The sequence below is a fragment of the Hakea prostrata genome, chromosome 8 (assembly GCF_041222555.1).
Source record: "Hakea prostrata isolate BN-2017 chromosome 8, UWA_Hpros_2, whole genome shotgun sequence".
Taxonomy (NCBI): Eukaryota; Viridiplantae; Streptophyta; class Magnoliopsida; order Proteales; family Proteaceae; genus Hakea; species Hakea prostrata.
The window spans coordinates 8,912,165-9,200,522 of record NC_142607.1 but is presented as its reverse complement, the minus strand read 5'-3'; the positions used below and the strand labels follow the sequence as shown (position 1 = coordinate 9,200,522).

General features: G+C 36.5%; 17 protein-coding genes, 2 non-coding genes and 5 pseudogenes across 38 annotated transcripts; 13 read left to right on the top strand and 11 right to left on the bottom strand.

The window, feature by feature from the left end:
• Positions 1 to 2,931: 2,931 nt before the first annotated feature.
• LOC149006719 (uncharacterized) lies at positions 2,932 to 20,789 on the bottom strand. 6 transcript variants are annotated; one of them, XM_089165979.1, is made up of 6 exons: positions 8,280 to 8,393; positions 7,956 to 8,153; positions 6,751 to 7,880; positions 4,182 to 4,595; positions 3,390 to 3,604; positions 2,932 to 3,298 (listed from the first exon to the last, which is right to left on the bottom strand). In XM_089165979.1, exons 2-6 carry the CDS (start codon positions 8,084 to 8,086, stop codon positions 3,047 to 3,049), a joined length of 2,142 nt encoding a protein of 713 aa, XP_089022105.1. In that variant the 5' UTR covers positions 8,087 to 8,153; positions 8,280 to 8,393; the 3' UTR covers positions 2,932 to 3,046. The 6 variants fall into 6 exon arrangements, with proteins under 6 accessions (XP_089022105.1, XP_089022106.1, XP_089022107.1 ...); XM_089165980.1 differs by having other exon boundaries at positions 8,284 to 8,393; XM_089165981.1 differs by having other exon boundaries at positions 8,288 to 8,393.
• A 4,579-nt stretch (positions 20,790 to 25,368) lies between these two features.
• Positions 25,369 to 25,449, top strand: TRNAL-CAG (transfer RNA leucine (anticodon CAG)). The gene has a single exon. It is a non-coding gene; the product is annotated as a tRNA-Leu (tRNA).
• An 8,166-nt stretch (positions 25,450 to 33,615) lies between these two features.
• Positions 33,616 to 35,328, top strand: LOC149006717 (myb-related protein 306-like). Of its 2 annotated transcripts, none has more exons than XM_089165573.1 (3): positions 33,616 to 33,943; positions 34,151 to 34,280; positions 34,392 to 35,328. In XM_089165573.1, the coding sequence occupies exons 1-3, from the start codon at positions 33,811 to 33,813 to the stop codon at positions 35,083 to 35,085; spliced, it is 957 nt and encodes a 318-aa protein (XP_089021699.1). In that variant the 5' UTR covers positions 33,616 to 33,810; the 3' UTR covers positions 35,086 to 35,328. The 2 variants fall into 2 exon arrangements, with proteins under 2 accessions (XP_089021699.1, XP_089021700.1); XM_089165574.1 differs by having other exon boundaries at positions 33,814 to 33,923.
• Positions 35,329 to 46,533: 11,205 nt separating this feature from the next.
• On the top strand, positions 46,534 to 48,518 carry LOC149006716 (mini zinc finger protein 2-like). Its single transcript, XM_089166153.1, has one exon. It carries the CDS (start codon positions 46,902 to 46,904, stop codon positions 47,274 to 47,276), a length of 375 nt encoding a protein of 124 aa, XP_089022279.1. The 5' UTR covers positions 46,534 to 46,901; the 3' UTR covers positions 47,277 to 48,518.
• A 20,175-nt stretch (positions 48,519 to 68,693) lies between these two features.
• LOC149006715 (zinc-finger homeodomain protein 11 pseudogene) lies at positions 68,694 to 70,307 on the bottom strand (annotated as a pseudogene).
• Positions 70,308 to 81,835: 11,528 nt separating this feature from the next.
• LOC149006714 (gibberellin-regulated protein 6-like) lies at positions 81,836 to 83,286 on the top strand. Its single transcript, XM_089167409.1, has 4 exons — positions 81,836 to 82,005; positions 82,120 to 82,158; positions 82,287 to 82,320; positions 82,811 to 83,286. Exons 1-4 carry the CDS (start codon positions 81,937 to 81,939, stop codon positions 82,990 to 82,992), a joined length of 324 nt encoding a protein of 107 aa, XP_089023535.1. The 5' UTR covers positions 81,836 to 81,936; the 3' UTR covers positions 82,993 to 83,286.
• Positions 83,287 to 86,323: 3,037 nt separating this feature from the next.
• LOC149006713 (putative arabinosyltransferase ARAD1) lies at positions 86,324 to 91,174 on the top strand. 5 transcript variants are annotated; one of them, XR_016175313.1, is made up of 5 exons: positions 86,637 to 86,714; positions 87,044 to 88,371; positions 89,392 to 89,921; positions 90,599 to 90,775; positions 90,875 to 91,174. XR_016175313.1 is itself a non-coding variant. In XM_089167405.1 (4 exons), exons 2-3 carry the CDS (start codon positions 87,412 to 87,414, stop codon positions 89,893 to 89,895), a joined length of 1,464 nt encoding a protein of 487 aa, XP_089023531.1. In that variant the 5' UTR covers positions 86,637 to 86,714; positions 87,044 to 87,411; the 3' UTR covers positions 89,896 to 89,921; positions 90,599 to 91,174. The 5 variants fall into 5 exon arrangements, 3 of the variants coding, with proteins under 3 accessions (XP_089023534.1, XP_089023531.1, XP_089023533.1); XR_016175312.1 differs by having other exon boundaries at positions 90,872 to 91,174; XM_089167405.1 differs by having other exon boundaries at positions 90,599 to 91,174.
• A 5,713-nt stretch (positions 91,175 to 96,887) lies between these two features.
• Positions 96,888 to 102,043, bottom strand: LOC149006712 (uncharacterized). Of its 3 annotated transcripts, none has more exons than XM_089167402.1 (8): positions 101,918 to 102,043; positions 100,982 to 101,313; positions 100,101 to 100,172; positions 99,197 to 99,264; positions 98,944 to 99,100; positions 97,712 to 97,795; positions 97,511 to 97,600; positions 96,888 to 97,380 (listed from the first exon to the last, which is right to left on the bottom strand). In XM_089167402.1, exons 2-8 carry the CDS (start codon positions 101,279 to 101,281, stop codon positions 97,261 to 97,263), a joined length of 891 nt encoding a protein of 296 aa, XP_089023528.1. In that variant the 5' UTR covers positions 101,282 to 101,313; positions 101,918 to 102,043; the 3' UTR covers positions 96,888 to 97,260. The 3 variants fall into 3 exon arrangements, with proteins under 3 accessions (XP_089023528.1, XP_089023529.1, XP_089023530.1); XM_089167403.1 differs by having other exon boundaries at positions 101,922 to 102,043; XM_089167404.1 differs by lacking the exon at positions 101,918 to 102,043 and adding an exon at positions 101,592 to 101,911.
• Positions 102,044 to 105,459: 3,416 nt separating this feature from the next.
• LOC149006711 (aquaporin NIP2-1-like) lies at positions 105,460 to 109,385 on the bottom strand. The gene is made up of 5 exons (XM_089166359.1): positions 109,100 to 109,385; positions 108,757 to 108,981; positions 107,328 to 107,522; positions 107,131 to 107,192; positions 105,460 to 105,907 (listed from the first exon to the last, which is right to left on the bottom strand). Exons 1-5 carry the CDS (start codon positions 109,319 to 109,321, stop codon positions 105,637 to 105,639), a joined length of 975 nt encoding a protein of 324 aa, XP_089022485.1. The 5' UTR covers positions 109,322 to 109,385; the 3' UTR covers positions 105,460 to 105,636.
• Positions 109,386 to 123,621: 14,236 nt separating this feature from the next.
• Positions 123,622 to 125,799, top strand: LOC149006710 (serine acetyltransferase 1, chloroplastic pseudogene; annotated as a pseudogene).
• Positions 125,800 to 141,477: 15,678 nt separating this feature from the next.
• On the bottom strand, positions 141,478 to 143,480 carry LOC149006709 (amino acid transporter AVT1I-like). Its single transcript, XM_089166175.1, has 3 exons — positions 142,987 to 143,480; positions 142,155 to 142,762; positions 141,478 to 142,075 (listed from the first exon to the last, which is right to left on the bottom strand). Exons 1-3 carry the CDS (start codon positions 143,168 to 143,170, stop codon positions 141,563 to 141,565), a joined length of 1,305 nt encoding a protein of 434 aa, XP_089022301.1. The 5' UTR covers positions 143,171 to 143,480; the 3' UTR covers positions 141,478 to 141,562.
• A 3,547-nt stretch (positions 143,481 to 147,027) lies between these two features.
• On the bottom strand, positions 147,028 to 150,400 carry LOC149006708 (amino acid transporter AVT1I-like). Its single transcript, XM_089166966.1, has 3 exons — positions 149,873 to 150,400; positions 149,035 to 149,642; positions 147,028 to 148,950 (listed from the first exon to the last, which is right to left on the bottom strand). Exons 1-3 carry the CDS (start codon positions 150,105 to 150,107, stop codon positions 148,438 to 148,440), a joined length of 1,356 nt encoding a protein of 451 aa, XP_089023092.1. The 5' UTR covers positions 150,108 to 150,400; the 3' UTR covers positions 147,028 to 148,437.
• A 14,665-nt stretch (positions 150,401 to 165,065) lies between these two features.
• LOC149006707 (nucleolar GTP-binding protein 1-like) lies at positions 165,066 to 168,528 on the bottom strand. 2 transcript variants are annotated; one of them, XM_089166613.1, is made up of 2 exons: positions 168,113 to 168,528; positions 165,066 to 167,715 (listed from the first exon to the last, which is right to left on the bottom strand). In XM_089166613.1, the coding sequence occupies exon 2, from the start codon at positions 167,657 to 167,659 to the stop codon at positions 165,629 to 165,631; it is 2,031 nt and encodes a 676-aa protein (XP_089022739.1). In that variant the 5' UTR covers positions 167,660 to 167,715; positions 168,113 to 168,528; the 3' UTR covers positions 165,066 to 165,628. The 2 variants fall into 2 exon arrangements, with proteins under 2 accessions (XP_089022739.1, XP_089022740.1); XM_089166614.1 differs by having other exon boundaries at positions 168,148 to 168,528.
• A 2,711-nt stretch (positions 168,529 to 171,239) lies between these two features.
• On the top strand, positions 171,240 to 174,049 carry LOC149006706 (Pentatricopeptide repeat (PPR) superfamily protein). The gene has a single exon (XM_089165863.1). The coding sequence runs from the start codon at positions 171,437 to 171,439 to the stop codon at positions 173,375 to 173,377; it is 1,941 nt and encodes a 646-aa protein (XP_089021989.1). The 5' UTR covers positions 171,240 to 171,436; the 3' UTR covers positions 173,378 to 174,049.
• A 10,667-nt stretch (positions 174,050 to 184,716) lies between these two features.
• Positions 184,717 to 203,106, top strand: LOC149006705 (beta-1,3-galactosyltransferase GALT1-like). 5 transcript variants are annotated; one of them, XM_089167557.1, is made up of 10 exons: positions 184,717 to 184,859; positions 185,055 to 185,153; positions 185,256 to 185,354; positions 187,541 to 188,663; positions 197,371 to 197,594; positions 197,692 to 197,973; positions 198,128 to 198,256; positions 198,349 to 198,528; positions 201,949 to 202,056; positions 202,548 to 203,106. In XM_089167557.1, exons 4-10 carry the CDS (start codon positions 187,913 to 187,915, stop codon positions 202,755 to 202,757), a joined length of 1,884 nt encoding a protein of 627 aa, XP_089023683.1. In that variant the 5' UTR covers positions 184,717 to 184,859; positions 185,055 to 185,153; positions 185,256 to 185,354; positions 187,541 to 187,912; the 3' UTR covers positions 202,758 to 203,106. The 5 variants fall into 5 exon arrangements, with proteins under 5 accessions (XP_089023683.1, XP_089023682.1, XP_089023681.1 ...); XM_089167556.1 differs by lacking the exon at positions 185,256 to 185,354; XM_089167555.1 differs by having other exon boundaries at positions 185,055 to 185,354.
• A 6,851-nt stretch (positions 203,107 to 209,957) lies between these two features.
• LOC149006704 (protein DMP9 pseudogene) lies at positions 209,958 to 211,220 on the top strand (annotated as a pseudogene). Of its 2 annotated transcripts, XR_016175340.1 has the most exons (2): positions 209,958 to 210,920; positions 211,008 to 211,220. The product of XR_016175340.1 is annotated as a protein DMP9 pseudogene, transcript variant X2 (transcript). The 2 variants fall into 2 exon arrangements; XR_016175339.1 differs by lacking the exon at positions 211,008 to 211,220 and having other exon boundaries at positions 209,958 to 210,972.
• A 6,316-nt stretch (positions 211,221 to 217,536) lies between these two features.
• LOC149006702 (uncharacterized) lies at positions 217,537 to 219,802 on the top strand. The gene is given in 2 exon segments (XM_089165514.1): positions 217,537 to 218,981; positions 218,983 to 219,802. Coding segments are annotated over 2 exon segments (2,265 nt in total).
• Positions 217,956 to 218,057, bottom strand: LOC149006703 (small nucleolar RNA R71). The gene has a single exon (XR_016175440.1). It is a non-coding gene; the product is annotated as a small nucleolar RNA R71 (small nucleolar RNA).
• A 4,011-nt stretch (positions 219,803 to 223,813) lies between the features above and the next one.
• LOC149006701 (protein DMP9 pseudogene) lies at positions 223,814 to 224,648 on the top strand (annotated as a pseudogene).
• A 3,859-nt stretch (positions 224,649 to 228,507) lies between these two features.
• Positions 228,508 to 229,257, bottom strand: LOC149006700 (protein DMP9 pseudogene; annotated as a pseudogene).
• Positions 229,258 to 231,227: 1,970 nt separating this feature from the next.
• AAR3 (defective in cullin neddylation protein (DUF298)) lies at positions 231,228 to 269,598 on the top strand. Its single transcript, XM_089166790.1, has 9 exons — positions 231,228 to 231,494; positions 239,579 to 239,663; positions 240,754 to 240,811; positions 241,014 to 241,089; positions 241,222 to 241,304; positions 256,984 to 257,080; positions 263,726 to 263,771; positions 268,242 to 268,336; positions 268,457 to 269,598. Exons 1-9 carry the CDS (start codon positions 231,437 to 231,439, stop codon positions 268,804 to 268,806), a joined length of 948 nt encoding a protein of 315 aa, XP_089022916.1. The 5' UTR covers positions 231,228 to 231,436; the 3' UTR covers positions 268,807 to 269,598.
• A 744-nt stretch (positions 269,599 to 270,342) lies between these two features.
• On the top strand, positions 270,343 to 272,073 carry LOC149006698 (E3 ubiquitin-protein ligase MPSR1-like). The gene has a single exon (XM_089166147.1). It carries the CDS (start codon positions 270,675 to 270,677, stop codon positions 271,341 to 271,343), a length of 669 nt encoding a protein of 222 aa, XP_089022273.1. The 5' UTR covers positions 270,343 to 270,674; the 3' UTR covers positions 271,344 to 272,073.
• A 5,606-nt stretch (positions 272,074 to 277,679) lies between these two features.
• On the bottom strand, positions 277,680 to 280,445 carry LOC149006697 (myb family transcription factor PHL8-like). Its single transcript, XM_089165655.1, is given in 7 exon segments — positions 277,680 to 278,678; positions 278,762 to 278,831; positions 278,935 to 279,028; positions 279,108 to 279,165; positions 279,256 to 279,332; positions 279,429 to 279,459; positions 279,461 to 280,445. Coding segments are annotated over 7 exon segments (1,065 nt in total). The 5' UTR covers positions 279,563 to 280,445; the 3' UTR covers positions 277,680 to 278,045.
• Positions 280,446 to 281,033: 588 nt separating this feature from the next.
• LOC149006696 (uncharacterized) lies at positions 281,034 to 285,901 on the bottom strand. The gene has a single exon (XM_089165654.1). It carries the CDS (start codon positions 285,478 to 285,480, stop codon positions 284,797 to 284,799), a length of 684 nt encoding a protein of 227 aa, XP_089021780.1. The 5' UTR covers positions 285,481 to 285,901; the 3' UTR covers positions 281,034 to 284,796.
• Positions 285,902 to 288,358: the final 2,457 nt, after the last annotated feature.

The following is a 288,358-nucleotide window of genomic DNA, read 5'->3' as shown; positions in this document are numbered from 1 at the left end:
TTAAGGGCAAAGAATTTAAAGAAGGCAGAAGAATTTGTATCATTATGCAAATTTAAGAGACATTTTGGGTGTCTAAACCAATGATAGAAGTTTATACCATGCTGCAAATTTAAATTGACAATTAAAATTAGTGTGTCAATTTTCCTAAATATTTTTTTCTTACTGTTGTATGGAAGACTGATTTTTTTCTTCATATATTGCTGTGGGCTGCAGAGAAGAACTATTTTATTGGTTAAATAATGAATTACAGAATTACTCCAAATTATCAGTAAAAAATTTAGATTAAGAATGCCCAAACAAAGTGTTGAAATACGATTATTATCAATTAATTTCTTTCCTAAAAAGAAAATGAAAGTTTAAAACTTTGAACTTCAGTACTTCTACTTGTCAATTCCTCTAATGGATTTTAATTTGCACCATATGTACGTAGGTCTGATTAATTTCACCATCAGGTAGATTTGCTGGGTTTTTATTTGTAGTAGCTAGTCTCGCTGCCCACAGCGAGTGGTCATGATTGCACCATATGCATTAATTTGCGTCTAACGGTTTGAATTAGAAGTATAAAGGTGGGTTGTTAAATATAAATTTTATATTGTACATTTAAGGGTTTTATTTTTTTTTTAAATAATGTTTTTTTTGTTTTTTTTTTAATGTTTCTTGGTGTCCTCTTAAGATGGTTGTCTGTGGGTTAGCATTTGATGTTGCTTTGTATGGTTTGGGAGTGTTATCTTATGCCTGGTTTCTAAATTTTGCGCTTTGTTTTTATGTGGTTTTCGTTGTGATTTGGTGAGGTTTAGTGTGTTTATTTTACCCTTGGATGTTTGCCTTTTTTTGTGCCAAACTATGTCTTCCCTCTGTTTTCATGTCGATATTTGTTCTCTTGGTTTATTTCCTGGCGTGCCTCTCTCTTCGTTCATTTCCGTGCTCCTGTTTTCGCCTTAGGGATCTTGTTTCTTGTCTATGGTTGTGTCGATGGCATTAGAGACCCAATGGCTAATGAAAAAAGACACAATCTCTCAAACACCACAAATCCAATGGGTTTGACAGATTACACCAATCCCAAGTTTTCGATTAGAAAGGAAGAGAGAGGATGAAGAAGCGAGAGAATAACCCTAATCGAGTTCATTTGACTCGAGTGATTAGGGAGTTTTTTTCTATAAATTTTCAAAAGATTAAGTGAGATTTTGTAAAATAAAAAAAATTTACTCAATACTTTCCACTAAATGGGACACCATTTTGTGGTTCGTCAATTGCCTTCTGAATGCCCTAATGCTTGTTTTACTCAATACTTTCCAACTAAAATTTTGATCAATACAATGATCAGAAAACATCCACTCTCAATTAATTCAAAACTTGGAGCACACACTCTAATATAAACTTTTGCACCTACAAAAGTATAAGACCACAACCTCAAACAGTTAAACCCTAACAAGCAATTACTTGAAAGGTGAAACTTTTTAAATTGAGGGAGATAACAATAGATTGCTCAACTTTTTTCTTCAATGTTTTCACCAAAATACGCATTCGAGCTTGTTCTCCATACCCATCTTGCTTATTGGCTTCTCCTCCTTGTTTTCTTAGTCTTCACAAGCCAAAAACCTCAAAAACGTTCTTCTGTTTCGCTCAAATTCGAACTTTTAAAGAGAATGAACGTTGATGCATAGGAACCGTTGGATTTCATCTTCCAAATGAGTTCCAAAGAGAATCTAATCACACAACCGTTGGATATCCACTTTAAAAAGGTGGGTGAGACTTGGGCTGAGATCCTTTAAGTGATGTAAGATTAGAGTATCCTTCACCAGATTATTTCAAATGGAATCTTTTCTAATTTTACATTTAATTTGCGATACACAGGATCATGTTGATCATTATACTTTGCAATGCAACACATTTTCATGCTCCCGACCAACCAAAAGGCACGTGATGAAATCTTTTCCATCTTGGACATTTGAAAACCAAGTGCATCAATCTTGACCCTCAAAATTGGATCTTCATCCACTTTCTTTTAATGACGCTAGTCTTTCAAAATTACACTTTTCTTGAGATGTAAAACTTATTTCACAAAGACCCCCAAACTTTTAAAAATTATTTTCAAAGCCCTAAAAGTAGACTACATTAGAGTATCCAAATTTCATATTATTTCTACAATGCCCAGATTTGCTTTTATATTGCACACTCTCATGAGAGATCTCATAACTTCCTTGTTTGATATTGGAATCACAATCCGAAAAGTGTGTTGGAAAGAAGACTTCATGAACGACGTTTTTTCTAAGTTTGAACCCAGAAAACAATTGGATGACTACTCAAAAATTCATCCAACATGACCCTTGTGTAGTGATTTGTGAAATCCACCTCTCTAAGGAATCTTCGCTTCACCTAAAACACTTAAGTCTTCTCACAAACATTCAATAATGTTAATCACCTTTTAAAAATATATCAAATGCCCAAAGCTTTCTATGAGATCTTCACTTCAGCACAAGTCATGTACTCTTAGAACACACTGTATTTCAGTTGTCAACAATGACAACTTATGCAATCTCAGCCAATGGAACAACACAAGACAGCCTAAAAAGTTAAATTGGCATGACAAAATACTATACCAAGTTAGTCCAAATTAAAAATTTATCTCTATTTGAAAATGAATTTGTATTTGCAAATCCAATATAGGGAGCAATATCTCCATTTGAGTGTATCTCTTCACTTCCTAAATGTATTCAATTTGGTTGCAAACCCATTAAAAGAAAAGAAAAGAAAAGAAATTTTCTTACTTGAAAATGATATTTTGTAATCATGATTCATGATTGCATAAGATAAAGCTACTTAAAAATTTAGTAAAAAGTGCAAAATAAATTGTTATTTGAGAAAACAACAGGGATAAAATTAACACTTCTAAAACATTTGCTAAGCAAATGAGTGATGAACGGAATCATATATATCAAGGAAGACAGTGAGATTAATTATTTCGTATGAGAAGAAGAGATAGATAACTTAGAACATCATCTTTGAGGATTAATCGTTTTTCCAATTGATCTACACAGAAACAACCTCAACATGGAAATAGCAAGAATGAGGGTTCTCTATGAATCTTCCTATCTACAAAATTAAGCTTGTTTAATTTCTTTTGACACCAAACTAGTTGTTCACTTGTTACTCTTGACATGTTCAGAACCCTAGATATTAGCTTCATGTCAACCTGAGAGAATAACAATATCAGGTCTGACATGTCTCTTTGCCTCTTCTGGAATCTCTTAACTATGCAGTTCCCAGTTCTCAGAATATCTTTCAGCTTCTTCTCCTTCTGCAATATATCATAATTTTCATTGTTTTTAAATCAAAACCAACCACAAAACAGCCCTGCTCGAAGTAACTGTTAGAAAATTAAAGCTGACCTTTTGAATATTTGTTCGTATTTCTGTCAAAAGATCCAAATCCGCAGGGTTTTGAAGTTCAACTTGAGATCTCCAAAGGCCCTTTAAAATCATGTTGGCTTCTTCCTTATCAGCTCGGACGAACTCCCAGAATATCTGCATTGACTTCTCAATGATCTCCACTAGCATTGCAATTGTCATTCCATTTCCATCTCCATCTCCATCTCTAGGATCCTCTACAAAATCAATTTATTGTAGTTTCAGTGAAACTGTGAATGGCATTAAGACACTTGATGGGTCAGATGTAAGCAAAGAAGAACACAAGCAAAATATACTTAAGGAATTTACTATAGTTTGCCAAAATGCATACATCTACCAAAGAAAAAAAATAAATTCTATTGTTTCCCGAAAACCTCACCCCTTTTCACACCTTATAAAGCCTACCCTTTATTTGTTTTGTGTTGATTAACTCACAAACACTGTTCATACAGAAACCCAATACGTTAATCCCTATACAATTACGATTCTATACTAATAATTAACCCAAGACCTAGGATCCAGATCCTTTAGAATCATGCGGGCTGTCCCCCATGCCCCTACCCTCACAAAGGGCTTGACACAAGCCTGACCTAGATGTTTGAGGCGGGGTTAGGAAAATGGAATTATGGGCAATTGGATGGAGATGATATGCAGGCCAAAACCTATTCCAATTACAAATATAACAAAGCTTTAATTATATAGACTCCAGAATACAAGACATACCCAAACCCAGGCCAATGACTAGTTTTTGGGAACAAGTTATAGATTTGTTACCTTTTATTAGTGGAACTTGAATAAGGCTACGAAGAACGCATCGATTCTTGACATAGTTTTGAACCCTAGGTCCTTGGAAAGCTTCATACTCCAAGAATCTTTGGGTGAGGACCTGAAACTGTTGAAACTGACCTGCAACATGACTGTATCTATGGATGCCATCAGTGTAAGATTCCTGCAATTCTTGGGCCTTGATGTACTGCCAGTGGAGGATTTCCCAAGAGAGGCACATTTGTCCCACGTAAACCATCTCCAAATCGCTCAGCAACTCACCAATGAACTTAACAGTTGGGTCTAATTTAGTTCTTTTGAATTTGCTTATCCAGAAATTCTGGGATATGATGCTTGAGATTGCTGGATAGGAAGACTTTCGGTTGGAAATTGAGTCTAATGGGTCTTTCGACTGGAGGAAGCCTGCATAAATATCAAGTTTATAGGAAAAAAAAAAGAAGGAAAACAAGTCTAGAAATTTGGATCATCTATGAATATCAAGAAAATAATTAAAATTTATTACATGCATGCCAAATTTAATATTTAATTTTGTTTATCTGTAGAGTATTCCATTGTATTTTTTTACCATTCTTCAGAAGTTAAATTTTTTTGAATAATTTTCATTTAGATTCCTTGAAATTTGGCACAAGTTAAAATTTTTTTTTTATCAAAAAACATTTATCTTTTCTGTGCTATCCCAAATGAATGGGATTAAAAAAAAAACCCCAAGGATACGTAGTCATTTTTATGATCAAAATCACAAAATCTTCATATGTCCTTTTCAGGAAAACATCCTCTGCTGTGCACAGTAATATACGTATATACTAAATGATTGGCTGATAAAACAAAGTAAAAACAAGACTATTGAGAATTTTTCAAATTTAAAATTAAACTTTTAATCTCAGCCAATCATTTTGTACAAACATGCACTACTGTCCACAACAGAGAGATGTGCACAGCAGAGGATTTTTCCTGTCCTTTTCTTTCTTCAAATTACCTAGATCCTAAACACATGTATGAGGTAATGATAATTTAGTATTAGAGTAATCACACTAAAATGCTCCCAATTAGAGAATTTTTTTTTTTAAAGAATAGAAGGCATAAGAGTATTTTGGTCATAAATTTTTTTTTTTTTTTTTTGAGTTATTAGAGGAGAGACAAGTGCAAAAAGTTATTTTCATTTTTAAATTTTTTTTTTAAAACACTTTATACAATCATGTCAAAGCATGATAGACATAGAAAGCAACATTAGACCATTCAGACATTTTTTTTTGGGAGAGGGAAAAAGATTATTCAAGTGATAGACATGGAAAGCAACATTAGACCATACAAGCATTCTCCTAGTAATTATTATTAATCATATCATAATACAGATTCTTTTAAAAAATATTTATTATGGAAAGGCTTTGAGTTTCTTTTGGTTTATTTTATAAGTAATCTATTTATCATGAAAAAGTCATTACTTTTTTTAGTTATTATTGTTATTATTACTATACTAATAATAGATTATGCATTGGGCAATATAAATAACATGGATTATCCATTAGTGGGTGGTGACCACATCACTATAACTTGTTAAATGGGTCACTACTAAGCACTCGATCTCCTAGCTTTAGCTTTTAAAACTTCTCATTTTTTGTCATATATAGACACTAGGATAGCTTAACTATTGATCATAAATTATAGGATTTGAACTTTTATGTTTGGGTCAATCATGATGTGATAAGAAGATTAATCTTACCCTAGAAGTAAATAAATTAAGTTGCATATAGATTAAGACTACCAACATATAGTTGAGGAAATCTTATTTGTCTCTAGAGATTTCATGACTATTCAATTTAATCATATCAGTAGGGATGCAAACAAAGCATCGTATTCCCTAGCTCAGTATGCCCTGTCCTCAGCAGGCTGGACAGTTTGACAGTTATCTGAATCTTGGCTCCTGGATACCTGTAATCAGGACACCCTATGTAACCCCTGCTTCCCTTTTCAATAAATATCTAAATTACCAAAAAAAAAAAGATTTTCCCTATATATATTTACTTAATTGCTTGGTGTGTTTTGAAGGCAAGATGTGTCAAGCCACATTAAAATGATATGATATCACACCAAAAGCTAAAAGAAAGCACATACCACATTCTTAACCCAACTGCCAAAAGAAGAAAGAAAAAGGTTTCTTCTTTTTCCCATTGTGGAAATGTTTAAGAAATTTAGATTTGAAATCTTTCCTTACTAAGGTCTGAGTTCGGATCATCTTCCCATCGAGGATGCATTCTGTGTTTCCGGACGACTTTACAAATTACAACCACACACCACGGTGGAGTACACAAGAAAAATGGTGAGATTTTTTATATATTTTATGTTATGTTGTTTTTTTCTTGTGGACCCCACTATACTGTGTGGTTGTAATTGGGAGATGATCCGAACTCCTAAGGTTTGGCCCTTTCTTGCCGACATCACAGTGGTGGGTCCTACAGAAGGTTTCTAGCTTTACCAGTTGGACGGTTTTAATGAATGTAAGTTTTATAATCCCGTAAAATGCGATGCATGGGAAAGAAAATGGGGAAGAAACTCTTACCGATTGCATACATCTTCTGATAATTGAAAATGTCCAATTTGCGCATTTGCTGTGTGTAGCTCATGTAGAACTTGTTCAACTCATCCATTTGATCTTCATGAAAGAGCTTCTCATCCATCTTCCATGGCTTCAGGGCTTCCCTCACGTTCGGAGACTTGGATTCTTCAATTATGGTGGGAAGTCCTGATACTCTCACCTTCCTCAGTTCCATCTTCAATTGTTCCATCAGATTCTGGTGTTCCCACTGTTTTTCCAGTTCGTTTCTATCTTCAGGTTCTGGCAACTTCAATTTCTGCAAATTCTTCCCACTGGCTTCTGCAATTGTTGCTGAACCATCATTACCCATTGCAAAGTCTCTGTTTTTCTCGTCTTCTTCCTCGTCGTCGTCATCTTCATCGATGTCGGCCTCATAATGAATTCCAATATCCACCATTCTTGAATTCAGTAAATGGGTTTCTTCTGATTTGTCCGCTGCAGGCGTAGAAGTTGAATTCTGGGGAATTTGGATTTCTGCAGCCATTTCTAAATTCTCTTCTTCCGGACCAATTTTAGTTTGAGATAGCTTCTGTAGTAAACTATCGAACAAGAACCCTTCTTTTGGATCGATTGGATGATTCTGGAATGAGAACTCTTCAGTGGATTCAGTTTGCAGGTCCTCTGTTTTCCAAGTTTCCTCTGTTTCAGAGTGAAAATTGATGGCTTCATCCTCTACTATTTCTTCCCGGATTGTTGTCGCCACTGAATCAAGTTGCAGAAGAGCATTTTCGGATTTGAACCCCTCATCGATGATCTCTTTGTTGCTGAAAGAACCGAAATTTGAATCCTCATATAATTCTTTCACAGAGAGGCTGAGAACCTCTAGTTCTTCCAAGAACCCGCAGAAATCCTTCTCTGGCATGAATTCATACTTGCTAGTGCTTGTGGTGGGAGGTTTTCGTTCAGTGGCTAAAGAGCCATCAGATTCCTCATTCCCTCTTTGAGTTTGTAGATCCTGATGCCGAAACTGGAAAGAGAACTTCGGGATAGCCTTCTCTTCTGGTTCATCAGATTCCCAATCCTTGGAAATAGCAGGATGAAAGACAGTGGAGCAATTCGAACCATCTTTCTTATAAAATTTGTCTGCATTAAATCTGCAACATCAATAATCTTATCAGGAGCCAAGAACAGAAGAAATTCAGCCCAACTCATTAAAGAAGAATATATACCTGAAACTGAAAGCATACAGGGTCAGGAGTTTCATCAGATGAAGCAAACTACTCATAGAAAACCAGAGAAAATGAAGGAAAGACATCATTTTCACGGCCAGAAACTCATCAACATATCTTCTAATCGCCATCGAAGTGGGTTTTGAAAATAAAGGTCATCCGAGTTGCTACCAATTCAATCGATGTGGCTTCTTGAGTCTGAAGCAAGAATTGAAGATTGTTCATAAACTTCACTTCTATTGTTAGGATTTCTTCGTGAAGGTAGTGTACTTTCTACCGGTAAAGAAAATGAGATTTTTGAAGACCAAAGATTGAATAACGTACCTACCTACCTGCTGAGATTACACAGAAGAAGAAATTGAGCTAAGGGGAGAAAGGAACCTCTCAGCTACTTGGAAATGGCGGAATTTTTTGATTGCTTAAGACTTCTGAAGTCATTTTTTGATTGCTTAGACTTCTGAAGTCATAGATATATATTGTTAAAAGAATAAAAAATACAGCAACTAGAATTTTCTATTGATCATCATGATTCGGTACACATGCGTTTGCATCAAATGAAAGGGAAATAATGACAAAGTTGCAGCCCTCAAAGGCATTGCATGTAGTCCTATCAGGAAAGTAGCAGTAATGATAAACTTGGTTCTAAAACAAAGCAAACCAAAAGATTGGGCTAAATTAGTGTTAACTTATGACAAAAATGGACTTGTCCATAGTAGCCCAAAACTCAAATCCAGTTATGGTAGTAATTTCTAGTAAGTTGGTGAGTTGAATTTTAAATTATTTTTATTTTCAAAATAATAAAAGATTATCGCAGGAGTAGTTTCTGGAGGTGGTTATTCTAGTTTTCTATAAGTAGTAATGTAAGTTCATTGTAAACAACACTCAACACATGAATGACAATTTACATTTTATCAATTTTATCTTAGATATCATAGATAAGTTTTGTTTTTCTTCTACAATCTTAGTGTAGTGACGATACAATTTCGCCAATAAGAAACCTCACGAGTTTGAGTTGTGTTCTCTCTAAAGGCGTCAAAGTTATTGATATGTTGAGGTAGATAGAATCCACAACAAGTTGAAAATTCTCAATTTTCTTGGGTTAGTTAGAAACCTTTTTTTTTTTTTTTCGGTTAAATAGGTGCTTTATATTAATACTAAGATATAAATATTACATAGAAACTAGGAACGAAAGTAATTGTGGCCATTCCGGTCTTGCTTGATAATAACCGAGAGCCGGTTTGGCAAATGTTCAACATGAAGTTCTACTTCATCCTCGTTTGAAACCAAACTAGCCAAAAAATCAGAGGCTGCATTAACCTCCCTCAGATGATGTATGAAGACACAATGGCGAAACATAGGTTGCATTCCCCAAATATCCTCTAAAATATCACAAGTTGACCATAATGCTTCACTAGGTTGAACAATTTGCTGGATTGCTAGAGTGGAATCACTGCGAATCTCGACATAGGAATAACCTCAATGACGTGCGTATCACTTACCCAGTCTAATTGCTGTCAATTCCATACGTATGACACTAGGTGAAAGACATCCACCTGCTATAGCAAAGAGAACCTCAGCAGCTTAATTTCTTCCAATTGCTCCATATCCCCCGTGATATGAACCAGAGGTGGGCGAGCGAACTCAACCGTCACAATTAATTGCAACCCAGTGAGATGGAGGTTTAGACCAGCAAAGACGCAATTCAGCCGAGAGAGCATAGTTAACAATAATTCGCCAATTTGAGAAGAAAGAGCAATGACTGGGAGAATCCTCCACGCGTTGGACTAGATGAGAAAAACGACTTTGGGTGTCACCCAATACGAGATTCAGCATCACACAGGCTATAAAACTGAACTTATGAACCTGCATCATAAGAGAGTCACCTAGATAGTGAGAATGGAGCCACTGAAGTTCATCCGATAGTGATGAAAGAGGAGCACGATTAAACCCATTCAATCGCAAGACAACGCGCTAGATCCAAGCGGAAACAGAGCAATTAAAGAAGAGATGATCCTCTGTTTCAGGCGTTGAATCACACAGTGGGCAGCGAAGATCTTCTGTAAGTCCCATGTTAAAAAGACATGATTTTGTTTGTAATCTTCCTTTAATCGCCAGCCAGGTAATGAAAGAAAACCGGGGTTGGTGCAAAGAAAACCTTGGTATACCAACGCAACTTCAAGGTGAAATTGCACCAACACGTGCACTTATTTATAAAGGAATAGAAAAACAACTAGGGTTGTATTTTTTTTTTCTTAATTGTTTTTTAAACGATCCTTGCTCAATTGTGGATTAATGAATATAATGGAATAAACAACTTTCCTACCAAAAAAAAAAAAAAGAATAAACAACTTCGAAAAACCAGTCAAGAGATCATAAAATTAACCTACCATGAAGTTTAGAAAGAATGGAAACATTCTTCTTAGGTATTGCCAGAAAACTATGTATGCCTTCAAGTAGTAGATCCTCAACAGGTCAGTAACCCTTGTCTCAAGTCAACTCAACTCAAACTACATCAGGGTGAAGGAGGGACACACTATGTAAGGTTGTTTTTCTAGTATGAATTTTTCCGTTGAAAACTTTGGAAAGTACTGAGGCTCTTCTTTGTATCAATTCTCATTCTCTATTGTGCTTATTTAAAAGAAATAAGTAAAAGCCTATTTTTGGCTAAAGAAGTACTGAATGAGCAATTTGGTTGAAACCTATTTTTGGATAATCATGTAATTTTTTGAATTAATTTAATAAAACACTGTTTGGTTGTAAAACTAAAGTGAGAAAAATAAACATGTGGAATCCATATGTAGTAAAGTGAGGGAATAAAAAAGAAAATAGAAAGATTTTGTGAAAAAAATTTCAAATAGAGGTTTCACTTTTATTGTATCCCATACTTTTCCAAAAAGTGTTTCTTATTTAGTGGAATCTTGAAAAAGGATGGGTGGAAAAAATAATAGTGCCACATTTTTGTATTTTTTGAAATATATAAAGTAGGAATAAAAAAACAAATATTTAAAATTTCTCTTATACTTTTCATGGGATCCACAGAAGTCACAAGAGTGTGGAATTAGACTAAAATTTATTAAATTCAAAGGTGAAAATTTAAATCATCTAATATTGTGGGATTATTTGGCCAATACTTCACATGCACATCCATAGTTCAAGATCATATAAATTCATGAGATGTGAGAACGTAACTTTTTCAAAAATTTTAAATAAGAATTTTGAAAATTTTCTCTTTCCCTCTCTTGAAAGATTTTTTTTTTTTTTGCCCCTACCCCGGTTTACAAACCGGTGGTTCGACCCACGTTGCACACTTGGTGTGGTGAGTGAATCTCCCAGGGGATTTTTTGCATCCACAAAGATTCGATACCGGAACCTTACTTAAGTAAACCAAGCTGCTTACCACTTGGACCAACCCCGTTGGTTAATAAATATTTTTTCTTTTGATAAATCAATAATATCAATAATAATAAACCAAAATTTACGGTTATAAGAGCTTAGCATCCGTTAAATAAGTCAATATTAATGTCTTTAGTCAAATGTAATCTCTCATATTAATGTCAATATAAAAAAATTTTAGGCAAAAATATTATTTTGCATTATTTTTGGGCCTCTTGGTTTCAATTTTCATTCCTATTTTTTATATGTTTGGTAGCTATGTTAAATTCTATTTGTCTTTAAAAAAATATGAAAAACGATGGACAAACTGCCGGAGTGCCCAATCTATATTTTTTTTATTGCTTACCCATGATAAGGACTACACTACCCTTCTCGCCCTGCATATCTCACCTCTTGGTTAAGTCCACCTGGTAATTTACCCAACAGGTGGTGACTGGAAAATAAAATTAAAAGTACTACACATAATAAATAATTGATAACATGATATCTTTGTTTTATCAAAAACCTCAAAAATAACCTTACGGTTTTATATTTGAACGAAGGATAGAAATCTTAACAACTCTAACAATCATGATCTAGAGCTGCAATTGCTAGACCTATAAAAAATGAATCCTTCAACTTGAAATTGTATTACATAGAAAAATTAAATAAAAATTCAAACTAGAAATTAAAATATCATAAAAGCAATCAAAGAAAATTAGAGAAATCTCAAATAAACTAAAGAGAAAAGAAAGTATGTTGTTTCTAAGCTTTGAAAAATATTTTTCCTTGCTTGAGTATGCTCTCCTTTTATAGAGGTTACATGGGATATGATTCTTGGCAGAATTTGAATCAAACTCAGAGTTCTTATCTTACTCAACCAAGGAGGGTTTTGGCGTATTAATTAGACTGACTTAGAGAGATCAAATGCGCACTTCCACCGTTGGATATGAGGATCAAGAAGTTGTGAAGCTCTCCTCAAAAAATCAGCTAGATTGGACACCGGATGACCATTCGATTAAGGGTTTAATCGTAACTGGACTAAGACACTCAAAAACATCATTTTTCCCTTTTCTTCTCTGAATATGATACTTTTTCTCCATCTTCTTCTTTATTTCTAAATGTTTTGGAGTTAGCCAACAATCACATTTCTAGCCCATCATGCTCCAGATCAAACCCATTTTCGCACTTGAGAATTTGAATAAGCCTCTTGACATGTAAAATTGCATGTTTCATATCTAAAATTCAAAATATTTGCTTTATGCCTTAAGATTTCACACATAAATGTGCTCATCATTGTTTGATTTGGTTCTTCTATAGTTAAATGAGTACAAATCTTGTGTAGTGATATTTTTTGGTAATGATCTTGAGAGATTAGATGTTTAAGAGAGTTGTTTAAGCTTGTAAACTCATGTATTTGTACCTCTTGGTTTTGATAATATTAGTGGAAGATTAATAATGAGTCCTATGCCTTAGCCTTGGATGTAGGATCATTGATCCTAACCAAGTAAAAATCCTTGTGTTCTTTCTGCTATTTCTTTGCTTCCGTTGTGCATATTCAGGGATTGTTCTCAACAACCTTTAAGAAGAGCAGCTCCAACAGTCATTCTCCTATGCACTTCCATAGTCTTTGTTATGCTTGGAGAAAAAAGAATTATTGAACAGAGGGTTAACAAAGTAGTGGAGGGAGAGGGGGATGATCAGTCTGAACTCTCAAGCAATGCATGCTATGCTAAACGGTACTTTCTTAGAAGGAAAAAGGGAAATCAGAAATTAAATTCATCCCATGTCTCTGCAGTTGAAAAAGAAATCCTACTTAAATTTGAAAACTGAAATAAAAAAAATAATATTTTTATTCAAAAACTATAGTTCCAATGAAGTCTATCATATTCTATGATTCGGACTTCTGAGATATTGTATAATGGTAAAACGAAGAAAATAGGTGAAAGGAGAATTTCTTCACCCACTCAAATAATTTGGTCTTTGATTCTAACTAGAAATTAACTAGAACAGTTACAGCAGTTTAGGATGTTAATTACTATGGTAACTAATGGTGGTTCAAGCACGTCAGGTATAACATAAGAATAACAATATGGATGATTTTTTGGATTAAAAAGGTTTAACAGTAGATCCAAAATATTCTTAGACTTACTATCTCATGGGAAACTAAAAAATTATTTAAAAAAAAAAAAAAAAAAAAACCACTAAGCTAGGATTTTTTTAGTAGGATTTACTACCTCAGGGGGAGCTTTATATTAATGCTGTCGAATGAGTGCAAAAACAAACCCAAGACCTCTTCTAGGGAAGTTGGGTATTTAATCACTTTAATATACCACTTTTGGCCCAATGGTATTTAGTTACCTTACTAACTATAGATATTTTATTTACAATATAAAATCAAATAGCAAAAATTATAGACGAAATAAAGAAACAAAGAATATAAAATCAAATAAAATATATAAAAAAAGAAAAAAAAAGAAAAAGAAACAATAAATAAATTGAGAAAGAAAAAGAATACCTAATTGTGGGGAAGTTTTTTTTTCAAAATTATCTTTAACCGACGCTTATTAAAATGGAAGAAAGAAATAGAAGAGAGTAAATAGGTAAATAGAAGGAAAAAAAAAAAAAGAAGAAAAGAAGAGGGGAAAGGAGAAAAGAGATATGAGAGAATAAATAGGGATGGAGGAGTAAGTTTCTAATTGTAAATGACATTTTGAATATTTAATAAGATTTTTTTTTCAAAAATTTTCTTTAATCCACATTTATAGAAAGAGATGAGAATAAATAGGAAGAAAAGATGTGAGAGAAAAGAGTGGGGAGAATAAATAGAAATTGAAGAGTTAGTTTTTAACTAGAGTTGATTTTTATATACCATTATTTTACTTAAAAATTGTTCTCAATATTGGAGAAGGGGGCCAAATAATGACATTTCACATGTGAGAAAAGAAAAAAAAAAAAAAAAAAAATGAAAGAAATTAATATAAAAAATCCAAGAATTAAAAGAATTAATAAAATTTTAAAAAAATCCGGACCCCCCCTTAGTGGGTCCACCCCTGCTTATGGATCATGAATATTAAGGAACAAAAATTCCTTCCCTAAAAAAACCAACTCGAACACCACAGTAAAATTTGGCCCATCTTAAACAAAACAGAATCAACCCAGTTAGGCAACTTATTTAACTAATTAAACTATAAATCCAACCCCAAAATGAGTTTTTCTCCAGTAATGCGTTTACCATGAATGATAAATACAAGAAACCAATAAATGTCAAGAAACCAATAAATGTTATTAGCATGATGTTTGTTTATAACAATTCGTTACTCGAAATATTTGTTATTTGTCTCACTAATCTATTTGCAGTTTCTTTTAATGTGAAGTAAGAAATTGAGTGATGAGGGAGCTCAAATGGAAGGTTAATTGGGAAATTGGAGCAAACCAACTGGAAATAAAAACAAGTTGCGTTCGAATTTTTCATAATTCTTTCAATTCAAAATTGAGAGGAAAAAAATGACTACTAAGTCGAGTAAAACATTCATGCAAGGAGATCAACATAAACTAGTACAAAATAAAAACAAAAGGAAGAATCACAACCATGAATAATTTTTATTCACGATATCCATCTAGTTCCAACTAGGTCCGATTAATTTCAGCATGGGCCTAGAACTATCCTAGCTTTCCAATAATGTAATCAACCATTAAAATTCTTTTTGTTCTTAATCAGTCTTCTTAGGTGGAATTAATCAATTTTTTCGCTTTCATAAGCTATCTAAGCTGCTTGTCTTTAACAAAATGTCACCCTCATAAGACTTTTAATTGAAAAATGAAACTAATAGAGGGAAATGAATAATAAGCATGTTTTGCCAATCCCAGAAGTTCAATTGTGTGACAAAATATTGTATCAAGATAGTTAGGTTAAAATTTTTCTTTATTTGAAGATAAATTTGCATTTGAAAATCCAATACAGCGAGCAATATCTCCATTAGAGTGTATCTCTTCACTTCTTGCATGTACTCAATTTGGTTGCAAACCCATTAAAAGAAAAGAAATGAAAATTTCTTGATAATTTGTAATCAACATTGCATAAGTTACTAAAAAATTTAAATAACGTGTTGTTTTAGAAAATACCACAAATAAAATTAACCCTTTTAAAACATTGCTAAACAATGAAGTGATGAACAGAATCATAAATATAAAAGAAGACAGTGAGATTTTTATTTTCTTATGAGAAGAAGAGACAGACAACTAAGAACATCATATTTGAGGATTAGTTGTTTTTCCAGTTGATCCACACAGAAACAACCTCAACATGGAAATAGCAAGAACGAGGGTTCTCTATGAATCTTCCTATCTACAAAATTAAGCTTGTTTAATTTCTTTTGACACCAAGCCAGTTGTTCACTTGTTACTCTTGACATGTTCACAACCCTAGTTATTAGCTTCATGTCAACCTGAGAGAATAACAATATCACGTCTGAACTGTCCCTTTGCCTCTTCTGGAATCTCTTAACTATGCAGTTTCCAGTTCTCAAAATGTCTTTTAGCTTCTTCTCCTTCTGCCATATAACATAATTATTTTCATTATTTTTAAGATTAAACCCAACCAGGAAATATACCTGCTCGAATGAACTCCCAGAATATTAAAGCTGACCTTTTGAATATTTGCTCGTATTTCTGTCAAAAGATCCAAATCCGCAGGGTTTTTGAGTTCAACCTGAGATCTCCAAAGGCCCTTTAAAATCATGTTGGCTTCTTCCTTATCAGCTCGAACAAAATCCCAGAATATCTGCATTGACTGCTCAATGATCTCCACTAGCATTGCAATTGTAATTCCATCTTCATCTTTAGGATCCTCTACAAAATCAATTTATCACAGTTTCAGTAAAGACATGAATGTATTAAGACATTTGACGACACTAGGGTTGGAGATGGATGCACAATCATGAAGAACACACATAAAACACACTCACACTAGATAGATAGAATTGTTTATATCTATCAGAGAGAATAAAAGATTTCACTATTTTATGAAAACCTCAGTACTGTTCTTTTGTTTGCTTTGTTTCTTAGGTTATTTTACAAAGACTATTCGTAAAGAAACTCAAAACCCCTTATAATACAATTCTACCAGGTACTATTAATTGACTCAAAACCCATTTCAATTATGAAAACAACTAGACTTCAATTATATGAACATGCAAAATACAAGATATATACAACCCCAAAAACTAACTTCTAAGTATAAGTTACAGATTCTACCAAAAAAATAATAAGAAGAAGTTATAGATTTATTACCTTTTATCACTGGAACTTGAATAAGGTTCCGAAGAACACATCGATTCTTGACATAGTTTTGAACCCTGGGTCCTTGGAAAGCTTCATACTCCAAGAATCTTTGGGTGAGTACTTGAAACTGTTGAAACTGACCTGCAACACGATTGTATCTATGGATGCTAGCAGTGTTAGATTCCTGCAATTCTTGGGCCTTGATGTACTGCCAGTGGAGGATTTCCCAAGAGAGGCACATCTGTCCCACGTAAACCATCTCCAAATCGCTTAACAACTCGCCAATGAACTTAATGGTTGGGTTTAATTTAGTTCTTTTGAATTTGCTGATCCAGAAATTCTGAGACAGGATGCTTGAGATTGCTGGATTGGAAGACTTTTGATTGGAAATTGAGTCTTGCGGGTCTTTCGACTGGAGGAAACCTACATAAATATAAAGTTCAAAGAAAAAAAAAGAAAAAAAAAGAAGCAAGTCTGGAAATTTAGATCATCTATGAATACCAAGAAAGTGATTAAGATTTATCACTGCATGTCACATTTAATATTTTTTTATTTGGAGTTACCTGCCTTGTAATTTTGACAAATTTTCTATTAAGTGAAGTTAAAATTTACAGGGTAATTTTCATTGAAATTCCCTGAGATTTGACGCAAATCAATTTTTATCAAATAGCATTTACCTTCTCCTTGAAATTATAAAAGATCAAGGATGCAGATGAAGAAAAGAAAAAAAATTACATAGATTGTAAATACAAGTACGAGGTAACATTAGTTTGGTATTAGAATAATTTTACTAAAAAACTTGAAAAAGACATAAGGACATTTTGGTCATAAAAAACATCATTGTAGTTCTTAATTTTTTGAACACCAAATGCAAAATGTTATTTTTATTTTTTGTTGCTTTTTATAACACTTTATATGAACTTATTGTCAAAGCGTGTTAAACTTCTTTGTTCTGGTAAGATATGAAAGCATGATAAGCATAGAAAGCAACATTGGACCATACAAGCATAGGTTTAGTATTTTTGTGCATTCACCTAAATCCTTGAAAATTTATTTATCCATTCAAGGATAAAAAGATTTTTCCCCCTCTTGTCTCCTTGAAATTATTAATCATATTATAATACATAATTTATAAAAAAAATTACTATGGAAAGGCTTTCCATCTTTTTGGATTATTTATAAGTAACCTATTTATCAAGAAAAAGCATTACTTTATTTGGTGATGACCATAGTCACTCTAACTTGTTTTATGTGTAACTAATAAGCATTCAATATTCTTTTATATTACTTTAGTTTTAAAGCTATACATGTATGGACACTAGGATAAAAGTGGGTTTTTATTTTTTTTTTTTTTATTTTTTTTTTTTAATCTGAGTTTATTTGGGTCAGTTTATGTGTATATCGGCTACACCTTCAAGATAGCACCAGAGACAATTGAACCCATGACTTATTCTTTAATAGGCATTGGTTGCTACCAACTAAGCAGTTTTTTGATGTTAAAGATTTAGTGTTTATTAAATAATAGAAAAAAGGTAAAATGAATCATGATAGTTTAACCATAATCATGAATTATAAGATTAATGAAACTTTAATCCGTGGTCAAATCATGGTGTGATAAAAGGATTAATCTTAGCCTAGAAGGAAATAATCAAGACGCAAATAGCTAGGTTACCCATCATGCACTACTAAGATGCTTTCATTGAGATAATACATTCACCGTTGATTAAGAAATACACACAAGAAAGCACTAATGTCAATTAAAAAATATTTAAGTTAAGTATCAATGATTATTTAATTCAATTGCCATGGACTTGAACCTCATTTTTTCATTTCTCTAATTTTCAAATTGGTTTCCTTTTCTAATATTTTTTTCCACTGATTTATTTTATTTATGTTAAAAATTGAGAGGTAATTATAAAAATTAATCTAACAAGAGGAAGGAAAAAAAATTATTAATCTTTATATTTATGAACTTTAATGGAATGAAATGAACCCTAACTAGGGATGTGAATAAAGTTCACTTGACCTAGCCCGATTCAATTCGAAGGGCGGGTTAGGGTTACTAAACACTTGACCTTGTTAGGGTCCGGCTCGAGTTCAACCCTTGGGCCAGCCTGACCCTATGTAAGTTTAATTATTCAAATTATACATGGACATATATTTATTGGAAGTACAACTTAATTGTTATAAGTGTAACGCTGGTTAGATGCTAAAGTTAGTGTCAATCAACTTGGAGAGCCTGGGCTTGGATTCCATTTCATTTTTTAGGGTCGGGCTAGGGTTTGAGGGCGGCTCTGTCCAACCCGGCCCGTTGACACTCCTAACCTTAGGGGATTGGTCTGAATTTGAATCTCCTTGGGATTGGTCTGAATTTGAATCCTCCTATATACACAACACAAATATCCTTATTCTACCAAAATAATGTATTTACAATTATTTTATTATTATTTTTCCTTTTTCCTTTTTCTAATTGTGTCACCTGATATGAAATCACACCTAATGCTGAAAAAGAAATCACATCCCACATTCCTAACAGCCCTAACCCCAACTTCCCAAAAAACAAAAAAACAAAAACAAAAAACAAAAAAAAAAAAACAAAAAAAACAAAAAAAAAAAAAAAAAAAAAAAAAAAGAAAAGAAAAGAAAAAAAAAATTAGAGGAAGCTCTTACCGATTGCATACATCTTCTGGTAATTGAAAATGTCCAGTGTGCGCATTTGCTCTGCGTAGCTCATGTAGAACTTGTTCAACTTGTCCATTTGATCCTCATGAAAGATCTTCTCATCTTGTTTCCATGGTTTCACGTCTTCCATCACATTTGGAGACTCAGATTCTTCAATTATGGTAGGAAGTTCTGATACTCTCAGCTTCCTCAGTTCCATCTTCAACTGCGCAATCAGATTCTGGTGTTCACACTGTTTTTCCAGTTCATCTTTCTCTTCATGTTCTGGCACCTTTAATATCTGCAGATTCTTCCCATTGGCTTCTTCATTTGTTCCTGAACCACCACCATCATCCATTGCTTCTTCTGATTTGTCCGTGATTGGGTTTTCAGGCGTAGATTGCTCAATGATTGTTGAATTCTCTAAACTTGTCTCTTGGGGAAATTGGATTTCTGCAAACATTTCTACGTTCTCTTCTTCAGAACCAATTTTAGTTTGAGATAGCTTCTCTAGTAAACTATCAAACAAGAGCCCTTCTTTTGGATTGAGTGAATGATTCTCAAATGAGAACTCTTCAATCGATTCAGATTGAAAATCGGTGGTTTCATCCTCTACTCTTTCTTCCCGGACTGTTGTCGCCACTGGATCAAGTTGCAGAAGAGAATTTTCTGATACAAAACCCTCATCGATGATCTCCTTGATGCTGAAAGACTCATAATTCGAATCCGCATATAATTCCTTCACAGTGAAGCTGAGAACCTCTGGTTCTTCCAAGAATCCGCAGAAATCCTTCCCCGATAAGAATTGATACTTTCTAGTGCTTGTGGTGGGTGAGGCTAAAGAGCCCTCAGATTCTTCATTACCTCCCTGAGTTTGAAGATCTTGATGCTGAAACTTAAAAGAGAACTTCGGGATATCTTTTTCTTCTGGTTCATCAGATTCCCATATGGAAATTGCAGGTTTGAGGACAGTGGAGCAATTCGAATCATCTTTCTTATAAACTTGGTCTTCATTAAATCTGCAACATAAATAAATTAATCAGGAGCCAAGAATAGAAGAAATTCAGACCTACCAATTAAAGAATAAATACTATGCTTACCTGAAAGCGTATCTGGTTAAGAGTTTCATCAGATGAAGCAAGAAGTCACTCATAGAAACCCAGAGAAAATAAAGGAAAGGCATCATTTTCACGACCAGAAACTCATTAACATGTCCTCTAATCGCCATCGAAGTGGGTTTTGAAAGTGAAGATCATCCAGAGTTGCTACCAATTCAATCAATGTGGCTTCTTGAATCTGAAGCAAGGAATGAAGATTTCTTCATGAAACTTCACATCTACTGTTTAGCATTTCTCGGTGATGGTAATGGACTTTCTACCCGTAAAGAAAATGAGATTCATGAAGAACTGAGATTGAGAACTGACCTACCTGCTGAGATTACACAGAAGAAATCAAGCGAAAGTAGAAACGAACCCTTCAGCTACTTGGAAATGGCAGAATTTTTCGATTGCTTAGAATTCCGGAGTCATATTTTATATATTTTTTGGAGAAGTTAACTGTTGGGAGATTCTCTGTTTCAGCCCGTTCGTTTTCGGGGGGCTACAGTTTCTCAAAATAATAATAATAATAATAATAATAAAATACAAAATACAAATAATACATAAATAGAATTTTTTCGAAAAACTTACGATTAATTATTCTTCCAAATCAGATTTTGGTCATGATTCAATGATGTGTTTTGCATGGATGGAACGCCTCAACAACACAATGGGCACAAAGGACCAAATTACAGGTACAGAAAGGGACCTAACTGCCTCCAGTTAGTTGTTGTTCAACATTGGCTTACCAAATATGCCAAGATTACATTCAAGGTTTTATTTTTGTTATTACGATATTGTCATAGTGGAATCTGCGATCCTTTCGCTAAAAGGTATTGATCATAGCGAAGAAGCATATTTTTCGGGGTGTCAACGGTGCGGTTTTGGGTTGAAAACACCTAGTCCAAACATAACGGTTTCGGACCGGTTTGGGTTCGGGCTAATTAACGGTTTGAATTAACAATTTAGATTCGGGTTGATTAATGGTTTATGGTGTGCAAGAAAAAGAATAAAAAGAAATAAGTGAGCATCCTCCAACAAAAGTCAAAATTCAATGGAAAACAAAGTTGCTATTGGTTAATTTCCATTAAAAAAATCCACTCATCCTATAGAAATTAAGAAACTAGATATTTAAGTAGTGGAATAACTATTTGATCTTTGAATTCATGTTTAATTTTTTTTAATTGTCTATACCAACTACTTAGTGGTAATATAATGATTCAAATACTATTTAATGTAAAATTACAAAACAGACTATAATGAGTTGCGGTTCGGTTTCGGGTTGGTGTGGGTTCAGCTACTCTCAGCCCAAACATAGCCAATTAAGGTTTGGTTCGGACTATAATGGGCCGGTGCGATTCGATTTTAACGGTTCGAGACTACAAATTGACACCCCTACCATCAACCTAGAGCATATTATATCTACAAATACTACATGATTCGACTTTTAAGATAGTGTAAGCAAAAAGTCGAGTTATCAAAAACACACATTTAGTAACGTGGAATGGGAGAAACCACCCAATTCTTACCTCTGTTGATTAAAAAAATAGAAAAACTCTACTGAATCACCAAAAAAAACACTCAATGGCTTCAATCAATGATGACTATACCAAGCTGTAGGTCTTCCACAGGTAAGTAAGCCTTCTCGCAACTGAAACCACCTCTGGTTCTACCAAAATAAAACTGAAACCACCTCTGGGTGAAGGAGGGCCACTCTGTTAGGTAGTTTTTTTAATATGATTTTTTCTCTTGAAAACTTGGCTAAAGAAATACTGAATGGGCAATTTGGCTCAAACCTATTTTTGGATAATCATGCAATTTTCTTAATTAGTTTAATTAAAGGAAGGAGAAAGAAACATCAAGGGAAAAAAAAAATCCCAATTGTCCGTATTATTCTTTAGTTTATTTTTTCTTTTTTCCTTTTTCGTCATCTTTTTTAATCATTTAGAATTGTGATCTAGGTTACAAGTTTGGTCTTTACCCGCCTCTAACCCTGCCTTCAGCCCAAATAAGGCTTGGCCTCAAGATTTTGACCCTGAGGGCAGGTTAGGGCGAAAAAATTCTAAGGTAGGCTTGTATTTCTCTTTGACCCGTTAGGCCTATCTTAACCCATCCCTGATTTTTGCCCTGATTTTGGCCCTAATTATAATCCTAATTTTGTCTCTGGTGCTTGATCTCAATGAATTAGGACTAGGGACAAGGATAAGGTCAATCAAGACCAGTGATAGGGCCAAGTAGAGGGCCAATCAGGGCTAAGTCCAAGGATATGGCCAATCAAAGCCAATTAGGGCGGAAATAGACTTGACTTGGCCCTATAGCACTTAGGGTCATAGACAATAATCATTGGCCCTGAATAAGAGTCAGGGCGGGATTGAGTTTAGATTAGAATATATAGGGTTGGGCTTGGGATTGCAATTTGTAACATTGTATTGACATTATAGTTCTAATTTTTTTTTGTTGGTTATATAAACTGGTTTTGAGAATCCAGAGGACTAAACTACTAAAATTGCTGGTTGTTTGTCATTTGGATCTTTGCACTTTTCAAAGGGGGATCTGGATAGAAAAATGATAGATTTTCCCACGTCGTAGACGTCTTGCCATTCCATTAGTAGTGATATTAAAGCTTCCACATAGATGACAATATTTTAGACCTATAGTCCAAGGCAACTTAAATTCATAAGGTAAGAAAACGTAATTTTCTAAAAAAGTTAAATAAAAATTTGAATGTTGAATGTTCTCTCTTTCCCTCTCTCGAAAGAAACATTTTCACATAAATACTTTTTTTTAATTTTTTTTTAATTTTAAATCGACGGCCTAGCTCTCTTTCTCCCTCTAAAATGGAAATTCTGGGACCAACTCTTGTAAAACCCGAAAGAAAAAAGAAAAGAAAAATGATAAATGGTGATGTTTGTTGGAAAAATGCTTTCAAGTGATGCAAAATATTCTTTCCTTTACTACAAGATCAATAATAATTATAAATCAAAATCAATGGTCCGTTGAAGTATATGTATTCTATGTGTCAATGTTAATATAAAATTTCATTACCAAAGAAATGTTAATATAAAATTATTTTCCACGAAACATTATTTTCATTAAGAAAGGTATTTGAATTTTCTAATGTTCTACCAAAAAGTTGTTTTAAATTTTTTAATGAAGTGTCTGCGTAAAATAAAGTTGAGAAAACCAAAGTTTGACTAGTATGAGTTAAGCCAAAAATTTGTTCTTAAATATAGGGGATAATTTTCAGTCTCACCCTCTAGGGTGACTCTTTATTATTTACAAGTTGCACCATTAGTCTTAGTTAGTTTTTATATATTTATTTTTGATACTGTCTTAACATCTTAAGTTTAAGAATACAATCCGTGAACCACACATCTTTTAAACTTTATGATAATTTAGGATTCAAATAGGAAGAAATCATAGATGGTAGAGGAAAATGAAGAAACAAGTCTAGCATGGATTTTTTTTTTTTTTTTTTTTTTTTTTTTTAAAGTTATTCAAGCACTTAATTATGATTTCTTAACGGTAATGAGGTGTTTTTTAAATATTTTCACCTATAGGGGATCATATTAATAAATTGGATAACTCAAGGGGCGACACTAATTTTAAAAGGCTAACTCAAAAGGTATTGCTGAAAATTTCCTCAAATACAAAGATGCAGCTGTTTGTAGTGAAAGGGAAAGCATCTGTTTTTTTAATTAGGAAATAAATAAAAAAATCACTTTTCACACCGGAGAGTAGGTAAAGCCTTTCTGATGCAAGTGAAGTCGAATGTAGACGTAATGTGCTTCTAGTATGATCGTAGTCGTTTTTTATGTAAGTGTATGGTCGTAGTCGAATCTGATTCTAAGGAAGCTGTTGCTCTCCTCGACTCTTGTAAGCATGCATAAGGGAGTATTGTTCGCCTCATTGAGGAAATAAAAACCTTTTCAAGCGTTAATGGAAGGGTGATGTTTGTTCATCTTGGTATAGAAGCAAACAAAGCTGCTGATTGGATGTCTAGGGTGCAACTTTGTCCCTTAGACCCATGGGCTTTCTTCCCAAATCCTCCAGCTGGGTTAGAAGGAATTCTCATGGTGGATAGAGAGTCTTGTTTAAGTTAAGTTTTCTGTTTGTTCCTTTGGGTTGTTTAGCCCCGTCTTTGTCCGGAAAAAAAAAAAACTACAAAGTTCTTTGATTCAAAACTCCATCGTTCCACACCTCCCATATATATATATATATATCCTAACTTTCCATAATTTTCCTTTCTTAGTATCCCCTCCTACTGTACTTTTCACTTCTAACTCATGGAAAATTGTTTAGATCATTTAATTTGATTGCATGGCTGAAAGAAAGAGTTTGAGTGATTGATTGATGTCGACTAATCAATAAAAGATCCAATTTAAGGGTGTCAATAAAAACCTTTCCACCCAAATTTTCTCTAAGCCTAGCCCTAATTTTAACCTGAATAAATTGATTTACAAAATAAGTAGACCTGATCAGGGTCGGGTAAGATTCGGGTTTAGTCGTTGGGTCAACCTGAAATGGCTCGGTAGTACCCAACCTCTGTTTATTTAGTTAAACTAGAATTCTACATAAATTTAGTTTGAATAATATAACCAAGCATTTTATCAACCACAACAAGAGATGATTAGCTCATTTAACAAAGATTAACACTTCATAAGGAAGAGATCAAGAGTTCAAATCTCCTTGGTGTCACTAGGCTGACCCAACCCGAACCCGACCCATTGTCACTAGTAAAAAAGTGAATAGTTTCCATAAAAGCTGGGTGGGCTAAGGCCTGTAAGGGCTAGGATTGTGAAAATCAAAACATGAAGTCAAGGTTTTGGGCTCAAATGCCCAGCCCAATATTACAGTTGGGGGCTATCTAAAACGGTAAAACCTAATTTCTCATGCATAGGCTACGTGGAGACGGTCAAGGAGCTGGACATCTACAAGATTAAATATTTACTTTTAAAGTAAACGATTATTTAATTTTGAAGCGGACATTTACGTATCGAGTCAAGATGGCCGAGTTGGTCTAAGGCGCCAGTTTCAGGTACTGGTCCGAAAGGGCATGGGTTCGAATCCCATTCTTGACATTTCTTTTTGAAATTTCTTTTCGACATTTTAGGTTTTTTTTTCGTCCAAATTTTTGGTGTCTTTTTATTTTGGTTTTTTTCTCCTTCCAAAAAGTAGATAATATTGTCGGAGTAGATAACCGACCAAGTTGCAAACCCAATAAATTGAATAACCAGATCTCCAGGGCATAGCATTTAAACGGCAAATTGTAGCCAGAACTCTCACAAGTAGTGAAATTATATACATATATATATGATTCATGAATGAGAGAGAGAGAGAGAGAGAGTATATGAGAGGGTTTTCTAAAAAACCTGCTGGTGTTGTACACTTGAACTTCATGATCTACTGGTCATCATAAGATGGCGACCATTGAAGAACGAGTGTCTGAAAACACCTACCATTCGGTGAATGCTCATTCATTGATTCCTGCTGCTTGTCATTAACATAAACATAACTAACTCTGTCGACAACAAATTCAAATAGACCCCCCCCCACCTCTTTCAGTTTGCCTACCAACGTTCCAAGGTTAGAAAGGTGAAAATTGGCTAATGGGTGAGAAGAAAAATCTTAGTTCTTGTGAAATCAAGTTGTCATTGTAATCTTTATCATTGGTGAAGTTAACACATGAAAACTACTTCACTGTCTCTCTTGTTCTCATTCTCTTTTCTTCTCATCAAGAGTCTGATAGCTTATGGAAGATTCAAAACATAAAGTGATGTGAAAAAGAGAGGCCAGCCTTAGGACATCAACACTTCAACTCAGTCATTAGGGGCCAATTATTTGTGGTAATGGTAATATGATATGGCAAATGTCATCGCAAGGTACTATTGTTTAGGGTTGAAATTATCTCTTTTTTGACCACACACAGAAAAAGATATTCATTCAAAGAAACAAGTCTGGAGAAATCCTTCTAGTAGGAATAAAGTACAAAGGATCAAGGCCTTGTAGTGGCTGCTGCATCCACCAAACTTTAGAAATACCCAAATAACGAGCACCTCTAGCTCACAAATCGGTAGAAACATTGTTTGCTCTCGATAGATGTACTACTACACAAGTGTTAAACCCCAACAAAAAGTTCTTAATGAGTTGAACAAAATTTGAACCAATTCCAATCCAAAGCACTAGGTGCATCATGTAAACTGGAGACCACGGCCCGACAATCAGGAAAAAAAAACTTGATATTCTTTACCCCTATAGTAAAAGCAATCTGAAGGATGTCATACATTGCTTACAGCTCCGCCTGCGATGCAGATAGAGCCCAACCTGCTTTCATACGAGCAACTATAAAAGACCCAGAGGATGTTTTAATAATCTCTCCACGACCACTATGAGAAGTTGTTGTATCCCATGAACCATCTAAAAAAACATGAAAAAAATTGATATCATCAATGTCTGTCATTCGTGGATACACTTCACTAAATAATACGCCTGAGGAAACAATCAACATATGAGGATCCACTAACATCTTGTAGCAGACCATTTAGAGACCAAATAAAAGTATTTATGTTGGGTTCACGTCCTTCAAACAAATAAACATTCATAGCCTTCCAAATTAACCAAGCTGCTACTACACTCCAAATAGTATGCACCCAATTTAAATTTCCAATAGGCTGAAAAAGAGATTCAATAAAGTTCCACCAGTTCACAATGTCATGGTGATGAAAAATATCTATATCCAACCTAAGGGGAGAGACCTTCCAACAAAGTTTTACAAAATGACAATGAAATAAAATATGAACAATTGATTCATGGACACATTTGCAATAAAGACACAAAGGAGTATAACAACCACCTCTTTGAAACAAGTGTAAATTTGTAAGGAGAGCATTATGACCATTTGATATAGATGACTTAGTGGAGAAAGACATGGTCATTATAAATTGTGCAAAATTCCAAGATCATAATTTATTCTATGAAAATAGTTAGAAAATTTAAAAAAGAGAGAGAGAAAACAAATTCTAAATTAAAAGTACGCAAAGAGAAAGACATCCATCAACTCAAGGTAACATAGCAAAAGATAAGTTTCTTCAAGAACTATCATTTAATTTGAATGGTTTAAATTCATCATATCATATTATTTTATAGGAGATAATACTTTGTTAAGCTATTGTCTTTCTCTCTTATAATAAGACAATCAAACACAAAATCCAAACCCGACCCTTATCTTCTAAAGAAACATTTTTTAGAGTGAAACATTAACATCAATGCTCATTCTTAAATTTCTGCTCCACTAGATTGCCAAAAAAAGAAAAAAAGGAAAAATTACTAATATAACAATAAGAGTTGATTTAACTGATCATACTTAGTGAAATTGCAAAATAAATGCAAAAAAGTACAATACCAAATTTGTTGGCTAAACAAACATGGATAACACAAGCACCTAAGAGGTGGTCGCATTAAATATGATTATGACTAACAGTAAGGTCATGATCAATCATTAATTATGAAAGGCTAAGTTAATGTCAATGACCCATCCTTCTCAGACCATGAGATCTCTTTGTAATGGTGGATAATCTTTCTTTAAAATCACTTTTTGCTTTGAATTGCCATTTTCACTTGTATTACATAACAAAAATCTCCTTAATTAAGATGTGGTGCTTAATGGGAACTTGGGTTTTTAGTTTAGTGTGCAATCTTACGAGATAATTAGGATGTGAGTGATCTAATCTAATTAAAACATACAAATTTTAGTACATGACGAAGAAGAATAATTTTTTTAGATCAAAACTACTCAAGTCGCTAGGGAACATAATATTTTTCTTAAACGACTCTTTGAAGAGTCCAAATCAACTCTTTGTCAAAGAAGAATACTGTGTTCCTTTAAAAATTTTGAACCATAAAATAAAAGGTACGTGGAGTTTAGTAAAATTTTATTTTTAATATTTATTGTGTGGTTCAAAAATAGTGAGAGATCACATCTTCTCATTAATTATCGTTGATTTCATGATATTATTTTGACAGCAATGTATCCAATTTTTATGGGATAGGTGGAATGAAAAGCCCACATAGAGAATTGAATACAAAAAGTGGTGGAAGAAGAAGAGTTTTTTCTTTTCTTCTCATGTGAAGTTGGTAGAGGTACATAGATTGATAGATCTGTAAAGTGGTATGCCACGAGCAAGGAAGAGTTTCTCACAGGTCCAATCAATGGAAGGATCATCACTTTGATTGTTACTCTACATCTCTGACCATCACATGGTGCCACATGAATGCCTTAAATGTGGATGTCATTTTTAATGTTTTTCATCCATACAATACAGCAAGTTTGGCAGCCCCAAGATTTCTATCTTAAAAGGAGGTGATGATCCAAATATTATATTATGACCTTAAATCAGGACTAAGAACGGGCCTAGATAAATATTTATCTTGTTCGAGCTATCCCTCAACTTGAAAAGAAATTGAGAAAAAATTATTGTTAAATTCTTAACTTATTTTTGGGTTAATATCTATTTATATTTGTATTTTTTTCATAAGTTCAAAGAGTAAAAATAAAGCCAATCAAGGAAAATGATAAAGGCAATTAAAGGTAACGAATGTCATAGGACCAGTGCGTACGTACTCATGTCGATTCAATTCATTTAAGAACAATCAGAGAGGAATTGAGCTTGAGGTTGGCCTATCTCATAAATTAAAAAAGCTTACCCTCTCAGTTTGAGAAATTTTGTTCGTAATCCAAGACAACAGTTTTCCGTATATTACAATTAATAGTCGGCATTTGTTGTTTTAAAAAGATAACATAAAATAAATAATAGTCAAGCGTCATAGAGAAGTATGCTCAATTTTTTTTTTGTGTGATAAAAAGCCTTGTGGTTAGAACAAAAGGGGCAAGATCATAAACATACTATAAAGCTAAAAAATTAATTTTTTTTGTCTAGAGGTTGTGGTCCATGTAGCACGGTACCATCTTTTTTTCATAAACAATACTTCACCAGCATATGAGAAAGGAGAAAATTAAAAATAGAAGGTTCTTGATTTGGGGCTATACTAATCAAAATAAAATACCATCCCATAACTCTTAAAAGGCAGTAAGGCTAAAAATGTTTTAAGTTTGAACTTCCGTTCCTTCACATCTTTTCACGTCTCCTCCTCCAACATCCTTTTCTTGTCCATTCGCCTCATTTGATGATAACCCAAAAAAAAAAAAAAAAAAAAAAAAAAAAAAAAAGAAGAAAAGAAAGAAATATAATTGCAATGACCCGGATGGATGACTTAATTAGCAAAAATCCAACATTTCCACATAGAAGGTAAAACTTCGATGTCCCAAGGGGTTAGGGGTGAAGTTTTGCTTATACCAAGTCATTCATCGGGGTCATTGCAATCACTTGTTCCTTAAAGAGAAAACGATGATTTCACACCACACAATGGATGGTGGTCACTGGTCCAACCTTCACCCTGTATATGGTGTGGAGTTGTCACTTCTCAGGGTTCTCATCCTTCTTGGAAGTATCATCTCCAAACTCTCATTCTCATTTGAAAAATCCTCTCAGCTGATAATGAGAGCATTTCTCTCCGAGTCTTTAAACCAAGGATTCCCGTTGTCTCTTCCATCACAGTCTCATAAGTCTTGTTCAGTTGGTTACCCAAAAAACAAAAAAATAGTCTTCTTAAGTTCTATTTCCAAACAGTGCTATTGCTAGGGTATACTTAGTGTACTTAAAGAAATCGAGAGTTACAACTAGTCATGGGAGAAATACTACTAAGAGACCTATTTATTAGGACTTATACTAGTTCTAACATTACTATTAGCCTTGTGTACTTCAGTTTTGTTTGCAATTTGAGTCTTTAAGGGGGAGTGAACTGAGAATAATTTAAAGAGAGAACCCAACTTATTTAAGAATTAGGGACAATCTGGTTCTGGCATTGATTAGTTGATGGATGTGTTACAGCTCATTTTGATTGGTCACTTCCAAATATATGGATACGTGTTCTAATGGAATTTAGAAGCTTGTATCTTTCGATTTTTTCTTCTTCTTTCCCCTCCCAAAGGAAGTACGTAGACCTAAGAAATGGACCCTAATAAAGGATGGAAGATACCTTTTATATTAAATGACCTTCGAGTGGAGGGGTAGTCCATGAACTTATATGGTAGAAATGCATTCGCAAGTCACTGATTAATTGATTGAGATGTAAGGTATCTTCCATCCCTTATGAACCAAGAAAACCAAAAAATTCAAAATAAACCACGTAACATAGGAAAAATTACAAATTAATTAATTCTTTCAGATTTCATATATGTATATCTATTGTGCATTCTTGTTTTCGATTCTATTCCATAGATGGATTCAAGGGAGACAAATGCTTTTAGTTTCAAAGAAAAAAAGGTAGCTAGCTAGATAGATACCAAACATGCGAAAATGCATTGTGGGGTGGCAAATTTCTCAGTTTTTCCTTTAGGCATTAACTGGTTTTGTTTTATATTGCTATCATTTTCAGTATTGAATGAATAAAGGGACCATACCCACCCGGTCCATAGACCTTATGAAAAATAAGCACAAATGAAAATGGAGTTCCCTCACTCACTAGTCACTAGAGCAAGAAAAGATGTATGGCGGTGCCGGCAAAACCAGCACTAAAAGCCATAACAAATAATAGAAAACAAAAGTGCATAGCTGACTTCTTGTGAAAGTAATCTAACTTACTTGTCTTTCTAGCACTTGGCAATTTATGCAGCATTCCTTACAAGTGTTCATATTCTCCATTTCACACTTGCATATACAAGCTCAGGAGACTTGGAAATTAAGTATAACCGACATGAATTCAACATGATGGATAAACTAAGTAAGCCCTTGTGCTTTCACACTTAAGAGTTCAGAGTTTAACCCTCAGGCCAACTTTGGTCCTTTCCTACACTTTTTTTGGTAAAAAAGAAATTTATTTATTATAAGGTGAAACCTCTCTTATCGTCTAAAACTAGTAAATCAAACAAAAGAAACCAGCAAAGATGTTGTATAACTAAGAAACTAAGAGCTTAAAACTCCTTGTTGTCACTCACTCATGTTTATTGTTTTGTTTTTAAGGTGAAAATTAGGGCTGAGTCAGGGTAAATTAGGGCTAACTTGATCATATTAGGGTAAATCAGGGTGACGGGCTTAGTAGAATCCTAACTAGGTAATATTTAAGTTTGGGTTCTCAAACCCTGGCTGGGTGGGTAAATGTAAGTTTAGGATTTAAGTTCCAAGGGTAGGATTTTGTTTATTAGCTTGATCTCACTCGACCCATTGATGTCGCTAGGCATAACAATATATTGATATGATAAGATGAAAAAGTTTTGAATCAATTTTACATGTAAGAGAAATGTAACAATAGAAATCTAATTAATTAGTAGTAGGAATACATAGAATATTATCGATGTATTACATTACATGGGAGGATAAAGGAGTTGAATTTTTTAAACAATATTTTGAGATTGTCAAGAAATTTTTGGTGAAAATCTAAAAGGTAAACCCAATCTAAAGTAAATTCTAATTTAAAGTCACTAATGACTTTAATTACTTTTACTTTTAATGGTATTTGGGAATTAATAATATACATTTGTATAGTCTACTAGTATTGAATGAGAATTATTTAACTTTAATCAAAATCAGTGAACAACAATAAAAACTTCAGTATGAATAGCCCTAACGGTTGAAGAGTCGAATTCACCCCTTACTTGATCATGCCTTCTCAACTTGACTATTCCATCCCCATGAGTTTTTTCAATAATTAAAACCACCTTTGGTTAAATTATGCTTCATCTATGAATCACTCTATATATTTTTTTCAAAGAAAAAGTTCATTTTTTCTCTTCTTTCAAGTCACTTGAGGAAGTATTATTAGTTCTCAAGAATAGCCAAATATTTTACTGAAAAAAATGAGTAACGAATTTAGTTTGGCAAGGGATATACAACTATGGTAAGATATATAGATAAATGTAAAAAATTATTCACATCATCTATAAGTCCCACCCTTTGCAATTTTTGTAATTTGTATATAAAATTGTGACATATGACAGTTAGTTATTCATAATTAGAACATGATTTAAGAATTATATTTAATAAATTCGTAAAATTAAGAATCAAGAAAAGAGGAGAGGCGAAATTCTTAAATTCAATTCTTAGTTGGGTTTTAATTGTGACAGTTGGATAATTAACTATCAAATGTCACAATTCTAAATACAAATTACAAAAATTGTAGTGAATCTTCTATTATATGCTTTAATTTTTTTACCATTTCAGAGTCACTTCATTAGGGACCATCCTTAAAGCATGAACCCCTCAGCATTCTTTCTCCCGTTATTGGTTCCCAAGGTGTACATACATGGCTTCTCTTAGGGCCTGTTTGGTTACTGATCAAAACTCGATTCGAATCAGATCTTGTTTTTTGTTCTGAAACAGAATTCCCTATTTTTCCTCACAAAATCACAAATTTTTTTAAGATTTCTTTTTCATTTCACATCAAACTCTAATTTTATAAATTATAACTCCATAATTTGTCTATGTTGATTCTAATATTTGAATCCCGACTGTAAACACGGCCCTTTCTTTGTTTTTTTATAATAAATAATAAATATATGCATGGCTTCTGTTAGTGATAAAAGCTTTGAGACGATGGCCAGTGTTTAATTGCTAATGCAAATCGAAGAAAGCTAATTATACATTTACAACTCACTCTATTATCAAAAACATTATGATTTAAAGCTTCACGCTTCACAAGTTTTTAGGGTTTAAATTCCGAGAAAACAACTACTTGATGGAAGCTAGTTCCAACGACGAGTTCCATTATGAACAACTGAATAAAAGTCTCTACCCTCTAGTTAGTTTCTCTTTCTTCTTTTCCTAATAATAGTTCATTATGGAAAATGATTCAAGTTTAATAGATAGATGGCTCTGGTATTCTTTAAAAATCTAATGGTTAGAGTTATCACGTCACAGATCCACTTGACACAACATGGTAGATTCACCACCGAATAGATCATAGCGGCCCTGGAAGCCTGAAAGAAGTAAATACTGATGTAAGTAAAAAATTAGGGTTTCGCCGGTGCAGACACATTGAATGCCACGCGGTTTTGTTAACAGAAGAGAGAGAGGGGGCCTCAGCTCCTCAGCTCTGCTGTCTTTTGCAAACCCATGAGTAAATGCGCTTGCTGTCCTCTTTTTGACTCTTGGGGAACCTCGATCATTTGCTCTTCTGGGGTCAGCGTTTCATGACTCATTAGTCACTTCTATATATAGGGACCAAGATACCTTTGTCTTGGACGCTTGTCTCAGGCTTATCTAAGAAAGAACGAAGAAGAAAGATCCAGTGTAGTTCCAAAGAGAAAGAAGCTAGCAGACGAAAACAGCAAGAGAAGAAGGAAAAGCTCTTCTGAAAGCACTTCAGAGAAAGAAAAACTACCAAGTGATATGGGTCGACCACCTTGTTGTGATAAAGTTGCTGTAAAGAAAGGGCCTTGGACTCCTGAAGAAGATATCGTCTTGGTTTCTTATATCCAAGAACATGGTCCTGCGAATTGGAGGTCTGTTCCTTTCAACACAGGTACAAATTTTTATTTTCTAAGTGTTCCATCTTTCTTGTTCCAAGTTTGGTTTATTATGTTTCGGTATGGGTTGATCAGATCATCTAAGCAACCCATTTAATAGTCTAGAGGATCTGAAAAGATCATCTATAGCACACTGTTGGATTTACTGCTTTCTTCAGATCTAGTGTTACTTACCTGTGTTTTCTTCTTTTGGGTTTTGTCAGGTTTGCTTAGATGCAGCAAGAGTTGCAGGCTTAGATGGACTAACTACCTAAGGCCAGGGATCAAACGTGGAAACTTCACTGATCATGAAGAAAAGATGATCATCCACCTTCAAGCTCTTCTGGGGAATAGGTAATACCATCGTGTATCATCATCAATCTTCCTCCTTCTTTCTTTTCTTTTCTTTTCTTTTTTTTTTTGGGTGTGATCTCTCCTAATGGGAAAGTGCTGATTTCGGTGCAGATGGGCTGCCATAGCTTCATACCTTCCTCAAAGAACAGATAATGATATCAAGAATTACTGGAATACCCATTTGAAAAAGAAGCTTAAGAAGCTTCAGACGGGCCTTGATGGCAAAAACAGAGATGGGGTTTCAGGCTCTCAGATCTCCAAAGGTCAGTGGGAGAGAAGGCTTCAAACTGACATACACATGGCTAGACAAGCTCTATGTGAGGCTTTGTCCTTGGATGAGAATTCAAGCAGTTTGTGTGACTTGAAAGCCTCTAATGGCTATTACTCTCTCATGAAATCAACTCAAACACCAACATACGCATCAAGCACTGAGAATATATCAAGATTGCTTGAAGGGTGGATGAAAAATTCCCCAAAATCCTCTAAAACTACCTCAGAGACCACTCACAATTCCTGCAACAACGTTGGTGGAACTGGTTCTACTTCTAGCCAGGGTACTCCAAGTGCAGCAAACAATGATGTCGTATCACCTGATGATGCTTTGGAATCACTGTTTGATGATGTCTCTCAATCCGTGTCTCTGGATGATTCGATCAATTTCTTCCAATATGAAACTAAACCAGTTGTTGGAAGCGAAGCCCCTCTTTCTTTGCTTGAGAAATGGCTGTTGGGTGAAGGTGCTGCTCATGATCATGAAGAGGATCTAATGGAGGCGTCTCTGCGTGATACTGCTGGGTTGTTCTGAAGTGTTTCTTTCTTTTTTTGAGATACATAGCTTGCAATTTTCGTATTTGTTTGTTTTATCCTTTGTTTTCTTTTCTAGTCTAGAGTCTAGACCTTAAAACTGATTGATCAAATTGCTTTGTGACCTAATAGAGAGCAGAATTCGTCCTTTCATTCAGATAATTGTAAATTACAGTAACATCTTCATGAATTAATTATGTTTAATCTGTTACTTCTAAATAAAATCTTTCGTGACATGCTTAGAACAGTTCATTTTTTGATCTGCAAAAATTTAATACCCAGCCAGCTGGAAAATTTTTCTTTATGGGAAGCAATCTGAAACCTAACTGGAAATTCGGGTTCGAGAATTCCGATCTTCAAATAGAAGCTAAAGATTATGATTTGAACTGTTAAGAGGCAAACTAAACTTAGAACTATATGGGAAAAAGGGGAAAAAAGGGGAAACTTCGGGGAAAGAGAATAAAGAACCAGGGTCCTTTTCTCATCAGTAATTGCCCATGCCTTTGTTCTAAATTGAGTTTAAGTTTGACGTCAGTAAATTAATAATGCCACGTGGTTGTGAAAGAGGATTTAGTTTGACTTTTTACTTCTTATCTTCCATGGTTCTGCAAGCGTGGCAGGTGTAGGTGTAAGCAAGTCAACTCACACTAACTGTTGAAGTCTGAAACCCAAGAACATAAGGTAGGTGCTTATATCATTCTCTTGAGCTGGCAGCCATCATAGTGTATTGAAAAAAAAAAAAAAAAAAAAAACCCCATAGGCTTCAATCAAATTTTAGGGTTTATGTGGTTGGATATAAATGCCTATGAAATGATTTCCACCTCACCATCAATGGTGAATAGTGTAAGAAACGTATACAATAAAAAAAGAATGGGCATAAAACAAAACGAATATACATACGTAACATAGTTCACATGCCAACATAGTGTACCATGTCCACCAGTAAAGAAAAACTTTTCAATGTACAGAAGAAGAAAAGAATGAAATAAGATCTATCAGAATAACATTACAAGAACTCTCATTCAAAAATCTCAAGGTGAAAATCTTAAATCTCACAATGACCTCATAAGTAAATATATTAATTGGGTAAAAGGGCTTATCCATTAGGTCATTCGGGTTGGCCTAAGTCCCCTGCTTCAATCACAATTCTCCCGAATCAGATCATTTGTGTTGCCCACCAAAATAAGTCAGTGTGAGTCTAGGTACGAGTTCAGATCACATCATGCAAATACCCAAACGTAGGATGAAGTATGGAATCCATGATTCAACAAGGGATGCTATAAGCTGCACCATCCAACATATCTTAGTGTTCTACGGTTCTAAACATGGCTCTAACTAAGATACACAACTTCTAGAAGACCCGACATAAGCTATAACTAAGAGACAATCTCTCTGTGGTTGAACAAGGTGAAGGCCTGCTGGTAGAAGTGTTTACCTTGGAAATAAGATGATCAGTCTTAAATGCTGAGCATGTGAGATGTTTTTGACTTCTTCTTCATTTTAGCAGGTAAGACTTAGCCGATCCATAACTCAGTACGGGCAACGGCAATAAGGGAGGAGTCATTGCTTCATGACTAGGGCCTCATCAATACCATCACCAAATGGCAAAGCTTTTTTGCTTTTTCTGGAACCCTAATTAGAAAACAACATCAAAGACCGTAGAGAATCTTTACATGATCTTTGTTTCATTAACAAAAGAAGATGGAAGACAAAGGCAAAGAGCCCATGCTCCTACCTTGGCATAAAAACACAGCTCTGCAATAGCAATTGTTGCATCCTTCATTGTGACTAATTATTGAGGCAATAAATTCATATTAAAAAGCTTTAATTTCTACATGTAACTCACATTGGAAATATTGAACAGTAGCACCTCAAGCTGATCACAATGTATTAAGTGAAGTACGTTGGATAGAGTAGCACACATGTGGGCACAGTTCATAAACTACCGATCTGTCATGAACAGTGAATGATCGAAGTTGCCAGGCTTGTGGTTCTCCTTGTTTAGTCAATTACTATAGACAACGAACACATTGTTGTCAAATGGCCCATGCCTTGTTATCTGATCTTGCACCTCCATCTCGTATTCTCTAATGGTGAGGTAGGTTTAAATGTTTCTTAATGTGAGTTGTTTACCTCATGAAACCAGCTGCTGGTGGCCCAGTTCACAGACACAGAGACAAAGATGGACAAGAAAGAGAAGTTTCTCTTTCACTTAGAAATTTCAATCGTTGCAGATGAACAAAGAGACGCAGAAACAGAACTTTGAGCCATCATAACTCGTTTTACTTGTATGAATGAATTGAAATTTCAGTGGGTAGGGGATGAACACATGAGCCTAATTAACCTCATTAAAGGGAATGCATTAGATGTATAGAAGGGACCACATTGCTGCTCGAGGAAGGGATTTTTTTTTTTTTTGTTTTTGGGTGAATGCAAAATTAATTCTGAGAAAAAGATTGAACACAATGACAGACCTCTCATTTAGGGGAACCGTAGCTATCTATGGACAAAGTCGCTGTTCCTGCTTCTCCATATCATCTGTCTTGAAATCTTTCATATGGGTAGGGATATGAAATGGAACTGTTCTATGTACCAAGTTCAGATCTTCTATCCTGATAAGTAGAGGTTTATGCTTTCTTTATACCTTTCTACGTTCATATTAGGAGGGACCCACGTAGAATTCTACCTCTAATTCATTTTGTCAGCCCTCAGAAGTAGGCGGCTCCACTCTTAATATGTGGTGGAGAGATAAGAAAAGCACAGACCTCTACTCTGATGGATAGAAGATCTAGACTCTTAGGTACCTAGAATGGTCCTTATCAGTTTGGATCTTCAAGGACTCCACCTCAGAACCCTCTCATTAACTAATGGGGTCCCAAAATAAAGACTAGTTGTTAATTAATAATGAGATTGTCCGGTTCCGGAGTTTAATGGGTTTAATATATAAAATACTAAAGTATAAAAATATATGAACAAATTGCTCTTACATACGCAATATAGGGGAACATTAACACTTCACTTTATCTTTGAAAAGACACTACTCTAGTTTCTTTAGAATGGTTAGTGGTAAAATCAGAAATACCATTATACCCTTAACGTATAATGTGGCTAAAACACCTCATCTAAGTATCATTCTCCAGTAGACTCAGATTCATTAACAACTCTTCACGAATTCATTCTCACCCCAACCTTTTTCTTTTCATATATTTTTCATAAGGGTATTTAGGTAATCTCATATAATTTAATTGGTAGTTTTAGGGTTTAAAAAAATAACAATGGTTAGTAGAATTTAGTAACAAATTGGACTAACAGCCCAATGAAAATCCAACTTTGAGGTGTCTTTATCTTTCAAAGATAAACTGCAAGATACGGTATCTAAAGAGCTTTGTTTAGAGTGTAGAGTAATTTATTCTCAACTTAAACCCAAAAGTTAGACTCCAAAATCCAATAAACATCTTTCATATCAAATCAAATTAAAATCTTTAATTCTTCAAATAAGTAAATCTATGTTCATGGAAAGGAACTGATCAATCCGGCTGTTAACAGGACAATTCTAAAGATCAATCCGGTTCAGGTAAAATTTATTCCTTGTCTACTCACCGAGTTATCAAAGATCGAGAGTTCGAGACAGTGGAAAACAGATAGGTATATTGATTTGGGAAGATCAATCAATAGACAGTTTTTTTTATCTTTCACACGAAATAAAATCTTGGTAACAAATTTAAAAAGGAAAAAAGAGGCAAGCAATGGTTGCAATACATTCAGTTACTTGGTCTAGATCTTATAAAGTTTACGAAACTTCAATTCCACAGCCAAATCATTCACGGGTATTAATTAATTTTGTTACCACGGAAATTCCATGAATCCAGCTAGGCTGGCAATGATCCTTGGCCACAAAAAAAAACTCATAAAAGTTTTCAACTATATTTGGAGAATAGATATCCTTTCATTATCCCATATCTCTTGGAATGTATGGTAGCTGTGATCTAAGCTCTAAAGCCTGTCTTGAGTCCGAATAGGGCCGGGTCAAAATTTTATCTCAGGGTTAAGTCAACCAAGGTCAAGTCAAGGTTTTACTTGACTTGGTCTATAAACCAGTGTAATCCGGTCCTATCACCTTATAAGATATTTTTGACAAATGTTGAAAAATAATATGAAATTATAAGTTGCAATTAGGGTTAGGATCGGGTTTTGGATTGCATATTTAACATAACCCGGTCTGATCTAGCAAGATTAGGTTAAGGTTAGGCTCGAAAATTCAGGGTTAGGATTAAGGTTCCAGTGAGCTTGGCCTAGCCCAACCAACCCTAGATATATATGCTTTGGAAAAACAATGCTAATTGGTTGTGTTGATCCTATGCTCAAACATAAGAGCATATGAAACCACCACTCTGTTGGTGATAACAAAACAGTCAAATTACAAAGCCAATGTAGAATGGTCTGGTAGCTATACCCACAAGGGTGGAGGATTGTACTCTTCTTAAATTTCTTTACTATTCATTTAGGGGGAGATTCACTTATGAACACTGACAAGATAGACAAGAGGTAGACCCTCTGGCGGTAGAAGAGTGTGAGGAAAGTATAAACTTCTATTCCCATAGGTAGGAAATCCCAACTTCCAATCTAGAATGTCAATAAGACAATAAGAGAGATTGTACATTGAAGATTACAAGTTAGCTAGGTAGGGTACTGATAAGGCAATGAATCCGAACTGGACTAGAAGGGTCTCTCTTGGTTATATTTGCACTGAAATTTCTTCGGGCGACCATTATTGATTACCATCTGCTTTTTGTGACTATTCTATGCTAGCTGCAATTTGCTGCATTATAATTAATACGAAGATGGTGAGATATTTGGTCTCTGTGACTTGACTGCTCAAGAAGACAACAAAGTCTCTCAAAAATTCATTCTCTGTGAACATATTAACTCACACAAGTGGCTTTTACAGAGATCCACGTTTCTGCAGAAGCGAAAAAGAAGGAAGATCTCTCCCTGTACAGTGTATACAAGGAGAGGGAAGAGAGGAAATTAGGGTTTACTATCTTTTTTGGGTTAAAAAATAATTCAATGTCAACTTTTTTGCTAATGCAGTGTAAGATAAATAAATGCGATAGAATTTATTGCTCCAAGTGGTGAGTTAAATTTGGGAAAATCCAAAACAAATACCAAATGGTGTTAATACCCAAATCTATCAGGCTATGGCCTATAGGGCTAGAAATCTAGAGCCTAAAGAGCTGTTTTGAGTAGATTCCTGTTTGCTGGAATAAAGGTGGGGTGGGAAAAAAGGGGTGGGAAAATTCTTGAAAAATGTGAAATTTCTATTTTCCTTAAATCAAATGGGAGTGTTGGTGCTGGGGTGGGAAGTGAGACAGGTCCTGAACGGCCTCCCCCCGTATTTACCCCATTTGGGGTTTTGTGGGGTTGGGAGTAAAAAGGGGGACCACCGCCTTTCCCCTTCTTCCTTTTCTTCCCCTCCCCCTCTGGGGGTGTTTTGTCGTTTAAACTCTCAACTATGGAGAGACACTTTCGTTTGTTTTGGGTAAGAAGCTATGGAAAGACGTTGTTTTGTTTTCTTAATGAAGAGGTTTTCAAGATTTTTTTTTTGGGGGGGGGGGGGATTGGTTTCCAAGATTTATGTTGGAGTTTCGTGGATGGAATGTTAACACGCTTCTAGTAGTCATATGGCAATGGATGTCATGGAAATTACTAGATCTGGGCCAGGGGGCATAGGTTGAGGAGATGGGAGGGAAGGATATTTCTTTTTGAATTTAATGACTCTATATAGAAGGTTACAAACATTGTGCTAGAAGCACATCCACCTAATACCCGCCTAAACACTGTACTGGTTCATTCGAGCCAGCTTGTGCACACGTTTATTATATCCTTAGGGGGAGCTTTATCGTTCGTAAGGGTCGAACTCATTATCTCTCTACTGAGAAATATGGATCTTACCACTTTACCAACCTTGCATTGACACCTAATACCGTTATTGATAAAGTACAAAATCAACATTTATTATCAATTCCATTACCAGCACCTAGACACATGTAGAATATTTTTAAGGGTTATTTGTAAGACCAACCAAACTAAGCAACAGGTGGGAAGTAGGGTAGTTGGAAGACTTTGGGCCGGGTTATCTAAAATCTCAATGCAATACATAGTCTCTCTAGTTGAGTTAGACCGAGTAAGATAGATTTTGACAACCTTAAGGGGTGGCTTAATTGGCAAAAGACCAATGCTTTTACATAGGAGGTCAGAGTTCGAATCCTCTCAGGGCAAAGGGCGAAGCCCTTTTCTATATTAATTATTTAAAAGCTGTATCGAGGTGTGCGCGGCAAGTTGGCCCGGATGAATCTCAGATAAAAAAAAGAAGAAGATAGAATTTGACTCAAAGCTCATGTCAGCGGACCATTGGATTAGGACGTCGATCGGGGCCCCGATCTCAACCATTGATTTTCACGGTCAAAATCTCGATCTGACGACTGATGATCTAGCTGAGAGTGTCATGCACCATTAAATGGGCAGGACACAAGCAAATCCCCAAGCCATGCCTGACTAACCTTGATCGACCCTGTGCCCAAGGCAGAAGGGAATGCAGAAGAGTGCACTTGGTGTTAACCTTTTAGAGTTATAATATATGAGTGCAATGGGCTGGAGGAGGAAGTGAGTCATGTACCCTCTCCTGGTTATTTGTTTTGGGTTTGTAATTTAGTCATGGGCCTAAAATCGTATCTTAATGGGCCAATTTTATTCCTTGGGTTTCAATCCCAACTACCATTTGGGCCTTGGTAAGCCAAAAGATTTTAAGCTGACCATATTTAAAATAAAAGACTCTTTATATGACCCACAGGTCCAGCCAATGGTCCAATTGATTGGCTCGACCTTGATTGGTTTTATCGAAGATTTGGTTGGGGGTGGGGGGACCTTTCTACCCTTTGTCTTCACCCTTAAAACTTTTCTCTAATGAGGGGTGAGGGGCAAATGCTGTAGTTTCACACTTGAAAGAGCACTAGCTAGATCACCATAAAATAATAACAGTAAGAAATTTTAAAACTTATAGGGGGAGCACCAACTCAGATTCAATGTATATTGGATGATATTGCGATTCTTCGAGATTCTTTTTGATCTTGTAGTTTGTTGTTTATTCCAAAAGAGTCCACAACTTGGCCAAGAAAACTTTATCATTGACAAGAATGATTGCTTGGGCCATTTCCACTCCATGGTTGCAGGAGATGTTAACTCCTCTTTCCTGAGTTGTTTGCTTGCTTTTCCCTTAATTTTAAGTTTAAAATGGATCGACTTGATTTTGATTCCTAGTGGGTCATGGCAGATGTTGTAGTTTTACTTAGACGTTATTTATTGATCAATAATGAGAATCCTTCAAAGAATTTCCAAGTGGTAAACAGCCTGTTTCATCTCTTCTTTTCTAGTTTTCTCCCTCTCCCTCTTGTTTTGTGAGTGTTTTTGGTTTGGTGATCAATTATCAAGGTAAGTTACTGATCTTTACCAGATATGCACAAGCAAACATTTGGATCTTCAAGATTTTTGAAGCATCAAATAATAGAGGACCCTCTTTGGTTCTCTGATTTCAGTACTGCACGTACCAGTTTTGAAATCATTCTTCCTGCATGTGATTGCCTGCTAAGTGCTAATTTTTTTGATTCTTCAGAAGAAGAAATGACAAGCTTTAAACTCTTAATCATCAAACTTACCAGGGAATCTCATTCTCATCTCCTTTTTTCCAACCCACACCCGATGAGATCAGCATTGTCCAAGCAAAACGCAGAAATCCCAGTTTCCATTTTGGTAGTTGTTTAACCCTAAAACTGTAACCTGTACATGAAAACAAAGAACACAAGCAACAATTAGGAAGATCATTTCAAGATTAGCAACATTTATGAGCTTCGGATCTCAAAATGGTTAAAAGCCCATTTCTTTTCAAATCTCAGGCCTTGTTTGCTATGCTTGGATAGAAGCTAAATTATCTTCTCAAAACTCAAATCAATCATGAAACCCTTTTCTTGATTGATGAAAACTACCTTTGTGGGCAGGTTAGTTGATATAGAATTGAGTGAGAGGTACACTTTGTCATATTTGTGGTCCAAGCTCTAATCGGGAGAAAAAAAAGAGGAGGGAAAGTTACTTATAGATGCCGCCAAGCATAATTTCAAACCCAAGATCTGGTTCTTGACATTGGAATTAAAGTTGTTAAGTGTCAGGAAACGATATTTTTTCCTTTTGGATGGTTAAGATTCATAGTGATCGGGTGAGGTTTGAAAGATGAGTTATCTTTTTATTTTTGATTTTTCACTAATTAATTAAAATCCATATGACCAATGGAAAAGTAAATTGGAGTAGTAGACAAGAAGCTCCATTGAAGCCACTAATCAAAAAGCCAAAACCCTAGATCACAAGAACGGTGGGGTTGGTGAGAAGCAATTAACCTCATCTTTTCATTTTTTTCGTCCGAGCAGCAATCATTTGTGTCTCTTGGTCATCTTTATTTTTTTCTTTTCTCTTAGTCTGAATGAGTTTAGATCTTCGAGAGTAGAGGTTCAGAGAATTGTATTGTCTTCACATTTTTTTCACTATACGTTTTAAAAAAAAAAAAAAAAATCTTCTTTCATAAAGTTTAAATATGACAAAAGAAGGAGATAAAATTAGGATTTTATATTTTTAAGGTTGTAAAGCGATCAAGAAGTTCCATAGAACAAATGAATCTGAGGAGAGAGTCCATGTCAGATTTTTCAAGGTAAGAGAGCTATCATAAATCTGATAAAGAAGAGAGCACTATATGAAATCAAACGTTTGAGGAGACATTCAAAAGCCTCTCTAATTGCCCAGTCATTTTCTGTTTACCCATTTATGGAACACAGAATTGACTAATGATGAACAGTTTTTGATGCCATCGCCACGCAGATTTCGTTTGCTTTATTCTCACATTTTTGTCTTCATGAATCTTTAAATCCCAATCAACCTATTCAGTGTTCTTACGAGATTTTCAATTTGGGGGGAGGTAATACTATTCTTCCATTATATTGAATATGTGTCTGATATAATGATGTAAGGAAGAAATTGTATACGCATGAGAGTTAATTTATTACCCCCATTAAGGAGAAGGACCCATGTTACTGATCCTATATATAGAATAATCTTGAAATGAATTTCTTGTTAGGGTGTGGTAAAATATATTTTATTTTCATATTAATATAATTCTATACTTTCTTAAAATGATATTAATTTTAAAAAGTCGTAGTATTTGATGAATAATTGAATACATAAAGCATTGTTGCGTGTTGCCTAGTCACATAGCCACCATAAGGATGAAGAAGAGTATATCTACCTAGTGGTATACATAGATGGGAATTTATTGATTTATTTTGGTAATCATTTATTTTTATTTTTTTTTCATTCTTTGTGAAAAGGTACTTTGCAAGTTCATTAGACAAGGAGATATGAGGCTCAAAAAGATTACAAAAAAAAAAAAAGGCTCAAAAATGATATTTTTTTTGTTTACTTTATAGAGGAAAAAATATTACTAAATTCCATGTTTTAGAAGATGTAAACTATCTTTCAATTCTTCATTAATAATGCTTCTCACTTCATAATATATCTAGGGAGTGTGATTTCGACAAGGTTAGTAGTGTGAGGAATCCATATGCTACTGCAAATATATATATATATATATATATATATATATATGCTTAATATTAATATTATGGGATAAAAATCTATAAATAAGAGAGAGATTGTCAAATGGAAAATATTGCATTTAGGTTGTGATGATAGAGTTCACATGTGATTTGAATTTGATAGTTTATTCAACTCTTTGGTTGGGATGTACATCATCTATTGATTGATAGGAGTTTTGATTAATCTTTTTAGGGCGCTTAAGGTTTTTTATTTATTTATTTATTTTTATTAAAAGAAAAATAAAGAATAATATAAAATTACTGCCACCATCATGAATGAGACTAGATATATTAGGGGGTTAACTATAATGGTTAGATTAAAAAAAGATGATGAATTTTTCGTTGTTATTTTTAGGATAATTAAAATAATTTTAAAGCCTAAAATTATAGAATACAATGAATTTAGAAAAGAGAGTGCAAGGAACAACCAAGTTTGAGCTAATTTAGAAGTAACTCTAGTATACGTATGTCATGAAAAATAGTTTGAGAGGTGGTGTGAACAAGTTCAAAACGAGCCTCTAAATGCATCAGTAGGTAGAAATTATTTTATTCAGAAAGAGCTAAAAGACTAATGAGATAAATGCATGCATAATTTAGGATGTGTAATAAGTATGACAGTAACTAGAGCTGATAACACAAAATGATTCATCAAACCTTTCGTTTTTCTAAAGACCCAAATCAGTTGAGTAAAAAGAAAGCTAAATGTCATTCACACTCAAATTCTACTTTACAATGAAAAGTAAACATAATCCATCAAACCTTCGGAAAACTAAACCTAAAGGCTCCTTGAGTTAGCTAGAATATAAACATAGACATCCATAATTCTGGAGATAAACCGAAAAAAAAACCAACAGAACCCAGATATCTAAATAAAGTCAACAGATTGTAGCCAATCTCGATAAATTGAATTTTTTTTTTGGGGGGAGTAAATTTTACTTGAATACGGTAGAGTTTTATAATATTACATTTGTATTTAAATGTGTACATAACACTAACTACACTCTTAGATATCATCTATATATATGTTTATGAACAATTCAACATTTTGCACTTAAAAGCTTAATGTGTTATCATATCATATCATATTAAAAGTCTGTAGTGACAAATACTGTAGCTGTTATCAGAACATGGTTTAATTATCATTAGCTGTTTCTATTCTTAATGGGTTTATAGAATATTTCATGGTTTAAACTATTATATAATATTATATAGTTTAAATTATATATTAAGATAATATATAAAACTAAATGTAAAACCCCACCACCATCACCACCTCCTACACTAAAAATTGAAAAGAAACCAAATCATCATTATCAGATGCTTAAGGTGCAAACCTGAGGTAATGGTAATCCCACCAGGATTTACTTATTGTTTATTAAAACATAATGGATAAAATTAACCACCAGAGAGAGAGAGAGAGAGAGAGAGAGAGAGAGAGAGAGAGAGAGAGAGAGGATATAATATGACCGTAGTGTTTGGCAAACATGGTTATCATCCACCAAGTTTTTAGGTCGCTGGACAACCCTTGTTGCTATCGTTTCAAAGGTCCCACCTCCACCTTTGAAATATGAACATGGTCCCACATGAATTAGGTCCAAATCTCAGCTTAGCTGGTCATTCTATAAGAAACCAATCACTGTTTGTAATCCAAAGAAAGGGATTCCCTTCATTTTTAGTTTCCTTTTAATTGCCAATACACGTGTATAGATGATATGGTCCTCATGAAATGGCTTTAGAGATTAGGAATCCCTGGTTAATGACCTGACCTGACCAGCCCACACTTTGTGTATAAACCCACTTGATAATCAGGGATTTTTAGTAGATAACCTAATTTTTTCTTTCTCTTCTTCACTTCTGTTAGTCGAAGGAGGTTAGATGATCAATTCTAATAACCTTTCTAGGGTTTTTTTTCCTTTATTTTTTTTTTGGGTTTCTATGCAAGTGTGATGACTTGATTAAGAAAAGTAAGTATGGGTATGGGCTCTTCTGCTTATGTTTAACTGAAAGTTACCCATGATATGGACGATTAGGAGAGCTATAAATATACATGTTAGGGTTAGAATTAGTGCTAGGGTTAGGTGTGTGTTTCAACTGAAGGATCAGGTTTTCACGAAGCTTCTCACACATGCCGGTTTCTGGGTTTGGTCTGGAAGTTTTGTCTAAACAGGAGTTAATTGAAGAAGGAACCCAGGAATTAGGGTTTGGGATCATGAAGAAGGGCCAAGTGTTGGCCAAAAGAGAAGAAAAATCTTACGACAGCTATACTACTTCTTCTTCAACTGTTAGGAGTGTGAGATATGGAGAGTGCCAGAAGAATCATGCCGCTAGCATAGGCGGATACGCCGTCGATGGTTGCAGAGAATTCATGGCTAGTGGAGAGGAAGGAACTGTTGCTGCTCTTAAATGTGCTGCATGTGGTTGTCACCGGAATTTCCACCGGCGTGAAGTTATAACCGAGGTAGTCTGTGAGTGTTCTTCGCTTTCCTCCAATGTGAAGTAAACTACTCCACAAGAAAGCAAGAAGGTTAATAATTTATATAGTAAATGTTCATGTGATGAAATTGACCTATAGTTTTGATTTGGTTCTGATCGAGATTGTTAAATGCTTTCCCCCTTCTCTGCTTTTCTTTGTGATGGGTTGTTAAGGGAAAACTGTATCTGCTGTGTTCTATAATTTCTCAGTGTTGATGTCAAATCTACTTGAAGACATTTTGTTTCCCTTTTACAATCTTAGCCCAAGTCTTATACCATTAACAAAGTCATTAGCCCTTTAAACAAGGAAAAGATAGATGGAACCGAGTTCAGTGAGATGTCCATTCTGGAAGTTTGGGGATGAGATGGGCAACAAGACGCAAATCTGCCGCACCCATCATGTCCAACATCATCCAACGCAATTGCAATTGGGGTGTTCTTCATGCGGAGCTACTGTTACAAGGAATGCAACACTGCCAGTGTTTTTTCTCGATCCCAAGCCCAAGTAAAGGAGGAGCTAGGGTTGGTACATCAGTTCAGCAGCCGGCATCGGAAAAAATCTAGCCAAATCTTTTTTTACATGACCTTATAAGGAGTAATTAAGAATTTTAACAATTAATTTGACTAAAAGACTTAGTTGTTTCTTCCAAAACATTCTTCTAAGCAGCTTAGATCTATAAATCCCAAGAATTGTCTCACCTTTATTCTTTTTTCACTTTTGCTTCTGCTTTCCTTCTGGTTATCCTCTCTTGACTACCATGAACCACTTTATGGTAGTGTACCCAGACAACATGTTTAACTAACTGTGATATGGATCAGAAGGAATTGACATTAGAACTTTGTGCAACAATTAGGTTAAAAAAAAATTTTTTAATAGTTGTGTTCAGAAAGATTGTGAGTTATAGCTAAAAAGATAATTCGGTCACATGTAGGTCTTTGTCTTGCATTATAATCCTGACCCATCTCCCCATTCTTATTCAATTGTCCTGGCACTACTTGCCTTCTAATTATTAAAGCCTTCTAATTAATTACAGTTAATATATATAAAGCATGTCACCATTTCAAGCATGGTAATCCTTGAAAAATTAAATATGGTAGTTTAATCCATAATGATGAATCAGCTTACCATTTTTCTGCTTACTAGAATCCTACTGATGATGTCATACACCGGCCCACATATCTAATGTTTTGTTGCCATCATGAAAAAGTTCTCTATTAATGTACTTAAAAGACTCTTAATTAGCTACAAAAAAAGTTAGGCGTATGAACAACAAATCTCTGCTTGGAGACTCACCCACCACAGTCAGGTTGAACACCGGATTAGTCAGGGCAAAGCCTTGGAACTAGGGTTGGCAACCAAAAAAAAAAAAGACTTTTAATTAGCTAGAACAAAATTAGGCATCTAAAATGAATTAATATTATTTTTAGTATATTATAATTATGTACTTTATATAATAAACTATGAAAAAGTCATTTGATATGACATAGCATGTTAATAGAGTCATTTGTATGTCTATGGCCATTGAAGGAACCACAAAAGCCAACAACAAACCTAACAGAGTTCTGAGAGAAGAGTGAATAAAGACACAGCTTATTTGGGCCTTGTACCTAACTAAAATATGACCTCAGATAGCATTGATGGGAGAGCAACGATCCATTTAACCGTCCTCATTTAGTAGGGATATGACTGAGTTATTGTTCTTATTGCTGATAACCTTGTGCTTTCATGGTTAAACAAATTGACTTTGAAGAATCTTAATCAGTTGGATAAACAGAAGTTCTTTCTATCCCAGTTCCATGAAGCGCATAAATCTTTTGCACCACTAGCTAACACTGCTACCATTATGTATTCATTTCGCCTTTTCTATTATCTTTCCTGATCTGATTTTCATTATGGCATCATTTGATTGTACAGCTTTTGGCATATAACGAAGAAGCAACCAAAACTTGTTTACCTCTCACATCTCTCATATTGCGTTAGACCCACGTCCCAACCAAGTAGAAGGTTGATCTTGCAAAAGAGAGGTTAGTAGACGGCCGGCTAATATGCCGGAAAGCCGCCTCGGAAGATCAAGTCATCCGGGGATTAGACGAGGACTTCGAGCCAAGCTTGCTTAGAGAATATTGAGAAAGTGTATATGTTTACCTTTAGGTGCGATTCCCTACCAATATTATGTAAGTTACCTTTTTTACCGCTGGAGAGATCCCGTGCGTTTGCTCGGTTGTCTCTGCAAATAAATCCCCCAATGGAAGGTTTCTTTCCTTGTGTGGATTCATTTCCTTATTCATTCTGGTACAAGCGTGGATTTCCTTTCAAGGCCACGATTGATATGGGGCAACCTCCTGACCAATAACCCAGGCAACCTTGTCATATAAATCGGGTAACAACCCAAACATATATTCAAACTTATCTCGTCTGTAACACTAGCTCCCCAGACCGTGCGCTACCGATTGTCATCGGGCGAGATGGCTTCCACCAAGGATACACTCGGGATGATATTCGTCCACTTAGTCATCCATACCCCACTCGAGCCATTCAATGGTCATATGACCGTTGGGTTCCTAAGGTATTAGCCCCAGTCGTCACGCTACACGTCACTCGACAGGACGGCTTGTCATAATGACTTCCTCAAGTAACTCAATCGTCTCAAAATCTCCACCATTGATCATCTTGATTTCCAACTATCCGATCAAGATTGTTTCCACTTCTAGCATAAATACCCCCCTTTCTCCTACTACAAGTACCTCTGCACTTTACTTTCCAACTGCTCTCAACTTAGCTCCCGGTCTTTCTTTGCTCTTGTCTGCTAGCACACCTTCTCGACCAGTAAGTTTCCTCTTTTCTCAATATGGTTAAGAAGCATGGTCTAGGTTCAATCATAGGTTTAAGTTTGACCTACCCAAGAATCCAAGGAAGAAATCCTGACCCACTCAAGAGGGTTACACAAGTGAAGGTGACAATGACCAAATGGAAGTTGTCTGCCTTGCAGATGATCACCTTAAGGACTTGCACGAGCAATCCTCTAAGGATCTATTAGACCAATCTCTCAGGTATAGTCCGGTTGACAATGACCCAACCGAGTTTAGCTAGGTGATCCGGTTGGTGCAATTTTTTAGCGAATCTGAGAATCACCTGGGATCCTTATTCGTCCTGACTTATGTTGACCTTATCCTTCCCAATCGATCTACTTCTGACCTTGAGGATGAGGCCGCCCTTCCTTTTACTTCTTACGCCCCCTCCTCTCGGTCTCACAAATCCAAATCTTCTACCTCTAGTCCCCTGTTCCACTCCCGAGGAGATCTCACAGCCCTTTCCTGCCCAAACCTAATAAGAAAAAGGTTGAATGCCGCCACTTTGTCCTGGGCCCAAGCCGAACCACGCACGCCTTGGCACCTTGACTATGTGCAAAGTTCCTAAAGCCCGGACTTCTATCCATATACTCTTACTTCAATAGGCTTAAACCGATTTCTCACTTACTTTGACATTTCTGAGGGACACGAGATCCGGCTCCTAAGCCAAGAAGAGAAAGCCAACAATCCCCCTGAGGAATATTTTACTTTGTACTTCGATGCCTACATCGGAAGATTACGCCTCCCCCTCCACCCTCTCTTTGTGGAGGTTCTTAATCATTTCTTAATTTGCCCGACCAACCTTAGCTCGAACAATTGGCACAACATTATAAGATTTGTCGGCTTCTGCTCTAACCTGGGCATTGTCCTAACCTTCCATCAATTTCACTACTTTTTCATGCTCCGCCCCCACTCTCAACAAGGCTGGTACTACCTAGCCAAGAGATCATTCTGGATGCTCAACTTTCAGGGCAACTTCATTAAACATAAAACCTTCTTGTCCACCACCAAGAAGTGGAGGGAGTTTTTTTTTATTTTGTTGTCCACCTTCTCCCGTTCCTTTACTCACTAACTTTCAAGAGAGGACGAGAGAAGATCTGGATGGATTAAATAACTAGTTCAAGATCACACCTGAGACACTGGGGATCCTTTAGGAAATTAATTGGGTTGAAGGGGATACTCGTGCAATACATGGTTTTTCCATGAAGTTTCTCATTGTGTTGCAGCTGCAGGGTTTTGCCCTGGGTGAGCCCCTCGCTTATTTTTCTTCTTTTTATATTTGTTTCCCGATCTCTGACCCGAACATTGCTATGCTTTTTGTAGTGCCTAAAGGAGTTCCTCTGGATGCCTTGACAGCTGCCACAAATGGGGCGATACAATCTACTCGGGCTAGAAAGCCCCCACCCAAATGTAAGGCAATAGTTCCTCCCGCCGCCCCAGCTGATCCAGTCGAGCCCCTAGCCTCGGCTAAAGCTGTCAAGAAGAGGGCAGCTCCCAAAGCTTCATTGGGGATCGATGAACCCCCCCCCCCCAGGAGATTGCTCAAGCTGCCTCACAAAAGAGCACGAAGGTTTCTATTGCTTCATCCTCATTCAAGTAACAGGGTGCTTTCGTTCCTCAATGGAACTTAACCGTTTGGAAGTCAGTGTTTGCCAGCCTAGGCATCTCTTGATCCTAGGTTGAAAGTCTACCCTCTCGTTTGATCAGGAGTTTTCAAAAGATTCTCGCGATGAAGATCTTTTCCTGGATTCTAATAGGTAAATCATGAAACTGTTGAATGCCTCTCTTTTTTTTTTTTTTTTTTTTTTTTTTTTTTCTTTACTCACCACTAGGGGTGTCAAATTTCAACCCGAACCGTTAAAACTGGACAGAACAGGCTGGAAACAAACCTTAATGGGCCCTGTTTGGGCTAAGCGTCCTCACACCGAACGGTTTTAGGGTGGATCGGGCCAGCTCGTGTGTGGCCCGCTAGCCCGAACCACAGCTCTTAACCCGTTAGTATAGATTAAATTAAAATATTAAATGAACCATTGAATTTAAACCCTAATAAGTAATAATCTTCACGGTTTCAACTTTCAAATTTCATTTACTTTTAAGTTTTAACTTTTAACCGTTTCAATGATTCACTTTCACTATTTCACAAAATCAAATCAAGGTTTCACTTTCACTACTCTCGTTTCACTTTCCATGTTTCACATTTTTACCTTCTCTCCTATTCATCCTCTTGGCAACGGCGAGTCCAGTAGCGGCGACGACTATGCTTTCCTGCTTTTGTAGTATTCATCTTCTTGGTTTTTCTTTCTCTCGCCCTTCATCTCCTCATCTATTAGCGGCGACTTTAGCAGCAGCAGTAACGATTGTGCTCAACTACTCTTTAGTCTTCATCTTCTTGGTTCTTTCTCTCGCTCTTCATCTCCTCATCTATTCCAGGTAACCTCATCACATCTTGCTGGTTCTTCTTGCCGATGATCATAAATTCACAAACCATCATGTGAACACCTTTGTGTGCCTGTGTTGCCTTGTGGGTCATAACCCTTAAATAGAGAATATGGATTTTAGTTTTCATATTAACTAATAATTGTGTCGTTCACTAATAGCACTTTTGTCTTGGTCACCACTCACCCTCAACCCTACGCATTAGATCATCATTTAAAGAGAGTACTGAAGCATGATAGTGATGGTGGTGGGGATGCCAATATCGAGACAAAGCTTTGTGTCGACACTCGATTGGCCTTTTAATTTGTTAAACAAAACCATTCTTCTAGAATTAGAATTCTGCTTTATTGGATTAATCTTGATATGTTATGGTAGTTTATGGTTTTATTACCAAACATATCTGATAAGTGATTAGTTTTAGGTTAGAGATGAGATATGTGATGTGATTTTCAATTTAGTCCAAATCGTTAGCCTAAACCGAATCCTAACTGTTATTCTAAACCGCTAGTCAACGCGAACTCAAACTGCACCAAATAGAAACTGCACTAAAACCGTTATCTTTTAAATGGGTTATGTATGGGCTGGGGGTTTCTAAGCCCAAAACCATTAAGCCCAGCCCAAGACTGCTCCAAACCTCACCGTTGACACCCCTAGTCACCACTTTGTGGTTTCTACAAGTACTTGGCCGGGGTGGACCATTAATTTGCAGAGGTTGCTGATCAGGCACTTCACCGGGCTAAGGAGGTCAAGCTTTCTTAGGAATTGTGTTAGCAAGCCAACCACAACTCCCATCAGGCTAAGTTGGGCCTTGAGGCCCTTAAGGGGGAGATTGAAAGCTTGCAGAAGGAGAAAACCTCATTGAAGGAGAGTCAGGACAAATATAAGGGAAAATCAAAGTCTCTTTGGAAGGCAACATCTGACTTGGACAAGGCCAGCACCCTACACGACTAACTTGAGGAGGAAAAGAAAAAATGAACATAATCAATCAAGCGTTTGAAGGGTGCATCCTCATCATCCAAAGAGTTAACCGAGGAGGTGAGAAGGAGACTTCTAGAAGAATACTTCAAAACTCCTTAGTTTGCGAACCTCGAGCTGGCTCTTTTTGTTTATGCTTTCCGAAAGGGTTGGGGTCAGGCATTAAAGTTAGCACTCTAGCAAACCACCTTCCAGGAGATGGAGAAACTACACGGGTACCTTGATCCACTGGTGTTTCATGAACTTCAAATACCTCGACTTGTGGGCCTTCCTATGCCAGATCCCAATCCTTTGGACTACATTGATTCTCCCCCATCTCCAAAAGCAGCCCTCATAGCCAATAGTTCAACCTCGGAGCTCTAGATTGAAGGCAAAAGGAGTCTTGAGGATGTTGCTCCCGAGGAAGAAAATACTGACTCAGCTGCCAACACTGCCAATCAATAATTACTAGCCTCAACTTAATTCCTCATAGCCGAAGTTTTTTTTTTTTTTTGCAGCTCGGGACATTTTCTTTTACCGAGCTTATTTTGTAATCCCCGGATACACCCAATCATTTTGAAATGAAATGATATTTTCACCACTTTGCATTGTTGCATTCCATTGAGCATCCTACCGTAGGTTTAATTTTTCCTAAGGCATGTATATTTGCACGGTTAATCAACCAAATATGTCCTCCCATGCCTCCCGGCCATAGTGGATTAAGCTTAGGCAACATTTTACCCCCATGGCAATTGGTTAGATTGTTTGTCCTGAGCTTATATGGTCGGGCTTGCCCTACTAAAGTAGGTTCCTTTCTCACAAAGTTTCGTTCATTACGCAACTTACTCCCAATCATATTCCAATCTTGGATTAGTGCTTTGATCGAGTATATAGTATGGTATAGAAGGTTCCAAGCTTGTTAAGGCTTGGTATCCCAATTGGGATATGGCACTAAAGGTTCCAAGCCTATTGAGGCTTAGTACCCTGATCGAAATATGGTATTGAAGGTTCTAAGCTTGTTAAAACTTTTAGTACCATTTTATCCGAGCCAAAACACTCGGGCCCATGTTCGGGCAATGAATATTGCAATGATCATACTTGAATGAGGTGCTAACCAACTTTGGTGGTATGTCCCAGTTAGACACTTGGGCTTGCACTTAGGCTATCGCATATGGCAATGTTTGTCCTCAAGTGAGGCGCTAACTTTGATGGTACATGTCCGAGTTATACACTCGGGCCCACGCTCAAGCAATTGCATATTGCAATGTTTGTCCTCAAATGAGGTGTTAAACCCACAATTTGGCAACAACCAACCTTCAATTAGGAAGTGCTACACCTGTGAAATGATCGGGTCATTAAATTTTCATTATTGTGAATGCATACAACTTTTATTGGTAGAATTCCAAGACCGATCAATGGGTTTCCCAATCTCTGGATCTTTCAAACGATATGCCCCCGTCTTCATTTCCTTGTCAACTATATAAGGTCCTTCCCAGGTGGGACTCAATTTTCCTTGGTCCTTGGGTCCGAGGCCCCAACCCTTCGCAATACGAGATCACTAGATCTATATCTTAGATTCTTAACTCAGGAGTTGTAGTGTCTTGCTGCCCTCTTTTGGTACCGTTGGTTTCTGTAGTTAGCCATGTCACAAACTTCATCCAGGAAATGGAGGTTAACCCTAAGTCCTTGCTCATTTGATTTCTTGGTGTAATCTTGGTACCTTTTTGACCTAGCTAGGACCTCAACTAGGGTAAGGGCTGCCTTATTGAGATCCATATAATTCGTACACATTCTCCATTTTCCGTTTGCCTTCTTCACTATTACAATGTTAGCTAGCCAGATTGGGCATTCTATATGCTCAATAAAGCCTGCTCGTTCTAGTTTCTCGACCTCCACTTGGATCGCTTCGTGATTTTCCAACAAAAAATGTCGCCTCTTTTGAATGACCAGTACTGCATCCTTCTGAATCCACAACTTATGCTCAGCCACCCTCTTGTTTATCCTAGCCATATCTTCTATTGACTAGGCAAAGACATCTAGGTTATCTTGTAAGAATCTGACCAAGTCCCTTTTGAATGATTCTGGATGCTTTGACCCGATCATTGTCCCACACTTCAAAAGTCCGGATGTAGTTGAATTTGTTCCAACTTCTCAACCGGTTTAGCTCTTTGCATGTTATCCTCATCCCAACTTATCTTTATTTTTGGTTTAGGTAGTTAACATAGCATTGCCGTGAAATGGCTTTGTTGGACTTACATTCACCAACTCTAGCTTCAGTCAGAAATTTTAGTTTCATATGCTTTGGCGAGACTACAGCTTCCAACATGTTGAGCATAGGTTGAACAAGTACCACATTGTATGCTAACAAATCCTTTACAACCATGATTGTGGACCTCACTATCAAGACCTCGCCCAACTCCTTAGGCGAGGTCCCGATCCTGAGGTTGAGCTAAATCGTTCCTCTTCGTACTGTCAAGGACACTGCAAATTCATACAATGGTATTCCACAAGGGGCCATCATTTCATCTTAAGGTTTCAATTTTTAGAATGCCTAGTACGTAAATTGACCAATAAGCCGATATCCACTAGAACCCGATGAACTTCCCCATTGGCTAGTTTGATCTTTATGTTATCAGTGAAGGTGATAGGCTCGGGGCAGGATTGGCTCCTCTTTCTTGGCAAATGAACCGCCCCAACAAACTAGGCCTTTTGCTTTGCTTTCTTGATCAATTCAACAGTCGGTCCTCCCAAGACCACATACACGGGTGTTCCTTTGCAATCACCTTTTTTCTCGGGTTTGCAATCACCTTTTTTCTCGATCCTTAGGAGGGGGATCTTGCCCGAGCTCGTCCCGATCCTTTGACATACTGACCCAACTTTCCTTCTTGAATCAACTTCTTTTATTTTGGATTTTAGGTTTCGACAATCGTTCCTATGATGGTCATATTCCTTATGAAAGCAACAATAATTATTCATATCCCAATCTTCTGGCCGAGAATGAAGTTTCCCGAGCCACTTTAGAGTTCTCTTGTCCCGAATTTGCATGAACATTTTTTAGGGCTTGGCATTGAGGGCAGTGTACCCCTCCTACTCAGAATTCTTACCCCACTTGTATTTTTCCATTCTTTGTCTGGGTGGACCCTTGATTGTCTTGTTCTTTGTCTGGTTTATGCTACTTGTTGGCTTTCACCCAAGCTTGGATTACTTTGTACACCTTCACTTGTTTTTGAAATTTCTTGAGTAGGGCTCCATATATAGGTTTATGGTTTGTCCAAGAGTAGTGTCTCCAGAAGCTTGGTATGCATTATCCCACTCCATAGGGCGTTGTATACAACCTAGTTGTCTAGCTCCTCGATCTCAATAGCCACCTCATCAAAGCATTTCAGGTAATCCCAAATGGATTCATTTTGGCCTTATCTGATAGCAAAAAGGTTGTCAAACGTCTTCTTGCTCCTATTTTTGAATCGGGCTATCAACTTCCTAGCCAACTCCCTGAATTTGTTAATGGAACCCAGCTTCAAGCTAGTAAACCACTTGATTTCTGGCCCTTTCAACGATGCTAGGAAAGTTCGACATAGTAGTTCATCCTCCCGACGCAACACGGTCATGACAGACTTGAAGTAACTTATATGCTCCTTCTGTTTAGTTTTACCTTCGAACGGGGTGAATGTTAGCATGATGAAGTTGGATGGGAGAGCTATATTCATGATTTCATCGGAGAAGGGCTCCTGGTCAACTACATCAAAATCCTCATCATGATCCCAATCCTTAAGTTTCCTTTTAACCTTCTCTACCCGTCGATTTAGCCTATCATGCCTTGATTGATCTTGTCCTAAAGATCGGGTACTTCCTCGGATGAAATGCTACCGCTGGGTATGAAGGATCTCAACTCTGATCTAGTTTGAGTTGTTCATGAGCCATGCGAAGGTCCTCCCAGATGACTTTCCCCTTCTTGGTCGTCTCGTTCCTCAGGTTGCTTTCTAGGTAAGTCTTGCGTGTGCCCAAGGCTCGAGAGTCAATTGAAAGCATTGACTCTCACCAACCCTCCAGTCTACGCTCGACCGACCTATTTTCTCATCCTTCTCCAGAAATTTCGAGTGGGTTCATGCTCGGTAGTCACTTTTCTCTTGTTGTGCAGACCGCATGTCGTAGTCTTCCCATTTAGACGTTGCGTGGTAGCCCCTGGGGGATTCGTACTTAGTGGACTAGCACCCTCAAAACCCCCTGTAGCATTTGGTGCTGCATTTCTCTTCGCATGTTCTCCAGATCTGCAAGGGTGGCTAGCACTTGAGGCTGTCTTGTCATCCCTTCCCCAAAAGGGTTCAGGACGACTTGGGAAGGATCCCGAGCATCATGTTGTTTCTCATTATCCCAAGGTTCTTGTTCTTCATCACGATCATTTGACTCATGGACTTCTGTCCAGAGATTCTGCCGAGTTACACGTCCAGTGTTGTTTGTTCGTCTCGCCATGATTTTTTCATGTCCCCCGGACGGTACCATACTGTTGCGTCTGACCCATGTCCCAACCAAGTGGAAGGTTGATCCTGCAAAAGAGAGGTTAGCAGCAGGCCACATAAGATGTCGGGAAGCCACCTCCAAAGATCAAGTCAGTCAAGGATCAGACGAGGGCTCCAAGCCAAGCTTGTTCAAAGAATATTGAGAAAATGTATATGTTTACCTTTGGGTGTGATTCCCTATTAATATTGTGCAAGTTACCTTTTTTACCACCGGTGAGATCTCGTGCGTTCACTTGGTTGTCTTTGTAAATCCCCCAATGGAAGGTTTCTTTCCATGTGCGGATTCATTTCCTTATTTGCTCTGCTACAGGCGTGGCATTCCTTCCAAGACCACGACTGATATGGCAACCTCCCAGAACCGATAACCCGGCAAGCTTGTCATATAGACCAGGTAATAACCCGAACGTATCTCATCCATAACATCTCCATTGTATTCTTCTTTCTTTTTCTTTTCCATTGTATTATTCTTTCATTTTCTATTCTGCACTCAAAAGCATTAAAACTTAAAGAAAAAAAAAATCCTTTATATTATGGGTCATTAGTTTCAAGTCATCCCATATACTGTAGAATTTTTTCTATAAATATTGAACATATCCTTCTTCTTCTGTACTTAGAAACATAATAGGTTTCACTGTATGAATACTAATAGTTAGGGTTGCCTAGATTTTTATTTGTGGCAGCTACCGCTGGCAGCTACCAATGGTCCTGATTGTGCCACACAATCAAAAACCAATCTAACGGTTGATAATCAAAAGATAAGAGTGTATTTGTAAATAATTTTTTTTATTTTTACATTCAAGATTTAATGTTTTATAAATTTACAAAATAAGTCCTTAATCTACCCAATCCCAAAACCCCTCTTTCTCATGCATAGGGGAGATGGTGCTTCTTCTTCGTTGTCTTCTTCTTACTCGGTGCAAGCACTTCCGCATGAGGTACCAACACAGGTGCTGGTGGAGGAACTTTAGGTGAAATTGCCGGTGCCAGTGCGAACACTGGAGGAGGCAATGTGGGAGTAGGAGATGGGGGAGAGCTCACCGGCATTAGAGATGGTGGTGACGAAACTGATCTTGCAACTGGAGCTGGAGACTTGGGTTTGGGTGGAGATGCTTTGGGAGGTTGAACTAGCAGAGACGAAATAATCTAACGAAAAGATTTGGGGTTTCAGTTAATTTCTTATGTAGTTACTGGCCATTAATAGACCTTGGAAAAGAGATTCAAAGATTTTGGCGAAGTCATAGGGGGAGAATTGCAAGAAGAAACAAAGAAAGTAGAAGGAGAGGAGGGTAAAGGATAAGTGGTTATAACCAACGAGGGTTGGTCCAAGTGGTAAACAACTTGGTCCGCTTAAGCAAGGTTCCGGTATCAAAACCTTGTGAATGCAAAAAATCCCTGCTGGGAGACTCACCCACCACAGCTAGGTGTGCGACCCGGGTCAAACACCGGAATAGTCAGGGCAAAGCCTTGAAACCGGGGTTGGCAACCAAAAAAAAAAAAGGATAAGTGGTTATTTCCTTAAAAAATTCAATAATCAAGCATTATGAAACTGATATGCCAGGAATTTTGAAATTTGAAACCATTGAGCCCACTTCTTGATAAGAATGCCAATCTTGCATCATGAATTAAATATGACAGCTGCAGGTCTAGATTTTATGACTTTATCTTATCTGCAGAATTTGCTATCAATCAATAATCCCTGAAAAAGAACTTGGAACGAACAAAGAGTTTATATATAAGGTAGGGGAATATTACTAATATAGGTGCGGTCGGATGAGTATGAACCCAGGACCTCCCCATGGGAGGTTGGACTTCGAACTATGAAAAGTTCTAGAATAACACGACTCTTCTTTGATCCCCATCACAGGTTTATAATTACTTAAAGGCCTTACTTCAATCATCCACCTTCAGATCAATCGCTAATATCTTCAGATCAATCGTCCTTTTCTTCATCAAGCACTACCCAGTCGAGGCCATCGCTTCCGTAAAATGGGGAGAAATAGGGGTTTTAGGATCGGGAAAATCCGAGGACTTATTTGTAAATTTATAAAAAATTTAAATCTTGAATGTAAAAATATAACTTTTTATTTATAAATACACTTTCACCTTTTGATTTTCAACCATTGGATCGTTTTTTGATTGCGTGGCACAATCAGGACCATTGGCTGCTGCCGCAAATAAAAATCCAGGATTGCCTCATGAAGGATTAAACTGAAGTTTAAGGCTGCGTTTGTTTGCAAAGGTGGGGTGGGAAAAAAATATGTGGGTCTCATGTGTAGGGGGGAGGGAGAAGAAAAAGAAAGGAAAGGAAAGGGTTTTGTGGAAAAATAATGGTAGTGGATCCCACTTTTTATTTTTCCCAACTTTCCAACAAAGTCCCACCAAATATGTGTGGTTTTAAAATGGTTTGGGGTGGGAAAGTTGGACTGCCAATTGTCTCTTACTTTCCCACTCCAAGCAACCAAACAATCTATCATTTATGGATTTAAAGGAAAAGTAAAAAATCTATACTTTTTTCAAGAATTTTTCCACCATTTCCCACTCCACCTTTATTCCAGCAAACAAACGCAGCCTAAAGGATTGCATAAACAGTGAACTAAATGGCACTTATTAAATCAATGAATAGATTAAGAACAACATTAATCAGATGTACCTACTCTTTGACAAGTAAAGTGATTGAGCAGCTGATTTGATGTAAAATATCTCCTTCGTCGGAACTTAATGCATGAGTGATGAGTGATGATATACCTACTTCATGTGGCAATTGCAGACCTGCATGATAAGATAGGCATATTTCTTTTTTCTTGTGTTTTTGGGTAGAAGATAGGCATATCTCATGTTTCATACATTCAATTGTTAACATCTTAATTAATGCATATCTCTGAAATTAGGAGACTAGGAAGTTAGGTCTAACCTGGACATGGGTTTCGGTTAGAACTTGGCATTCATGTATCAACCCTAGCCAGAATAAAAGAAGAGCTTAACCTGGATTTGAACCGATCTATAATAGGAAATAACCAGCTGGTTGGTCTGGTGACGCGTAATTGTTGGGGGCGGATGCACTATCACGAAAAATAACACAAGTAAAACCATTCGAGAAATTTATTATGATTTAACACTCTCACACCTTATAAAGTGTTATTCTTGCTTGTTTTGTTAGCTAATAAAGAAATCCAAAACCCTAGTCTTCGTCCAATTATAATTTTATTCTTGTATTTGACCTAAAACCCGTTATAATTACAAATACAGCAAAAACTCATCTTACAAAATACAAAACACACCCAAACCCATAAGTAATTATAAACAGTTATCGAGGGCGTACATTTCCATTCTTGAACGTAAAACCAGTTACCTAATGACATGGATTGATCAAGAGAGTAATACAAATTATTTCGGGTTCAAAGTCAATGTGTTCCAGCTTAAAGCTAACGAACCATGTGTGAACCTAATCCTTCCAAATGGGTTCTGGTCAATCTAAATCGGTGCCTAACGTATGGCAGTGGAGAGTCGAGACAAACCATACCCACTTGACATTCAGAATAAGAGTATCAACTAGTACGGTGGATGTGGGTTTGGTTCATTTTGGTCCATTTTGCTTATTTGTTTCCGCAAATTCATTGAATCAATTCGATTTGATTTTTTTTTTTATGTGGTACAAAAGCGCTTTTTAGATTATGCTAATGATGTACATATTACATATGCCGCAGCAAAAGTTAAACCCACGGCTTCATCACTAAGATATTGGATTTTTACCATTACAACAACTCTGTATTTGGCATCCGATTTGATTTTGACATCTAGAGGTTCCTAACACCAGTCACTATCACTGGACAACAGTCCTGGGTTCATGGTTGGTACAATTGGGGATTCACATCCTCTGTAATTCATTTCCCTACAATTCCCTACAATTAAGTAATCCAACAGTTACCCAATTCAAAATTTGGATTTTATTCAAACCCATCCATAAATTTGAATTTTATATAAACTCTAGCTTGAATTGAGTGATCGTTGGATTACTTAACGCCACATGGAACAATCCTAGAGGAAATTGTAGGAAATTATAGGAAAATGAATTACAAAGGATGTGGATCCGTACAATTGATCATAGTGATGGTGGGGTGGTGTGTTGATTCTCTTGACCCAAGTCTTATAATGTAGATTGGGCCTGGTTGCAATTGAAGTAGTAAACTAGTTAAGAGGCCCAAGCCCATGAAAAATTAATATGTTGACCCCTTTAATTTAATGATTTTTAGAGCTCAAAATGCAGCATGAATCATAGCCTTTAAACAAGAAAGTTCTACATATTGGGTTGTTAGACTAAGTAGTCAGTTTTGGTAATGTCATGTCTTAAATTACAAAATTCTAGCTTGGTGGTTTTAGGTAGAATATGTGTCAAAATAATGAATAATGAAGAAGATAAGTGTTTTATGTCTTTACCCTTGAGTAGATATGTTACTATTGCTTCATCACACCAGATGTGTTTAAGCTGCACTTGCTCTGGACTATCTTTACAATTGTCCAAGTAGCCATTAGTAAATCCTTCAAGAGATGTCTTGATGGTGTTATCATTGTGCTAATGTCCTGAATGACTCCTTCCCAAAAAAGTCTTATGCTCCATTTGTCACCATCTAATTCATTAGATAAACTTGCACACATTAAAATTGGTAAGTGCTCCAAAATGATTAAATCCGAGTCCTGCTAGGCCCTACCAAGCTAGTTATTCTGTGATCCTTACATGCACTTCGAGTTGAAAGTTGGGCCAACCTGAGGTTGGGCTCCTGATGATTTTTGGACTAGTTATTTGATATCCATTGGGGGTAACCTCCCATTTTGTCATCTATAATATTAGGGTTCATGGAAGACATGACGACCAACAAGGGACATTCCGACTAGGCAAGGAATAAAAAACTGCCAAAATCTTCAACTGTCATCGATGGACAAAAAATTTCTCTAATTTGGTGAAATGTTCTTGTAATGCTGGAGATTTAAATTTGCAAAAAGATGTTCTTAGGGCGTTCATCAAAACATTAACAAAAAGAGGTGTTAGGTGTAACGGCCAAGCAATAATTTGGTACTAGTAGGTGATGTAGCACTTCCTCTTAGTTGCACATAATTTCCTGTATAGTAATTTAATGTCTCCCTGCATAGTTCTGTCCTTTTTGGACCACCATAAGAAGTGCTTCTCTACCACCACTATTAAAAATCTGTCCAATGTCCAAGTAACAAAGACGCCCTTTCTAGATTTTCCCACGCACCACCCTGCAATCTTTAATAGTTCATGATGTATCCTTGCACACAACATAGTAGTTAAGTGAATTGCTGTATAAATATTAAAAACACCATAACTTACAGAATTTCTAGTTTGCATATTTTCATTAGTGGAATGAGTATTAAAGCCCTCTCTCATGTGCACCATGGGATCCAATTGTGAGTCCTTGACCCACTCTGCTATGGGATTAGGTTGTTCATTTGAAAAGCATGTTTTGTTCCTTTCTCCATATGAAATAATAAGTTATGATGATGTAGGAAATAATCCACTACTTTTTTTGTTTTGGCAATAATACATTTAGAAGAATATTTTTGCATCAGCATAGAATTGACTTGCAAGTAATGAATTCTATTCGCAAGCCAAGCAAGCCCACCGCCCATATGTGTTCGGTTCATTCAGAAGAGAAGAATAGATGCCAGATCGTTTCATTTGTTTTTTGACAGAGTATGCATACCGTGACAATATCCACCCAATGTCCCAAGGTTATTTTGACTGGTAGACTTACATTCATCAAACGCCAAAAGAAGGTTTTGAATCTAGGATGTAAAGGAATTTTCCAAAAAAATTGCCACCATCTCTTTTATTTAGTATTTGCATTTTGTTGTTGTTGATTCCTTAAAAATTCTCCCACTAGCTTGGTTGAAAATCACTAGAACTTGCCAGCTCCGAAACCCATCTATCATCCTGTTGAGTCGCAATGGCTTGAAATATAAATAAAGAAATTGGAATAATAATAAAGAGAATCTGTATAGACAAACGCAAAGCGCACAAGAATAAGAATAAGATTAGGAAGAATAATAAGTTGGTGAAAGAGATACTTACCATAAATTGAACTAATGGAGTAGCTCAGCTGGGTTGTTGGGGTGTAAATGACGGGGGAGACAAACCTAAAGCCAAGGGAGGCACCGTGTTGATGTGCATGCCATCACAGAGGGGAGTTAAGATATGCTTCAACACCTCCCATTGAGTTCACGCAGCTTGCCACCTAGCCCTCAAGCAGACAGACCTACACGCAGGAGAACAATAAAGGCGAAGAGGAAGGTAAAGTTGAGGTATATTGGGTGAGTATAATGAGCTGGGTTTGGCTATCACAAATGACCCATCGGGGTGTATCCTACAAATTTAGTTGCTCACTAATGAAGCCCCTTGTTTGGCCACTTTGAAAGTTGTTATTTGTTAATGACTAAAATAGTCATTCTATTCTGATCGGTCCGACCAATGGGTTCAATACAGTTGTCTCGACCATAGTGTTAATGGACGGTCCGACCATCGTGTCAAGAATACCCGAATCAGGATAAACTTCTATCATCTGCCAACTTCCTAGAAAGGATAAGTCAAGTAAAGGACTCTTTCTAGAGTTACTTTCCTAACACAACTCTTCTTAGAGTTATATTTGGAGTCTAACTCTGATATCTAAAGCTATATAAGCACCTCAGGCAGGCTTTATGTAGTAAGTATTCATATTCTGTGTGATCAATTACTTGAATTCTCTATTGAGTAGTTGAAATCATATCATTGGTACTGACTTGCTCGTCGGAGACATACCTCGACCCTTCAAGGTGGAGCTCGTATTTTGCAGGTTCATGACAGGGAAGGACGAGCAAGATTCCGTATCAACACTATTATTGTTAGAAACGAGGATTAGAGTGCAAACTCTGAGACAAAGACCATAGAGCGCTAGAGTTTTGCCCTTTAGTTTTGGGAGATTTCACCAAAGAGTTGTAACGTTTTTAGTCAGTATTTGTTTACCCCTCCTTTTTATTTGAATTTTCTTCTCTTGTAAATAGAAACGATTTTGAAGGTTAAAGAAAAAGGAAATCATAAGAATTTTTGAAAGTACAGTAAATGCTCAGACATTACTTAATCATATCATTTTAATAGTAGATTATTTTTGGGGTGAAACTAGTGACTACTCACTATTATGCTGTAAATTGTATGGCACTCACTTGAAAAATTACAAGTTAACCACATGTAAGTTTTGTTGTTAAATGCCCGGTAAAATAACCTAAATGCCCTTATCCTAATTTAGGTGTCATTTAAGTCAATCAAAATTTAAATTTAAATCATGTAAATGCCCTTTGGATAGAGAAATTACAAAAATACCCTTAAACCACTGTGTCTCTCTGCAACCTATCTTCTCCGACCACCCCTTTGCAAACATCTTGACCGTGTATATTCTTCTTTTGTGAATCTATCCTCCTTCGGTTGGACCTTGTTAGAGGCGAGAGGGAAAAACTAAAATTCAAGTGCTTCTTCCAAAACTTTAAAGAAGAAATGAAGGCCATGAAGGGAAGATGCCTAAAAAAATTGTAATCGATTCAATCCATCACTTCCTTGAAAGCATGTCAAGTTCTTCAGCAAAAAAATTCAGATCAGTTTATGAAGAAATAATTGTTGTGCAAATCTGTCGACCATTTTTGCTTTCTTAATCATAATTTCTTCGCATTTGCTCGGTCTCGAATAAAATTGACTCCAACAAAACTTTCAGAACTAAAAATTAGCATCCAAACCCTTTTTTTTTTACAAACGTTGATCTCATTCCCTCAATTTCCTATAATCCTCCAAACCAAATTGTAACCCTAGTTCACCATATGCACGACAAAGTTGACAAGCAACGATCTTATCAACCATGAATCAACACAATTCCCATGAAATTTTGAGCATCTCTCTCCTTCCCTGACCCCTTCCAAGCAAACAACACAATCTTTACTCAACATTCGCATTTTATCCATTAGAAAACTACCCCCCCCCCCCCCCCCCAAAAAAAAAAAGAATGAAAAGCAAAGCTAAAAATGAAAAAGGGTGAAAATTCTTTTTTGGTGAAAAAGGAATGGGATTAGTTGAGAATTCAAACTAAATTAAGAACAAAAGTGTATCATCCCCTCCTTGAGGATTCTACTTTACAGATTCTACATCCTTGAAGATACAAGGTGAAACTGGTTGCAAAGGGGTGGTTAGAGAAGATAGGCCGGAGAAGAGACATGGTGGTGTTGGGGTATTTTTTGCAATTTCTCTTTACAAAGGACATTTACAAAATTTAAATTTCAAATTTTGAATTATTTAACAGGGTAAGAATATTTAGGTAATTTTATCCCTCATTTAACTGTCAAACTTAACTTAGGTATTTATAATTTTCAAGTGGTTGACATATAATTTACAGCATAATAATAAATGATCACTAGTTTTACCCTAAAAGTAATAAATGCTGTAAAAAAATCTATTATTTTTAATTTAGCTCAGCTTTGAGAGAATCATAAAGAGGACCACCTTTCTCATTAACAAGATCATGAAAAGGATCACCTTTGGTTGTTATGAACAGTTCAACACTATTCATTTTATTTTAGCGAAAAAAGAAACATTATCCGTTTTATCTTCAAGACTTTTTCGCCTTTTGTTGTTGAACTTTAGGAACGCCCCCCCACATTTTTTCTTTTTCTCTTCTTTTTTTCCGCAGAGGGAGAATGTTTCAAATTTCAAAATGCTAGTATTGATTAAAAAAGAAAAAAAAATTCAAGAATAACTGTGGGGGCTGGAAGCCAGCTAATAGTGGAAGTGTGGAACAGTGAACAGAGCCAACATTGGTGGGTCCAGAATCAATGCTACAGTAATGTACACTAGGCCCACAAGCATTTTGAAAAACACTACCACCAATCAAGAACTCTCTACTTCATCCCTTCCTAAGTCCTCCCCCCCCCCCCCCCCCAAAATTCCTTTTCGGTTAGGTTGGGCTAGATAAGAGGGATATATCGCATGGTACAATGTGTTCGCGATATATCGCCATGAAGTTGAGGGGCGACATGACACCCCCCAGCGACTCGATAAAAAAAAAGTCAACGATAATCAATGATCGACATGTTAGACCTTGCTTTCAACCATGTGCAGTGCGATCAACCAAGATTAAATCCCATGCACCTCGTACAAGTGATTGGGAAGATCATTGATCCCAAAATTGCAGTCGAAGAATAGCAGATTTTGTACTCCTTCCTAATCTGCTCCCTTACAGAGATGATCAATTCCTTCATCTAGCTAACCTTGGTTGTGTAAGACATGTTGTAAGCTTCCATGTCGGTGTGCTTCTGCTCAAACTTGGTGATTTTGTACTCGTTCTCATCAAGGAAAACAGTGCAGCTATTTTGATTTAGGGCTTTCTAGAGGAGGGTTTCATGGGTGAGCCCAAATACCAAGAAATTGCAGGGATTGGATGAGCAGTTGTAGAGGGCTTTAGCGTGGATCTCAGCTCAGCGGCGGATTTTATCAAGGGCGCTGGAGATCGAGGTGTAGTGGAGGAGGGCATCGGCGACGTTGGTGGAGAATTGGTTTGTCCATTAATCATCAAACCCCTCAAGAAATCGCCCGACATATCAGCTGGTGTCGCCATGTTGGTGGTGTCGCCAAATACCAAGAAATTGCAGGGGTTGGATGGGCAGTTGTAGAGGGCTTTAGCGTGGATCTCAGCTCAACGGCAAACATTTTATCAGGGGCGCTGGAGATCGTGGTGTAGTGTTGGAGGGCATCGGCGACGTTGGTGGAGAATTGGTTTTGTCCATTAATCATCAAATCCCTCAAAAAATCGCCCAACATGTCAACTGGTGTCGCCATGTTGGTGGTGTCGCCACCGACACAGCAACACCAATCAACATGTCTGACCTTGCATATGCGACATAATTCAGGTTGCAGTGATGGAGATGAGAATGGAAATTGCTTGAGTATTGTGCATTAATCAAGCAATACTAGCGAACGGTTGAGATCTCGACCGTCTGTTTCTCAAAAGTGTATTAATGATGTTGTGCTGGAGTTCAAAAAGAAAAAAACAAAGAAGATGACTCAGGATTGATGCTTTTATTGTGTAGATGCTTTTATTATAAAAGATAGGGATATTACATATCACATATGCGATCAGCAAGGGTTTGAGCAGTCTTTGTCATATCATAGAGTCAAAACGCCATTTAGAAGGCAAATTGAAGAAAGAAAAGTAAAACCTCGCAAGTAATACATGTAAGCGATGGTTACAAGTTGCAACGAACTTACAACCACTCAAATTAAAACGAGGTCGTTTACAGAGGTTGCCATCCAGAACCCAAAGAAGGAAAAGTCCTAAGTTGGCCTTCTGCCTCCATCCTCCCTTCTCAACGAAGATAAACTTAGAAACCCACGCAGCAAATACATTTGAATCAAAAGAAGAAAACTCAATCTGGAGAATTTGATAGACAGGACCTCATGGATCATATGCAATTTGGTTCCTCATCTTACTTATTCGGTCCATCACCTAAGATTAGCTAAGTGAAGCACAGGAAATGAGTTTCAGAGAGTTTCAGAGAGATAGTGTTTAATCATATTTGCTACTTGAAGCTTCAAATAGTTTGATTTTGGAAATTCCAACTTTGAAGAAAGAATGTAAGAACCATGTGTGCATTAGAGAGAGTAAATCAATGGTGGAATTTTTGAAGCCTCTTTGCTAAGAGAGGGAAGAAACAGAGAATACCCATTTTGAGATTGAAAGAGAAGGCACGGCACGGTAGCATATCTAACTGAAGAAGTGTATACTTATTGAGCCCCACCAGGAAACCAAACCAGAAACCGATGACCCAAAAGGGATTCTTGAGACAAGAATGACCCAAAATAGAAAGTAGGATTAAAAAATAGATACCTTTAAACCCAAATCTTAAGCAACCCACATCATCAATGAAACGAAATTAACCAGTAAAATAAGCGCAGAATCTCCCTCCTTCCTACCTGACCACCCCCATTACAACAGGGGAACAAGAGTGTGACAGGTACTAAATTCTTTTTTCTCTCCTTTCTCCTGCTCTATCTCCTACCTTGTCGACAACAAAGTGACAAATGATGAACAGCGGAAACAAAAAAGTGTTTTAATACGCCTCATTTAGTTCTTTAAACTCAATAAAAGATCATTAGAGTAATTCATTAAGATGAGGAAGAAGAAGCATTAGCAGTGACCAGTGGAGGGCTTCCAGTATGACTATGGAAACCCAGACTCTGATTTTGATTCTGAATGCCATCAAAGCCACTTATACTGCCATTGTTGTTGCTAGCATTCTCTTTCTTGGCAGAGTTGTGCTTGTTATTATGCATCCACACCTTCAAAACGCCCTTCTCAACTCCAATCTCATTGCAGAAGTCTTCGATCAATTCTTTGTCACTCTTCTGCATCTTCCAACCCAGCTTCTCCGAGAACGCAAACATCTTCTCCTTCTGCTCCTGATTGAATTTCGTCCTGAATCGCTTCCGCCCATCTGGGTTCCCCGTGGTTGCCGTCGTCATTGTCGTTGCTGCAACTACTTGATGGGTATCTGACGGACCCGAAAATCTTGTACTCAAAGCAAGCAACATGTGAGGCGCAGAAGGGTAGTAGGAAGACGAGAGCGGTGGTGGTGAGGAAGAAGGTGAATTAGGGCTCCTCCCACGCGCGGCGATAGAAGCAGGAAGTGGGAGGTGGTAGTGGTGGTGGTGGGGGAAGTCCAAGGATAGCATGTCTTCTTCGGGTTCACGGCGGTGGAAGTTGCGGTGACAACCACAAGCAGCGCATTTGAGAGAAGTTGGGTCGGTGAGGGTGGCGGAGGGAGATGGCATGAACTCTCCACAGCCGTCCAAGGCGTGGCCACCTAAGCTCGCCGCGTGGTTCCTCTGGCATTCTCTGTAAACAACCGGTACTGGAATCAAAGGGCTAATTGGGCGATGGTGGTGTATGCGCTTAAGTACGCCGTTTGTTAAGGATAAGGCTTTAGGAGTTTGGTTATCAGCTGTTGGCTTGGGTAGATGGGTCGGCGGCGCCGGCAGTGGCGGTGGTGGTGTATGATCTGATTCTGCTTCCTGGGCTTTGGCGGTGGCGGTGGCTGTGGCTGTGGCTGTGGCGGTGGCTGTAGTGGTGGGGATGGGGGTTAAGTTCATGGTTGAAGCTGAAACATTTAAGGCTTAAGGAACTGTAGGCTATGGAAACAGAGAGAAACAGAGATCAAAGAAGAAGAAGATGATGTAGGAATTGAGAAATGATGATGAGTGATGAGAGATGAGTAAACAAAAATCTGGGTTTCTAAGGACAGATGATGACAGGGACAGAAGAAAAAAAGAAGAGAAAATTATACCCAAGTGTCGTATCTTAACCGTTCATTTCTTAACCCTAGTTGTAAGTTGTAACATGTAATCCGTAGGAAGCTACTTGTCTCTCCTCAAGTTGAGCTTGAGTTTGCAGTGTTAGCTCTGAGTCTCTCACCCTGGTTAGGAATTGCCAGTTTTAGCAGGACGAAGTCTGAAATGCAGGAAATGTTGTTATAGTTTGGTGTTGTCATAAGCATATACATATATGATATGATATGGGGTTAATGGCATTATGGGATACCAACAACCCTCATTCTCTCTCTCCCTGTCTCTTCATCGGTCATCATCACCATGTGGATGATGAATATCACATATTCATGACTTCATCATCAATTATTTCCTTTCCTTTCCCTCTTTACCATTTCAACCACAACTCCATTTCTCTAAGGTGGCTTCTATTTGGACCGGAAATAGAACCGATCCACCCAATTATTCAATGAGAGTAAGTTCACCTTCAAGTACTGATAAAATGAATTAAAGATAAGAATCGCTTCTTAAAATATAGAGGAGAGATATGAATGGAGCACAGGTCTCTACCTTAATAGGTAGAGGATTCAGGTTCTTGATAGTTTAAATGCCACATGGAATCGTAAACGAGAAGTTCCATGTCATCTGATGATGTGGTGGTTATAAAATATTACGACTGGGCTCATGATCGCCTCCCTCGATATCTTAATCTTCTATCCTAATGGATAGAGGTTTGTACTTCTCCCAAACTTCTCTGTTGTATAATAAAGGTGGGGCCCACGTGAGGTTCACCTAAGATTCACATTTGATTCATTTTATCAATACTTGAGATAAATTTGCTTCATTTTTATTGTATGGTAAGAAAGTATGGGAGAAGCACAGAACATTATCCTGATAGATAGAAGATTAAACTCGCCTCCCATAGTCGGCCCATGTCATAGTTTATGTTGATTTGGACATACTGGTCGGTTTATATGTGAAGGAAATAAGGGGTTTGTCAAGCTGGGAGGTTAATGATAAAGACGACACAATTAAAGAGAAGGATCAACCAATTCAAAGGAGGGGGAAGCTACCCTTCTCTGCTTATCCAACACACACTACTCTACCGGATCCCACTGTTGTCAACTACGCTGACTATGATGCGCCTCAAAATGGATTTGGAATAATTACTCTTAAACTAATCAGCTCAACCAATTACATTCTGTAAAGAAACAAGTGCTTATCAACTCTAAATGATGGCTCAATTGGCAAAAGACCAATGCTTCCATGTAGGAGGTTAGAGTTTGAATCCTTTTAGAGTCAAGGGCGAAGCCCAAGCTATATTAATTATATAAAGCTCCTCTGAAGATGTAGTCGAGGTGCGCGTAAACTGGACCCAAATGAAAAAACACTACTTATTAATGCCCATGAAAATCCCAACACTCAATATGCCTTTTCTTACTTATTTTCATTTTCCTTTGAGTAAATAATATACCCCCTTCAACCCCAAAAAACAAAAAGAAAATCATATACGCCCTTGTATTTGTAAATATTATGTTTAGATCTCTTTTAATTTTTCTACTACACTAATGTCCTTTATATTTTGAATTATGCATCAACTATAGTTTTATTGTTAGATTACTGGGATAGGTAATGACAACATCCATTGTATTTTCAAAAATCTCATACTACCCCCCTCCCTCCCTCCCTAACTTCCCATCAAGTATAGATTATCTCTTCTTACAAATTACAAATTTTACAAATTACAAATTACAAATTTTAGACAAAGTCTTGCAACCCGACAACCTCTTCCAGTCCTTTTCCTTCATCTCCTCCCACCTATGCCTCCTTGAAGAAGAGGGTATCCTCTCCATAAGCAAATCTCTTTGGTTTAGAAGGAGGTTATATGCCAATCATGTGAAGAACACTCCATTTGTAGCAGCCCCCCAAAACAGCTTGTATTCAATATTACGAATGGGCAAAATGATCTTCTTAATGGCCAAAACCTCATTAGGACTAAATAATTCTGCAACGGAGGCCCTTCCAAGTCATGTTTCCAAGATCAATCAAATCTTGAACCAATCTCAAACCACATCCAGTAGGCTTCGAGGAAGCAATCTTGAAGCCCTCTAGAGATTGAACCCAATTAGTTCCCCAAATTGGAATTTTATCTCCTTTCCCAACTTGACAAAGCAAACCCTCTTCTAGGACTTTCCAACCCTCCATTATGCTCCTCCAAGCTGATGAAGGGCCATAAGTATGTTCTTTTCTATTTAAAACTAATGTTGTTATATGCAAGGAATATTTATAATAGAGAAAATTTAGAGGGGGTGAAAAAGTAGTAGTTTTTATACCTAGGGGATTTGTATGCAATTTTATCTTTTTAATTTTAGTGTTAGGTATTCATTTTCAACTGTCATCTACTTGTAAAAGGGGGTGAAAAAGTAGTAGTTTTTATACTAGTACTTGCTCTTTCAAATTGGAGAAACTTTTTAACTATAAAGACAATGGATAGACAAGTCATTTTTGACAACTAGCTTTTGGGGTATTTGATAAACTTAATGGACAAAAGTCAACAATTTATCATTAATTTTTTTTTTTGGGGTAAAATATTTTATTTATGAAACAAGCAAGCCGATTTTACATTACACATTTTCTGTAAGCAAGGAATGAAAACATCCCACACAGTCTTCATGTCAAAAGTTGTGCTTTTCTATCTAGGCAATCTGCAACATCATTGCAATTCCTAGAAATATGAGTAAAGGAACAAGAATTGAAGGGGCTTTGTAGTCTCCAAATGTCCTCAACAATCGACCTTACTGAGTTGGAAATTGAAGTAGGTCAAACACGGAGGCACTGAATGAGTTGAAGATTATCCGATTCCAATTCCGCCACCATTTCATCAAAACCTTCTCCGAGATCGTGCTTAAAAGCCACTAAAGCCTGTCATCCTGCCACTAAAGCTACCATTGACATAGCTGATCTAGACTTTTAATTGTATGGCCTTCCCTTGCTTAAGTATACAAAGTAGGGTCAAGATACTTTTAATTATTAGTGAGGATTTCTCATTATTTGCCTGAAGAAGATAAGATATTGCCCTAAAGTTAAGATAGACATCACCTGATGATCTTCTCACACCTGATTCTCGGAAACGACCTACCTTATATGATTAAAGAAATGACCAATAATAGTATGACTGTATCACCATTTTCATACGATTTTGACTTAATACCTCTACTTGATTTTCTTCTCTATTAATGGAACCCAGAAAATAATGATTACGATTTAAAGCTCAAAATCACTCACTCAAGGTAAGATATTGTGCCTTCTTCCTCAAGCCTGCAAGTTGCAATCAAGACTAAATTGTTCATCATCGATCAAGACTTTCATTTCATGTACGAAAACATACAGAAAAACAAAAAAATTGGGTATTAATTGCTAGTAAAGTAAGATAATCATCAGGCCTTATTTTGTAAGTGGGCTCCACAGGAATTAAGGTCCAAGCCCATGACATGAGTAAATGCAAAGATGCCAACAACCTCTACTCACCACAACTGACATGACTAATCAAGGGCAAGCCCATATTTGTGGGCCCCCATTACTTTTCAGCCTTTTTGTCTTTTCAGTTTTCACCCCATCTTGTGTAGTCAATTCCACTGGACCTGAAAACTCAAGTAGATTTAGTAAATATGTGTTTAGTCCAATCACAATAGATGAAGATGTTGAATTGACATGATTACCCATTTATAGGTTTTCCTTCATACACAATTAGTCCAATCACAATAGATGAAGATGTTGAATTGACATGATTACCCATTTATAGGTTTTCCTTCATACACAATTAGTTACCTTTTTTTTAATTTATTTTTGGAGTATCTGAGGGTTCAATTGTCAGATTGAGTGGATTTTGGTCTAGGGTTTATGTTCATGCATGTTACTTAAAATAGGATGAACAGTAAATGTTAGGGTTCCTTTCACCCAAATTAGGCTTTTTGAAATTAGGGCATTGTGATTACTGCCTGGAAAAGATATTAGGGCCACCGACCTTTGATTTTGTATTTAAATCAAATCACGAATATGTGGTGATTTGGAAGACCAATACTCCAACGGTTCTTCTTCATTGGTTTCCGAGCCGGTGTTTGTGTTCGGGCCGGGAGCCATGGATGGCGTGTAGACGTGTTCGCGGGTCTATAAGTGGGACGGTAATTGTAAATGACGTGTTTTTCTTTATTGGTTTTAGATAATTATGCTGTTTACCAAAAAAAAATTATACTAAGTTGCAAAAAAGAATAAAAAAATAAAGAAAACAACAACAACATTAGCACAATCTCATTCTCCCAAAACTAATAAAGAAGGGATTTTTGTTCGCGGCAGACATCAGACCTTGACACGTGGTGTGAAAAAAAGAACGATTTAAATTCCTTCAATATATTTTTATATTTAAAATGTTTTATAAATTATAATTATTGGTCCCTTATATTTTCTAAATTTCCTCTTCACAATGCTTTACCATTACAAAACCTAGAAACTGAAAGTCTTATATTTCAACAACTAAAGCCCATAAATTTACACCATCCATCAAAATCCAAAAAACAGAGAAGCAAAAATCACCTACAACTAAACCCATTCACCATGGATGCTATATACCAACTTAGATATCCTCAGGCATAATAGTAACCCTCTTTGTGTGAATAGAGCTATCTCACGTACAAGACATTGAAAAGGCAAATTTCTTATCTAACAGTTTTGTGCTTTTCTAATACTTTATAATCAAGCAAAGAGAAAGCTTGAATAGACGAGGACTTTTTCACACCTGTGGTTGTCGAGGCTGATTTGGAGCTGGTCGATTTTCTTGTGATTTGCTTTGTCCTATTCACTGTGGCAATGGACTTAGCGGCAAGGATGCACAAAGGAGTCCATCGATGGTTTCCAGTGAAGCCAAGGTGAACATTGGAGGAGTTAGAGGAGCTTGTAAATCCGGATGAGGTTTAGGATTTTGTTCTCATCAAGATGAGCAAGGATTGATTTTTGTAAATTTAAAAAATATAAGGGCGAATAATTGTAATTTGTACTACATTTTAAATATAAAAATCTATTGAATGAATCTAAATCATTCATTTTTTCCACACCAGTGTCAAGTTCTGACAGCATATCCGCACAGCCACAAACAAAAATCCACAAAGAAGGCTGTAGATACTCCTTAAATCGTGATACATGACCTTTTAGAAATTCAACGATTATAATCTCTAGTGTCCTTGAAATTACAGTCATTAGGTTTCTAAAACACCATGTGGCATGATCTAAGGACTACAGGGGGAGATGATCCAAATGCAAACCAACTCAGTTTTAGAATTCAATTATTTATTTATTTCTTTTGTAGAACTTAAGTTTGTTTGTGTAACTTTCTAAATAAAATTTAAATACCAGGTACGGCATTGCCAAAAAAAAAATATCAGGCAAGACTTTTTTTTTTGGTAGATCAGGCAAGGCTTCACCACCTCTACCTCCAAGAAGCTTTTTTTTTTGGGTAAACTACCTCCAAGAAGTTTGAACCGTTGATTTCATAGTTACGAGACATTGATCTTATCAACTAAACAATCCCTTGATATTGTTAAATTAGTTCAAAACCATCCCTAAATTATGGTTTTAATCCAATTCATACAACTGACTATTAGATGAAATGTTGAAGAAGGATGTTAAAGAGAAGCAATCATTAATCATTTAGAATCCCTGAACTTTAACACTCTTAGGTTTGTAAAATGGTTCTTTCTATTGTTATTTGATGAAGAGATTAAGTGAATTTATAAAACTATTAAACTAAAAGAAGAATAACTGCCACGCACATCCCTTACCTCTACCTTGGTAGAGCGCAAGGCTCTTACACTACGTTGTTAGTCGTGGGTTCCGAGCCTCCACGGTGGGCTACATTTGCACATTCGCCAAAATCACGTCGATCAAATTTTTTTTAGGGGTTCGGTTTGATTTCAATCATAAATTAGACAACATCGAATCCAGGAATTCGAGATTTCTTTTTACACTAAAAACATGAATCTGTAGATTTATGGGTAAGGGGTGAACTCCAGAGATTTCAAAAATGCTATACATTTGCACATTCACTAAAATCACGTCGATCAAATAGTTTTTTAGGATGAATCCACAGATTTCGTTCCACAACCAAACATCTAATTTTATAAATTATAACTCCATAGATTTGAAATCTCTAGATGTTTAAAATCTCCAGACTCATGTTACCAAACGGGGCCCTAAATAAAGTTCTCCTATTACCAAAAAGAGAAAAAAAGATTCCAAGGACATTTTATTTTCCAAGCACGAAGGAATTATTAGAACACGAAAGTTTGGTGGGCTACCTAACTGGCTGAGCACTTTCTTTATTTGGGCCTGAACACAGAGTCCTCCGGGCTCAAAGTAGAAGAGTTCTTGATGGACTCAAGGCCCAAGGTCAACCCACTCGTGGACCCAGACTTCAAACAGAAACAGTCATGGGCCTCTCGAATCAAATGTCATGCACTCATGCTGCAACTCAACCATATTGGTCTGATCTTTTGAATTGGTCCGGTTTGGATTCTGGTTCACTTAGCTAATGTTGTTAATTGGTTCAGTTTCACTTGTTTGATTTGATTCATCCTATAACAAAAGAAATCCTAATTTGTGGATAATCAAGGTTTTGGAAGTTTGGACCGGCTAATACCCACTGTTATGGACAATTTATAATAGACCTACCTAAGTCAACCAAAGATGAACCGGACCGATCAAATCTTGGTCAGACCACAAATAAAACCAAGGCGCTAAGCGACGTGTACAATTTGAATCATATCCAACCTCCTTAAATATAGGGATAAGAATTCCGATCAAATCAGGTATTTTAAATTGTTCTTAGAGTCCATATCATATTCCACAACTACAATCCAAATAATACTCTTCTTGGAGAATAAGATTCTTCTCCCCAGAAAGTTAGCAGTAATTATAAAGTTCTATTCGAATTCCATTACTGCATAGTTAAGATAACCTCTTCTAAAATCTATAAATATCTATACTTTCACCATTATCAGGCATGCACTCTTGGGTTACTCTCTCCAGCATTGAGAGCTCTACAAATTGTTTTTTTTTCTTCTAAAACTATGATCTTCCACTATCTTAATCATCGGAGAAGTTCCTTGATCAATCCGGTCGAGCACGTTTTTTGCAGGTTGTTCGTTTGAGTAGGTAGCTAAACGGATTTTTGCAGCAAAACTCACCTTATACATTAAATGATAAGTCCTAAAGAAATTTGGATTCGTGACCAAGAATTTGTGTGTAAGTTTTGCCTAATGAAGTTGAATGTAACAAGACCAACTCATGGGAGAGAGGTCTTGGATCTATTATCTTGATTGAAGGGGTGGGGATACAAATGTTTCCACACCATTGATACAGTGGGGATCCTACTTTCGAGACTTGGGACCATGGTTAAGGAGGTGAAAGGGACCATCATGTCAATAGTGTGGAGCCAAACCTTTTCCGTAAACCCCAACATTTTCTCTCTTGATGATATTGAACCAAATTCCATGAATGGACTAGGGTTGAAATTTTCGATGCTAGGGCTGGGAAGGTCATAATCGAGGTGCCTCGGGCCCTTGCATGCTTGCAGACTCCACGTTTCATAGAAATCACTTTCTTTAGAAGTATCTATTCAAAAAAAATCAATATCAACATAATTGCCTCACATTTCTCCCTGATTCACTTGATTCACCACCCTTTCTCCTACCAGGGACTACTACTAGCAACTACTACCCCTCCCCTTGCTAGAAAAGAGAAGTAAAATTATAACCAATGAGTAAAATATTTATTTAAAGCCATAATCAATGTACAAGAACTATTTATTCAAAAAATCAATATCAACATACCCCACATTTCTTCTCAGAAAAATACTAGATCTTTATAGATGCTCACATGCAGCTCTTACAAAAAAATGTCCAGCACATTTCTTTTTCTTTAAATAGATACATATATCATGCATGTAATAAAATATCTAGTCATCTAATGGGGCATATATAGTTACTCAGACAAGGGCATTAATAATCCATTAGGTGGGAATGTGGGTTGATCCAAGAAAGTGTGAAATGTAGAATTTTGGGGAGACGTGAATGGGTAGGATAGGAGAAGTGTAATATAAGCTTTAATTAATTTTAATTCCTAATCTTTCTAAAAGTAGTTTTTGTCATCAAGCATTGAAATAAATTTGGCTTTGAAGCAGTTGCAGAGATAATAACCAATGCACATGTTTCCCATCTGGCTGAGGTCAGTGCTCATCACTGTATAAGTATATTTGATCTTTCTTTATTCCCAAACATACCCACATACCATGAATCTGTGGTGGTACCTAGCTAGCACTTTCTTCTACTATTAGAGATTTTTTATGTGTGCTTTTCTCGTATCTTTTATCAAATATTAAGGGGGAGATCTACCTTCAATCTGATAAGAAAAATTAAAAAAGTTTTTTCATGATTTTGAATTGTCGGTGCTTCTTTCTCAATTTTCCACCAGACAGTTTGAAAATATCTTTTTTTGACAACAGTTTTCAAGCGTCGAATCGTCGGCCAACAAGGTTTTCTGGGAAAAAAATCCTCTGTTGTGCACATCTCTCTGTTGCAGTAGTGCAGCACCATAACTTGACACATGTAAGATTCTTAATAAATGGTTCAGATTACAAAATTAGCTTTTTGAAAGCCGTGGTGAGGCGCCTCACTCTGGGAGAGGTTGGGTTCAATCCTCGTGGCACTCCTGTGTAATTACCCCAACCCCAATTTTTCCTATATATAAAAAGCGCCTTTGTTACACAAAAAAAAAAAAACCCAGATTTATACTCATTTTAACCAAAACCCATTTATTTGTAAGACCTGATTCTTAATAAATGGTTTAGATTACAAGAATTTCATTTTTGGGTTTCTTTCACTTAAAAGCTAATCTTGTAATCTTCCTTTTCTAATATTTATTGTTAAAAAAACATAAATTATCGACGCATTGGACATGGTTGCCCAAAACCCATTATCCATGATGAATTATAACCGTTGCCAAAAAATCTCATTATCCGTAATAAGGTGTAATCGCCAGATATCCCATTATTCGTGATGATTCTAACCATTGCCAAAAAGATTTTTCCATTCGATGCCCAAAAACTATCGCTTATTTTCCACGATGCTAGTATAGACGAAGCCAAGCATAGCCCTTTATTTTTTTCCAATGGTTTTTTTGTATTTTTAGCTATGCTAATGAACCGTCGTGTCAATGCAAGGTTGGTAGAGTGTAAGATCCGTACTTCTCAGTGGAGAGGTCATGGTTCAACCCTTATGGATAATAAAACTCCCTCTGAGAATGTAATTGAGCTGCACGAAAAGTTGACCCGAATGAGCCTTAGACACAAAAAAAAAAAAAAAAGAACCATTGCCAAAAACGTGTTTTTCTTGTAGTGTGGTAGGACTCATTAACAAAATGAATCAGAAGTAGAATCCTTAGTGAATCGGACTACTACTGTATTGTAAAGTGTGAGAAAAGCACGTATCTCTATCGTGATGGATAGAGAAATTGAGACTCCTTTAGATTGATTTCTTTGTAATACATGATAAAATGTACAATTATTACCACAACCAACCAGAACCGATTTAATATTATAGATAAGGAGTTGGGTGAGGAAGGAAATGCATGTGAAGCTGTCAATGACATTGCACATGCACACCGGTGGCGGTGGAAAGAGTGGTGGTGCATGGTGGTGGATGTGATGGACAAGTGCAGTGACTACTGACTAGTGACTACTACCTCCTCCACTGTGTGGACGAGCTGGTTGGATCGAAAGCTCAATTATTTGCATTCACATCGATCTCCTTATTTGGTTGTTTTCTAGTGTTTCTCAAATCTACATTCCAATTTCCACATGGGAACACCACTGATGACAGCTGCTGCTTTGAAAATAAGTAGTAGTTTTTAGGTTCATTGTTGGTTATAATTAAACACTAGAGTCCCACTCATCCATGTGGTGGGTTGTTGTCTGTACTGAATGTCCTTTCAGTCTTAATTATGCCAAACCCAAAAGGACCCAATGGCGATAAATTCATAACTAATGGATAATAAATTAAAATAAAAATCAAGACATAATTTACTAGCTAGTATCTATAGAACAAATTCCTATCTAAGATTGTGACACATGACAATTAATTATTCAATCGTACACAATTAAAATTCAACTAAAAATTAAATTTAATAAATTTATAAAATTTATCCTAATTTTTTTTTTTTGGATATGAGATTCATTCAGGCCAGCTTGCGCACACCACGAGTACATCCTCGGGGGAGCTTTTATATAATTAATGCCGCCTAATGGGTGCAAACCCAAGATCTCCCCTAAGGAAGTTGGGCCTTTAACCGCTTTACTAACCTATCATTAGCAATATATCATAATTTTACCTCTCTTATTGAGGCTTAATTTAGAGATCCATTAGATTCGATTTTTATATTAATTGGGTTTTAATTGTGACAATTGAATAATTAATTGCCACGTGTTACAATTCTAAATAGGAATTACAATGAATTGTAGAGGATGTGAATCCCAGGCCCACACCCTCTTTCGCCCACACTTAGCCCCCTTAAACCTAGCACCTTGCTTAAAATCACCTATCATCGGCCCCATCTTGCCGAAAATCACCCGCCAAAATTATTTGTTCATTTATTAAAAAGAACAACCACCACTACCTCTACCTTCACTTTGTTACAAATCCCCTTACCCTCTCCTAAGGGTGTAAAAGAATCAGATTCAAATGGGACAGTGGTAATACCATATCTAATCTTATTATATTCGGACCGATTTAAATAATATACTATGGTATTTCGAACAGATTCAGTCGGATTCAGATAATAATCGGAGAGTTATTTTCTTGAATAAATTCTTCTAGATGGAAATGAATATCAATTGAATACAAGTTTTCGTCTATTTATAACATCTTTTACCACTTTATTTATGAGGGTTAGCAATCCAAAATTTGTGTGGAAATTGTTTTGCAAGTCCTTGTGGCAAAAGGATTTCTTCTCCCTTTGTATGATGGTATAGAAACCACGCATCCAGGCATCGATCACCCATCGTACCTGAGGGATGAAAAATATTAATGTGACGGTGCAGCGCACGATGCGTGTGATTGTCCATGGGCCGCAGCTTTAGTCACGTGCTTGTCTCAGAAAATATCCATTCTAGAGAGAGAAAGAAGAGAGAGAGAGAGTCCTTTTGGCTTTTGGCTCTGCATCTGCATGGGACCAAGGCGCACATGCATGGTCTCAGCCAAACTAATAACTTTTTCCTTCGATTGGCCCAATCAAATCAAGCCCATGCCAACCCTTAGATGTCTTTCACAGTAAAGGTAGGGGCAATTTTGGGTTTATGGATCAAATATAAATTAAAAACATAAATGTAGTTTGATCTGCTCGAGCTAAAATAAATCTATTTATACCCCACATAACCAACGAATCTAACTACTCCTCCTTGGTCTCTCTTAGCTCTTTGTCAGTTCTCTATAGTTGAAATCCCATTTGTCTTGGACTCGGAGCTTATTTGTCCTGTGACAATGGCGAAGACCAGCTTTGTCGCTTTGATGCTTTTGGTGGTCGTTGCCATTTCAATGCTTGAAGCCCAGGTGAGATTTTCTTCCCTCCTACTCATTCAGGAGGAAAAAAAGAGAGTAAAAAAAAGGCTTTCTTTCCTATTTTCCTCTCTAATCCCTTTCTGGGTTTGGTTCTCCTAATTGCAGTTGTCATCTGCCAGTGAGGCTCAGTACCACTTGGACAGCGTAAGTGCATTTTTCTTCTTCTTTCTTGTTCTTCTTGTGCTTGTCATTGCAAACTGCTATTAGTCTCATATTTTGGTTTTGCTGAGAAATTTCTGATGTTTTCATGTGAAAATGGATGTACTCTTCAGAACCGATATGGACCTGGAAGTGTGAAAAGCAACCGTAAGTGATCTTTCCTCTAACCCAACCATGTTTCATCAATGGGTTTTCTTTTGAAGAGAAAATATAGAACTGGTAGATCAGAAACTGCAAATGTGGTTGGAGCTTCAGGCTGAGGTGAAAAAAAGAAGAAAAAAAAACCACCAAGAGTTTTTTGTTTGGCTCATCTAATCCTCCTGCTTCACCTCAAAGCCTTGCGCTACCCTGCAGATCTGGACTCTTTTGGTTCAGTTGAAAAAGACTCTTTTAGTTGTTCGATGTTACAGTTACATTGACAATGGTCAAAGCCTCAGGTATTTTATCTGGCCCAGTAGCTCTGAAGGGCACAGAGCCCTAGCCCAGGTCACTGTACCCAAGAAGAATATACAAATGGGTTTGTTTTGACCACTGGGTCAGACTCCAAAAGTGTTGAAAAATAAAAAAAAGGGTAGACATTTTGATGAAGTTTTATGACTTTTTAAAGATTGAGTTTCATATATAAATTGTATTGCAGAGTGCCCATCACAGTGCTCTAGGAGATGCAGCCAAACACAGTACCACAAGCCATGCATGTTCTTCTGCCAGAAGTGTTGCAGGAAGTGCCTGTGCGTTCCTCCCGGCTACTATGGCAACAAGGGAGTTTGCCCTTGCTACAACAACTGGAAGACCCAGCAAGGTGGCCCTAAATGCCCTTAAATTAGAAAGGAAGAAAGAGAGAAATTCTGGTTTCCCTGTTCTCCGTGTCTTTTTTATTTAATTTAACATGGTTTTGTCCTTCTGGGTAAGCTGGGTTGGTGTTCCAACGTTGGTTGTAAGACTCAATCCTGTCGCTCCTTCGAGTTTCGAGTTTTTATTTCTCAGGACTCGAGACCAAATGAGAGCGGCTTCTCTATACTATGTTTCTATTATGTTTTCTCCTTTTTATGAATAATAAAATTTCACTTTTTCTATTTCTTCCATCCAAACAAGTTGAAGACCTTACTTAATTACCTACCAACCACAAGCCCTGTAATAAAACATTCTGCAAGGCGTGTCTTTATCTTTTTTTTTTGGGTAATTGCAATGCAAATCTATCAAATCAATTGGACCAAATCAGACCAAATGCAGAAGCAGAGTAATAAAATTCATATGCTTGATATTTTTATGTGATTGATCTTCCAAACAGTTATCCAAACAAGAGAAAATAAATAGTTACTGGGTTTCACAGATTAGACATGGCAGAAATCAGATGCTGCGAACTACAGTGAGAAAATCCTGAAGGACCAAGAAAACAGAGATAAGGTAGTAGTAACTCATTAGGTTAGTTCTAATACCATGAGAAGGAAGGTAGAGAGAAGTAAATGATATAGAAAGAGAGTCCTAAATCACAGAGTGATACATACAGCATTTTCCTGATCCTATGGGTTGATGGGCTGGTAATCTCTCCCTTCTCTCATATCCTTGAAATTATGTCATGGGTTATATGAATTCCTGAATGGAGTTTTTCCAACATTAATTTAGTCCCTGTTTTCTAGGAGGATAGCAATCCAGCAAGAAAAGCTTTAAGTTCTATCAATCTCTTTCATATATCATCACTGTTACTGACCACTTGGACAACTATGTAACAACTAGATCGGTTTGCTTCTTCTTTTCTTTCAATCCTATTGCCTTAGATTTCATTTCATGAATCCCAATTTCAAACCTCAAAGCCTTCCATGTGGTAGCTAGCCATTAGAAAAAACCAGTTAGACTCACTTTTCTTCTGCCTTTATTTGTAATCCTTGAGAAGAACCTAATTTACCAACCCCAAGAGCCTTTAACAAGTAAAATTTCATCTGAACGTTTCAAATGGTTGAATGAAGAAACACCTATCTTCTTCCGCTGAACGTGTCATACTAAAAGCTCTAGCCCTTTTCTTCTTCCTGGAAAGTGATATGGTTTTCATCACCGATCTTCCCATTTCTCTCGGCCTTTCGTACCTACGCTCCTTCCTCCCTCTGGAGTGCTCAGCTCTTTCTCCTTGTTAGACTTCTTCTGGGGGATGCTGGTAAGTATGAAACCACTACGATGATGTGACAATGGGAGGAGGGTTGAGCTTGGCGGATGAGAAGTTGACGAGCTTCTATGCAAAGGGTGTCATAACGGCTAGAACCTCAACTACACTGACTTACAACTACACCTTTACCTAACAGCCTTTATTCCTTTATGAATTCTATTCAATTGACGATGTACAACCTGCATCTCTTTTTTTCCCGAAGACTAAGACCCCACGGTTCTGTTTAAACCCAGTATTCCTTCGAAACAGCCTCTTAATCCTTGTCTCTTTCTCTTTTCTTCTGTTTTGTCTTGCAGGTGGGTGTACAATCGCAAGTGTTGAAAGCCTCTATCCTCTTCCCTTTCCTTTTCTTATTCTGTCTGCAATTGGTGTTGAACTATCTCTGGAAAACGACGTTGCGTGGTGGTGCAAATGGAGAGATAACTGAGTGCAGGAAGCTCTTGACATACCCCTTCAAGGGCCTCTACTGTTGGTAAACCTTCAAATTATCTGGATTCCCTAGCGAGGTTCAGGTCATGGTCAAAAGAAAGAGGTTCAGGTCATGGTCAAAAGAAAATTACAACCGACATTCGAACTCGATGGGATGGAAAGAAGTGGGATCATCAAACTTCTCTGTTTGATGTTTAGCATCCAAAACCTTGTATGGGCTGATAATAGGTGATTCTGTTGAACATATATCTGAAACATGTCGCAGGCTAGTGGAACTTTGGGTCCCGTTGGGAGCTATTGACATATCCATTATTGGCAGGGAGGGCTTTTGTGCTATCTTTGCTTCGGAGAACAACATAAATGAAGTGTTGTCAATGGCACCATGGTGGGTGGATAAGCTACTACTGCATTTGGCGATGGATCCCGTTCTTGAGTACTGAAGCAATGTTGTTCTTCCTCCTATACCTATTTGGTTACAAATGCGTGGTATTCGGTTTGATTGTTTTGAATATGGGCTAATATTGAAAGCAGCCAATGAATTAGGGGAGGTGGTTGAAATCTAGATGGAAGTCACAGAGATGAGGCTTCCTGAGGGGTCAGCTCGTATTAAGATGATGCACAACCTTAATCATCTGGCTCCCCCTCCCCCTCAAAATCATTTACCACCTCTTCCTCCTGGAACCTTCTCTAGTCCCTCTCTCCCCAAGTCCCTTGGGCCCCCTGAACTAGTTTAACGGCTACACCTTTCCCCCATACCTCTTACCCTTTAGATAGCCCTCAACCTTGCCCTCCCCACTCAATCCTTCCTCATTAGCCGCCACATCCCTACCAACCCAAATTGCATCCTTTGTTGGATTGGTCTTGAGATACCGAACACCTTTTCTTCTCTTGCCCTTTCTCTTGTTCCCTCTGGGAAAAAGCCTTACTACCATTTGGCCTAGGTCAAGGCGTATCTATAGATGGGCATGGATCTTAAGGAATTTCACTAGCTCTTTTATTTGTGATCAGGTTGGCAAACTAGTCTTTAGAGTTACTATCCACCACTTGTAGTGGGAGCACAATCTTAGAAGATGGATCTCCAAATTTCGGTCTCTAGAAGTGATTTGGAATGCCATCTATTTTGATATTACCTCTAAATTCTTTTTTCTCCCCGCCCCCTGGTGTCTGACACTCCTAGGAATAAATTAAATTGTTAATTCCTAGGATCTCAACTTTTCATTTCGGGATTCCCCTGAAACCGAGTTTGCTCCCCCCTTCCCCCTTTGTATTTGCTTTTCCGTTTTTAATTTAATTAGTTATTCATAAAATTAAAAAAATAAAATAAAACGATCTCAAAACTTGATTTTTTTACCAAAAATTATCTTTCTAATCTTAACCATTGTGCACAGCTGAGACATTTGGACATCAAATGAATCTTTTTTTTTTTCTGTCCGGCAAGAGTTTGTGCATTGACCAACAGCAAGGTAGAAACTTTTTACTGTAGGAATAAATGAATAATGACCAAACTTTTTTTTTTTCTTTTTCTTTTTCTCGTAGGAATAATGACCAAAACCCCAAAGATCAAATAACAGTGAAACATCCTTAATTTTTTTGATATGTATAATTGGAATGAGATGAGTTTTTTGGATAATATTTTATTTTGCTCCTACGGAGAATCACAAGAAGCTCGGGCTGTAAATAATCAATGTTGTGGTGCGATATTCGATTTGGATGTCCACGCGTGAGCAAGAAAAGTAATCATGTCTGATTCTCTTCTTGGTCATTGATTTGGCCGCCATGGAAGGAAGGTTTTCTGTTATTATTGTTACATGCACACGAGAAAAACACAATTAATACTGAAAAGAGTAAAGCAACAAAATAAATAGTAAAATTTTATGAAAGCTGTTGCTCGTTCTGGGTCTTTTACGATCAGCACGCCATGGAATGTCATCGACTTCATCAGAATCACCTTCAGGTACCCATTATCTTTCTAATTTCAGTTCTTGATTTTCCCCCACTTATTTGTTTACGATATTCAGAAGAAAAATCGCTTCGTTTCTTTGATTCTGGTTATTTTTTCCTGCTAGTATACATCGTTTTCATATCTGTCCAAATTCCAGTCATTTCGTTTCCTAATTCATCTGAAAGTTGATAACTCAGAATAAACACAAGCGTGCTTTGAAAGTAGAACTGTTATTCTCAAACTAGTATTTAAAGGTAAATTGCGACACGACGGTTGTCTGGTTATGTTGGCGAGAGAATCGTTGATTTCGGTTTTCTTTTTCTACAAATGGGTATTTGCAGGATTCTGGAGATTTAGACTATCTGGATGGAAGAACTGTTTTGAGAGTACTAGTTTAAAGGGATCAATCGATACCTTGGAGGTTGAGATAAGTTACTTAGGGTTTTGAAGGAAGGAATTGAGTTAAAGGGCTTCGTACAGAATACGAATTTTATCTCGAATACGTTCTATTTACTTGTTATGATCTCCGTTTTGCATGAAACCAGCCGTTCTTGTTGATGGGTAGGACTTGAAACATCGGTTTTAACAGACAAAAGAGATGGATTTAATGCATGAAGAGTCTACCAAATGTCCATGGCTGTTGGATTCATATCCTTACTGAATGTAATTCTTGGTGGTGTAGTGGTGGAATCTTACGGGCTGAATTGTCATGGCTTCTTCAGTCTTCATGTCAGAAAAGAGAATGCAACCGTCGAAGCTCCTTTTTTGCTTGATAACGTTCTCCATGTTTCTTTTGATGTTTTCCTTTGTCTTCCTGCTTCAATCTAGTAATACCTCATTAATGACAGACTCAGTTATCAGGCTGATGCTTAATAACTCATCGATGTTATTCAGACCCAATGGTGACCGTAGCAGGGACAATCTTCCTAATTCTTCTACTTCGACTTCTTCAACCACAAGCATAAACCCCAGCTCAGGAGATCAAGATAATGCTTGCCAAGATCCCAACTTGAAGAAACAGGGGGCTGTTGAGGCCTGTGACACAGCTCAGGCCATCCTCAGGGTGTTTATGTATGACTTACCTCCTGAATTTCACTTTGGGCTAATGGGTTGGGAAGGGAAGGTTGGCCAGATATGGCCAGATGTCATTCCAGCGTACCCAGGTGGGTTGAATTTACAGCACAGCATAGAGTATTGGCTCACACTAGATCTTCTCTCATCAAATACCCCAAGTGTGATCAGGCCCTGCACTGCTGTCAGGGTGATGAATTCCAGCCAGGCAGATATAGTTTTTGTGCCATTTTTTGCATCTTTGAGCTACAATAGACATTCTCAGGTGCATGGAAGAGAGAAAGTCAGTGTGAACATGAAGTTGCAGGATAAGTTAGTGCAGTTCTTGATCAACCAGAATGAGTGGAAGAGATCAGGTGGGAAGGATCATCTAATTGTGGCTCACCATCCAAACAGCATGCTAACTGCACGGAAGAAGCTAGGTTCTGCTATGTTTGTGCTTGCTGATTTTGGGAGATACCCAGCTGAGATTGCAAACTTAGAGAAGGATATAATCGCTCCTTACAAGCACGTTGTGAGGAGCATTGATGGTGAATCAGCACCATTTGAGGAACGACCAATCTTGGCGTATTTCCAAGGAGCAATTTATAGGAAAGATGTAAGTAATATAACTCTACGGTTTCATTTTAAGTTGGATTATTCTCAGATTCTTCTATTGATTTTTAATGAGTATATAGATTTAAATAATTTTATTATGCTTGGGGCTATTGGTGTTATCAATGTATTAGTCAATCAGAAATCCTTGTTTGTCACTGGTTAATTATCTTCCGTATGGGAATTAAGTTAATCTTTGGGGTTGAATGTTGTGGAAGCTAAACCATCCCTGTATTTTGTACTGGTCAATTGCTCCATTTAGGCTCTGAGTTTCATGAACCACTAATTATGGATGATCTTTCACCTAATTCTCTTGGAATTGTTTCATGAGTATTACTGAACTGTCGATATTTGATGCAAGATAAAATGGTATTGAAAAATTTGGTCTTTGTGGTTTTTGAGTTATATGGGCAACATAGTATCATGAACAAGTCACTATTGGTCATTTGGAATGACAAATGAATAACTTTGTCACTTGAAAAGGGGAGGAACTTGCAACTGAAAACCCTTGTTTTCTTTCTGGCTTTTCTCCATTTGTTTAATTTTCTTTCTTCCTCTTGCAGAAAACACTAGCCTTTTTTGGCAACTCTCCCGTGTGTAATTTGCCATCATGTCCATTGGACTGTGCAGATATTTGGTGGAAAATTTGAAAGTGACTTCCCTATTGTCATGTTCCAGTTCTTCCAATGTCTGTTACTTTTGCACTGCACAGGAATGGTTGCTAACTTTTCCTGGTCCTACCATCATCTTGCTAAACCTGTTGAGTGTCTTCCAACAGAACCTGTCAATTTCAGTATTCTATGTTGTGAAGGATGTATTGGAAAATCCTTATATATTATTAAAGGCTTTCTGGCAACTAAACTACACCTTTTTGATAACCATCATCTACTCTTCCTATCTCTCACTTTATGTAAAGAAGGTTAAAAATTCAGCGTTTTATCCATTTTAGGAATCTTTTAGTTATTGTTTTCTACTACTCTTAACTTTGTTGATATTGCGTCTTCTGATTGGATTTATATTTCAGCGAGGGGTCATTCGTCAAGAACTCTATTATCTTCTCAAAGATGAGAAAAACGTGCACTTTTCATTTGGCAGTGTGGGTACGCATGGAATTTCTAAAGCTGGCCAGGGGATGGCCTCATCTAAATTCTGTCTGAATATTGCTGGAGATACCCCCTCTTCAAATCGCCTATTTGATGCGATTGTGAGCCACTGTGTCCCTGTAATCATCAGTGATGAGATTGAACTCCCATTTGAGGATGTCTTGGACTATTCAGAATTCTGTATCTTTGTAAGCGCATCTGAGGCAGTGAAGCAGGGAGTTCTATTGAATCTACTCAGGGGGATTAAGCAAGACAGGTGGACCACAATGTGGGAAAAACTGAAAGCAATCGCATACCATTTTGAGTATCAGTATCCATCCCAGCCAGGTGATGCTGTTGACATGATTTGGGAGGCAGTCTCTCGTAAGAGATCCTCCATTCAACTTAGAATCAACAGAAACAAAAGATTCACTGATCTCAGCTGATTGTCCAGCCAATTTACATGCTTTAGGTATTTTCTTTTATCTCCCTTCTAACTGTATATTGAAATTCTTCTTTGGGTTATTGTTTTGGGTCAAGGTTCAATGTGCGGGGTACAAACACACAGCGCTCCTTCATTAAAAAAAGTCCATAGGTGTTCTGTCTGTTTCTCTTTAGATAGTACACGCTTTAATGGATCCCAAGTAATTCTTAGTTTTGCATTATGCTCTTTCATTTCTGTTAATATTTTTTCATCGAATATTTCCCTGTAACACCCCTTCGATCATGCAATTCAGTCTCTGAGAATCAGCAGGGAATATATCCAGTTATCAGCACCCCAGAAAGAAAGATGAGTTTATAATCCAGTTATCAGCACCCTGGAAAGAAAGATGATATCTAATCTCGTTGAAACCAGACATGTGCTTTTGATTTCTGTCTGTGTTGCGTATCAAACACTCAGACAATGCCAACAGCAAAAACCAAAGGGAGGGGGAGGGGGATGAAAAAGTATCCATCTTTGGAGCAGTTAAATATAAACCATATGATCCCTACAATTATGTGAGAGACTTGTAAAGTTGCAAAGTACCAAAGAATTTCACTATAGTTTGTAGGTGGATGTAAATCCTTTCCATCAAAGAAAAAAGAACCCTCCATAGAGTAAGTTGTTTGAGAGCCAGCTTCATTGTTCTTACAGTAATTTCTCTGTAGGTGGCTAGGATCTCAATTAAGAAGACACAGAGAGGATGCTGGCTCATTGGAGGGATTTAGGGCCACTAACTGTGATATCTATACACACCTCTCTGCAAATTAACCCTCTAAGCTATTGAACAAAACAGAGGAAAACCAACCAATCCACAGGAAGAAAGAACTACTTGAATGGAGCTGGTTTGTCCACAACTTTCTAGTGTCTTTTACTCTGGTGTAACAAATAGCCACTTCTTTCTTTGGCGACCAACTTCTTGCTATTTAATTCTGTGACAGAAGAAATCTCTAGGATGTCTCAGCCTCTGTTGTGGATGGGGTCTGATCCTCTTCGAACTCTTCTTTTGCTCAAGCTGTTGGGATCAAGTTTTGGGATGGCTGCTACTCCAGGTGCCAAATTCTTCTTGGTGTTCAGCTCCTCCATGACAGCCTTGAGGAAGCGTGAGTTCTTCTGCACTAGCCCTTGTTCTTGTCTGTCCCATCTGAGAACGTGGTCAATACTTCCAATGCCTGAAACCTTTCCAGGTTGAACTACTAAGACCCCAATACAGAGGAGGATAAGCATCCTATGAGCACAGAAAACCATGGTTACTACACAAAGAAGAGGAATATAGCTTTCTGTTTTTGAGTTGCAAGAGAATAAGCAGCTCTGAAACTGTGTTGAAGTTTCTCTTGCTTACGGTAAGAAGAGAATAAATAGTTCTGAAGCTATACTTATTATTTTCTTATGGAGAATCCTGTAGATATAAACTTGTGGTCTATCCTATATAGGATTTTGGTGGAAGCTTTAAAAGCATAAAGCACACGGGGCCCCAGAACACCTAGAGAAATTTAGATCCATCTCAATCATAAGCCTGCAATCCAAGCAAATTAAGGCTGTTTTAGAAGACTCTGTCTGTCACAGATGAATAAAGTGCTTGGAACACCACCCTTGAGAAGGTAAGCATCTTTTCATTGGTTCCCTACATCCCTATCATTCTTCTTGCTTTCATCTTCCAAACAAAGCCCAACTGTTCCTTTGGAACTCCCAGCAAAGTTGCCACATCACGACCATACTTACATGTGTATTCACAAGAACCTGACATATCCTTAGCTTCTCTAACCATTTAAAGCTAAAATTTTTTTTTTCAGGATGTACAGATTGCAGCCCTGTTAGCCAGTAGGGGTTTATTAAATTCCTCTCCTGTTGGTTTATTGACAAAAAATAAGATTGAAGAATCATCCACTGGAATCACTAATAGAGAAGTAAGAAAACAGAGGCCATATTCAATGTCTTCACCCAACCCAGAAGAACTCCTTGGTTTTACAGTTATTTCAGAATTTAACCAAGCACAACAAGGACAGTTTAGTCATAAGGGTGGGGAGAATGCGTGGCCCAGCCAAAAGCATGCCATGAGCTAATAGATTTTAAGGTGGCAACAGTCACAAGCAAACAATAAAGTAGGGAAAGGAATAGAATTCCAAAAAAAACCAAACGCTCACTTTATGCTATTCGGAGATCTTCCACCCACCACTTTAGAATTCCAAGCTCATCTCTCCATGCTAGCAGAAGAGAAGTTCTTAGTTTTTTGTGTTCTCTTTAATCTTTATGCTTTTCTTTGGACTGCTGAACCTTAAGCCCCCAATTCAAAGTTTCAAAGAAGACCCACCACAAGCTTCTCCACATCACAGCATCTCTTCTTCTCTTTCATCCTCCTCTTCTTCCCTCTTTTTCATTTTCACTTATAATTCTCTCGGATATCCATGTAGAACACCATCTTTTCCTTTATTTTATATTTTTCTCTTTCATTAGTTTAGAGAAAAATCACATGCAACTTGGAACATTATTAAAGCACGAGTTCTCTCACTTTATCGAAGTTGTAGTGTGATTTTTGGGAGTTCTAAGAAGTTGGACTGGTCCATGGTCCAAGCAGAGAACAACTACCAGCTTAGATATGTTATTAATTCCTGGGTCTTTTCTTTTTGGCTTTCAATTAAAGCAGTAAAGAACAGTAGTAGTGTTGTTGCTTTCTCAATCTCCCTCCTCCACCTCAAGCTTCAAAACCTTCTCAAGAAGGATTTTGTTTTTTATTTTTGGTTGCACCAAACTACACTTTGATCAATGGAAATGCCGTACTTGCATTTTAAGGTTGGGTACTTGAAGATACCCTTTTTAAAGTAAGAAGAGATAACAGATATTGGGATGAGATAGGATTGTGGGAGCCCACAAGCTCTATCGTTGGAAAAGAGCAAAGTTGAGTTTAGAGTGAAGAAATCTCAAGTATATATTCTATTATTATCAACTAAGGTTTTTGAGTGTTTTCTGGAGATTGGTCTTAAAGTTGAGGCTTTTTGAACTTGTATTTAAACAAGAGGAGACCACCTCAGGTTGAGCCCCTCCCACTTACCTGTCTCTGTACAATGGCTCCCTTCCATACCCTAATTTTATTCAGCCACCAAAGAGAGAAATGGAACTAAAGCATTCCCCTGACTCCTCCATGACTGTGCACTGTTCCATTGATATTTATCAATTTTTATTGCTTTCTTTCCTTTTATTGATCAGATCTTAGAACAAAGTGTGATTGGTGAGTGACAGCAAGGTAATTTGTACTTAGAGCTAGCTTCACATTCTACTTCAATTGTTAATGACTCCTTCTCGAGTATGAAATATGTGTAACCAACCAATTTTGATTCGAATCAGTTGATTTTTAGAACTACTGTCTATGCAATTGTCTGCTGCTTGGTGAAAGCTGGCCTTCAATTGCAGCACTCAACCAGCATGTAGGCAAGTCTTCAAACTCTTATCACCATTTACCATCCATTCTGAAAAGATCAGCAAAAGGTTTAAAAGTCATTATTTCAGCCTAAACGGAAGGCTTAGTACTTATATGCATAGTGGGGACCTTTGGAGATGATGATTATGGATCTAACATAGCATATTTGATGTCCTAATCCAGATATTAAACAAGAAAGTAATGTCTGATCTATGATGATCTTGGGATTTATAACCAGAATCTAGCAGGGAATCAAATTAAACAGGGGATGGACCAAAGTAAGCTTGTTCGAATGAAAGCTAAATAATCTTTTTCCCTCCCCACCCCCAAAGCCCAAAAGGAAAAGCTAACTCCTGCAATTTGTAATGTCTGGAGCACAAAAAGATTTGAGAGGATAACTACTTGGAGCTCCCACTACATGTATTCCTTAAGAATATATGCTTAGGGGCCAAGGAATTGATTTCACCTGTAGTTCAGGATTAAAAGCCATTAACTAGAAACTAATGAATGATTACATTCTTAATTTATGAAGGAATGAGGAGAGTGGAACATATTCTCTGGGTTAAAGTTAAGATAAAATACCACCAGGAATCTACTTTTAGAGCAAAAACCATTATGGTTATAAAAGATCAGATGGAGAGTTTCTGGTACTCTTGCAGTTCATAACAAACTCCAGGTACTGCAAAGTTTAGCTAAGAATTTCAGAAGAACAATGGGTGTAGAACTTGGATTGAAGTAGCCTCCTTGGCTCTGAATCGTTTCGGTCGAGATCCGCACTGACACTGATTCTAATTGTATTGTATCAAACCCAGTTGCCTTTAGCCATGCTTAACAATTCTGAACTGTTATACAAACTATCTAATTAAAAATGGAGTCTGCATTGCATGTCTGAGCTTTTAAACCACGAAAGTGTTTTTGCCAAAAGGGAGTGCAATGAGTGCTGAATAACCTTTGAAAACTTTTCAACTCACTTCCAAGTTTGGTAGAGTAAATTTGAAAATAAAAATGAGAAGACTGGCTTATAGTAGTGTGGTCCTGTTGTTGACCTACACTACTTTTAATAGTTGCTCATTCTTGAATTGCCAGTCTCAACTATAAACTTACTATTGGTGCCAATCAATCCCTAACTTCTTGTTTTCAGGAGTTTACTATAAACCCAATCGTTTCTATGGCTTACTACTTACAATCTGTTACCCAAAAAAGCTACTTACAATCTAATCTATTTACTAGGGCACCTTTTCTTTGCAAAGGTGGTTGGGGGAAAAAAGGAGTGGAAAAAAAAAACATTTATATATAATACGGTGAGGGAGAAGAAAATGAAAGAAAGGGATTTTGTGAAAAAATGTTATATGTGGATTACACTTTGTTGTTTTTCACATTTTTTCACAAAATTCTACATATTTTGTAAGATTTTGAAAAGGCATGGGATTAAAAAGTTAGCATGCTACTTCACCAAACAAACTTCTTTAAATTAAGAAAGCTTCTCGTTAGCTTTTCCACTCCATGAACCAAACAAACTACATTGTTGAGATTTTATGAAAACAATTTTTTTCTCACTTTTTTTCTCCACCTTATCTTTAATCCAGCAAACAAATGGTGCCTAGGTGAATTCAATTGAAGACTCATCGTACCATAATGAAGTTCAATCTTTTTAAGTCCAATCCCACTATACAACCTATAAAAAGAGTAACAAATGATAGCTGCCCTTCTATCCAAGTTATCTTATATGCATACTAGGAACTGTTTTCAAAGATATTCCAAGATTTTTATAATGTTGGTAAGAGGAAAATCCCATTGTAACTCTTACCTTAAGAAGTAGGTATGTCACCCTAGACTCTCCAGAGGTTGTACAACAAAAAAAAATGTACACTTTCACTTCCAAGGTTTCAAACGAAGTAAAGAAAGAAAATGGGTCCTTCACCCACCTGAGGGTGAGTCACTTAAGTGAATGAAAATGCATTTCAGTAATTTGATCATCATATAAGTATTTTGTGGGGGTGTATATGGATAACCGAAATTCACTTTTGAATTCGCATCCGCATACATTTAAGGGTATCTGAATCCGTCCGATTACTAATGGAATGCGGATATAATATACCCCCTTCTTACCGATTATTATTTGTTCAATAAAATTATTTGATTAAGTTATTTATTTAGATTTATTTTTCTTATTTTTATAAAATTTTTACTTGTGATATGTGACTTTTTTTTTTCTTCTAGAATTTCTACTAGAATAGCTACCAAAATTGTTAAATTCTTAAATTCCGATTATCATTTGAATTCGACTAAATCTGTTCAAAAACCGATAAGATATTATTCGAATCCGTCCGATTATAATAAAATATCATCTCCGATCTATTTACACCCCTAGACTACTTTCTTCAATTGACCACTTAAATTGGAAAAGACAACAATCAAAGCTTGAAAAATTTAACAATGACTGACCTGGAAATTTTGAAAAAGATGAATTGTAGGCAATTTGAAATTTGTCCAAGTTAAGTGAATAGTAAAAATTATAAGCTCAACTTAAGTGATGCCATGAAAAACTCTTTCAATAAAATAGGTTTAAAATCGCCTATTTGGAACCCCAAATGGTGGTTCACTTGATAAAAATATACATCCAAGTAGGATGCATAGTACGAATTCCCTCAGGCCAGGGGTAGAATCCAGTTTTTTTTTTTTTTTTTAATGCTTATCTAGAATAGTATTTTTTTCCTTTACTTTTTCCCAAATTTTTATATATAGTTCCTGAAGTAACGTTTGCCCTATTGCTGCTTTATTAGACTTGTATACGGATTTAATTCGGTTCGGTACGCCAGTATTCAAATCCGATTAACAAAATAGCTATCCGAATCCGATAGACATTTAGAGAAGGTATCCAAATTCATCCAAATTCTTTTGGATATCGAATAATCCACTCCCATTATTGATTGGTGGTTGTCATTTTTTTTTTTTTTTCTTAAATTCTAATTGCTGATTACTAGTTTTCAAATCTGATTATTAATTTCTTTTTTTAGAGAAAAATGTTTAATATTTAATCTAATCGGATAATTTTCAATTCTCCAATTACTTATTACTTGCTTCCAAATCCGATTACCGTCATTTTTCAATGAAAAAAATATTGTATACTTTACTCTATTCAGATAAATTTTTATCCAGATATTATCCAATCCAATAAATAGTTATCCAAATCCACATCTGGTTGCTTAGCAAATATTTTTTCGATAAATATTTTTTTTTTTGAATACAAACACTATGAATTTTATCCATTTACAGGTCTACGCTTTATTGACTCTACCCTCAAAGACTACCGAAAATAATTTCATTTCAAGAAATTTTCCGAACATAATCCGCCATATCAAGACATGCCATTTTGACTCAGGATGTCCTTATATTGGTTCTCTTCGAAACTTCGTCACTAGGAAGGGCTTCCAATGTCTTTTTATCAGGCACAAAATTCAATTTGAAATAGAATTACAAGCATAGGTAGCTTCAACAGAAAAAGAATTCTAAATTGCCACAAAGAAGAAAAAACTTTGAAATGCATTTTCTCATCCAAGCAACAAACTTTCTAGGTAACTAAAATGATTTTACCTCAAAGCCATATCCACTGGACAAAACCAGATGTTATACGGCAGCAAACATTTTGATTGGACTGATGGAATAAGCAACCATAAATACAAAAAATAAAGACAAATTTAAAATTAAAAAAAAATCCAGAAGCAATCACCTCAGTGTTGGGTAATCCTGTGCAGATATATACAGACAGAAATTGGAGAAGCAAGGCTCCTGACTTTTTCATTAACAAGTAGAAAATAGCTACATGGAGATTCAAAGCCAATTTAACTCCACGGACTAGTAACAGTCAAGCCAACCTGCTCAAAGACATCCACATCTCGTTGATATGCTACAAAATCATTGGACTGGCTCTTGACGGGGAGTCACCGGTGATGCTGCTATGGTGAACTGCAGACCTCTACGTTGCCCTGACTGCAGCATAAATGCAACTTCAGTTGCTGCTAGTGCAGCTGCTTCCTGAACCACCATACATGAACACGGTTACAAATGTGTGTTGAATCTTTTCACAACTTCACAAACACTACTACTATCACCTGTATGCAAAACCAGAATAAGGTACCATTGAGGGATCCATTCAATAACTAACCTGTCTTTGCCGGCGACGTTGCAAAATACTGATGGCCCAGGCCATAATGTAACAAGGCAAAAGAAAACCCGCAGCCCGGAGCAAGAAAAGCTGTTCAGCATTCAACAAACATCAAATCAAAATGCTATAATTATGTGCAGGCAAAAGCAACGAAAAATTAAATTCAAGGCAGAGTTGCCTCCAAAACAAATCCCAACTTACAGAGTAGAAAGTAGATGCATCATCAGTAGCCCCATCAGGACTGGTGATGGTCAGAGCATGCCTCAAGAGCAGAAGAGCCATCAACTGCATTCCAAAATAATAAAAAATTGGGGGGAGGGATCACAAGATCAGATCCAACTCCAAAGCAGAGCTTACAGTTAATAAGTTTGACAAAAACTCAAAAGACCAACTTCAAAGACAACTTGGTCAATCAGAAGAACGGTGGCCCAAGTCATGAAGGCATCCTTATAAGTGGCAAGCTAATGCATTAGATATCATCAACTGAAGACCTTAAAGCCCTACTTGAAACTGTAATTTGACTTCTAAATCACTGCTATATTCCCATTTTTTGGAGGCAGGAGATACTTCAGCATTAGGGAAATTGATTAAATAACAACAGCAGCACAAAGCAATTGAGCTTGAACTGTGGTTCTATAAAATTCAATCCCCTCCCCTCTTTTATGTCCAGAAAATGCCCTCATAATTCTACTCAACAAATAAAATGGCAAAGACCTTTTTTTTTTCTTTTTTTTTTTTTTTTTTTTTTTTTGGGGGGGGGGGGGTTTAAACAGGCAAAGACCACTTGTGCATCTTCAGACTGCACCACAACTGCCCCTTAACATTTAGTTTTGAAGTTTTTACAAGGTTCAAAACATCCTGGGGAAAGCCATATACATTGACTAGGAAAAAGTCAAAGTAATAACTGGCATAGTTGCCTTAATCAAACATGGGCTACATACAATGAACAAGGTCCTGGGAAGTGTTGTTTGTTCCCCAAGGCTTCACAATGATTTTTTTTTTTTTTTTTTTGGGGTGGGGGGGGGGGGGACCTATCAGGTCCATTTCTGAAAAGGAAATGGACCATCCATTTCCTTGTAGATGTGTGCCATGTGTCCCAACATCACATCAAATTGTTGAAATCCATTTATCAGTCACATCAATCAACTCTTTGATGTGATTTATAAATTGATTTCAACCATATGATGTGATTTTGGGACATAGGGCACACATCTATAAGGAAATGGATGGTCCATTTCGAAATGGACCTGATAAATTTTCGTGGGTGGGGTGGGGGTTAAAACCTATTTTATATCTGCACTAGGCCTACAATCAGCAGTGAGACAAAATTATATAGCTCATGATTTTATAATTGTGGTCTAAACACCATGTTTTTTTTCTTGTCATACACACTGGTACTTTCATTTAGGTGACTCGCAATTGTTTTGACTCACAATTAGAGCAGCAGAACGACAAAATGCAGCTCCACTGGCATTTGTAGCAGCATATTCATCATACTCAGCTTCTAGAAAGTGGCGCTCAGCTGCTGCCATGGCTAAAATACGAGGATCATGCAAATCCAAAGGAGCACCGGCTATTGTCCAACCTCCACTGTAACACCAAGGGAAAATGCAAGTTGATAACTGGTGGTGGTAAGTGATAACCAATAAATAGAAAATCCAAATAACAATTGAAATACAACCAAACCTAATATCAATTGCGGTTTCTTCAGACTGAGGAGGTGGTGGCGGCGCAGTATACCCAGGTTGATAAGGCTGCATATTATAGCCACACATCAGTTGCTTATGTGAAATATAAATGGAACATCAACAGATAACAGTAAAACAGACATATAACTGTCTACATTGCCAAAGCAATTCATCTTTCTGTGACCAAAGACTCAAAATAAGACAACAAAAAGGGGACAGAAAGTCCAAAGAACTAACCCTAAACTAAAAATCAAGGTCTAAATATAAGGAAATAGGGTCACATTTAGTGGATGATGTCTTAATGCTTGATAGGGAGAAACCTTGTATTTCTTAAAAAAAGATTCAAACTAGGGAGGAATATTGGCCGGAGGAATCTTCTAATAGGAATGAGTCAGTGATTGAATTCACATGGACACAGACCAACTTTGAAACAAGTCTGAAAGGCCTACAATAGGCTGCAATCCGAATACAGTATGGTCTCTGGATTGGGCAGTTACAGATACCAGAAAGGTCAGAAATAATTATAGCTCAATTTAGCCTCACAAGCAATCAATTATCACAAGTTTTAGGTTCAAATGATTAACTACGAATATTGTGAGAGTGAAAAGGTTTAAAAATGAAGGAAAAGTTGCAATGAATAATATCTTAATGGATAGCTCAATAAGAAGAAGAACAAAGAATAAGGAAAATAAAGAACCATAGAATGTCCAAAAATAGCACGAATTTGAAAAGTGTCCGTGAATTATGCATGGAATCCATTCAAAGATGCATAAACAAAACATGGATGCGTTCATTACATTACAGAATTCAGACCTAAACATGATGACGCTTCCCATGATATTTAAGAGAACAGGGTGAGAAAGAGAGGGGGGGGGGGGAGTGAATGAAGAATAAGTGGATACCTGATGGCAGATCTCACAAATTATATCTCCTTTCTCATTGCACCAGCGCTGAACACACTTCCTATGAGCAAACTGGACAGAAGTTTATGTCAAATCAGTATTCAATCTATGCTATATATCCATTAAACCTTACACAAAGCGCCAAGAGGATAGTTAAGGATAACTAATCTAGATTTGATAAACACTAAAGCTAGGGGAAACTTAATATTTAGCTCAGACTAAAATAGAAACTTGATAAATCAACGGGAAAACCTAGAAAATGAAGGAAATAATTATTCCACTCCTACTTTCAGCAATTCAGTAAGACAAGTTGAAAAAAATATTAGCATGCAATGAACAAGAATAAGTGGCCTAGAAATAACAAAAACAACAGCTGGAGTGATTGGACCAAAAGGATAACTAACCTAGAATTAATAAACACAAAAGCTAAAGGAAACTTAATATTTAGCTCAGACTGAAATAGAAACTTGACAACTCAACAGGAAAACGTAGAAAATGAAGGAAATGACTATTCCAATCCTGCTTTCAGCAATTCAGTGAGACAAGTTGAAAAAACTATTTGCATGCAATGAACAAGAATAGATGGCCTAAAAATAACAAAAACAACAGCTCGGAGTGAAATTGCACCAAATCCCCACTACCATATAATTGCATCTCCTTTTGGCGAATAAAATGAAATAAGATTGACCGCATTATCTTCCTCAGCACAATTTTGGATGGTACATATTCATAACAGCAGATACAGACTATATCTTCATATGTTTAACAGAAATTGAGAAACCTCCAGCGAACACAGAAAATCATGCTGAGAAAACAAAGAAAAAAGCAGGATTCCGCTTCATTACTACTTCAGTATGGAGTGAAGAACAGAGCAAAAGTACCTTCAAGCTGCCACTACAAGCACAAGGGGTCTCCAAATTCTTAATGTGGTCTTCCTCTTGGCAAATACGGCATTCCACCGTCTGAATTAGTGGAGCTTCCTCGTCAGACCCTTCATGTTCAACCCCTCTATCTTCTTCACTGGCAGAACCAGGTGCAAGTGCAGGTGCTGGTGCAACTGCTGGTGCAGAATGGGTGCAGGAGACACCTGCAGATGACCCTGGAACATCGGCTTCTTGCACGGATTGCAAGGTAGCAGGTGTTACGAGACGGTCAACGTATAAAACCAAATGATCTCCCATTCCTTAACAACCTTCGTCTTCAAGTGGAATTCCTGATTCACAAAACACATAAGACTCTCCACTCATCCAAAGATTCAACCCATATTAAGATAAATTGTTCTGTAACATAACATACAAATTAATAGACATAGGTTTAAACCAAAACAGGGACAGAGCTCCCAGAAAGAACTCTTCATCCCGAAAGGCCTTTTTTTCATAGTAACATTACATACGAAGTGAGGGCCATTGGCTGAGAAAAGCTTCAAATTTCAGACACAGCTTTAGAAAATCATCAAACAAACAGCATTTTCTCTAACTCATCCAAATTTACCTTCACATACGCTCAAGCCGGCCAAATACCAAACCAAAACCTAATTTCCGATCAAACATACAATTATCTTCACAGATCCTAATTCGATCATCCAAAACCCCTTAGAAAGCAGATGAACAGAAGAAAAAATCGCAGTAAAATGAAATAGAAATAACCCTAGAAAAATCCACGATCTCGCTGAAAAACTCAGCGAAACGTAGAATTTCTACATCGTAATCAATTCCAGCAGAACTTAAGTGAATAAATCCAAAAGAAAAAAGAGGAAGAACGGCCACAAATGCAAAATCTAAAAGGGGAAACGATGATGAACAGAAAGATTAGAGTACCTACAAGCAAGGCGTGTTCTTCTAAATTTCTACGCGTGTTCGGATGTCAAAATAGCTACAAAGAAGAAAAAAAAAATCCTCTCTTGAGCGACCTTTTCTTTGAGATTTTTTTGAAAACTCTCACAATTGTGAGAGTTCTATTTATAGGTCCTTATAAGTCTCCTCTTTCCGCGTTGCCGGAACCACGCCGATTGCATTCGGTGGAACGTACGTCCCACGCCCGAAACTCCGTTATTGGATTTCTGGCTTGCGGACTAACGGACGTCAGTCTCAACTTTGGCGTAATGGTGTTTCTTTGACTGTATATTTTCCCCTTACGTGGTGGGGAACGTATATGTGTTTGGATCACAAGATGGTATACTTGGCAAAAGACCAACACTTCCACCTAAAAGATCAAAGTTCAAATTATCTGAGACAGTTTTGAATAGGAGTGTCAATTGAATTTAAAGCCCGAACTATTAAAACCGAACCGCACCGGCCAGTTATAACCCGAACCGAACCTTAATGGGCCATTATTGGGCTGAGGGTTGTGGAGCCCGCACCAACCCGAAACCGAACCGCAACCGTTATAACCCGTTTTGTAATTTTATATTAAATAGTATTTTTATCATTATATTACCATTAGGTAGTTGGTATAAACAATTAAAAAAATAAAATATGAATTCAAAGATCAAATAGTCATTTTACCATTTAATATTTAGGTTTTTGATTTCTATAGAATTGGTGGATTCTTTTTTAATGCTCAATTGTTTCTTTTGTTCTTTTTCTTACACTTCATAAACCATTAGTCAACACGAATCTTAACCGTTAGTTAGCCCGAATCCAAACCGCACTAAACTAAATAGGCCCGAAACCGTTATTTTGCTAATGAGTCGTGTTTGGGGGTTAGGTATTTTTCAGCTCATAACCGTTAAGCCCAACCCGAAATCGCACCATTGACACCCTTAGTTTTTTTAATGAAAATTGACCAATAGCAACTTTGCATTCTATATAATTTTCATTTTTGTTGTAGGATGCTCAATTGTTTCTTCTTATTCTTTTTTTTTACACACTATAAACTATTAGTCAACCCGAATCTAAACCGTTAGCCCGAACTCAAACCGCACCAAACTAAAACCGGCTCGAAACAGTTATTTTGCTAATGAACTGGGTTTGGACTAGGTGTTTTTCAACCCAAAATTGTCCCAAACCGCATTGTTGACACCCCTAGGTACTAAGCATCGCGGATATTAATTATATGAACTCCCCTAAAGATATAATTAAAATACTCGTAAATTGACCTAAATGAACATTAAGATTCAAGAGTAATATATTTGTTGTTCTAAATATTAAAAATCTTAAGAAATTTTATATTATTCTCTATTTACTTTTTTTTTTTCTCTACGAAGTTTTACCCCTACTTCTTTCTAAACCTAATGATTGAATAAGTGAATTTTTATTTATCAAGAAAAAATAGAATAAGCCAAATTTGAAAATAGAGTAGGCGGGTCATTATTTTTTTTTACATATGAAAATTTATGCCCAAATAAAAAATAAATAAACTCCTTGAGTTATTATTATTTTATTTTAAACATGAATTATATATTTAATGAATAATGTTTTTAATAAAAAATAATATATTAATTAAACTTGAAGCCCTAGGGGTGTTTTCCTTGGGTGAAACCATAAAATGTTGAAAATATGTTAAAAATTTGATGTATATTATTTTTTTTATAATTATATCTTTTATCTTATAATTTTTATAACATAAACTTTAGGTCCCACATCGAGCAAATAAGAGCTGGTTATCTCGTTTTTATATAGTAAGAATCTACGTAATATATCTTTTGGGGTTAAGGATTGTACTTACACAATAAAACCCATATGTGACGCAAACCATGCTGTTGAACTTATACAAAGTAGAGCCCATTTTGTCATGTGCATTAATCCAGAAAGTCAACTGTTAGGTGGAAGGGGTTGTAAAAATCTAGAGATTCATCTTTTTACACTAAAAATGTGAATCTGTAGATTTATGGGTAAGGGGTGAAATCTAGAGATTTCAAAAAAGCTATAAAATTTTACATTCCAAAATCCGGATCAGCATTTCATTCCACGCAACATCATTTTATAATTATAACTCCATAGATTTGAAATCTCTAGATATTTGAAATCTCCAGACTCATGTAACCAAATAGTGAACAAAATCTGATCACATTATTTTATATGAATTTCTTCATCATCTTTCTCTCTCTCTCCCTATTGTTATTTTGTTAAGCAGTGAACAAAACCTGATCACACCTCAAAAGTAATATTTTATGGGGTGCAATCTTAAAAGTTTGGGATGGCTAATCTTGGGGGTGAAGACACATATTTAGTACTCATATGCACAAATCAAAGTGTCTAAATACCTTAAAGAAAGTACATCCGGTACATTTCAATTTTGACAAAGTATTGTGATTACAACAACCTTTCAAGTATTCCTATAAATTCCTGAACAAGTTCTCAACAGAAACACTTTTCATATCACCATCATTGAATTGACCAAAGGCCATTAAACATTTTATTTTCATTATTATAAATTAATATGGTTGATTATTTACTAACTTATTATAATAATTTTTGGAATTTGAATGTTACATGCTACTGGATGCTATAACGTATTGGACATTGAGAGGTTTGCTTCCTTCAAAGAAGAGTCAAATACATACCAAAATAGAAAATCTTTATATTGAAATACTTTTCAACCTCTCTAATATATGAAATCATTTATTTTGCAAATCTTTGAGGGAAATACTTCAAATTTATGAATGTTTTTGCTAATTCAACAATATATTACTTTTTCATAAAGTAGTATTATTTCGTTAACTAACAGCCCCTTTTTTTACTTTTAGTAGTAACAGCCGTTTGGTACTACATAATAGGGGTTTTTACCATTTTTTTTAATAAAAAAAAAAACTAATGTTAAAAGATTATTCAAAATTTTTGTTGGTAAACAAAAATTACTCAATTAAAGCATGGAGAATGCATAATTGCATAACAAGACTCCTCCAATCATTTGGTGTTACATTCATATAAATATTTAAAATATCAACACTTGTAAGTATTTTTATAATTTTAATTAAATTTCAATAAAAAAGATTAAATAATTTGATTACAAAGTGACAACGGTCACATGAAAGCATCTAATTTGTATGAAAATAAAACGATTGTCTTTGATAATATCAGTATATTGGCATAAGTTAGAACCACCTAAAAAGGAAAATGACATTAATAATTAAATCTTCTCTCTATGGATAAGGTGAGAGAGTAGTCCATAAAATTGAATAATTGATATTCTTTAACTTATTTTGATTTTCTAACGCGAAAAGATAGAGAAAGGCTGGCGGCTTTCCTTCACCTTCTTGTTAATTTCCACTTTAAAATATATATTTTATACATTATACGGGCAGCCTCTTCATAGACATACATACTTGTGAAGGGCTTTGGATAAATATACGGGCACCAAGTTTGCTAGATGATCCATATATCGATTTGTTTCTGTGACAAAACCGAAATGAGGCTTTTAATGTCTTTCAATATTCACGAAAAAAAAATGGTAGCTGCACATCTCAACGACCGTGGTGTCCGAGTGGACTTGTACAATTCTAACCACATATCTCTTGGCATCCCAACGACCACATATGATCCCTTGTTTCTCACACACCAATACAAGATACTTACATGCAAAATTTTGTTTGGGGTTATATGGAATCTAATGGATCTATAGAATCTTTTTTTGTGGTTGATTGGTTGTCATTGGTCCGCCGCCGGCGAAGTTTGAGAGAATTGGATGAGCTGAGAGAGACTTCATGGGTGGGCTTGTCAGTGACCCGGATGAAATTGTAGGCCCAAGTGCCCATCAGAGTGCCTATAACCGGTCCAACCACGTACACCCAGATTCCCTTGTAGTTTGAGCTGGCGATTGCTGGACCTATGCTCCTTGCTGGGTTCATGGATCCACCTGATATTGGTCTGCACTAACACAATCTATTAAGGCCCATCTAGCCCAAGCTATGTAGAGAGAGCTAGGGGGGCTTTTGGGCATGTTCCACCAGGTATAAACTTCAGCTTCTAGTTATTGAGTTTCATATTGTATGATATGAAGTATATCTTTTTTTCGGACCAAATGTATGATATGAAGTATATCTAAGAGGAGTCCGGATCATCTCCCCCTATGGAGAGCGCTCTCTTTGGTACCCTAACAGTTGTTGACCACGAATTAAAGGGGGCCCACAAGGTTAGGGCCGACATTTTTTTTTTTTAAATGTTTTATTATTTTTACTTGTGAAACCTCACATTATTTGTGGTTGTAACACCGTCGGGGGAGAAGAGAGTATTCTCCTTTAGGGGAAATGATCCACATGAGGGGATTCAAATCCTCTCCAGCACCCAAGTGAGTGGCCATCCAACAATCAGTTCTCAATGAGGGACACATGTCCCTTATCTATTTTTGACCCTTGGACTATTCATAATTTGGTTTGATTGATGAACCAAAGTGGTAAGGCCTGTTAAAAGTATCATCATCTAAGGGTGAAAATTTATAGTGGACATTTGGTGTTTGTTGAGAGTTGGCGGTTGGATGGCTGCTCACTTTGGCATTGCATAGGATTTGAATCCTCTCGGAGCAAGGTGCCTACCTTTATCCATGTGGATAGCTGATTTGGATCTTGACAAGGAATCATATTTATAATTACTTGGATTCAAATTCTCTACATCTCACCTTACCTTCTGTCCTATTCATCCAATTGTCGGATGGGCAACGCATGGACGGATAAAATTACAACCATCAAATGGAGGGGAATCACAGTTTTTTTGAAAACAATTGAATTATGTTTAAGTTATTCCTAAACAACCTTATTTTGTTGTGTTCGGCTTTAGTGTTGTGCAATTAATGTGCAACACTGAGCTGCCTACGGTCCCAATGTAGAGTGGTGGTCAAGACACCCTTCTTTTTTTTTTTGGTTTTAGTGTAGTAAAAAAAAACCGAAACGAGTGGTTGAGACCACCAGAATTGATTGGGACCATATGCAACTCAGTGCTGCGCATTTATTGCACAACACTAAAGCTCAACCCAATTTTGATTCTGCCTATCCATCTAGTGATTGAAATTTTACTCATCTATGCATTTCCCATTTGACGGTAGAGAAGACAGAAGGCAACATGAGATGGAAATGACCTGAATCCTAGTTACTTACCCAGCCAAGATAGAAGTTATGCAAACTGCGGAACCAACTGCTATCCCTGCTAACTCTCCTACCTGAGAATTCATAGTTACAGTCAATAATTTTAACCTAAAGATCAATACAAAATTTTTGTAAACTTGGATAGAATTTTTCCTCTAATCTAACCCTTGAGGGACCTCATTGTATGAAGAAGATTGAAATTAACTTACAGCTTTGGTGTCGGTGGCAACAGCACAAGTGATGAACATCATGGAAAAGGTCACAACAATCTCCATGATTAAGGCTTGAAGACTCGACCCAGAAGGAGATGTAGTCCCTATATTCTTTATAGGGTACAAAAGTATGCGAAGTGTAAATGAGGCTGCCATTCCTCCACTCAATTGAGCTGCTGCATATATGGGGACCTGCAACAACCAGATTTAATTGATTACCAAAAAAGAAAAAAAATACCAGATTTAATTTATTTTCCGTAAATTACAATTATATACTAATTTGCTTGTCAAATATGTACTCTAAAGATGATAAAAGATAATTATATTATGGGCGTTACATTGGACCAACCTAATATGAGATACCTTAAAAAGCATAGACTCAACTTGTTTCATTAGCTTCAGTACTTTATGCACCGTTTGTTTGCTGGAATAAACGTGGGGTGGAAAAAATGGGTAGGAAAAAGTTTGAGAAAACAAAAAAATTTCCATGAAAACCCAATGTACATAGTTTATTTGGTTCATGGGAGTGAGAAAGTCAAAAAACTAAGAGAATTAAGGAAACTTATTTGGTGAAGTAACATGCCAATTTTCCTACCTCATGCCTATTTGAAACCCTACAAAATGTCTTGTGGCAAATGTGGAAAACAAAAAGGGACCCTAACATTTCCCTTTTTTTTTTCTCCCACACCCATTCATGAGAGACCCTACAAAATGCCCCCCACGTTCCAAAACTCTGTGGAAAAACCTGTTTGAAAAATACACAATCAACCAGTGGGACCCACATTTAACATTTAAACACAAAATCCATTTTTTTTCCTTTTTTTTTTTTCTCCCACACCCATTACATATGAGCTCACATATTTTTTTCCCCCACCCCACTTTTGCAAACAAACAGTATTTTAGTGTGTATCATGGGGATTCACATCCTCTATCATTCTCACATTTTACAATTCCCTATATTCCTATATAGGATTGTGACACGTGGCAGTTAATTATCTAAGGGTCATGATTAGAACACAACTAATAATTGAACCTAAAAAATTCCTAAATTTTCTCCCAATTTTGTCTCTCCTCTTTTCTCCAAGCTTAATTCACTGTAATTCCTATCTAGGCTTGACTTCAATGCTGCACAACATTGTGTTGCAAAAAATCGAGATCAAGATATCGGCAGAAATTTCCATCTGAACTGTTCGTTGCTGGTGCTGCGCATTAATTACACAACACAACACCCAAGTAATTTCCATGTATTATGTGTGACATGATCCAACCAAGCTGATGGTCAAAATCCCCAGGTTTGAGAAGATTCCTGAAACTGATGGAACTAATCTGACCATATGGGCGTTGCCATCACGAATAATGCAAATTGCAAACTCTAAATAGAAATTAAGAGAAACGTGTTTGATTTAATTAGCAGATGATTAAGCACCTGTTTCCAGGGAAAATGCCTGACGGCGGCGAAGGCAAAGGTGACGGCAGGGTTCATGTGGGCACCGGAGATATGGCCGACGGCATAGATCATCACAGTCACGATAAGACCACCGGCTACAGAAGCTCCCAGCTTTGAGACCTTATGTTCGTCACTCTCACTCAGAGCAGCCGAACCACATGTCACGAATACAAGCAGAAAGGTCGCTATTATTTCTGCAGCTACCTGTTGTTTAAGAGTTAAAGGCATCTCTATGGTTTCAGTCTTATACAAAGAAAAGTTCCGGGAGATCAATTAACTAAGCAAAAAATTAAGCTGTTTTGAGAATGGAAATTATTAGAACCTTTCTGGGAAACCCAGGTGGGTAATGTTCTTCGTATAGCCTCCAAATCTGAACGAAGAAGAAAGTTGGGAATTTGGAAGGTGGGTTCTGAACTGAGACCATATGACAAAGATGACCGGCGTCAGCCAAATTGCTTGGATTTTGATCTCTGCCTGCCATTTCTTGGAATTTTCTTCCAAACGATGAGGAATAGTGGATGATATGTATGAACCAGTGATTCATTGAAGAGCTGATCGAACATACAAGCCTTCATTCCTCATTTAATTTATAAGCCAAGATGTAGGCAGGGTTCTCCCCAAGTGATCCATTACTTGGTTGGTCCATGGTTTCGTCTGCTTTCATATATTTTTACCCAACCGGGGGGGGGGGGGGGGGGGGGGGGGGGTTGATTAATAAATTTGATAACCCAGAGGGTGGCGTTAACTGTAGGGGATAACTAAGGGGTTGACGTTGAAATTTTCCTTGATAATTATATTTGATGATGTTATGTTTATGATCCAAATTAGTGTACCAGACTTTCATGTGAGCCCAAGCCTTCTATTTTCATCACAAATCTCATGAATTGGATCATCCGATTTGCCTATGCTTATGATACAGTACAACCCCACATAATAAATTGACCCCTTTATCCTATTAAAATAAATAAAAGTATACCTTATATATGTTCTTTTATGAAGTTTGTGAGATTTAAACTTTTGCCTTAAGATCTTGGGTGATAGTTCTAATAATGCTGTTTTAACGATTAGTTGAGAAATCTCTATTAATTTCTTCTTCTACATAATGAAGGTTTCTCTTTTTCACCTATGGACATAGTATGTACTTCGCATCAATGTGTAAACCATATCAAATATAAGTAATTAATCTTTTTTTTCTTGATGTTGGTTCTAATATAGATTACAAGTTTCAATAACTACATGAGTATTCTAGAAAGTATAAACCATTGCAAAGATGCCTTTAGGAGAGGAAAATTTTCACCTTTGCATGGCTTGTTTAGGACTGTTTTGTGGTCAGTAATATTGGTAATCTTTTAGTACTATTAATATTGTTTATCCTTTTCCACTTTCCTTCACATGTTTCCCTACAAATATTTAGAGAAGAAAAAAAAGGAAAAGAAAAAGGAGGTAGGCTCACATTCACAAAAGGAACCCATGGAGAGTTACTTGATCAAATTGTTGGAGAATCTGATTCAATTCCCAGAGCATGAACTGGAAAGGATAGGGGACCAAGAACCAACTTCATTTACCAATGGTTGCTCATACTCCTTCCCATTCCTTTTTTTTTTCCCTATGAAAAGAGAAGAGAAATTATAATATAGAACGAATATTGGCTTCTTGAAGTTGCAAATGGTAACACCGACTAATAAGACATTACCAATATTTGAAGTGAAGAAGCCAATATTAACAATGTAGTAATGAAATGACATGAACGTGATATCCGATTGATGTTTTCCCTACTTGATCGAAATCCTAAAAATAAGTCTAGTGAACATATTTATAAAAATTTCATTTTTTATACATATTTTTCTTATCTCACTGAGATTTTCTTAGTTAATAAACAATTCATATAGTTAATAGAAAATCATACCAAATTATATATATATATTAATACTCACAATTCATAATCAATTGTTATATAGTATATTGGTGAATCCACTAAGATCTATCTGCACTTTATTGTAGGGGTATTGGGTGTGGTAAGCGGAGGCAGGTTGGATAAGGCAATTAAGTAATAGAAGTTCACACTTAACACTCCTACTTTGGCAAAATAATACCAGTAGGTCATGAAAAGTCTCTCTTTTTCTCTCAATAAGACAATTTGAGTTGATCTTTATGAATCTTCTTTGCTTTTCAAGTTGTCACAGTTCATATTTTTTAGGGTTCTTTTGCTAATGTTGTTAAAGTGAAGCAATGAAATTAAAGCTGTTGGCACTTGGCAGCAAAAGAAAAATCCTATGCCAGGAATCGAGACCACTACAGGGATCGTATCTATCAAATCTTTTCAGAATGGGTCAAGAGTGGAGAATGATATCATCTCGAAGACTTAGAATTTCTTCAATCTGGCGTAGCATATGAAGAAATTGGAACTGAGTGAGTCGACTTTAGAGATGTGGAATTTGAATGTAGAATGGTTACTTGTGATTTTTTTTTATCTATAATACCCCCATATTGCTACCAATATTTGACAATATGGAATATATAGGTGGATTCGTGAAATTCTAGTGCCGAGATTACGGGATTGAGGAGGTGGGAAGTGATGAGTGCTTTTGCATTCGGGGGGCGGGTGAAGGATTGCAAGCACCGCTGTGCTCCATGAAGGTTTACAAAAGCTCATTCTGGGGTTGTGCCAAGTAAAGCGGGATTAGATCGTTGTTATTGATACCATTCAGGGAGATATCCTAGCTAAAGAGCTTGAGCTGGAGATTAGGGATCAAGGAGTGCCTTCATTCATCAGGGGAGGGGGGTGTTTTTTTTGTGGGGTTTTTGGGGGGGGGCCCCCTTCCCCCCCAAAAGTCTTTTTGTCTATAGATGTTTTGCCAGTGGCACTTTCCTCTTTAATTAGGGATGATACTAGTGACGAAACTCACAAACACCCCAAAAGCTATACCAAATTAAAATTAGAATCATTCAAAATGTCTCTTAAATTTGTATGGCAGTAAAATCTATTGACAAATTTTGTTAAGCCATTGTTAGATAATATCACAATTTCTATATTACCCTTATTCTCTTGTGATTTTACAATATTATTCCTAATAAAATAGAATCCTAGATTTATTCTTCCGAATTCAGTATGAATGTTCCTAATATTTCTCACTTTTTTTTAATAACAACAATACATATAAGTTTTAAAATATTTTGGTGAATCCACTAAGAACCAACGTGTGTTTGCTAGGGATATTGATTTTAAGTGGAGGTAGGTTGGACAAGGATTAGAAGTTCTCTTTTCCTCCCAATATGATAAAATGAAAAGTATTAGAGGTGATCTTAATTAATATCCTATGCCTTTTGATTTATTAAATTCATTTTTCAGGGTTCTTCGGGCAATGGTTGGCTAAACTGAATCAATGAAAAGTAGCTGGTAGCAAAATAAAAATCTACAAAAGGAACCGACCACTTTACTTGTATCTATCAGATCTCGTCAAAATGAGTCAACAGTGGAGAAAATCATCTTGATGATGAGAACAAATTGAAGAACTCCATTTGATCAATCCTATTTACCCTTATATGATACCAAATTCATTTTGTAATTCTCGCCCCTACTAAGTTCATAATAAATATTAGAGCAAATTGTCCTAGTACCTCAAAATAAATGCTTTAAGATACTGGCACCTCACTCTATGTTTGAAAAACACAGACTCCTTATTTCATTAAACGTATTAGTTCATTCTATTAGTCAAGCCGTTTTACCCTCAAATGAGGGTTGAAAATGATCTTGTGTGTAAAGACGTAAATTCCCTCTAAATCCAACTCTAGGTGAGTGGTTTTCTTCCCTTACTTAGCCGGTATTACCACCACCTCTCCCCTACCGATGACTCTGCCCTTTCTTGCCCTAAAGCTATTCGTAATGGAACCAAATTAACAAAGTACATGAATCTGACAAACTAATTTCAAGTACGATCTATGCTGAGTTGGAGATGATGAAATCGGTTTTAGATTGAAATCCCTAATTTTAACCGTTATGAGAGAGCACAGATCTGTTAAATTTAAACACGTTTTCTACAAGTGAAAATAAAAATAAAAATAAAAATAAAGATAAAAACCAATAGAAATGCAAAAAATAGAAGAAAAATATAAAACACCTTTAATATTTGAAAAAACCTGACGTCATTGAATTCTTTTAGATTTTTTTTGGATCCAGTGAGTAAATCATGGGTTTTTAGGATCAAAGATGCAATTAAATAACCGCTAGATTTTTGTGTTTTGGGAGCCTCACCCACCACAGCCAGATGTGCGACACGGGTCGAACCACCGTTTTATAAACCCGGGTTGGCAAACAAAAAAAAAATCGCTAGATTTTTTCTTTCAAATAACTATTTTGAAGTTCGGTTAATTTTGGAAGCCAATATAACATAATCATTGAGAATGCCTCCAAAAGTCATATCATTCCAATGATAAAGAAATCATGACATATCTATGTTATTGGGCACTCATACAAAATGATAAAACTACATTTTTCATGAAAGTTATAACAATTATTATTTTTCAAACTTTTTTTAAAAAGAAGTTAATTCCTAAATATCATGAGATTGGGAAGCAGTGAAGATCTTAAGAAATGCAAAACCAATAGAAATGCAAAATGGGAAAAAAATATAAAACATCTTTAATATTTGAAAATTATGACGTCATTGAATTCTTTTATATTTTTGAATCCAGGTAGTAAATCCGCTAGATTTTTTTTTTTTTTTTTCAGAAAACCTTTTTTTCAACTTGGGTTATTTTTTGCGCTAATATCACATAATCATTAAAGAATGTCCTCCAAAAATCATATCACTCAAATGATAAAGAAATCATGACATATCTATGTTGTTGGGCACTCATACAAAATGATAAAACTACATTTTTCATCAAAGTTATAATACTATTGGGTTCTTCAAACTGTTTTCTAAAACAGAAGTTAAACTCTTAAATATCATGAGATTCGGAAGCTGGGAGGAACCTAAGTGCCTAATACTAAGATATTGAATATTTATGTGCAATAAAGTTAAGGAAGTTAGGATATTGGAGAAAATTGAAATTCTACAAATCAATTATACCATTAATAATGTTAGACATGGTTAAGAATCCTACATTGGAACCACATGAAGACAGCATAATTAACAATACTTTTCTAACCATTTCAGACATTTTGTTTGTCATTCAGAGATGCTAGAAGGGTCAGAACAACTCCTGAGACTCAAAAAGAAAAAACAGTAATTCCTGAAAGTATGGGTTCTTTTTATTCTCTAATGAAATATTAGGTGTGATAGAAGTTTATTTTTGATTTATCTATGTAAAATTTAGTATTTTCTAAATGAGAACAAAATATAATGTGAAATAACAATATTGGTATATTTTTTAAAATATCGTACTTCTTTAATAAGGTAATGAAATATGATGTTTTTAATTATGAGGAGTGGTTTAGTTGGCAAAATATCAATGCTTCTACAAGTATATTAGAATTTGAATATCCTCGGGACTAGGGGCAAAATCCTACCTATATTAATATTAGAGATTTTTAAGTCTGAGTCCCGTAGTGCAATATATTACGTGTGGATCTCAACCAAACTAAGATGTTAATCGTCATTAAGTGCATTAAAATTTCAAATCTGGAGGGACCAAAATAACCCTCAAGTTATTTAATACAATGTGATATAACTAAAATGTCCTTTTACTTTTCACAATTTATATTTTTACACCTTTTTTTTTGTAGATATATTAATTAATTAGCGTTTTTTTCATTAAGCGTCAATTAATATGTAATTTATGTTTACCAAAAAATGATTTAATATGTAATTCTAAAAAATCTATATTGTAAATAGTTGGGACATTTTAATCATAATACATTGTATTAAATAACTTGAGCGATATTTTGGTCCTCCAAATTTGAAATTTGAATATACTTAACGGTAGCTAACAGTGTTAGTTTTCTTGGTACATACACAAAATATTGCACTAAAAAAGCCTACTATTAGTTTATGGTCCACTAAGGAGGCTCACATGTAAAAATCTCTTAATATTAAAGTTTCCCTTGAATACGTAGTCAAGGTATACGAAGTTGACCTGATACACCTTAGTTAAAAAAATAAAAAATCTGGCATTTTTTTTGAAAAAATAATAAAATCTTGATAAGAAAAGGTGGAATCTGATGATTTGTAAACATAGCTCCAAAGGTGGTATGTTAAAGCGGTTAAAGATCCAACTTCCCTAGGGGAGGTCTTGGGTTTGCACCCACTCAGCGGCATTAATATAAAAAAGCTCCCTTGAGGATGTAAATCGTGGTGCGCGCAAGCTAGCCTTGATGAACCTCATATCCAAAAAAAATTATGTGGGGAAAAACACCGAATTATGTTTTTGATATTCATTTTATTTTAAAAATAGAAAATAGTTTCTTTCTCATTTTATGTAGCATCATAAACATTAAAATTGTCATCATCGGTAATTTCCCTGACGCTTTATGATCACAAGACAGGGGGCTCACATGGAAGAATTATAAAATAAATAAAATAAATAAATAAAAACCCGAGGAGTGGCTCAGTTGGCAAAACCCAACGCTTTCACGTAGGAAGTCACAGTTCGCGAAGCCCCGCCTATATTAATTATATAAAAAGCGCCTTGGGGTTGTCGTCGCTCCCCTATATCCTAGCTTTCACGTAGGAAGTCACAGTTCGCGAAGCCCCGCCTATATTAATTATATAAAAAGCGCCTTGGGGTTGTCGTCGCTCCCCTATATCCTATATTTTTGAGATAAAAAAACGTTGGAAGAACATTGGAGAGGAGATCCGAACCCAAAGATTTGGACACTCAATAATGAAAATTCAAATTTCGAATTTCTATGAGGCATCATAAATTTCAATTACTAATTAACCTATAATAATGGGAGCAACATAAATTATCCTAAAATTAAAATAAAAAGTGCGCAAATATTTCAAATTCCAACTGTTGCCGCCACTGCTGCACCCCAACTGTTGCTGCCACTGCTGCACCAGTAGAGCAAAGGGTTTCAGCTTCTAACATAATTTATACAGAACTTAAGGTTTTGATTGCCAATCTCTTCTTCTTTGGCTGAAGTTGAACATGGCAGAAGTAGATGTTGACGGGGAACATAATTTTGAACTTAAGTGTTCATTTGTCGAAGAATACTTCAGATGGTGATTCGAAGTGAAAGGTCGAGACGTCTGCCCATGAAGAAAAGCATCTCGAGAACTTAGGGCGATATAGCTAGAAGATCCCCAGTACCAAGATCTCCCAATAATCACCAACTCTATACTGAAGCTTGATCTGAAGGCTATGGGGGTGTTAGCAAAGAAATACCGTGGTGAAATTGAGTTCACATCCTCTACAGTTCCCTCCCTGTAATTCGTATATAAGATTGTGACACATGATAGTACATTATCTAACCGTCATAGTTAAAACCCAACTAAGAATTGAATCTAATAAATTCATAAAATTTTGCCCAATTTTGTCTCCTTTTTTTTTTGACACTTAATTTTAGGAATTTATTAGATTTACTTCCTAATTGCATTATAATTTTAACCCCTGTATAATTAATTGCCTTTTGTTGTAATCCTAGATAGGAATTGCAGGAGATGGGAATTGTAGATGATGTGAATCCGGTGAGCCTATTTTTGCTATAACTAGGCTAGGGGGACGGGTGAAGGATTGCAATGTCACCCGCATGGAGTTGCTTGCCATAAAATAGGGTTTACAGAAAGCTCATTCCATGGGGTTGTGCCAAGTGAAAATTCGTTCGGATTAGATGGTTGTTATTGATACCATTCAAGGTAGACATCCTATGTGTTAGAGAGCTTTTGATTTGATCATGGAGATTAGGGATCAGAGGAGTAGTGCTTTTATTCATTATGTGCGTGAGGTTAACTCTTGCGTGGATTTCTTGGCGGGGTTCCTGCAGTCTCTTAAATTTGTATAGCAGTAGACTTTATTGACAAATTTTGTTAAATCATTGTTAGATAATATCACAATTTCTATATTACCTTTATTCTCTTTTGACTTTACAATATTATTCCTTAATCTCTGTAAGTGGAGGCAAGTTGGACAAGGATTAGAAGTCTCTTTTCCTCCCAGTATGACAAAATGAAAAGTATTAGAGGTGATCTCTATTAATATCCTTTGCCTTTCGATTTATCAAATTTCTTCTTAGGGTTCTTTTGGCAGTGGTTGGCTAAACTAAATTAATGAAAAACAGCTGCTAGCAAAATAAAAATCTACAAGAGGAACTAACCACTTTACTTGTATCCATCAGATCTTGTCAAAATGAGTCAACAGTGGAGAAAATCATTTTGAAGACGAGAACACATTGAAGAACTGCATTTGATCAAATCCTATTTATCCGTATTTGATAGCAAATCCTTTTTGCAATTCTCCTCCCAACCAAGTTCATAATAAATATTATTAAAAATTCTCTCTCTAGAATGAGAAAAAGATTCAATAGTAAAATGAACAAAACCTCTCTCTCCCAGCGACGAGAAGATGAGGGATAGATCAGCGAAATTAATAAAAAATTTCTCTTCTAAATGTGTGATAGAAGAATGTAAAGGAAGTACGATCGATCAAAAAAAAATGAATCACTCTGGCTTTAGGATGATCATTAAGACGAGTCTCTCCTAATCTAAGAGTTTTTTGTTTTTGTTTTCAGGGTGCCCTTTAATTGGGGGCTTAATTCTTGATTGTTCCCTTAAATTCATTTAATATCACAATGGCACTCAGGCGATAATTCAAAATATCAAGTTACCCTTCTTGATTGTCCAGTGAGGGAGGGTTGGAAATGATCATATTATCCCTCTTTGTGCGTAAAGACATAAATACTCTCTAAATCTAACCCTAAGTGGTTTTAGATTGAAATCCCTAATTTTAATCGTTATGAGATATCACAGATCTGTTAATTTCAAACACGTTTTCGAAGAAAAAATAAAAAACAATAGAAATGCAAAATGGGAAAAAAAATATAAAACATCTTTAACATTTGAAAAAACCTGACGTCATTGAATTCTTTTAGATTTTTGGATCCAGTGAGTAAATCATGGCTTTTGATTCAATTAAATAAAAGCTAGAGTTTTTTTTTTTTTTTTTTTTTTTAAACTATTTTCAAGTTGGGTTATTTTTGGAAGCTAATATCACATAATCATTATAAGAATGTCCTCCGAAAGTCATATCATTCAAATGATAAAGAAATCATGACATATCTATGTTGTTGGGCACTCATACAAAATGATAAAACTACATTTTTCATCAAAGTTATAACATTTATTGTTTTTCAAACTTTTTTTTTTAAAAAGGAATTAATTCCTAAATATCATGAGATTGGGAAGCTGTGAAGAACCTAAGTGTCTAATACTAAGAGATTGAATCTTTATGTTCAATAAGGTAAAGGAAGTTAAGACATTGGTGAAAATTGAAATCTACAAATTTAGAAATGGTTAAGAATCCTATAATGGAGTCACGGGAAGATTTTGTTTTTATAAACAAGACCTTAATAGAGAAAAGGCACGATATATAACTGAGGAATTCAGATCAAGAAGATCAAAGATTCAAGGATCGAAAATGAGCCAAGCTATCTCTACGGTCAAAGATAGGGCCCTTCTGGCTAGGGAGTCAGCACAACTATTATTCTCCTAAAAATGTGACAAATTCTACATTCCATAAACATAGGCATTAGATGTCTAATATTGTTAGGTTTTTTATTAAAATGTATATTAAGTCTACATGAGGAACCGACCACTTTACTTATACCTATTAGATCTTGTCAGAATGAGTCAACAAATGGAGAAAATAATCTTGAAGACGAGAACAAATTGAAGAACTCCATTTAATCAATCCTATTTACCCTTATATGATAGCAAATCCCTTTTGTAATTCCCATCCCAACCAAGTTCATAATAAATAGGGTAAATATCATTTACCTCCCCTCTTAACTGGACAAATAGCACTTACACCCCCTCTTAGTTGGATAATATCACTTACCTCCCCTCTTACCTAACAAATATATCAAACACCTCCCCTCTGTTAACTTTCTTGATTAAATTTAATTTTTACCGTTGAATATTTTTCTACAACTCCAAACTACCCTTGGTTGAAAATATTTATTATTTTAAACTTTATATAATTGAAATCACTCTAACAGTTAAAATACTAAATTAACCTCAATTAAAATAATTATTAAAAACCCAAAACAGTATAATTAAAACCCAAATTCTGTTTAATTATTAAAAGCCCAACATACCCTTTTTTTTTTTTTTTTTAATTGCATTTCTAATTTTACTTGATTGTAGTACGTATTTTTTTTTAATTGTCTCATCAAATAAATAAAAAAAAAGGTATGTTGACTTTTAATAATTAAAGATAATTTGGGTTTTAATTATAGTGTTTTGCTTTTTAACAATTATTTTAATTGAGGATAATTTAGTATTTTAACGACTATGGTGATTACGGTAATTTAGGGTTTAAAATAAAAAATAGGGATAATTACTGTTGCCCCCTTGTACTTTGATTTTATTACTACTTTATCCTCTGTACTTTTTAAATTTACTATTCCAACCTTTAACTTTGTCAACAATTACTAATGCCCCCCTACCGTTAAACTCCGTCAGTTTACTGATGATGTGGCATCTAAATATTTTTTCAAAATCCCAAAAATAACCCTGCAATTATCTTTTTACTTATTTGCTCTTTTCTCAAGTTTTAATACTACCCTTTATAGGAAAAAAATTAACTTTAATTTCACTTTTCTTTTTTAAAAAGAAACCACCAAATAAAGGAAAGATGTGATTTTTTTTTCTCTAAAAATAAATCACCAAATAAAGGAAAGATGTAATTAAATAGAAACTAAAATATTAAGAAATATCAAATTTAATTCAAAGCTGAAAATTGAAAATCACCTAATATATGTTGACCATTATGTGTGTTACCAAATTTTCTATCAATTAGATCTTATTTGCTAATTTGTTTGTGAAACTTCCATCATGTTGATTATGAAAAATTTAAGTGAAATGTGAAAGTTTCAACAATCATAAGTATGTGGTCCACCAAATCCAAAACTAATTCTAAAATATAAGATTTTAAGGATATAATTGACATGCAATATAGTTTCTATAAATGAAGGTAATGCCATATTTTTTTACTTCTTAATTTTAAGAGTAAAATAGACATTTCATAGTTGATGTTAACAGCCACTTAACATCATTAGAAGTGAGGGGGGCAATAGTAATTTCACAAAGAAGGGGGTTTGATTAGTAATAAAACCAAAGTATAAGGGGGCAATAGTAATTATTCCTAAAATATATTTTTAGCCAATGGTAGTTTGGGGTTTTAGAAAAATATTTAACGATAAAAGTTAAATTTCTATGACAGAGGGGAGGTGTTTAATATATTTGCTTGGTAAGAGGGGAGGTAAGTGATATTATCCAACTAAGAGGGGGTGTAAGTGCTATTTGTCCAGCTAAGAGGGGAAGTAAGTGATATTTACCCTAATAAATATTATAAAAAATAGGCTCCCCAGAATGACAAGAATTCCCATCCCAACTAAGTTCATAATAAATATTATCGAAAATAGTCTCTCCAGAATGACAAGAAGATGAACAAAACCTGACTCTCCTAGTGAAGAAAATTTGAGTGACAGATCAGCGGAATTAATAAAAAAATCTCTTTTAAATATGTGATAGATTAATGTGAAAATCCAGCGCAGAGCTGTTCTAGTGGTTGAAACCAACACCTCTGAGTGAAGAGCTCGTGGTTCAACTCTCGCTGAGGCATATTAATATCCCCATCCTCGGCTTAATAAAGTCCCTTTTACCAAAAATAAATAAATAATGGGAATGAGGTAGCTGAACGGACATGTGAAAAGATTAGCTGAACGGTTCTACCATTAGATTAGCTAACTAAATCTGGGTCGTTCATTAAAATTTCTAATTCTCTTCTTATTATTTTATTGTAAAAACACAGGTGCAAATGCACGTATTTTTGTGATCTTTCAATATAAGATTAATAGATTTGAAGCAAGATTGAAGAATTTAAAGAGATAGTCAATTAGTTAATAGATTGAGGGTGTTGTTTGGGGAAAAGTGTAACCATTATTAGTGACTTATGAATGAAAATCTCAATGTTGGACATCGTTTATTGATTTAAAGGTTTAATTGATTAAATAAATAAGGCTATTTAAAGAAACGACATAGTAACCATGTCCCTTGAGTTCATACTTTTATAGTAGTAGTATGCATGGTTCACTGTGTCGGCAATATGTGTCGTCATGTCGCTGGGGGGGGGACACAACACCAACAGCCTTTCGTTTGTTTTTCGTCGATTTTTCGTTCGCTTTTTGCCAAAGTGACATACGGCCTCTAAAAGCTCCGGGGGCGCTACCCCCACACCCCTGCCGGGGCGGCCTCCCCGGACCCCCGCCCGCTCACTGGGGAGCGGGACCCCGTGTCCGTCAGCAACAATATATGAAGCATGAGCCATACTCAACATAATTGTATAATTAATTGTAAACTTTAGTACATCTCTTTACTAATTGTGTATTTGTGTTTTCTTTGCATATTTACATTAATTTATATGAATTTCCCAAACTTCCAGTTTTGCCCGTATATAGCCGGACATGTGCTAATTATAAAATTTAAATTAGGTGATGTTTTAGGTCAAAATAACACTCCCAATGTGTTTATTGACTTCAAATTAGGTTACACGTCAAATTTCAGGTCAAAATGACCTGAAATACCCTTTGAAACAGGGGTTCGATAATCGATATTTTATCGAACCCGTGCCAAAAATCGACCGACTTTTGGCGACATGTCGCCCGAGTCGCCAGGGTCCGACACGGCGACACGGACCGACATGTCGGACCTTGGTAGTATGATATGATAATAAAAAGATGTCTGCATTTGAAATCATTGACTTGTAGTTAGTGGGAAAACTTTTGAGGCTATAAAGCTTCACCTCAAAAAGAAAGAAATATATATATCTAAATTCTATGGCAATTGAATGACACATGGAGATAATAGGATCGATAACATTCACTTGGTTGTCCACCTAATAACTAAAATCAGCTCAAAGTCCCACAACATAAAGGATCAATTGTTTAAGAATTGCATTTTCGGTTTGGTGGCTGTACGTGTGTACGTTGTCAAATTTCAGGGATGATATCTTCTACATACACTCATTTTGATAATTCTATTTGCATTGTACCATTTTTCATAAACAACTAAAGAAGACCAAAAATAAGTAGGAAATTCCACAAATATGTATATAGAAGAAAGATACACACCAAATTGTCTTCACAAGTCACAACAGAGATGGATACACACAATAGGAATTATAAACCAGACAGGGAAATTTATCCACATAAGTGATTATCAAAACAAGATGGTAGGTTAGATCTTGGATAACTCACTTAATTTGGTTTTAATTTTGTTTGGTGAGGAACTGGATCCAATAATGGAAATTCTCTGAAAAATCTAAATTTCAAGGCGATTCTTTATCGCTTAGAACAATTTTTAAGGTAATGTATGCATGCACAGAAACATATGACGAAAATGTTGTGTTGTGTACTCATTATCAGAAGTTAAGAACTTACTACAGCACATTAGTGAAGGCAACCTTTCTATCATCTAAAGTGTACCCAACACAAGAAGTTCCATTCTCTGAATTTGTTTTGGCTCAAAACAGGAATTTAGTTCCCCCAATATAATCATATAAACCATATCACCAAAACCATCAAATCCAATACTGTCAATCATATTCGCCCAAATATAACACCAAAAAAAAGGGTTCTACAATTGATATTATCAATACCGTCGATCTTCACATGTAAATGTAAAGACATGGACACTTCTGTCCAATCCATTTTGGCTGCCAAAGATAATGAAGCCATAGTTGACAAGTGCATAATCCAAGCTTTCCGCTTTCCCTTTCTATAAATAACAAATTCAAGAATGAGAAAGATTAGATACCATCATCAATGAAACTAAATAATTATGAAAATCCTCCACAGGGTTGAGTTCGTAAACTTACAAAAAAATTCATGGGTTGAAAAGTAACCATCCAAGTAATATATTGATAAATCAGCACTCAAATGTCCAAAGCTATAATAGGCATGAACCAGGAAACAAACTTATCCCTTAAATTTAAAAATTAATAATAATAATTTAAGGAAAACCAGAAATAGTTGATAAGATCAACCATGGTCACACCAGAGCTTTCATGTTGGTCCAACTAATCAGGTGATACTGCATCACCCCCAACTCCTACTGCACTCCTAACCCCACCCCGCACACACACCTGCCCCATCTGTAGCACTTTCAAATGGACGATGATCATAGAAAATTACTTTCCATGTAGGTGAGAATGAGATATCTTTCCTTGTATGGATTTGATCTCATATACCTCTCTTTCCCTTAATATAATATAATATTGACACAATCTATGTAACTGATTCCGTATCCCTCTCTTTCCCTTGATATAATCTTTGACACAATCCTAATAAACTACTATGGTGAGAATGAGATCTCTTTCCATATCTGGAATTGATTCCTATCACACTTTATTTTATTCGTATTTTGTAACTCACAAACGTTATGTTTATTCTTGATTGGGTGGTGTAGCTCGTACATTGGAAACCTAGTGGAAGTGCTATATCTCTCTGCTTTGAGAAAACCTACCGCCGCTGTGCTTTGAGGTGGAGAGCCTCTATCTCCCCACCTCCACATCTGCTTCTTATTCCTCGCCTCCTCTCTCCGCCTTCTCTTCTTGTTTTCTTATTGTCTTCTCTTCTTGCTTTTTCGGTTATTAAAAAAAAAATTTAATAAAAAAAATTGGTAGATGCGAGGTTGCGCATCCCGTAGATTTGAAGGTTTTACGCCGGAACTAAAAGTGTTTCCCGCGGATTTGGCAGCTTTATTTGCTGCAAGTGTCTCGTATTGCTGGTCACTGTCGGTGTTTCTTCGCCGTTATGGTTTTTGTTTCTGCCATTGTGGTGTGTATCTCCATCCTAGTGGCCTGTTTGTCTTCGCCTTTGTGGCATGTCGCCTCTTTGGGAGTTTGTGATGGAGGATACGTATATCGTATCCCTTGTGCTTAATTGTTGTTGTGGTTTTTACAACTCTTACTCTAAGGGTTTATTGGGCTTGACCCATTTTTTAGCCTAGATGACCTTGTCTATTGCATGTACAATGACATTTGGTCAATTTCCACTCCTTGATTCAGAACCTTGTGTCTTTGTATCTCTTCTTCTTCTTCTTCTTTTTTTTTTTTTTTTTTTTTTTTGGTTTGTTCGCATTTTCTTTCTAAATTCATGAATGACTATTTTCAACTTCTTATCAAAAAAAAAAAATTTTGTTTACCTTTTATGATAGCAAATCCTTTTTGTAATTCTCGTTGCAACAAGTTCATAATAAATATTATTAAAAATAGTCTCTCTAGAATGACAAAAAGATGCAATGATAAGATGAACAAAACTTGTCTATTCCAGTGACAAGAAGATGAGAGACAGATCAACCGAATTAATAAAATATTTATCTTCTAAATATGTAATAGAAGAATGTGAAAAAAGTACAATCAATAAGGAAAATGAATCGCTCTAACTTTTGAATGATCATAAAGACAGTCTCTCTAAACTGGATTCTAGAATGACGAAAAAATGCAGCCACAGATGATAAATCTAGGAAAACAGACTGGAGATAACAGTAGTAGCTTGCTTCATCTTAGCTGCATCGATGGAGTCTATATGATCTATGCCATTGCTGAGTTGGAGTTGATGAAAGTGGCTTTGGATTGAAATCTCTAATTTTAATCGTTATGAGAGAGAACAGATCTATATGTTTTCTACAACAAAAAAGAAAAGAGGAAAGATAAAAACCAATAGAAATGCAAAATGGGAAGAAAATATAAAACATCTTTAATATTTGAAAAATATCACGTCATTTTAGATTTTTGAATCCAGGGAGTAAATCATGGTTTTTTTTTAAAACGAAGATGCAATTATATAACCGCTAGAGATTTAGGTGTTTTTTTTCTTCAGAAAACCTTTTTCAACCTTTTTTTTTTTTTTTGAGCAAATTGCACTGACACCCCAAAATGAAGGCTTTAAAACACTGACACCCCACTTTATGTTTTAAAAACACTGACACCCCATTCATTAAACACACTAGTCCATTCTGTTAGTAAAATCATTAACTCACTGTTCATTTGTCTTAATTCCAAAAATACCCTTACTCTATCTATTCTCTCTCCTCACTCGGATCTCCTCGCTTCACCCTGTTCACCTTCACCTCCGGGGTGATGAAGTCCTTGAGAGCTTGGAGCGGACATCAGACTGGGAGAGACAAATTTTGATCTTGGGCCAATTTTCAGAGTTGGTGACGTGATCTTGAAGCCAAGAAGAGAAGCCATAGAAATTATACTCCTTGTAATTACGGTCAGGGACAGAGTAAGAACCGTCAGGTCTGGTGACGACGAAGGCGAAGACGAGGAGAACACTGGCACGATATCGACCAGAACGGGGGTGATGAGATCTGGTTAACGTTGCGAGAAGAAGCGCAGCACGATATCGACCAAGAACCCATCTTGGTAAGCTACTATTTCTGTTCAATTCTCGCCCATGATTCTCTGGAAAAGGCATTGGCGACGAAACTGAGCAATTCAGCCCTTCCAAGTAATACCCTCGCTGAGTTATTCTCCGGCGTCTTCAAGGAAGACCGAGAAATCAAGAACGCGATTAGGGCAGATCTCATGGCGGCCAAAGAACGCGACCCGGCCTGCATCAGTTACGTTCAATGTCTTCTCAATTTTAAGGGCTTTCAGGCATGTAAAGCACATAGGCTTGCTCATAAGCTCTAGTCTCAGGGCCGGAACGTGTTGACTCTGTTGATTCAGAACCGAGTTTCCGAGGTGTTCGCCATGGATATCCATCCGGGTGCTAAAATCGGGCAGGGCATTCTATTCGATCACGCCACCGGAGTTGTTATCGGAGAGACGGCGATGCTGGGAGAGCTTGGATAATTACGCCAGGGACGGAGTAAGAACCGTCAGGTCTCGTGACGACGAAGGTGAAGACGAGGAGAATAAGGGTATTTTTGGAATTAAAAAAAAAAACAGTAAATTAATGGTTTCACTAACAGAATGGACTAGTGTGTTTAATGAATGGGGTGTCTGTGTTTTTAAAACATAAAGTGGGGTGCCAGTGTTTTAAAGTCTCCATTTTGGGGTGTCAGTGCAATTTGCTCTTTTTTTTTTTATGTCCTCCAAAAGTCATATCACTCAAATGATAAAAAAATCATGACATATCTATGTTGTTGCCCACTCATACAAAATGATAAAACTACATTTTTCATGGAAGTTATAATAACTATTGGGTTCTTCAAACTCTTTTCTAAAACAGAAGTTAAAGTTTTAAATATCATGAAATTTAAAAGCTGTGAGGAACTTAAGTACCTAATACTAAGAGATTGAATCTTGATGTGCAATAAGTTAAGGAACTTAAGATATTGGAGAAAATTGAAATTCAACAAATCAATTATACCATTAATAATGTTAGAAATGGTTAAGAATCTTACAGTGGAGCCACATGAAGACAGCATAATTAATAAATCTTTTTTAACAATGTCAGACACTTTGTTTGTCATTGAGAGATGCTAGAAGAATATTAGAGGTAATCTCTATTAACATCTTATGCCTTGTCTTTCGATTTATCAAGTTCATTTTTTTAGGGTTCTTCTGGCTATGGTTGGCTAAACTGAATCAATGAAAAGCAGCTGCTAGCAAAATAAAAATCTACAAGAGGAATCGACCACTTTACTTGTATCTATCAAATGTTGTCAAAATGAATCAATAGTGGAGAAAATCATCTTGAAGACGAGAACAAATTGAAAAACTCCATTTGATCAGTCCTGATAGCAAATCCTTTTTGTAATTCTCCTCCCAACCAAGTTCATAATAAATATTACTAAACATAGTCTCTCTAGAATGACAAAAAGATACAGTGGTAAGATAAGCAACACCTGTCTCTCCTAGTGACAAGGAGATGAGGAACAGTCGGACAGATCAACATAATTAATTAAAAAAATTTCTTCTAAATATGTGATAGAAGAAAGAAAAAAATGAAAGAAGTGCGATGAATAAAAAAAACGAGCAAATTACACTGGTACCCCAAAATGGAGGTCTTAAAGCACTGACCCCTCGTCCCATTTATGTTTAAAAAGCACATAGACTCCAAAATTGGATTTTTATTGGATGTATTTGTACAATTATCACTGAAAACTTTTCAGACACTGTTTATTATAAGATTTTTTTATTAAAATAAACAGTAATTTAATTATTTTCAATAATAAAATTGACAAATATATCCAATGAAAATCTAATTTTGCAGTTTCTGAATACTTTTTAAACATAAAATGGGAGTGTCAGTGCTTTAAGGCCTTCATTTTGGGGTGTCAATATAGTTTGCTCTAAAGAAAATGAATCACTTTGGCTTTCATATGATCATAAAGACAAGTCTCTCTAAATCTAGGAGTTTTTTTTCAGGGTGCTCCCTCAAATGAGGGCTAAATTCTTGATTGCCTCCTTAAATGCATTTAATATTACGGTGCCCCACAAGCCATAATTCAAAATATCAAGTTACCCCTATTGATGGTCAAGCCGTTTCATCGTCAAGTGAGGGTTGAAAATGATCATGTTACTCTCTTTTTGTGTAAAGACGTAAATACCCTCTAAATTCATCACTAGGTGAGTCACCCATTTCTTCCCCTACATTGGCTGCTTCGCCATCCCGCCTCCCCAGTCGGAGACCACCGCCCTCTCTTGCCTTAAAACCATTTATGATGACACCAAATTAACAAAGTACATGAATCTGTGACAAATTAATTTCAAAGTACGATCTATGCCGTTGCTGAGATGGAGATGATGAAGGCAGTTTTAGATTGAAATCCCTAACTTTAGTCGTTATGAGAGAGCACAGATCTGTTAAATTTAAACATATTTTATACAAGAGAAAATAAATAAATAAGTAAAGATAAAAAACAATCGAAATGCAAAATGGGAAGAAAATATAAAAAATCTTTAATATTTGAAAAAACCTAACGTCATTGAATTCTTTTAGAATTTTTTTGGATCCACTGTATAAATCATGGGTTTTTGGAAACGAAAAATGCAATTAAATAACCGCTAGATTAATTTTGTTTTCAAAGAACTTTTTCAAGTTGGGTTAATTTTGAAAGTTAATATCACAGAATCATTATAAGAATGTCTTCCAAAAGTCATATCATTCAAATGATAAAGAAATCATGACATATCTATGTTGTTGGCACTCATACAAAATGATAAAACTACATTTTTCATCAAAGTTATAACAATAATTGTTATTCAAACTTTTTTTCTAAAAAGAAGTTAATTCCTAAATATCAAGAGATTGGGAACAGCAAAGAACCTTAAGTGCTTAATACTAAGAGATGACTTTATGTGCAACAAGGTTAAGGAAGTTAAAGATATTGGAGAAAATTGAAATTCTACAAATCAATTATAGCATTAATAAGGTTATAAATAGTTAAGAATCCTATGGTGGATCCACATGAAGACAACAATGGTTTTCTAACAATTTCAAACAATTTTTTTCTCAGAGATGCTAGAAGTATCAGAGCAACTCATGAGACTCAAAAGAAAAAAACATAATTGGGGAAAATGTTGGTTTTTTCTATTCTCCAAAGTAGTATTGGGTGTGATACAATTTTTTTTGTGATTTACCTATGCAAAATATGGTATTTTCTAAAATGATAACAATATTAGTATTTTTGTAAATATGGTACTTCCTTAATAGAGTAATGAAATATGGTGTTTTTGCTTAGTTGGCAAAATATTAATGCTTCTACAAGGAGATTAAAGTTTGAATCAATTCAAGGCTAAGGGTGAAAGTTCTACCTATATTAATATTAGAGATTTTTAAGTATGAGTTCCCTTAGTGGACCATAAGTTAATATTGGATTCCCTTAGTGCAATATATTACATGTATCTCCTTAGTGCAATATATCACATGTGGAGGGACACAATACCCATCACGTGTAATAGCGGTTAGTCGTCATTAAGTGTATTTCAAAATTTAAACTATGGAGGAACCTTTATATAAATACTCTTACTAATTAGGTTTTGTTTAATACAATGTGTTATGATTAAATTGCCTTTTAATTTTTCACAATATAAAATTTGTAAACTACATATTAATTATTTTTTTATATAAATATTTTTATTAATTAGCATTTTTTGTCATTAAGCGTCAATTAATATGTAATTCTAAAAAAAAAATCTATATTGTGAATAGTTAGGGCATTTTAGTCATAACACATTATAATAAATAGCCTGACTGCTTCCGACGACTTCCCAACCACACAAATATGTGGGGCCTACAGGTGAAAAATATTTTTAAAAAAAAATTAAAAATAAAAACTTCAAATTTTCACTTGTGGGCCTCATGTGTTTGTGTGGTTGGGAAGCCGTCTGTGCTCCCCCGACGGGGTGAGGATCCGGACTCCACTAAAAGGACCCAATATTAGTTTATGATCCACTAAGAGGACCCACATGTAAAAATCTTTTAATATTAAAGTTTTCTTTGAAGATGGAGTTAAGGTGTGTGTAAATTGACCCAAATATACCTGAGATCTTAAAAAAAAAAAAAACTGACAATTCTTTTTCAAAAAATATTAAAATCTTGATAAGAAAAAATTAAATGTTATAATTTTTAAACATAGCTGCTTAAACGGAATGATACGTGATATAAGAAGAATATATTCCTATAAAGATTAAAGAATCATATTTCAAAAAAAAAAAAAAACAGATTTATGTTTTTGATTTGTATATTTTTAAAATCTAAACAGTTTTTTTTTTTTTTTTTTTTTTTTTTTGCATTTTATGAAGCATCATATGAGAATAAAATTGTCTTCAATTTACTTTTCTTTTCTTTTTTTTTTTTTGTTGGGTAAGTCTCTTTTCCTCCCAATATGATGAAATGAAAAGTATTAGAGGTGATCTTTATTAATATCCTTTGCCTTTCGATTTATCAAATTTATTTTTTAGGGTTCTTCTGGCAATGGATGGCTAAACTGAATCAATGAAAAGTAGCTGCTAACAAAATAAAATTCTACAAGAGGAACCGATCACTTTACTTGTATCTATCAGATCTTGTCAGAATGAGTCAAAGTGGACAAAATCATCTTGAAGACGAGAATAAATTAAAGAATTCCATTTTGATCAATCCTATATACCCTTATATGATACCAAATCCTTTTGTAATTCCCGTTCCAACCAAATTGATAATATATATTATCAAAAATAGTCTCTCTAGAATGACAAGAAGATGAACAACACCTGACTCTCCGTTGAGTGACAGATCAGCGGAATTAATAAATAAATTTATCGTTTAAATTTGTGACAGAGGAATGTGAAAGAAGGACTATCGATAAAGAAAATGAATCATTCTGACTTAAGAATATATCAGAATAATGAGAAGATACAGCCACAGGTGACTAGAAAAGCAGACGAAATAGAAACCGTTCATCTTTATTTAGAGAGAAAACTTGCAACAAAGTCAAGAATAAGGCACACAATCTATGTATAAATTAATGATTGGTGTTATGGATATTTTGATAATGTAGACCAAACTGGGTAGAGACTCTGTTAAATTAGAAGAACCATGATCCGATCAAACCTTGGGGGGTGAATTAGCTCCACGAATAAAACGAAGGCACTAAACAAGGTATACAATTTGAATCATATCCAACCTCCTTAAAGATAGGGATAAGGGTTCCGATCAAGTCGTGTTACTCTTAGAATCCAGATCGGACTCAACAATTACAATCCAAGTAATATTTTCTTGGCGGATAAGATTCCTCTCTCCAGGAAGCTAGCAACAATGACAGAGTTCTATTCGAACTCCATTACTGCACAGTTAAGGTAACCTCTCCTAAAATCTATAAATACCCATATATTCATCATTATGAGATATGCACTCTTTAGTTATGGAATACATTGAGAGATTGAGCTAACTTCCTTTGTTCGTCTGAACTAACTTGTTCGTCGGAGATGAAACTCGACCACACCGTTTGAGCTCGTTTTGGCAGGTTTGAGCGTTTGACCGTTAAGGGGACCGCAATCACGTATCAACATTGGCTTCGTCCTTCTCTTGGACTCTTGATCAAAAAGCCGATTCCCAAGGGACCGATTTCCGTATCAACATTGGCTTTGGCGCCGTCCACGCTCTTCCATCTTGATCAAAAAGCCATTATCAAGAATGCTAAATCAACCAAGAATAATAAGATGATCAAATTCCCTTGTGAGGTAATACTACTCGTTTTTGCAGGTTTGAACGTTCAACCAGGAGGGACCGAATTCTGCATCAAAAATTGGAAAAAGAAAAAGAAAAAGAAAAAAACTTTGACACAATTTGTATGATCAAACTAGGTAGAGACTCTTGTTAAATTAGAATTCAAAATGATTTTAAATCCATTAAAATTTGCTAACACTAGTAAAAAAAAAAGCCTTTTGTAAAGTACAAAAGAGGTTTCCTCTTCATACGAAGATAAAACCTGAGGGAAGAACAAGGATACCTTCAAGCTGCCTATTTATACTAATGGAGCCTGAGAGGAGAATTCTTCCATGGGGGATAGGGTTCATATTATTCAGATCCAGGTCGCGAGTTGTAACAGTAGCTCAATTTGTTCTTCACTCTCAATGGAGTCTAAAGCTATTCATGATGGCACTAAATTAGCAAAGTACATGAACCTGTGACAAATTAATTTCAACATGATCTATACCATAGCTGATTTAGAGTTGATGAAAGCGGTTTTAGATTGAAATCCTTAAAGGAAAAAGAGAGCACAGATCTGTTAAATTTGAACACGTTTTCTACCAGGAAAAAAAAAAGAAGAAGAAGAAGATAAAAAACAATAGAAAGCAAATTGAAAAGAAAATATAAGACATCTTAAGATGAAGAAAAGAGAAGAAGAAGGAAGAAGATAAAAACCAATAGAAAAAGAAAATATAAAACATCTTTAAGATTTGAAAAAACCTGATGTCATTGAATTCTTTTAGGCCTGTTTGGTTACATGAATCCTGAGATTTGAAATCTCTGGATTCATGAACGAAATGGTTGAGATTTATAGTCACCTCCCGTGTTTGGTTGTGTGAATCTCATTCAATTCATGAAATCTAGAGATTATAGCTTTTTAGGATGAACCACAAATTCATCCTCAACCAAACCGTCATTTATAAATTATGAATTTATGGGTATAAGGTGAAATCTAGAGATTTCATCTCTACTATAAAAGTGTTAAACGTTTGAACCATGACTCTATACATGTTTTTTAGGATGAATCTATAAATTTCATTCCAACTATTTAGGTTAACCAAACAGTTAATTTTATGAATCGTAACTCCATAGATTTGAAATCTTCAAACTCAAATAACCAAACAGGCCCTTAGATTTTTTTGGATCCAGTGAGTAAATCAAGGTTTTTCAGAAACGCAATTAAATAACAGCTAGAGGTTTTTTTTTTTTCTTTCTTTTTTCAAGTTGATATTTTTGAAGTTAATATCACAAAATCATTATAATGTCCTCGGAAAGTCATATCATTCAAATGATAAGGAAATCATGACATATCTATGTTGTTGGGCACTCATTCAAAATGATAAAACTACATTTTTCATCGAAGTTATAACAACTATTGCGTTCTTCAAACTTTTTTCTAAAAGGAATTAATTTCTAAATATCATGAGATTGGAAAGCTATGAAGAACCTAAGTGCTACTAAGAGATTGAATCTTTATGTGCAATAAAGTTAAGGAAGTTAAGATATTGGAGAAAATTGAAATTCTACAAATCAATTATAGCATTAATAAGGTTAGAGATGGTTAAGAATCCTACGGTGGAGCGATATGAAGATACCATGACTAACAATGCTTTTCTAATTATTTCAAACAATTGGTTTGTGTAGATATTAAAAGGGTCATAACATCTTATGGACTCAAAAGAAAAACAGAAACAGGGGGAAAATGTTGGTTCTTTCTATTCTCAAAAGTTATTGAAATATTTGATAAGATAGAATTTTATTTTTTAAAGGGATAATTGTTGTTGCTTCCTGTAGTTTGATTTTATTACTAATAAAACTCTTTACAAAATTACTATTGCCCCCTTCCTTATAACGGTGTTAAGTAGCCATTAAGTTTGAATATTTAATGTCTAATTTGCCCTTCATTAAAATTAAGAAATCAAAAGATGATGCTATTTCATTTATAAAAACCAGATTAAATGTCAATTTTACCTTAAACTTCATTTATTTTGAATTAATAAAATGGACAAAATCCAAATCCGATTTGGTTTCTCACATTCACTAAACTTCATTTATTTTGAATTAAAGAAATGAGCAAAATCCAAATCCAATTTGGTTTCCCAACTTCACTAAACTTCATTTATTTTGAAAATATTTTAGGTGATATTCAGTTTCCAATTTGAGTTGAATTCGATTTTCCTTCCTCTTCGGTTTCTATTTGAGTTTTATTCAATCATTCTTTATTTATTTGGTGGTTTTTTTTTTTTGAATAAAACGGATTATAGTTATTTTTTTCTCCACAGTTAATTAAGGGTACTATTGTAACTTGACAAAAGAATAAATAAATAAAGAAATAAGTATAAGGGTATTTGGGATTTTTGAGAAAATATAAAGATGCAACATAATCAATAAACTAACGGAACTTAACGGTAAGGGGGCAATAGTAATTATAAATAAAGTTAAAGGTTTGATTAGTAATTTTGAAAAGTACAGGGATACAATGGTAATAAAATCAAAGTACAGGGGGCCAGTAGTAATTATTCCTTTTTTCAAAATATGGTATTTTCTTAATAGCGTAATGAAATATGATATTTTTAATTTCTAGGAGTGGCTCAGTTGGTAAAAAACCAATGCTTTCACAATGATATTAGAGTTTGAATCTGCCTATATTAATATTATAAATTTTATGTATGAGTCCCCTTAATTGACCATAAACTAATGTTGAGTCCTTTTAGTGCAGTATATTACGGGTGGTTCCAACCAGACTAAGATGGTTAGCCATTATTAATATGTAGATTTAAAAAATCTATATTGTGAATAGTTAAAGGATATTTTAGTCATAACATATTGTATTAAATAACTTAAGGGGTATTTTGGTCCCTTTAGGTTTGAAATTTGAATACATTTAACAACTATTAACGATGTTATTTGATTGGTATTCACACATAAATATTACACTAAAAAGACCCAACATTAGTTTATAGTCCATTAAGGGGACCCACATGAGGATATAGCGTAAGGTGATTGACTTGATACACCTCAAATAAAAAAAATAAAAATAAAATCTTAGCATTTTTTTTTGTCATTAAGCGTCAATTAATATGTAATTCTAAAAATATATATATTGTGAATAGTTAGGGCATTTAGTCATAACACATTATAATAAATAACCTGAGAGGTACTTTGGTCCCTCCAATTTGAAATTTGAATACAACGGTAGCTAACTGTATTAGTTTGATTGGGCTACAAATATAAAATATTGCACTAAAAGAATCCAACATTAATTTAGGGTTCACTAGTAGGACCCACATGTAAAAATCTTTTAATATTAAAGTTTTCCTTACGGATATAGTTGCATAAGTTGACCCGAATATATGTCGGATCCAAAAAAAAAAACCGACATTTTTTTGAAAAAAGATTAAAATCTTGATAACAAAAATAAAATGTTATAATTTTTAAACATTACTGATTAAAAGAAATGATATGTGATATAAGAAGAATATATTCCTATAAGGAATAATGAATCATGAATCATATTTCAAAAAAACAAAAAAAAAAAGACTTATGTTTTTGATATATATAATTTTTAAATTATTATTATTATTATTATTATTATTATTATTTTGCATTTTATGATGCATCATAAGAGAATAAAAATTTATTTATTTTTTTTTTTGGGATAAGTCTTTTCCTCCCAATATGATGAAATGAAAAGTATTAGAGGTGATTACTATTAATATCCTTTGCCTTTCGATTTATCAAATTCATTTTTTAGAGTTCTTCTGGCAATGGTTTGGCTAAACAGAATCAATGAAAAGCAACTACTAGCAAAATAAAAATCTACAAGAGGAATCGACTACTTTACACAAATCTATCAGATCTTGTCAAAATGAGTCAAAGTGGAGAAAATCATCTTGAAGACGAGAACAAATTGAAGAATTCCATTTTGATCAATCCTATTTACCCTTATATGATACCAAATCCCTTTTGTAATTCCCGTCCCAACCAAGTTGATAATATATATTATCAAAAATAGTTTCTCCAAAATGACAAAATGACAAGAAGATGAACAAAACCTCTCTCTCTTAATGACGCAAGAAGTTGAGGGACAGATTAATTAATAAAAAAATTTTCTTTTAAATATGTGATAGAAGAATGTGAAAGAATGACTAATGAAGAAAATGAATCATTTTGGCTTTATGATGATCATAAAGACGAATGTCCCTAAAGTGAATCTCAGAATAATGAGAAGATACAGCCACATCACAAATGAATAATATAGAAAAACAGACGAAATAGAAACAGTTCATCTTTATTTAGGGAGAAAACCTACAAGAAAGTCAAGAATAAGTCACACAATCTATGTATAAATTAATGATTGGAAAATGAAAAAGGAAAAAAAAAAAGAAAAAAAACTTTTAACACAATTTCTATGATCAAGCTAGATAGAAACTCATGTTAAATTAGAATCCAAAAGAGATTTTAAATCCATTAAAACTTACTAACACTATTAAAAAAAAATGCCTTTTGAAAAGTACAGAAGAGGTTTCTTTTTTCAAACTAGGATAAAACCTGGGGGAAGAAGAAGAATACCTTCAAGCTGCCTATTTTTACTAATGGAGCCTGAAAGGAGAATTCTTCCAAGGGGGATAGGGTTCGTATAATTCAAGATCCAAGTCGCGAGTTATAACAGTAGCTTGCTCAATTTGTTCTTCATTCTCAGCTGCATCAATGGAGTCTAAAATCATTCATGATGGCACCAAATTATCAAAGTACATGAATCTGTGACAAAATAATTTCGATATGATCTATGCCATAGCTGAGTTGGAGTATGAAAGCTGGTTTTTTAGAAACGAAGATGCAATTAAATAACCGCTAAAGTTTTTTTTTTCACAGAACTTTTTTCAAAGTAGGATTATTTTTTAAGTTAATATCACAAAATCATTACAATGTACTCCAAAAGTCATATCATTCAAATGATAAAGAAATCATGACATATCTATGTTGTTTCGCACTAATACAATATGATAAACTATATTTTTCATGAAAGTTATAACAACTATTGGGTTCTTCAAACTTTTTTCTAAAAAGAAGTTAATTCCTATCGTGAGATTGGGAGACGTGAAGAACTAAGTGCCTAATACTAAGAGATTGAATCTTTTATGTGCAATAAGGTAAAGGAAGTTAAGATATTGGAGAAAATTGAAATTCTACAAATCAATTATAGCATCAATTAGGTTAGACATGGTTGAGAATCCTACAGTGGAGCCACAGAATATACCATGATTAACAATTTCATACAATTATCCTTCTTTTTTTTTATAGATATATTAATTAATTAGAATTTTTTTGTCATTAAGCAAAAAAAAATCTAGATTGTGTATAGTTAGGGCATTTTATTCATAATACATTGTAATAAATAACCTGATAGGTATTTTGGTCCCTCCAATTTGAAATTTGAATACACTTAACGGTAGCTAATTGCGTTAGTTTGATTAGGATACACACATAAAATATTGCACTAAAAGAACACAATATTAGTTTATAGTCCACTAAAAGGACACACATGTAAAAATCTCTTAATATTAAAGTTTTCTTTGAGGATGGAGTCAAGGTGTGTAAGTTGACCCAAATATATCTCAGATCCCAAAAAAAACTGATATTTTTTTTGAAAAGATATTAAAATCTTTATAAGAAAAAGTAAAACGTTATAATTTTTAAACATTGCTGCTTAAACGGAATGATATGTGATACAAGAAGAATATATCCCTATAAGGAATAACAAATCATATTTCAAAAGAAAAAAAAAAAAAAAACAAAACAAAAAAAGAAACTTATGTTTTTTGATATATATATATATATATATATATATATATATTCTTTAAATCTAAAATAGTTTTTTCTTTTCGCATTTTATGAAGCATCATAAGAGAATAAAATTGTCTTCAATTTACTTTACCTTTTGTTTTATTTTTTTGTTGGGTAAGTCTATTTTCCTCCCAATATGATGAAATGAAAAGTATTAGAGGTGATCTCTATTAATATCATTTGACTTTCGATTTATCAAATTCATTTTTAAGGGTTATTCCGGTAATGGTTGGCTAAGCTGAATCAATGAAAAGCAGCTGCTAGCAAAATAAAAATCTATAAGAGGAACAGACCACTTTATTTGTGTCTATCAGATCAATCACTTCTCACGTCCGACTTCCCTCACCGGATCTGCAGTCCCTTTCTTCTTCAACATCGTTTCCTCCTCAAATAGCACCAAGATTCACCTGCAAACTAATTCACCAACATCATTTTATTCCACATCAGAAATTAGAGATTGATTTCCCTCACCTTTGAGATAACCTTCTTCCTCCGCATCGTTTTTTTCCAACTTCAGCTGTCACTGTTATACTGGGAAGATTAAGGATTCCCATTAAAATATCCCAAAAGAAAAGAACACCCACCATGAATGAATGAAATCAAACTTCATCGAATACTAAAAATTAATCAGAAATTTGAGAAACAAGAAGCACTGTAGAAATAACGGCTTGGCATCATTTGGGTGTTTTCACAATTTTAAAGGATTAATTAAAATCCCACTCTGGTCACCATTTACCAGGGCGTTCGAATGCAATCCCAAGCACTGTAGAACTTTTCTCAAATCGATTCGAGAGTTACAGTTTCACCGATAATGAATTTTACTTTTGCCCAAAAGCTTGGAAAGTTCGTAAGAGCAGATCTTCTTGAAATGGGTATTGGAAGAGCTGCCACTCTTACTTGGTTTTGGTTCGAATGTTGCTTTAGGTTAGCTGTGGAGCTCAAACAATAACGGAAATTGCCAGCAAAGCTCTGCACATAAGCCATGGCCATTATGAACATTACAGATTCTACTTTCTTCAGTTCTTCTTCTCCCCTGTTCTTTAATCAAGATTCACATATCATAATTCTAATCCTCTATTACATTCCATCGATTGGTTCTGCTTCTACCCAAAAACAACTTACGATCGATGGGACGGGAGTGTGGATCCGGTGAAGGAAGCGATCGGAGTTGAGAAGAGCTTTTAATTGAGTTTTTAGAAATAGGTGGATATAGTCTAAATGGGTTTCAAAACTGGGTTTGAAAACTGAGTTTCTTTCTACTCAAAAATCAGTCTTTTAATCTTGGCCTTCTATTTGGCATTTTTAACGTGTAGTATTCTTGTAGTGCATTGCTGTGCACAGCAGAGAGATGTGCACAGCAGACGATTTTTTCCCATTTGATCAATCCTATTTACCCTTATATGATACCAAATCTCTTTTGTATGTAATTCCCGTCCAATCAAGTTCATAATAAATATTATCAAAAATAGTCTCTCCAGACCGACAAGAAGATGAACTAAGCCTGACTCTCCTAGTGAAGAGAAGTGGAGTGACAAATCAGAGGAATTAATAAAAAAAAAAATATTTTTTAAATATGTGACAGAATAAAGTGAAAAAAAAAAAAGACTATCGATAAAGAAAATGAATCATTCTAACTTTAGAATATATCAGAATAATGAGAAGGTGCAACACAGTTGAATAATCTAGAAAAGCAGACGAAATAGAAATCGTTCGTCTTTATTTAGAGAGAAAACTTACAAGAAAGTCAAGAATAAGGCACACAATCTATGTATAAATTAATGATTGAGCAAAGAAAAGAAGAAGAAAAAAAATTTGACACAATTCCTATGATCAAACTAGATAGAAACGCTTTTTAAATTAGAATTCAAAAGGATTTTTTTTTTTGATACATTAATTCAAAAGGATTTTAAATCCATTAAAACTTGCTAACACTAGTAAAAAAAAGCCTTTTGAAAAGTACAAAAGAGGTTTCCTCTTCATGCGAGGATAAAACCTGAAGGAAGAACAAGATACCTTCAAGATGTCTATTTTTATTAAGGTTGCATTTGTTTATTAGAATAAAGGTGGGGTGGGAAAATTCTTGAAAAAAGTATAGATTTCTTATTTTTCCCTTAAATTTCAAAATAGTAGATTGTTTGGTTGCTTGGGGTGATATGACAACCCAATTCTCCCATCCAAGTCATTCTAAAATCTCACATATTTGATGGGATTTTGTGGAAAAGTTGAAAAACGTATATAGTAGGACCCACCATTATCATTTTTTCACAAAATCCTTTTCTTTATATTACTTTCTTTTTCCCCACCCCATTATACATAGGACCCACAGGTTTTTTTTTTTTTTTTTTTCTTCTTCTTTTCCACTCTTGTTTTTCCCACCCCACCTTTGCAAACAAACGCAGCCTAATGAAGCCTGAGAGGAGAATTCTTCCATGGGAAATAGGGTTCGTATAATTCAGGATCTTGGTCGCGAGTTGTAACAATATATTGCTCAATTTGTTCTTCACGCTCAGCTGCATCAATGGAGGCTAAAGCTATTCATGATAGGCACCAAATTATCAAAGTGCATGAATCTGTGACAAATTAATTTCGATATGATCTTAGCTGAGTTGGAGTCGATGAAAACGGTTTTACATTAAAAAAGAAAGCACAGATCGGTTAAATTTAAACACGTTTTCTACAAGGAAAATAAAAATAAAAAATAAAAACAAAAACCAATAGAAATGCAAATTGGAAAGAAAATATAAAACATCTTTAATATTTGAAAAAACCTGACGTCATTGAATTCTTTTAGATTTTTTGGATCCAGTGAGTATAAATCATCGTTTTTTTAGAAACGAAGATGCAATTAAATAACCGCCAGAGGTTTTTTTTTTTTTTTTTTTTTTTCCTTTTTCCAAGAACTTTTTTCGAGTTGGATATTTTTGAAGTTAATATCACAAAATCATTATAATGTCCTCTAAAAGTCATATCATTCAAATGATAAAGAAATCATGACATATCTATGTTGTTGGGCACTCATTATAACAACTATTGCGTTCTTCAAATGTTTTTCTAAAAAGAATTAATTCCTAAATTTCATGAGATTGGAAAGCTATGAAGAACTTAAGTGCATAATACTAAGAGATTGAATCTTTATGTACAATAAAGTTAAGGAAATTCTATTAATCAATTATAGCATTAATAAGGTTATACATGGTTAAGAATCCTACAATGGAGCGATAGTAAGAGACACCATGATTAACAATGCTTTTCTAACCATTTCAAACAATTTGTTTGTGTTATTTTCTTTTAGCACAAAAATAAACAATTTGTTTGTATAGATATTAGAAGTGTCAGAACAAATCATGGGACTCAACACTAAAACAATAACTGGAGAAAATGTGGGTTCTTTCCATTCTCAAAAGTCAATGAAATATTGGATAAGATAGAAATTTATTTTTTAAAATATGATATTTTCTTAATACTGTAATGAAATATGGTATTTTTAATTTCGAGGAGTGGCTCAATTGGCAAAAGACTAATGCTTCCACAAGAATATTAGAGTTTGAATCCCTTCGGGATTAAGGGTGAAGTCCTGCCAATATTAATATTAGAAATTTTTATGTATGAGTCTTCTTAATGGACCATAAACTAATGTTGAGTCCCTTTAAGTTTTGGTGCAGTATATTACGTGGGTCCTAACAAGGCTAAGACGGTTAGCCATAATTAATATGTAGCTTACAAAAAATCTATATTGTGAATAGTTAAAGGATATTTTAGTCATAACACATTGTATTAAATAACCTAAGGGTATTTTGGTCCCTTTAGTTTGAAATTTGAATACACTTAACAGCGGTTAACTATGTTAGTTTGATTAGGACCCACACATAAAAAAATTAGAAATGAGACTCACAGTGTGTCTCCTATGCCTACCCTTCTCAAAATTTTTGTGGCCATAAAGCATCGGGAGAACACAAGGGAGTTGTAATTCGTCCCAGGAGACTTTAATTACTTCGACAAATTCCTCCATCACTGGTCTCCTAATCGCAATGTCAGCAAGGTAGTCCATCATTACTGTTGTTTGAAAGTATTTCATTCTTTGCAAATCCGGTTTCCATATATTGCCAATTCAATTCAGCTTAGTTCTACTTCTAGAGACATGCTAAATCCTCAAAATCCATGCAAAATTAGCAAAGTTTGTGGCAGGAATATTAGAATTGCTGCTCTTGTTACATTGCTTGATGACCCAACAAAATTATTGCTACTATTTGGAATATCAATCAGTCTCCTCCATGTTTTTTTGTTAGAATTGGTGAAAAGATAACATTGTTAATGTCAATCGTGTTGAATATGACATCTAATTTTACAATTTCAATAGGAACTTTGGACAGTAGATGTCATGGTGAATTAACATCTGCATTGAGTCCAAGCAGCTCCTTCCATCCATTGTCTAGTTTCGCAGAAATTTCTCTTTCAGGGTTTTCCTTTTGTGTTAAGGTGTATGTAATGTAAAAGAGGCCTGGAGTGTGGAGTTAAGCAACCTTTTTGGAAGCTATATTGCTTGCTGATTAAGTGGAAATTACAGAAAGAGGAAAGGAAGTAATGTTTTTACAGGTGTTCGACAATCTGCCTGAGAGAAGTATAAGTGCCTAACACTGCAACTATGGTCCCCAGTACCAAGATCCCAACAATAATCACCAACTCTATACTGAAGCTCCTTGAGGACTTGAAGATCTTGAGGTAGCAGATGCATGGCAGCAACATTGAGACAGCCACACTCAGAAATGCACCGATGAATGCCATTAGATATGCGAAAAATGGAACTGTAAGTGCTACGACGACATTACTGATCAATATTAATGTTCTAATAAGGAGGCTTATTGGCCTACTAGTTTGGAAAGGAAACATATCTTCAATCGCTGAAGCGACCGGGGTGATCATAATCGTATACTTAGTGAATGGATTGACTAATGTGGTGTAGATTGCTATCTTTGTGCTAAGCTTTCCAACAGGTAGGTTTAATGTCACTTGAGATCTCAAATCTTCTCCATACATCAAGTAACCCAGAACAGCCATTGATACATAGTTGAGGGTGCAAAGAATAAAGCAAATCATCAACATCTGTAAAGAGAAACTAGGACTTCATGTCTTGTAAGGACTCTAAGAACTAATCTGAAAGGGAAAATAGCAATATTCTTACCTTGGGGAACTGGCTTCTATCTTTCATAGAAGTACAGAAAGTAGGAAACACTGCATGACCGCAGTAACAGAAGGCATAGACGCTCATTGCAGTGGGCAATCCAGTCCAATTCAAAAGCTTTCCCTTTTCATGAAATCCAACACCATCCACTGAACCGGCCCAAGCAACACAAACCACAACAATGATAGAAGCCAAAACCCCACCAGCAGAGACATAGGCAAGTACACCCAAATTCCTTAACCATGTTGTGGGCAAGATTACAAGGGCAGCTATTAGAACAAAACCTTGCTTCCCACCAAGTTTCATGCCTCCAATTTGAAAACTCATGCTTGGAAACAACTTCTCTAAATTATCACCCTCCAATATCAAAAATTCCACAGCAACTAGATACAGCTCAAGGTACAGTAACAAGGCTATCATTACTCTTCCTTTGTAGCCAAAAGCAAGCTCACCTATATCAGTATAGGTTTTAACCAATTGGTGTGCATCCATACATCTTCTTAAAAGTAAACCTGTGTAGTTAAAAGCCACTGCTATAATAAAAAGGAAAACCAAACTCAACCATCCTCCTTCAGAAAGTGCATATGGGATTGATAGTGTCCCCACTCCTACAAATTAAAGAAACATTTCACTAGTAAAATCAAAGACAAACTCAGCAAGAAAGAGGCCAAGTTGGTTATGACTCAGTAGGAAGCAAGTGAGAAAGTGATATAAAAATTTAATAGAAGTCACATGGGTAAAGAGTAAGACAAGGACTTACAAAGATAAGCAATGACACATGAAAAAGGCAACATTTTCACAAGAAAACATCTGCAACCAGAGAAACACAGACCTGATATGGCGTTTACTCCATTGAAACAAGTTCTGAGGAAGGTGGTCCCTGATGGTGCTTGTTGGGCCTGGTGTCTGCTCTGGTTCTCCGAGGCCATGGTGGGAGAGCAGGGGATGTTTAAGAGCCCGGGGCCATCCCCACTGATGATACTTGAGGGTCCAAGTGTGGTTGGGTGGATATCCATTCAATTGAACATCAAAATTTTAAAAAAGAAAGCAAAGCAAAGCAGTTGAAAAGAAATCTCCTTTCTCCTAAGCCTAGTCTTTCTCAGAGCTCCCAATCCCTCTAATGATTTGCCCACTTTCTGATAAACCTTTTAATAGCTGTATGAGCTCCAACAATTGAGTCAAAAGGTCAGAACAAACTTGAGAACCCAGGGGAAGAAAAAGAAAGAAGAATTATGGAGAAAGCTGCAGTTGAACTTCCTGGGAGAAGTTTACATTTGTTCTTTCCAGCTGAACTGTTGCTGCATACTTAACATGCCATGTGGTGTTTACTCCTCTCTTCTCTCTCCCCTTCCCACATTGTCTGGTCCAGAAACTTTGCAATTAAAGCTTCTTGCTCCCCCTGCTTACTACACCCATTTTTGGCTGAATACATTAAATTTGCACACCAAACTTGGTCCCTCTTAACCACATTTTATCCTGTAGAAACAATTTTCCATCATCAATTAAGTGTCGGACCTAGCCTTGAAAGCCATATCTAGGCAGATCAACTCAATGGCTGTTCACCTAGGTAGGAGAGCTCAAGCCCTCTTCCACTCCTTTGCTCATGGATCTTTGTTTGTTCTCATCCTCAAGACTCGAATAATTTTCTTACTTACCAAAAAACAAGAGTGGGGGACTATCTTCAGCATAATAAGTTTTTTGTTTATAAGATCTTTAGAATAATAAATCACTGCTTACTAATTAGTGTATGGTCCTTACATCAGTACAGACCAATAAAAAGATGCTTTTGATAACAAAGATCAAGAAGCCACGTAGTAGAATTAGTCCAAATCATCATGCTTGCCACAGATGATGCCTTCCTAGATAGAGCATCCGCAACACAGTTTGCCGCAGCTATTGGAGTTTTTTTTTTTTTTTTTTTTTTTGGGGGGAGGTTACAAGTTTTATTTTTCTTAGTTTTGGCTTTCTTCTACCCTAAGGTTCATGGTGATTCCAGCTTTGTAAACTCCTTGTCCTTTGCTTGGCCCGTATTCAATTAATGAATCTTTGTTTAAAAAAATAAAATGTATTAAGGATATTGAAATTGTCAATCCCCACCCACCCTGTTTGGTCCATATAACTATTTTGGCTGAACACAGATAAATTTCCTAAATCAATCTTTCACTATTAAGGGGAATTTCTTTGTGGAAGAATATTCTTTCCTCCTAAACTGTAGAGAACTCCATTGATTCCTTGTTTGTCTGGTTCTTGCAGATGTTCATCTATTTATTTGCAAGTAAAGTTAAGGGAATTGAAATTGACACCCTCCCTCACCCCCTTCCAAAAAAACCAAAAATGAAAAAACATTTGTGTCAGATGTGGTGGTACACTCCCACACATAAATCATTATTCATTTCAATAATTTCTCCCTGCAGGGTTCAGGGATTTGCAGAATCTATGTGTGGTCGCGGTTGCAGCAGAGGGAGCTGCAATGGCGACAACCTGTTTAGGGTGAGGGTGGGGTTTGTGCATTACAATGTCGCGGTTGAAGGTTTAGATTATGTTGGACGAAGGTGGTCTTCAACCAATAGCTATACTCTCGCCGGAGATGGAGGTGATGGTGGTGGAGAGGACCACGGTTGGGTAATAAAATAAATGAAGTTTAAGCATTAATTAATATAGTTTAAAAAAGACATAATTTCTGTCAATAAACACTAATTAATATATAGTTTAAAAAAATATATTGTGAATCACAAAAGGGTTGTTTAATCATAACATATTTTGTTTAAACAATCAAAGGGTATTTTGGCCTTTCTTGGTTGAAATTTGAAAATACTTAACATCGTACTCTGGTTGGGACCTAAACATAATATATTGAAATAAACGGACCCAACATTAATTTATTGTTCACTAGGAGGACATATACGTAAAAAACTCTTTCTCTTACTAATGATGTGTGTTCAATTCCTGTACATTCCCTTTGTTTCCTCTGTAGCCATGGAGTTGAAAGTAATCAACTCTTATATATGTATATGACATACACTCTGTTAGGGATATAAGTGCATAAATACGAATGGAGAAGAATACAAGCAAAATATACAAAAGAAATTTAACGTAGTTTGACAAAATTTTACCTACGTCCACCAGAGAGAAAAGGAGATTTTACTATTTTAAAAACCTCACACTCACAAAGTACTACCCTTTGGTTGCCCCCAATCCCTATCCTCGAGATGGGCAAATCCGTTGAAGGAATTGATACATTTAGATTATTCCACAAAGACTATTTATAAGGAAACTTAAAACCGTAATCTCAATATAATTGTAATTTTATCCTAATACTAGTAAGTTCAATTACAAATACAACTAAAACATAGACTTACAAAATCTATTCAACATGTGGGTCTGTATTTTTCTTTTCTTCATATATTTGTACTTTTCTTTCTTCAATGAATGAAGTGCTGTTTTACCAAAAAAAAAAAATCTATTCAACATGCACTAAGCTCCATGTCAAGGCAATGGCTTTTGAATTTGGTTATTTGGCTTGTCACCATTCAAAATTTTTACTTTGATATAGTTCATAGGGAAGCTCTGTGAGTCCCTTATACTTACCCTATATTTACTCAGAGGTATCTTCTGATATCCCCAGCAAGCAAACTTTCACTTCTTTTTCTTCCATTTTAATTTTTTACTCCCTAAGTTGCCATAACCCACTCCATTTCCACTGCCCTTTTCTCCCGCAGCCTCTCCTGCATATTCTCCCTGCTTTCTTCTCTGCCACGAGCCACCCCTTGCAGCTCCTACCACCATTGGATGAATAGAACCCCTGAAGGTTGTCCATCATTAGCCACCCAATCATTGCCAGCATCCAGGTCCACTGCTACTGCTAATGCACATCTGAATATCTGATGACTAGCCTCCCATGTCAAGCAAGTGCTTGAAAACATTTGTCTGGGTTCTCAGGCTACAAGTTGTGCCTATTGTAGTAGGTAGATTACCGTATAAAATGAATCTTGCCATAGGAATGTTTTGAATCACAGCCAAGTACTGCCAATCATGGATGCAATTTAGGCCAGGATGAGCTGAGTTTAGGTATAAAAGTGGCTATACAGTTCTTGTCAACTGAGTTTCCAAGTGGGAATGTGGGATGAGATGGAGTGGCTTTGTGGGTGAGAAAGACTTTTCTTGGAAGGAATCAGACAGACACTTTGAGTATCTTAGTTTTGACTAAGTATAGGTTAGTACAAGGGAGTCATGTAGGGCATACCCAGTGTCTTGTTTGGTTTTCACCATTTTAGACCTGGTACCCTGGTTTTTTATATAAGTTGTTTCCAGATTTGAACCCACTATCATTTCACAATGGAGCAAAAATAATATTGTGTCAATGTCGCTCTCTTTGTTCTTGCATGATGTGCTGACTAATTTGTTGTGTGTTGTATTTAAATATTTGCTTCACTAAGTAGCTTGCTTTTGTCATAGCCACTACTTATAGTTGAAACATGTCTCTTCTATTTTGCACTATGAGTATTGTGTGGCTTGACTTACTTAAGAAGGGTTGTGTAGTCGTGGACAAGAAGCTTGGTGCAGGGGTCAATGCTTTCCAGGTCTGTTTCCACTGGAAAACAAGGTGCAGAGTTGCTTCTTTCTTATCAGAGATGATTATCTGTGGATGACTTTAGTTTTAGAAAATACATAGATCACTTACTCCCCTTGCCTGATAACATAAAAGGCAAATCCCACACTAGTGAGACCTTGAGTGGAACTCACCAAAAGGGTGGAGGTGGACATCTTGATGATGGTGGAAGATTCAATGGTGGGCATGATCACAGAAGATAAATTGAGAATAAAATTGGAGCAGGAAAAGCAGAGGGGTAAAAAATGGAGTGTATGGCTTCAACTCTTTCTATTATTCATCACCATCAAAAAATTTGTGTTGTTTTAAGCATATTTGGTTGGCTTGAATCACGTTTTGGAGCTTTCTACTCATCAATGAGTTGGTAAAACGAGGAACTGTTTGGTTATGTCACAAGTTTTCTTTAATATTGTTCGATATATAATCGAATCAGATAAATTAATCCAAATATGGTTACTAGTCTCTCTTTTTTTCCTGGGTAATCTGTCTGTGGATACTACAGAGGGTAAAATTTTTCCTGGGACAGGAATCTCATCATTTTTTTCTGTTTGCTTGCTTTTTTCTTTTCATCCGGATTGTTAAACTTGTTGGACCATCCAGAGATATGTATTGATTTGTCCCTATCGTTTGCAGCAAGAATGCCCTGTTGCCAGTTTATAGTACAGCACTAGCTCCAAAATTTCTCACATGTTTGTTGCAGATATAATCATTCAAGTTTTCACCATTCTCTTAATACCAGCAAGCCAAGGATTGCAAGAATACAAAGAAGATAATTCAAGAACAGAAGCAAAGAAGCCTCTCGTCCCTGCATATTTGTCTCTTAAAAGCTCTTAGGGTTGGACTGTAAAAAGATAAATGATGAGAAGACAATACTCATTAAATATTGTGAGTCACCAACCCAAACCTCAGTAAAGGAATATGCCCAGAATGATCTCATCACCAACATTACATTGCTCATCTACGTTGACCCATCAATGGATATTATACGAGGAGAATATCCACACAATCTTTATTGGAAAATCATTTTTAACTTTATGAGAGAAAAGCAGGTGATTTGATACCAGGATCAATTACAAGACATCAAAGATAAAAGTGTCCTCTACAATAGTTCTAGCCACCCAATCACCAATTACAAGTAGAGCAGCAAAAGAAAAGCTTTAGTTTTGATAATCACTCATAAGCTTAATGGCTTCTGTTTCTCTGGCAGTGGATGAAACACTAAGATTAGTCTTACACTTGGCACCGATGAATGGAAGTTCCCACGGGAGTTCTGATAATCACTCATAAGCTTCCCTTTGTGAAGAGGCAGAAGAAATAACCACTTAGGAGGAGAAACCATTGATAAACGGACACTAGTTATCTCTGTAAATGGGTCTAGTTCTGTGAACAACTGTTGGGTTGAAGGAGAGTCAGAAGATGTATAATGTCATTATCCCCTTTATTTGATGAAGGATCCAATGGTACATACACAACATGGCACAAGATGACTAAATTTTGAAAGTTCCAAGCAAGCAAAGGAACCAAGGGCGATTTTCACTCTTGTAGATTATGTTATTCCCACTCTGTTGGTTGTATTTGTGGGTTTTGTTGTCTAGCCATTTATTTAACATCTCTCTAGATCTTCCATTGCACTTGAAATTAATAGCTGGTTTTACATTTTCGATTAAGATGTTTTTACAGGTGTTCAACAATCTGCCTAAGAGAAGTATAAGTGCCTAACACTGCAACTATGGTCCCCAGTAGCAAGATCCCACAAATAATTACCAACTCTAAACTGAAGTTTCTTGAGGATTTGAAGATCTTGAGGTAGCAGATGCACGGCAGCAACATCGAGACAACCACACTCAAAAATGCACCAATGAATGCCATTAGGTACGCAAAAAATGGGACTGTCAGAGCTACGACGACATTACTGACCAATATAAATGTTCTAATAAGGAGGCTCATTGGTCTACTTGTTTGGAATGGGAACCAATCTTCAATAGCTGAAGCAATCGGGGTGATCATGATGGCATACTTAGTGAACGGATTGACTAATGTGGTGTAGATTGCTATCTTTGTGCTAAGCTTTCCAACAGGAAGGTTTAATGTCACTTGTGATTTCAAATCTTCTCCATACATCAAGTAACCCAGAACAGCCATTGATCCATAGTTGAGGGTGCAAAGAATAAAGCAAACCACCAACACCTGTAAGGAGAAACCAGGACTTCATGTCTGGTAAGGACTTGAGGATTAATTGGGAAGAGAAGATTGAAATGGTAGCATTCTTACCTTGGGGAACTTGCTTTTATCTTTCATGGAAGTGCATAATGTAGGAAAAACTGCATGACCACAGTAACAAAAGGCATATAAGCTGATTGCAGTGGGCAGTCCTGTTAAATTCAAAAGCTTTCCTCTTTCATGAAATCCAACACCATCCACTGAACCGGCCCAAGCAACACAGACCACAACAATGATAGAAGCCAAAACCCCACCAGCAGAGACATAGGCAAGTACACCCAAATTCCTTAACCATGTTGTGGGCAAGATGACAAGAGCAGCTATCATAACAAAACCTTGTTTCCCACCAAGTCTAAACCCTGCAGCTTGGAAACTCATGTTTGGAAACAGCTTCTCCAAATTATCACCCTCCAATATCAAAAATTCCACAGCAACTAGATACAGCTCAAGGTACATGAACATGGCTATCAGTACTCTTCCTTTGTAGCCAAAAGCAAGCTCACCTATATCAGTATAGGTTTTAACCACTCGGTGTGCATCCATACATCTTTTTAGAAGTAGACCTGTGTAGTTACAAGCCATTGCAATGATCAAAAGGAATAGCAGACTCAGCCACCCTCCTTCAGAAAGTGCATATGGGATTGATAGTATACCAACTCCTGCAAATCAAAGAAACAATTCACTAGTAAAATCAAAGACAAACTCGGCAACAGAGGGCCAACTCGGTTATAACTCAGTAGGAAGCAAGTCAGAAAATGATTAAAAAAAAATTAATAGAAGTCATATCGGCAAAGGAGTAAGACAGGGATTTATCACAAACATAAGCAATGATGACACAAAAAAGGCCAGAATTTCACAAGAAAACATCTTCAAACAGAGAAACACATACCTGATAAGGCATTGAGTCCATTGAAACAGGTTCTAAGGAAGGTGGTCCCTAATGGTGCTTGCAGGGTATGGTGGCTACTCTGGTTCTCCAAGGTTTCCTCCTTGTGGGCTTCCATTCTCGGCAATGAAGCTTCACAATGGCCATGGTGGGAGAGCAAGGGATTTTTAAGAGAGCCGAGGTCATCCCCACTCAAGATACTTTTTGGGGGTCCAAGCTTGGTTGGGTGGATATCCATTTAACGTTTCAAAAAAGAAGCAAAGAAAAGCAGTTGAAAAGAGATCTGCTTTCTCCTAAGCCTATTCTTTCTCAGAGATCACAATCCCTCTAGTGATTTGCCCACTTTTTGACAACCCTTTTGATTGCAATGCGAGCACCAATAACTGAACCCAAAAGAGTCAGAACGAACTTGAGAACCCAGGGAAAAAAGACGAAGAAAAAAAAAAAGCAAAATAATGAGGAGGAAGAAGAAGAAGAAGGAGAAAGGAGAAAGGAGAAAGGAGAAAGGAGAAAGCTGTATCTGAACTTCCTGCAAGAAGATTACATTTGTTCTTTCCAACTGAGCTGTTTTCCTTCATATTTAACATGTCATGTGGTGTTTACCTCTCTCTCTCATAATATCTGGTCAGAAAGAGTTCAGTTTTTTTTTGGGTAGAACAGAAAGAGTTCAGTTAAAATGCCTTTCTCCCTGCTTGGCCCGGGTAGGAAATTGTCCACACCCACTTTGGCTGATTACGTTAAAATTTCACAAAAACGTTGGTCCCTCTTCAACACATTTTAGCATCAGAAACGATTTTACATCATCATAGATTCATAGGAGTGTCGGACCAGGCTGGGAAAGCCATATCCAAGTAGATTCAACTGTTATCATAACACCTCCGGTGATATCACGGTACACTGTGTCGGCGATATATTGCTAGGGGCAACACGACTCCCCCAATGACACAAATTATACATAAAGAGGGCCAAATGTCGACATTTGGGCGATACATCGCCCAATTTACATATTTAATAAAGATTCATTCGGTTTTTCACCGATTTTTCGTTCAATTTTTGTCAAAGTGAGCAAACCCTGTGTTTGTCGGTAACAAAATGTGAAGCATGAACCATACTCAACATAATTGTATAATGAATTGTAAATTTTAGTACATCTATTCATTAGTTGTGCATTTGTGTTCTCTTTGCATATTTATATTAGTTTATATGAATTTTCCAAACTTCTAGTTGTGCCCGCATATAGCCAGACATGTGCCAATAAAAAACTTTAGATTAAGTGATGTTTCAGGCCAAATAATGTTCCCGAGTGTTTATTAGTATCAAATTAGATTACACAACAAAATTCAAGGCAAAATGACCCTAAACACCCTTCGAAACCAGGATCGAATTTTCATCAACACCCTACAAAAAATCACCGACATGTCAGCAATATGTCGCCGTGTCAGTGGTGTGAATTCTAGCTTTGTAAATTATGGGTCTTTTACTTGGCCTGCCTTCTATTGATGAATCTTTGTTCAAAAAAAACTAATGATGTTAAAATTGTCAAACATTGCTTCGCTCGTACATCATTCGGGTTGAACGCATGTAAATTGTACGATAAATCCTCTTCAATGACATCTAATCACTTAAAATCAATCTTTTACCATTAATAGAGAGTGTTAGGACCATCTCTAGAGTAGCATGTCAATATTTACTTGCATAGTCCTTGGATTAGTATGGTCCAACAAATCGATTCATAAAAGAATGACATAAATATCGATAATGATTTTTAAGAGGGATAAAGTTATAACTTTTAGCAAATTACATTTTCACCCCTAAATTTGTAAACTATTACATTTACACAGCAAAAATTTTACCATTTCAAACATCACCCCATGCTTAACAGCACAAGCTTCTCCAACCATGGAGGTGAATTCACCAACATCTAAGATCATTATTTAAATTACTATAAGAGATAGATCTATTTTTAATATAAGTAGTATTTAGCCTCTTATATAGAGATCGTAAAACTAAGAAAGTATTTGAGTTCGAACTTTTATCCTTCCAGACCTTCTCTCTCCTCTCTTTTCTTGCTATCCCTTGAGTTAAGGTTTAGAGTATTGGTATTGAGTATCGTATCGGTCAGGTGATTTTAAGAGACGTATCATCATGTATCGAGTATTGTATCGCTCTGACTAATGTATTTTAGTGTAATTCAATAGAGAGACGTATTGAGATATATCGTATCAATTGGGTCAAATATGGATATGTATCGGCTAGTATCGAATGGTATCGTGAAATACTTTAAACCTTGCCTTGAGTCTATAAATATCAGTACTTAAGCACGAGTGAAGTTTGATATTTTATTAGGTCAGAATTATTACATCATTCAGTCACTGAAGATGAATTCGTGCTTTGAATTCCTTTTCAATGGAAGCAATAATTGTGTTTTAGATTAAGTCCCTACTAGAAGGGGTCAACTTTATGTCACCCAAAAAATATAATTTATCTCCTTGAGACAAAGTAGTTCGAATCATGGATAAGGTTTTATCTTTTAATTGATGTGATTCATACAATACAATGGAGGACTCGATCAAGATCCATTGAACATTAAAAAGTAAAAATTGAATGTTATAATATAATAGAATATAACAAGAGTGACGTGTATACAAGGTTTAAAGTATCGGTGTCAAATATCATATCGGTCAGGTGATTTTAAGAGACGTAACATCTTGTATCGAGTATTGTATCACTCTAATTAATGTATTTTAGTGTAATTCAATGGAGAGACGTTTTGAGACATATCGTATCAATTGGGTCAAATATGGATACGTATCGGTTAGTATCGAATGGTATCGTGAAATACTTTAAACCTTGCGTGTATATATATATGATAAAAAGAAAATAAGGCCTGCATGCAACGAAGCACTTTGATAAGAACCTTATATGAAAATTTAATCATTCGGTTATGAAGATGACTTCTGATAAGGTGCAGCTTTGCTTTTGATGAATTGAATCAGTCTTGGCCCTCCATGAATCTAAATATGGTTTGAGTTGAGAATTTCTAACTCTATTGAGATTTCTGATCCTCACTTGTGGGGTTAGGATAGAAGGCTTCAAGCTAAACCTTACATCACCATCCAACTTTTTCTTCTTTTTCTTTTCCTTTGCATAATTTCAAGTTTAATCATATCAGATAAAAAATGGTACACCCTTTATATCTTTTCATTACACATTCAGGAGGAAGATCTATCTTTGAATCCTGTAAAAATAGACTATAGATGAGTCTCTTAAAATATATGTGAAAATAATGTTATCTTCCACCTGTGATAGTATTATTCTCTAGCTAGCTATAAAGACAAAAGATCCCAAAAAACTTACGTTACACTTGCATTTCTTTTCCATAGTTTGGGGAGGGGGGGATATGGAGTTCGGATCGTCTACCCCAACAGCTGTCGACCACGAATTACAGAGAGCCCATAGGGTTTGGATGATGGGATTTTTTAAAAAAATATTTTATTGTTTTTACTTGTGAGTTCCATATAATTTGTGGTTGTAACGTCGTCAGAGAAATGTTCTACACTTGGGAATATGGGTCTAACCCAAACCTAAAAATTGTTCAGAATTAGATCAATGTAACTTGATTCCAGACCAATTGGAGTTATATCCATTGTTCAATATGTCGTCGACAAGTCGCGAAATATCAGAGAAAATTCGGTGTATCGCTCAAGACCGATACGAAACCTACCTGCGATACGAAATATACCGGAAGTCGCCGGAATTTCGTCGACAAATCGACTGATTTCGTTGAATCGGCAAAATATCGCCGTTTCTCTGCATTTTCTAGTGGATTTTTTCACTTGTTCTGCTATTTCCGCTAACTCTGTTGTTGATTCTTTTGTGAAACTGAGATCAGAGGATTGAGAATAAGAATTGCCAAAAAAACAGAGGAAGCACTTCAAACCACACTCAAAGACTCAAAGACGAGCCATAAGTGACGTCCGTCACCGCTGCAACTTGCCACTGTTTCTCTGTCTTCCTCTCTCTGCAAAATCATCTCCAGCGAACAAACGAACCCCTTCTCTATCTCTTTCTGCCTCTATTTGCAAAAATCTCTTGCGATCAACAAATACAAACCTCTTTTAAGTCTCTACCTGAAATCGACTTTCTCTTTTTTGATGTTTAAGTTTCATCTGTTCATCAATGGTGATTGCAGAGAACCAGAAAAGTAAGGGCGTGACTCGTGAGAAATAAAAAGAGAGAGAGAAAAAGAAAGACAGAAGTCTTAAAGTGATGTGACATCTCAATTTTGGTGTTGGAGAGAAAAATCTGGAAGAATCATGTGTAGTTTTGGAAAAGTATTAAAATATTCATCGGGCTCGTTCCATGACGGGACCCATAATATTTGAATTTAATTCGTTTAAATGTCGGCGAAATATCGCCGACATTTAAGGGTTTCGGTGGTTTCGCTGACCACCGACACCCGAAATTAAATCGAATTTTCGAACCTTGGTTATATCTAACTTCTACCAAAAAAAAAAAAACAGAGTTATATCTAACTAAGAATTGATGTTGGATTAGGGTTTTGGAATATCCGCCAAAATTGACCTTACGGCTGCCAAGCTATGTTCAATAAAATATGATACATACAAGTAGTGGGCAAGATAGTGAAATAAAGAATCACTTTTTTTTCCACCAAAACACAATAATTAACAAATTTTTGAACAATTTCTTCTAAAGATGCCGAAAGCAACACAACAATGTGTTGCCTTGGCAATAGCATCAAGATTGAGATCCAAATAAAAAAAAGAGAAAAGAGGGAGTTAGATCCTATACAAATGCAAATTGCGTAGCAAAACTTTTGTAGTGTTTGAGTCAAAATTTTCTTTGACGCAGAAGAATCTTCCCTTTCTTTTAAAGCCTTTATTCCATGGAGTTGAAACCTAACCTTTACGAACCATCAAATCACCACATTATAAATGATAGATAATGATATCCTTTGAAGCAAGAGTTCGCTGATTTCCTGGGAGTCATGTCAGAGAAAAAAAGCACTTCACGTGATAATCTTCTTCAACTCCAAAGTTGGAAGATGAAGAGCAACTCTAATTATAAAAGCTATTAAAACTTCTTCAGTAGAAGTTTGTGTTTCCTCACATTTGTGTAGTATTGGATTCGGGCTGCACTGTGCATAGTAGAGAGATGTACACAGCAAATGATTTTTTCCCACTAGATTCATATCCTCTATAATTCTCTTTCCTGTAATATCCCTCTAAGATTGTGACATCTCACATCTGATATCTAACTATCCTAGAGTCACAATTAGATGCTTAATTCAAATGAAATCTGAAAAAATTCATAAAATCTCTCTTTATTTTCTAGTCTCTTCTCTCCCCTTATGGGGATTTTCTAGTCTCTATCTGGGTAATCTTTATTTTTGCGTCTCCATGTAGTTCTCTATTTTAGGGATTTTTTCAATTTTAGGGAGAGACGAAAAATCATGAGAGATTTTAGGGTTTTTTTTTCTGATTTCGCGAGTTGAGGAAAATAGAATTGCGTCGAGATTTAGAAATTCATAAGAGAATTTTAGGGCCTGTTTGGTTACATAATCCAGAGATTTGAAATCTCTGGATTCATGAATGCGAGATTTATACCTGTTTGGTTGTGAAAATCTCTAGATTCAGAAATCTAGAGATTCATCTTTTTACACTAAAAATGTGAATCTGTAGATTCAACCCTACTATAAAAACACTAAACATTTGCACATTCACAAAAATCACTAATAAACCCATAGATTTCACTCCACATATTCGGTTAACCAAACAGTTAATTTTATAAATTATGACTTCATAGATTTTGAAATTTTCAAATTCATGTAATCAAACAGGCCCATAGGAATTTTTCAAATTTCATTTACAATTAGGCATCTAATCATGATTGTAGGATAAGTAGATGCTACCTGTCACAATCGTAGAAGGACGCATGACTAGCCGCTCTGCAACTCCTCCATCAGCCGCTCTGCAACTCCATCAGATCGAGACGTTTGAGGCGGAGAGACTCGCCTGAGTAGTCTCTCCGCCTCCCCTGTTCCCCTTCCGTTTCCCGTTCTCTCTCTTTCCCTTCTGTTTCTCTCTCCCGTTTTCTCTCTCCCGCCCTCTCTGTTTCTCCTTCCCGTTTCTCTCTCCCGCTCTCTCTGTTTTTCTCTCCCGTTTTCTCTCTCCTGCCCTCTCTGTTTCTCTCTCCCATTTTCTCTCTCCCGTTTTCCCTCTCTGTTTCTCTCTCCCGATCTCTCTGTTTTCTCTCCTGTTTCTTTCTTCTCTCTTTTTTCTCTCCCGCCCTCTCTCGTTTCTCTCTCCCGGGCTCCTGCTCCTCTTTCCGTCTCCGCCTCCCTCTTTCCCGCCTCCGTTTCGCTTTCTCCGTTTCCGGATCTGGGTTTCCCCTTAGATATGTGGTTGCGGCGCTTTGTTTTTGTTTCTTGTTTTTATTATTTTTTTTTTTTTTTTTTCATCCGGCTCCTTTGGTTCGGCTTACGCGTTTCTGGTGCACACCGCCGGGCGTTTTTTTTGGTGCACCGCGGACAACTCCAACTTTGGGTCAGTTGTTCCGTCGGCTTGACTGGCTGCGGGGGGGGGGGGGGGGGGGGGGCCTCCCCCCCCCCCCCCTCTCCTCCCCCCCCCCCCCCCGGCGTGTTTTTTTTTTTCGTTGCCGCGGTTTTTTTTTTTTTTCTTGGTGTTTTTGTTTTTCCCCCCCCGTGTGGTGGGGTTTCCGCCCCCCTTTTGCGTGAAGTCGGGTTTTATTTAATGTTGACTTTGAAGTTTGACCGTGATTTCGGTTTTTCTATCTTTGAATCTTAGGAAGATGTCTTTGTGAGCCATCTCGTGAGATATGGTGTTTGACCCAAAACCCATGGATATTGATGATGGTGTTTCCTTATGGAAACCTTATTTGATTTGGTGTTGAACTATTTATTTGTGAAGAGAACTTGGTTGATGGACCTAGCTTAGTTGGACCTGGTTTGAAGACTTCCCTCCATACTAGGTAAGTAGTATGATGTGTTGAAAGCCCATCCAAAATATTGAAGTTTAGTCCATTAAATCCCTATTTTTGAATAAGTTTGTCCGGCGGTGGCATTTTGGTAATATCTGTTTTGAAGGTTTTCAAAGCTTTATTTCTTTTAATTTCGTGGTAAACTATTCCCACCATGTTTCTAAACCTCTAGATAGTGTGGGATCGACCTTTGAACTTCCTCTTTGGCAACCAATCAACCAACGGGGTCGGTTTGGTCGGTTTGGTGAAACCCTAGTAACTCTTGAACTCTTTGTGCTATTTAAAGGGGGAACTCCATGTGTTTCACTCTCAATCTGTTTCTAAGCCTTGGGAGCGTGGGAGATTCCTTACCTCTCCTTCGGCCAAGAAAGATCCTCAAGCATCTCTTGATTTCTTCATCGGTTTCTCTTCTTGTTGGTATTCAATTCGCTTCTTCTTTAATTCATTCTTTCTTCTCTACTTCTGTTTTCTGATCATGAGAAGGGTGTTACACTACTGTAATGACCTCTTCTTTAATTCTTTTAACCCTAGACTGAATCCCCAATTCACTCTATGATCTTGAAGCCATATGGCGATGATCCTTGATTTTGATTCCACCAAAGCTCTTAATGATACTTTCCCTAATTTCCTACCTATCTTTATTATTGTGGGGAAGGTCTCATATTATTACCATGACCTTCCCTTGTGTCCTCATGATTGAGGAGTTGATCCTTGTTTTTCTTTGGAACAATTGGCAACCCTTTTATTTTCTATTAATTCATTGGACTCTCCCCAAAACCTTTCTTGATTGTAAATTCTGTGCCCTAAGGGTGAATCTTTATTCTCCCTAGTCTTTTCGTGGGATACACGGATTCTTGTTAGTAAATCCCTAATTGTATGATTTGAATTTGTTTCCCTTCACTTTAATTGAGAACCTTATTTTCTCTCATTAGTAGACCCTTCCTAATTCCATCCTTTATTTTGAAATACTAATGAGATTTTCCTTTATCTATCTTGGGTTGTTTTTGTGAGAATTAATTATGGGTAACTCTCATGAGAGGTAACCAACTCTTATGAGAGGTAACCATATATGAAACCCTATTGTTCTTTTATCTGTTGGAAACTCCCCAACACCTTTTTCAGATTGTGCATTCGTTGTTTCTCTTTCCCTTGGGTGATATTTGTGTTAACCTAAACTTGATCACTATATTTTATTCATGATCCATGTTTAACCTAATTAGGATTTCTAATTATTCTTTCTTCGTTCTTGTTCTTGTTTGAGATCAGGAAGAAGATGATGCATTCTTGCAACCATCTATTCCATGATCTCATTCTATTCTTTGAGATCTATGATCATCATCATGATCTTAACCCTAGCCAAATAAATTCCTTGAAACCCTAACCCTTGAATGATCTTTCGAAACCTCTTGTAACCTTCCATGTGAGGGAAACCTCATGGGTAATGTTTCTGTTAACATAAACTAGATTTCCTATGATTTCTTGCTATTTTCTTGATAACAATCATTCCCTCTCTTTCCGTGATCATAACCTTTTCATGAGCCATATGTTATGATGAAACCCTAACCTCTTTGTTACAAACCTATTATGATTGATTTTTCGGACTATGATCTCCCCCATGTCTTCATTTGGGTTTGGTTGTACTTGGTCTTCAACCCCATGAGCAAAGCACCCTTGTATGACAAATTTCATGGGGGCGGTTACTAGTGGCGGTCGCTTAACCTAGCGAGCCCAGCGACCGCCCGGTCTGTTTCGGGGATTTTGCCCTATTTTGCCCCGGACTTCTATAAAAGGCAACCTCCGTCTCATTAACGATTAATTTATTCGTTATTTCTTATTTGGGAGTTAAGACGGCTGCGGGGAAGATCCGAAAGAGTCTGCGGAATCGACGGTGGTTTGGAGGATCGGTTCTCTTCTTCTCGCTTTCGGTGTGAGGTATTGAACTAACCCTTCGTTCTCTACTCTCTTATCTCCGTTAGTTCGATTTTACCCTTTTTCCCTCGTCACCGTGATTACCCCTTGGTTATTCTTTACCTTTTTTTTTATGTGCGTGAGATGGAATAACCATAAACGAACCACGCTCGTGAGATGGAAAATCCAATAAAGGAGAGGGTTAGGGATAATCCACCGATGATAGGGGATTGCTTTCTCTTACCCTTTTGTCTTTGGGAGTGTTTAATTTGAGACTTAGGATGAGATTACTCGAAAACCGGATTGAAATCGAGTAATCGAAGCCCGGTTTCGATTGAAGCTCATTGTTTTGGGACGGTCACTAGTGGCGTCGCTAACCTAAGCGACCGGCACAGCGCCGGCTGGTCATGACCAAATAGATTTCGGTTTTGATTCAATTTGGTTTATGTGACTTATACATTCTTGTAACCCTATGCCTAGGTGTTCTCTGCTTCAAATAAAAGTCTTATAATAGTTTTTGGATTGCAAGTTAGAGGACTTCTACTAAATTACGGTGTAAGGACATGCATTCTTATTTATATGCAATTACATATACATGATGATTCATTGTTCTATTTACTATTCTTTGATCATGTAACTTGCTGTAATTGTATAAAGCATGTGAATCTTATTGTATACTTGCTGTTAGTGGTGTTCTTTGATGTACTTCATCTTTTATGATATTGCACAACTATTCATGGTATGACAAAGAGTGATTGTAGTGTAGTTGTGATGGAAGGGGTATTCCTTTGGGATATCTTGGCTTGGGATATCGAAGGTCTGGAATGGGACACATGCTCGCTGATGTCTCCAGCACTATCATGATTACTTGATGACATACTTAGGGAGTCTAGAATTGCATGGCTAGGTACCCCACATGCTATTACCCTTTCGGCGGGGGAATTGGCCGGGTGACCCGTGACATGGTGACGTGACTATGTTTCATCCAACCGGTAACCGGTCCGTGCGGAGACTCGGTGGTCCACTATTGGTCATGTAATGGTAGGGTTGCATATGTTAGGGTTGGGCTCATGGACGTCCAAGGTGCGGACCGGGTGTCGCGGGAGTCATGAGAGCATCCGCCCCAATAATATGTGGATGACCATAGGGTTAAGGAGTGGAGTCCAACGGGTAGCCGTCCGTGAGGATTCTCACTCCTAGGTTGCGAAGGATCCGAACCGGTTGGTTGGTGCCATAGGGGAAGTATCTGGACTTCATATAGTATGTTACCATTATGACCTTGCATTGGATTAGAAACCCCGACATGCGCCGGTACTCATTGCCAATGGTCGTGGTGAGAGAGTGTTGACTTAACCCCCACCACGGTTTTGAGAGCCGTGTGTGGACTTACCCCTTTGCCCGGATCCCTCGGGTAACCGGTCCTTGCCGGATCGAGTGATGAGACTTACCCAAAGGAGGGCTGGTGTATATCTTAAAGCATGTCGCTATAGAGACTTGCATAGTTAGATCTTAGTAGCATTCATATTTCGCATATCATCCATATCATTTCATATGTGCATTCGTGGATTGTGTTGACATATATATGAGATTGCTTGTTCCTTACCGAGTTCGTTGGAACTCATTCCTTTCATTGTATGTATTATATAACGTACGATGGTTGCACAACGTCGGTTGGAGATGATTCGTATGAAAGAGCCTTCTCGTTTGAGCCGTGTGGCCGACGTGATACATGAACTGCGAGCATGAAGCCTCCGAAGATGAAGATTACCTAGTTTTTTATTTTGCTTCCGCTGAACTCTATATTACATTTGATTCTTGATTCTTTCCTTTGATTATTTCTTGGATATTCATCGGAGTATTTGGACTCCTGTAACCTGTTTATTAATTATTGCACTATTCTTGCTCTTGATTATCCGTATTTGTATTTATTATTATTGATAGACTAAAACCATGGATCCTGTGACGGTTCACATCCGCGGGTTGTCGGGCGGTTCTGCCGGGGTGTGAATCTCCCCCTATGTGGGTGTTTGTTCTAAGGGTATTATGGACGCGATCCATTTTGGGCTTGACCCAACCCTTATCCTGGCTGGCCCTGTCCATTGCATGTGCGCCAGTTTGGTCATATGCCGCTCCTTGGTTCGTTTCGACCTTTGTGTACTCATGCAGTTTGTACTTTTTTTAATTATTTAAAAGAAGTGCTGTTGACCAAAAAAAAACAATCGTAGAAGGAAACTACAAGGAATTGTAAAGGATATAAATCCATGAGTGCTGACAAAATGAATTTGAGATAGAACCCTTGTGGGCCCCACGTGAACCTCTTCATATTATGTGATGCAAAACACTTCTATCTTCAATGATGTAAAATGAATACAATGGAGACTTATAGATAATATTATTTTCTTTTTTGGGTAAAAACTTATATAGAGAAATTACAACTAATGGGGGCTCAAACTGTAATTTTACTAGTGGATGGATGAACTTAATCGAGCAGGTAAGGGGGAAAATTATCAGGTCCATTTCCTAATAAGGAAATTGACCATTTCCTAATAAGGAAATTGACCATCTATTTTTTTGCAGATGTGTGTCAAGTATCCTAGCATCACTTCAAATGGTGAAAATCTATTTACAAGTCACGTTAGTCAGTTGATTGATGTGACCTGTAAATGGATTTCCACCATTTGATGTGATTCTAAGACACTTGTCACACATCTACAAAAAAATAAACGGTCCATTTTCATGTAAGAAATGAACCTGATATTGATCCGGGTAAGGGAGGTCCCAAATGATCATTGACCATACATACAAGTAGATTGGGAGAGAAGCATTCTTTTTCGGTTTGGCGGTTCTCTCTCTATCCCTTTGGTGCAAAATTTGTGGACGTAATCAGAACCAGAAAAGTAAGCTTGTCTTTTTTGCATGGCTGAATATACAGGAGCAAGCATTGGGGAAATAGACATTAGCATAAATTAAACACATGACAAATAAATTTGTTCGATCCACCAACCAAAGACAAAGTGAGATCAGATGTTGCAGACGATCAGGGAACAAGCTATGTGAGAGGTCTATTCAATGAATCCCCTTCCACCAAGTTGCCCAGATTTGCCTGATGAACCAAATGTGCTTGATTTGTTGTTCGTTTCCTCTTCTAGTTGATGATGTTTTAGATTAGGATTGCGATTGGATAAAGATAAGCAGAGGGTAGGAGTGACAAAGATCGGTCTGAAACCACCGAGCCCAAATACGGATCATTAGAAAAATTATAATTTTAGATCGATCCTCATTTCACGTGGTTTGGATTCGGATTAACTAATGGTTTAGATTTGAATTTGATTAATTTAGAGACCGTTACTAACTTGTTATCAAATTATTATATTTTATTTTAAATTAAAATGTATATCTTGTCTTCGATCTTATCAATTGGGCTTAAGATACAAACAAAGAGATCTTTTAACTTTTTGGATATATGTCACTTGCCTCCCTTATAATAAGACCAAATAGTACTTGGTCTCTCTTAGTTGGATAACATCACTTACTTTTCCTTTCATCTACCAAAATTATCAAATGTCTTTTTTTTTTCTTTTATCAATTTTTTTCAGTTAATTTTTTTTCTAAAATCCCAAATTACCCTAAATTAAAAAGATATTTTAGTTTAAATTTCAAACTACCCCCAAGTGGACTAAAGCTGACTCTCTATGTGCATTGTGTTGTCGAAGCAGCAAATCAACTTGGCATTCATTTGTTGATTGTCCTTGGTCTCAGTGGATTTGGGCCTCAGGACCATTAGGGTTAAGAGAGGAAAATATAACCCAACAGGAACTCCTGGAGCTATGCATTCACTTTCAGTCGCAGCTAGATAAACCTATCTTCACTTGGTTTTTATAGATTTGGTTGATGATTTGCTATGGGATTTGGAAAGTCAGGAATGAAGTGGTTTTCACAAAACTCAACCTAATCCAATGTTAGTAATGCGATTTGTGAATAAGTGGATAAAGGAGAAGTAGAGGGGTTTCTCACCTTCAAATGCACCGCTACACAATCTTGGCTTCTTAGCTTAGCTCACAATACTTTCCTCACTAAAAACACCATCCAGTGAGATACCCTTACCCACCATGATCTTTGTATTTGTTAATCTTCTCCGAACTTGTTTTTTATCAATCAATAAATAATAATATAAAAAAGGGGGAAAAAAAGAAATGGTTTGCATTTAAAGTTCATCGTAAAATCCTCATGCACAAGTTTCCATAAAACGTTACAACTTCAAGAGCAATTTTGATTTCCACAACAGACGCTGCCACCATCTCTAACAAAAACTAAATCAAATAGAGTTAGGACTGAGCAAATCAACCAATAATTTTGCGGGTAATTTTCATCTGAACCTCCTGAAATTTGGTCTATGTCATTTTTAGTCCAAAAAAACAAAGACTTTGCATCTACGTCTCCAGAAACTATTGAAAAAATCAATTTAATGACAAATTATCACTTTTATGACGAATTTGCCCCTTTTTTTTAATTTAAAATTTTTTATTTTTACATTTTAAGGGGGCTAAAGTTTATTAATTTACAAAATCAGACCCTCTTTCGTTACCTGATTCCCAAATCCCTGGTTCTACCAATTCTAAATCCTTATTTTTCAAATCCTAGATGAAGATTAAAAAATGAAAATTAATGGGTGAAGTATAAATCCCAGCGTTTTTTTAAGCCCATCAAGAAATCGGTTTTGGGGGTTTTTCAGTCTCAAGTTTGCTATTGATTTGCTAGTTTTCAGGCTACATTAAGCCAAAGGCTGAAGGTTGTCGCGGCGCTTCAATCCTATCAAGTTTGGTTGCTCTGCTAATCTTACTCCTGATTCTCACCTTAAGAGATTTTCTTTTTTGCTGACGCTGGTGATATTAGGGTTTTTTTTTTTCCCTTTAGATCTCTGTCTCAATGCTTATCAGCTAATTCTCAGATAGAAACAAGTTCTATTTGGTGCTTTGTCTACTGCCATTTCTGAAGTTTGTGACATGTTTCCTTCCGTTTCCGGCTGTAGAAAACTCTGAGGTTTTTAAGCTTGATGCAGACCGACCAACGAAGAAAGGTAAATATACATATACATCCTTTTTTGATTTATGATTTATCTGTTTAGTTTCACATCATTTTCAAGATCAAATTTGATGTTTGTTTATGGGTTCTTTTCTGGTTTTACATCTTATGGGTGAAACGTAATCCCAAGGATTTGGGAATCGGTTAGGGCCTGTTTGGTTATTTGAGTCTGAAAATTTCAAATCTACAAATTTCAAATCAATGGAGTCATGTTTCATAAAATTAAAAATAATTGGAATGAAATCTATGAATTTATCCTAAAAAAATATTTATGTAGTCATGGATTTGGACCTGTTAGGGCCTGTTTGGTTATTTGAGTCTGAAAATTTCAAATCTACAAATTTCAAATCAATGGAGTCATGTTTCATAAAATTAAAAATAATTGGAATGAAATCTATGAATTTATCCTAAAAAAATATTTATGGAGTCATGGCTCAAATATTTAACGCTTTTATAGGAGTGAAATCTTTCACTCCTAGATTTCACCTCATATCCATAAATCTACATATTCAAAAATGGTGAATCTTTAGATTTCATGAATCCAGAGGTTCACACAACCATACCGATATAAATCTCCCACTTGTGAATCCTAGATTCATCTAACCAAACATGCCTCTAATGAAGGAAGGTTTGATTTTATAAATTAATAACTTTAACCCCTTAAAATATAAAATAATAATAATAATAATAATTTTAAATAAATAAATTTTAAAAAAAAAAAAAAACAAATTCATCATATAAGTGATAATTTGTCCTTAAATTAACTTTTTCTATAGTACAAGAAGAGGCAAATGCAAAGTCTCAGTTTAATGAAAATTACCTTAATTTGAAGACACGGCAACCATCTTTCCCTCTTCATTACAATTGCACTTAGGACTTCAGGAGGTAGGTAACCTACTCTCCAATATCCAAATTAAAACTTGGCTAACTACAAGCAAGAAATCTATTGCATTCAATGATGGATAAGTACAAAATTGCTTAAATGCAATCTCCATCTAACCTCATTAACATAAATTTACCTGAGGCCTATAGTCAAAGATTGATAATACCTCAGGCTCATGCTTCAAATATTCGAAGTAGCTTTGTTCTGTATAAATTTGTTCAACTGTTACAGAATCTGGGGGTTACTTCAGCTGAAACAACTCCCCTAGAGAAATCATTCCTTAATTCATCACTCACTTGACTGACCTCATTGGAAGATGGGAAGCAAATAAAATAGATTTTTCAGGTATAAGAGGGAGATGGGGAACACCAAAATTGCTTCAGTAATGCGCATTTAACGTCAATGGTCGAGATTGAATCCGACAGTTTGAATTGTTTCGCATGAATGCGCAGGACTGAAGCAAAGTCATGGGGATCACAACGTTCATAAAATGAAGACGAACAAAAACTTCAGCAACATCTTGCAATAGAGACTTTGGACCGAATATGAGGCAGACAGTAATTACCTGTCCTAGAATTAAGGCTAGGAAAACAACCATATATGCAGCAATCCTATAATATGGTAAACAAAAACTCACACAAGTCTTCCAAGAAACTTCCATATTCAAGCATGAAAGGATCCATCTTACAGAAAATTGAACCCCTTACGCAGAGAAACTCAACAAGAACAAAGACAGACAAGAAATAACTCCAGGGGGATTGTAAGGAAGGATCCGCTAACCTAGGAAATAAAATAAAGAGCATAATACAGCAGCAAAAGGAAAGAAAAGAAGGAACACAAAAAGGCCTGCTACCTCAGCAGTAATATCAGCGTCTGTCCGTCTTTCCCTTTCCACGTTTCCCAGAGTACAGATGCTTTGGCTTCAATGTGGGAATGACCCTATCTGCCTCTCCCCGACGAGCATCTTTGTTCCTCTTCATCACGGACTTCTTAGCAAGCTTCCAAGCCTTAACTTTTTGCTCGGAGTCCTTGAAGCCTTCTCCTGGGATAAGTTCACTAGGTGGCCGTGAAGTTGACCTTGACCGAGGTCGAGACATCATCCGCATCTTCTTCTTAGAGCGGTCAGCATCAACATCCATATCATCACCGCCATCACCTTCCCTGGCCACCGACCTTTCCCTCTTCCGACCCATCCTAGAGGCAGACCTGCCACGGGCACGGTTAATCGCTGCATTGGGGTCCAAACCCAATGCAGATAGCTGTCTACCCATCCTCTTAGACGTGAACTTGTTGTCTTTGTCAAATTTCCTTGGTACTGTAGGCCGGCTTTCTGCAGTGCTCTTCTTGATCCTATGCTGTTGAATGAGCAAGCTTTTCTTTTTCCTGATCTCAGCCAATGCTTCCTTCTCTTCTGGAGTCAACTCCTGACCATCCATCTCAAAATCATCCTCGGGCTCTTGCTCAAGTTTTAGACCCTCCTCTCTTTCCAATTCTTCAAGCCTATGCAAGATATCTGGATCAATAAAATCATAAACATTGTGCCCCTCGAAAATTTCAGGCATTATATCTTCTTTCCATTCTTCATTGGCCAACATATAGTGTTTCTTCAAGCTAGCAGAATAGACACCAGCCCCACCATTCTCTTCCTCCAAATCTTTTTCAAGTTTTTTATTCTCTTTCTCAGCAGCTTCCTTAGCCTTGGCTTCCAAAACTGCCTGAGGTATACAAGGAGGTCTCTCCTTTTCATCTCGCTTCTTGGGCATTGCAACATGAAATCGATTCAAGCAGTCATTGATCTTCTTTGACTTCATCTTCAATTCCACCCGTTGATCCAGTAACCTCTCACAGGCCGCATTCTTGACGGCAATAACCCCTTCCTCCGTTAAAGTGCTCATGGTCAACAATACCCCATCACTGTCAGTAGCCTCACCACCTTGGCCTAATACAGTCTTCATTGCTTCAGATTTCATCTCCATGACCAACTTCATGTCCTCTTCTGGCAGCTGATCCAAAGGCTGCAAATCAGTCTTGTTGCAGACTATAACCAGTGGTTTATTCATAAATAATGACTTGATGCTATGGAACAAGGCTGCCTGCTGGGCAATGGTATATCCACAGGATCCAGAGATGTCCAAGAAGAACAATACTGCAGCACGTAGGTGAGCAAGAGCTGTGATACTGCACATCTCAATGATGTTACGATCTTCAAAAGGACGATCCAAAATCCCAGGCGTATCAATGACCTGGTACCTTAAGTACTTGAAGTCTGTGTGGCCAACAAAGAGAGATTTTGTGGTAAATGCATATGGCTGGACATCCACATCAGCCCTAGTGATCTTGTTGATGAAAGAGCTCTTCCCAACATTAGGATACCCACAAATCAAAAGTGTTCTTGTGTTTGGATCAATCGAAGGAAGCCTTGCCATGTGCTGTCTGACCTGTTCCAAATAAGCCAAACTTGGGGCAATACGCTTGATGACAGTACACATTCGACCAAGTGCTGCAACCTTCAGAGACTTGCACCGGTAAAGTGAGTCTCCATACTTCAACAGCTTCACATAATCTTTTGCAATCTTACCAATAAGATTCCTAGCAGTGTTGATCTGACCGAGAGCAAGTTTGTAGTGATCTTTGTTGTAGAGGACATGGAGAAGATCTCCATAGAACGGATGAATGTCATCCAACCGAGGGAATTCATCAATAATAGCAGAGAGCTTCTCATGAAAATTCGTTTGGGTGTATTTCACCTTGCGCATATAGAACTGCCGCAACCGATTGATGGCATAACCCTTGTGGACAACCGTTGGTGTCTGTCGTTGGGTCCTGGACAGAATGATATCAATGAAATCCTTGCCAGCAGGGACAACGGTGATCTTCTTGAAGTTGTATTGCACCATCTTTACGGTTTAAGTTTATCAAATGTAATTCACCCAAATAAAAATTAGCTGTTTTCCTGAAACAAGTACCATCATGCAGAAAATATGAGACCTCAGGATTTTAATTTAGGGGTTTATAGAACCAGATCATTGAATCTGAAAAAGGCATATCATAAAACTAGGTGAACAAATAATCGACCAGCGATGCATGGGGAAACAGAAAGCAAAAAAATTGTAAACGAAATATCTTATTGAATACCCTGGTCTGTTTCCAAACTGAAATGATAAAAGTTAATGATTGTTAGTATATCAAAACACACTGGATTTTTGAACTATTGACACACACAGACACCCCTCACATCATTAAAATGTAGATTCATGGAGAGGAATCAAAAATCAAAAGCAGACCTGGGTTTTGTACCAAACAACGAAACAAGTACACTGTTATCATAAGGAAATCATACACAATAATACCTGCAATTCCAAAGAGGAAGAAGACGGCGACTAACCGCTGGTTGCCGCTGGTTGCTTCCGTTAGTTTCCGCTGATTGAAGGGGCAGAGTAGCTAGCGTGCGTTAGGGTTTCCAAGCTTGAAGAACCAGGAATCAACGGATTTAGGGAGGGTTCAATATAGCTAGGGTTAACCAACTCTACTGAGTGTGTAACTGACACTTTCTCAGAGGCCATTCAACGAATACGAATGCAGTTGGAAGCGGATTTCGGCTACCCATTTACAGGTCTTTCAAACCTTAAGGATGTGATCTAATGTAATCGCTAAGATTGGGAGGATAGAACGCAGGCTTTGGATCCGCAGAAATTCGACCTTTGCCGCCTTCCTCTGTCGCTTCTTGTATCCCTCCCTCTTGAAAAGTCTAAAACCCTAGGTTTTCTTATGGAACTTTTTTAGGTTAGAGTAAGGCGTAAATCAACAAATTTACCAAAATTATTCACTTTCAGGGTGGCCCGGCGGCCTGCCACGAAATCCAGAAACCAGACCGGAGTAAATCAAACTGAACCGGTTGGAACCGAATTGGAATGAAAAACAGGTAAACTTAACACCATGTAAGCTGTTAGGAAGTTCAGGTACAGCAATTGTTTGGATACTGATACGTATGACAATTAATCATCTCATATGACAAATAGTACTTTTTCAATAAATCAGCTCAACAAGTCGTGTACATCAATCCATATGATTGATTTGAATAAATACTATACGAGAGCAAAAATACGGAGGGTGAGGGGGATTTCATCTCTATAAAATTGATTTTTTGCAATTAATTTAAAATTTTTATGCTTCCATAAAAATATTAAAAAATATAAAAAAAAAACCTCTTTATAGCATTTTTTTTTTTTTCATTCTTCTAATGTCTGTCTATATCTAAGATAAAGAATAAAAATATCATACTATCATTAAAAAATACGTATTTGATTCGTGATAGATTTTAATTGATAAAATTGTCTTATTTCTCTTTTACATAGACTTCTCATTTAGTTAAGGGTATTAATTGCGTATTGAAACCGTTTAACCGTACCGTTCAAAATTCTATATGGTAGGTACCGAAACCGAATTTCTTCGGTACGGTTCCGGATTTAGGTATGTACCGAAACCGTACCAAATTAAGGGATATAAATGTAAATTTATAATGAAAACACTTCACATTTACCATATCTATAATTTCTTATTTCAGTTTTTCGTTCGTTATTCACTCTTCTTCTTAGATTTACTTGCTTTGTCTCTATTAATATCAATTTCTATCAATTGTTTGGTCGCAATTTCATTAGGATCTTAATGAACTAATAACAAAAGTGGCATGGGTTTGTTTGTACCAAAAGTGTGCCACACTAGATACCGTATTTAAACCATTTTTCCGTACCGATTTAATATTGAAACCGTACCGTACCATTTAAATTCAATACGGTACGATGCGATTTATGCTTTAGGTATTCAAAGTTGGTACCGTACCAATTGACACCCTTACATTTAGTTATTTGGAATAACATATTTGTCCTACATTGTCCTTGCTTCAAGCGAACTCGCTTTCTTATTAATTTACTTCAAATACAATGGCAATATATATTGGGATTATGCTTATAGTAATGTAAAGAAGGTAGCAAACAAGATACGATTCTACAAAATAATGCAGCCATGATGCTAGTGCTTGCTCTATCCAACTTTTTTAATGGAATTTGATGTGTGCTTTTTAGGTCTGTTGATTTCTATTACATTGTCAACATTAATAGATTCATACCAATGGAGGGTTAATTGAATGATTAAGGGCTTGTTTGGTTACATGAGTTTGGAGATTTCAAATATCTAGAGATTTCAAATCTATGGAGTCATAATTTATAAAATTTAAATGTTTAGTTGTGAAATGAAATCTGTAAATTCATCCTAAAAAACTATTTGATCGACATGATTTTTGTGAATGTGCAAATGTATAGCTTTTTTGAAATCTCTGGATTTCACCCCTTACCCATAAATCTACAAATTCACGTTTTTAGTGCAAAAAGGTGAATCTCTAGATTTCATGAATCTAAAGATTTTTACAATCAAACGGGTATAATTCTCAGATTCATGAATCTAGAGATTTGAAATCTCTGAATTCATGTAACCAAATAGGCCCTTAATATCTAATCCCTTAATAGAACATCACTTCACAATGGAGAGGTTGTGGGTTCAACCCTTACCGGCGTCCGACGGCATATGTAATATCTAATCTCCAATTTCCCAATATATAAAGCGCCTTTGTTACCAAAAAACATTACACACATTCACAAATATTTAGTAAATTATACATTCATTATCTTCTAAATTGGCATGAATACAAGAATTTAACAACTTTGATAGTAATTTTAGTAAAAAAAAAAAAAAACACATATCTCAAGTAAAAAAGTTATAAAAATAAGAAAATAAATTCAAGTAACTTAGACAGATAAGTTTATCGCATCTTATTAGTAATCGGACGGATTCGGATATGAATACCTCTAAACGAATGCAGATGTGAATTCGGTGGTAAATTTTAATTTTTCATTTATACCCCTACTAATAGGGACTCCGATTTAGAATCATATGTAGAATCCGGATCTTCTCCCCGTCGGGGGAGCACTCTCACATGCAAGGTTTAAAGTATCGGTATCGAGTATCGTATCGGTCAAGTGATTTTAAGAGACTTCTCCCTTTGGCTAATGCATTATGTGTAATTCAATGGAGAGACGGACGGATGTATCGATCGGTTGGGTCAAATATGGATACGTATCGGCTAGTATCGTATGGTATCGTGGGATACTTTAAACCTTGCTCACATGGTTTCCTGACCACAAAAACTAGTGAGTCCACTGGTGGAGAAAAACTTTTTTTTTTATTTTTTTCAAAAAGTATTTTTCACCGTGGGCCCCACTGATATTTGTGATCAGGAAGCGTTGGGGAGCACTCATCAGGTCGCTGATCCGGACTCTCATATGTACACTGCCTGTGCAGGTGTTAACTTATTACAATGATCACCTTGTGGTCTAACTGGGAAGGGGGAGTAAGGAATTCTTTTTTTCCCAGTTAATTATAAAAAAGTATTCAAAACTTACTTATATAGTTTACCTTAACCTCCTGGTGAACACTCGCTGGAATCGACAATGCATATCGTGGTTGACCGATGGATCCACCCCAAAAGCCGCATCACACTTGAGTGCTTGACAATTACGCCACCGCTCACAGAAACAGAGCTCCTTGCGAATGCCGCCTGCTGAGAAGAAACTCTGCTAATTCAAGTCTGTAGAATTACCAAGAGGAAATGTCACAGAGAGATGGTTTATTTAAACTTCATTCAGTCCCAACCTCCCCTCTCCAACACTTATAAACTCCGTCGGTGCTTATCTTCTTATTCTTATTCAACGGGAACAGTATTAAGGGAAAACCAACACCAAAGTCGTCTTCCAAACGTTCCAGCAAATGGTACTCGACGAAAACCACAAGGGCAACAGAGAAAAGAACTATCTGTTGGCTCTGACAATGCAATCCAACGCCTAATAGCCATTATAAAATCATGTTCAACGAAGAACCGCTTACTCCAAGTTCATGCCTACATCATCCGTACATTCCAAATTCAAGAATTGAGCATCTCTGCAGAATTCATGTCATTAGTTGCCCTTTCACCATTTCGGGACCTCGAGTACTCACGCAAAATTTTCTCTCAAATATCGAAACCTACAACTTCCCACTATAACATAATGATAAGAACACACTCACAAAGTGACTCGCCTGCTCAGGGCCTATTCTTTTACAACCAAATGCGAGAGCAAGGAGTCCGTCCTAACCCCTTATCGTCTTCGTTTGCCCTTAAGTCATGCACTCGGATTCCGTCTCTTAATGGTGGCAAACAGATACATGCGCGGATTTTGCGAGATGGGCACCAATCCGATCATCTACTGCTCACTACTTTGATGGGATTTTATGCTACTTGTGAGAAGGGTCTTCAGGCCTGCCAAGTGTTCGACGAAATACCCCATCCTGATACTGTCGCTTGGAATGTATTGATTTCATGCTACACTCGCAATGGTCGCACAGGAGATGCTTTGGGCCTCTTCAATGTCATGCAAAGTCCACCATATGAGTCTGAACCGGATGATGTCACTTGTCTTCTTCTCCTGCAGGCTTGTGCACACTTGGGTGCTTTGGATTTTGGTGAGAAGATTCACAAATATATCGATGAACATGGATATGGAAATGCTGTCAATCTTAAAAATTCACTTATTGCAATGTACTCACGGTGTGGATGTATGGGCAAGGCCTTTGAAGTGTTCCAAGGGATGTCTGAGAGAAATGTGGTTGCGTGGAGCGCAATGATTTCTGGGATGGCAATGAATGGCTATCAAAGACAAGCCATCCTAACTTTTGAAGAAATGCAAAGAAATGGAGTTCTTCCTGATGATCAGACCCTTACAGGGGTCCTTTCTGCCTGTAGTCATGGTGGCTTGGTTGATCAAGGTCTAGATGTCTTTCATCGTATGAAAACAGAATTTGGGTTAGTGCCAAACATCCATCACTATGGGTGCATGGTCGATCTCTTGGGTCGTGCTGGTTTGCTTGACCAGGCCTACAACCTTATAACTTCAATGGATTCTAAACCAGATCCAACAATTTGGAGGACTCTATTAGGGGCTTGTAGAATCCATGGCCATGTTGAGCTTGGAAAACGTGTTATTGAGCATTTGATTGAGTTGAAAGCACAAGAAGCGGGGGATTATGTATTACTATTGAATATTTATGCTTCATCTGGTTGCTGGGAGAAGGTAGTAGAGCTGAGGAGGTTGATGAAGGAGAAGGGGATCCAAACCACACCTGGATGTAGTACAATTGAATTAGGTGGAAAAATTCACAAGTTTGTGGTAGATGATGATTCACATCCAAGGAAAGTCGAGATTTATGAGATGTTGGATGAGATAGGACAACAACTTAAGATTGCGGGTTATGTTGCTGAAATGTCAGCCGAACTTCACAATCTTAGTGTGGAAGAGAAGGGGAGTGCTTTGTCTTATCACAGTGAGAAGCTGGCCGTTGCTTTTGGAGTTCTTTCAACTCCACCTGGCACAACAATCAGAGTGGCTAAGAACCTTCGAATCTGTGTTGATTGCCATAATTTTGCAAAGATCCTTTCAGGTGTCTATAACCGGGAGGTGGTTATTAGAGATCGCAGCCGATTCCATCATTTCCGAGAAGGATACTGCTCTTGTGGGGATTATTGGTAGCAGTTTGACTGCAGGCCAGTGAGCTACGCTTTGAAATTTCCGGTAAGTGAGTATATGATTTGCTACAGAAGACAAGAATCTAAATTATGGATATTTAAACTCTCTTGTAAATGATTTCCCATTCATGATTTTGGTTCTGCACCTGGGTTCTGATATGCTTCTTGGTGGATGAATGAGGAGAATACTGGTTCTGCATGAGCTTGCCTAGAAGGATTTTTTTTTTTTTTTTGAATGCCTGGATGGATCTTAAGCACTTCCTAAACGGATGATGCTTCCAAATTTGCTCTGATGAAGGTGGAATTCTGTGAAGCATACCATGCAAGAATCTTACAACAGGAGGTTCAGAAACCCATTTACGAATCATAACAAGTCATTCTGATTATGAGTTTGTATGCAACTGTCAAACTGAATATCATGTCCTTGAAAGTAAATATCCGTAAAGTGGGTATGCCTTTAGTCTTATACTATTCATTCCTGTCACTTATGTTCAAAAGATCTGTCACTACATATGCTGCTGATTTTGTATTTGTATCAGAGTTTCTGAATTCTAAACAGATGGATGATCTGCTGACACCTTCTAAACTCTCAATAAAAAGCATGTGTCTGTTCTATCCATTATCAAGTTTGATGTTTATTCTCAATTTGCATAGATCATACTTTGCCTGTGCAAACTCTGCAAGCTCGTTTCCAGCTTTTTAAAATCTGAGTTAGTATTTATTTGGATGCTACCATTTTTCTTATTTCAGAGTTGTTGAGTTTTTAATATGGAACGCTCGCTATGAACTTATTTAAGCTATTGATCCTCAACTCAACTCAGGTAGCCATTATTGCAGCTACCTGTGGTGCCAAAACATGTCAAAACTGAGGATCATTTTCTATCATAATGTCTCTGGATAACTTACAGGTGCCTCATTTGCTGATCATCATGCTACAAGTCTACAACTGGGAAAACTTGTGTTTTTCATGATAAAATAAAATATAAATAAATAAAAGAAGAAAAAACATAGGGATACAATGTAGTGGCTCAGCTGGATAGGGATTCTGAATATTTGATGATGCTAATAGAATGTGTAAGGGGTCTTGTACTGTAAATATAATTTAGATCATGGTTTGTTGATGAAATATAGGAGAAGAGTTCTTTATATGGTAAAAAATTCATTTATCTCAAATTTTTCACAAGAAAAAGAAAAAAGAAAGAAGAAAACAACGAATTAAAAAAAGAAAAAACTACAACTAACTCCTTCATCCCAGTGTGCTAAGAAAGTAGGCTATAGGAGTACCCTGGCCTGTGGTTTGAACAGCTAATCCTCCTCATACAATGTTGTCGTAAAAATTTGCTTGGGACTCCTTGGTTCGCTCCTAATCCGGGTCTGGTTCCTGAGATAAAACAATGGTGAGAGTGGGCTGCCTCTAGGGACGTGAAGCCACCTCCAATTATTAAGTCAATCCAGGTAAGAAAACTAGAGAGTCCCCTTAAGGAATAATTGTCCAAGAGAATGAAGATGAGAATGTTCTTCAGGAGTTAATGCATGAGAATAATAGCTGGAGTATTCAAGTCCTCTTACCGTTAATTGTGTGTAGTGAGGTGATATATACAGTTGATCCATACCTTTGGTGGATAAGGATGCCTAACAACCCTTCAATCCTCAGAGGCTTGAATGGAGGGTGGAGATGACTTCTTAGAGAGGCTTGTGCAATAGGCCAAACTGTGAGATCTTTACGTTGGTATAAGATCTTGTTGATGAGTCCAGCAGTCAGTCTCACATTGATACTGACGTGACACCAGCCAGCAGTTGGGGGAACAAAAATGTGCAGATGCAAGGCTCGAGGTAAGCTTGGGTCAAGTAAGAAGCTTCCTTGTCAACAATGAGCATTTAATGTCTCTAGATGCATTCAATGCTAAATTAAATGTTGTGATTGATGTTTGGATAAAAGACACGCCAAATCTGTTGCCAGCGCCACTTCTACCAAGAAGTCACATGATGACAGTTGTGTGTCACTGTGATGCATGATTCTTGGGTTCTCAGCTGATATTTCCTCTAAGAAGCCCCATAGCTGAGAAGCATCAATTGAACTATCTTGGACCAAGCTTGATCCCTTGGTTTGGTTCAAGTGGCCTACTCCGATTCAGAGATTTGGACCATAATGACGATAAAATACGAGCACCCTAAGAACATGTATAGAGACGGATTTTCTGTAGTTATGATTTTTTGGTGCTGGGTTTATTCAAAGGATATTCAGACTTGAAGAAAGACAAGAGAGGCTATTGCTCACTGAGGTGAACTTTAACCCTTTAAAATTTCCTATGACTTCTTGCGAAGAAAATGCAACATTTGTTCTTTTTTTATTTATTATTATTTAATATTTATATAATGGGAAGAAAAGTATTTCATTATTGCTTAAAATTTACATCAAAGGTAGTAGAGACCACTAGAGTACATCATCAAAAGACATGAATGATAAATCATTGAAAAGCAGAATATTTATAGGTAAGGTTTTAGATGGGATTATAGTTATCTGGATATAGGGGTATCAATTTGTAGTCAGAACCGTTAAAACCGAACCACAACGGCCCGTTATAGTTAGAACCGACTAGTATAGCCCGAACCGGCCCAAAATGAACCTTAATGAGTTGTGTTTGGGTTGACGCTAGCGAACCAAACCACAACCTCTTATAACCGTTTGTGTTTTATATTAAAGTGGGACTTGCCCCCTTCTTTGATTTTATTACTAATGTATCCCAAAATGACTACCAACCTTTAATGAGTTGTGTTGAGTTGAGGTGAGTGGCATCTCCATATTTTAAATCCCAAATCCCTTTCTTTCCTTCTTTTTCCTTGTCGTTCCCCTTTTATTGTTCTTGTTTAATCCAAACCACAACCTCTTATAACCTGTTTGTAGTTTTATATTAAATAGTATTTGAATCGTCATATTACCACTAGGTAGTTGATATAGACAATTATAAAAATTAAACATGAATTCAAAGATCAAATAGTCATTCTACTACTTTTAAGGGACAATTAAAAAGCTTAAGTATGAATGTAGACAATTATAAAAATTAAACATGAATTCAAAGATCAAATAGTCATTCTACTACTTTTAAGGGACAATTAAAAGGCTTAAGTATGAATGTCCAACTGTCCAACTGAATGTATTAAGTTTATTAAAATTGATTAAATACTTATCCAATTAAAATGTGTTTATTTTGCATATCAAACTAAAATATCAATCTCTTTTTGCAGATGATACTTTTCTTTTTGCCGTGCGGAGAAAGAAGATGCTTTGGCCCTCAAAGCGGTGTTAGAACTTTTCTCCGATATTACCGGCCAACAAATTAATTTTGAAAAAAGTGGGGCTTTCTTTAGCAAAAATGTGATTCCTAGCAACAAAAAAATGATATTGTCATCTCTGGGCATCAATAAAATGCAGAAGGATTCAGTCTATCTAGGCTCTTAGTTGGTACATGGTCGATCCAAAATGAAAAACCTGAGGTTTGTAACCAACAAAATGAAGAAAAAATTGGCACTGTGGAAAGCGGCGAGCCTTTCCTTTGCAGGGAGGGGGTACTACTACAGTCTGTCCTTCAAGCGCAATCATTGTACCACATGCAATGCTTTAAGTTCCCAAAGACGTTGTGCAAAGAAATTGATTCCCCTCGCCAAAAATTTTGGTTAGGGAATCCAAAGAAAGGAGAAGCAACTAACGCTAATCTCATGGGATCGATGCTGTCAACAGAAAGAGAAGGGTGGTTTGGGTTTTTAGAAAATGGAAGATATCAATAATGCATTGCTCCTAAAACAAGGATTGAGAATTCTCAAAAACCTAGACGCATTATGGGTGTAGATATTGAAGGCGAGATATTTCCCAAATACCACACCTTTCGATCCCAAGGTTTTGAAGAAAAAGGGCTCTTGGACTTGGAACAGCATCCGAGAAATCTTACCTACCCTCGAAAAAATGGTCTGGAGGAAAATTGGAAATGGAAGGACTACATCATTTTGGTTTGATCCATGGATAAAAGAACCAATGGATCGATCATATCTAACACCAAATACTGATCTGTGGGCAAGAAATGCGTCAGTTGAACAAGTGGCATTCAACCATCAAAACAGGGAGTTAATCTTTCCTCAACCTTCCCAAGTTTATAGCATTTCCAATCTAGTTTTGAATAATGAACAGGATGAGTGGAGGGCTCTTTTTTCTAGTAATGGGGAGTTCTCTGTCAAATTGGCAAGGAAATCCCTATTACAAAGAAGAGAATTGCCAGCAGCCCACTCTCTTAAAAAATGGTGGTTTTTTTTTTGGAAACTCCCCCTTCATCCCAAATTTAAATTGTTTTTTTGGCGCCTGTTAAAACAGGGCTTCCAGTGAAAGAAATTCTCTCTAAATGGATACCGATGAATCCGATATGTGAGATGTGCGAAAAAAAATGTGGAGTCTTTAGGGCATATATTCATGTCCTGTGACTGGACAAAAAGAATATGGGCTGCTGGACCCTTAGGTTTAAGTATTGAAAGATTAACACAGGGGTCTATTATGGATTTCTGCAGCTCTTTTATTCTAAACCCTAGGTTTGGAAAAGATACACAGCAATGGATGGCATCGGTTTTCATAATAACATGTTATTTTGTATGGAAGGAAAAGAATAATAAAATCTTTAATAAAGTCAATCCCAATCCAAGCAGAGTGTTACACAACACAGCTAGATGGATCCAAGACTTAAATTTATTTCTTCCTGATTATCAAGATGCCTCAAATAGTGAGACCAGTGTCATAAGTGATAAACCAAACACTTGTATTTGTAGAATTTTAACTAATATGAGTCAATTGTCTTTCTTGATATGTGCAGGGGTACATAACACAGATCTAAATAGCGTGGGATGGAGCATTGGCCTTTTTGCGAAAGGAAGACTAAGTTATGCTAGTACTGGAAGAATAGGGGAAGGAAAGGTAGACGAGGCCATACTAGTTGGGATCAAGGATGGTTTGGATCAAGCACAGAAAAGGAATATCTTACTGGATGAAATTTGGTGTGATGACAAGAATGTGCTACATCTTCTCTCATCACGGAATCACAACATTTGGCCAATAGCATATGTCCCCATTTTGGTTAACATAATATGTAATATTAAAGACTCTCACCTTAGTGGGTGTAGCCAGCCAATGCTCCAACAATGGTTTAACCATATAGCATATGAATCTTCTGCACTAGACTATCACAACAAAGTGGTTGTAATAGATACAACCAAAATATGTAGTTGTTGCTTTAACTAATATAATATATTGCTTATTTAGCATTAAAAAAAAAAACTAAAATATCAATCCAAAACGAAATGGATTTCATAGAAGGGAAAAAAAATCATATTCTCACAGAACAAGAATCCAATTTCAAGACAATCAATCACAAAATGATATTTAATAGGGTTTTTTTATTTGATGATTTGTTTCTAAAAGACTATTTAGTGGAGCCTGAGGAATGAGCTTGCAGTCTCTATGTTACTATTTATTATCTAGGTTCTTGATTTCTATAAGTGGGTGGGTTTTCCACAACGTGGAATGACTTCTAATTTTTTAATAGAAATTGATTAATAACAATTTTGCTTTGCATGAAATTGTGGCTTTTGTTGTAAGATACTCAATTGTTTCTTCTTGTTCTTTTTCTTACACACCATAAATCGTTAGTCAATTCGAGTTTAAACCGTTAGTTAGCCCGAACTCATACTGGCCCGGAAACCGTTAATTTTTCTAATGGGCCGTGTTTGAGTTAGGTGTTTTCAACCCAAAACCGCCCCAAATTGTACCGTTGACACCAATATCTGGATATTAGATAGTTCCTTAGATAAAGACGTTAGGAAAGGATTTCAGTAATATGGCCAAACAACCTTGGGCAAGTAGGAACATTATTTGCAACAATTACAGTATAACGATCGAGATTCAACCACATCATCAAATTTATATTTAATGGTCCGTATTCAGTAATGAAATATATTATTTTTATTCTTTTGGTTTGAGTTTATTTTCCGTCCTGTTACTACCTCTGCCCGTGTTCTCCCCCCGGGTTTCCCGTTCGGTCGTTCCTTTCTCACTCGGTTTCTGTGCACGCCAGATGCCCAAGTTCCGCATGATCCTTCCGGTCTTTTGGTTTGCCATGGTTTCTCTGCTCTTCTATCTCTCCATCAAGGCATCAAAGTTCCACCAAACTCAATCTATCTACAATTCTTTTTAACCCCGCGCGTTCCGCTGCGCTCCATTCGTCATTAAGGTCTGGAAACACCCAAACCGGCCATTTAATGTGGAGTTAGATTTGTTGCTTCCATTACAGATCATTAGGCCTAGGAACAAACCCAAACTAGTCCCATTCAAATGTGGAGTTAGATTAGGAAACAACCCAACCGATCCATTCAATGTGGGTTTGATTAAGTTGCTTCCATTTGAAACCGGAGGTAAATCTAAGATTGTGAGATCGAATGAGATTGAGAGAGTAAGGACAAACCTTGGGTGGAGTACCATTGTTGGAATCTGGTGTTTTGCGGCCGCCTCGTCGCCCTTTTCCTCGCCAATCCTCATCTCGCTCCGCCTCTCTCTTCTCTCTGCGCAACAGCAGGAGGGATGCGCCGGAGGTCCTCACCGGAGACATTTGAGAATTAGCCGCGAGATTCCCGCGAGATCGGCTTTCGTTGGGTTTAGATTCGGCTATCTACCGGGGCCGATTTGTAATTTATAAACTTTAAACCCTAATGCAGAAAAAATTATATTTTCATATCATACCCTTGAGCTTTAATCTAACCGTGCATGACCGTGCGTGGTCGATCTCCCGGCCGGCCCCAATAATCCGGCGTTAGGCAACATGTTGGCAATTGCTACATAGTTATATTGTATCTGATTCTGTTCATAGCCTGTTCTTGGTTAGCGAGCAGGCAAGATTAAAAATTGGGAGGGAGGCAAATAATAAGTCTAGATCACCTCCCTCTTGGGCGAGCATTAAGCCATTGCACATATTGTGTTGGCTAATGTGTGATCTACTGTTAGATTATTTTATCATATTTTAGTTCAATTACATCAATAATTCTTTTTTTTTTTTATAGAACAATTACTTCAATACAACTATATAATGTTAGGAAAAAAATTAATTCAATAATTAAATTTTAAAAAAATCAATTAGGTCATTGTTTTTTAGAAAGAATAACATAAAAAATAGAGAGAGAAAATACTTATTACGTAAATAATTACTTCAATATAATGTTAGAAAAAACAATCAGTTAAATAATTAAATTGAAAAAGAAAAAGTCAACACTACAAGAAAACCCATTTTTGGTGACGCCTTTTTTGGCAAGCGTTGCCAAATATATATTTTACCGACGGTTTACAGTAAAACTGTTGCCAAATATGTATTTTCTCCGACGGTTTGTAAAACCGTCACCAAAAACTAGGATAAGGCTAGGGTTATGATAGGGCAACACCCATCCAAAACGTAGGGAAATCATTGTTTTTGGCGACGGTTTATCGTCTAGATCGTAGATGCATGGAAATATGTTTTTCCCCGGCGGTTTTTTTACCCCCCCCCAAATGCCTAAAATGTGCGACGATTCAGTATTGTGCGTTGTTGAAAATGCCTGCTTTCTTTATTTTTGGTGTCGGTTTTTGTGAACCGTCGTTGAAAAGTCTTAAGAAATCGCCCACATTCCTAAACCGCGTGCGCCCTTGTTTTCATTCTCCCGCTTCGATTTCCTCTCGCTCTCTGCTCCCTCTTCACGATCTAGCTCTCGTTATCTCCCTCCTCACGCTCTCGCTCTCTGTGCTATCGCTCTCTTCCTCTGGTTCGCGGTATCGCCAGCTCTCTCGCTCTCTGCCTCTTCATCTCAATATTCTTGGTCACCAGTTCTCTATGTCTATCCGTATTTATCTTAGTTAGCAGTTTTTCTTCATCTTTCCCCTCCATTTATTTTCTAGTTAATGTTTGGAGCTTCAGTCACTGAAACTAGGAGCTCTGGATTTTTTTTCTCTTATTTTGGTTGATGCACCATAGACTTTGAAAAAAGTTTTGACCACCTTACAATCCAATTGATTCATGACCACCATTGCTTGCCTGTACTGATTCGATTTAAAATCTATCTCTGTTTTTACTGTTTGTGTTCATAGACCACTGTTCTTGGTTTGTGATCAGTCTACGATTGTGAAGAAAGAAAATATATGGTGATCAGTATCGATTGGTCCAAATCACTACAGGATATTCAATACTGGTACCTAAAGCCATGGAAGTTACTTCATCTTTCCTCCACATACTAAAACAGTCCAAATGAACGGCTGGTTGTTCCCTCCTGAAAAGGAGAGAAAACTGATGACATCTTCCTACTGGTCCATGTGGTTAGATGTACTAATGTTTTAGAGTAATTTACCAAATCAAATCATAAAGTTGGAGCTTTATACAATTGCCTAATTTCTATTTCGTTTTTTTTCAAGAAAAAGGACTCCAGCCCAGAAGTAGCTGATCAGATGGGTTTTTCTGATTTTTTCTTTTTTTTCTTTTGCAGGTTCTGCAAATGTTTTTTCGCTAAAGAAGTCAATTAGTTCATACCCTCATGATTTTCTATGATTTTCTGAAAAGAATACAAGAAAAATTGAGAGGGAGACAGAGAAAAAAAATTGAGAAAGAGAAAGTGAATACAAGATGATTGTAGAGATGACTTATAAAAGAAATAATTACTGTTGTCCCTTATATTATAGCTTAATTACTAAACGAACCCTGCTCTTTATGAAATTACTGTTTATTTGTTTCCAAAAAAATTACTTTTGTCTCCCTCAGCTTTAACAATGTTAAGAGACCATTACAATTGCATTTTTAATATCTATTTGACTATTTTGTCTGTCTAAAATTAAGAAGTAAGCTAGGAGGGTTAGTAGAATGGGTATGAACTTGACCTCTCAATGGAGTGGTCACGGGTTCAATCCTTGCGGGTATATTAAGAAGTCAAAATGCAATATTATTCTCATTTATAAAGAAGGAAAAAAAAAAACCAATTTTAAAGTCTACCTAGGGCGTTTGTGAGAGGTGTGAGAAAAGAAAGAGAGAAAAAATAGAGGATGTTTTTGATATGAGGTTTAAGGTTCATTCGGGCCAACGATTTACTTCCTCAGGGGGTGATCTTTTATATTAATGCCGCCGAGTGGGTGCGAATCCAAGACCTCCCCTAGGGAAGCTGGGTCTTTAACCGTTTTGACATACCACCTTTGGCTTGACTGTCAATCTTGACTCTTGATAAAGACATGAGAAGATTATTTTCTTCCATAAATGGTGGATCTATTTCTCTACTTTGAAAACCTCCATTAATTGAAGATAAGTAAAGCATAAATCATGAGTCAATGAATTATACTAGTGCGAAAGACCATATATTTCTACCCAAAAAAAAGGAAAAAGGAAAGACCATATATCAAAGCTATTTTTCTCGTCAAATGTAAGTAATATTTCCTCATAAGGGATTATGCCAATTCTCCTCTTTACCTTATTCATTTACAATAAATAAAAAACTTAAATCGTTAATATGTTAATACATATAAAAAATGTAAATAAAATAAAAAACATAAATATATAATATGCATGACTCATGATATATTCTAGGCAAAAGCGCTTGTTCTCCCCTTTGTATTAGCCCTTAATGCTTGTCTTCCTTAGAAATTAAACATTTATTTAGAACACTTTTTGTGTTTTATCTAAAGCTGTATTTGTTTGCTGGAATAAAGGTGGGGTGGGAAAAAATGGGTTCACATTTTTTTTTTTCCTACCCCACCTTTGCAAACAAATGCAGCCTAAAGGAATCTAATTAAAAAAAATCTCGATCAATTTGGAAGTAATACTTGAATTTGTCACTCTGTTGAATCCCTTATGTTATTAGAATAGCAGGATCTATTCTAAAGGCAAAATACCCATAACAAAACATAAAAATAAAACATGGATGAATATGTCATGCCAACGAGATGTAATACAAAGGAACAAGAAAAAGGATGTGATCTACTTGTATAAGAAGCTAAGATACGTAGGCTAGAAATATAATTTAAAAAAGAAAAGCATGATTTAAATGTTTGTATTATGTGTATATCACACTAGATCTTGAATACAACTGATATTCAAGTAACAAGATCCATGTTGGTCCTCATACCATGGAGGTTCTTCATGTTATAGGATTTGTGTATAAATGGATGAGATTCTCAAAAAACTATATACTTTTCAAAAAAGAATGAATATATTTAGAGATTAAATGTGATTTTTTTTTTTTTGAGTCCGAAGAGTTTATATATAGGTGGGGGAATATTACTAATATAGGTGCTGCCGGATGGGTGCGAACCCAGGTCCTCCCCGTGGGAAGTTTGGCTTTTAACCGCTCTACTAATCCACCATTGGCAATTAAATGTGATTTCTTTTGCTAATTTCTCGTTGGATGTTTGCGACTTTTGGAAGGAGTGTTGATGAAAATTCGACCCCCTGGTTTCAAGGGTATTTAGGGTCGTTTTGGCTGGAATTTTGTTGTGTAGCCTAAGTTGAGGCTAATAAATGCACTAGAAATATTATTTTAGCCTAAAACATCATTTAATTTTTAAGGTTTTTGATTGGTACATGTCACGCTATATAGAGATCAAACTGGAATTAGAAAACTTATATAAACTAATATAAACATGCAAAGAGAACACAAATACACAACTAGTGAAGATAAGTATTAAAGTCTACAATTAATTATACAATTATGTTGAGTATGACTCATGCTTTACATTCTTACGTCATTTTGGCAAAAATCGAATAAAAAATTGGTAAAAAATTGAATAAAATTCTATTAAATATGGTGAATTTAACGATCTATCGCTGAAAAATCGATTTTTTGCAATATATCACTGATTTTCAACGATATATCATCTACATTTGGTATGTGTCGGTGTCGCTGGGACCATGCTTCTATACAAAGAAATAACCCTGATCAGAAGGAAGCAAAGAAAATCGTCCTCTCACACAAAAGTAGAAAACCAAACCGATTACACCTGTCGGTAACCGGGCAGGTTTTTGGGAAGAGCGAACCGGACGGTTACTTCAGAAATTCTTGGTTTTGGCCTTCGGGGTCAGACTCGTAATTCGAGAATGGCGTGCGGCGCCGCGTGAATCGCGATACAGCCGGCATGTCTGAGAAGACAAAATTCCACTTCGAGACTTCGAGTCTTCCAGAGGCGCAGGCAGGGGTAGTGTTGGAAATACAGAAAGTGCGAAAGCACGGATTTAATTGACTTTCTTCTCGGCGACCGCACGTCATAAATATACTTTTTTTGAGAAAAATAAAAATAAAAATAAAATATAGCTAGCAGAGAGGAGAAGCAAACGGTTCTCTTCTCACGCTTGGCGTAGAGTCTAAGATCGAACCTTCTCCCATTTCTTACCAGTTCCCAAAAGAACTCTCTCGATCTCTGGATTTGAGTTTTGGATTTATGGAACTGAAGAATAAAGGTAGTTTCAGAAGCAGTTGCTAGCTAGCTACACTCCTTGATTTTTGATGTATTTTTTTTTTTTACTCTTTGAATTCTTGAAATTTAGAGTGTTCTGTTTACTGTTTGCTGTTGCAGCTCTTCCTAATTCTGCTCTGGTTGAGACATTTGAGGTTTTCATTTCTCTCTGATTGTTACTGTAGTTTTTCTGGATCAGGTTGTGAATTGTGGTTGGCCATTACTTGATTCTGAGAGTGTGGTTTCTAACTGGACGCATCAATGTTTAGTTCTGGTGCTTTCTGAGGTGTCTGAGAAGGTCGGTAATAAAGAACGGTTTCTTACGCCCCTTCCACTTAAACTGTTTTGTCTGTTTGTTGTTCTTTTCATTATCTTCTTCGTTTACTTTGGTCGACTCTAGTTGCGGATTCCAATTATTCCAGCTTTTTGGAGTTTCTGGTGGCTTATTTGAGCAATGGGGATTCTTATGGTTTACGGCAGTACTTGGATCAAGTGAAGTGTAAGTCTCTGGTTTTGAAGTTAGATGAGGTGCAGTTTGTGGACTGAGATCTAGACTTTTAATTCTGTAAATTAGGCTTCTGTGAGTTATGGTTCACTTGCTTATTCCACAAAATAGAAATTTCTCCTGCCATATTTAGACAATCTAGAAGATTTATAGATTAAGTTTCAGATGTCGATTGCATCGTCTCATCTGGACGGGGATGAGCAATTTCTTTTTCCTAATACTGTCGCTGGGATCAAATTTGTTGCTTCTGCATCTATTCCTTCCCACCACCTGCCATAACAAGAAATTGAACTTTGGAAGTTTAAAATCCTTGTCCATTTCCAGTTATTTTTGGAGGGACTGATATTGAAAATTGAAATGTCTCAGAAACATCAAAACTTAGACTTTCCAAATTTCTTGAGATGCTGATTTACGTACTAGGGGAAGAATGAACCACTGAATGTAAGAATATTCAACTTAGAATTTGACTTCCCCGAACTTCTGAGGATTTGATGTACATTTCTTCTTTTTACTCTAGATTTCCGGAGAACAAAGAATCTCTTGAGTGAATAGGCTCCATGGTTGTAGATAGGGTGAGATCAGATCTATCACTCTGTATTTGGTGTGGCAGTCAAATGCTTTCCAGTTTACATTTACCTCTTTCCTTCATGGTGATTTATTTAGTTTCTTAGCTGTAGTGTTGTATTTATTTTCAAATTTTCTGATATCCAATTAACCGAGTTAAATGGAACTACATCTTGGATGTGGAAATTAATCTGTCAAGTCTGCTAAAACCTGGAAAAAGTAGTTGAAACAAGATGATTTTCAGAACCACTAGCAACTTCAGGGTATTTCCATCGCATCCGAGTTAACCATTCCATTGCCTTTTGGTCTGAACTTGAATCTAAGCTCCAATTGCTTGGTTGAGAAGCTGTACCTCTCTAATTTGTGACTTGGGTGTAGCTGAGCAACCAGAAAACCAACTTCACTGGTGAATTTTGCAAGATTGTTTTGTTGTTGTCTTCTCCAACCATTCATTTTGGTCCTTCGTAAACAATTCATAGCATTAGAAGCACTTGATATTGGTTGAGTTAGGGTTAAGTATATACACTTTACACCTTTTTTTTCTTCTTTCCCCATTTGTGATAAATAACTTTTGGGAGGAAGCTTGGGGTTGGATTGAACTACTTTTTTGAGTGTTAAATGGGCATAACGAACAGAGTTATGCCTTCAACTTGGAAGAGGGCTTGAGGGAGAGAGGGGGGGGGGGGATCAGGGGGAACACACACAGACATCAAATTACGTGCGTTGAAATTGCATCCTTGGTTGGAATAAAGGTCCAACCCTAATCGCAAACATGTGATATTGCATATTTTATGCATAGTTTGATAGTTTGATAGTTTGATAGTTTGATATTTTGAATGATACGAGACATAAATAACAAATAAATGAGGCACTAGTTGATGGAATCATAAGTAGAACATAAATTTAAGAGTTGAAGCTTCTAATACAACCCAAAACATAAACTAAAGTTAAAAGTCGTCTAGAAGACTCGAATGATAAGTCAATATTACATACTACCAAATTTTCAAGTTCCAACTTCCAACTGTTGACAAAGCAGCATGTACCAACTACTGTGTACCAACAAAACTACCAAGTTGTACCCATTAGCAAATATGGAGAAAACGAATACATAAAAGCATAAGTAATAGAAAGTTCAAATTCCCATGTCCCAAAAGCTGAAGAAAAACAAAGTTTCTCCTTCTCTAGTGCAGAACATCAAGTTTTGGCCATCTGTTGAAATTTCAAACTTCAAACTCGACTTATGGCCTTTATATGTAAAACATGTAGTCATTTTCTCAGTATCTTGTTGTGATATTAGAATATCTCGAGATCTTAGTGAGAGATTGCAGTTTCATAACTTGCATTGTCCTTACTGACTTCTCAAGTTTTGAGCTCTGGACTAAATATTGAACTATGGTTGTCCTTTTATTTATTTTTTAAATACAATTAATATGCTACATAATTTGACTTGTTGACACCAATCATGGTTGGTGAAATGTTTTGTCTGGAGATTCTTTATTCCTATTTGCTTTATTGGGTATTTTCTTGTTCTCTTGGGATCTTCGGACAGAAATGTCTTACTAGTCACTACAGGTTTGACTGTTCAATTAATTAAAATTTTTTTTTTGTGGGTGCAGGCTTATTACATTACCTCCTCAGGTACCTAAAGGAAGGAAGTCCTCTTTTGAATACTTCATTGTGCTTTGCTTTAGTGGTTCTGTTATAACGGAATCAGATCGAGAACTTTAAATATTAAGCTCACAGAAAACGTTTCAGTTGATGTTGTTCGCTAGTAAGGCTGTTGAATGGATGGACTGTAAGATTTGGAGTTTAGAACAACAAAGAATTTGATTAATCCTTTGCGAGTAATTGCTGATTTGAAAAATCATATCCTAGAGACTGGAACATATGCCTATGACTCAAGACACCATATATTTCATTTCTTCTATTAGATAAGTTTGACTCTTGGCGATCTCTGTGGAGATCCAATTGCCAAAAAGAAACAGAAAATGAAGAAGTGGTCTGGGGGTGTTCTAATTATATCCTTATTTATGTTGTTGGTTCTGAGGTATGGGGTGATGAAAAACTCCATTGGAGAAAGTTTACGCTCCTATCCATTCTCCACCAATAAATCTAATCCTCTTGAATGGGTACATGGGGTGCCGCCCGCAGTTCAAAATCCAGAGAATGCATCCCAAGTTTTTAGATTGGGTACTGTTCTCTTTACTCCGAGAAACTTTTCCAGTGAAGAGCAAAGATGCTTGCAGACATGGAACCATATGAATTATTTGATCAATTATACTGAAGGCTTACCTAATGCGGTAGGTGCTGTCAAAGAAGCTGGAACAGCATGGGATAGCCTTATGGCATCAATTGAAGAGGAAAAGCTTGTTTCTAGGAATGACAGTTCACATAAAAAGGCAAAAGAGAAACAATGCCCCTTTTTTCTTAACATAATGAATGCCACCGAACCTGGTGATAGCGGTTATAAGTTACAGATTCCTTGTGGCCTGATTCAGGGTTCTTCCATTACAATTATTGGTACTCCCAATGGCATTCTTGGTAATTTTCGGATAGACTTGACTGGGGCACCACTTCCTGGGGAGCCAGAGCCTCCAATTGTATTGCACTATAATGTTCGACTTCATGGTGATAAGATAACTGAGGATCCTGTGATAGTGCAGAATACATGGACCATAGATCATGATTGGGGTGAAGAAGAGAGGTGTCCTTCTCCTGTTCCCAATAGCAACAAGAAAGGTAGATGCTCCTCTGCCATGTGCTTTGGTTTTTGAGGATTTCTCTAATGCATTGTGATATTTCTGTTTTGCTTTATCGTGTAAGTTTAGTACATGATCATTTCATCCTTATTATGTTCCATGATTAATTATTGAAGATTAGTCGCCCCTCTTCTCTTCCAAGAAACCCTCTACCATCTATAATTTAAACACCTAGGATCCCAGTTGTCTGGAGCCAACAGATCTGAATTTTAAACACCAGAGCCATATCCTCAAAGGGAACAAAACCAAAAACCAAAGCTGAAATTGCATAAAACTAGCTGGTAATTTATTCTCCCTTGAAGTGGGTATAAATAGATGGCTAATCTGCCTTACACCTCATAAAAGAAATAAAACTTGAAAACCTATTAGACATAGGACTTGGACACTTGAACTGAAATAAAAGCATAAGAAAAGACTGCTATGCCTTTATAATTTAAGTTGGGCAGAATTACATTAAATAGCCAATTAAGAGCCTTTTCAACCAAGATCTTTGATCAAACCAACTCCAGGCCTATTTAGAGTAAGTTAGGTTTGGTTGAGCTTGTGTGTGAGATGGGTTTTGCAATGTGGGGTGGTGTTTTGGGTAATGGTATAGACGCTGAGATGTTTGTGTCCTAGTGTGTTGGTTGGGATGATTTAGGTTAGGTTTGATGGGAGATTTCTTGAAAATAGGGTGATAGTGGGATAAATGCTTAAGATGGGTTTGGGAGGTTTTCAAGTTTCTGAAACCTGGGCTGTGTGGGGTTTACTTGAGGGGTTATGTCAGGGTTTCAAATCAAGATTTGATGGATCTAAGGTTTAGCTGGGTTTAGTATACTAGGTGGGGCGTTTCTGATAGGGTATGGGAATTATGGGAGCTTTTAGTTTCAGATGGAAAGAAGGAATATAACAGGGGTAGGGAATCAAAATAGAAATTAAGTGGGTGAAAAAGGGGGTTGGGGGGAATGGGAATGCCTCAAGATTACCTTGATGGAGGGACCTTGTTAATGCTTGTGGAGGAGCTGGAATCGAGTCTTGACGATCAAATACTCAATCAAAACAGGATCTCACTGGATTTCACCAAGAACCTTAAAATGATAACCTCCTTGGAGGTGCCTTGCCAAGGCTGAAGCCGATCTGAAACCTAGTTTAGTAAATCACTCAAGGAGTAGCAGCAAAGCTGAAAGCTAAATTAATAATCAGTCTGTATTTATCCTCATAGAGTAGGGTATTTATTTAAGTCTAAAAATGAGGTCCTTCTTGAAATTGGACTCCAAAACTGACTTAAACTAGGACAGCACTAATCAACTCCTACTCTGGCTCAGCAAGCCGAACTGCGGGCTGCTTTACGCAGCTTTAGGAAATTAGGACAGAAAAAAACTGATGAATTACAGGACTGCTATTGCCCAGTAGAAATTACAAGACTGGAATTAAAACTAAGTAATAAAAGACATAGCTGGGCAGCAAGCCTAGAGGCTTCTGTTGGGCTTAGCGTTCCACTTGGTGGAGTTATGGGAGTTTTTGGTTTCAAAGAGAAAGAAGGGATCCAACAGGGGTAGGTGTTGTTAGTCAAGAGTTAATAGTTTGGTCTGTTAGAGCAATTTTATATTTATGTTTTTTAGTCCCACATCGGGTATCATTGTATTTATTCTTACATTATAATATTATAAATAAAGGCTTGCTATATCACACTGGCATAAGTCAGGATTTTTCCAACTCTTTCAACATGGTATCAAAGCCAACCTTGATCCGTCACTAATTACCATCGCCACTGCAAGAAAAAAGGGGAGAAGGATTCCAAATCCATCGCAGAAACCAACTTGCAACCATAGTCACCATCGCCATGCTTTTCTGCCCTAAGCTCCTCTCTTTGTCCATCGTATTTTAAAGTTTTTTGTACTGGCACTTGTAGAATCGATCGCCCTTGCCTCCATCCCACAACTCCATTGATTGTCTCTTCCTTTGTCACACAACTCCACCTATCGCCTGTAACTCTCCATCGCACAACTGCCTACAACTTCTTCTTCTTCCACCTCTGCTCAGTCTCTGTCTGCAAGCCATGTAACAAAAAACACTCAATTGAAGCTCCATCGAAACTCCATCATACCCTGTTTCCTCTTCTGCAACCCAAAACCATTGTGTCTAATTGTTTTCTGCTTCTCCTAATACCCATCGACCTTAACTGGGGAAAAAAAGAAGAAGGAAAAGGGAAAACCCATCGAACCAGAAAACCAGAGCAATGAACCATCAATCCAACCAGAGGTTCAAAATAACTTTCTTTTCATCTCATTGTGTTTTTCAAGACCTGGAAACGAGGCATATGATTGGCAATGGTAAACAGAAGGGGGGGGGGGCTCTACTTATTAGACGGGTTCTCCATTAGCTCTTTCTACAGTTTCTACATCATCTTCTCTTGCATTAGTGTCCTTGTTATAGTGGCATAATCGTCTTGGCCTCATTCCCTTGTCAATTTTGTCTAGACTATTTCTTGATTTAGTTAAAAGGTGCAACTTGAATGACTTTTGTATTTTGGCCAATCAAACTAGACATATTTATCCTATTTTTGATAACAGAAGTAAAATTACTTTTTCTGTTATTCATTTTGATGTGTGGGGTCCTTCAACACAAAGCAGATGGACCATTGAGAGGTAAAAGGCAAGATTGGCAGCCAAGTGCTTTACTCATACTTATGGCATTGACTACCAGGAGACGTTTGCCCCTGTTACCAAGATGAATACTGTTCGGGCTGTTCTCTAATGTTCTGTGAATCAAGGATGGAGTCTTCAACAATTAGATGTGAAGAATGCTTTCCTACATAGAGAGCTTTAGAAAGAAGTGTATATGGATGTGCCCCCTGGCTATTCTAGTCCAGAGACCCATGGGAAAGTGTGTAGATTAAGAAGAACCTTATATGGTTTAAAGCAGTCCACTAGGGCTTGGTTTGGAAGATTTCACAAGGCAATGGTTTCTTATGGCTATAGGCAAAGTAATGCAGGCTATATCCTATTTATCAAGCGGGATGGATCTCATATTTAGTACTCTTTGTATATGTGGACAATCTTGTCATCATATGAGCAATGAGGAGGAATTTATAGCCTTGAAGAACTTCTTGGGGACAAAATTTGAGATAATAGACATGGGCAAGATCAGGTACTTTCTCAGGTTGGAGTTGGCTTACTCTGCTAATGTTGTCTCTCTCTTTCTCTCTTAGGGAAAGTACACCTTGGACCTATTAGAAGAGACTGAAATGCTAGGGTGTAGACCAGTAGAGACTCCAGAGGAACCTAATCAACACTTGAAAGCTAAGGAAGGAGAATCAATTTACAAAACCAACTACCAAAAACTAGTTGGGAAGTTGATTTATTGGTCACACACTAGGCTGGATGTCACTTTTGTAGTCAGCCTTGTCATTTAGTATGTGCACGATCCTTACTTTTCACATCTTGAGGTATTTGAAGGCATCTCCAGGGAAAGGTATCCTAATTTGTTCTTAGGGACATCTAAGAGTTGAAGCTTACATAGATGCAAATTGGGGAGGATGTTTGGATGACAGAAGATCTACCTTTGGCTATTGTGCTTATGTGGGGGGTAACTTGGTGTCATGGAGGAGCAAAAAACAGGTTGTAGTGGCTTGGTCAAGTGTTGAAGTAGAGTTTAGAGCTTTAGCTCAAGGCATTTGTGAAGTATTATGGTTGAAGTGCCTTCATCGAGAACTGAGGCAGATTTAAAAGATCCTATAAAGTTGTATTCTGACAGCAAATCAGCCATTAACATAGCTCATAATCCAGTTCAGCATGATAGGATCAAACATGTGGAAATTGACAGACATTTTATCAAAGAAAAGACTGAGTCTGGGCTGGTTCAGATTTCTTTTATCACAGCTGACAATCAACGTGCTGATATGTTCACAAAGAGTTTAAGTGTCAAGTTATTTTGTAGTATTGTCAGCAAGTTGGACATGATAGATATCTATGCACCAACTTGAGGGGGAGTGTTGTAAGTCAAGAGTTAAATAAAAGGGGTAGTTTGGTTTGTTAGAATGATTTTATTATTTATGTTTTTTAGTCCCACATTGGGTGTCATTATACTTATTCTTGCGTTCTACTATTATAAATAAAGGCCTGTTATGTCACACTGGCATAAGTCAGGATTTTTCCAACTCTTCCAACAGTAGGCAATCAAAATAAGAAGTAAGTGGGAGAAAGGGGGGGGGGGGGGATGGGATTGCCTTGATTGAGGGACCTTGTTAATGCTTGTGGAAGAGCTGGGATGGAGTCTTAAAGATCAAATCCTCAACCAGAACAGGATCTCACTTCACTTCAACAAGAACCTCAAAAGAATAACCTCCTTGGTGGTACCTTCAAGGCTGAAACCTAGTTCAGTAAATCGGTCAAGAGTAGCAGCAAAGCTGGGAGCAAAATTAATAATCAGTCTTCATTGATCCCCATCGGAGTAGGGGATTTTTGTAAGTCATGCAAATGACATCCTTTTTGAAATTGGACATTAAGACTGACTTGAACTAGGACATGCTAACTAACTCTGACTCTGTCTCAGCAAGCCTAACCGTGGGCTGCTTTACACAGCTTAGGAAATTAAGACACAAAAAAACCAATAAATTACAAGACTGCCATTACCCAGTAGAAATTAGAAGACTGAACTTAAAACTAAGTATTAGAAAACATTTCTGGGCAGCAAGCCTAGAGGCTTCTCTGGGTTTAGCATTCCACTTGGTGTATGTCTTGGGACCTGCATCACCCTATTTTGGTGCTAGACCTGCGTCACTGATTCCTTCCCTTAATAATGCAGTGGACCCAGAAACCTAACCTGGGCTGCTGGAATTCAATTCTAGCTCAGTAACTTCATTATAACTTGACATTATCTTCACCGATAGACTCATTTGCATCAACATAACTTAACCCTACCATCAGACCTTTGGTCCTACCCTTAACTGTAACTTGACCTAAAGCCCATTCTTGACCTAGCAGATCGTGGTTATTGGCTTCTTTTTTGGTCCCTTTGAATCTAAGATCACATAAATTGGATCCCAATAAACTCTTGCTCTTTAACAGCCCTAGTTGACATCTAATATGGAGAAGTTTTGATATTATATATCTATCAAAAAGAAATTGATATTTTACCAAATAAAACTAAAAATATAACCTACAATTGTTTCTGATTTGTGGCATCTAAAGAGGATGTGAATCCTCCCATGCCTGATTAAAAGTTAGCAATTTTCCTTTTGTGTATTAGAGTTTAAAATATACCGTTTTTGGTTATTGTTTTCTTTCTTCGTTTTAGTTACTCTTCATATGAGGGCTTCCTTCAAGTTTTCCAACAAATGTTCATGATTTTGTCCCCCCCCCCACCCCAAAAAAAAAAAAAAAAAAAAAGAAGAAGAAGAAAAAAGAAAGAAGTAAAGAAAATAAGAATAAACCGGGATGCAAAAAATCCCCGCTGGGAGACTCACCCACCATAGCCAGGTGTGTGACGCGGGTCAAACACTGGTTTATAAACCGGGGTTGGCAAACCAAAAAAAAAGAAAGAAAAAGAAAATAAGAATAAAAATAAAAAATAGAAAAGAGGAGAAAATAATACTTCCCCTGCCACCACTCCCCTTCCCTGCATAAAATTGACTGGTAACCACCATCTCCCCTAAGATTTAAGGATTCTACTAAACGAAACCCATATTGGGTCACAGTGTTAGAAATGCAGTTAAGCATAGTTATTTTTATTGTTAACTGATGCACCCATGGCTTCACATTTAGGCCCCTTTTCCCTTGTTTAGTCTGAGAACTTGTTCAGCAGTAAAGCATCCTAATCAGGTTTTGTTTATAGCAAAGCATTTTGGCTGCAAATCCTGCATGACACACAGGAATCTATGACCACTCTGCTGCATCCAGTAGTGATTCTGGCCTCGTCTTTATACTCAACCTCGAAAATTTTGATTGTTCTTCACTGTGATTATCAGAAGCTCCATTGGTGAAGTACAAAATAATATGGAAGCTTCAACTTCTCAAAAGAGTACCCCAAGAAATCCCAAAGCAACAACCAAGACAAGAAGAAAAAGGAGGAGATGCTGAAAACAGCTTCAATTGGAATCATTCTTGTGGTGGATGAAGACCCTGTTGAAAAAAAAAAGTAGAACTTTGAAATTAAGAGTTATTTGAACTTCTTCAACTGAGAATCCATGCTGTGGTTTTGTTAACAGATGAAGTGAGATCCCAAGGTTGAGGAGGACACTGAGGTGAAGCACATAAGAGGTTGGAGCATAATTGAGCACGGCACACTATTACAGAATTTCTGAGGATGGAAGTGGTTGGTTCTTTATTTTTATGTCCCGAGGCAATTGAATTTTGATAAATGAAGGTTTATATCTCTCCAACCTTGTTGACAAAGGGTTCAATATGACAAACCTTCCCCAGAGCTCAATCAGAAACCTGCAGTCTGCCAATAGGAGCCCTGAGTTGTCAAGGCCATGGCAACAGCATCAGACATGATACAATATTCCATTGCTAGAACGCAAACAGAAGTCTTCTGGTGATAGTAAATTTCTGATTTATCAACACTGAGGCGACTAAGCTGGTGTGACTCGTCATCTCCAGAACCCAAGTTAAATCTTGGAGGTTCTTGTCGGGAAGTTTCTGATTTATCACCCCCAAGGCAGCAGTGAATGGCATTTCACTCACCATCTCCAAAATCCAAACAGAAGCCTGACAGCTCTGGTAAAGAAGTTTCTTATTTTCAGTGCCACGGAAGCAACAGAGATGCTATGACACAGTATCTCTGGAGGCTGAACCCATTCTGAACAATCCCATTCTGATTTGTCCATACCACGTCCCTTGACCTCTATGACATTCTCTGAATATGAAACAAAGAATTCTGAGATATCTGACTTGCCTGAGCTATCGAAGTGGATTTCAACTAAGCATACATACCTTTCTCCACCTAGGAGAATGAGGAATGATCCAGGGAAATCAGAGTCATCTGATCTCTATTTTTTACGAATTTTTCGTGGTTCAGTAGATAGCAAGTCCTCTTGGGTTCCTTATGAGAAGCCTTTCTGCTCTAGGAAAGAAATTGAAGGATTCTAAGAGGTCTGAATCCTCTGGTCTCTCTCCACCTTGATGGATTCATCTGTACATACCAGAAGTTGATGCTTCTCATGCTTCATTGGTGGCTAACTTACCCTTTCCCATGAAAAACAGGGAGGGTTCATCTCTCTTGAAAGAACAGTGAGGCCAGTGGTTGCCATGGCCACATTGGTGGGGTCTAAGAAGCTAAGGGTGGTTTGGTTATGGATGCAATGTTTGGACGAAGAAGAGTTTTCTTCCTTATCTCACTTGGTTCTCTTATTTTTAGGAAGGGAAATGTTGGGATAGCACATTATATATGGTGGTCGGGTTCAAATGAATATTTAAGGCTCTTAGCAATCTTTTCTCATGGACTGGGTACAGATGATAGAATCCTTAAATCTTAAGGGTGACAGTTGTCATTGGTCAATATGATGGGAGGGGATCGTAATTTTCTAAAAAAAAAGAAAGCCTTCTTTTATAGTACTGTAATATTTGAGTTGTGTTAAAACCATCCTGCTTTTGGCTGTGCATTCCACCATTTACTGGATCCTCCTGCAGGCATTGATATTTTAGATTGTTCTTATAGCTCCTGATATTGAGTTTTTGTTTTTCCAATGATAAAAAGTAACCTGTTACATGTAATTTTTAGCTTTATATGCACTAGATGTAGGATAATGTTCTATTTTCATCTAATATATAAAAGATGAATCTGCTATATCGTTTTATTTAAATTTTAACCATTAAAAAAATATAAATTACAATGTAATTCTTCATGTCCTTGTGCTCACATTGTCAGAGTATTGCTTAGATTTTCTTGTCCTATGCTTGACATCCATAAAAAGGTTGTACCCAGTGTATTGGCTCCACTGCTATGGGCTCTGGGAAGGGTCAAAATTTATGCGGCCTTAACCCTGCTTCTGCATAGAGGCTGTTTGCAGAGTTGAACTTATCACAACGAGCAGACTTACCCACCTTACCTGTGAACGTGTCAAACACCGGTTATGCTTCATGATTTCCTTTTGTTGTGTTCTCTGTTTTAAAGTCTTTTTTTTGTGTAGTGTTCCAGTCTTTTGTGTGGCCAATGTTGTTACTCTTTAAGTATAGCATGTCATTACCATAGATCATCCTCCATTTAGAAAGTTGGCAAGGGCCCTGGTGAGGGACCAGGGGAGGATGAATACACTTGTATAGTCATGTGTATTATTTGGTGGAAGTTTTTGGAAGTTTCTTCAGTCCTATTAATTTCTCTTCTTTTATTGAGTAAAAATTTCCTTGTCTATTCATTGGGTCAGATAGTGGAACTGCCTATTCCACTAAGCTTAGTGGAACTCACTGCAGTTCTGCAATGTGGCAGCTCAGCTTATTTGGCGCTCAAGCCTAGCGTGCAGTTAGGCTCCACTGTAATATACCAATATTCAGGACAGCTGGATTTTAGGCTGAAAGTACAGTTTTAGACAATTTAGTCCAGCTGAAAATAGAAGGGGTATGGGTAAAATAAATGGTTGGGGCACATCCTTGAGGTGTACTTCAAAATTTGATGTATGGCCAATTAACTTGTGGTTTTTGATCTGTATTACGACTGCTTTATGTGCTGCCTTTCTTCTGCAATATGTACAAGTAACCTTTTTGTCTCAGTGGATGAATTGGATCAGTGCAATTCACTGGTGGGTAAAGATGATAGCCAGGGGATTGCGGCTATCAGACATTCCAATGGTTCAAGAGCACAGAAGGAATCAAAATCAAAGCATTATTTTCCTTTCCAGCAAGGGCATCCATTTGTTGCAACACTTCGGGTAGGAGCAGAAGGGATCCAGATGACAGTTGATGGCAAACATATAACATCCTTTGCTTATCGTGAAGTAATAATCTTTCTTTCCCGGTTACTTGTAAAATGAAACAACTGCCGGTTCATTTGGACTTACTTTCTTACCCCTCATTTTTTTTATTCTCTCTCAGAGTCTGGAACCATGGCTTGTCAGTGAATTAAGGATTTTTGGAGACCTGAAGTTAATTTCTGTGCTAGCTAGTGGTTTACCTACTTCAGAGGATTTAGACCATATTGTCGACTTAGAAACACTCAAATCAGCTCCTCTTCCTCCCAAAAAATTATTGGAAGTCTTTATTGGTGTATTCTCTACTGCCAACAATTTCAAGCCTAGGATGGCTGTTCGTAGAACGTGGATGCAGTACTCTGCAGTGCGCTCAGGATCCGTCGCTGTGCGTTTTTTTGTTGGTCTGGTGAGCATCAGTCACACCTTGCTTCTGCTGTCACTGTTTTATTACTAGGTTTGTCATACTTGTTTCTTGTACGGAGCTTCTGTTAGAGTAGAACCCTATTCCATCTAAATTCCTTTTTCTTGAAGCAAGTATTAGAATCTGCAATATGGTGCAGCATAAAAACCAGATGGTGAATGAGGAACTCTGGAACGAAGCACGGACATATGGAGATATTCAGCTGATGCCCTTCGTTGACTATTATGGCCTCATTACCTGGAAAACTATAGCCATATGCATCTTTGGTGTATGTTTTTATCTCCTCTTATGTCCAATCTGTGTTGTCTTCATTGTATTCATCTTTACTCAATGATTAGGCTGTGCCATTTCCTTAAACAGACACAGGTTGTTTCGGCAAAATATGTTATGAAAACAGATGATGATGCATTTGTTCGTGTGGATGAGGTACTTACCACTTTAAATAGGGTAAATGTGACTCAGGGGTTACTATACGGTCTCATTAACTCAGACTCCCAACCTCATCGGGATCCTGAAAGCAAATGGTTTATCAGCCTGGAGGTAAATTTCTCTCCCATGGTTTTAAATTGTATATTGGTTTCACAAGAACTGACTGTATTGTTGTATTTCAAGAATAAGTGTATAATAACTAGCTGAAACTGGAAGTGAGTATTAGGACATTTGCTGAATCTCTCAAGTTGGCTGCCTGAGTGGTGTTGGATGTTAGTGAAATTATACACATGCCAAATTTGTTAGGCTAAGTGTAAACAGGGCGCCTGGGGGGGGTAGGAAATTATACACATGCCAAATTTGTAAAGTGCTAAGTGGCAGATAGCCAGATATTCAAGGGCAGTGCCTGACCTATACTTCCAAGTTAATTCATACCATGAAATCTTGGAAGAATGTTCCTGAATCCCATTTGAGAATAGAGAGACTTATATCTCAGAGAACTAATTTGGTTCCATGTCAGGTAGATATGTGGCAGAAACTATCTACCTTGTTGGGGATTGCCGCATCGGCCCTCACTTAATTTTGATGATAACTAACACAAGATACTAATGCCTTGTTTAAGAAAAATGTCTAAATTAGATCAAGCCTAATGAATCAAGTTAAGAGATAACACAAGGTACCGATGCCTTGTTTAAGAAATGTCTAATTAGATCAAGCCTAATGAATCAAGTTAAGAGATAACACAATGTACCGATGCCTCGTTTAAGAAATGTCTAATTAGATCAAGCCTAATGAATCAAGTTAAGAGGTAACACAAGGTACCGATGCCTTGTTTAAAAAACATCTAATTAGATCAAGCTTAATGAATCAAGTTAAGAGATTTGGACCAAGGCAAATTGATCAAGACATGGATTGGGTCTAGACATGAATCAAAAGACCAAACTCAAGAGTGTTCAAGTTTGGTGAGAAAAGACGTTAAAGTCCACTTGAAGATCTCATGAAGACTTGAAGACCAAGTACACTTAGAACACACATCACTCGTAATATTACACACACACACACACACACTCTCACACTCATGCATCATGTCTAAATTAACCTTTGCCAGACCTAGAACATGTTAGAAAGACTATAATGAACTCAAGGATGGTTAGAAAGACCAAAATCCCAAAAACTACACAAGTCCTATACTTGCTGAATCAGAAGGCAAGCCGTTTCAACACAAGCAAAATGCTTGCTAAACAAGCGGCACACTGTTTCTCAAAATGGCATGCCATTTTGTATATTATTTACATTTTCTGATTTTCTTTAAAATTCTAGGGACCAAACTGAATGGTGCTGTTTCTCCAAACGGTACGCCGTATGTAAAAAGGCATCTGCGATTTGAGCTCCAACAGTCACTTCTACCTTGTAATTTATTTTGTTTGAATTCTAGTTCTAGATAGAATTAGAATTGCAAAGGGTGCTCTTGCCCGGTGAACAAAGATCGTAAAGAGTTTGTTCTCTACCCGCCATATTGAAAGAGAAACACTAGTGGAATCTCCCTTGAGGCCAAGAGAGGAATGGATGTAGACTTAGATAAGTCGAACCACTGTAAAATCTTTGTGTTGTGGTTGTTTGCAATTGTCTCAATTGTCTCAATTGTCTAATAATTCTTTTAATTTGTAATTATTGTGAAAATTAGAGTAATCCACTAGAGGTCACCTATTCACACCTTGAGGTTACATTAACATACCTGTTGAGGAGGCTCATGGAAATATATAGAGATAGCATAAAGGATCTCTTGTGGTCTTTATTGATCTGGAAAAAGATTATGACTAAGTCCCTAAAGACTTAATGTAGCATATTCTAGTGAAGAGAGGAGTGTCAGTAATTTTGTGGATGTAATTAATGATATAAATGAGGGCACGCTGCAGGGCGGAAGACCTACATCTGCAAGGAGCCCAAAATAGGAAACTTGAGGTTGCAGTTTTATGGGATAGTAGTAGTATAGCTCCATCTTTTCTTTTCCTTCTCAGTATTTAAGCCCAGCTTGCTTGGACCATGGTCTGATTTGTTCAATTGGTTTATTAAGTGGGACAGCTGTCAATTTTAGTTAAAGGGCAGGAGAGTCTTTTCATTATTTATTTAATTCAGTTCTAGGCTATTGAGTAGACCTCTGCAGATGGTAAGGATAGTTTTGATTCTGTTTAGTTGTTTGAGTGCAAACCCAAGTAGGAATTTCAAAGTAAGGCTGATTAACCGTTTATAACTAGCTCCACTCAGTGGGAGGAATAGACAACTTGATTGTTGAATATTTCTTATGAGCTTCTGCCATTTTTGGCTGGGATTTGCTGATCTAAGTGGTCTAACCTAGATCTACTTACTTGGTGATTTAAGTCTAGGAAGCCTGTGATTCTTGGTGCTTAAGAGTCCAAAATCCTTGCTGTGACTGTGGATTCAGTCTGTCTTTGCCACTAAACCTGACAGCCATTGAACAACGAGACCTACAGCAGGCAAGGCTCCTCCCAACCCCCTTCTTTCTTCCTCTCTCTCTCTCTCTCTCTCTCTTTTTTTTATTTATTTATTTTTTTTCCATTTTTGTGTACCGCAAAACAGTCCATCGATTACCCGAACCCTAATCTCCAAGGACCTTTTTTTCCCCCCAGCCCTATCAAACTCTTAGGGCTACACCTACTCCTACTCATCTAAGTTCAATCGTAGTTGCAGCCCTAATCCATTAGTAGAAATCAAGTTTTCCACATCTCAAGCATTTTGCCCCATTCAACAAGAGCCCTGAGTTCTTTCGCAAGAACCCTACTATGTCTCAGCTTTGTGATCTGATACTTGAACCCATTACACTCCATTAATCTCAATCCATGTAAATCTTATCAAGTTATCCAAGACCCCATTTGAGATCATCCCATTTGCATTCCACACGCCCAATTGAGGTCCACCCGAAGTTCTTCCATTTGAGCTGGTTTTGTTGCAAGATCTTGGTTATCAGTGTTCACCTCTGGTGAGGCTACATCGAGGCAAGGAATTCTGAATTACAATTTACATCAGGAATTGGCCTTAAGCCCATATGTGTTTACACTTATTGTTGATGATTTAGTAAACAGCATTTAAGATGAGGACTTGTGCGCACTCATCACTGACAACATTGTCTTAATGGATGAGAGTAAAGTAGATTTAATTTCTTCCATCTTGCATTTGTCATTTTCCAGTTTTATTCTTATCTCATTTCCCACCTATTCTCTCCCCTTCTCTTCATTCCCCTTTTATGTTTATATCTCAGTTTGCTTTCTTTTATTTAGATCCACGTAGCTGACCACATTAGCCTTGGATAAGACTGAGGAGTTGTTTGACATATTTTAATATTTTTACTGGAAATTTGAGAATGATGTTCTTATAAATCTTGTCATTTTTTAATAGTGTTTCTTGAGTATTGGCACTTAAACAAGCTTCCCCATCCCCTTTGAGACTTGTCTTCCTTTTTTGTTGCTTATCCTCTGGTTCTCAGTTCTCTCCCTTCTGTCTTCTTTGGTGAAGGAATGGCCAGAAGACAGGTATCCTCCTTGGGCTCATGGTCCTGGTTACATTGTGTCACATGACATTGCAAAGGATATAAATAAGAGGCACAAAAAAGGTCTTTTGAAGGTATGGTAACTATGCTCTTGTTTTACTATTTGTTGACACTAGTTTGGTTTATTAATGTGCACATGTTACATGCATGGCTGCTAAACTACTTCCTTCTTGGCACGAGTGTGGGAAATTAATTTGGTGGCCCAAGATGGTCCTATTGTTGGGCTACCTCTTAGATGATCTCAGTCAGAAGTTTTAAACATTGCCTATGTGGCAACTCAAATCCAGATGGGTTGACAATCTATTTGTTTGTCATGCTTAGCTTTGACTTCAACTCGGCGTTTGAGTTTAAATTATGCGATCTCAAATTGCCTTGCCTGTTAATTATAGTTAGAAATTGTCATGTTGAATTATTGAATGATGACTTTATTGTCAAGTCTTGTAGTATGATAACTAACAAGCTTGATCCTTCATTCAATGTTGATTATTGCTCTTCCTCAATTACCTAAAAGAATTACACCCTTATTTTACTCCCTAATCTGAAAACAATTATTCTTGCATGGTAGATGTTTAAACTGGAGGATGTGGCAATGGGCATCTGGGTTGCAGAGATGAAGAAGGAGGGGTTGGATGTTAGGTATGAGAAAGAAGAGAGGATCTATAATGAAGGCTGCAATGATGGTTACGTGGTTGCCCATTACCAAGCTCCTAGGGAGATGCTTTGTTTGTGGCAAAAGCTGGAAGAGCATAAGGGGGCTAAATGCTGTGATCAGTAATCGTCTAGGGAGACACTCTGGGACATTAGCTGGAAGAAAAAGGTCGCTAAAGGCTGTAGTGATGGATATAGCTGATGCTTCGGGATGGGACCCAGCTGTGTATAACTTTCTATATGAGAAAGAAAGCTGGTTACAGCTTTTGCAGCCCCGGGAGGAAAATTCTAACAAAGTTGAGTTGTATGGATGAAATTCTACTAGCCAGGGGATTTTCTTCCCCCTTCTAGCTGACACCCGACACCCCCCCTTCCCCCCACGGCATCCCGTAATTCATAGAGGTTAGAAGTATACAGTTAGGTAACATTCTTTTGTTCTTTTTTTGGGAGCTTTTGGTTTTTTTTGGGGGGGGGGGGGGGGGGGTGGGGAGGAAGGGGAAGGAGTATTAGCATGGGTGTTGAGAGGGCATATTATGTAATTTCTGAAGCTTCTTTTTGGGTTGGGATCAGGGTGGAGTTTTAGTGTCAAGGGTGTTCTCCATGATGGTGAGGTATTTGTAATACTTATGGTTACAAGCTTGTATAATCTCCTGGTACTTGGTTACCAAAAAAAAAAAATCTCCTGGTACTTCAGTTAGCTTGTATAATCTCCTGGTACTTGAGTGAAAGGTTAAGTTTCACTACTTCAGTTAGCTTGTTTAGTCTTCTTCTTTCTTCTTTTTTTTTGGGGTGGGGGGGTTGGCAATTACAGCATTTGATGAGTCTTCATCCAGGTGTAGATGGTGTTCGTCTGTCTGACTTCATGCTTAATTAGAGCCTGGTAATATTTAAATATGACTTAACTACCAAGGTGTGAAATATCTCCCGGTTCGCTGGGTTTGCTACCCAGCGAACCAGGCGATATGGCAAAATATCGCTGAAATTTCGGTGATATTTCGCCCCCCCAGTTTCAGGAGGGGGTATGTTTGGTCATTTTGAGCCCAAATTTGATGCCTATCATAATTTGATGCAAATGTATAGTAAATTTGAATTATTTCTGATAAATGTTTCCATTCAAATTCTCCAGCCTAGCCACATTTAGCATGTTACCTTCTGAGGCCTAAATCATTCGAACATAATTGGAATGATTACCTGCTCACTCCGAAGATTCTATTACGAAATCCTTCATAATTTAAAATTGTTTCCATATATTATTTCATGTATATACTCTTCCTTAACCACATTTGGCATGTTGACTTTTGAGGATTAAATCACTAAAATATAATTGGTAAGATTGCTCATTAATCTTGAAAATTTTGTTATAACATGTCTTCCTATCCAAAAAGTATTCTATGTAGATTTTCTTCCTAATTACATTGAACGCATTATCTAATTGGAATAGAATTGGTAAGATTGGGATAGAATTGTGAGAAAAATCGCCTAAAAAGTGCAAGAAATAGCATAAAAATCGTAAAAAAAGAAAAAAAAATCGATATGTTCCGATATATCGCTAGAAATGGCGAGATATAGTCGAGAAATCGGCGATATCCTACCATATCGCGAGAAATGGTGAGATATCGTTTAGAAATCGGTGATATCCTACCATATCGAATCTCACCAGGAGTTTTGGTTCATTGAGAACTGAAACCACCGAATTTCCGCGATTTTTCCTTCCTTGCTAACTACATTAAAATCAAAGTAGTTTTGGCTTCGTTTTTGATGAAATATACATTAAAGTTCGTTCAAATTTTTGAAACTAAAATGGAAGACGGTAAGTATAGTAATTTGACTGTCAAGTATATCAGATAATTGCTTTGAAGTTAGGTTCATGAAACACAATGGAAGCTTATTAAGCATATTGATGCACTCATGTTTTTTTTTTTGGGTGGAGGATGCACTCATGTATTTCACTATAATAACTACATGAAACAGAAACTATTTTTCTTTAGGGGTTCAGTGTGGAATCAAATATTCCTCCTTTGTTTCGGGGGTAATTAAGAAATATTCCTTCTTTTAGATCTAAGCATATGATGAAGAACGTATTTAGAATGAGAACGAAATGACAATGAGGAAATAGGTTTTTTATTCATCAGTAGAGCAAATAGATCTTTTCTTCCTGGCCAGCAGATTCACTACTGAAATGAGCCTCAGGTTCTTTTTTGTATCAATTTTCATTCTCTATTATGAAGTTTTTTTTTTCTTCATTATTTTAAGTTGTTTGGCATCTATTATCAGTTTTTTTATTTATTTAAAATAATAGAAAAACATTTAAAATTCATAATGAACTTTTTGTATTATGAATTATGGTGAGAATTTCATTATCTTCATTTATGCATAAATTTACTTAAAATTTCTTTTAAAAAAAAAAGTACTTAAAATTTTATGGTTAAAATGAGGGTAAAATAATCAATATAAATTTTTTTTTTTAAATTTTATAAAAACCATACTTTTACAAATATTCCTCCTTTGTTTCGGTCTTCGGGGTAATTAAGAAATATTCCTTCTTTTAGATCTAAGCATATGATGAAGAACGTATTTAGAATGAGAACGAAATGACAATGAGGAAATAGGTTTTTTATACATCTATAGAACAAATAGACCTTTTCTTCCTGGCCAGCAGATTCACTACTGAAATGAGCCTCAGGTTCTTTTTTGTATTATTTTTCATTCTCTATTATGAAGTTTTTTTTCTTCATTATTTTAAGTTGTTTGGCATCTATTATCAGTTTTTTTATTTAAAATAATAGAAAAACATTTAAAATTCATAATGAACTTTTTGTATTATGAATTATGGTGAGAATTTCATTATCTTCATTTATGCTTAAATTTACTTAAAATTTCTTACAAAAAAAAATTACTTAAAATTTTATGGTTAAGATGAGGGTAAAATAATCAATATAAATTTTTTTTTTTAATTTTATAAAAACCATACTTTTCCCCTCGTTTTATCACTTGCTCACTATTATTTACTAACAATTTTTTATTTTGACACCAAACTTATTTTTCATTCCATAACCTATTTTCTACAAAATTCACCAAATCATTTTTCATTCTTGACCAATAATGAATTCTTGTACTCATTTTTTTTAAATAGGCATATTAGAGAATGAGAATTGATACAAAAAAAAGCCTGAGACCTGGTGGAAGTAGTGAAGTTAGAAAAATCATAAACAATTGCATCTAGTTCTTAGAGCTAACCTGCCTTACTCTTTGGCGGAAGATTTTTTTTTTTAAAATAAGAATAAGATTTATTAGAAGGGTATAATAGTCTTTGCAATAGTATAACTAACCATTTTAACAGAATATGACCTATGTGTTTTTCAAACAAAATGTGAGGTGTCAATGCTTTAAAGCCTTTATTTTGGGGTGCTAGTGTAATTTGCTATATATTTTTTAATCATATAATTAATGCTTAATGACTAATTATCTCTTTTTAAAACCATATATTAGCACAATGTATTAAATAATCTAATGGATAATTTCATCCCTTTAGTTTTGAAATTTGAATGTACTTAATGGCGGTTAAATGTATTAGTTTACTTGTGATCCACACGAGTAAAAAACTCTTTTCTTTATTATTCTTCTACTCTACTACACGTAATATATTACATTAAGGGAACCCAACATTAAATTATAGTCCACTAAAATGACCCACATGTAATTTCTTTATTATTCTACCATTCTATTATTCATTCGTTTTTATTTAGCAAATAAAAGATGCCTAAGGCTGCGTTTGTTTGTTGGAATAAAGGTGGGGTGGGAAAAAATGGGTGGAAAAATTCTTGAAAAGAGTGTAAATTTCTTACTTTTCCCTTAAATCCCAAAATGGTAGATTGTTTGGTTGCTTGGGGTGGGAAAGTCTGCTGATGTGGCAGCCCAACTTTCCCAACCCAAACCATTTTAAAACTCTACATATTTGGTGGGATTTTGTGGAAAAGTTGGGAAAAGTAAAAAATGGGACCCATCACTATCACTTTTCCACAAAACCCTTTCCTTTCCTTTCCTTCTCCCTCACCCCACTACACATGGGGCCCGCATGTTTTTTTTTCCCCACCTCACCTTTGCAAACAAACGCAGCCTAAGGGAATGGGTAGAGAGAGGGGAGAGGTCCGTGCTCTCAGGAGAATGGTCCTTGTCCTCATTTGAATGCACACGTGGAGTCCTATTCAAAAGAGAAGAGATACTTCCTCATCACCTATATGAGATCACCAAGTGATTCCAGAAGTGGGTGACTACCTTGGATACCCATAACGTGTTTCATGCATGGTGCTAGTGGGAAGTAGAAGTGGCTGAAAGAATGGTCGATTTTTGCTGAGTGGTTGGTAGTTTATGTTCACTCCCATCTCCTGTCGGCTTTGAATAAGATTATTGTTTACAAATAGGAAAAAAAAAAAAAAAAAAAAAAGAATGAAGGAAAGTTGAAGTGGGTGACTTGGAGAGTGGATACCCACTGCTGTAACGTGTTTCATGGATGGTGCTAGTGGGAAATAGATTCTCACGAATCATTTTTCAGAGCTTTAATTTCTAATATTCTCTTAATCTTAGTCTTATTACTGTGTGACAGCTTGAGTTGGCATATCTGGGTTTTGTTCCTTTTCATCAAACAATTCGAAAGGAAACCACGAAGGAAGGTGGATATCATTCTAATCAAAATTAACAACAACCACTGGTACTGCACTTAGAGAGAGTTCTGGAGGAGTATTACCATGCTCGATCTGAAGGTGAAAAAAGAAGTTATAAATTAAACCAGCAGTCAGAAAATAATGGGATGTGATAAGAGTATGAAATCCTATGATAGGACAAACACAAGGTTTCTTTTTTTCTACAAATTGTTTTTCTTCTTTTCCTCTTCTTCTCCATCTTCCTTTCTTAGATATAGAGATAGTATTAAGATAAATAAATACTAAATGACTAATGCTTTTACTAATGATATGATTTTTACTAATGAGATGTTTGATTAATTTATTAAGTAAATCAGGAAATGACACTTTAGGAAAAATTTCTTAGATGGTCATATTTGGAAAAAGATTTACTCAAGATATTTTTAATTTTTTTTAAATTAAATGAATTCTATTTTTGAAAATAATTACAAATTTTCAAATTTTATGATAATTTTTCCAGTCCAACTAATATTCTACATAAACTGTGAAAAGTGCTTACTGATTCCTTCAATCTCTTGTCAATTATAGGATCAACAAAATTCTATCTTTTTTAGCTCTCAGTCTTCCTATCAATCATTAGTTTTAGGGTAAATATCACTTACCTCCCCTCTTAGCAGGACAAATAGTACTTACACCCCCTCTTAGTTGGATAATATCACTTACCTCCCTTTTACCTAGCAAATATATCAAACATCTCCCCTCTGTTAACTTTCTTGGTTAAATTTAATTTTTACCGTTAAATATTTTTTTTAAATCCCAAACTACTCTTGGTTAAAAATATATATTTTAGTTTAAACCCTACATTACCGTAATCACCCTAGTAGTTAAAATAATAAATTACCCTCAATTAAATAATTGATAAAAACTAAAATACCATAGTTAAAATCCAAATTATCTTTAATTATTAAAAGCCCAAGATACCCTCTCTTTTTTTAAATTTTATCTAGCAATTAAAATACATGTACTACTTGATATCTAAATGCAATTTAAATTGAGACATCTGGGCCCAAAACACCCTTAATTATCTTTGATTCTTTAATTTAAAAAAGAGAGAGAATCAATGCTTCATCTTCTCAATTGAAATTGCATTTTGTATCAAGTAGTACATGGTTTTTTATTTGTTTGATAAAATTAAAATAAAAAGGGGGTACGTTGGGTGTTAATAAATAAAGATAATTTGAGTTTTAAGTATGATATTTGGTTTTTAAAATTATTTTAGTTGAGAATAATTTAGTATTTTAACTACTACGGTGATTATGGTAATTTAGGCTGCGTTTGTTTGCTGGAATAAAGGTGGGGTGGGAAAAAAGGGGTGGGAAAATTCTTGAAAAATGTGTAAATTTCTTACTTTTCCTTTAAATCCTAAAATGGTAGAGTGTTTGGTTGCTTGGGGTGGGAAAGTGGGAGACAAAGTTCATTGGTTCAACTTTCCCACCCCATGCTATTTTAAAACCCCACATATTTGATGGGATTTTGTGGAAAAGTTGGGAAAAGTAAAAAGTGGGACCCACCCCATCACTTTTCCACAAAACCCTTTCCTTTCCTTTTCTTCTCCCTCACCCCACTACATGTGGGACCCATATGTTTTTTTTTCCCACCCCTTTTTTCCCACCCCACCTTTGCAAACAAACGCAGCCTTTAGGGTTCAAATTAAAAAGATGTTTTCAACCAAGAGTAGTTTGGGGTTTTAGAAAAATATTTAATGGTAAAAGTTAAATTTAACGGAAAAAGTTAATAGAGGAGAGGTGTTTGATATATTTACTAGGTAAGAGGGGAGTAAGTGACATTATCCAACTAAGTGCTATTTGTTCAGCTAAGAGGGGTGATAAGTAATATTTACCCTTAGTTTTATCGTTTGCAATGGAAGACTTGAGGATAATTTGGGTAGTTCATGATTGAATATTAGTTGGGTGGGAAAATTATGACAAAATTTGAAATTTGGTATTTTCAAAAATAGAATCCATTTGAATAAAACTTTTTTAAAATATCTTATTGAATAATTTTAAAAAAAAATTTGACTACCTGAAAAGTTTTCTTAATTTTAGGAAGTAACTCAAGACTTGACTTGAAAAATTTTCCAATGTTTTGGTATATGAGACTTCTCATTCCTTTGCTTGATATTATTTTAAAAATATTTTTGAAGTCATGTTATGAATTTTATTTCCCCAATCTGTTTGCATACACTCATTTTGATGGTAAGGATAATTCATTTTCCAAATAAGGCTTTTCAGTTTTCCAAATAGCTTTGTTTTATTCTAGTTAGTAGAGATAATAACCCTTCTTTTGAGCCAAACATGCTGAGAATATAGAGTCAGTCACAATCAACTAGCAAAGCAATTCCATTGTCTAACTGAAGCAAATTCTATAGGAATTACTAGAACAAAATTCTTTACCAGTGAACGTCAATCAATCATAAAAAGATGATGCACCTGCCCACACTGATGAGTCATGAAAGGTTGATTTTTGTTATGGAATAAAGTGGAAATCATTTCATATCGAATCAATTTGCTTAAATCTCTATCTCTCTCAACCAAGAGCCTCATCTACTTCTTACCACTTACAAATCCTATAAATCCTATATATATGTAAAGCATCAGGTTTCCATCCAAATCTAAGCTAAGCTCAAGATTTCTCCATTCCCATTTACTCAACTGTGTGTTAAAAAGAGCCAAAAAGGCCTCAGCTAGTGTACAAAGCTCCACTTTCAGAAAATGGATTCCAAGACTGATGCCGGCAGTATGACAACCCCATTCATCCCACCCCAAGACCAGAAAATTTGCATCCAAGTCATTCAACCGCCGGCACTCCAAGATCAATCAACTCCACCCGCCGCCGGAGGAAACACCACTCATCCCCAACATGCTCCACCACCTCCTCCTCCTACTTCTCCACCTCCTCCTCCTCCTCCTCCTCCTCAAGAGCAGCAGCCATACCCTGCATCCTACCCAGAAGAGATGATGAACCCAGGTGTTCCAGGAAATATCCCTGGCATTCCCAAGCGAGGACGCGTGGTGCCAGTGGTTTTTAACAACACTCTATTAAAGACTTCTAACCTTGTGAATTTTCTTCCCACTGGAACCCTACTGGCCTTTGAAATGCTCCTTCCATCAGTCTCAGGGAATGGCAAATGCAACCAGGTGAGCACTTTTCTGATTGGATCCATCTTGGCCCTTTGTGCCACCACCTGTTGTTTCTTCCACTTCACAGATAGCATTCGTGATCATGACCAGAAGATTTACTATGGATTTGTGACCTTCAAAGGGTTGATGGTGTTCAAGGATGGGGGTGTCAAATACATAGCTCAACCAGATCGCCTCAAAGCTGGCTTAACTGATTTCATACATGCAGTGATGTCGGCCATGGTGTTTGTAGCAATCGCCTTCTCCGATCAGCGAGTCACTGCTTGTCTTTTCCCTGGTCATGTTAAGGACATGCAAGAGATTATGCAAACTTTTCCTATCATGGTGGGTATTGTGTGCAGTGGCCTCTTTCTTATATTCCCCAACACTCGATATGGCGTAGGCTGCATGCCTACTTGACCCATCAAAACAACAAACAATATCTCCGTGTTACCTTTCAATAAAGAAGAGGTAGTTTGTTTTGTTTTGTTTTTTTTGTTTTTTTGTTTTTTTTTTTTTTAAATTTCTACAGGGCTATATGGAATTTTTATTCTACAGGTCTAAATAGGAGGGTGTTCAGCACAAAGGTATGAGAAGAGTTGAGCTCATCTTGTCCTAATTTTCTTAATTTTCTTCTTTGTATTTAACATATCTTCTATATTTAATAATATGTTATCAGCACGACTACGTTTAAAGTATTGCATTTTGAAAAGAAAGACGACAGATTATGTATCATTATACTTTATATTCTAAGGTAAAAATGATGATCGACCTCCCGCGTATTTCTATAAACAATAAAGTTAACCTTATCCATCTTGTATTGTAAGTGCATCTTGATTAAGGTATGTGATTTATTAAAAGAGTTAAACAAATTATAAGACATTAGGTTGACTTAACATTATCGTTTGTCATTAACTAATCTTAACATAATGGTTTTATTTATTGCATATAGTGGTTGCTAGTTTTGCACCACAAATATTATCAAACGCACATAAAATTTCAAAATTTGAAACTATAAATGAATACAAGTCCTCAGATGCACATGAAGTTGCAAGATTTGAAACTGTAAATGAATAATGTTTTGCAGATGCACTTAAAGTTGCAAGATTTGAAAAAATAAATAAGTATAGTTGTACAGTTTTTTATAATTAGTTCTCAATTGAAATAACATGGAAAAAATATTATTGATGAGGACTTATTGGAAAGAAAAAACTTTTTTCGAATTTTCATGCTTCAAATGTGTTATTACAATAGCAATATCATGAAAAATAGTTTTAAGAAATACTCTTATTGATATCATGTTTTTTTTGTGTCCGAGTAAAATAATGGATTATAAATGAAAAATCATGAAACTCGTCCTATTGGTTCTGTTCCATTCCCTTCCATTCCCTGAAGTGAATGCAACAATTCATGATAAGCCTGAAAGAAGATAAAATTATAATTATGATCATTGTTGTGGAAGTGGATGAGGCAAAAGACGGAATAATTACCGTCATTATGATGAAAATAAATAAGAGAATAATAATGATTCTCAATGTAACTTTTCAATAAAGAAAAATGGGGAGGGGGGGGGGGGGGGGGAAGGGACGGGGGCGGGGCCGGGGGGGGGGGGGGGGGGGGGTGGTGGGGTGGTTAGTTTGCCGCGGGGGGGTGGTGTGTTGGGTTTGGGGGGGGCGCAAAAAAGGGTTGGTTGTTGGGTGGTTTGGGGGGGGGTGGGGGGGGGGGGTTTCGGCTTTTTCCACGCCCCCCCCCCAACCCCGCCATCCTTAAAGAGGTTTGTCCGGTTGTGCTCGTTTGTTTGTTTGTTTTGGGCGCCCTGTTTTGCAAAAAAAAGATAATATTTATCATCGATGTTATATGAAATATCATTAGGCTTGAATCAGTCGTACTCAACAATATTTCATTAAGCTTTGTCAAGCTTTAATTAAAGAAATGTAAATAATGTGGAGATAAAATATAACTTTCTAAAATAATGATATTGAAGTAAATTTTATCGGTAAAGATGATGGTTTTGATGGCCTCACAAATACTACATATCTAGATGTTGCAAATTCTTTTGGAAATAATAATCAAATATTTGTTTATATTATTGGAATTCAAATAAAAATAAAATTGATATTATGTTAATTTGTAATTCTTTTTCTTTTAAATCCCATCTCATTTGTTTATCTTAAATTTAATTTTTTCATTGATTTTTCTATATATCTTTTGATGTATTTTGTTTCATTTTGATGAAGAATGTGAATATTCTCTAATGTGCTACAACGCATATTATACTAAGAAAGAAAAAAAAAATATTTATCTTATTTGATGACGCGGAAGCCAATGTTCATATAATAATTAATAGTATAACATTGATTGAGGGCTCCGAAAGATTTAATCTATTATTACCTAAGAGACAAAATTGGTTATAAATAATACATTATTTTGTAGTAAGTCTCAAAGAAACTTATTAAGTTTAAAAAATATTTGTCAAAATAGATATCATATCGAAACTATAAATAATGGTAAAAATGAATATCTATAATTACTACAAAAATGTTAGATATTTTTTCTCGGTTTATACTACATGAATATTCGCATGGTTGAAACACATGCTGTAGTAAATTCAAAGAATATTAATTTGGTGGCTTTATTATTTGGTATAACCGGTTGGACCATTCCGGACCAAGTATGATGTAAAAACTATTAAAAATTCATTTGTCATCTGTTAAAGAACTAGCAGATTCTTCTATTAAGTAAATATTGTATTGTTTGTTCTAAAAAAAAAATCTATTATTATATATTCATCAGCTAAAATTAAGATTGAACATTCTGCGTTTTTGAAATGTATACATGGTGAAATATATGAACCTATTCATTCATCATGTGGATCATTTAGATAATGTATGATTTTAATAGATGCATCTATAAAATGATTACATGTATGTTCATTATTAATTCACAATTTGGTATTTACGAGATTTTTTTGCTTGAATAATTAATTAAAAGCACAATTTATGGATTATAAGATAAAGACAGTTTGTCTTGATAATGCTGATGAATTTACATCCCAGGCTTTATGATTCTTGACAATTGAGATCATAGTTGAATAGCTTGTTGCTCATGTTTATATCCAAAATGAATTGGCAAGATCATTTATTAAATGTCTACCATTGTTTATGAGAACAAAGTCTCGTGTTGGAATGGAGATATGTTATATGTAGCACCATTTGTACACATCAGCCAATAAGTTGTCATAAATTCTCCCAATTAGAATTGCCATATAGTCAGAAGCCAAATATTTCTCATCCTAGAATTTTTGGATGTGCGGCTTATGTTCCAATTATTCTACCACAACACATAAAGATGAATCCCCAAATAAAGTTGAGTATATATTTTGGATATGAATCTCCTTATATTATTCAATAAACGATTGCAATTATTTCCCAGAGCTAATATGCGTTACTCTTTGAGCCAATGTGTCCGCCTTGTGACATTCAATCCAAATCACAAACTCTTCACATCCTTGTTGGTATCTCTTTTGGAATCCTCTGCTTTCCGAGGATCAATAACTGCTACTATTGGAGTTATGGAAGAAATCATAGTCTTATGATCTTCATTGTTTGCAATTAGAAAAAAAAAGTTGTTATATATTAGTGTTGGTGAGGACTCAAGGCTTTCGAACGGTGAGCTTTCAGTCTTTAAAGAATAAAATATCGTTTATTTGTTAGATAAAAAATGGGGTGGGAAAAAGTGAAATTTTCTTCACAATTTCACAATGTGATGTGGCATGTCATTTTTCTCACCCAGCCCTTTTAAAGTCCCACTAATTAAAAAAAATGTTTGATATTGTCGTTGCTATTCTACGATCTTTTCTTTTTTCTTTGGAGTTTTTTACGTGTGAGTCCCCCTAGTGGACCACAAACTAATGTTGGTCCCCTTAGTGTAATATATTACGTGTGGGTCTTAATCAGACTAATACAGTTAATCGCCATTAAATATATTCAAATTTCAAACGTGAAGGGACTAAAATGCCTCTCAAAGTTATTTTAATACATTGTATTATTATTAATTTTCCCCCCTTTTTTTGGTATATATATATATATATATAAAAGCATATAATTAATGCTTAATGACCAATTATCTCTTTTTAAAACCATATATTAACACAATGTATTAGATAACTTGAGTGATACTTTAGTCCTTTTACGTTTGAAATTTGATTACACTTAATGGTGGTTAATGGTGTTCATCTATTTGGGACTCACATGTAATATATTACATTAAGGGCCTGTTTGGTTACTTGAATTCAGAGATTTCAAATCTTTGGATTCATGAATATGAGAATTATATCCATTTGGTTGTAAAAATCTCCAGATTCATTAAATCTAGAGATTCACCTTTTTACACTAAAAACGTGAATCTGTAGATTTATGGGTAAGGGGTGAAATCTAGAGATTTCAAAAAAGCTATACGTTTGGACATTCACAAAAATCACGTCGACCAAATAGTTTTTTAGGATGAATCCACAAATTTCATTCCACAACCAAACATTTAATTTTATAAATTATGACTCCATAGATTTGAAATCTCTAGATATTTGAAATCTCCAGACTCATGTAACCAAACAAGCCCTAAGGGAATCCAATATTAGTTTGTGATTCACTAAAGAGCCCACACGTAAAAAACTCTTTTCTTTATTATTCTCCCACTCTACTACAGATAAGTCCTATTTATTTATTTTTTCAGTCGTTTTTATTTAGCAAATAAAGGATGCCTTTGGGATTAGGTAGAGAGAATGGTCCTTGTCCTCATTTGAATGCACACGGGAAGTGCTATTCTAAAGAGAAGAGATACTTCCTCATCACCTATATGAGATCACCAAGTGATGTCAGAAGTGGGTGACCCTTGGATACCCATTGCCGTAACGTGTTTCATGCATGGTGCTGGTGGGAAATAAATTCTCTCGAATCATCTTTCAGCTTGTACATGGCTTTAATTTCTAATATTCTCTTAATCGTAGTCTTATTAATGGGTGACAGCTTGAGTTGGCATATCTGTGCTTTGTTCTTTTCACCAAACAATTCGAAAGCAAACCATGAAGGAAGGTGGATATCATTCTAATCAAAATTAACAACAACCACTGGTACTCTACTTGAGAGAGTTCTCGAGGAGTATTACCATGTTCGACTTGAAGGTGAAGAAAGAAGTTACAAATTATACCCACAGTAAGAAAATAACCGGGATGTGATAAGAGTAAAAATCCTCCGTAGGACAAACACAAGGTTTCTATTCTTCACAAATGTTTTTTTCTTTTCTTCTTTTCTTAGAATGTGGAAATAATATGAAAATAGATTTATACAAACTAACTGACTGATAAGTTGATTTCATGCATATTATTTTATATGATTAATTAACTATATTTCCATGTGTTTACAATTGTTTATATCAATTTACCCTAATATGATATGAAAATGAATATGTTGCACCCTTTCCTTTAATTTCTATAATTTTGGTGATTTTATGTATTTCATAACAAATTCTAATAAAGATTTATTACTTTTACATGTAGGAAATTATCAATCAAATCTGGGTATCATTGCAAGAGTCCTACCTCAAGTCAAAAACATAAAGAGAATGAGTCCTTGCATGCTTCTACGTTTTATTTCCTATTTAGGATTTGATCAAAGAAGGGAAAAGAGGAAGAAGAATCCAATTCAAATAAGAAGGATAGAAGAATCCCGATTTTGAGGGTCTCTGTCCAGTTTTGATCAAGATCTTCATCGGATGGTCATATGGTGTCCGATCGAGCTGATTTTTGGAGGAGAGCTTCACGACTTCTTGGTCTTCAAATCCAACGGTGGGATTATGCATTGGAGATCTCTAAGTTAGTCCGATTCATACGTCAAGACACTCATTGGTTAAGTCAGACAAGAACTCTGAGTTTGATTCAAACTCTGAGTTTAATTAATCTATAAAAGGAGAGCAAACTCCAGGAAGAGAAGGAGGACGTTTTTGGGAGCTTTGGAAGAGCGTGGAGGTTGAACCAGAAGACGTTGGATGGCTTTGGAGATCTGAAGCTTGGGAATAAGTTTTTCTTCATCTTCTTTCAATGTTCTTGAACTCCTCTGTAATGTTTTTAGTTTCAAGTATGAACTAATTTAGTTTTTCTAGGGATCAGATGTAGCCTATCTTTGAATTCCCACTCTTGACTTCATCAATATAATTTTGAATATTGTTTCCTTTGATTGAGTTTTTACTTCTATTCTTCATGCTTTTGATTAATTGGCCACTAATCAACTGATTTGTTAATCATAATGAACTGAGAGGGGATTTATGTGTTTAGTTCATTGGAGTAAAAGCCATGAATTACATGTAGGATAGAGATATACTTACATGGTTTGTGTAGTTGTTACATGGGAATCCACAGAATTTAATGATTTCTCAGTTGTTGTAACCCACATAGAAATATAGTGGGTTAGCAATTGAGGGAATTTCTATTAGTACTCGAGAGAGACTAATAGATAGGAAAGGGAATCTCGACTATCAATCAGGAAAATATTTCTCAAATTATAAAGAGGGAGAAAAGGGTGGGAATGCTTAGTTATGGTGAAATCTGACCCCTAGGTCTTTAGCAATTAATAATCTCAATTTAACTTTCAATTTGCAATATAGTCTAGAATAATTATCTTCCTTATTATTTGTTCAAATAAAATTGGTATAATTAATTTGGTACTTAATCTATAGTCTTCGAGGGATCGATCTTTTATCATTATATTACTTGTTACGACAGCGTACACTTGCGTTGTACTTTTTCACAACAAGTTTTTGGCGCCGTTGCCGGGGACTATTAGATTAATATCAATATCAATTATTGCTAGTTTTAATTTGAATTCTTTTTATTTTTCATTTTATTCTTTTCTATTATTTTATTTTATTTTATTTTTTAGTTGTGAATTGGAGTTCTTTCAGGTCCTACTGATTTTGCATGAGAAGGAGAGGAAACGATAATTTACTTCCTTTTGATCCTGAAATTGAAGCAACTTGTCGAAGGAACTCAAAAGCAAAGAAAGATAGAACAAATTCATCTTCCACTTCTAGAGCAATGGATCCTGAAAATAATCCACCACCGCTTGAAGTTGAAGCACCAAGGCGCAAGACTTTAGGAGAGTATGTTGCACCAACTGTGAGAGATAATAGGACAGCTATAAGGCGTCCACCTATAGCAGCTAACAATTTTGAAATCAAGCCTGCTATCATTACAATGGTGCAAAATAATCAATTTTCTGGATTGCCTAGTGAAGACCCAAATCTTCACATTGATGGGTTCTTGGACATTTGCGACACATTTAAGAGCAATGGCGTTACTGATGATGCCATAAGATTGAGATTGTTCCCTTTCTCATTAAGGGACAACGCTAAGAGTTGGTTGCATTCTCTACAACCAGGATCCATCACTACTTGGGATCAAATGGCTCAAAAATTTTTGGTAAAATTCTTTCCACCATCTAAAACTGCTAGTTTATTAACAGATATTTCTATTTTTTTGCAGTATGATTCGGAAACACTATTTGAGGCATGGGAAAGATTCAAGGACTTGCTAAGGAAATGTCCACACCACGGAATAGAACAATGGAGGCAAATTCAGATTTTTTATAATGGTCTATCTAATTCCACAAGAACATTAGTAGATGCTGCAGCAGGAGGATCAATCATGAACAAGGATCCAACAGAAATTTTTGATCTTTTGGATGTTATGGCCTCAAATGCATATCAAAGGCCAAGGGATAGAGTTGCGCCAAGAAGAGTTTTGCAGAGGAATGAAACTGATCCCATGACAGCCATGGCCGTCCAACTTGAAGCATTAACAAAGCAAGTAGGGTTGTTAGCAACTCAAGGCACCAAACCTCCAGCTGTGATATGCAACTATTGTGAGGGAACACATTATAGCAATGAATGTCAAATGGCTAATCCTTTTGAGCAAAATCAGTTAGAGCAAGCAAAATATGTGGGGAACTTTAACCGACAGAGCAATCCATATTCCAACACATACAATCCAGGGTGGAGAAACCATCCAAATTTTGGATGGAAAAACAATCAAGATACTGAAAGACAACCTGAAAATCAACAAGCTCAATCATTTCAAAAGAAAGCTCCATGGGAAGATGCTCTTGAGAAAATGGCTACAGTTTCTTCACAATTTATGCGGGAATCAAGAGACCACCAATCGAATCTTTTTGCATCCATTAAAAATTTGGAAGTACAAATGGGGCAAATCGCCCATGGGATGAATCAAAGGCAAAAAGGATCACTGCCTAGTAATACTGAGACAAATCCTAGAGAGTATGCAAATGCTATTGAGCTTCAAAGTGGAAAAGTATTAGAGGAACCTTTCAAGAAAGCCGTAGTAACTGAACCCTCTTCTGAGGCGGTTCATGATGAGCAAAAAGATGCAGAGGAATACGTTAAGGAGGAGGAGAAGCCAAAATCCAAATTGTTTCCAGACAATCCACCACCTTATAATCCACCCATTCCATATCCTCAGCGGTTCGGAGCAGAAACTAGATAAGCAATTTTCTAAATTTCTTGATGTATTTAAAAAATTGCATATTAATATTCCTTTTGCAGATGCTTTGGAACAAATGCCGAGTTATGTCAAGTTTATGAGAGACATTCTTGCTAACAAGAGGAAACTTGAAGATTATGAGACTGTGGCATTGACAGAGGAATGCAGTGCTATTCTGCAGCTGAAGCTTCCACCTAAGCTAAAAGATCCAGGGAGTTTCACAATACCATGCACTATAGGAAATTTTCATTTTAATAAGGCTTTATGTGATATTGGTGCTAGTATTAATTTAATGCCTCTATCTATTTTCAGGAAACTAGGCCTTGGAGAAGCTAAACCTACCACAGTGTCACTTCAAATGGCGGATAGGTCGATTAAATATCCAAGGGGAATCATTGAAGACGTCTTGGTTAAAGTGGACAAGTTTATATTTCCAGCGGATTTCTTAGTATTGGATATAGAAGAAGATCAAGACATACCCATTATTCTTGGTAGGCCATTCTTGGCGACTGGGAGGACCTTGATTGATCTTCAAACAGGTGAACTTACTATGAGAGTACAAGATGAAAAGATCACATTCAATGTATTCAAGGCCATCAAGTTTCCAAATGAATCAGATAACTGCTTCAGAATTGATTCTATTGAGAGGTGTACAAAGGAGGTATTTCAAATAAGCTATCCAGTTGAGGCTTGTTTGGTAGGTGTGACAAATGCAGAAAATAAAGGAATTTCCGAATGTGAGATGCAGTTAGAAGCTTTATCACCTATATCTGTTGACAAATTTCCTACTGAGGACCATGGCTAGTAACTTAATCACTACTTTGGAAGTGGCTTCGACCCCCAGAAGTCACTCTTATCTTTGACCTAAAGTTGGGGGTAGTTCGGCTGCGAACTATGATGCAAGCGCTGTTTGGGAGGCAACCCAAAGTTTTTCTTTACTACTTCTTTGATTTTTCAATTGTTAATTTTTTTTAGATTCGATGTTTTTTGTTTCTTTTTCCATAATTTGTTTTTTTTTAGGAGAATGAAAAGAAGAGGGCGGATTTGGACTACATCACTCTTAAAGCTATGAATCAAGGGAGTCTCCTTCACCTTACTTCACATCTTGTTACATTTCTTTCCCATTGCATGCATTTAATATTTTGATTTTTTTGCATTGAGGACAATGCTCATTTTAAAGTTGGGGGTGGATGCTAAGATTCCTGTCTATGGGTTGAGACTCACTATGTTGAAATTTCTTTTCAAAAGCAGAATTTTTCAAATCATTTCAAAACTTTTTATCAGTGGTTGAAGCTTACTTGTCTAGTTAGTAGAGTAAAATAGAAGGAAGTTATGACATGTAAATCTCTAGATCTTATTTAGTATTTCCTGTTTTAGTTGTGTTCATCTATAATTCTTTGAATATGATGAGTTTGCTAAATATCAGATGAGTATGTGAATCACTTTAACCTTGACTATGCGACCCACCCTTTGAGCACTAAACCTTGCTATTGAGTTATTGCATTTAGGGATTTTCAAATGAGATTGCAATTTTCTTGTTCAGTCAACATATTAGAATCCACCAAGATTTCCTCTTGAGGCGAAATTCATGAGTGCCACTTGTTTAGGGATATGATAGAGGCCATTCTTCTTTCATTTAAAATTTTGAAAATATATATATTCTCTTCTAATCTGTTCCACTTCTACTATACAATATTTCACTTCATGGAGATGTATATGGTTTATATATGTTAGATCTCATTGGTGACTCTCCCAAGTCGTGTGATCCTTGAATAGACCGAAGGTGATATGGATTGTTAAAAGCATGGTGAGGGTTAAAAGCATTGTGAGTAGATCTTCTTTGTAGTTGCGGGTCTCCGTAGTTAATACCACTGAGTGAGCCTTTTGGATTCTCACTGGGTTAACATTGCACAATTGGAGCTTAGGGACAAAGGCCACCGCAACGCTTAGATAGATAGTTATTTGAGAGCCATGTTACGGGTGTAGGATATGTCTTGGACTGCTTCTTGGGAGATGTGTTATCACCTTGAAAAAAAAAAAAAAAAAGGATGAAATTGCTAATTTTTGGCAAAATGAAGAAAAGAAAAAAAAAAAAAAATTGGTGCTTCAATGTTATCATCTCCATATATGTATTTCAGCTCTAGTCTACATTTCTTCCACCTTCACAAGTCCTCTTGACCTTGGATAAGTAAAAACTCTTCATTAGTGGAGAGAGGGATGATAGGTTGGACATATAAGAATTGACCTTGAAACTAGGGAGTTGTCGGTTGAATTTGGGATCTCAAACATGCATCCACTTGATTGGTTAAGGTATACACACACACGGGTCAAACTTTTGATTTTTGTGATCTATCTACTCATCTCTTATTTAGCTTATTTTATACATTCTTTGAATTATGGTTGAACTTGACTAAGATTGAATATTTAATCAAAATGAGAGTTTGTCTGATCCTGATATTTGCTCGAGGACTAGCAAATGTTAAAGTTGGGGGTAATTTGATAAGTTGATTTCATGCATATTATTTTATATGATTAATTAACTATATTTCCATGTATTTACAATTGTTTATATCAATTTACCCTAATATGATATGAAAATGAATATGTTGCACCCTTTCCTTTAATTTCTATAATTTTGGTGATTTTATATATTTCCTAACAAATTCTAATAAAGATTTATTACTTTTACATGTAGGAAATTATCAATCAAATCTGGGTATCATTGCAAGAGTCCTACCTCAAGTCAAAAACATAAAGAGAATGAGTCCTTGCATGCTTCTACGTTTTATTTCCTATTTAGGATTTGATCAAAGAAGGGAAAAGAGGAAGAAGAATCCAATTCAAATAAGAAGGATAGAAGAATCCCGATTTTGAGGGTCTCTGTCCAGTTTTGATCAAGATCTTCATCGGATGGTCATATGATGTCCGATCGAGCTGATTTTTGGAGGAGAGCTTCACGACTTCTTGGTCTTCAAATCCAACGGTGGGATTATGCATTGGAGATCTCTAAGTTAGTCCGATTCATACGTCAAGACACTCCTTGGTTAAGTCAGATAAGAACTCTGAGTTTGATTCAAACTCTGAGTTTAATTAATCTATAAAAGGAGAGCAAACTCCAGGAAGAGAGGAGGACGTTTTTGGGAGCTTTGGAAGAGCGTGGAGGTTGAACCAGAAGACGTTGGATGGCTTTGGAGATCTGAAGCTTGGGAATAAGTTCTTCTTCATCTTCTTTCAATGTTCTTGAACTCCTCTGTAATGTTTTTAGTTTCTAGTATGAACTAATTTAGTTTTTCTAGGGATCAGATGTAGCCTATCTTTGAATTCCCACTCTTGACTTCATCAATATAATTTTGAATATTGTTTCCTTTGATTGAGTTTTTACTTCTATTCTTCATGCTTTTGATTAATTGGCCACTAATCAACTGATTTGTTAATCATAATGAACTGAGAGGGGATTTATGTGTTTAGTTCATTGGAGTAAAAGCCATGAATTACATGTAGGATAGAGATATACTTACATGGTTTGTGTAGTTGTTACATGGGAATCCACAATTTAATGATTTCTCGGTTGTTGTAACCCACATAGAAATATAGTGGGTTAGCAATTGAGGGAATTTCTATTAGTACTCGAGAGAGACTAATAGATAGGAAAGGAATCTCGACTATCAATCGGAAAATATTTCTCAAATTATAAAGAGGGAGAAAAGGGTGGGAATGCTTAGTTATGGTGAAATCGACCCCTAGGTCTTTAGCAATTAATAATCTCAATTTAACTTTCAATTTGCAATATAGTCTAGAATAATTATCTTCCTTATTATTTGTTCAAATAAAATTGGTATAATTAATTTGGTACTTAATCTATAGTCTTCGAGGGATCGATCTTTTATCATTATATTACTTCCCCCCCCCCCCCCCCTTTTAATTTTTCCCCCCCCCCCCACCCCCTTGCCCCCCCCCCCCCCCCCCCCCCCCTCTTTTTATCGTTTGCAATGGAAGACTTGAGGATAATTTGATAGTTCACGGTTGAATATTAATTGGGAGGAAAAAATTATGAAAAAATTTGGGATTTAAAAATTATTTTCAAAAGTAGAATCTATTTGAATAATTTTTTTTTTAATTTGACTATCTCAAAAATTTTTCCTTCATTTTAAGACCTAAGTCAAGACTTTGACTTTGAAAATTTTTCCAATGTTATTGTGTGAGAGACTTCTCATTGCTTTTTATGATATTATTTTAAAAATGTTTTTGAAGTCATATGTTATGAACTTTATTTCCCCAATCTGTTTGCATGCATTCATTTTGATGGTGAGGGTAATTCATTTTCCAAATAAGTCTTTTCAGATTTCCAAATAGCTTTGTTTTATTCTAATTAGTTGAGATAATAACTCTTCTTTTGAGCCAAGCATGTTGAGAATATAGAATCAGTGGACAATCAACTAGCAAAGCAATTCCATTGTTCTAACTGAAGCAAATTCTATAGGAATTACTAGATCAACAAAATTCTTTGCCAGTGAAAGTCAATCAATCATAAAAGATGATACACCTGCCCACACTGATGAGCCATGAAGGGTTGATTTTTGTTATGGAATAAAGTGGAAATCATTTCCTATCGAATCTATTTGCTTAAATCTCTATCTCTCTCTCTCTCTCTCTCTCAACCAAGATCCTCATCTACTTCTTACCACTTACAAATCCGATATAAATTATCAGGTTTCCATCCAATTCTAAGCCAAGCTCAAGCTTTCTCCATTCCCATTTGCCCAGTTAAAAAAAGCATCCAAAAAGGCCATAGCTAGTGTAAGAAGCTCTTTAGAAAATGGATTCCAAAACAGATGCCAGCTCTTTGAGAATCCCATTCATCCCACCCCAAGATCAGCAAAATTTACCCATTAATGTTTCCTTCCCAAACGTTTCAATACCTGCACTCCAAGATCAAGATCAAGATCAAGATCAATCAGCTCCCCACTATGCTCCACCACCTCCTCCTCCTCCACCTCAAGAGCAGCAGGCATACCTATCCATCCGAGAAGAGAGGATGAACCCAAACCCAAGTGGTGTTCCAGAAAACAACTCAGTTGTTTACAAGCCAGGACGACTCATGGCTTCTGCAGCGGGTTTTAACAACACAGTATTAAAAACTTCTTCCCTTGTGAATTTCCTTCCCACTGGAACCCTACTGGCCTTTGAAATGCTCCTTCCATCAGTCTCAGGGAATGGCAAGTGCAACAAGGCGACCACTTTTCTGATTGGATCCATCTTGGTCCTTTGTGCCACCTCCTGTTGTTTCTTCCACTTCACAGATAGCGTTTGTGATCCTCATGATCAGCGGAAGATTTACTACGGATTTGTGACCTTCAAAGGCTTGATGGTGTTCAGGGCTGGCGGCGTCGAATACATTGCTCAACCAGATCACCTCAAAGCTCGCTTAACTGATTTCATACACGCAGTGCTGTCGGCCATGGTATTTGTAGCAATCGCCTTCTCCGATCATCGAGTCACTGCTTGTCTTTTCCCTGGTCATGTTAAGGAGATGCAAGAGATTATGCAAACTTTTCCTATCATGGTGGGTATTGTGTGCAGTGGTCTCTTTCTTATATTCCCCAACACTCGATATGGCGTAGGCTGCATTCCTGCTTGATCCATCAAAGCAACAACCAATATTATATCTCCGTGTTACCTTTCAATAAAGAATAGATACTTTTTTTTTTCCTTTTTTCCTGGGGCCCGGGGGTGTTGGATAGAAATTTCAGTATAAGGAAGGTTAAGGAAAATGGTTTGGTAGTTTTTTTTATCCTCTAAAAACTTCAATGAAAATGATATTTCTAAGCTAAGGAAGGTTAAATGCATCTTGCTTGGAAGACTAGATGGAACTTTTATGTTACAGACTAAATAGGAGGGTGGTCTTTTTCAATGATACTCGCAGTAAATGACAGACATCTTTAGAGAAGATTGTCTCAAGAGTTGTGCCCTAGTTTGATTTGTTTTGCTTTTTTTTGGGTCTTTTGATCCCGTTTTGTAATTAAAAAAAAGAAAAGAAAGTTTACTGTTATTATTTTGCATATATATAATATTAGGAAGTCAATTATTGTAATATAGGTATATATATATATATATCTTGTATTTTAGGTAGATATCTTATAATCTTTCATTCTAGGTAGATTTGTCACTTAATATAATTTTCTATTCAAGATAGGCTATTTTTCTTGTGGAGAAAGTCAAATTCATTCTTGTATTTATATGTACTTAGTCATGTATTAAAATGAAATATCAAGTCTTTCAGTCATCTATTTGTGGATTTTTTTTTTGGGTAAAAGATTTGTGGATCTCAGTCATAGTTCATCCTGAAAATGTAATTGTAAAAATGCTTTGACTATAATGTGCAATGAAAAGAAAAATATTATAATGTATCAGTTAAACAAATCTTTCGTATCACTTAAAAATATTGTATGTGCTTTGACTATAAAATGATGTTCTTAATTTCCTAGGAACGTATGTTTAATTTTTTGGTTTACCAGCATTTGTTTCCTCTTTGAATTACCATTGAGATTGAATATATTGTTGTCTTGATTTTTCTTTTTTCTTTAGTGATGTTTTTGTTGCATAAACATAATTGTCCGTATGAGTACGCCATTTCCTACCCAAAAAAATAAAAGGTACGTTGTACAACATTTTGACATGAAAATATATAAGTTGAGACCTTAAACATATGTTGAAAATATTTGACAAGATCATATAAATATGATAACACTTGCACATGGAAGAGTATAAAATTGATTCTATTTTTTTTTTTTTATCATAAGAAAAATTATAAATATTTTCTTCCAAAAAGCTAAATGACCGTTGCTAGGAGATCAAAGGAGATCAATTTATTTGACAGGTGTACCCCCTTTAATATATTTGTTCAAATAATCGTTTTCATTGTGTTTTACAAAAATGCCAATGTGTTGTGTATGAGTGGCAGATCTTTCATTCTTTTCATATTTAGCTTTTAACTTTTTTTTTTTAAATCATTTTTGTATTGAATCGACAAAATAAAAAGGTTTAAAAAATATATAGGAAACACGTGTTCTTTAGAAAATGGTTATTTCCTACTCAAATGCATAGACCCAAATGCATATCTAGCAATAGCATTATAGAAATCTTGCGGAGAACAAAATAAATGAATATAAAACTCATACAATAGGGATAGGTGCATTTTTTTACAATATCAACACAACTGCTAATTTCCCTATGCACAAATACAAAATTAATATCTATAAAAAGATTAATCATTTCCTCAATTTCTTCTAGATGTTGTTAAAAGTGCGCAGGAGCTGGTATCTCTTAGTTGACGTATTTTGTTGATAACTCTTAAGTAAGAGTATGTCTTAATTTTGGTGCAGCCCATATCTGCAACTATGCTTCAAGCTCAAACTCTAAGACTCCTTTGTTAGGATCTACACGGCCAAGGATAGCACATAAAACTTTCCCTTCATGATCTCTAGCTATGACTCCATAGCCCACTTCATCTAATCTTCTAGATACGTCTATGTTGATGGCAGTCCAATCAGGGAAGGTGGTTCCCAAGTCAACAATTTGATGGAGGATGAAGAAGAATCCAAGTTTTGAGGGGAAGCAAAAAAATCCCTCAGTTAAAATTGAATGTAGCAAAATACTTGTTTGTCAAAGTTTCATTGTGAATCCATTTGTTAGAAAACATTACCAATCTGTGGAGGATGCAGTCACGATGAAAAAAGTAGGTAGAACATAGCACAATCCCTTTTCTCTCATGGCTTGCATTGCTGTAGGTGTTAACTTCTGAATGGGAATGGAAGGTGAAGTGGGTGCATCTAGCGGTAATGATTTCTAGTGAAGTGGGTTTGGTGACGTTGAAACAACGAAGAGCTTGGTCTTCCTATCTTCCTTCCCGTCCAAGGCAGACCAAGATTCAACATTGGGGTGGGGCCGAAGAATGAAAGTCCAGATCACCTTGCTGTTGGGAAACACTAATGTTTTTTTGCCATACATATTGTGTGGTCCTTATAAGACCACTAGGGGTCCCTCCTCTGAATTATTTTATTATATTAAGGCATAAGACTACATATATTTTGTGGGGTCTACACATCTTTTGAAAAAAAGGGGGTAAATTATTGATAATTATATTTTTTTCTCGACAAAATATAAGTAAATTAAAGCTAACAATACAAAAAAAAGACACATGACTTCAACCCTAAAAAGTTAGATGCAAATCAAAATTTTTTTCCGTAGGAGATACAAACCAATTTTTTTTTTATTTTTTTATTCACAATATAAAATCTAAATATAAAAAATTGTAGAAAAATTTAAAAAAATAATATAAAATCAAATAAAAAGAATAAAGAAATGAGAAAAAAGAGAAAATATAAATAAATTGAGAAAGAGAAAAAGTACCTAATTGTGAAGAAACTTTTTTTTTTCCAAAATTTTGTTAACCCATGTTTATAGAAAAGGAAGAAAATAAATAGCAAGAAAAGAGAAGAGAGGAGAGAATAAATAAGGATTGAGGAGTTAATTTATAATTAGGAATGACATTTTAAATATTTAATAAGATTTTTTTTTCCAAAAATTTCCTCAACCCACGTTTATAGAAAGAGAAGCAAATAAATATGAAGAAGAAAAGATGAGAGAAGAGAGGGGAGAATAAATATGGATTGAAGAGTTAATTTTTAATTATAAATGACATTTATACTTATTATTTTATTTTCAGGGCATTAAATAGTGATATTTCACATGTAAAAAAATAAAATTAATTAAAATTTTCAAAATTAGGACATGGCCTGACGTGGCCCAATGGACATCTGCCTTTGACCGCCTTCTTTTTAACGGATCATCTCATTTTTGCACTTCTTTATTCATCTTCCTTCCTCAAGACAAAATGACGGACATGATATGTTCATTTTGGGATTCTGATACAAACCCACACCGCCCAGGTCCAAAGCTGGTTATCCAGAGCAAGGCCAAGAGTATGTGGAGGCCAGAGATGAACCATGTCCTTGCAGAGCACATAAAAAGCATGTGCAAACTCGATAATTAGGCTCTGTAAATGGAAAGGGTAGGTTTGCGTCGTATGGGAAGCATGAGAGTGAGAGTTGATGTGTTCGGAGAATTCTAATGGGCAGAAGATGATTTGCACGTCAGGGAATCAGTAGTGGTTTGCTTGGTTTTGCATTTTCTTTTTGTTGTGTTGCTTGATCAATTATATATGTCAAAAGATATCGAAGATTCATTAAACCTCCTCAATTGTCACTCTGTTTTTCTATTTCTTACCTTGCACTTCTCACACTCTATTGATGAAATAAAGTTACTTCTAATCTTAATATGATTACTTCATTAATTCCCAATGGGACCAGAAGTCTCTATCCAGTTTTACAAGTGACTAACAAAAAAAATAACTACCAAACCATTTTCCTTAACTTTTCCTTATTGAAATTTCTACCCAAAAAACAGAAGAAAAAAAACTTAACACGGAGACAGTGGTTGTTTGTTGATGGGTCAAGCGGGCATGCAGCCTACGCCATATCGAGTCCTGGGGAAGATAAGAAAGAGACCACTACACACAATACCCACCATGACAGGAAAAGTTTGCATAATCTCTTGCATGTCCTTTGCATGACCAGGGAAAAGACAAGCAGTGACTCTCTGATCAGAGAAGGCTATTGCTACAAACACCATGGCCGACATCACTGCATGTACAAAATCAGTTATGCTAGCTTTGAAACTATTTGGTCGATCTATGTAGCTCACACTTCCATCCTTGAACACCATCAACCCTTTAAAGGTAACAAACCCATAGTAAACCTTGTGGTCAGGATCACGATAACTATCTGTGAAGTGGAAGAAACAACATGTGGTGGCACAAAGAGCCAAGATGGATCCGATCAGAAAAGTGCTCACCTCGTTACACTTGCCATTCCCTGAGACTGGTGGAAGAAGCATTTCAAAGGCAAGTAGGGTTCCAGTGGGAAGGAAATTCACAAGGTTTGAAGTTTTTAGTACTGTGCTGTTAAAACTCCCAACCATGATGCGTCGTCCTGGCTTGGAAACGCCAACGTTATTTTCTGGAACACCACTTGGGTTCATCATCTCTTCTGGGTTGGATAGGCATGGTTGCTGGTCTTGATCAGGTGGAGGAGGTGGTGGAGCATGTTGGGGATGAGTGGTGTTTTCTCCGGCGGCGGGTGGAGCTGGTTGATCTTGTAGTGCCGGCGGCGGTTGAATGATTTGGATGCAAGAATTGGGCATTTTTTGCTGGTTTTGGGGTGGGATGAATGCGGTTCTCATACTGTCGGCATCAGTCTTAGGAATCCATTTTCTGAAAGTGGAGCTTTGTAATTAAACTAGCTAAGGCGGCTCTTTTTAACACTGTTGAGTCAATAGGAATGAAGAAATCTTGAGCTTAGCTTAAATTTGGGTGGAAACCTGATGCTTTATATATATATAGGATTCGTAAGTGGTAAGATGTAGATGAGGCTCTTGGTTGAGAGAGAGGGGGGGGAAAAATTTAAGCAAACAGATTCCATAGGAAATGATTTCCACTTTATTCTATAACAAAATCAACCCTTCATGACTCAATCAGTGTGGGCAAGTACTGTATATGATTGATTGACGTGCACTGATAGAGAATTTTGTTCTAATTCCTATAGGATTTGCTTCAATGGAATTGCTTTGCTAGTTTGGTTGGTGACTGATTCCATATTCTCAAGATGTCTAGCTCAAAAGAAGGGTTATTATCTCTAAGTATGAACTAGAATAAAGAGTTCTGTTTGAGGAACTTTTTAATTGTTTTGTTGAACAGAAAACAGAAAAACTTTACTTGGAAAGTCACTTATAAACTTATCCTCACCATCAAAATGGATGCATGCAAAGAGATGGAGAAAAAATCATAATAAGTGACTTCAATTTAGAATAACATCATGAAAAACAACGAGAAATCTCATAACACATATTGGGGAAATTTACAAAGTCATTTCCAAATTACCCCTTAAAATTAATGTCATTCTATTTACTCAATACATCACTCAAACCTCATTACTAACATTATTTGTAATTTTTGTTTATTCATTTTTAGTATTACTTCACATCTTAACGGCATAAAATGGAGAATAAAAGAAAAACTAAACAAATATCTCGTGGAAGAATAGAAATCAAGTAGAAGATGCCAATATGGAAGAAGAAGAGTAGTTGTAGACGATAGAGCAAGACAAAGACGAGTCGAATTTAGGATTTTCGTTCAAGAGTATTTGAGCATATGGGTGGCACATGGGATAACTTAGGATCCTAGACTCGGAATATGATGAAATTCATCATATTGATCCAAAATGAACTCGTGAGAAGGACTTACTGCTTCACGGTGATGGAAGTCATTTTTTTGAGATCATTTTGGGAGAGTTTTAGTCATTTTACTATTTTCAGTGACATTTTCATAATTTTATTTTTTTCGTTTTAGAGTTTCTTGATATTATAAAATCATATTTTATGTGACTCTTTGAAGGCATTTGAATATTGTTTTTTTAAAGAAACATTTGGCAGACAGAGTTCTCCATTATCAACCAACCTTGTGTTTGACCTTGATTATTTGTATTTTTGACATCAATATGTTTTTTTTTTTTTTTTTTTTTGAAATTTTTAACTTACTTACCTCAACACTTAATCATAAATTTCTGATTACAATTGGGTGGTGATGATGTATTTTTCTCTTAAGGGGAATTTGACCGATGAATTAAATAATTCAAGAATGACATTAATTTTAAAAGATAATTTAGGCGGTGATGCTGAAATTTGCTTTAAAAAAAGAAAATTTCGTGCATAAAATAATCCTAATATTTATATCGTGTTTTTTGGGATTAAAATATGTCGGATTATCGCCTAAAATTGATGCACGTGATTAAATAAATGTTTTAAAAAGTAAACAATTAAATAAATAGAAGGGAGACACCCAAGTGTCGTCGAGTGTCGGCTGGCTCTTCTGTGCAGCTGAGCTGGTGAACTCCCACGTTTTTCATGTTGGCCGTACAAATTCATCTGTATCGGATTGGGTCATTTTCGGCCGGTACGAAGGCCGATGCGTCTGACATTCGGAACGGACAATATGCTGGTGATCTATGAAAGTATGAATCTATGTTTCGACAAAAACCCGGTTGAATCGGATATTTTGGTCTGATGTTTGGAAGATATTTATCACATGAGTCAGGTCCGCGGCCTTGTCTTTGCAATTTCACAATACACAGCTCGCGAGGGATCCTGCTCACAGAGAGTCTACCTCTCTCTGTTCCTCGCAAATGGAACTGTGTCGGAATAACTATGAGAGAGGGGATATTTTTCTTCTTTACGTCCTTGGTTTGTATAGATGAAAAATAAACAAGAAATTTAGTCGAATTATCGGAAATTCTTAGTTCGCCACAGCTGCAAATTTCGTTGAACAATGGATTCGTCTGTCTCGAAGGCGTTCGATATTTTTGAGGTTTACAGCCGATACTGCGGTAATCTAAATTCCGCATTTTGTTTCTGATTCTTCTGTTTCTTTTACTTATCTCGAATCTTTTGATTTCTGTCTCTATATCGACCGGTGATGTCATTTTATGCCCCAAAAAAGTTCAGTTCTTTTGTTGCAGAGGGAATGGATGCTGCCTCTTCTTTATGGGAATTTTCGTATCTAGACATTCTCTATGTTTTTTCTTTGGAATAGTGTAGACATGAATGTGAAATATTGTTGTGGGGGGCGGGGGAATTGATGCAAAATGTTTAGAATTTTAGAATTTTAATCTACTCTGTTTAATTTAATTCCTGTAGGCATGCAAAGTGTGGTCATGGCTATATTTTTGGGTGTATTTTAGTAGTTCCGTTTTAGGCATGAGTATTGTTTTGTTTCGTTAGTGTCTGTTCCGTAAGAAGTAGTCGCTTGTTCTGAAGGTAGATAATAAATCTGATTTGGTTTGGAAGGTTGGTGGTGCATTTTGTTGGAAACAGAATACCATAGGCATATCAAACAATAAGATAAAGCAGCACAAAGTAAGATAATTATATCTCAAAAGCACTTACCCATATGAAGCAAAGGAAACGAAACAATACCGACAACATGTACTAAAATAAGGTGAGTTGAGGTGTACGGACAATACTTTTCCTTAAGGTATTTGAACACCCCCTTAAGTGTAGACCAGATTGGACCTTAGCGTCCTCACCTCCAAGAGATTCTAGTTACAAAGGAGATATGAAGGTAGTATACAACACAGGAAGGGAAGAATACAAAAGAAGAATTTCTTCACTTTTCCAGAACACAAATTTTCTACCAAAAACATAAAGGAAAACTCTTGTTCGAATTCTTTATTGTAAACTCCTATACTCGTATGGACCCCTATAGGGGAGGGTAGCATCTGTTTGTAAGGTCACCTTTGAAAGAGAAAGAGTTGGGATTGCTCGTACAGTCATCTCCCCTCAACAAAACCCAAAAATGGGTTTTTCGGTTCATGACCCATGACCCACGCCCTACATCCCCAAGTTCCAAGTCCCATTATAGACATTTCGTATTAATTAATTGATATTATATATGCCCCTAGCTGGATCGAACTGGGGTCCAAGGACCATGGATCACTCTCGATGTAGTGTGGCCCAACTTGGTGCATGTGTGTTTAGTCCATTCTTAACTTTCTTCTGGCACACAACCCACTTAGGAGCAATTATTATATAAATAACGACATAATTGTTACCTCCATCCGATGTGGGATTAAATAAATATGGTAAATTAGGTTACCCACACGCCTTTTAAAAAAAAAAAAGTCCAACAATCCCCCTCCCCCACACATATATATTTAAAAAAAAAAATAAAAATCCAACAATCCCTCACAAGTTTCAAAATATTTGTAAAACAAGGTTAAGTGCTGTATAAATTTTGACTTAGCGGGACACATTGTTGGAGGTGTCTTTTAGACTTGAACCTACTCTAGGTTTAATGAACTACGTTATAGAGTATTGGTGAAGTCAGACTTCTTGAACCTTTCCTCTTCGTCAAAACTAGCTAGCTCACCGTTTATGTCCTACTAGTTGACGTCTGCATCTCTTGAATTATATCAATGGGACATTCTAGGTCCTATCCCGTATCTTGGTCTCACGAGTGCTTAAAGAGTTTGCCTTTAAAATTCTTATCGAGGGTAGTCACCCTCTGCACCCACTTAGGTTAGCCGATGTGCACCATAATTAACACCCCCCCACATTCTTAGGATTATGCTAATTAAAAGCCCATTGCTCAACCTCTTACATTGTGGTGGTACTACTTTACCGTCTAACTAGAGTGAGAATAATAATAGTAATACTAAACAAGTCCCCTCGTGACTTCGTTTTTAACCTTTGAACCTAATTTAGGATTAAAACCTCTTCACATATGTAGGGTGTCTATCACAAGGCCTACAATACAGGCCTCAGGCTCATTCCTTTAGATGCTTCATTAAGTAATGAAGTAGGTAATCCTTTGTGAATGTATTCGCTAAATTCTTTTTAGACTTCACAAAGTCGATAGCTATCATTCCTTTAGTTATGTATTGCCTAACAAGATTTTGTCTAAGCCAAATATGTCTCCTCTTTCTGTATATGCACATTTTTAGCCTTAGCTATTTCTGCCATGTTATCATTGAGGCAGTGGTTTAGGCCATAATAGAATATCAGCCATAAAACTTTGAAGCCATTCCGCTTCAATCCCTACCTTCTCTAAGGCAACAAATTTAGCTTCACCATCAAGTGTAAACACATATCCACTTGTTGCTAGTGACTCATCGGTAGTTGAGATCCAATTAGCATCATAAAATCCTTTTAACACATCAGGATTCCCATTGTATCAAAGACCATAATTCATTGTGCCTTACATGTACTGTAATAACCTATTAATGGTTGTCTAGTATTGTAATATGGAATTATGAGTATGTTGACTCAACTTCCCAACTGCTAAAGCTATATCCTGTCTTGTACAGTTCATCAAGTATAAAGCTAAGCCTATAATTTGGGAGTTATGTTTCAGATTTACCGGATATCCTAAATTCTTTTGAAGGTGACGAGCTGTGTCAAATGGTGCCTTGACCTCTTTCACATCCCAGTGATTATACTTCGGAGCATGTTCTCAATATAGTGCACTATCTCTGCATTCTTTCGGATAATCTTGATTCCAATAACAACATCCGCTTCACCCATGTCCTTTTTGTCAAATTTTGACATTAAAAGTCTCTTGGTTTGTTGCACTATATCCAAATTGGTTCCCATTATGAGCATGTCATCTACATATATCAAGATGAACACACCTTTACTTTGATGAAAGCTACTGTATAAACACCTCTTTGCATCGTTTACCAGAAATCCATTGGCTTGAAGTATCGTATCAAGCGTTTCATGCCACTTTTTAGGAGCTTGTTTCAACCAAGGTGCGAAAGTTCGATGGGTATCGCCGGTTTGCTACTTAGTGAACCGGGCGATATGGCGAAATCTCACCCAAAGATTGCTGAAATATCGATGCCGTGTTTGCAGCAATGCCTACTTTGATGACGGAGATAGGATGGTTGTTGAAGGGAGATTCCAGTGAGATCGGTGCGAGCCCGGAAAATGCAGCGCCTTCACTAGCAACCTCCTGAAGAGGATTCTCACCGGTGGGAACTCCGTTGAGGCCCAAGGTGGAGATTGAAGTGTATGGTGTACCTATTTGCTTTGTTCAACGAGAACCAGAAATCAAAGGCTCTGGCTACCTCAGAGAGGAATTACGGGCTTTTCTACCTGAACGAGCATAAGGTATACAATATACCATTGATGATGCAAGTGGTGACACAACAGAGATCTGTAAGAGGCGGAGGGAAGACCCAAGTAAGCACACCCACAACCGCACCCGCACCCTCACCTGCAAAGGGCAGCGGCGGAGCTGCCCTCGGAGGTGGCGGCACCTCTATATCGACTAACTTGGCTGGGCAAACGTGGTGTATTGCTAATAATCAAGTAAGGAACGAGAAGTTGCGGGCGGCGCTGGATTATGCGTGCGGTGAGGGAGGATCGGAGGAGCTGATTGTAGCAGAATTTTCTCGAGATATTGCCGAACTATCGCCAATTCGGATTGGCGAGATCTTGCTAGTTCGCAGTTTGGCCTCGGTTTTGGTTCGCCATGAACTGAAAACCACTGAAATTCGGCAAAATATTGCGGAATTTCGACGATATTGTGTACCCTGGTTTCAACACATTCAAAATTTTTACAAGTTTACATACCTTTTGCTCTTGTCCAGGTACTAGACAACTTTCAAGTTGCCTTATGTAAATTTCTTTCTTTAAGTCACCATTTGAGAAAGTTGTCTTTACATCCATTTCTAAATGGATGCAATAGCTATCATGATACGTATAGTATTGATTCTTGCTACTAGAGCAAAGATGTCAAAGTAATCAATGTTATGCTTTTGTTTAAAGCTTTTGACTACTAGTCTTGCTCTATACTTGTCAAGTGACCCATCCGCTTTTAATTTCTTATGGAATATCCACTTAGTTTCCTAGATTTTAGAACCCCGAGGGAGATTGACCAACTCCTAGGTGATTGGAACTTGGAAGTGATTTGAGGCCAACTCATTTTTTATGGCTTTTTTTCCAAAAGCAACATCTGGTGATCTTATTGCTTCTCTATAAGAAACAGGATCCTTATCTATTAGATAAGCCAGCCATGTTGGATTATTATCTATTGAATAAACTATCCAATCATTTCCAAATACTTAGAAGTCTTTTGTCTTTTACATTTATGCAGGTTACTTGGACCTTTATCACTTCATAAGTGATCTTCATTTCCAACTTGATCACTCACAACCTCTATTGCCACTTCCTTTCTTTTGGTCAAATTCACCACTAACTCCCTTTCCTTTTCTACTGGAGTTAAAAGGGAAGGTATTCTCAAAAAACTCGGTGTCCCTAGATTCTTTTATATCCCTTTTTTCACATATGCCATTTAAGGTTTTAAGGACTATAAATCTATATGTTGAACTATGTCTTGCGTACCCAATAAATACTCAATTGGAAGTCTTTGGTCCAACTTCCCTTTTCTTTGGTTAAGGTATTGTGCTACCTTAGCCAAATGACCCCAAACTCATAAATATTTAAGATTGGGTTTTCTATTAAACCATAGTTCATAGGGAATTATACTGATAATTTTGTGAGGTGTACTATTCAAAATAAAGCAACCTGTTAACAGAGCTTCCCCCCACATATCAAAAGACAAACCATAACTTATAAGTAATGAACTCATCATTTCCTTTAAAGTTCTATTCTTTCTTTATGCTATTCCATAGGATTTTGATTGATATAGAGCAGTTGTTTTATGTTTTATTCCATTACTCTGAAGAAAACTTGATAGATTAAAACACTCTAAACCTTTATCGGTTCTAAGTCTTTTAATCCTCTTTCCTAGTTGGTTCTCAATTTCTGTTTTGTAGGATATAAAAACATTAGAGGCTTCATCCTTAGAGTGAAGCAAATATACCATAGTGTAACGTGAGTAGTCATTTGGGAAGGTAACTAAATATTTCTTTCCTCCTTTAGTTTCACAAGATTTAAAGTCACACAAATCATTATTGCTTCATCCTTAGAGTGAAGCAAATATACTTTAGTGTAACATGAATAGTCATCTGGGAAGGTAACTAAATATTTCTTTCCTCCTTTAGTTTCACAAGATTTAAAGTCACAGAAATCATTATGTATCCGGGCAAGTAAATCACTTTGTCTATTCATTGACTTGTGAGGCTTCTTAGTAAATTTAGCCTCAACATATGTCGCACACTTATTTAAGGAAGGTCTCAGATTGCCTTCAATTAAGCTAATCTTACACATTTTCTTAATATAGGGTCTACAATGTTCTAATCTAGCATGCCATAAGTCAAACAACTCAACAAAAGTAAATAGAATCAGGCTTATCATTTATTGAATCATGAATACTGCATACAAAGAGCCCCTAACTCAAGTCTCCCTTGCCCACAAATACATCAGTTTTGGTAATAATTAGTTTATCAAAATCAAAAGACAATTTCATTCCAGGCTTGTTTAGAAGAGGCCCTAACACCAAATTCCTTCTAATTCTGGCACATCAAACACGTTGTCCAAAACCCGTGTCTTCCTAGATGCAAGCTTCAATGTCATTGGCCCTTGCCGACTACAAAAGAGGAATCTGAATTATCTATAAAGACCTTGTCTCTGGAAATAACTGGAGTGTACTTCGAGAACATGCTCTGATCACCACATGTATGTCTCGTTGGCCCAATGTCTATGACCCAATTCCTTGGCTTTTCAACTGAATTAATTTATGTGATCATCACTGTGAAGATGTCTTCCTCAATGAGATTGACCTTAAGAGTTCTCAAATTTCTTCTTAACTAGACAATCCTCCTTAAAATGGCCCAGTTTTCCACAATTGAAGCAACTTCCCTTCTTCTTGAAGCCTATTATCCTTTTTGACTTGAAGACCTTTCTTGAAGTTTGATTGCTTCCATGTTTCGATGAGATTTGCCTTGAGTTTTTGAACTCCATTGCCCCTTTATTTCTTGTCCCTTGCTCTATTCCTCTCTTCACTTTTTATCCGGACAACAACCTATTCAAAAGTCCACTACTTCCTTTTGTGTTTCATACTCAATTTAAAAGTATTTCAAGAGTTAGGGAGCTTCTCAATCAAAGAGTGAGTAACAAAGGCATTTGGCAAAACCATTCTTTCCTTGGCCAACTTGCCAATCAGAACTTGATACTGGTCAATTTGTGGGGAAATTTCCTCATCATCATTCATTATAAAATTCAGGAAATTCGCCACCACATATTTACCACTTCTTGCATCCTCCTTTGTGTACTTGTTTGAGGGAGCATCTCAAATCATATAGGCATACTTAAACGTACAATACACATTGTACAAGTCCAGAGAGAGCACTCAAAATCCAGTTCTTACATTGATAATCAAGCTAAACCCATGCCATTCTCTTTGCCTCGAGTTCTGGGCTCTTTGTATGTCCCAACTTTGATTTTGTCAAAGCAAAGGTGAGAGCGAACAACATCATCTGTTTCCGCTATTTAAAATCCTGACCATGGAGTTGGTTTATCTCGTCAAATTCTGACACAATCTACATGTTGTCCATAGTAGACTACAAAATATAACATTCTGGGTGTTTGGTACACCATTGCTTGAAGGAGTTTTGTCAAAGGCAATTGAATCAATAGTGGATATCTCACCATCACTGGCCATGTCTTATACTGATTCAAATACCTTAAGATTGTTAGAAACATAATATCGAAGGCACCGTTTAAGACAGACAATCTCAAACAATAAGATAAAGAAGCACAAAGTAAGATAATCTTATGTTAGAGCCACTAACTCGTATAAAGCAGAAGAAATGAAACAATAACGACAACACATACTCAAACAGGGTGAGTTGAGGTGTACGAAGAAATACTTTTTCTTAAGGTATTTGAACGCCCCCTTAAGTGCATACTGGGTTTGACCTTGGCATCCTCACCTTCAAGGTACAACAACTCCTTAGATCTGAAAGTTAGCACTCCAACAGATTCTACTTGCAACGGAGATATGAAGGTGTATACAACACAGGAAGGGAAGAAAGCAAAATAGGAATTTTTCCACTTTTCCAGTACACAAATTTGCTGCAAAAAATGGAGAGCAAAAATCTTGTTCAAATTTTTTATTGCAAACTCCTATACTTGTATGAACATCTATGGGGGAGGGTGGCATCTGTACATTAGGTCACGCTAGAAAAAAGGAGTTGTGATTGATCGTACAATCACCTCCCCTCAACAAAACCCAAAAAATGGGTTTTTCGGTTCATGATCCACATCCCCAAGTCCCAAGTCCCAAGTCCCAAGTCCCAAGTCCCATCATAGACATTTAGCATTAATTAATTAATATTGTATATGCCCCTGGCTTGATCGGACTAGGGTCCAAGGACCATGGACCATGGCCGATGCAGCTCGGCACATGCGCATGTAGTCCGTTCTTTACTCTCTTCCGGCACACAACCCACTTAAGAGCAATTATTATGTAAATAACAGCATAATTGTTAGCTCCATCCGATGTGGGACTAAAATAAATATGGTAAATTTTGTTACCTTTTTTATGTCGAATTGCCAAAAACCTTGGATCTGAATCTTTTCATCCTAAATGTAAGAATCAAACAAGATTCTGCTCCACCCCCCCCCCCCCCCAAAAAAAAAAAAAAGGGGATAGAGTTTTAATGTTTTTTAAACTTATATATAATATAATATTATATTGTATTATATTTTTTAAAATAAAATTCAACACATTTGAGATTTATGTTTTGTTGTCATCTCTCTTGTTCTGCTGAAACTGTTCATATTTGCATTTGTTTTGGTTGTGATGCAACGTTTTTTTCAACTAAAAGATTTCTTATGAGCCACCCTTTAAAAGGTTCAGTCACAGGATCCCATTTTGTTCTATGAAACTGCATACTTATCCTATCCTATCCTATACTCTGTAATTTTTTAATGCTGGAATTCTTCAGGGGCTTACTTTCGTACTTAGGTTTAATTAAATTAACATCCTGGTCTTTCTTTGTAGATATTACATCAGGAAACAAACATGTAGACTCAAGGGAGGCACTTGCTGAGCTATTGAAATTGGTGGAGTCCAGGTTCCAGAAAAGGTATGCATCGTTGGAGCAAGTTTTGTGTTGCCTTGTAGACTCTTTTCAACTTCAAATTGGCTGGGCCATGAGAAAACTAATATTATAAATAAGTTTTTTTTTTCCCTCGTTGCTATGCCTAGTGAAATATGATATTTCACTGTTTGCCACATTGCAGTAAATGGGTTGGTCTGCTTGAAATGAGTAGAAGAATTAGCTAAAATATTCTATCTTGTATCTTATATTTTATCTACATGTGATGGCATTTTGTAATTTTACTAAAACTTTGAATCTGAGTTTGAGCAATTTCCTTTCTTACTTTGGACTAAAATTCCCAACTTAGCAGAGTTGACTTCCGAAATTCGGTCATTAGGACCAAGGGACAGGCAATATCCAATAGCTACAAGCTAGGAGTTGACAACTCAGTTTCAAAAAAGTTGCCTTCTGAAATCTGAGTAATCTCCCATGATCCTACTACTTGAGGACAAAGCTAAGCTTAAAGGTTTAGGGGCCCTGACAGACGGTTTACTTGCGTGAGGACCCAACCCAATGTTCTTGCAAACACCGCCGCCCCTGAGCCATGGCTTCCCGTCAAACGGTACCCCCCCCCCCCCCCCCCCACACCTCTGTCTTGTGGCTCCCCTTCTCTTTCTGCTTTCTCTTGCCGGCCTTGTCCTCGGTCCGTCCTCTGGGTCTCTGTCATTTCCTTGTACACTAAAAGGACCCACATCATTTCCCCTTGCTTAACAGGGAGGAAAAAACATTAGGCATGTATCAACCAGTATGACAAACTAGTTTCATTTCCTTGGTTGCACTGCAAATGATGTTGAGTGGTGACTTTGAACACTGATTGACGTTTGCTAAGGATAAAGTTGTTAAGCATCTTGGTCCCAGTTCTTGGCTGTGTATTGAATTTGATGTTTTGAAGTATAAAATTGTTAAGTATCTTGGCCCCAGTTCTTGGCTGTGTATTGATATCATGTCTTCTATGTGTGCAGTTTGACCTGTTATAGAACTGGGCTTTATCTGATTACATTTGAGGCATTTCCACATTATGTTTGATAGCATTTTTGTCCATAAACTTTGTGACACGTGAATGTGTGTTTTACAGTGGCAGGAATATTATTCTTGATGATCTCTCCAGGCTCATGCTGCGGCTGAACTTCATGGTGAGACTTACTAATTGAAATTATATGAATTTGTTGGTTGCAGATATCTCCATCCTTGAAATCTCCTTTGCCTTCTTTTTTACATTGTTTAGTCATTAGGATTTTGGTCCTTCTCTTTGTCTTTTACAAAATGTGTGTTCCATTTTTAGCAAAAATATTACAGCTTTGTTCTTGATGAGTGTTTCAATATCTTTCTTTGTAGGAAGATTCTTGTGAGTTCACGCGCTTCTATGATTTTGTATTTTTTGTGTGTCGTGAAAACGTTCAAAAGAATATTAGTGAGTAATCTTCTTCCATAATTCAACTTTTTAAACCTATTGCCCTTTTTTATTTTAGTATCTGAGAAGACTTGGTTCTTGCTGTTTGCTAGTCTGAAAATTTTTCCCTTTTTTTGTAAAATATCTTTTCAGCTGTAAGCCGTGCCATAGCTGCTTGGAGGTTAGTTTTAGCTGGAAGATTTCGATTACTAAATCAATGGTGTGGATTTGTTGAGGTACAAATTTTTCCTCTTTGCTTAAATGAGCTTTTAATCAGTACCATTATTTTTTAATATTTTACCGCATTGGAGTTCACTACATGCCCTAACCACACCCCCACCTCTCTGTTCTTTTTTTCTCTTCCCAAACCCCTTTGAGGTGGGGGAATAAATGATATACGAGAGTGGGGAGCACTAAACTGATTTAGGTTCAACTTGGAGTCCAACCAACACAAGAGATGGGGTGCCCATGTTGTTGAAATATAAGAAGCAACAAGTAACAGTTAGTACAATTTATTTTATATTTTATCGCATTGGAGTTCACTGCATGCCCCAACCACACCCTCACCTGTCACATCCCACCCTAAATCCACCAAGGGGGTACCCTATCTGGATTACCCGGGGGAGTGAATCACGGTCCCGCCGATCAAGTTTAGAAACGATCATAGTCACTTAGCACAATAATATAATCAAAAGCAAGAACAATTCTTTGTATTCAAATAATTTAATAATAAAAGTCAAGAAAGGATCTTAGAGGGATCACAAAGGACATCAAAGTGCGGAAAAGATACCAATAAAATAAATGATCAACATGCGGAAATGAGGTGGAACTTTCCTCTACAACATTGGCGGAAAGTAGATCGAATAAAATTAAGGGTTACAATGGGTTCCCAAAATGACAAGGGAACAAACTAAACTACGGTCTCGACAATTCAAATAAAAAGGTTAAAAAGGGAATGAGGCGATATCCCATCCCTAACACATAAGTACAAAACTAAACTGCTCCAAATAAGTCCCAATCTCGGGCTACTAGTCTTTATTAACTTGTACACCGTGACTAGTGGGGTACGGGTCATCAACTTGGTCTTTAGAGTGTTGATTGTCAAAGTCGACAGTAGTAGTACCTACAATAGAGTCTAACAAAGATGTTGCAAAAAGGAATGAGTTCAAAAGAACTCAGCAAGACAGTTATTCCATAAAACATAAGCCATATGATACAAACCACAACATGATGCAATATGTTATGAAACACATGATGCAAGTATGATTCTAACTCTATGAATGCTAATCTCTAAGGTAGAAATGCTTTAAGTCATAGCACCATACTTCTTTAGATAAGTCTTAGTCACTCAATCATCGGGGGGAATTGGGTCCTGCATCCCTCTCGGACAAATCCATGGTTGGGGTTTCGGTCACCGCTCTCTCACATCACCATTTGGTCTAAGTATTGGCGCATGTCACGGTAAAGCCTAGCCCAATGCAAGTCATCTACTTAGTCATATCATGTCAAATCCAGATACGTCCATTCCTCCCATCCCGGGATCCTTTCCGGTATCCTTCACACTAGAGTTACGGATATTACCCACCAAACTCATCAACCCTATTGGTCATCCACAAATAGTAGACGAGAAGCTCTCACGTCCCCTCACGGATATGATCCACCGATCCTCGAGTGCTCGTGAGCCCAAGTCTATCCATTTGCAACCCTACCAATAAATGGCTCCCACAATGAGATTTATGACCTCTCACGGATCATTTCACCGGTCTTGAGTGCCCACAAATCCCCAATGCTACCACGGGTCGTTTGGTCTCAATGCCCTTCCGATTCGGGTCTGATACAACAGGGACATCCTAGCCAAACAACTAGACAATCCTATGTATGTCATCCAATAACCCGAGAAAGTGTCGATAGGCATCTTCGGAGAACATTCCTATACTATTCCCTCCGATGCCCAAGGACAAAAGCGTCAATAGGACACTCCCCAATCCCAAGTTATACCTAAGCAATCACATACTCAAGTCCATCATATCGCATGCATTTGATACATCATCATGATAGAAGTTAAATCATAACATCGAAATGATCCATCATATATACAAGTAGCAAGAATAATAAATCATTATAACAAGAGTATATGAGATCACAATACTATTGTTCTAAAACATGTATAATAGTCCTATGATATTCAAAAGCAATTAAGAGGCTATGTTCACTAAGTTATGAGCATCAAGACATAAGCACATAGCCTATGTATTTATGGCGATAACCATCCTTACCTTTAGTTGAGTCGATGACGATCCAAGAGTCACAAAGGAATGATCCAATAATAGTGTTAAGACCCTAAACAAACATAAATAAGAGATTAGAGAAGAAATCGGGAAGATCGGAGGTCGAATGGGTCAAAACGGAGCAAGGTTGCTGTCAACAGCATGTTTGGTCGATGCTCTTTGGTTGATGGCATCGACCAAAAGTGGTTTCGGGCAGAAAGTTGGATTTTGGTGATTTGGTCCAAAATTGGTCTTTTGGGGCTTGGATCGATCCGAAACTTGGAGGGATGATTAATAACAATGTAAGAAAACTACCTAGCAAGTATTATCATAATCTAATGGTCCAAATGAAAACCCCCAAATTGAGGTCCTATGTTCTAAAGACAATAATCCTAGCATTCATGAGAAATCGATGTAATTGAAAGGGAAGCTAAAGAATTAGTTGGGGAATGGGTTAGGAACAAGATTACAATCATTTGCAAGCTAGAGATTTGACTAATCATACTCCACGTTTCAGTCTAATATAAGAAATCAAGTTGCTAAGCAAGGAATCATGGTAATGCATATGTAAGGATCAAGATTCAAGTGAGGCATAGCAAGAATGAAGGAAAAGCAAGTATAAATGGGAAGAGACATTCATGGCAAGGTGTTTGCAAGGTTGCAACACCTTGGCCATGGTCTCATCAGTAAAAAGAAGAAGAGAAGTGAGTAGAATAGAGAGCAAAAGAGAGAATCATATCTTAGAAGATGATAATGGAGTCAAGAGACAATGATTGCAATGATTGGGGGCAAGAATCCTTCACAAACACCAAGAGAGTGCCTTGGGAAGCTCCACTCTCGTTCTCAGTGGTCTAAATGAGTGTAATAGGGCTCAAAACACGAGGCTAGCATATATAGATGAGAGAATATTTCAAAGGGAAACTTTGGTCGATGCTCTTTGGTTGATGGCATCGACCAAAGAGGATCGACCAAAACAGGTTTCAGCAGAAAATCCAGAAATAGTTCAGCAACTTCGGACAAGGATTCGGAGGGCTATACGGGGTCAAATTGAGTGGGGTTTTCTCCTACAAGTCCATCAAGAAGTCTAGTTTCAGGAAATATCTTCGGATTGAGCACGAGAGTTCATTTGGTACTTCAAATAGTTCACCCCTCTTCGATGCGCAGAATTTCACTAAACACTGACAATGTACCCAAGAAAGGGGTATCATCGTCAATGTCCATGGGTTTCGGGTCAAACACTATGTCTTCCACAAAGAGGGCCCACAAGGACTTCTTCCTTCACTTCGGGACATTGGATCTACTCTAAGGAAAAAGGTCGGACATAACCTTCTAAGGCTTTCAAAGATAAAAACATTGAAATCACGGTCTAACATTAAGGTCTAACATCAAACCAGTCTTTCTTTTATCTCAAAGTAATTAGGGTGTCTTGGTTAGGTTTGGGCTGGATTTCACACACCTCTCTGTTCTTTCTTTCTCTTCCCAAGCCCCTTTGGGGTGGGGGAATAAATGATATATGAGAGTGGAGAGCACTAAACTGATTTAGGTTCCACTTAGAGTCCAACCAATGCAAGAGTTGGGGTGCCCATGTTATTGAATATAAGAAGCAACAAGTAATGTTTAAGGGTGCAAATATTACAAAGATATGCTGTAATTGGTGTCCGTCAAATGTGCAAAACACAATCCACTGGGTCAGGAAATGCAACTCTTTAAATTCCTGTGTATTGAATATAATCTGATATAGTTTGGCAGGAACCATGAAATTCCAGTTGGCCTGATATTCAGAGATACTAGTGGTTTTCATATTTTCATGAAATGCCATCTGGTGTGAACCTTGCCCTCTGCATGAATAAAGAAAGGAAAATGATTATAATCTGTACATCTTAATGACTGGACTATCCATGCCTTGGGTGGCAGAATAGCCAAAAGTAACAAAACGTTGTGCCATTGGTGATTGGTAAATATGATGAGGAATTTATGTCCTTCCCAGACATTGAAGTCTTCAATTGTTTCTCCTTTAAAGCCTTTTGTGGTGGTGACGGAATGTTGATGCATCTTTCCAGTTATTCTGTTACGCTAAAGCAATCCTCGAGAACTCCATTTGTTAGTGTGACATGATTTAATTTATTAAACTCCACTTAAGTACCACCTTTCTCTTGTCAAGCAAATTGTATAACCCTTGATTATCTTTGTCGAGTTTTTTGTAATAGTTTGGTGTGGTAGATAAAAACATGTCAAAGAATATGCTCTTTTGGTGGCTGAGGTCTTGTTGAGATAGGTGAATTGCTGAACTGTTCTCCCTGGCATCAAACTGATACACTCTGGCCATAGAGATACTCCTGTTTTATATTGCACAAAATTGACATTGTTGTGTAAGATGAATATCCTTTCTACAAGTACTACCGATATGTGTTAGTAGTTAGTACTTGCCCAAAATTTAGAAGTCAGGATTTTCTTGACTTGCACGATTTATTATTATTATTTTTTTCTTCTTGCAATCTGGACTCCTCAGGATTATAGTGAAAGGTAGCTTCACTACAAACTTTTTGCACTTTTAGATCTTCCAAGTGGTATCCATTTTTGGCCAAATAAGGGCACACCATCAACTTGGGATGGTAACCATTAGTTTTCCATTTTTTTAAAAACCAAATACCCTTCTAGTTAAATAAATTACTGAAAAAAGGAATCTGATAGGGAGTATTCCCATCTCCTCGACTGGCATACTAAATGCTGCATTTAGGGATATTCCCATCTCCCTGACTGGCATACTAAATGCTGCATTTAGGGTTTCAAGTGAGATGGCATTGCAATGAAGACCAACAAAACCAAAAATCTCATAGATGTGATAATTAATTCACGAGGACCTCCCAAAGAATATTAAAAATTTCAACCTGTTTGATAATTGAGACAATCAAGTAAGAATAACTTGGATTATTGTTTGTGAAAATGACATGGCTAGCAGGCTAAGGCCATACAAAGAGGTGGAGCATACCTAAATGCTTAAATATATTAAATAGCCACCGAGAGAAAAATTATACCCCTCGAAAATCCAATCTAAATCAGCAGATAGAAAAATACAAGTAAACTCACATTTTCTTTCTCAAATATAGAAGGTTCTGCACCCTTCCAATTAGGGTTGTTATCTTTTTGATGTCTGGTCGCCCTAAGGCCTCCAAAATTGCATTGACGACGTAGTGAAGCAACACATCACCTATGACAATAAATAGATGACTGATAGAGCCCTGGGATCACAGTATTATGCTATATTGGGAGAAGAATGATTTGCTGAATATCTGGCAAACAGCAGTTAGGGAAAGAAATCAGATCTGGTCCTAAGAAGGAGGTTGCAGAATATTGTGAATGATTTGTAGAATATTACATAATATTTACTATTGAATAAGAGGGATTTGGGGACAGCACGAATATTGTGAATGATTTACAGAATATTTACTACTAAATAAGAGGGATTTGGGGACAAGCATAATATTGCAGAATATTTACTACTGAATGAGAGAGATTTTGGGAGATTAAGGTTGATTATGGGTTATAAATAGGGGTAAGATGTGAGTAGTAGTAAAGGATTATTTATTTGAGTGTTTGGGCAGCCGTAGGCTGAGGGCAGCAATGTGCTGTGGGGGTGATTGGCACCATTGTAACCAATTTTTCATTGTTCTTCGTTATTTTATCAATTAAATAATATAAGTTTTGCATTTGATTCGTGGGTTCTTATCAAATTGGTATCAGAGCACGTTTTGATCCGCGGGAAGCAATGGAAATCGGATTATCCATGTTTTTCGGGGAAGGGGATGTGTAGGAATGGCTTCTTGAAGTTTTGTTGTTCCGTTGGGAACACCAAATTGATGATGAACATAGATTGGGAGTGGCACTGCAACATTTAGAAGGAGAGGCATTAGCATGGCTTTACCAGAAGAATTGGTCAAACTTCAATTGGTCAACCTTCAAGGAAGCTCTGAAATTGGATTTCAGTGTTGAGCAAGCGATTGAAGGAGCGGGAGAAGCAGAAAATATCAGGTTTGAGCAAGTTAATGGCATCACAATGTATGGACCATCAATAAAGGAACAAATAAAAGCAGCAAAGGCTGAAATCACAGAGAATGCTTTGAAAATTTTCGGAGCCATCCAAACAAGGGGTGACGGTAATGCAAATAATAACCATAGCGATGAAGCATTGGTAGAGATTTTAAAAGAGGGTGAAAAAGAGGCCAAAGGGGAAATTGCTGCAAATGATGGTATGGCATCCAATATTGCTAATCCACTACAATTCCTTAATTCATTTATTGACACGAAACTTAAGGGAGCAAGCAAGGTTATTAAGGCGGCAAAGCGATTGGGGCTCCGTCTTGGCATTTAGGCGACTAAGCGGCGCTTAGGCGGCAATAAAGCAACAAAAGTGGTTTAGTCAATGTTTTTAATATTACTACTTTTAAACTTTTTTTTAATACAAATACTTTTTATAATAAACTAAAGTACTAAACAAACATTCTACAATCACATTCATAAAAAAAAATAATAATAATAAAAAAAATAAAACATTCAAGAATCATAATTATGAAAAATTATCCAAAAAAAGATTAAAAATATAACTTGATCTTATCAAGCATCATAAGATTCATTACAATAATTATGTAGTATGTACTATATCAGTAATCAATGTGAAAAATGAAAATGAAAGTAGTAATTTTACATTCTTACTTACCTCTATGATAGTGTGACGCCAAATAAGTGTTTTGTACTCTTGTGCATAGATCAATGATCAGAATTGATGTATCCATTTTTCCCTTTTTTTAACCAAATAGTGCCGACATGATAAATTAATGATCTCATTATTCCAATTTCCAAGTCATTGTTTATTTAATGATTCATTGATTATTAATGTTGAATATGGTTTATGCTTCACATTCTGTTGCCGATAGGCACTTTGGGCCTCAAAGTTTATTTGCAAATTAGGCCTCGATTCCGAAATGGCTCACATATTTAAATTTATATACGGCATTGTAGAATAAATTATGATTAAAAATAAATAAATAAATAATATGCACAAATTACAAAATGTAAAAAAAGCGGTTACTTTAGTATCTAGGCGGCAATATGGCGCAAAAGGTGGCAAAGTGGTAGTGTCTAAGCAAAAAAGCGGCAAGAAATCATCCCGTTAGTTAAGCGGCAACAATTTAAGCGGTTTAAAAACCGCTTTGTCGCCTAAGCTAGGTGCACCTAGGCGGACCACTTTAATAACCATGGGAGTAGGAGTTGTGCTTTATATGGGTCCATATGTTATTGTTGTTCAGCTGAAGTCAGTTCCAATGGCTATTCCTAGTGTACTCTTTAATTCAGCTGAAATTTCCAAGGTTTTTCTTCATTTGGGTTGCTTGGAGTTATGTGGTTATTGGTTCTCAATGAGGTATGTTGTGCAGAATGTCGAACTAGCATGGTTGTGTGGCAAACATGTAAAGACCAAGCTTCCAATTTTCCATCACCTTGAGGACAAGGTGATTTTCGAGGGGCCGGTAGTGATAGAGCCCTGAGATCACAGTATTATGCTATATTGGGAGAGGAATGATTTGCTGGAATATCGACGAACAACGCTAGGGAAAGAAATCAGATTTGGTCCTAAGAAGGAGGTTGCAAAATATTGTGAATGATTTGCAGAATATTTACTACTGAATAAGAGGGATTTTGGGACAGGGGAATAGGAATGATTGCGAATATTTACTACTAAATAAGAGGGATTTTGGGACAGGCAGAATATTGTGAATGATTTGCAAAATATTTACTACTGAATAAGGGGATTTGGGGACATGCAGAATATTGTGAATGATTTGCAGAATATTTACTACTGAATAAGAGGGATTTGGGGACAGACAGAATATTGCAGAATATTTATTACTGAATGAGAGAGATTTGGGGAGATTAAGGTTGATTAGGGGTTATAAATAAGGGTAAGATGTGAGTAGTAGTAACGGATTATTTATGTGAGTGTTTGGGCAGCCATAGGCTGAGGGGCAACAATGTGCTGTGGGGGTTATTGGCACCATTGTAACCAGTTTATCATTGTTCTTCATTTTTCTATCAATTAAATAATATCAGTTTTGCATTCGATTCGTGGGTTCTTATCAGATGACCAACAAGAAAATACTTCGACACCGAAATTCCTACAAATAATAACTTTTAACTAACTAACCAAATTCTTCGACTGTAGTCTGTAGCCCAAAATTAGCATTAAAATGAGCTTCACAGCCTCTATCATTGGCTGATTATTTTCCATGATGATCAATGGGTACCTGGGCTCCAGTCTATGGAGGTCAAAGCAGCGACCAACTCGGAAAGGAGCAATCTTTGAAGCATTTCTGGAAGTCTTATCTTATTTGACTTAGACTGCAGCAGCAATTGTGGATTGAGATAGAGGTTGAGGAAACAATGAGACAATGCATGTGTATAAGCTATGGTGAATGTCATTATTGAAGGGATGGAGAGAAGATGGTGGTGAATGAAAACTTTGCCCTATTCGTGGTAGCATATTCCTGTTGACTTTCCCCAATCTGATTCCTTTTTTCGTTAATTAGTTTACTTTAACTAAAAGGGTATTTTTAGATCAGAAAATAATTACAAACTGATGGTGTTTCCTTATTTGTCTAAAAATTGGTATTGTAGGGGGTATAAATGCAGAAGTGCAAAATGTTGTTGGGAATTTGCCTTTCACGATAACTTAGTATGTCCAGATGGAAAAAAAAAACCGATTTGTTATGTATGTGGATTTCATTACTTCAAGCAAACATTTTTTCTTAAGGTAACCAAAGAAATATATAAGAATGATAGTTGTCATGGTGTTTAGGCGATCAAAGGCATTTTAAGGCAGTTGAAACGTGTTGTAATGTGAGAAATTGCTCCTCTAAAGTATATTATTCACAAGACCCCAATAGGGTATTTATAGTTACAACCTAGTTAAGCCCTATATTAAGTAGGAAAATAAAATATAAAACAAATAAAAATAAAACTCTAGACTTATTAAGAAACATAATCCTATTCTAATTAGAAAACCTCAGTCCATGTTTTCAACACTTCTTCTCAAGTTTGAGCATAGATATTTATCATGCCTAACTTGCTCATAATGTAATTGAATATCTTCATGCTCAAGCTCTTTGTGAGCACATCAACCCATTGCTCGTTTAAAGTAACAAAAGTGATATGGATCAGCACAGCCTCAAGCTTCTCTTTGATGAAATGTCTGTCAATCTCCACATGCTTAGTCCTATCATGTTGTACTGGGTTATGAGCTATGTTGATTGCAAGGTTATTAAAGCGGCAAAGCGACCAAAGCGATTGGGGCTCCGTCTTGGCGATTAGGTGACTAAGTGGCGCTTAGGCGGCAATAAAGTGACCAAAGCGGTTTAGTCAATATTTTTAATATAACTACTTTTAAATTACTTTTTAATACAAATACTTTTTATAATAAACTAAAGTACTAAACAAACATTCAACAATCACATTCATAAAAATGAAAAAAAAAAAAAAAATTCAAGAATCACAATTATGAAAAATTATCCAAAAAAAAAATTAAGAACATAACTTCATCTCATCAAGCATCATAAGATTCATAACAATAATTATGTAATATGCCTTTTCTAGAGTAGTTTTCAATGTGAAAAATGAAAATGAAAGTAGTAATTTTGCATGCATAGGGATACTTTTATGATAGTGTGACACCAAATAAGTGTCTTGTACTCTTGTGCGATAGATCAGATCAATTAGAATTTATGTATCCATTTTTTTACCTTTTCTTATCAAACAATGCTCCTTCCTGATAAATTAATAAATCTCATTATTCCGATTTTCAAGTCTTTGTTTATTTAATGATTCATTGATTATCAATGTTGAATATGGCTCATGCTTCACATTCTGTTGCCGACAGGCACTTTGGGCCTCGATTCCGAAATGGCTCACATATTTAAATTTATATACGGCATTGTAGAATAAATTATGATTAAAAACCGAAAATAATATGCACAAATTACAAAATGTAAAAAATAGCGGTTACTTTAGCATTCCCGGTAGCAATGATGGCTCAAATGGTGCAAAGGATGTGCCTAAGCCAAAAAGCTTTAATGCTGAAATCTCAGCCTCGTTAGTTAAGCGGTTCAAAAACGCTTTCATCCACATATGCTAAAAGCATAGTAGTGCTTTGATAACCATCTCTTTTAATAAACAAAGTGTAAGGTTTGCACCTCCAAATCTACTCATAGTCATTAGATATCCTTTAAGCCTTATGGTACCTCCCAAATGCCTCGATCTTGGAGATTGCTTCAACCCTCGACACTCAACCCCGCAACCACAGCCTGTTTCTTGCTTCTCCAAATCACAAGATTACATCCCAGTGATACACCATATATACCTCTGGGGTTGGAGTTCTCCATGACATCGGCACATCTTGCTTCATCTAATTGTATATGCCTCATCTCCATTAATGTCCATGAACTAAAATTAAAATTCATTTTCCATCTTGGCAGTAGTCTTGCAAGTGTCTCAAGATCCGATAGTCAGCATCCAAATGTGAGGAAACTAGGGATCACTAATCTTGCCTAACAAGACTACCTTTCAAATAGTCCTGTCTACCTTGTGTGAGATCACAAACACCCACTTTGCCACTAATTTTTTATACCGTATCTTGTCAGCAAAGTCACCAAGTCCCACATTTTGTTTTTTTTCCAGAGCTTGCATTTCCTCATCCATAGCTTCTTTCCAGTTTGAGTGAGATAATGCCTCTTGCCAAGTGTTAGGAATAGAAGTAGAGGACAAAGAGGAAATAAAACTTTGAAATTCTAGAGATAGGTGACTAATATGAAACATAATTGGAAATAGGATGTTTGGTGCAAGTTCGAGGTTGCTTTCTTAATGCAATTGGTAAGTCCAAAGTAGGATTAGAAGAATGGTCAAAGACAGACTCACTTGGAGGAACGGATTGTTCAGGGCCAGGAACCAAAGCTTTTGACTGGCTTGGTTTAGAAGGGGTCACTTGTTGCTTTCTTTGATAGGTCTTCGAGGGTCTTAGTCTCCCCCTGTATATCATCCACAAGCTGATCCTGTCCGGTCATTCCATCTTCCAAAGGAGGATCATCTATAGGAATTTTAGGAGAAATATCGAAAGGAGGAATAAACACTGGAACCTCTTCACTAAAACTCCCCCCTGAAAAGGTGTAGGGGAAAAATAAGGAATTTGTTCCTGTAACACAACATCCATTGAGATGAAAAAACGATGAGAACTAGGATGATAACACTTATACACCTTCTATGTAGGAGGATAACCCAAGAAAATGCACTTTAACCCACGAGGATCTAACTTTCCATGAACATGGTGGTTCCAGACAAAGACAACACATCCAAAAACCTTATGTGAGACTGTAAAGGCTGCTGTCCCTAAAAGAACCTTAAGGGGACAGCGTTGGTCTAAGACTCAGGAAGGCATTCGGTTAATTAGATATGCCACAGTAAGAACGGCTTCACCCCAAAACCGAAGAGGCACATGCATAAAAAACATGAGGGAATGTGCTACCTCAAGTAGATGCCTATTCTTGCGTTCGGCGACCCCATTTTGAGGTGGAGTGTTGACGCAACTAGTTTGGTGTATGATGCCATGGTTTGCTAAGTAGGAAGGGAATGCGCCACCCAAGTACTCAGTTCCGTTATCCGTATGAAGGAATTTTACTATCACCCCAAACTGAGTCCTAATCATATTAAGAAAATTTTGAAAGCACGAGAAAATGCCACTTTTTTGGTGAAGTAAGTAAATCGATCCTAGTACAACAGTCAATAAAGGTAACAAACCATCTTTGACCAGATACAGACAAGGTCCGAGAATGACCCCAAACATCAGAGTGAATGACTGAAAAAGGGATTTTACTACGATTATCTGAAATAGGGTAAACATGCTTGGTTTGTTTGGCCAAAATACATGCCTCACAATAAATATTATTCAAATTACACCTTTTAATCAGATTAGGAAATAATTTGGACATAATAGGTAAAGGAACATGGCCAAGACAACTATGCCACTGTAATAAGGTAAAAAGTGCAAGAGAGGTGGAACTAGAGACCATAGAAAGAGTTGATGGGGACCCATCCATTAAGTAGAGCCCTCCTTTCTATCTACCATTGCCAATCGTAAGCCCCGTTTCTAGGTCCTAAAACACACAATGAGAAGGAAAGAAAGTTATTTTGCAGTTCATATCACGAGTAAGGCTACTAATAGATAATAGATTAGTCGAAAACTTAGGAACATGCATGGCATTAGATAAGGTAAGAGAAGGCGAACAGATAATAGATCCTTTCCTAGAGATAGGGGAGAGAGACCCATCAGCCGTTCGAACATCTTAAGCAATATGGATAGATGAATAAGTATGAAACAAAGTAGATGAGCTTGTCATGTGGTTGGTTGCCCTAGAGTCGATTACCTAGGAGGGATAAGTCAAATTGACATTGTGACAACCAAAAATACCTGTGGGGAATTGTGGATCAACAGAGGGAACAATGACAGAGGCTATACTCGCACTGGAAGTCGGTATTGGAGAAGATGAGTCAAGTCTGGACATCAATTGGCGAAGGTGCTGGAGCTCATCTGAGGAAAGAGGTGTTGGAGTACTCAAGGTGTCAGAACTGACTTGATTTGCAGATGTTTGATTGTTGCCCTTAATTCCATTTCTACCTCCTCCACGGGAATTTATTGTCTTTTCCACAATACTAGCACTTTACTGGAGGGAAAAACTTTTCCAAAACTAGATTTATTATTGCCATTACCAGCCACCAATGCAGATCTATCAAATATCTGAGTGTGTACTATAGCTGTCCTTCGACTGTCCTCGGTATCTACCATGGCATAGGCTTGAACCAGAGAAGGGAAAGGCTCTTTAGAAAGGATCTGTGCACGAATTTGATCAAATTCTATATTCAATTCTGCCAAAAAATCATAAACTCTCTGTTTATCTTCCTATTGTTGATAGGCAATAGCATCTTCAACATTCTTTGGTGTAAACTTCCCATAGAAATCTAAAGTCTGGTAATATCCCCGAAGAGTGTTATAGTACTGAGAAAGAGTAAGGTCCTTCTGCTATAATTGATTGATTTTCCTTCTGCTATATTCAATTCTGCCAAAAAATCATAAACTCTCTGTTTATCTTCCTATTGTTGATAGGCAATAGCATCTTCAGCATTCTTTGGTGTAAACTTCCCATAGAAATCTAAAGTCTGGTAATATCCCCGAAGAGTGTTATAGTACTGAGAAAGAGTAAGGTCCTTCTGCTATAATTGATTGATTTTCCGTCTAATTTCAAAGCACTATGCATCATTGCCAACTCTGGAGTATGTATCTTTAGTAACTTTCCAAATAGTTGCCACATCAAGAAGGAGGAGATTACTCTTTGCTATGCTAGATTCAATAGAGTTGATGAGAAAACCCATGACCAAGCATTCAGCTGTATACCACTTGGAAAGTTGCAGACCAAGTGTGGAAGGTTTTGTAGAAGTCCTATCAAGATGGCCAGTAAGACCACGAGCATCAATAGCGAGGGAAACTAAACGAGACCATCTAAGATAATTTGTTCCATTAAGTTTCACAGTGGTTATTTGAAGCAAAGAAAACTCACGATCTCTATGAATGCAAGACATGGGAGAGACTCTTCAGATGTACCAAATAAAGGAGATATGGGATTAGCCATTATCGCAAGGAGAAATCATTCAAATTTACAAATAGCCCCTGAACTTTTTCAAAATTACGAAAAAGTCTATGAAATTGTTAAAAAATTGCAGAAAAGTCCCTGAACTTTTTCGAAATTACAAAAAGTCTTTGAAATTGTTGAAAATTGCAAATAAAGTCCCTTAACTTTTTTGAAGTTACGAAAAAGTCCCTCAAATTTGTTGAAAATTGCAGAAAAGTCCCCTAACTTTTTCAGAATTACAAAAAAGCCCCTGAAATATTTTCAAAATTATGAAATAGTACCTGGAACTATTCAAATTTTCAAAAACTGCCCCTATGAATCGAAGGAATAATTCAGTGTATGTATAAAGGAAAAAAAAAGGGGGAAAAACTGAGAAAAAAGGCAACACTCTTGGAAGAACAGAGGAGAGACCCTGCAATCCAAAACAACAGGAATCAAAACCGAGGAAATACAAACCCAGCAGTTTTGGATTTGAGAAACCAAAAAACCACAACCAAAATAATCTCTTCCACTCTTGGAAAGCAACAGAAGCAGCAGACCAGCAGAGGTTCAGAACCTCTAAAGAAGAGAAAAAAAGGAGATAAAAAGCCAAATAGAGGGAATTGCTGCAGCCAGCTGATAGAAGTCAAGATGTCAAGATCGGCTGAAACAGAGCAGCTGGAGAAGAGAGTAAAGGAGAAATCGAGGTTAGTCTCTAGTTCTCTCTTTCTTCCTTTCTTCCCTAATCGAAATTAGGCTCTTGATACCATGTTGTAATGTGATGAATTGCTCCTCTAAAGTATATTATTCACAAGACCCCAATAGGGTATTTATAGTTACAACCTAGTTAAGCCCTATATCTAGAGTTATTAGGAAACATAATCCTATTTTAATTAGAAAACCTTAGTCCATGTTTTCAACAAAACGTTTAGGTAGTAAGGCATTTGCCAAGGTAGTGTTGAGGCAAGTATGACGATTTAAGTGTGCATGCCCCTTCCCCCTTCTTTTCTAATGTAAATACACCATACCTGGGGTTGACCTCTTTATCTTTGCTGAATTTTGTTTTTTAATTTTAATTTCATACCTGGGGTTGACCTTTTCTTATCTATGAAAAATAAGCTTGAAGATATGAACTTTTGCTAACAAAACAGCAACTGATTTTGACTTTCTCTATCAAGGTCTTCCATGATATAGAACCATATATGCTAGAAGCATCTTCTAATGAATCCACTGCTGCTGGAATTTCCATGGAATACAATGATTTTCATACAGAGAACCACAGTATAAGACTCACATTAGTCCATAATGTTGAACTCTTTTTTCTTCGGCCTGCTCGATATCTAACAAGAAAAATGAAAATTCAGCATAGAATTTGGTCTGGGTTCCCAGATATGAAGCAATAGGACGTCCTGGATTTCCAAATGCATTTTTTTTGGATTCCTACTGCCCAGCATAACCTGGGTTATATCCGTGGTCATACTTGGTACAAGACCTAGACGCTAGACTTTGCATGTCTTTCCTCAAAACGTCTTTCACTGTCATTTAGGGCCTGCCCCTAACTCGTTTAGCTCCTTCAATTGGAAGCATATACTTATCTTTGTTGTGGGCCTTGTGGCATCCCTAGGGTTCCAGTTCCATTGCAGAAGCTATGACCAAGCACAGCAGCGACAGTTTTCTTCCTGCTAATACTTATGTTGAACTTATTTCCTTGAGAAGCTTGGTTGATCATTAAACTGGAACTACAATTGCTGCAAACTCTAGAGCTGACCCTGTGTCGAATGCATCTGAGCCTTCTTTTTATTTGAATCAACTTGCTATTACTGAAAAATCATGCATACATAAGTTTTTTTTTGTTCCTATGTCTTTTGCTATGGATTTCTATATGGATGGTGTGGTTGGTTCTTATGCTACTCCTGTAATGGTAACAAACTTGGTTAAATTGGTTTTAGAAAAATCAAAGGCATAATATCTCTGAAGATACTTGGCAGCAAGTTCTTGCCTTCAGCCGATGTGTACATGAAGATCTTGAAGGTTATGATCCTAAAGGTAATATTTACAAGTTCAGTCATTGCATATGCTTGCACCATAATTCAAAGAAAAGAGAACAAAGAGAATGTCTACCCTTATTGATGACATCCACTGCAAAGTCTACCATGAACTTGAACCTGTAAACTCCTTCAGACACTGGGAAAATTCAGAGAAATAATGTTTCTGACCATATAAAGTTATGAAGTCTAAGCAAAGAGAACCTTCTTTATTCTTGAGGGTGCTGATATAGCGCTCTTTGAATACTTTTCAGCTTAATCAGATAGATTATTCTTTCTTCTCAAAGTTCCAAATTTAAATATCAGCCCCACCCCTTATGTTTTGCCTTTATATGCTATTTGGTTAGTGGTGGTTCCTGGCTAAAACTTTACGAGGCACAAAAACCATAGTTGTCAAAGTTGTGAAGGCATCTCCTAATTGCCACCTAGGCTTCTAGGCTCTTTCATGGTGCCTTATTGACACTTCATAAGTCTGCATTGGTTTGTGTTCTTCTTTTTATAAATTTTGTTGATAAATATTTATATTGTACTGTATGCTACCACGTTTGCTATATGTTGGGCTACTCATATTAGGTCATGAGTAGCACCATAGTTGTCACGATGATGAGGCGATGCGAGGCGGTTTAGGCTAGTTGAGGCAATGAGTCGATGAGGCGCCCTCCAAGGCGCTTTTGAGGCGGTTGAGGCGTTTTAAGTGAAATTTTTTGTGTACATCTCATTCACTCCAATTCATTATAAATCTATCATATCTTATATAATAAAAAAACTAATATTAGCCTACCTCAAGTCATCCAACATGCTACAAACCACACATAGTAGGTCCTAAATAAAAAGTCGTGGGAAGAAAGGAAGAGAAGTCATCTGTCACTGGCCGTTGCTTGTCAGAGTGTTGTCACGGGAATGGAAGAGAAGAAGAGAGGAAGAGAGAAAGAGATTAGGGATTAGAGTGAGAGTGAGAGTGTGAGACTCGAGTCAAGAGCTAATTCTCTTTCGATTTTGTTTATTTGTTTTCTTTTTTTAACATTTGATCACATGTAGCGTTATTATAAATATGCATATAGGTTCAAACAATAGATACTTTACAATTGGAATCTAATTAGTAATTCAATATATGCTTTCAATTTGGCATCTTTCATGTGATAAAAAAGAAAGAAAAAAAAAGCGGATGCCTTGGGGTATAAGGCGTCTGAGGCAACACCTCATACCCCAAGGTGGTGGCCTTATTGCTTGAAAATGAGGTTACACCGATTTTAGGCGCTCCGAAGGAGCGCCGGACGCCTAGGCGATGCCTTAACAACTATGAGTAGCACACTAATATCATATTGCACTAATATTGGTCCTAAGTTGTCTATATTTATATTGTATTGTATGCTACTACCTTTCAAATTCTTTGATATGTGATCCTCCTACTCTTCCTTCCTCTCCACGGTCAAAGATGCTTGGTCTAAACTAGTTCCATTGCCACTCCCTCCCCCTTATTGCCTTCACCCGCAAAATCTGAAACACTAAGGAAGCCCTCCAATCCTGAAACTCTACCTTGGGTAATATCTTGTCAGTTTGATCTCTTGCTGGTCCAGTCTCTCCTCCAAATTCATCCCCTCAATCCTTCTCTGGCTGTTTGGGAGAAAGATCTCTCCTCTAAGCTCTTTACCCTTGTCTTCCATGAGGAGAGCTTCCTTGGTCAAAAAGCTAGAATTTGGTGGCTTGAGCTTGGAATTCTAATTCTACATTCTTTCACTATTCTCTGAAAGCCCACAACAATTACAACTCCATTCCCCTTCTCCTTGACAGTAATGGCTCTTGGATCTTTGACCCCTCTTGTATCAAGGTGGAAGTTGTTTCCTTCTTCTCTAGCCTCCTCCCCCCCCCCCCCTCTACTCGCATCTCTCTCCCCCCTGGTCTAATCAATAAATTTGTTGATCCCTCTTCCTTTGCTTCCCTCTGTTCCATCCCCTCTCCTAATGAGATCTTCTTTGCCATCTGTTCCCATAAGCCTAATTGGGCTCCAAGGCCCGGTGGTTTCAGTATGGGTTTCTATCTTGCTGCCTATAATTTTATTGAGGATGACCTTGTTCGTGCTATCCGTAGTTTCTTCTTCCGCCCTTCCCATCTTTCTTCCATTAACCAAACCTTTCTTTGTCTCACCCCTAAGAAACTAGGTGCTTCTTCCCTTTTGAATTTCCATCCTATCTCTCTTTGTTACCTCCTCTATAAATTCATCTCTAAAATTCTTGCGAATCGCCTTAAGATAGTTATGTCCTCTCTTGTGAGTGCTAATTAATTTGTCTTCATTTTCAGTCGTAGCATTGCAGACAACATTCTTCTCTATGCGGAAATTGTTCAAGGGTTTGATAGAGCTTCCCATTCCCCCGCTGCCCTTATGAAGGTGAACCTTTACAAATCCTTTGATTCCATCCGTTGGGATTTTATTGGTGATTGTCCTTTCCTCTATGCGCTTCCCTCCCTCCTTCATCCATTGGATTGAGACCTGTATCTCCTCTCCCCATTTCTCCATCATCACTAATGGCTCCCTAGCAAGTTACTTCTCCTCTTGTGTAGGAATCCAACAAGGCTTCCCTCCTTCTCCCTATCTCTTCTCCTTGGCCTTGGAAGTTCTCACCGGTGTCATGTAGTCCAAAACTGACCAGCTTCTCATTTCCCCTATCCTTAAATGTAGGTCTCTCAAACTCACTCACCTTACTTTTGCCAATAATCTTATGATCTTTTCTAAGGTTGATCACTCTTTCGTCTCTTCCATCCTTTCTTCCCACTCCCTTTTTGAATCCCATTTTGGTCTCTGTGTCAACCTTGACAAGTCTACCATTTTCCTCTTCGGAGTTTCTGATTTGATGCACTTTACCCTTCTTCAGCTCTCGGTTTTCAAGCATGTGGTCTTCCCAGTTGTTTTCCTTGGTCTCCCGCTAATCCCTAGTAGACTTTCTAGCCACCATTGCACACCAATGCTTGACCTTATTCTTAAGAAGCTCCAACTTTGGAAGGGCAAACTCCTCTTCTTTGCTGGTCAAGTGGTTCTTATCCACTCTGTTCTTCAATCGTCCTACCTCTCTGGTGTGGCATTTTTCCCCTCCCCTCTTCCATCATCCATGCCATTGAATCTCTCTTCTATGCTTTCTTGTGGAAGGGTGAGAAATCCTCCCGCATCTTTCACCATATTGCTAGTCGTATACTTGGTGGCCAAAATCTGAAGGGGGCCTAGGGATTCACCGAATCAAAGGTTTCAACTCGGCTTGTCTCTTGAAACTCATTTGGGAGATTGCATCCAAGCATGACTCCATTTGGGTCAACCGGGTTTATTCTTACCTCCTTAAGTCTACTCCTTCTGGACCGTTCCTATTCTTGCTAATCCTTCTTAGGTCTAGAGGAAACTTCTCTTCTTAAGATTGTGTGCCCTCTCTGCCATCTCCACTCATATCTCCTCCGGCTCCTCATCCTTCTTCTGGCTTGACCCGTGGCATTCGATGGGCATTCTTTACTCACTCCTTGGCCCCCATGCTGTCTACAAGACTCGTATCCCCTAAGTTGTCCCCATTTCCTTTTTCATCGTTAATAGTCTCGGGTCCCCCTCCCCCACCCTAGTCTCACACAAGTTTGGAGTTCCCTCCCTCCCCTCCATGACCACCCCTATGATCTCACTGTTTAGCTCCCCTCTCCTTCCAAATATTTCTCCTCTTCTTCGGCTTGGAATATGCTTCGCACCCTCTCCCCCGTGCCCCCTTTGCCCTCCCTGGTTTGGTTCAAAGGTCATATTTTCCTTGTCACACTCTCACCCTTTGGAGAGCCCTTAACCTTGCCCTCCCCATCCAATCCTTTCTCATTAGCCGCAACATTCCAGTCAACCTTAACTATATCTTGTATTGAAATGGTTTAGAGGACCTCGACTGTCTTTTCTTTACTTGCCCCTTATCCATTGCCCTTTGGGGAAAAGCCCTTGCTTTGATATAGCCCCGTTCAAGACGCTCTTTTGGTTTTGCTAAAGATTGGTTTTGGGTTTTGAGAAATTTCTCAGGTTCCACTATTTGCAATCAGATTGGGAAGCTAGTCTTAAGTGCCACTGTCCATCACCTTTGGTGGGAGTGCAATCTCAGGAGGTGGAAGGCCAAATCCCGCTTTTTGGACTTGATTTGGAATGCCATCTATGTTGAGGTTTCTTTGGCTTCTTTCTATTCCCCACCCCCTATTACTAATACCCCAAAGAATAGGTTCATTTTTGTTACTTGGGGTCTTAGTTCTTCTCTTTGGCCTCTTGCTTGAAGGTTGGTCTTCCACCCCCAACACACCCCCCCGGCTTCCTCCTTTGTACATTCTCTTTCCTTTAATTATTTAATCATCCAAAAAAAAAGTTGTCTATAAGCATAAAATTATCGTGTTATATTTCATATATTCATATATTGCAGGCCAAGGGCACCAAGGTAATGCCAAGTCACCCTTCCAATGCCTTGGGTTGTGTTGTTGCTGTAAACGACCTTAATGAAAACTGACTGGAATGCTTGCTTGAATGTTTGAAGAATCCTTGAGATCGAATGTAGTTAACTAGAATGCTTTAACTTGATACCCATCACGGTCCACCCTCGCAGGAAACCCCTGACTCATACATTCAATTCATTCATTCATTCAAAACTGAATACAAATTACAAAGAAAGGCTATTTATAGCCTGGCAAATAAAGACTCAAGACTCATCTTGAACTCCTTGACAGTTAAGGATCCACTTACAACTTGAATTGGACTCTTGAAATGAAAGATAACTGTAAAACAAACTCCTGACAGATAGGGTCCTCTTTGGCTAGGGAAACTTATCTAGAACTAGAGTGGGACTCTTAAAAATGACTTTTTAACTCATGATAAAAGACTCTAACAAACCCAGTACAACTCAAACTTAATTACTAAAATTCCGAAATAAATGGTAAACGAAAATGAGGAGTTAATTGAGGGCTAAAATGCTCAAAATGCCCCTCCTGTGGGCTTTGGCCAGATTAAGGAGGAGCCCTCTTGAGGCCCCACTTGTTGGTTCGATTGGGGGTCCATTTTTGAATTGGACTCTTGAAATAAAAGAAAACTTTAAAACAAAATCCTAACAGATAGGGTCCTTTTTGGATAGGGAACCTCATCTAGAACTAGAGTGGGACTCTTAAAAATAACTTTTAACTCAAACTAGATAACTTTTGACTCACGAAAAAATACTCTAACAAACCCAGAACAACTTGAACTTAATTACTAAAATTCTGAAATAAATGGTAAACGAAAATGAGGAGTTAATTGAGGGCTAAAATGCTCAAAATGCCCCTCTGAGGGTTTGGCCAGATTAAGGGGGCCTTTTTGAGCCCTCTTGAGGGCTCCACTTGCTGGTTCAATTGGGGGCCCATTTTGTGTTCACATCAATACCCTTGGTTATCTTGATGACCATGATTCAATAAATAAAAAATTATGAAAAAAATACAACCTAATGGGAGGCAGGCCTAGTGCTAAGCATCCAACAGCAATTCAGTACAACAACAACAAATAAGCCTTGTCCCAACTAAATGGGGTCGGCTACATGGATTCTTGCCCTCCAATCAGTTCTGTTCGAGGCCATGCTAGATACAAGGCCTAAGCTATACATATCCTTTCTCACCACTTCTCCTAAGGTTATCTTAGGTCTACCCCTAGCTCTTCTAGTTCCTTCAATCTGGATTATATCACTTCTCCGTACAGGGGACATTTATAGGTCTCCGTTGAATGTGACCGTGCCACCTCAAACGACTTTCTCAAAGCTTATCACTTATGGGAGCAACTCCCAAACCAACTCTAATATGATCATTTCTTATCTTATCCATCCTAGTTTTGCCACTCATCCAACAACAATTCAGTATACTGTTATAAAATAAACTTGAACTTGTGGAAGATTAACTCATAGCTTGTAACATTGCTCTTGCTTAACTGCTTTTGGATGCCATGCATGTGTCTAACCTTCTGTACCAGTTTAATCAAAAATTGGTTTCTGTACAGTCTTTTGAGCGTACTTTTTAGTCTTTGTTTTCATGCTCTGAATTGAGAAATAGTTGGAGGATTTTGGGCCTAAAAGTTTTAGTTGTCGTGATTCATTAGCCTCACCATCCAAGGCTTAGATCTTGTTTGATATGGAAACCTTTAAGACAGTTTTAAGTTTGTGACTTTCTTTGGTGGTTTAACACTCAGGGGTGCAGACATCTGCACATTGTAGGAAACTAGAGCTTCTTGAATTATTGTGGAGCTTACATTTTTTAAACTAGATATGTTTGTAGGCATTTAACCCTGATTACCTGGTCCATGAATGATTGTAGCAGCCACAAATAATTAATGCATGTATCAGTAGATGTTGCATGAATGCATTTATTTATGCTTACAAATGGTTAGCTTGAAGCTGTTTTGGGGCTATTGCTGAACTTCAGTATAACTGTATAAGCAGTAGCTTAATTGCTTGGATGGCCTGCTCAAGCTGACATTAGGATCATCACAGATTAGCATCATTCTAGGTTTGCTAAATTGTTGGCTTGATAGTGACTGAAATTGAGCACTTTTTTTATTATTTATTTTTTATGTGGAGAAATAAATTGAAGTGTTGTATTTCTCAATTAGTGAGACTTATATTTGCTATTATCCTTCTTCCAGGTGCTTGGCCAGTCCTTATCGATGACTTTGTTGAACATATGTACAGGTTTGATTACACTCTGTGCCTTAATTTTGTGGAATGGATGCCCTCCACCTTTATTTTGAGATTTATGCTGCAAAAGCTTCCTTTTAATATTTCAATAATTGCTTGCCGAGCAAGGAATTGAAAGGAGCAAAAGAGACGGTAGTAGACAACAAATAGAAGCGGAAAATAGTAGTCACGTATACCCAAACACGTAGGCATCAACCTCACAACCAAATAACAACTTTATTCGTCCCCCCCCCCCCCCCCCCAAAAAAAAATATAAATAAATAAGTAAATAAATAAATAAGATAAAAACAATATTCATGTACTAATTCCGCCCTCCTTTTGTAAAGACTTCCGAGGAATCTTAAAAAATGATAAGTAGAATGAATCAATAAATCTTGGTTGATCTCCACTGGAGTAAGCAGTAGTTCTTTTGGTAGTTTCTAGAACAAAATTTGAATTCGAGAACTGCTTTCTTTATCTTTATATGGTGTTAACACTTGAGCCAGATCATAGTTGTCAAGGCGATGAGGCATTGCAAGGTGGTTTAGGTCAGTTCAGGCAGGGAGGTGACGCCCTCAGGCGCTTTTGAGGTGATCAAGGCATTTTAAGTGAAATTTTTAGTCTACATCCCGTACACTGTAGTTCATTATAAATCTATCATATCTTATCTTATATAACAAAAGAACCAACATTAGGCTACCTTAAGCCATCCTACATACTACAAACTACACATACTAACTAATTAGGTATTGAATAAATTACAAATATCATACTATCATTTACAATTGAATTCAAGAATCAAGATATGATAAAATGGGACTAAATACTTAGATGCATAAGCAAAACAAATAGACAACATACCTTTATTAGACATCACCAACACCAACACCTCTTACAACTCCACCTCTTCCACCAACACCTGCAGCTCCACCTTCTCCACTAGCTCCACCAAGTATCATGAAAATAAAAAAAGTAGAAGAAGAAAATGAAACAAAGGATATAGCTAAATATCCGAATAAGAAATTCGAAATATTTAAGCAAATAACCCCACATATATCCAAAATCTAAAGTCCAAATCCCCAAGTATAACAAGATATCCATATCCAAAATTCCTATTACAAATCCATATCCAAAATTTCCGTTACAGAAGTAGAAACCAACTAATTATAATCATCATCAAGTGAATTAGTTGCAAGTGGGAGATGTTCTCAAAGTCGTTCTTGCACCAAAGAAGTATTTGTCCTAGGCCTTTGACTATAATCATCTACAATATTCTCATTGTCATTCACTTCTTCCCCTTTTTCCATGTCTTTATCCGACGCAGAGTTATGTTCCTCAACTACCTTTTCCTTTGCAACGTGAGGAGCATAAATTAACTCCAGAGGAAGTTGGTTCACTTGGTTGACCTCTTCATGGTTTGTCTTGGCCCTCAAATGATGTGGATGCCTCCATAGCTCTATCAACAATGCTCCAAGTTAGACCACCCTCAAGATGGACTAAGTCATTATTAGGCTGACTATCCTTCTACTCACTACTCCATTCAAGCTCATTAAGAATTAGGGGATCATAATTTCTATTCTATGCTCGCCTTTGATTGAACTTTTCTTGAAGACATATTCTGAACAAAAATTAGATCATTCAATCATTCATGTTCCAGCCTATTCCTCTTCTTGGTGTGAATTTGAGTTCATAAGCAATTGAAGAGAATCTCAAGTCATTCCTCCAAAATTAAAACTTAAAAGTTTAAGTATTTTAAATACTTAAATCACTTAATACTTACAAACTTAAATGTGCTCCAATTCTATTCACAACCAGAGGAAGAACAACAAAGGCCTAGTATCCTCCATGCAATCCTTGTAAGCTCAAAATCATTTCCACCATGTGTATCCCACCAAGAAACTATCATATAAAAAAAATAGATTAACATATGAACTAAAATTACAAACAAAATAAGTATAACCAAAAACAAAAAGTATACTACTAAAAACTTATGAGGACTCATAATTGTATGCTATATGATTGCCATACTTGTGGAGAAAGGACATTTAGTTTGCTTGTATTCACTAGCCTAGTGTAATATCTTATCTTGTAAAATTGCATCAAGCTCTAATCTTGTAACAACTTCATTAAAAGAAATTTGTAGAGATCCAATCAACTCATAATTATCAACAACATTTAAATCATAAAATTTCTCAGGGTTTAGAAATAATGCTACAGCATATAAAGGTCTCTCCATCGAACACTCCCATCGCCTATTAATAATTTGTATGACTTTATTTCCACAGTCGTTCTTTGCCTCCAAATTTTTCCGTTTATTCTTCTCTTAGCCTTTTGCATGGCTACAAACACTTATGGCAATGCTAGTCTCTCATCAGCTATACAATCCTTAATACAACCATTAGAAGCTACGATGCTCTAACACAATCCTCTACACCATGCCAAAATGTCATAGCAAATATTGTTTCAAGTACTTTCTTGCCTACCTTTATCTTAAACAAATTGGATTTTGTCCAATCCTCGAAAATGAATAATGCCTCAAGTCATCTTTGTGTTTCAACAAACTTTAGAGTGTCAACAATGAAGTGGCAAATTTAGTCAATGCAGTTTTATCTTCTTTCTCATGGTCTTTAGCAATTTTGTGTGCCCATAAATGAAGGTGGGTTATTCTTTTTGCTTGTATTATCATTTTTTTTTTTATGGTTTGAGATTCCTATGTCTTCTGGCATGAGATCAACTGATCAAGACAATGGGCTGCAAAAAGAGTCTAATACAATTTGGCCCTCTTCTCTATTAATAATGCCCCTGTTCCTTTGTAATTTAAGGCATTGTGAGTCCCCACTTAAACCACACACTCTTCCCCTATTTCTTCAACTTTAGTATCCAATAATTGAAACTTGTTAATTGTCCAGAGGGAACATTCTTCTTGGGTTATGTTGATGCATCAAGCCAAGTGCAAGATGCGAAAATGTTGTTTTAATTATTGGATAGTAAAGTTGAAGAAATAGGGGAAGAGTGTATTGTTTAAGTGGTGACTTACAACGCCTCAAATTACAAAGCAACATGAGCATTATATAGTGGAGAAGAGGGATAAATTGTATTGGACTCTTTCTGCAACCCATTGTCTTCATCTCATGCTAGAAGACTAAGAATCTAAAACCATATAAGAGGGTGATAATACATGCAAAAAGACTAACCACCTTCATTTATAGGCACATAGGATTGTTAGAGGCCACGAGGCAAAAAACAATTGGTAGGGGTCTTGTGAAGGCTGCAGTGACTAGATCTGCCGCTTCATTCTTGACACACTAAAGTTTGTTGAAACATAAGGATGACTTGAGGCATTTATTCATTTTTGAGGATTGGACAAAATCCAGTTTGTCCAAGACGAAGGCAGGGAAGAAAGTAATTGAAAAAACATTTGTCACGACATTTCGGCATGGTGTGGAGGATTATGTTAGAGCATCACAATCTCTTATGGTTGTATTAAGGATTGTAGATGTTGATTTGAGACCAACAATGCCTAAAGTGTTTGTAGCCATGTAAGAGGCTAGTAAAAGAATAATGGAAAATTTGGAGACAAAGAATACGATTGTGGAAGAAAGTCATATAAATTATTGATAGGCGATCGGAGTGTCAGATGGAGAGACTTCTATATGCTGCTGCATTATTTCTGAATCCTAGGAAGTTCTATAATTTAAGTGTTGATGATTATGAGTTGATTAGTTCTTTACAAGTTTCTTTCAATGAAGTTGTTGCAAGACTAAAGTCTGATGCAATTCTACAAGATAAGATATCACACTAAGCTAGTGAATACAAGCAAGCTATAGGTCATTTTTCCACGAGTGTGGAGTCAGACAATGTTTGTTTTTAGTTATTACTTTTTTTTTTTTGTCATTCTAGTTCATATATTAATCTATTTTTTTATAGTATAGTTTCTCGGTGGGATACACATGGGGGAAATTCTTTTGAGCTTACAAGGATTGCACGGAGGATACTAGGCCTTTATTGTTCCTTCTCTAGTTGTGAATGGAATTGGTGGACATTTGAGTTTGTAGGTATTAAGTATTTAAAATACTTTTAAGTTTTAATTTTGGGAGAATGACTTGGGATTCTCTTCAATGGCTTATGAACTCAGATTCACACCAAGAAGAGGAATAGTGGTCAATCGTGTGGTGCTACAGTAATCTGAGTTTTACGAGGGAGAGCGTAGAAGTTCTGAAAAGAAAAAGAATAAACTGTAATGAGTTTTTCCCCATCTTAGATTGTCTGTCTGCTTCCGATGAAATGGTTTCACTGCTCTCCAATGTGTAATATTCTTTTGCTGCACCTATGTTGTTTACTCAGGAGAAACCTTTCCCATGTTCGATTTATACTTTTTGAGTATTATATCTTATCTCGTGGGAAGGGCGTGTCAACCAAGTGACTTCTGGAACTTTATTTTATTTGGTCCAAGTTTGACATTTTCCACAAATTGGTTGATTGTAGTATCATACCATCAAACGGTTGCTGCTCTCTTAGCGTTGGTTGTAACTGTGGTGATACAGAAGCTCAAGCATGCATTTCTGATGATTCTCTACATGGTATGCTAGCCTCTCTTTTTCCCTTTGAAGTGTGAATTCGTTCTTTGCATCTTTTTCTTGTGTATACAGTGTAGTTTGTATGCATTTTTATTGGTGTGTGCGTGTGTGCATGAGTGGCAGGCCTCAAAGTATTTGCAGGGTTAAAGAGGAAGTCATTTATGGACTTTGATCAGCAGGAAGATGCTCCGGAGTATATCAGCTTAAACTCTTCAAATACGAAGCATTCATCGAATTATTCTAAGAGGAACAGAACTTCCATATTAGATACACCTGCAAATTGGGAAGATGATCCACCAGGAAACGATGCAGATGACTGCATGGAAATTGTTAAGAATAATTGTTCTCTAGGCTCATCAAGCAGTAACTCTCAATGTGCAGTTGAAGGTAGTTTGTCAAAGGGCTTTGCAGGACTCCTGTCGACAGGTTCTTGTTTAAAATTTGATCAGAAAAGGAGTGCGTTCTATACATAGTTGTTTGCACCGAACTGAAACCTAAAAATTTCGGCTGAGTGGTGGTGCTGAGTTATATGTTTTCCATTTCTCATGTTATGGGTAGTTTAATTTATTAATGTTCGACTGTATCAAATATTTCCCGGGATTCTTTTGTATTTTTCCTCACTGTTTTCTTACACCAATAAGTGTGTTTGTTGTGAATATTTTTCGCTAAGAAGTGTTGGTCATTGTTAACGAGCCATTTATCTTCTGAACAAGTGGTTAGGATTTTTGCAGTTGCTGAAAGCTTGTTTGGAACAGAACATATGCATGAGGGGATGATTACCTATTTTGCTGATGAGGAAAACCTTTTGGGTGGATCACACAGGCTTGCGATCGAATGTTGTCATGATGGTGAAAAAGAATTAACTTGCAAAGGACATGACTGTCTTGAAAAAGGTAAATTTACATCAATACCCATAAATCAGAACTAGAAAGATAAGAAAAGATAATTACACTGGCCAAAAACGCTTTTCAACAATTCAAAAGTTGTTTGAAAAGTCTATTTCAAATTTGAAGATGATTTTCAATATTACAGCGATTATATTTTGATAATTGGTAATGAGGAGGCTTCTCTACTCTCATCATATTGCTAGGGTTTTTTCTTTTCTTCAGGGCATGCTCAATGCTTTCGGTGGTCAAATCATCATGTGTAATGAAAATAAAATAAAAGTCTTCAAATTATATACGAATCAATCATTTTTATAAAAATATTTGATCATGAATCATGCAGAGCTTAAGAGTAAAATCTTAAAAGGCAACAAGCTTACTTGTCCTTCATTGGAGTCTCGGGTCTCCCGGGAGAGCTCCATATTTCCTCTTTTAGCCTCGCTTCTTGGCAATGTTGAGTACTTCGAGTTTTTATCAACTCTTTTGTCATTTCTCCTTACGAGTCTGGATAACGGATTATCTAATTGTTAAGATAGAACAATGTGTTTCCGTGATAGTTCTCAACTAGTATAAAGATGAGATTTGCCTTTGAATACTATCTACTGTGTGTTTTCTTTCTGTTTTGGTTTATGTGTGCCTTCCCTTCTGAAATCTTGATTAATCCTAGAAGGGTTAGGGAGGAGAAAACTCCTGCTCCAAATGGATTGATCTTTGAGTACAAGTAAACTGCTAACAAAAAGGTTTCCATGGCACCTTCAATATATGCCAAAACTATGTGAGATTTTCATTTTTTTTTTTTTTTTTTGGATAAGATTTAAGCATCCCCTTTGGTCAGCTCACGCAATGATTAAGTTGGCTTTGAGGTGTACTTGTTAGGGTCGCCACCGTTTCATCTTATATGACTTACAGCTCATCATGTCCAGATTTTCCTGCCAACTTTCTTATCTTTTTAAAACTCTTTTCTTTGTACGTTACCTAAAAAAAAATACAATATTCAAGATGAACAAAGAAATTATAGGGTTATTTTCCTCTTGGTGATTATTTCATGGATTTTCTACCAAAAAAAAAAAAAAAAAGACGCCATGCCGATGTCGTAGATTACATAAGGCGAGCAGGATGCACTTGTCCTTGTTCGATTCCCTTCAACGGATAAATCCTGATGTGAATTAGTAACTCAGTTGATTAAAAAAAAAAGAACTGAATTAGTAACTCAGTTGCAGTCTTGCAGATCAGATAAACCTTCTAGATCTTTCTATTTCGCGATTCTAGATGTTTCCACAATAATCTAGTTCAAGTTCTTATTTCTGTGGGTGTTTTTTTATTGATTTTACCAGTCTTCTGGTTCCAGTTCTCTTCTGTGGGCGTTTGTATAAATATATTCTCTGTTACTCGTGTAAGATATTGATTACCCATCTCTCTCTCTCTGATTCTATTTGTTCAGTTCCAAAAGCTTATCAATGGCGGCTAACCCAAGTGAGGAATCGTCGCTGAACGAGCAGCTACCAAGTACGAGAAACAGGAATTTGTCTCTGCTTCTGCCATTAATTATGGGTATGACTGGTTCTCCAAGAAGAGAACCAGAGAGTACTGATTCGGATCAACAAACTGGTGAACGTAATATGGATCGTATAATTCTGATAAACCCTATTACCCAAAGCATGATTGTGATCAATGGAAGTAGGAGTTTGGAAGCTCTGCTTCGAGAAGCGATGAGCAAAGAAGGGCTTCCTCCGGCGTCTAAGGCTTCAATAGAGGCGATGCCCAAGGTAGAAATTACCCAACAAGATTTGGGTAAGGAGTGTACGATCTGTTTGGATGGGTGGGAGATGGGTGAGGTAGTGAGTGAGATGCCTTGTAAGCACAGATTTCATTCTGGTTGTATAGAGAAGTGGCTAGAGTTGCACGGATCTTGCCCTCTTTGCAGGTTTCAGATGCCGATGGAGGAAGAGGAGTGTAGGAAGAGAAGCCGTGCTGATGGTGAAGATGAATCAGGGAGAGAGAGGAGAGCTGAGAGAGGACAGATTTGGGTCACTTTCTCTGTCTCTGATAATATTGGATCTGGTAATAGGGATTCAACAATTCCTGCAACTGAGTCTTTTGAACCTTCACAAGGGAGTCATCCATGAATTTTCTTGGAAGTTATTCCTTTTCTTTCCTTAATTTTCATCTTTTGATGTACAGGAATAAGGGGTTAGGGCAGGATTTTCAATCAAATTTTTTTTAAATTGGTGTGGAATCTTCATGTGGGCAGTTCATAATTTTTGTGTTTGTCGTTATTCTCTCGTTGTTCCTGTGATGGGTTTGAAAGAAATGATACATTTGCAGTGGTGGGTGGGAACCTGAATGGGAAAGTGATACTTAGAAAGCAGGATGTCTGCACCAGTAGAATCAGTTCATGGGGTTTTGATTTAATTTAAGAGGCCAAACTATGCAACAATTCAAGCTAGAGGATCTCTATCAAGCTTGCTTTTCAATGCTCAAAATGGTTGTAGCCTTGTAGATTTCCTGGTGTATTAATCTTCCTCAAGCTTGATGGTGTCATCTCTCTTCAAGAAAGAACATTGGATGTTGGGTCAGTGGATTTTATTTAGATGTCCTCACTTGCTGGTTTAACCATAAGCAAAAACACGAAATCTAGAGTTATATATCAATCTTCCCCACTTGTTTGAAGCCAATGAAATGCATTAAAATCTTGCCCAAAAATTTTGCAGGAAAAGGGTTGAACAAAAAACTGGGTCAGGAACTGTTTCTTGGTTTAAATTTTTTACATGCACCCATTGAAACCAAATCTGAAGGTTTAGCTGCAACACAAAGATTAGTATATTGATGTGAAGAAGATAGAAGCAAAACATAATATGTAACAATCAGAAAAATCCATAGGAAATTACATGTTGCACTTAAATGCAACATACAACAGAAAGAAGAGGATGTTCATGATAAGGAAAGCCATACCCTTTAATAGTTGTATTTCGTTTTTACCAAAAAAAAAAAAAATATATTGTTAGTATTTCGCTCTACCTTGAAAGCTATGGTCGTACACCTTTTGATATGCAACCAAAGAAAAGAGGAGAAAAGAAAACACCAAAAACAATTTAATAAAGTGCATAAAACTCTACTTTCTTGAAAAACCCAAAAAAAAAAAAAAGAAGTTGTAGGTCGTCCTGGAAAATTTAGTAAAGAAGCTTAAATCGGATTCCAACAAGTTCATCTACTTCCATCATTTGTATTTGGTTATTATTTACTAATGAGATAAGTAATTTTATTTATAGAAGTAATTCATGTGTTCTATAAAGATATGATTCTTTACAACAATCACAAGTAATTGCGGTATGATTTTTTATAATTAGGTTGAGAAAGTATAGAATTTTAAATTTTGAATTTAAATTTTAAAATTTGAAATTTAAATATTTAAAGTCCTTAACTTTCATTGGACTCTCTATCATTCTCTCTCAAACTATTGGGCGGGGGGATATTCTCACAGTAGTTTGGATTGATGCTCTAGAAAATTTTGTTTTGTCAATTCTTTTGTAAAGATATCTGCTATGTCCTTATATAATCGCATGCATTGAACCTTGAGAGTGTTATTGAGTACTAGGTCTTTGAGAAAGTGGTAGTCAACATCTGTGTGATTCGTCTTAGCATGCATCATTGGATTTGTAGACATTTGAGTGGTTGAGATGTTATCACAATAGATCAAAAATGGCTTGGGAACCTGGACATTGAGATCTCATTGTAGATAGGATAGCTAGAGAATTTTAGTAGTTGTCATGGCTAGGGTTTTGTATTTTACTTCAGCATTAGAACATGATATTGTTAGTTGTTTCTTGGAAGACCATGAAATCAAATTATAGCCCAAAAATGTACAAAAACCTCCAGTGGATTGGCGTGTATTTGGACATCATGCCCAGTCTGCATCTGAGTAAGCTACCATAAGATTAAATTATGTAGGTTTCAGAAGAGCTCTAACCCTTATTGTATGCTTAATATACTTTAGAATTCTTTTGGTAGCTTGGAGATTATCATTTGTCAATTGGTGAATAAATTAGCATACTTGGTTGACTGCATAATAAATATCTGGCCTGGTTAGTGTTATGTATTGCAATGCACCGAGTATTTCTTTGATATTCAATGGGATTTAGCAATGGTTCACGAGTTGTTGCAGATATTTTGGATCCAAAAGCAATAGGAGTGGTATAAGGTTTTGCAGATTCCATTCCAGTGTTTTGAAGAAGATCCAAGGAGTATTTGTTTTGAGTCAATAAGATGTTAGAGGAATCACACTGCCTCAATACCCAAAAAATAGTGTAATGGGCCTATGTTAGTCATAACAAACTCCTTATTAAGTCTTTGGATGATGGTATGTACTGTAGTGAGATGCTCCCCTATTAGGATGATATCATCCACATATAATAGTAGCATAATTAATCCATAGGAAGTCTTGAGCTTGAACATGGATGTATCAACTAAACTTTGACGGAAGCCTTCCTGAACCAAGCAATATGTGAAACATTGGAATCGGGCACGAGGTGCTTGGCAAAGTCCATATAAAACATTTTTCATGTGGCAAACATGGTTTGGATTGTTAGTTGAAATGAGTCCTTGAGGTTGTTCCATGTATATATCTTTTGTGAGTGTGTCATTGAAAAACGCATTTTTTAACATCCAATTGGTAAATTGGTGAAGAGTTGGAAACTGCTAAGGTCAATACAATTCGGATTGTAGTTGGCTTTACAATAGAACTGAATGTATCATGACAAGGCTGTTGGTTGTATCCCTTTGCAACTAACCTTGCTTTATAGCTTTCAATAAGTCCATCACTCTTTGTTCAGATGAGATATATTCATTTACAAACAAATAGATTCTTACTTTGTTGATAAGGCACCAAAGTCCAAGAATTGGTGTGCATCAACGCATTGTATTCTTCTTGCTTAGAGGAGACCCATCTTTTGTCCTTGGTTGTTGTTTGGAATGTTTTTTGTTATATAGGTATTGAGCTCAGAGACCATCGAAATGCATGGGATATGGGATGCCTTGTTGTCACAAGAGACATAGGCATTTTAAGTTTACTATGGTCGATTTTGCTTCTTGTAGTCATAGTGCAGGCATTTGTAGGAATTGTAAGGATGGGTTGGGTTTCAGGTTTTTGTTGTAGGGGATGGGATGGGATCGGGTGTGGGTGTTGGGTGGGAGGTGGATGGGAGGGGGAGGGCTAATTCGGTCATTGGGGATGAGGTGGGTGTTGGACTTGGTCTATTATTATTAGTAAAGGGTGGGGTGGTAGATGAGGATGATGGAGGCGTGGATTGAGAGGGTTGTAGTGGGGGAGTTTGTAGTTAAAAAGTTAGAAAGATGCTAGGACGTGGAGGTGCTAGTGTTTGAATGGGTGGTGATGACGCAAAAGGAAACTGAGTCTCATTGAAAGTAATATAATGATAAATGTACACTCTACTTGTTGTTTTATCTAAATACCAATATCCTTTATGGTATTGGCTATATCCAAAGAAGATGCACTCAATAGACTTTGGGGACAACTTGTCTTTTCTATGGTTTGAGATTAAGGTAACATACACATCCAAAAGTTCTCAAGTGATTATAGTCTGGCAAAATTTCGAACAACATTTGATGAGACAATTGACCTTGTAATACAAGTGTGGGTAACCTATTTATTAAGTAGATAGCAGTTGTGGCTTCTGACCAATATTTTTGACAGCATCTTTGCTTGAAATAAAAGAGTCAAGTCCATCTCCGTTATATGTCCATGTTTCTTTTTAGAAACTTCATTCCATTTAGGGGTGTGTAGACATGTAATTCTAGAAAGAGTCCACATTCATCAAGAAAATTTTGAAAGCTCTTTTTGTAAGTTCATTGGCTCCATCACATTGAAAATACTTAAAGCTCTTTTTGTAAGCTCTCTCAATGTGGTGAGAGAAAATATTTTCAGCCATGTTTTTGAAATATTTAAAGCAAGCAATGGCATTTAATTTTTATTATGTGGATAAAACCATGTGTAACGATTGTAGTCATCAATAAAAATTATACAAGAGGAATAATCACTACTAGAAAGTGTCTTGGTAGGACCCTACAAATCATAATGTATCAAATGCAATGAATCTATAGCTTTAATCATAGAAACATGAAAAACTAGCTTGTGGTGTTTTTCTAATTGACGTGCATCACAAAAATTATGAGATTTAAAGCAATGAAATTATTGAAGTAAATTAGAAGAATGTAAATGACCTAAAATGATGGACGATGGATGGCCAAACCGACGATGTCAGATCTCTAGTGAATATTGTTCCCATAAAGAGTCAAAGGAGGCACAACTTGGGCCGGTACTATATAGAGATTATATTTAGTTGGTCCTTTCAAAAGTGTTATGCCTGACTTCAAATCCTTAAAACAAGAATGTCATGGGAAAAATCCAATAGAAACATTATTTTTTCAACTAACACATTATTTAAAGATAAGGAATTTAAAAGGAGTTTCAAAGTGGAAGAGCCAATATAAGTAATAGAAAGCTTCTTACCATCCCCAACAGAAACTTGTGCATCTCCTGAATAGTTGGTGGAGTGTTGGAGTAATGATGGATCAAAAGTCATATGTGATGTTGCTTGTGAATCGGAGATCCATTGAGGATCCATTTGTTGAGGCAATTGGTGTTGCTAAATATGAACATCAGCATATGAATTCGGTGGTGGGAGTACCATTGTTTCAGCTTTGAAGGTATCTGAAGTAGCATTTTTTTGGGTTGTTGTTGAGGTACCTGCTAAAAAGAACGTTAGTTTGCTTGAAAACGGGGTCTAAAGCTTGGTTTTGAAGGTTGGGGTTTTGGGAAGATAGTGTTTGGTGATGGACGTGGTTTATTGGGTGTGGGAGACTCAATGTTTTGAAGGGCTGTTAGAGATTGTGGAACAGGTAGAATAGGTGATCGATTCCCATAACCATGACTTAGTCGTTGTTCATGGGTGAGGAGTCTAGCTCATTGATCAACAAAAGTGATGGGATAGGATATGTTTTGGATTGTGATAATGAAATTTGTATAATTATCACCTCAACCATTCAATGTGAAAGCTACCATACTTAGATCTGTCACTCGATCATTGATGGCTGCTAAGGACTCTGTTATGGATTTGATCCAGTGAAGGTAATCTATAATAGAGAGGTTGGCTTTGGTGATTGTCTATAATTCATTGCGAAGAACGGTATGATTTGCTATGGATTGTTGTTGAAACAGTCCATCTAGAAAATCCCAGACGTGTTTTGTAGTTTTGAGGCTAAGTATGTGTGAGGAAAGAGATTCAATTAGAGTTGCAGTGATGCAAGCCCTAACAAAGTGATTTGATTTCCGCCAAGCAAGGCATTCAGGGTTGGGAGTGGTGTTGTTTTCGGCTATGATGGTTATAAGTGAAGTGACAAGAGCTCCATCAAGGTATCTCATTAGATCAGAACTATTGAAGATGGATTCGAGTTGTTCTTTCCATGGCAAGTAATTGGAGCCATCGAGCTTAACAGAAACCAAGTTTGATAGATAGGTAAGGAAAAGGGTGTTGTAATTGCAGGTGTTGTAGCCATGAGATGAGATTCGTAGGCAAGTAGGGAGGAGTTTTGTAGAAGAAATTTTATTGGATCTTCACTAAATCTGGTACTATGAAAGAATTTGTATTAGTTTGAAATTGTATTACTTACCAATAAGGTAAGTAATTTTATTTATAAAGGTTAACTCAGGTGTTTTATAGAGATATGACTCTTTACATAGTCTCTAGTAGTTGAGATAGGACTCTTTACAATTAGGTTGAGAAAGTATAGAGTTTTCAAATTTAAATAAACATTGATGTAACAAATTCCCTCATTCTAAAATATTAATTTTCTTGTAAAAATAATACACATAGATTAATTCTTTAATTATAAGTTTTACTTGGGACATGGAGAACCAATTCTAACTATATCTCACCGGTGCATTTTGTATCTTTCCTGCTTCCACCTACTTTTCTTTGGCATAATAACAAAAAATTTACCAAGTGCACAGACAAAACATTAGATGAGAAAGCTGAGAAAGCTGTCCACAGAATTAGATCATCAATTAATTGAAATTTGAATAACTGGAAATTGATCTATCCAACCGACAATGACTGCATGATTCTTATCTTTTTATTTTTATTTATTTTTATTTTTTTTAATTTTTTTGGGGGTGAGAATTGCATGGTTCTTATCTTTTGCACTAAATTGATAGTTACCTAATAAAGCAACACTGAGGGTGATGGGAGGATATATAAAATTAAATATCAAAAAATAAATATAATAAGAGATAATATAGTTTAATGATATACCTAACCATAAGAAAACAAGTTGAGCCTGAATATTTCTTCTTTTGATGGACATAAGTAGCTTTTATATCAAATTATCTAATATCATATTTATTAATTATCTAAAAATCTGAAATTTATTGGTTTCCTAAGTGGTTGATAAATACTTGGCATTCCTGTTAATTCAGGGTCTCGAGAGATTATAATTTATGTAACTTTAGTCCTTAAACCCAGAATCTTTTGATCATGATGGAACAACCTTACTGTTCTCGAAAATAAATATATTTTCACTAGATAAGATGACAAAAGCTTCTTCATCCCTATATTATATATAGTGGGGCTCAAACACACAATGTGTATGAATTGGAAATACTTACATGAACACTATTGAGTATTTTATGAGCCAAAGACCACCTGGCTATACAATCCCTGGAGTATAAATTGTAAACTATATGAGCTCATACCCCAGTAATGTTTATCTTCACTGTTCAGAGAATAAAGTAGGAGCCTAAGTGCATCAAATACTTAAATACTTGGCTCTGGTTCCTTGTAGTTGAGGTCAAGCTCACGGCAGCTTGATTCCATCTCAATCTGATACTGACTGTTCAGATCAAGCTCCTGTGGAAATCTTAAGTCCCTAAAGGTTTTAGGAGGCCTCTCTTTATGGGTTGATATTCTTTTTGTTGATGGCTTATCAACACAATTGTCATCAGAAATGGTACTTCCGTTTCTCTTTTGTTCACCAAGCTGATCTGATCTGGGCTCATGTCCATCTGTGTTCATCTCCATTGATGGAAGAACAGAAGGCTCCTTGGAGCCATGGACATCTCCATCATCAACCCTTTTAAGTTTTTCATCTCTTCTTGCTGAACTTTCAGAGGATGTTGATGAACAATCCATGGAACAGTCTATGAATCTCATTGGTCTCTTCCTTGAGTTTTGAGGGCTTAAACCGACCCCTGTTTCTGTTAACTCTGAAAATGAAGGAGGACTTGGGCATCTGGAGTTCACCATAGAGACCAATTGACAGAGTTCTGCTTTGGCAGCTTCAATTCCCGCTGAAGAACTATAACCTGCTAGTGTTTCTTGTGCTTTCTTTAATACTGATTGTAAGTACTTCCCTTGAGCTTCAATTCTCAGCTGCAAATGTCTCTGCACCTGAAACACTAGGATTGTGGTTAGCTGGGCACCTAAAACCATAATGGAGGTGGTACTGGTACAATAATGGATCGATGTCCTACCTCGACCTGTTCATTAAGTTTCTTTTGCACTTCCATTTGCATCTGCAGAGCCTGTGCTATCTGTAAACTCCTGAGAAACACATTCTTTAATGAGCTGCCACTTTTCTCATTAATATCTCCCCACCAATAACCCAACTAGTAGAAAGGAGAAAGAGGTATATCTCAGTCCTTACTCATTGATCTGATTATTGTTGTTTCTACAGATTACTTCTCTGCTGGTCTGGCCACTCCGAATCTCAGCTTCTCTGCATTCTACCTCTGCAATATCTGTAATAGAAGCCCATAAAGCATCCAACAGGAGACATGTTGAGGGGATTATTTATGTTTTCTGAGTCAGTAATCTCACCTTCTTGGTTATTGTCACTACTAGTCTCTGACTGCTGATTCTTCCCAAGCCTGTATTTCTGCAATAACCAATAAGAATATTCAATAAGTGCTTATCTTCAATTATGGACTTTAGGCGAAAATCACAGAAACCCAGGAAGAGAAAATGCCTGTAAGTGACTCTTTAGATGATACAATGTAAGCCCAGGGATACACATCAACCTCATCAGAGTCTTAGGTGTCGCTTCTGCCCACATGAGAAGAACAAAAAGAAGTTATATAATTCATCCAACAGTTGCATGATCTTAAACAAATTAATTGGATAAAGAAATTTATTACATACTTTCTGCTCCACCAAGTTGAGTAACTGCTTCGAATGAATCGCTGATGAAGCTCTGGAGTCCATTTAAGCCTAGGCTTTGCATCAGTAGACAGAACTAAACCCATATCTTGGTTTTGCATTCTCTGCAGACCCATTTTGGTTTTTTGAATCAGAGCCACTCTGAAGACTGAAAATTTACATGGGTTTTTGATTCCTGCAACTTTGCTTCAACGTATGGAAGCTGTAGTTCTCTTTATAATTTGGGTTGGGTGTCTCTGACCCTTTGTTCCCCCCCTCCATATCTGGAAACATAAGTGGGGTTATGTAGAAGAGAATATATGCAATGAGCTGGGACTCCCTCTTCCTTTTATTTCTCTCTCCATCTTCCATTCCATGTCATCTTTTTTTTCTTTTCCTCCTCAATTTTCTTTTCCTTTTGGACTTGAAAGAGGAGGAGAGAATCTCTGAGGCAGCAGAAACAGAGAAAGTAGTACAGTTTCAATTTAGTCTCAAAAGGAGAGAAAAGAGGAAAAGTGTCTGGGTTGTTTTATGTTCTTGCTGTTTTCCCACTTCTCCTTTTACTCTCTTTGCTCGATTCTCTGCTTCATTAGGTAGCCCCACCATGATAAATAATGGGTTCAACTTTTTTCCAGAGAGAAGCATTGAAGAAAATTAATGGGAATACTTTAATTGATTTTCTTTCCCTTTTATTTTTCTCTCTTTCAGGTATCTGAAAGCTTAAATCCGTCAGTTTTTCCTCCTTTCCTTCCTTCATACCCCTTCCCCCTTCTTTCCAAAGGAAGATGTGCATTGCGGAGTGGGTGGCAGATTCTTTTTGTTCTTTCTAGGGGAGGGAATCAAAGAATCTAGTCCTAGATCTTAAAGACAAAAACTTATCTTATTTTAATTCATGAATAGATAATGGAAAAATATTAGGTAAAGTGAGAACAGTTGATGAAGCTTAATAGATTTTAAAAAGAACTAGATTGGAATCCCAATCAACTTTGAAACTGCATGATTGCCTCCAGATAGCACAAAATCGTTCCACTCAAGAGAGATGGCCTACAGAATTATGGACAAACAGAGATTCTTGTGAGCAGAGATCCTCCATTGAGAAAGCCTGCAAGGAATTAAAAACTAAAAACTGAAAACCAGGAACTCGTTTTATTTAAGAAACCCATTTGTCTGAAACGGGTAAAAAATGCCTCTCATCATCCCTATTGATAATAATAATAAAAGAAAAGGAACATCTTGATGAAACAAAAAATAATGGAATTGATCCAATTCTTGTATTCTCTACGACTCTGCTGTGAATGGAAAAGTAATTGATTTTGTGATTCCTCTAGAAGAGCTGAACTCGTTAGAATCACTTTAACCTTCAATTGCTCAAAAATACAAAACAGTTAAAGTGGGGCTTTCTAATGGTCCCAACATCTGATGTAAAAAGAGAGAGAATTGTTTGAACTGATAAGAATCTTCTAACTCAAGGTAGGCAACAGAGTCCATCTCCCCCACCCCTAAAAGAAGATCTTACATGTTCTGCTAATGAAAGCTACCTATTCTGTTATGAAGTTTCAATATTAGCAATATTAGCAACAACAACAACAGCAACCAAAAAAAAAAAAAAAAAAGGCAAATTCTGTAACGTACTCAGAAGGGAGTCTTAGCTTTTAGCCTGTAATCCATACCTTAGCAAGAGAAAGGAAAAGCAACAATGGAAAAAGAACAAATAAAGAATGTTTGAGTAGATCAGGATCAATCTCATATTCGTTGGGCTGCGGGCATCATTTTGATGGCTCGAATCAAAACTCAATGATTGATCTCCAAAATGCTGCCATCTCAGTGCCATACACACCATTCAATTGGTCGACTGCATTGAGGAACAACTTTCAAAGATTCAAAGGTGTGAACTGTGAAAGATCATCTATAGAATTACTAAAACAACTCTGGAAAATCTAAGTCAATCAAACTAAAGAATGATTAAGATCTCATGATATTGACATCTCAGTAAGAGAATTTCTCAGGGCATTTCAGCTGGGGTGCGAACTCATTCTTTGTGTACGTATATACATTTGATTTATTTGCATTCTTATGTTGCTCTTCTGAGGAAAACCCTTGCCAAATACTTCCAACCCTCTGATTCATCACATTCTTATTGGTGGTCGGATGAATCATTCTTACTGGTGGTCAGAACAAAACTGAGAGCAGTAAGATCAAAATGCCTACAGGTAGGTCAGCCATAGAACTTCAACATCTAATTTGTTGTCACACTAGATGCTGGATCTCTACTCTCTAGAGCCACTCCCCTGAATTCAGTCTTCCACAAGAAAGTTCTATCTGTTTGAAGTTGAGAAATAAGTCGGCACAGAAAAGGAATTTGACTGATAGAGGCCATGAAAGCTAATCACCTTGTAGTTTTGTTATTCCTCATTTGTAGTTCATTATTATGGGAATCTGATGACCAAGAAGAGAATACATAGCTGTGGCCCTCAAAGGTTTGAAAACATGGAAAAGGAAAGCAATTTCAGTACCTTTCTCTTTAACCAGGCTGCTGTACTTGCAGCTTCTTTCTCAACTTTAATATATTCCAAAACAAGTAAAGGAGATTCTGGGATGATGCCTGATGACCCCCAGTTACTTTAGTTAGTAGGAGAAGGTCTGGTGAATCAAAAGTCATCTAAGCAATCCAGAGAATCAAAAATCATAAGAAGCAAAGGTACCCCATCAATTATTATTCTCCAAGGGACCCATTAGAGGAGCTATTAGAAAACCCAAAAGCAATGGAAAGATGAAAAGAATGTCGCTTCAGGAATCAGGAAAAGAGATATTAAAAAGGATCTAGGCACCACAAGATAATTCAAATAGATCATTTATAGTTTAATGGATGGCATACAACTACATTATTACTTAATAAAGACATAAGCATTGCGTCACTTCTAATAAGCATGCTTTTATGTGCTTGTATGTGCTTTGCGTCTTGTAGAGAGAAAGAGGCATGTGGGGTGTTAAAAAACGTATTGCTGTCTATAGATGCAAATAATACAACCATACACCCAGTTTCAGGTTTGACCCTATGGTTTCCAACAGAACGTGATCCACAAGGCAAGAGTCAGGATGGCAACTGCCTCAAGAAGAAGAAAAGAAAAAAAAATACATGCACAACAGCATGATAATCAATACTTGGTTAGGCTCAGTTATATCTCAACAGTCAGGCCTGTTCACTGGATAAATGCTCCCAGCACCATACAAGATACAACAATTATGCAGTAATCGCTTTACAAGGCCTGGTTTAAGAATTAAAACTGTCGGCAGAGATGATAATGATCATGATTGGAGAGTAAGTTAAAATGACAATAATTTCAGCATGTCTCAAGTCAATCAGCTTTTTGGGCAATGATCTACTGAATGCTTCCATACCAACCAAAAACATTACAGATTGAACTTACTGATTCATATGGATTTACACAGATACACTCTAAATAATGGCCTTCAGGTCCAAGATACATAATTCATCTTGTATATTTTACAGAGCTCATATGGAATGAAGGCTTCTGGTCACTTGCATAAACCATGCAAGCGGATACAGTTGGCAAGGTAGAGTTAATTGCTCCTTCAATCAAACAGTGAGTGTCACATTTCATGGTATAGCCTACCATCCATAAGAATTCAACATGTTTGTTCTTGACCCAACAATTTGGCCAGGACAGAAGGGGCAAAATAAAATAGTGCTAGAATATGCACCCAAATTGTTGTGGGACTTGAAGTTCTCTGTTAAAAAGCTATACCCAGACCTAGACTCCTATTGACTGACAAGACTGATATTGGGTTCATGCAAGAACTGAATGAAGAGCAGTTGAGAACCTGGAAACAGTAGTCTACAGGAAATTCAAAGTATCAAAAACCTGAGTAGAAAGTACAGCATAAAGAATATAAGTTTAGCCACAACAAAAAGAATCAGAAATAAAATTATATGGATCACTAGCAGTTGGTATTTGTGCTGGGTCCACAGCACAAGAAGCAGTCTGTAAGTGAAGTAGGAATAATGAATCAAGAATTAGTTGAACGGAACGAGATAATTAAATGCTATGCTATGATTTTCATCCCCAATTCCAACATGAAAAGATTCTGTCTTTGAAGGGAGTAAACTGTCGAGGATAACAATTTCAGAGAATCATCTGTTGAAAGTAGATCAGACTCAAATTCGAGGGGCAAATAAAAGTGATATCAATAATGGCACCTGCCAACTTCAGGTATAACTTAGGAAGCTATTCTCATGCTTTCTCAATTGAATAGTTGGCACACTTTCAGTCACCTCGGACCAGATTCTCTTAGTTCAGTTGTCCTTTGGGGGAAAACATCTACCTGAGACAAATCCACAAGCATATATAAAAGAAAAGTTTCTACTTATTGCTGGAAGTGAATATTATGGTCATGATCATTCAAACAGCCAGTACTTACAATATAACAAGCAAAGAATCAACTTCAAACCATATAGCCACCGTAGCCAAGACAAATACAGATGGCATGCACTTAAGCACACACAAAACACATGCATGCAACACACACATAGAGACAGAGAAAGATAGAGGTGAATCCATTTCAAGTTGTATGAAGACCACCCAAGTTAAGCAGATACACAAAAGGGTAGTGACTGGTTAAAGATTATTAACTAAGTAGAACGGATTCTTAAGATAAATTAGCCTTAAAGAAATAAAAAGTAAAGCAAGAGAGCAGAGCAGAAATTGTTAGAAGTTTCAACTGGGAGTGGGGTCAAAGGATTGATTAGAAGTTTATATACTAGAGAAGTCCTAGGAACCCTAAAGATCCATCAGTGCAGTATACAGCATAGGCACAATTCTTGGTGATACATCAGAATATCATAAGCAGAGGCCGGGCCCTTGACTAGATTGACTTGATCACCATCAAAAACATTGTTCGCAACATCACTTTTGAAGCATTTAAGATGATTCTAATCTGATATCAGAAACCTAAATAAACATTCAGCACTCATCCATACAAACAAAATATTATCTTCCTTTAAATATCTTTGGCCCCGCAACACCCCAACCGCACAGTCATAGAAAAACAGAACCCATGAAAAACCAGTAATCAAGCGGCCTGAAAAAAATTGCAATTATGAAGTGCCTGATGAAAGTTCAAAGGAAATTACCGTTTCAGAGAAATGCATCTTATAATACTAGACAGATAAGATAAGAAGCTAATGCTCAGATTAAACTTCCAGGGACAATCCTTACAAGCTTATTTTGCATCTGACTTATTTAAATACAGTATAGTTCAGGAAAGCTTGAGTATTCAAGCAGTATTTTCTCCAGGTTGAAAACTATCTGCTATACGAATTCCTCTTCATTAGTGACCATTAATTTTTCCTCTACTTCTTGATCTTTCTGAGCTTCTTCGGTCCCGGAACTTCCATCCTACCGATTGGGCAGCCGCATCTGGCACGGAAAACGATGACAGCCCTCCCATTTGCAGGCGCCATCTTCCTTAATTCATTCTCTAATTCCTTATGCTGTTCCTGTACAAATTCAAGCAGGCCCTGCACAGTACTATCTTTACTCACGGAAGTATTCGAATTCTTCAAATTCTCTTCAGTCTCAATCTGTATGTCAAACTCCACCGAGTTACGGAGGCCGCGACAGCTTGGGTTTCTACATTTCTTACCAGTTCTCGCCCATTTAGTGATGCCCCAAATGCCCAATGTTGCAAAGAAAAAGCTAAGCCCCATCGATGCATAGACCATTGGAGCTCGACATACCTCGTCTTTCACTACAGAAAGAATCGCCTCAACAACAACAGAAACGCCATAGCAGAATAGTTTAACATATGGAAATACCAAAAACCCAGAAGCACCAATGACAGCAACGAAGATCAACACATCAATCGCTGCAGCTCGAGATTGATTGCAAGGCGGAACCTTTAAAGGGTTCATCGAATTTGGCTGCTTTCTGTTTCTTTGGAGTTGATGATTTGGAATTGTAAAAGGGTTTGTAGCCATGTCAATGGGGCGATCAGAAAACTTGCAAAATGAAATCAAGCTGCGGGAACAGACCATTGGGGTAGAAACCAAATAATCATAGAACTCAACAGATCTCTGATCGAAAACCCACCGACCTACCTTGATCCGAAAACAATACAAAACCCACCAATCTAGAAATAAATTGTGATCAAACCCATTACAAAAAAAAAAAGTCAAATTGGGACAAGTTCGACTACACCTGGAATTTTTGAATCGGAATTGAATGAACCTAACTTTTCAGATTGTGTTATTCCTTGGAGCGATCATCAATTCTGAATTCCTAAGAGATCAACTTCTTATAAAACCAAGATTGGCGATGGGAAGGGCAAGGGTTGGAGATTGAAGACAGACTAGAATCCTCGATTGAAGAAGAACATGGGCGAAAAGAGACAAACACAAAGACGTGGCGGAAGACAAGAGAGTCATACTGCTCAGCTCATCTCTCGAGTTCCTTTTGTCATCTAAAACGGCTGTTTAGCTTTGTGGTCCATATGCACTCTATATAAACCTAATTATGTAATAATAATAAACTAATAATTCTATCCAACTCTAATAATATTCTCCTTTTCTAAACAAAATCCCATTTGATTAGATTCAAATTGAATCTCAAATAAATAAAAACATAGTTATTTAGCGTTTAGCAATTTTTTTATTATTATTATTTAGAAAGAACTGGGCATGCAAGCACAGTATTTCATGTTGGCACTCGGCGATATATCGCCGTGTTGCCCAAGTTCAACACAAAACTTGCAATCGAAACAACAGATACAAAATGTCACCGGAAATCGGGATTTTTTGTCGAATCGGAGAAATGTCGACGAAATCAATGATTTTATCGCCGGCGGCATGAGTACAACCGTCAGCTGGTGCGTTCTAGCGCCGAAAGAGAGGAAGAAAATAACTGATACAAGCCGCAGCTCTTCCAATTTTTCGACGGACTGAATATCCGGTCGTCTCTCCATTCGCCGGTAACAAAACTAATCCAAAACCCCCTCTCTCTCTCTCTCTCTCTCTCTCTCTCTCACCACCACCACTGCTAGCCTGCAAGGGCTGCAACTCTTCTCCCGCATGACCTCACTACCTCAGTCTGCGATCTCTCCCTTTCCAACTGTTCTCCTCCACCGCAGCCTGCAACTCTTCTCCTGCATCGGCATGACCTCAGTCTGCGATCTCTCCCTCTCTCTCTCAATTTGCGACCCTCAGTCTACGATGGTGTACCGTCTTCTCTTCAAGCTACTCTCACAGAGTCGCCCCACTAAATGTCGGCGACCTTTCGCCGACTTTTCGGGGTTTCGATGGTGTCGTCGACCACTAACACGGTGACACCAACCAATAATTCGGACCTCGCATGCAGGACCCAACAGAAAAATAAAATAAAAAATAAACTAATTTGGCTTAGCTAATACATCAGCCTCAAGAATAATGATATTTTCCTAGGAATATAATGATGCTTTTGATTTTTAAATATTCCATATAATTACTTAGCATTGATCACCCAAAATTTCATTATAAATAAAACTCTTACAAATTCATCTAAAGATAATTTTTGCCACCCACATTATGCATTTTTTTCTTTTCAAAAAAAAATGCATTATAAGTATTTGTTAAGGTCAAAGAGAGTTTTTTTCTTCTTCTTTGTAGTAATCGAGGACTTCATAGAAGACTTTACATATACAAAGAAGAGGTTTCGGGCTCAAGAAGATTTTAACTCAACATTTTATTTAATGAGGTGTTGATTTTCACCGACTAGTCTATTTTGTGATTCAAATCAAAGAGATTGATTGAGAATTAAATAATAGTTGGTTTTTTAGAATGTTTTAGTTGTCAAATTTCTAACTACAATAAGGCAGAATGGGAAATGATTACATGCCGGAACAAGGAAAGTCCATTTAGCCCATTAATTTTAACACCTAACTCTTTTGTTGGGTAGGCTATAATTGATGTGATGTGAATGAAAATAATGAATTCTTTGATTTATAGGTTATTTATCAACACTATTGATTTTCTATAAGAAAGAATGTTATGTCTTTGGTAAAATTAGAGTATGAAGGGGCTCTATAGAAGGGAAAAAGAAAATTTTGGTTTTACTTCAACCACAAAAGAAAATTTTGGTAGGAATCATTGATTTGACTCAAGATCTTTCCTAGTTTTGTTTTTTTCTTCTTTTTTCTAATTTTTTTTAAGAATTGCAAACAACTATGTCAAATTGAAGACTTTATATTCCTCAAATGGTCTAATGACATACACCACACGAAATCGAGGAGATGATTAACTCTATTTGAAAAACTAGAAATGCCATCAATTGAATATCAATAATTTTAGGGCCTATTTGGTTACGTGAATTAAGAGATTTCAAATCTCTGGATTCATGAATCTGAGAATTATACCCGTTTGGTTGTAAAAATCTCTAGTTTCATGAAATCTAGAGATTTACCCTTTTATACTAAAAACGTGAATCTGTAGATTTATGGGTAAGGGGTGAAATTCAGAGATTTCAGAAAAGCTATACATTTGTTCATTCACAAAAATCACGTCGATCAAATAGTTTTTTAGGATGAATCCACAGATTTCATTCCACAACCAAACATTTAATTTTATAAATTATGACTCCATAGATTTGAAATTCTCTAGATATTTGAAATCTCCAAACTCATGTAACCAAACAGGCCCTTAAAGATTACTTTTGAACACGGACATTAGTGCACAACATCAAGAGAGAAGAAAGTTTGATTCTTCAAGTTTGTCACCTCAAAGGTTAATAAAAAATAATTAAATAATTTTAAATATTTGAACACCTTCAACCCTATAAAAATTAGATTTATGATTATCATGGGAGCTGTAAAAATCTAAGGCAGAAGAAATTCTAATTCTTCAATTTTACCCCCTTCAATGTTCAAAGGATAATCTAATAGTT

What these genes read in the sequence shown, in the direction of transcription:
- LOC149006719 (XM_089165979.1), bottom strand. Translation starts at nt 8,086, where the DNA reads ATGGCGATTAGAAGATATGTTGATGAGTTTCTGGCCGTGAAAATGATG. An exon ending in TCAAGTTCCACTAATAAAAG is followed by an intron (nt 3,605 to 4,181) that starts GTAACAAATCTA and finishes TTGATTTTGTAG; the next exon opens with AGGATCCTAGAGATGGAGAT. An exon ending in TACGAACAAATATTCAAAAG is followed by an intron (nt 3,299 to 3,389) that starts GTCAGCTTTAAT and finishes GATATATTGCAG; the next exon opens with AAGGAGAAGAAGCTGAAAGA.
- LOC149006717 (XM_089165573.1), top strand. Translation starts at nt 33,811, where the DNA reads ATGGGTCGACCACCTTGTTGTGATAAAGTTGCTGTAAAGAAAGGGCCT. An exon ending in GTCTGTTCCTTTCAACACAG is followed by an intron (nt 33,944 to 34,150) that starts GTACAAATTTTT and finishes GGGTTTTGTCAG; the next exon opens with GTTTGCTTAGATGCAGCAAG. An exon ending in CAAGCTCTTCTGGGGAATAG is followed by an intron (nt 34,281 to 34,391) that starts GTAATACCATCG and finishes ATTTCGGTGCAG; the next exon opens with ATGGGCTGCCATAGCTTCAT.
- LOC149006716 (XM_089166153.1), top strand. Translation starts at nt 46,902, where the DNA reads ATGCCGGTTTCTGGGTTTGGTCTGGAAGTTTTGTCTAAACAGGAGTTA.
- LOC149006714 (XM_089167409.1), top strand. Translation starts at nt 81,937, where the DNA reads ATGGCGAAGACCAGCTTTGTCGCTTTGATGCTTTTGGTGGTCGTTGCC. An exon ending in CTCAGTACCACTTGGACAGC is followed by an intron (nt 82,159 to 82,286) that starts GTAAGTGCATTT and finishes TGTACTCTTCAG; the next exon opens with AACCGATATGGACCTGGAAG. An exon ending in TGGAAGTGTGAAAAGCAACC is followed by an intron (nt 82,321 to 82,810) that starts GTAAGTGATCTT and finishes ATTGTATTGCAG; the next exon opens with AGTGCCCATCACAGTGCTCT.
- LOC149006713 (XM_089167405.1), top strand. Translation starts at nt 87,412, where the DNA reads ATGGCTTCTTCAGTCTTCATGTCAGAAAAGAGAATGCAACCGTCGAAG. An exon ending in GAGCAATTTATAGGAAAGAT is followed by an intron (nt 88,372 to 89,391) that starts GTAAGTAATATA and finishes TTTATATTTCAG; the next exon opens with CGAGGGGTCATTCGTCAAGA.
- LOC149006712 (XM_089167402.1), bottom strand. Translation starts at nt 101,281, where the DNA reads ATGGGAGATCATTTGGTTTTATACGTTGACCGTCTCGTAACACCTGCT. An exon ending in TTTGTGAGATCTGCCATCAG is followed by an intron (nt 99,265 to 100,100) that starts GTATCCACTTAT and finishes TATAATATGCAG; the next exon opens with CCTTATCAACCTGGGTATAC. An exon ending in GAAACCGCAATTGATATTAG is followed by an intron (nt 99,101 to 99,196) that starts GTTTGGTTGTAT and finishes TTGGTGTTACAG; the next exon opens with TGGAGGTTGGACAATAGCCG.
- LOC149006711 (XM_089166359.1), bottom strand. Translation starts at nt 109,321, where the DNA reads ATGAATCACTGGTTCATACATATCATCCACTATTCCTCATCGTTTGGA. An exon ending in GGCATTTTCCCTGGAAACAG is followed by an intron (nt 107,523 to 108,756) that starts GTGCTTAATCAT and finishes TGGTTGTTGCAG; the next exon opens with GTCCCCATATATGCAGCAGC. An exon ending in TTGCCACCGACACCAAAGCT is followed by an intron (nt 107,193 to 107,327) that starts GTAAGTTAATTT and finishes ATGAATTCTCAG; the next exon opens with GTAGGAGAGTTAGCAGGGAT.
- LOC149006709 (XM_089166175.1), bottom strand. Translation starts at nt 143,170, where the DNA reads ATGGATATCCACCCAACCACACTTGGACCCTCAAGTATCATCAGTGGG. An exon ending in TGGAGTAAACGCCATATCAG is followed by an intron (nt 142,763 to 142,986) that starts GTCTGTGTTTCT and finishes TTTAATTTGTAG; the next exon opens with GAGTGGGGACACTATCAATC. An exon ending in ATAGAAGCCAGTTCCCCAAG is followed by an intron (nt 142,076 to 142,154) that starts GTAAGAATATTG and finishes TTCTCTTTACAG; the next exon opens with ATGTTGATGATTTGCTTTAT.
- LOC149006708 (XM_089166966.1), bottom strand. Translation starts at nt 150,107, where the DNA reads ATGGATATCCACCCAACCAAGCTTGGACCCCCAAAAAGTATCTTGAGT. An exon ending in TGGACTCAATGCCTTATCAG is followed by an intron (nt 149,643 to 149,872) that starts GTATGTGTTTCT and finishes TTTGATTTGCAG; the next exon opens with GAGTTGGTATACTATCAATC. An exon ending in ATAAAAGCAAGTTCCCCAAG is followed by an intron (nt 148,951 to 149,034) that starts GTAAGAATGCTA and finishes TTCTCCTTACAG; the next exon opens with GTGTTGGTGGTTTGCTTTAT.
- LOC149006707 (XM_089166613.1), bottom strand. Translation starts at nt 167,659, where the DNA reads ATGGTGCAATACAACTTCAAGAAGATCACCGTTGTCCCTGCTGGCAAG.
- LOC149006706 (XM_089165863.1), top strand. Translation starts at nt 171,437, where the DNA reads ATGGTTTATTTAAACTTCATTCAGTCCCAACCTCCCCTCTCCAACACT.
- LOC149006705 (XM_089167559.1), top strand. Translation starts at nt 187,913, where the DNA reads ATGAAGAAGTGGTCTGGGGGTGTTCTAATTATATCCTTATTTATGTTG. An exon ending in TGCGTTTTTTTGTTGGTCTG is followed by an intron (nt 197,974 to 198,127) that starts GTGAGCATCAGT and finishes AATATGGTGCAG; the next exon opens with CATAAAAACCAGATGGTGAA. An exon ending in TAGCCATATGCATCTTTGGT is followed by an intron (nt 198,257 to 198,348) that starts GTATGTTTTTAT and finishes TTCCTTAAACAG; the next exon opens with ACACAGGTTGTTTCGGCAAA.
- AAR3 (XM_089166790.1), top strand. Translation starts at nt 231,437, where the DNA reads ATGGATTCGTCTGTCTCGAAGGCGTTCGATATTTTTGAGGTTTACAGC. An exon ending in GGTTTACAGCCGATACTGCG is followed by an intron (nt 231,495 to 239,578) that starts GTAATCTAAATT and finishes CTTTCTTTGTAG; the next exon opens with ATATTACATCAGGAAACAAA. An exon ending in TTTGTTGAACATATGTACAG is followed by an intron (nt 263,772 to 268,241) that starts GTTTGATTACAC and finishes GGTTGATTGTAG; the next exon opens with TATCATACCATCAAACGGTT.
- LOC149006698 (XM_089166147.1), top strand. Translation starts at nt 270,675, where the DNA reads ATGGCGGCTAACCCAAGTGAGGAATCGTCGCTGAACGAGCAGCTACCA.
- LOC149006696 (XM_089165654.1), bottom strand. Translation starts at nt 285,480, where the DNA reads ATGGTCTGTTCCCGCAGCTTGATTTCATTTTGCAAGTTTTCTGATCGC.